Genomic DNA, 258,665 nt, shown 5'->3' on the forward strand with positions numbered 1-258,665 from the left:
TTTGAAATTCAAAGGACTTTCCAGGCATTGGTCAAGGTTTCAAGACGGACTTTTTATCGTAGGATTTGAATATATTTCAAGCATGAGCTTGAACAGAGCTTCAGGGTTCATACAACCTTTAGGAAACAAATTTCCCTGAGATTTCCAGGTTTTTTCCCTTAGTTTAACAGGTTTTTCCCGTATATAGAGTATCATATGGAGGGGGGGGGGAATTGGACTATAAGATAATCAAAGGACATCCCCGTATCACTAGTAGAACCAGATTTACGAGCCTCCAAAGTATAGTGTAATGCTATTCCTATGGAGGGGTTTGATTGTTCACATTTTGCTTAATTACTCGTCCCCTGTTTGTCGTAGCCCTAAGTTTTTAGTATGGTTGGATGGGGGACAAATTGGACTATAACATACTCAAAGGACATCCCCGTATCTCTAGTAGAACAAGAGTTATGAGCCTTTAAACGGTCAGTGTTAAAATCATAAGTAACATAATAACAATAAGTGAGACGATACCCGAATTTTCCCTGAGGTTTTTGTCAACCATTTATTTCCCTGATTTTTCCAGGTTTGTATGAACCCTGCGCCTTCCCAATAATTTCTCGCAGTGTCTGTCCCCTCCTGGCCCGTCCTAAAGTACGCTACGCGCAGTGCCTGGCATAAATCATTTCGAAACGGGGGTTTTTAATAAGCAGAATTACTTTTATTTTCCATACGATATCCGATGAATAGTATTTATTTAATTTGTTTTTAATATTTCATATATTTTCTTTCGTTTTTCAAATACCAGTGCCTTTTGTTTGTTTTATGGTAAATGATAAGCGTACATTTAAAAAGCACCAAGTTTTGCGATCGTTAAATTCATTATATTTTTTAATATCCAAAATGGCGGATGGCGGATCATTTTTTTTTTACTTTTGCTGCAAAACTGTAATTTTTACTTTTGGTCGCGCGTCTCGTTAGTGTACCGCAAAAGTATTGGTCTGACCACGTTCTGGCTGGCTGGCCGCCTTATATTTCCTTTTTAACTATTTCTATTGTATTTGAAGACATTTTGTTTAATTTCCACCCACGTGATAAATTGGTTTTTTTCCTTTTTCATTAAATTGAAGAGATAAGCTACAGCAAAAACCTTTTATCGTCTGAAGCTTCGTATATATTTTTTGTTTTGTTGTTTTTTTAGGTAATGATTATGAATTTAACAAATTTGTTGATGTTGTATTTTAGAATATACATTTAAAAAGCGGTTGTGTTTTGTTTGTTTTTTTGAATTGTTTTTTAGACACAGATTTAATATACAAACAAATAATTATTTTTTCCCCCAAGGTTTTTGGTCAATTACGTAACTAATTATTTATTTAAAGTTCGGTTTTTTTTCTCATAATAGTAACTTTATAACCAAAAAAAAAAAAAAAAAATATGAATTTTGAAAACATGCAGATGTTTTGTACATAAAACTGAAGCTATTTAATTATATTTAACTACTAGCGTTAATTATTAGGTTTAATTACGGGAGTTAATTAATGTTAATTGGTTTTTTTAATACTTAATCTTACTGTTTTTCAAGCAAACTTCAACAAGGTCATAACCTTTCGTGCAAACCCATCCTTGGAGGCAAAAATTATAGGCATTTTTTACCATATTCATAGCATATACACATTGTTTTTTTTTTTTTTGAATGGAATAAATGTAAATAACAACCCTGTACACAATTCCTTATCGAAGCGAATGGGGGAGGGGTCTAAATTTACAGTATTTTCACCTTGTACACGTTCTTTGAAAAATATACCCTTTTAACTAAAATTAAAATAGTCGTTCTTAAAACTTAAATAAGTTCCCCTAATACGAGAATAATTGGGAAATTAATTTAAAACTAAAAAGTTGATTCTTAAGACGGGAGAAATTGATAACTTATTACCGATTGCTCCGAGTTGTTAATTTAGGACAGCCATAATTAGTTAGATACTTTAATTTGTTAATTACGTATTAGTTTTATAAAAAAGTTAAATCTAATTACCACAAAAGCTGTTGAAAAACACCAAAAGGTTTGATAGCGGAAATGGCACGAACCGTGTCCCATTTTGGCCATTTAAATTTCAGTTATAATTAGATTGTTAATTAGTTTATTAATTGCTTTTTTCTTTCGCGAACGTCGCGCGAAATATAACGGCAGTGAAAAGTTTCTATCTTGGGTCGAACTAGGGCCTTGGTTTGTTTTACTATTCACGTTTTTCAAGTCGTTAATTAAGATAAATTACGTTAATTAAGATTAATCGCGTTAATAAACGGACAAATCCTTAGCATCAGAAGTCTATAATAAACTTTTGCAAACGAGACGCGAGTGATCTCTTCTCTTAAGTTAAGATTAGGCGGCTTATTTAATTAAGCCTTGGTCTAATACAAAAAATTACTATAAACAACTGGGGCGCGATTTTACGTAACAAAACGAGACAAAATGAACACGTAACACTAAGCGTAATTTGTATAATCTTAGCAGTCATTTTGAACGAAATAATTTGTTAAAATTGCGTTTTTTTTTTACCTTTTCCACTAATTGGGGGACGCAAAAGTAATAGTTCCAACTTTGGCTAACTACTTTCGGCTTTCCAAAGAAAAATCTGGCCTATTTTTTAAACTCGGGAGATCTAAAAATGGATATTAAAACAAAAGAGAGAGAGAGAGAGAGAGATCGGATCCGTATGGGGAAAGGGCAAAATTTTATTTTTCTTTAAAAAAAATACTTAACGCGTTTAAGCCTAACTGAATTCAATGTCCGTATTGGTTGTTTAATCTATAACTGACTAAATATATAATAGTTAAGAATACGTGTTTCAACGCTATTTAACTAACAAATTAAAAACAAATACTTCTTCTTAATATAACAAGACAATTTTTAAATGAAATATAACTACACTGCTTCATTAATTATTATAATAGAATGAATAAAACTTTGTTATTTAACGTATTGCAATTTTTTTTTTCTTTACCATTCTCCGCTTTTATCATCACGTATCCTTAACTCGCGGTAAAAAACGTGTTAATAAGCGAAAGAAAATATAAGTTTAACAATGAAATTTACACTTTAAATAGGAAAGGTTTTTAATCCTATTTATTTATTTTTTAATTAACGTCTTAAAGAGCTGTCAGGGTTTCTTCTTAATTACGTAAAAAGGCCAATTAAGTATAATTAATTCATTTTAATTTAAACGGGGAAAGGGGGGGGGGCGTAAAAATGGTTATTTAACAACCTTAGCGTTTCGTTTTACTCTCTCTGGTTCTCAAATATACCCAAAACAATTTAATTTCAATTAAAAATAATTTTTCACGAAAAAAATAAAGTTGATCGTTTGTTTTAAATTATTATTATTATTAAAAATAGTCCTGACAGCGACAGCAGTCTAGCGTATTGCGGAAAAAGCTGCAAAAAATATTAAAATTACCTTGTTTAGAACCCAGCTACGCCATTTTGCCTCCTTGTAAATAAGCCTGTCAACAGTGATTTTAATCACTAAATTATTATAATTACCATTAAAAGTGGTTGCTCAACGCTCGAAGATGCATGACGTCATTGTATGAAGAAAAGAAAAGAAAAAAATAAAATAAAATATATAAAAAGGAACACTGAAATAATTTTGTCTTTCGTGTTTTTGTCTTAGTGTTTTTTGCTAGAAATTATTTAAACTCGGGTAAATTCAAATGCCTAATGAAACTATTGCGTGTGTAGATGCGCAGTTCATGTTATTTTTTTTTTGTGTCGAAATTTTTATGTCGTATAAGTGTAGTGGGGTGGGGATATAGGGACAGGGGATAGGACTTGAGGGGGGGGGCGTGGTTTAAAGTTCGTGATTTGTTAAGCCTCGGCGGCTCCTTTTTCACGATCTTCTTTCTCCTTCTTTTTCTTCTTTTTAAGGAAAGATGGCGTCCTCAAACCTTTCTTCTTTTTCTTGTCTTTCTTGGGTGAATCTTCCGATAAGTCTTTAACGGGTGATCCCTGCGTTAGATTTAAACAAAGGCTTAAGGAATTTTCGAAATTTACACGCCAACGCCCGTTGTAGAAATCATCCTCAAAATTAAGTATTTGGGTCACGGAAATTTGTTTTAATGGGATAGCGGCGTTTAACAAAAGCACTACATAAGCCGGGGCCATCTTGTTTATATGAATTTACGATGTTTACGGAAAAAACTTGACTGGGAGCAATTAATTTACCTCTTTACTACTCCTCGATGCTTGGGACACATCGCCGCTTTCCGCTGAACGCAGTTTCTCCTCTCCATTAACGGCTGTCACACCTATTTTAAAAATCATTAACAATATCTTTAAAACAAAAGTAAAAAACACTTTTACACTAATAATTATTATATAAACATTACAACAATTTCAGACATGACAATGAATTAACGTAAAATAATTAAACATTTCTATTTAAGTCCATGAAACGCTACGTAAAATGTTTGAAACATAACCCTATAATATTCTAGGTAAGTGTGACACTCTCGAAGGTGCCAATTGTATCGGCCATGTTAAAATATATGACGTATTTTAAAAATTGATGTATCGTGTTTTAAGGCAATAAAAAGTCGTAATTTATCAATAAAATAAATTAATTTGAAGTGTCAAAGTGGGATTTTCTAAACTACAACTAATTACTTTAAAATCAAACGCAATCCTTAATTATATTTCAACCAAAGAATAAAAAAACCACAAACCTAAATTTCAAACTAAACACGTAAAAAAACTTACGTTTCGGTTTACGTTCAGATAATGCTCTACGCTGCGCAAACATTTGTCTCTCGTCTTCAGCAGCTGCGCATCACATCATGCGCGCGCACGAGCGGAATATTTTGGAATATTAACCATGCAAACAAGATTCAAGATTGTTTTTGGGAGGATTTGAATCAAATCAGGCAATGTTTACAATTCAATTAACGAACGAATGAAATTTGATTGTAGATGAAAAGAGAAAAATAGACAGCATGCTTAATTAGTATCGTAGCCGAAACACTTACCAACTTTTTGACTTTCGGATTGTTCTGCGCGGTTAAGCATTTGGGAAAGTTTTAATTAACAATTAAATATTTGCGTAGTTATTGAGAAACTTGAAAGACGCAAAAATTTCTACCGAAATTCTTACGGTTTCTTTACAAGATCTCAAAACGTATCGGTATCTCGATTAAATTATTTTTTGCCACTCGATTAAAAAATTGCAATTCGCCTTCACCAAATTCATTCATATTTCCCAAATTTGTAAAACCTTATTTGTTCATACCTTCGGCCGCTAGCCGCGCTGATACCGATCTTTTAACACCGCTGTTTGAAACATCGGCTATGTTTCACGGGGTCAAGTTGTATAAGTGGTGAAAGGAGGTCAAGGTTGAGAAAGAAAATGGAAAAAAACACTATTTAAAATTCATGCAATTCATGCTAAAAAGCGAAATAAATACGTAATATTAACAATGAACGTGATTGTGTTGTAGGTTGGTATTTAAATATTAAATTTTTTTGAAAGCCTTAGTAACTATATAACGCTACTTACAGCCTCTACTTAACTTAGGCTGACGTGAATAAACTAAATTTTAACACGTAACGCGATTGTGTCGGTTGGTATTTAAAAAGACGCCCAACCAGCCAGCCATGAAGGGTCAGCGTTTTACTTTTGCAACTTTTATAAATAGCGCAAAAGTAAAAACTAAATACTGTTAAAATGTCACTCCCGGCTTCGACTACGAAAAATGATTGACATATAAAACTAATATAATTGCAAAATAGGTCACGACTACTTAACTTAATTACGCTTAAATTAATTCAACAAAACACAATTTTAGTATACAAATCGACTTCCGTTTTAAAGGGACTCTCAACTTTGTCAATTATGATTTTTAACCTAAAGATATACTCAAATCAAAAGTGTATAGATATAAAAACAAAAAGTGCACTTCATTGACAATTCCCTAGCTGCCTTTAGCTGTAGGACGACACATAAACTGAGAACCAAACTAAACCAATCAGGAAGAGCTTCTTAACGTCATAGCAGAAGGGAGACATTAGAGCCTGCTTTGGTAACGAGAGTCCGACCAACCTCGAGAAAACCGCGAAACCTTTGCGCAAGTACACAGCTTTTAACCAATTTACTGCAAATATAGTTCTTTAAGTTCTCCGAGTCCGCGATATCAGGCGGCCTATTTGTCTGCTAGATTTTCATTCTCCAAAGGCTTAGGGCTGTCGATGTTTCGTTCTTGTGTAATTATAACCTCAAGTATGTATTTTATTGAAACTAATTTGTATTTTTTAATATTAATTCAGAATAATTAGTTTTCATCAATTTAATACCTTCAAATTATCTGATTTTGGTATGTTCTCAATTCCCGTGCATCTAAATTAATTGCACAGCTTGATTTCGTTTATCAACATGAAATTCGGCCATTTTTATCTCCTTCAATGTAAAGTTGTAAACAAAACTACTTTTTATTCGTCAACAGAGACCTTCTTATGTGACGTCACAGCTAAGACAGAAGTTAGATAGCCAATCAGCGAAGGGTAGTTGATTTGAGGTTGGTAAGACTGTTGTTACGAGTGTAAAGCATTATGGAGATATAAAGTGTGTCCCTTCTCTCTTATTCCCTTCTGGTCATAGGTTTATAGAAAGTACAGTTCATGATGCTGGCGATCCAAACGTTCATTTTTGGTACTAGAGCTAGGCATCATCCACTATTCCGGGATAAAGGGGGGGGGGCTTCTCATATTACACGGCGCAAGGAAGTGCACTTTTTGTTTTTATATCTATATACTTTTGGTCAAATAAACTATTTTAAAAAATCCAGCGCGATTTTTTTTTTAAAACCAAAAATGACATTAAAGTTTTAAGTGTCCCGTTAAACGAAAAAAAAAAAAAAAACAAGTCGATAGCGATTTGAAGAACAGAAACGCACTGATACTGTTATAATTTACTAATAATGTTAATAAATAATTAATTGTTAGATAATATAGCTTAGAGATTAAGCGCCCGGAGCCATCCATTTTAGTAGCATTATTAATATCAGAAAGACTCAGCAGAAGTAAATTCAGTATCAGTGTTTTTTACGATTTTTAAATAAAAAACAGAAATAAATAAATAGCAGTATTTAGGAGTGTTCTAACCCTCTTTGATGATGACGGGCTCGGGGGAAGAGGCTTGTTCTAAACGCTTGGTGGTGACGTGCGAAACCCGGACTGGGGGAGTGATTTATATCAACCCCGCGCATAATGGAAGAAGATTGTTTATTAAGAGTGAATGGCAACCCATAGAACAAGAGTGAATGCGCATGTCCAGAACAGAAATAAAGAAAAGTGGTGGGTGTCGAATGGCAAAAGAAAGTAAAATTAAATTAATTAATTAAAACCAATTAACCTTATTCCCTATTAGACAAGTTTCCTAAGTTACATTTCACCTATTTTTAATTTGGTCTATTTTTAAGGAATAATATTTTGGCCTATTTTAAAATTTTGTCAGCCATTTAAAGTGGAAAAAACGTTTTAGCCTAAACCTTTTCTAAGCCTAATTAATTTTATCCAATAGGGAACAAGGCAACTCAGAAAAATATTTACACACTAAATAAAACACCGGAACATAAATTTAAAGATAGAACATTTAAAGGAGCACTAAATTAAATAAATAAATAAAGTTTAAAAATTATTTTTCAATTTGGTGCCCCTTTAAATTGAATAAAGTTAAGCGTGAAAATTAGTGCACCCAAATTCCAATATTAATGGCGGCGGTTATTGGGGGGGGGGGGCGAAATATGTCTAACGAAGACGCGAGGGAGTTCAATAAGATAATAAAATCTTACCTTCGTCATCAGATAAAGGTGAAACGGGCGATTGGGGAGGCGATTTTACTCTCTGTCCGTCCGTTTGAGACACTGGTTCCATTAACAAGTGTTTAACTTCGTCGGGAATATCCTCCTCGTCAACTATAGGCCACAAAATGAACAGAAGCAACGCTTAAAGATGGATTTTTGGAACTGGAATAAACTGGAGTTTTGCGCGTGTCCACAAACAAACCACCCACAAACACACAAACATAGCATCATCCCATAAGCTATGTTTTAGTAATCTTTTAACAAAACACGTAGGATTTGATTGGATAGTTACGTAACCAGTTTCCCATTGTCCCACAAACGCGTTACGCGTACTCACCATAAGCAACGTTATCATACGAACAAACATATCGAAAACAAGGGCAAAAATAATTTGGAATTACTCCGTGTGGTTGCCAATGTGCTAAGGTTGTATAGTACAACACCCAACAAGGATCTAAGGCGATACAGTGGCTCGCGTACACTATAATAAAGTTACGAATAGTGCCACGTAAACTTGAGAAATGGCTGCCGGGAATGCAGTGAGCACGACACTATAAGGTGCCATTTCTAGTTTAGCATACATTTCCTCTCTTTCCATAGAAATTCAACACAATCATAAATAAACCCTCGAAGCCTAACCCCAACTAATGGCCCCTCCTCCCCCCTCCCAGCCGGGGAAGGCTTTCTATACTCGCGGCGTATGTATACGAAAACTGGTTCCGAAGTCCTAAAACAGGGACAATATATATTCATAAGGGACAAGAAAACAACGCGAACAATTCTTCATTCCCAGGACGAGTTTAAAAATTATTCTACACTTCTACAAACTCTTAGAAGACACGTTTCACAACTACTCCTTTCAAAACGCGAGCTTTATACCGAACTTCAAAATCAAAGCCCCATTACAAATGGAATCGCGTGCATTACACACTAACTAAATAACTTGTTATCAGCCCATAAGTACGTTTGCTTATTACATAACCACACGGAGAATAGAGTGCGTGTTTAAATAGGCGAAAAAGTGAAAGAAAATGGAGGGGACTTACCAGGTTCTCCTCTTTGTTTCTTCTCTATTATCCTTTTGTATTCTTCAATTTCATTATCGGAAATATTATCGAATGGATTCTTGGCGTAGGCGCTTTTGTAAACCATGGCGTTGTGCTGATATTCGCGCTGAATGATGCCCTTAGAAGCGGTGCCCACTAATATCTTTTGTTCGCCAACTTTGGCATCCTGAGCACAAAACGCAACCCGAAACAAACGGAATTAAACCAGGGATACTAGATCATGTTCCAAGAGGGATTCGAAAGGGAGATGCGAAATTGCGGAAGTGTTACGCGGCGCAGTAGGACCGTCTACCGGATTTCTAGTGGTTTAGAAGTACCATTCAAGGTCAAAAGAAGGATGATGGGGGGGGGGGAAAGAAATAGGAGCGCGATGACTGCGGAACGGCTTAGGTACGGTGGAACCCAAAAAAAGGGAGGAAAACTATGAGGGAATAGGTCCTTGAAAGGGTGTAAAGAAGCGGAGGCGCGTTTAGACCCCGTTAAATGATAACCCTCTGCCGTGAAAAGACTCGAGCTTCTCCTATCCCTCTTAAAACATCTAATATCCCTGTTATTACCCAATTGCTAAGCAATTACAAAATAAGGGAATTTTTAATTTCTTTTCGGGGGACCAAGTTGTAAAGAATACGGAGGTGATTTACCTGCATGTTATGGACATCTTCCCACGTGGCTCCTTCCAGGATATTTGACTGCGGACCAGCCGTAACTTTAGCGTTCATTCGGTTCGCTTTAAGCTGTGTAAAGTTTCACCAGCCAAAAACAAAAGTTAACAAAGGAACACAGCTCCCCCACTATTAACAATGTACCGCGTATTAAGCTTCGGAACTCATTGACGTCACCAAGGCCGACTTTTACATCATTAGACACCGCGAGGAAATATATATTTTAGCATAGAAGCTACACTTGGAATCTCGCTCCTTAGACATTAATATCAAAGAGGGAGGAGAATTCAGGGTTCATACAACTCTTGGAAAACAAATTTCCCTGAGATTTCCAGGTTTTCCCCCGTATCTGGAGTATCCGATGGAGCAAATGTTAACGGAGGGAGGGGGGGATAAATTGAACTATGAAGTACTCAAAGGACATCCCTGTACCTCTAGTAGAACCAGAGTTACAGGCCTCCAAAGTTGGGTCTAATGCTATTCCTATGGAGGGGGTTGTTTGTTTACGTTTTGCTTAACTACTCGACCCCTGTTTGTCATAGCTCTAAGCTTTTAGTATGGTTCGATGGGGGACAAACTGGACTATATAACATGCTCAAAGGACATCCCCGCATCTCTAGTAGAACCAGAGTTAAGAGCCTCCAAAGTTTATTTTCAAAAATCAAAAGTAACCTAATAACAATAAGTGAGACAAAAAATAGGTTGACGAGGATATTGAGGTAGCCTTAAGTTTAAAGTATCCTTTTATGGGGAGCAAAGAGGACTATAACATATCCAAAGGAGATCCCCGTAGCTCTAGTAGAACCAGAGTTAGGAGCCTGCAAAATTTAGTGTAACGCTATTCCTATGGAGGGTGGTATGTTTATGAACATTTTGCTTAATTACTCGACCCCTGCTTGACGCAAATTTCCCTGATTTCCCTAAATTTCACTAAAAATTCTAAATTTTCCCTGAGGTTTTTGTCAACTATTTATTTCCCTGATTTTTCCAGGTTTGTATGAACCCTGGAGATTATATCGCGTTTCTTCGACGTCACGTGAGGTAGCGCGACATCGGGGAAAGACGACGAAAAACTGACTAGGATAAGCCTTACGCAGTAATGCTTAATTATTTATTTATTTAATTAGCGCCAATTACAGCTGAAACACCTAAAACGAACGACATTCGTACACTAGCAACGTATATCTTATATGTATATGTATATATATTACGTTTTAAACAAATTTAAACGCGCACGTAACACACTTGAAAAATATCTCTTAGCTCGGTACATAAAACCAGACGCGTCAAACGAGAATTCAAAAGCGGTGGTGCTAAATTCAATTTGATATAGAGCTATTTCAGAGGGGGTAATGGCTACGTCACCAATGCTATTTGCCCATAGAGAAACCCTCACAAAATGGCCGCCCTCTACACTCAAAGGCAGGCCCAATTTTCGTAGCAGACGAAATTTTTCCCCCACTGAAATAGCTCTATTAAAGCGATTGCCGGACTGACTATCTGATTATATATTAGGCCTACACTTTCTGATATTTCGCGATCATGTGACGTACTGAGCCTTTGAATCAAATTTGAATATTTTAGCCGCCGACTTTGAATTCAATTAACGAAGAAGATACAACAAATTTATAAAAGAAAAAGTGTTTCGTGCACTGACCTCTTTTTGCTTGCGTTTGAATTCGCTAGGATCGCCAGTTTTGGGGACAAACTGGTGGGCGTGGTCTATTTTGACCGTCGTGCTATGAGTAGGTGATCCCTCTTGAACCCACTGCGTGTTTGACCAATCAAAATGAATTCCCGATCAATTTGGAAGCGAGCCATTAAAAGGAGAGAGAGAAATTAAAAAATAATATATTAGAGGAAGTCTTGATATTAACAAATATCTTCTACGCGAGTTATAGCTACGAAGATACGTTATAAACACGTTCTAGCTTTGAACACATGTTCTAAACACGTTCTAGCTTTGAAAACATGTTCTAAACACGTTCTAGCTTTGAAAACATGTTCTAAACACGTTCTAGCTTTGAAAACATGTTCTAAACACGTTCTAGCTTTGAAAACATGTTCTAAACACGTTCTAGCTTTGAAAACATGTTCTAAACACGTTCTAGCTTTGAAAACATGTTCTAAACACGTTCTAGCTTTGAAAACATGTTCTAAACACGTTCTAGCTTTGAAAAAAACATGTTCTAAACACGTTCTAGCTTTGAAAAAAACATGTTCTAAACACGTTCTAGCTTTGAAAAAAACATGTTCTAAACACGTTCTAGCTTTGAAAAAAACATGTTCTAAACACATTCTAGCTTTGAAAAAAACATGTTCTAAACACGTTCTAGCTTTGAAAAAAACATGTTCTAAACACGTTCTAGCTTTGAAAAAAACATGTTCTAAACACGTTCTAGCTTTGAAAAAAACATGTTCTAAACACGTTCTAGCTTCGTTAATAACGTTTTGAACCAATCAAAAAGTCGTATTAAATTAAACAAACAAAAATACAAGTTATGTTAAATTTTGAAGTAAAAAGAAAACCAAATTAATCTCGGCAAAAAAATCAATTAATGTCAATTAAAATTAGCGTAATTAATATCTTACTGAATCATTGTCTCCGCTACCTCCCGATTCAATCCACTACGAACCGAAAAACAAAAACAAAACAAAAAAAAATTATATGAAAAACGCATGCGACAAAATAATAAAAATTATGAAAAAAGCGTGCGGCAAAAATAACAAAATAAAAATTAATTAAAAACGGATTGAGACGGAGTTAATTAATGATTATTGATTGAAAATGAGCGCGCAAGCGCAATTGCGTGTAAAAAAGGTCAGCGCACGCGAGAAACACGTACAATATTAAAATTTGTACACAATTATAACTGCACAGAATGAAACATTAAACATCACTTAAAAGCTTAATTAATTCTTTATCTTACAATATTAATTATTATAATTTTCTTCGAGCTCTTTCACCAAATCGTAAGAACACTAAATATCATATTCTCTAGCGTTTGACACCCAAAAAACACTTAAAGAACACTGGTGATTTACACGAGAATACCGTGATAAAAGTTGAGCAGCGAAAAACCTTTACCGAAACTTTTTAGCTTAAGCTAAAACCGCAGCAAAAGTATATAGATATTAAAACAAAAAGTACACTTCGTTGAAACTTCCTCGCGCCCCGTGTAATTCCATAAAGTTTATCCCCCAGAATAGTGTCTACCCCCTAGCCGGCCATGGCAAAGGGAACAAGCCCCCGTGAATAGGCTTATAAAGTAGCTGATGCTAGCTCTAATACCAAAAATTAACCTATGACCGCGTCAAGAAGCTCCAATTTGATTGGTTAGTTTCTGTAGGCGGTAAATTGAGAGGGGATTGTAGTTTCTTGTTAATGAAGCGTGTACTTTTTGCTTTTATATCTATATACTTTTGTTATACGGGTTAATTGCTTGTAAGCTTAGTTTACAAACCGTTTCCTTTAAAACTATATCGTCATATCGGCGTAACTTCCGGCGCGTATTAATACAAAAAACCTATAGTGCGCAGATGTCATGCGCAGATGCCAGATTGAAAAAGAAAAAAAAAGAGCTAACGCTAAGGGCATTCTTGACCCTACATTCTAAGTAGATATATTTAAGAGGTTCCCGAGTATATACCGCGGTATATTTACCGCATATATACCGCGTTTTAATAATAATATAAGAATGAAACGAACAAGGCGCAAGTTTTAAACATGACGTAATTCCTCAAAATTCAAAAAGTTACATCTAATGGCTGAAGGCGATCTTTACAAGTTTCTAAGTAGATATCCTAGAGTAAATATTTGTCAGTCAGAATTAACGAAAAGCTAAGATGGTGGTACTAGTTTAATTCAATTTCTCCCATTCTTAAAAAAACCTAAGGCTAATGGCATCATTTACGCGATTCTAAGTATTTACTTAACAAGAAGCTAAGATAGTATATTTTTAGGTTAATCGAAGATAAGAAGAGTTTAGAAGGCGTGTATCGTATATTTTGAGAAGAGGTTAGTATCATTATTGTTATTGTTGAAGAAGTAGAAAGTAGAAGAATGGATGGTGGATAGTGGTTGTTGGTTCAAGCGGCTACCTTGGTTATTTTCTTGGGATCCGAAGTTCCAGTTTCGTAGACTTCCACTTTTTGGTAGACGTTAGGAGAGTTGACCCATCGAAGTTTCTCGTGCGTACGCTTCCCCTCTAATAGTTTCTTAAGAGGACTGTCAAACAAAAGTTCAATTCAAAACATTACTTAAAGACGCCGATATCCAGCATATTTGGCCTATATCAACGGACATTTTGGCCTATTTTAAAATTTCAACGGACATTTTGGCCTATTTTAAAATTTCAACGGACATTTTGGCCTATTTTAAAATTTCAACGGACATTTTGGCCTATTTTTAAATTTCAACGGACATTTTGGCCTATTTTAAAATTTCAACGGACATTTTGGCCTATTTTAAAATTTCAACGGACATTTTGGCCTATTTTAAAATTTCAACGGACATTTTGGCCTATTTTAAAATTTCAACGGACATTTTGGCCTATTTTAAAATTTCAACGGACATTTTGGCCTATTTTAAAATTTCAACGGACATTTTGGCCTATTTTAAAATTTCAACGGACATTTTGGCCTATTTTAAAATTTCAACGGACATTTTGGCCTATTTTAAAATTTCAACGGACATTTTGGCCTATTTTAAAATTTCAACGGACATTTTGGCCTATTTTAAAATTTCAACGGACATTTTGGCCTATTTTAAAATTTCAACGGACATTTTGGCCTATTTTAAAATTTCAACGGACATTTTGGCCTATTTTAAAATTTCAACGGACATTTTGGCCTATTTTAAAATTTCAACGGACATTTTGGCCTATTTTAAAATTTCAACGGACATTTTGGCCTATTTTAAAATTTCAACGGACATTTTGGCCTATTTTAAAATTTCAACGGACATTTTGGCCTATTTTAAAATTTCAACGGACATTTTGGCCTATTTTAAAATTTCAACGGACATTTTGGCCTATTTTAAAATTTCAACGGACATTTTGGCCTATTTTAAAATTTCAACGGACATTTTGGCCTATTTTAAAATTTCAACGGACATTTTGGCCTATTTTAAAATTTCAACGGACATTTTGGCCTATTTTAAAATTTCAACGGACATTTTGGCCTATTTTAAAATTTCAACGGACATTTTGGCCTATTTTTAAATTTCAACGGACATTTTGGCCTATTTTAAAATTTCAACGGACATTTTGGCCTATTTTTAAATTTCAACGGACATTTTGGCCTATTTTAAAATTTCAACGGACATTTTGGCCTATTTTTAAATTTCAACGGACATTTTGGCCTATTTTTAAATTTCAACGGACATTTTGGCCTATTTTAAAATTTCAACGGACATTTTGGCCTATTTTAAAATTTCAACGGACATTTTGGCCTATTTTTAAATTTCAACGGACATTTTGGCCTATTTTAAAATTTCAACGGACATTTTGGCCTATTTTTAAATTTCAACGGACATTTTGGCCTATTTTAAAATTTCAACGGACATTTTGGCCTATTTTTAAATTTCAACGGACATTTTGGCCTATTTTAAAATTTCAACGGACATTTTGGCCTATTTTAAAATTTCAACGGACATTTTGGCCTATTTTTAAATTTCAACGGACATTTTGGCCTATTTTAAAATTTCAACGGACATTTTGGCCTATTTTAAAATTTCAACGGACATTTTGGCCTATTTTAAAATTTCAACGGACATTTTGGCCTATTTTAAAATTTCAACAAACTACTTGGCTATTTATAAGTTTCAACGGCCATTTTGGCCTATTTTCAAATTTCAACAAACAATTTGGCCTATGACATGGTCAAAGAATTGACGTGGTTAGATAGCGGGAGTCCCCTCAAGCTTTAGTTTAATTTGATGGACGGCTGTATCGAAGAGCCGATTAATTGCAAAGCGTTTGAAATGGAAATATTTTCTCTATACTCCGGTTTGTTGGGTTGCCAAGCCCGGGGGGGGGAAGGGCTCTTCAAAGTATTGGGAAATAATTGAGGTGGTTAGGAGCCCCCTCAAGTTTTGCTTTAATTTGATGGACGGCTGTATCGAAGGGGTGATTTATTGCAAAGCGTTTGAAATGGAAATATTTTTTCTATACTCCGGTTTGTTGCGTTGCCACGCCGGGGGAGAGAGGGGGAGGGGGGAATGCGGGGAACGGTAGCTAGAATGAGAGAGATTCAGTTTTCAGGCTGAAAGGGCACTACCTTTAAAGGCTGAGTCGCGGTTATTTAGTTATAGTTGTCGTTGAAAACTCCTCCTGACCCTTCAATGTGGATGAATAGATATATAAAGACATGCTGTCTTTCACGATTATGATCTGTGAGTGTGTATGTTTGTGTGTGGAGACTGGATAGGCCTTTTAAGCCAGGCGTGGCAAGAACTTAATGTACCCGAACCTTTTGGGCCATTACCTTAGCGAGTTAGAGAACACGAATACGGAACTAACACGCCCTCCCCACCCCCAACCACACCTAGCCAATAGGGACGTTGTATTTTTACGTGACCTGCTGTCCCTCCAAAAGAGCGGAGGGGGGGGGGTGAGACTTACCTAAGCCATTTATCTTCCTCGAAATATTGTCCGGAGGAGGTGGCGGACGGTGGAACTTCCACGTCATTCCGTTGTCTAGGACCTTCCGACCTTACTAAGGGTTGACGGTAAATATAGCCCGTTCTGAAACCCTGAACGCCAAATAAATACACACACCAACTACATTAACTCTAAATATCATTTTAAAAACTCTAATTACCGATTAGTGGAATTATGACCAACTTAATTAAAAATTTTAATTAAAAACCCGCCTAGTCAAAATTAACGCCATTAAAAGTAATATTTAAAATTGATCATAGTAGCAGCGCCTAATTACTATTAACTCTCAAATGAACAGCGTTAAAAATTCACCCAATCAAAATTAACGCAATTAAAAATTCACCCAATCAAAATTAACGCAATTAAAAATTCACCCAATCAAAATTAACGCAATTAAAAATTCACCCAATCTTAAAAATTCGCGTAATTAAAAATTCCCGTAATTAAAAATTCACCCAATCAAAATTAACGCAATTAAAAATTCACCCAATCAAAATTAACGCAATTAAAAATTCACCCAATCAAAATTAACGCAATTAAAAATTCACCCAATCAAAATTAACGCAATTAAAAATTCACCCAATCAAAATTAACGCAATTAAAAATTCACCCAATCAAAATTAACGCAATTAAAAATTCGCGTAATTAAAAATTCACCCAATCAAAATTAACGCAATTAAAAATTCGCGTAATTAAAAATTCACCCAATCAAAATTAACGCAATTAAAAATTCACCCAATCAAAATTAACGCAATTAAAAATTCACCCAATCTTAAAAATTCGCGTAATTAAAAATTCGCGTAATTAAAAATTCACCCAATCTTAAAAATTCGCGTAATTAAAAATTCGCGTAATTAAAAATTCGCGTAATTAAAAATTCCCGTAATTAAAAATTCACGTAATTAAAAACCCACGTAATTAAAAGCAATATTTAAAATTAATTAAAATAGCAGCGCGCAATTACAATTAACTCTTAAATGAATTTAAAATGTTAAATATGAGTATTTCAAAAAGGGTACTCACGGCGTTGTCTAGCATTCTCATCTGGGACTCGAACCCCAAGTCGAGGGCTCTCCATTTGCGCGGCTTCTCCTTGGGTTCGGCCTTTTCTTTATCCTCGTCACCGGGAAGGCCTTCGACTTTTTCCAGGGAGATGCCAGTGGGGCCGGCTTTGGCCAAATCGCGAACTCGTTGGCGCGCCTCCTCAGACATCAAGTGCAAATTATCCAAACCTATACTCGAAAGCTTGATCTGGGTTAACCAGGACGGGGGACGGAGGGACGGGCAAACCCTTAATCAACTCGAAATCGCTATCATTTATTAGTTTATCTAGACAGGGTTCATACCACTTTTGGAAAACAAATTTCACAGAGATTTCCAGGTTTTTCCCCACACTCTTCCCTGACATTTTCCAGAGTTACGAACCTCCAAAGTTTAATCTAATGTTAATCCTATGGAGGGGGGTATGTTCACGAACATTTTGCTTAATTACACGGCGCCTGTTTGTCGTAGCCCCAAGCTTTTAGTATTGTTGGATGGGGGACAAATTGGACTATAACATAGTCAAAGGACATCCCCCTATCTCGAGTAGAACCAGAGTTATGAGCCTCCAAAGTATGGTGTAATGTTAATCCTTTGGAGGGGGGGGGGGTATGTTCACGAACATTTTGCTTAATTACTCGGCGCCTGTTTGTCGTAGCCCCAAGTTTTTAGTATTGTTGGATGGAGGACAAATTGGACTATAACATACTCAAAGGACATCCCCGTATCTCTAATATAACCAGAGTAAGCATGGGCGAATACCAGTTTTTGACTGTCGAGACGAATATCGAATAGTGAAAAAATTTTCTTATCGAATACCGAGACGAATAGTTGTTTGGGAACCGAATATCGAATAATTAAAATCAATTTAAATTATATTTAGAATTAGTGGGAAAAAAGAAGAAAAAAAAAAACGCTCCACACACAAACTTTCACACGCTATAGAGTAGTAGCACTTCAGGCCTATTTTCCCATAGAAACTTATACATTAAAAAGTGTAACTGTCATTATTTTTTAAAACATTTTTTAAGGTTAATATTTTTGTTTTCTCGAATAGTTAATCGAATATCTAACGAATAGTTAGTCGAATATTTAACGAATAGTAGGCCCGAATAGTAAAATTCACTATTTGATATTCGTTTGAATACCCGAAATGGGGCTTATCGAATATCGAGACGGTTATTCGTCTCGATATTCGATCGAGTTATTCGTGTTACGAGAGTATTCGCCCATGCTTAATATTTTTGTTTTCACGAATAGTTAATCGAATATCTAACGAATAGTTAGTCGAATATTTAACGAATAGTTAGTCGAATATTTAACGAATAGTTAGTCGAATATTTAACGAATAGTTAGTCGAATATTTAACGAATAGTTAGTCGAATATTTAACGAATAGTAGGCACGAATAGTAAAATTCACTATTTGATATTCGTTCGAATACCCGAAATGGGGCTTATCGAATATCGAGACGGTTATTCGTCTCGATATTCGATCGAGTTATTCGTATTACTCGAGTATTCGCCCATGCTTAAACCAGAGTTATGAGCCTCCAAAGTATGGTGCAATGTTAATATTTTGGAGGGGGGGGGGGTATGTTCACGAACATTTTGCTTAATTACTCGGCAACTGCTTGACGCAAATTTCCCTGAATTTTACTAAGAATTCGAAATTTCCCTGAATTTTCCCTGAGGTTTTTGTCAACTATTTATTTCCCTGATTTTTCCCGGTTTGTATGAACCCTGCTAGAGGAAGGTAAAATACCTGCGTATCGCAAGCCGAGACCAGCCTCTGCACTAAATAAAACGTTTCTTCCACAGATTCCCCGCAAATCAGGATACCGTGATTGCTAAGGACAAGCACCTAAAACACACGGGAGATTGATTCGCATCAATGGTTAACGACATCGCCCCGGACTGTAACCCGACCAACTACCATCTGACGCGCGACAAGCATTTTTTTTTGACTTATTGGAATGACCGTTTTGGCCTACTTTTACATTCCTTAACTTTTCAGTGACCTTCCCGACCCAATTCCTAAAACCCGCTGATAGAGAGAGATGGGCCGATACCAGTTTAAACCGATACCGATATCAGGGCTCCCAGCGCTTAGTGCGCAAAAAATAATAGGCATTATAGGTCTAAAAGGCCAAAATTATAGGATATTTATAGGTCCATAAATCATCAATTTATAGGTTCAAACTTATGTTATGTAAATTTTATGCGTTTAAAATTACGAATTATTGGAGTTTTACAGGAAGGATATTATATATTCGAGAGTAGACTACAACTTTTAAACATATATATAACCTGGAAGGTAGGCTTTCCCCCAACAAATCAACTTGCCCCTGGAAGGTAGGCTTTCCCTCAACAAATCAACTTGCCCCTGGAATGTAGGCTTTCCCTCAACAAATCAACTTGCCCCTGGAAGGTAGGCTTTCCCTCAACAAATCAACTTGCCCCTGAAAGGTAGGCTTTATCTCAACAAATCAACTTGCCCCTGAAAGGTAGGCTTTATCTCAACAAATCAACTTGCCCCTGAAAGGTAGGCTTTCCCTCAACAAATCAACTTGCCCCTGAAAGGTAGGCTTTATCTCAACAAATCGACTTGCCCCTGAAAGGTAGGCTTTCCCTCAACAAATCAACTTGCCCCTGGAAATTAGGCTTTCCCTCAACAAAAAGACTCGAGCTTCTCATCCCTCTTAAAACATGTAATATCCCGGGCCGCATTTGCTCCTTATTAACAAGCTCGTGACAACATCAGCTACCCGTTACGCGATAATGGCTCACTGGCACACGCAAAACAAGAGTAACTTCTTCTTACCTTATTAATGGGTCCCAGACTCCTGACAAGCTGCTCTCGTTCGGAGGCGTCGATTAAAATGCCGCCGTATTCGTGATAACTGATCTCTCCTAAAAGCACGGCTTCCTGGCTGATGGGTAGCAGACCGCATTTCATGGCCGAAATGGCCACGCTGGGAGGCGACTGAATGTGGATGATGCATTTAATATCGGGTCTGGCCGCGTGAATCGTCGAATGCAAAATGAAACCCGCTCGGTTGAACGAGAAGTTCGTGGTACCAGGGTCCACGATGTTCCCTTGCATATCGACTTTCAGCAAGGATGAAGCCGTGATTTCGTGGTATTGCAAACCAAAAGGGTTTAACAGAAAATGTTCCTGGTCTTGACTAACGCGCACCTAACACAATATAAACAATTACGAAATCTTAATAACTACGTCTTCAACTTCAAAGACATTACGCGTTTCAAAATATGAATGGAAACTTTGGAGCTATCTATCAGGGATCAATTTAATTTTAGAAGCAGGAATGGAGAACAGAGTTATGTGGCTGGGCGCGCCTCAAAGTCCCGGACCCCCTTCCACGGGACGGGACGGGGGGGAGTATGAAAGAAGAGGCGGAAGGGTCATAGCGACAGAGATAAAACGAATTACGTATTTTTCACCGCCCCCCCCTCAGCAACGTCATCAAGTGAGCAGCCAATAAGATAATTTAAACTTTTAATTACGTGTTGGAGGGAGGGGCTCTAGCCTCTATACTGGGTGGTCTATGAGTAGGAATAACTGATGTAAATACTAACCGTTCCGTTCTCCATTCCTACTTCTAAAATTAAATCTATTCCTGATCTATTATATCAATTTTAAAGCTACCTCTATTATAGCAATTTTCCAAAAACGAGCCCATACACAAACACACAGGCAGACTTAAGTTTTGTTAACAGATAAAAAAAGAGGTAGGCATAAATGGTAAAATGGTGAAAAAAGGGGTGTAAATCTGGCTAACCGTAATATGGTTGTAGATATCTTGAGACCATCCGTACATGTCAACGAGTCTGTAGACAGCTGCCAATTTGCACCTTAGAAGTTTTTCTCCTTTGGCGTAGCGGAGTCCGTCGACGCCTCGGATGTCGTTAATGGGGATGACGCATCGTCCCGAGCGGAAGAGTGAAGAATTGCGGGCAGTGTGTGGCAATAGAAGCTCGGTAACTTGTTGCAAGGCCGATAGACTCGCCGGAGTGTATCCCTCGTTCATCTGAATTTCTATGATACGTTCTAGCTCTTCTCGAAAGAGCTGACTGACAAAACAAAATCGCCACCCCCCACAATTTAGGCCAAAATTTCAAAATTCCCCAACGATATTCATTATGGGACCAATTTTAAAATTCCCAGACATTTCAAAATTCCCCAACGATATTCATTATGGGACCAATTTTAAAATTCCCAGACATTTCAAAATTCCCCAACGATATTCATTATGGGACCAATTTTAAAATTCCCAGACATTTCAAAATTCCCCAACGATATTCATTATGGGACCAATTTTAAAATTCCCAGACATTTCAAAATTCCCCAACGATATTCATTATGGGACCAATTTTAAAATTCCCAGACATTTCAAAATTCCCCAACGATATTCATTATGGGACCAATTTTAAAATTCCCAGACATTTCAATGGAATATTGTGCTTATTTCAAAATTAACCGATTTTGCAATGAACTCTTTTTGGCCTATTTCCAAATTAACCGATTTTGCAATGAACTCTTTTTGGCCTATTTCCAAATTAACCGATTTTGCAATGAACTCTTTTTGGCCTATTTCCAAATTAACCGATTTTGCAATGAACTCTTTTTGGCCTATTTCCAAATTAACCGATTTTGCAATGAACTCTTTTTGGCCTATTTCCAAATTAACCGATTTTGCAATGAACTCTTTTTGGCCTATTTCCAAATTAACCGATTTTGCAATGAACTCTTTTTGGCCTATTTCCAAATTAACCGATTTTGCAATGAACTCTTTTTGGCCTATTTCCAAATTAACCGATTTTGCAATGAACTCTTTTTGGCCTATTTCCAAATTAACCGATTTTGCAATGAACTCTTTTTTCCCTATATTTAATCAAACTAACCAACATTTCAAGAAATATCTGGCCTATTTCCAAATTGACCAACTTTTCAAAGAAATGTTGTTTTCTCCAACTTTTATCCTCAAACCACAGTTCTCTAAAAAACATTTCCCCCGGTAGGCGTGTGGTTACCTTACCTGTTCATGATCATTTCAACTCTTTTTCTCCTGTCCATTTCTTTCATGTCTTGTTCGATGTCCGGTGGCCGCCACATTTGTTTCTGGTATTCCGGGTCATCCGGATCAATGCTATCGACTATTCGTTCGCCATTGTGACCCCCAGGACTCGGCCCATTCGTTTTGGGCGCTACGTCCGCCATTACAGATACCAGGCTACCGCGAGCGACCTCTACTTCTCAAACCTAAGACCATTTAAAAACACAACTCAAACTTCAAATAACAACGATAATAAATAAATAAATGAACAAGTTGGGACACAGAAATAAACCTCTCCAAGTCCAGACGCGATTAAGAGCTTATCTTAAATAAATAATTAAATATAATTGATATTAATTATTTTAATTGCCATTAATTTACCTTAATTCTAGTTAAATCGTTTTAAGAAACTTTATTTCTAAAATCATTTTAAACATAGCTATTGTTGAAGTTTGAATTCAAGCCTATGCCTCTCAAAAATATTTGGAAATTTAGAGTATGTAAGTTGGGCGATTGATTCACAGTAAATGATAAGAAAAAGCCGCAATTGCGTGAACCTTTGGTGACGTCATCGCACACTCGGAGAGGTAATAAAGACGTGTAAATCGTGTTTACTTCAAGCTAGGTATAAGTCTCTAGAAGTACGAAGTATAGGTAGCGTCATACTTATGGAAGGAACGTATCTAATAAACTTATGGTTTTATCAAATTGGGAAATTAGCAAGTGCGACTGTGTAGATTTTCATAAACTAACAAACCACTAACTCAAATAAATATATATAAGATATTTAATATTTGACTGGCATATGTTAATAAATTTTTATCGCCTACCACCAAAAGCTTATAGATATAAAAACCAAAAGTACACTTCATTAGAGCCGCCTTTGGCCTGAGAAGTAAACTACATTCCGCTCAACCCCTACTGGAAGAAACCCATTAAGTGAAGAGCTTGTAGACGTCGTAGGTTAATTTTTGGCTTTAGAGCTAGCATGTGCTACTTTATGAGCCTATTCACGGCTTGTTCCCTGTGCCACGGTCGGAGGGAAGGTATTCATACGCAGAGGGGGAGTCGTCGGTCGACACTATTCTGGGGGATGAAGGAGGCTTAGCTTCTCAAATTATAAGGCGCCAGAAAGTTTATTAACGATGTGCACTTTTCGTTTTTATATCTATATACTTTTGCTACATCGCGGGATGGGCATCTTATCAATTAGAGTCTCGTTGGTTGTTATCTCTCGTCTCTCGGAAGCGGTGGTCACGTGGGTGTTTGCGCGTGGGAGGATGAGGGCGTGTTTATCCATCGTAATAGGGATGAAGGAATTTTTATAATCATCGTCTCGGTCCTGGTGCTGGTTAACTGGTTATACATTCGGCTCGGCTCGTTTTCGAAAAAGGATGGCGGCGAAACACGTTGAGCCAGCGAGGCACCCCCCCCCCTCCGTGACATATCCTTATTTGGCTAACCTTTGCTATTTTAAAAAGTAGCAGCAGCCTACAATGGATGGAGGAGACATTTAAATTTATGAATAAGCATTTATGAAGGACGTCCTAGCTCACAAGCTTTTCTAAACAGTCCAATTTCGAAAATATATGAATTTTAGGTATTTTTAAATGAAAATATAGGATTTTATAGGCACTATAGGACCTCTTGTTGGGGGGGGGGGGTTTCCACCCCCTAAGGCGAAGTTACGATCATTGGGGTGATTTAAAAGTGTTATAAACAAGATGGGCTGAAATTCAGCTTGAGGTGCAGGCAACCGGCAGATCTAGTTATGGTGGTTATTAGAGATGGGCCGATACCAGTTTTAACCGATACCGATATCATTCGATATTTGGGAAACCGATACGTACCGATACCGATATTTTACCCGATCCTTCGAATAAACCGATATTAACCCGATACCGATATATTAACCGATATCAATAAGAAAATAGATGCTATAATATAGGTTGTAGAGATGGGCCGATACTGATCCCATATCGGTATCGGTATCGGTACCGATATTTGACTTTAAACGATATATCGGTATTGGTTGACAATGAACCGATATTTTTCCTTAAAAAATATCGGGTAGAAATATCGGTTCATTTTTAACCGATACCGATATATCGGTTAAAGTCAAATATCGGTACCGATACCGATATGGGATCGGTATCGGCCCATCTCTAGTGGTTATCTTTAATTTTAAAAGCTCGAATCTTTTACAAGCTCGTTTTACTTAAACGCTGAAATAACCACTTTTTTACGTAGAAAATTCTATCCTATATTAAAACCCGATCACGTTTGGCTGTTTAATTCGTGACAACATGGTTAATTTTAAATTGGTTTAGATAACTTTTATCGTGAATATATTTCCAACACGTTTTTTCCTTTCATTTGAACAAGTTTTATCGCCGCGGTGTTGATTTCGTTCTGCCAACTTTTTAATTTATCTCCGCGGTTATTTTAATCTTGTTAGAATTCCGACAACAATTTTGTTAAATTTAACGAATGACTTTAAATGTACAGTACTTTGGGGACCCATAACTCTGGTTCTATAAGAGATACGGCCAAGTCCTTTGAGTATGTTAAAGTACTATTTATCCCCTAATTTACGATGATACTAAACACTCGGCTTAGGAGGACAACCCTTCAAAGTTGGTGTGAAATTAAGTACGCGTTAATATAACGAAGCATATTGCCCCTTTCCAAAGACACGAAACATACTCGGGGTTACGAACAATCGTGGCCCGACGAATAGGGAGCGAAATTTTTCATTTTGGATTAAGACGACGTGACGTCACTGACGAACTTTGGCATTAATAGTAACAAGTACATTCGGTTCACCGTCCCTTTACAGAAGGAACGAAGCCTTATAAACTTTATCTCGCGAGTTCTCGATAGTGATTCGACGTAATTTCGGCCTACACTGAAAACGTTTCGGAACACTACCAAAGTCACTTTGGGAAGTGGTGGTGAAGGGGGTGAAGGGGAGGGGGGTGCCGCGAGTGATTAGCACTCGGAGCTCGAGTAATTAAGCAACACGTCTTGAGGATCAAGATCTAAAAACTGTAAATCAATTTTAATATCGCGATTGTGGGGATTGTAAAGAAAGGGCACGCCTTTGCCGCTTTGGGACAGTCAGGGTTCATACCACTTTTGGATAACAAATTTCCCTGAGATTTACAGGTTTTTCCCCACATACTTCCCTGAATTTTCCAGAGTTACGAGCCTCCAAAGTTTACTGTAATGCTATTCCTGAGAAGGGGGTTGTTTGTTTACGTTTTGCTTAATTACTCGGCCCCTGTTTGTCGTAGCCCTAATTTTATAGTATGGTTGGATGGGGGACAAATTGGACTATATCATACTCAAAGGACATCCCCATATCTCTAGTAGAACCAGAGTTATGAGCCTCCAAAGTTTGTTGTTAAAAATCATAAGTAACATAATAACAATAAGTGAGACGATACCATAAGTTAACGAACATTTTGCTTAATTACTCGGCCCCTGTTTCTCGTAGCCCCAAGCTTTTAGTGTGGTTGGATTGGGGACAAATTGGACTATAACATACTCAAAGGACATCCCCCTAACTCTAGTAGAAACAGAGTTACGAGCCTCCAAAGTATAGTGTAATGTTAATCCTATGGAGGGTATGTTCATGAACATTTTGCTTAATTACTCGGCAACTGTTCGACGCAAATTTCCCTGAATTTAAAATTTCCATGAGTTTTTTGTCAACTATTTATTTCCCTGATTTTTCCAGGTTTGTATGAACCCTGGGACAGTGATGGCAACTTGATACGTGTTACGACGAGATAAGCCCGACTTGGATTTGAAGTGGATTGATAAGTCGGTCTTATCTATAGCGAGTCAATATCAATTTATAATCCACGCCTGTTATTATAAAGCCGATCCTCTAAGAGACTCTAAGATGATAGCGGAGCTTCCTTAGTAAAAAGTCCGACCGAAATAAACGAAAGCAAGCCCCCCCCCCCCAGCCGAATTTCGAAAATATTTATAATAATTAGGGTTGGTACTGGTAATTGTGAAGTATAGTACGGATTACGGCGTAAAGTTCGGGTTTACTGGTTCGGTGGGTTGAAATAGATTTAAATATTTAAAAATATAGGACTTTTTGCAAAAATATAGGTATTTATACAGGGTTCGTACAAAATTTTTGGAATGAAATTCCCTGCCTTTTCCAGGTTTTCCCTGACTAAATTCCACAAATTTCCCTGACCATTTGCAATAACGTACATGGCGAACATATATGAAAACCAATCTAAATTCACTCGAATCATTTTTGCACAAGTTAATGTTATAAAAATTAGCCAATTAATTTGTTTAAATTTAACTTTAAGTGAATCATAAATAATCCCTGACATTTCCCTGACCTTTTATAGGCCCATTTTAAATTACCCTGACTTTTCCCTGACCTTTTAGGTTCATTTTAAATTACCCTGACTTTTCCCTGACCTTTTAGGTTCATTTTAAATTACCCTGACTTTTCCCTGACCTTTTAGGTTCATTTTAAATTACCCTGACTTTTCCCTGACCTTTTAGGTTCATTTTAAATTACCCTGACTTTTCCCTGACCTTTTAGGTTCATTTTAAATTACCCTGACTTTTCCCTGACCTTTTAGGTTCATTTTAAATTACCCTGACTTTTCCCTGACCTTTTAGGTTCATTTTAAATTACCCAGACTTTTAGGCCCAATTTCAATTTCCCTGACTTTTCCCTGACCTTTTAGGCCCATTTTCAATTTCCCCGACTTTTCCAGGTTTTCCAGGTCGTGTACGAACCCTGTTATAGGTATTATAGGACCCGTTATTGTCAACCTCAAGTATTTAGTATCGCTGGAAATGGGGAACGTTATTGGAAACCTTAAGGACCTACCCCTCTTAATAACATCCGTATTTAGAACATGAAATGAACTGGTTCCGGGTTTATAGGGCCCGGGCTGTTCTTTCCCTCCCCCCACTACACTATAGCCCGTTTTAGGCGGGGGCAGCACCACCAGACACAATGAAGAACCCGCAACAGGTTTAACGAGAAGAAAGTAACTCGGCGTCAAAAATAAATTCAGGTTTTTTCCTAGAAAATAATTTGACTATATAGCCTTTGGAACAACCTGTTACGTTGAAATAGTACCCACTACCGCTCCCCCCCCCAAACTATAATCCTCCAGACAGACACCAGAATTAATAGAAAAAAATAAAGGGACACTTAAAATAGACGAGGCCTAATGTCAAAGGTATATAGATATAAACACAAAAAGTACACTTCACTAGCAATTCCCTAGCCTTTCCTAGCTGCCTTTGCGTGACTGTAGACGACGTGTGTAAAGTGAAATAAGCAAACTACCCTCCGCTCAACCGCCTAGTGGAACTAACCAATCGGGGAAAAGCTTCTCGACGTCATAGGTCAGGGTTCATACACTTTTGGAAAACAAATTTCCCTGAGATTTCCAGGTTTTTCCCGTATATGGAGTATCCTATGGAGCTAATGTTAACGAAGGAGGGGAGAGGGCAAATTGAACTATAACATACTCAAAGGACATCCCCGTATCTCTAGTAGAACAAGAGTTATGAGCCTCCAACATTGGGTGCAATGTTAATCCTATGTAGGGGATGTTTATGAACATTTTCCTCAATTATTCGGCCCCTGATTGACGCAAATTTCCCTGATTTCCCCTGAGGTTTATGTCAACTATTTATTTCCCTTATTTTTCCAGGTTTGTATGAACCCTGATGGAAGGGTTCTCACATTACACGGGGCGCCAGCGAGTTTCAACGAAGTGTACTTTTTCATTTTTATATCTATATACTTTTGCTGAACTCGCCCTTTCAGTTCAGTTTTCTTCGCTGAATGAGGCCACGTCGTCGCGAATAATTTCGGACATTTAAGTCCCCCTTTTAAGAATATGGTATAAAATTACAAAAGCCAATAACCTATCCCAGATGAATTTTTAAATTCACTCGAAAAATAAAATTGAGGCGAAACACCAATTTGGTATTCGGGGAATACCGAGGAAAATATTTGCCCAAGTAAAACCACGCTCGTGTTCAGCGTTCAAAGGGTAGAAGAGGTCAAAACTTCCCGGTTTAAATTTACGTAAATTATTTTGGGGTTCCACGGAAACGTTAAATACGCTTATAATTAGGAAACTTCCGTCCGTATAAACAAACACACTATTTAAATTAGCAACTTTAATTGTCTCAGTCTACGACCCACCATGCCAAAAAGTAAATGCTAACGCGAAAAAAAAAACACGGAGGGCACAAATTTTGAAACGAGGAAGTTAAAATAACCGATAAAACGTAGCATATTATCCAAAACAAAGGAAGATTAAGGGTAGAGTGACGAAAAGTAGAGTCTACCATTCTCAAAAATGATGCTTAAATTATGGCCCGCTTTTCATTTAATTGTAATTAATAAAAAGAAAAAAAAAATAACCTAACAAAGAAGAGAGCGTATATAATTTTTGGCGTCTATTTTTACACTCTGACCAGGGTTCATACAACTTTTCGGAAAACAAATTTCACTGAGATTTCCCTCCCATATACTTCCCTGAATTTTCCAGGTTTTCCCCCTATATGGAGTATCCTATGGAGCAAATGTTAACGAAGGAGGAGGGGGGGGGGAATATGATTATTGCATAATCCCCGTAACCAGAGTTACGAGCCTCCAAAATTTAGTGTAATGCTTTTCCTTTGGAGAGGGGTTTGTTAGTGAACATTTTACTTAATTACTCGGCTCCTATTTGACGCAAATTTCCCTGATTTTACTAAAAACTCTAAACTTCCCTGAGGTTTTTGTCGACTATTTATTTCCCTGATTTTTCCAGGTTTGTATGAACCCTGGCTGACCTACTAGGGGGAAATAGAGAAGGTTGGACGCGTGGCGTTTTATTAAATTGGTCTCTCGCTCGCTTCCGCCTACTAATTAACGCTACGATTCATTTTTACGAATTAGTTTAATAATTAAAACCCAAATAGGGGGCAAATAATTGAAGGTAGCGAGATTAAGTAGCATCGTAGTTCCTAAGACGACTTTAATTTGTCAAAACAACGAACGAATCAACGCGAGGAGGCGACATTATTATAGGGACTCGAGTGAGTCGTAGGGGTAAAAATATTCCCATTATTGTCAGTATACCTGAACGGAAGGCAGGTACGTTGGTTTCCCGGTCACACGCGCCTAGTTCAACGAACTAAGCCCGTGACGAGACTCGGTTCTCAGACGGACCCCGGGAGGGGGGGACAACAACCTTGAGCTAGCAAAAGCCGAGTACAACCAATACAAACTTATTGACTAACGCTAAAAGAAAGAACATAAAACGGAGGAGCCGGCTAGGCGGCCTTTCCCTTTCAACTATCCCCGTGTCGTGTAATACTTCTACAATTAGAAATTTTACTTTACTATCCCTTTAAAATGTATTTTTCGGTATCTTATAAACCAAATTTGACGTAGGCGCTAACCTTAATTAGGGGTCAAGGATATTAAAATTAAATCTGCCTTCGCAAAAAGAATAATAATAAAAAGCCCAAAACCGTACTCTAGTTAGAAAAAAACATAGAACAGTTTAAAAAATAGGTTCTTCTATCTTCTGCCAACTGACCTTGACTTCAATAAATAATGGGCGAACAAGCGCACTTGACAAAACTACAATAATATTCAGAGGTGAAGTTGGATTCAATTAATTGGATATGGAAATAAGAGGCGCTAAACACTCTCTGATGACCCACTTTTAAATTCTTCAACATTTCAATGATATTTTTGGCCTATTTTTAAATTTAGTGACTTTTCAATGACCTTTGACCCATTGTTTTAATTCCCCGACTTTCCCAGTGACGGCGATAAAAGATACGTTTTCGTTTAAGTTCAAAGGTTTCATTCAATCATTTTTGAATGACAGTTGGAAGGCTCTAGATTCGTCAATTCTAATCCTAAGTAGAAAAATGCACCAATAACATTTTGATGGCGGCTACAGTGTCAGTTACAGTATTAATTAATAGCCTAAAACCAAACCTAAGCCTAACAAAATCATAACGTAACCTACTCTAAAAAGTAACTTATGAATAAGCCTACCTGGATAAACATTTGAATAATGACTAAAAAAGGCCACATAACGTAAATCTATTTTTCTCAATAGCCTCTCCAAAAAAATAAAAATGAAGATACAATAAGACATAAGACAGAAACATATCTATTGAGCGCCCCAAGCAAGCAAGCTCTATATCAAACGTTAAATCAAAACGTGAATTGAATAAAGGGAATTAATATCTTCTTAAAATGGGCCTCTAACTTTTAGGGAGCAGCCCAGACCACAGAATCAAAACCAGCGGGGGATTGGGGGGAAAGGGGGGCGCCCCTCATCAGTATCAAATTTTCAATGCTAGTTAGTTTGGAGATATTCTTTACAATATGCTTTTTGGTTAACAGAAAGTGGTTTGTTTATGAGATCATAAGATTCAAGTTCAACATTCTAAAATATTTCCTGATAAAATCACTTTGCGTTGTAATTTTCTGATTTCAGGTTTAAAATAGTTTAATTTTAGACGTCCCTGACTTTGGAACTGCCGTCTGACCTTAGGTCAAATTTTAAAAGATGGCAATAATACCAAAACACACCCTGAATCATAAGCATGCATGCACCAAGTTACCAACAAAATAGTACTATCTAAATTTCAATAACCCTTCAGTAAATAATTAAAATTTCAAACTTGACAAATTAATATCATTAACTTAATTTGTTAAACCAATCAATTCAGCTAAGAGTCCTTAACTATGTATATTTCGTGATGTGTTTAATTTTTGACCACACCTATTCAGACAACCAAGGCTTAGCGAACTATCTATGTCATAAAACCCTAACGCTTAGCTAACCCGGCTACGAAACGAAACGAAATTTTTTTTAATTTTTTACAGCGATTTTATGGAAATTATACGTAAAACAACGCGGAAATTGATGATAATGCGTGGCTAGATATATTAAGGTTCTTTAGATAACTATTACTCGTAATTAAGAGCTCAAAATTACGGTTCAAAGCCTGTATCTAGGCTGGAGGATCTGGATTACTCGAACGATTAATCTAATCGCTAAGCCTTGGTCCAAAAAACACCCGAGTCTTTTACATAAGCAAAATAAACAAATTCTCAAAATGATTCAATTCACGGCGTATATTTTACTTAATAATTGATAAATGTTTGTTTATTTACCTTAAAATGACTCGAAGATATCCGTTTATCGGCAAAAGCGAAACAGTTACAATTTTCACCGCTCTGACACGCTAAACTTTCCCTTCGACTCGACGGCTTCCCGCTAGCGTTAGGCCTAACGTTTCGCCTCACCCAAATTTTAGTTTCCGTGAACTACGTTTGAGGGCGCTACGCATTAATTACGTTTGGTTTTAATATCGGGGTTGATTGTACTTATTTAAATACCAAAAAATGCGTAAATTAATGTTAAAAATGCCATTTAAATTCGTTTTTAAATGTTAGTTTTATAATTAGGCGTATTTAAAAGGTTTCGGAAAAATATTAAAGCACGCTTACTGTATCACGTGATTAAATAGGGTTGTTTCGCCGCGGCAGTCACAAGACCTTTTGGGACTCTTAAAGTGTGACAGTTCAGGGCGGGGATTGTAATGAGACGAAAAATTAGTTGAGAAAGATTCAATAACAGCTTCTTACTTTTATTATCAATTGAAAATATTTCAATCACAAACCGGCCTACAAATTATTCCTACAGAAAATTAAAAACTATATTTTCATAATCTCGAGGCCTCAGCACCAAGGCACACGCGTCCATATGTCTTTTTAAGAGTCCGGGACTTCCATTTAACCCATGATCTGCATGCAGCGTGGACACTGCTAGGCCTCGGTTAAGCCTGCGCTAACTGGTTAAACTGGTGCAGTGCGACTGTGCGGTTTGCTTTGCAGTAATGCAAGGGTAAAATTGGCGCTGTAATTAAAATTCAGTTAAAATTTAACTCTGATTAGGGTTAGTTAATTACGACAATGCCGACTTACTTTCAAAGACCGGAAAATGCTCTTAAAAGAGCGAATGGTTAGTGAATTGAATACAACTATTACTTAATCCTAACAGACTAAGGCTTAGCAATTTTATACCGTGTATTTTATAGTAATGGCAGAACTTATGTTTGACTGTTAAGTTCAGGGGGGTAGTTAACATGGAGTGCCACTAGTATATATTTATACGCGTAATTTGACCAAGGCTTAGAATTTTTTAAATCTGTTAATTAAATAACGTCATAATTTAAGTATTATAAAATTAATATGGGGTTTTTTGATTACGTATTGTAGAGTTTATCGATGTTGGTAAGAAGCAACGTGCTTTGGATGCCCTTTACGATGTTATCAAAAGTCGTAGGCATCGAACATGGCAAAAAATCCACGAACCGATCATGGTTAAGTATTTGGAACTTTGCGTTGAACTCAAAAAGAGCCACATCGCGAAGGAAGGTTTGTACCAATACAAGAACATCAGTCAACAAGTGAACATCAAGTCCTTGGAGGATGTGGTTCGTGGATATTTACAACTAGCTGAAGATAAGACTGAAGCCGCTCGTGGAGAATCTCAACAGGCTGTGGTTGATATTGATGATTTGGATAATGTGCAAACGCCTGAGAAGTAAGTCTTACTTGTTATTTTCCTTATAAAACCTCTGTGGGTTCCTTATTTTCTCCTAAAACCTCTGTGGGTTCCTTATTTTCTCATAAAACCTCTGTGGGTTCCTTATTTTCTCATAAAACCTCTGTGGGTTCCTTATTTTCTCATAAAACCTCTGTGGGTTCCTTATTTTCTCATAAAACCTCTGTGGGTTCCTTATTTTCTCATAAAACCTCTGTGGGTTCCTTATTTTCTCATAAAACCTCTGTGGGTTCCTTATTTTCTCATAAAACCTCTGTGGGTTCCTTATTTTCTCATAAAACCTCTGTGGGTTCCTTATTTTCTCATAAAACCTCTGTGGGTTCCTTATTTTCTCACAAAACCTCTGTGGGTTCCTTAATTTCTCACAAAACCTCTGTGGGTTCCGTGATTTCTCACAAAACCTCTGTGGGTTCCGTGATTTCTCACAAAACCTTTATGGGTTCCGTGATTTCTCACAAAACCTCTGTGGGTTCCGTGATTTCTCACAAAACCTTTGTGGGTTCCGCAATTTCTCACAAAACCTTTATGGGTTCCGTAATTTCTCACAAAACCTCTGTGGGTTCCGTAATTTCTCACAAAACCTCTGTGGGTTCCGTAATTTCTCACAAAACCTCTGTGGGTTCCGTAATTTCTCACAAAACCTCTGTGGGTTCCGTAATTTCTCACAAAACCTCTGTGGGTTCCGTAATTTCGCACAAAACCTCTGTGGGTTCCGTAATTTCGCACAAAACCTCTGTGGGTTCCGTAATTTCTCACAAAACCTCTGTGGGTTCCGTAATTTCTCACAAAACCTCTGTGGGTTCCGTAATTTCTCACAAAACCTCTGGGTTCCGTAATTTCGCACAAAACCTCTGTGGGTTCCGTAATTTCGCACAAAACCTCTGTGGGTTCCGTAATTTCTCACAAAACCTCTGTGGGTTCCGTAATTTCGCACAAAACCTCTGTGGGTTCCGTAATTTCGCACAAAACCTCTGTGGGTTCCGTAATTTCGCACAAAACCTCTGTGGGTTCCGTAATTTCGCACAAAACCTCTGTGGGTTTCGAAATATCTCATAAAACCTTTATGGGTTCCGAAATATCTCATAAAACCTTTATGGGTTCCGAAATATCTCATAAAACCTTTATGGGTTCCGAATTTTCTCATGAAACCTACGCGGGTTCCGAATTTTCTTACTAAACCTACGCGAGTTCCGAAGTTTCCCATTAAACCTACGCGGGTTCCGAATTTTCTTACTAAACCTACGCGAGTTCCGAAATTTCTTACTAAACGTCCGCGGGTTCCGAAGTTTCCCATAAAACCCTTTAGTTCCTAAAAATGAGCGAATGTTGACAAAGAAATCCCGCCTTTTTCAGTCTGCTTCTGAGCGCGGTTAGTTGCGAAGATTCCCAAGATCGAACGGACCGCGTTGTTCTGACACCATGGGTCAAATTCTTGTGGGAATCTTACCGTCAGTGTTTGGAACTTCTGAGAAACAATTCACGAGTGGAACGTCTTTATCATGACATTGCTCAGCAGGCTTTCAAGTTTTGCTTGAAATATAACCGCAAAACTGAATTCAGAAAGCTGTGCGATAACGTAAGATTTATTTTCTTTTCCTTACTAGTCAGGGAAGGGACCTTAAACAATCCGGGACCTAAAAATAGGTTTAGAAATATTTAAAAACCGACCATAAACATCTTAAAGACGGGGAATTTAAAAATAGGCGAAAAATATCATTAGCAAACTTTGTAATAATAATAAGAATTACCAATTTTCTATACTTGACGCTCTTAGCTTCGCGCCCACTTGGACCACATTCACAAACACCAAAACCAACAAACATCCGTGAATTTAAACAACCCCGAAAGCCAAGCCATGCATTTGGAGACTCGTTTGGTCCAACTGGAGAGCGCCATTCAAATGGAGCTATGGCAGGAAGCCTATAAAGCTATCGAGGGCATTCACGGTCTCATGAGCTTGTCCAAGAAAGCCCCCAAGGCCCAATTAATGGCCAACTACTACCAAAAATTAGCTTTGGTATTTTGGAAAGCGGGAAATCTCTTATTTCACGCCTCCGCTCTATTCCGTTTATTTCACTTGTCTCGCGAAATGCGCAAGAATATCACGCCCGATGAAATCCAAAAAATGGCTTCGCGAGTCGTTTTGGCTACCCTGGCAGTTCCGATGCCCCCCAATAGACCCGAGATCGACAGACTGGTGGAAACTGATGAAAATGTCATTGATAAGAATCATAGGTTGTTGTCGACTTTGTTGGGCTTGCCAAGCGTCCCTTCCAGAAACGCACTCGTCAAAGATTTGGTAAGTTACGTTACGATACCTTGTTTTGCAGGGGGGGGGGGGGTCCTGATTTGATTTTTGGATGGGTAAACGTAGTCGGGTAATTGAAAATTGGACTCGACACCCGCCACCGTGGGTATCGAGGACTTACTATTCTCTATTACCGGCCGGGGGAATCTGACTTGCAAAATTTCCAAAATTAATTGGCTCCCTCGGGTCCAATTCGTTCGGTTCTCTTAGTGTTTCTTGGACTCGATACCCCGAGGACTTACTATTCTCTATTACCGTCCGGGGGATCTGACTTGCAAAATCCCCAAAATTAGTTAGCTCGCTCGGGTCCAATTTGTTCGGGTCTCTTTGTTTTTCTTGGACTCTATACCCGCGGCCGAATATTCGCGCGGTAGTTAGTACCTGTTCGAATAACTCGCGTACTTAAGAGTATCTGATAGAATACTCGAGGATAATAAGTGGCGTCTTTCTTACCTTTCCTCGTGAATAGGCCCGTTTTGGCGTCATCCAAAACGCCCCGTCTCAAATCCAGGATCTTTATCGCTGGTTAGAAGTGGAATTTCATCCTTTGAAACTGTCCTCTCGCGTCAGCCAATCTTTCGAGTATTTACAAAAATGGGAAGAGGCTTCCGATATGAAACAATACATTCCCGCCTTGCAAAGCGTTACCATAATGCGCTTACTGAAAGAAGTTAGCCAAGTTTACCAAACGATCGAATTCAAACGCCTCTTGGAATTGGCTTCCTTCGCCAGTCCCTTTTACTTGGAAAATATCGTCGTCGAGGCCGCGCGTAGAAATAATCTCCAAGTACGTCTAGATCATCGCAAACAGTGCTTGCATTTCGGATCGGAACTTAGCGTTTCGCAACGCGAGGAGACCGTCGAAGGTCCGCACTTGCAGGGAATGCCCAGCGAACAAATTCGTAATCAGCTGGTTCAACTGCGCAGCGTCTTACACAAAGCCGTCGATTTGATTAATCCCGATAAATTGGAGAAGCAAGCTTTGCGCGAGCAGATTATCGCGGCCTATCGTTTAACGGAGCAAAAGGAACATCGTCGCTTGCTGGAACGACAGGACATCATCGAAGCGCGCAAGCAAATGTTGGAGACGTTGAGCAGCCAGAAGGAAGAGGAGGAGAGGAAGTTGTTGGAGGAAAAGCAGCAGAAATTGAAAGAAGCCGAGGAAGAACGCATGGCCAAGGAAGCCGAAGAACGAGCCAAACAAAGGATTTTACGCGAAAAGGACGAACTCAAGAAGAAGGTGGTCATGGAGAAGATCGAAGCCCTGAAGAAAACCGAGTTGGGAGCCCGATTGTTCGAGGGCTTGGAAGACGAAGAGCTGGAACGATTAGATCCCGAAGAAATCTTTAATCGGCAAATGGAACAGATGGACAGAGAACGCAAAGAACTGCAGACCAAGTTGCGCAAGCAAGAACGCAAAGTGGATCATTTGGAACGCGCCAAGAGAATCGAAGAGGTTCCCTTGTTGAAGGAGGCTTACGAAGCGTACAGAGAAGATGCCAAGAAGTTTTGGGAAGAAGAGGAAAAAGAAAGAGTAAGTCGGTCTTCTCGGATCGCGCGCTGATTTTAGATTAGAGCGTCCAACGCGCTCGCCTCGATTTTAACGTCGCGACGCTCGTTCTTCTTCTAGATTAAGCAAGTAATTGCCGAACGAGAATATTCCTTGCAACATCGCGATAGAATTCTACGCATGAAAGAAGATAAGGATAGTTTCTTGGACACGCTTCGACAAGCTCGACTCTCCGTGTACAAGGTACGTCCCATTTGTAAAATTAATCATCTTCGCGGTTTACTTTTTGAAGCTAATCTTCGTTCCGTATTCGCTTATGGACAAACCAGAAAAAACTCTCGGAGTTTGAGAAGAAACTGGACGAAGAACGCGCCAAACGTTTGGCCGAACGTAAGATTCAACGTAAAAAGGAAAGACGCGAAAAATGGTTGGAAGAAAAAATGGCGGAAGAACAACGGAAACGGGACGAAGAACGAAGGAAAGAAGAGGAGATTAAGAAACAAGCGGAAGAGGAACGATTGGCCAAGTTGTTCGCCAGTGAACAGAAACAAAAGGCTCGGCTTCAGGAGATCGAAGAACGCCAAAGAGCCAAGGAATTGGAACAGGAGAAACTCAGAGAGGAAAGTCGCCGGAGTCAAGTGGTCGAGAAGGCGGCCGAAGCCGATGATTGGAGGAAACCAAAGTAAGTTTGTATAGATGGGGCCGCCGGGCCAAAAGCGGAAAGAGCGCCTCGTAATATTATTCGAATCTTTAAAAGGGAGGATAATCGAGATCCGCGAGAAGGCACCGTGACCCTGACTAAGAAACCCCAAGGTTGGCGCGAACGAGAACAAAACAAGAAGGAAAGTTGGGGACCTAAAGGCGCGCGCGATACTTCCCCGCGGAACGAACCACCGTTGGTACGTAAACCAGTCGCCGCCGATGAAGGAAGCTGGAGAGTCAAACCGGCTCAGAGCGCCACCGATGAACCACCGGCTAAGGATAGCTTTTCACGAGGAGGCGAACGTTCCGAAGGTAAGATTTAGTCGGATTCTTCATTTAGGCGCGACTTAACTCTGATGAACCGGCGTTCAGCATTCTGAAAAGCGCCGCGCGGTGTCCCCTAAAGGGTTTCAACTTCAGATTTAAATATTGCTAACTTTAACAAAGTTATTGGCGCGACTTTGATAAGAGTAGGCGCTTAATTAACCGCGAGCTCTATCGTTACTCAGGTCGCTACCAACCTCCAGTTCGGCGCGCCCCACCCGGCGAAGATGGTCGGCTGGGGAAACCCGCGGGTGATCGCGAGGATTTTCGCCGACCCGATCGCGACGACTACCGTCGATCAGATCGCGACGATAATCGTCGTTCTGATCGTGAAGATTTCCGTCGCCCAACTGCTGAACGAGAAGATTTCCGTCGTTCCGATCGTCCCCCCGCTGAACGATCTGATCGCGAGGACTTCCGTCGTCCCACTGCTGAACGTTCTGATCGGGAGGATTTCCGTCGTCCTGATCGAGAGGATTTCCGTCGGACGGATCGGGAGGATTTCCGTCGTTCTGATCGCGATGACGACAGAGACGGTGCTGACCGTAGAGGAATGGGCGGCCGAGATTCTGGTCGAGGTGGATCGAGTTACGCCGAGCGAAGCGATCGAAACTTCGGAGATCGCCCGAAGAGAAACTTTGGAGATAGCGAACGCGGTGAGCGTGGAGGTGGTGGTGGATTTGGATCGAGGGATTATCGAGGTGGTGGAGGAGGTGGCGGTGGTTACAATAAGGATAGGTTAGAAGATAAGGTGCGTTCCATGAAGCCACCCTTAAAGGAAAGGAGCGAGGAATCCGGCTCTTGGAGAAGAGAACCTGCTAAGAAAGGTAAGAATTTTAATTCTTTACGCCATCCCGTTAACTGCCCCCTTTCTTTGTTTTAAACTCTTTACAATGTCCCGATTCCGTTTTTAAACAAACCCGTCCACGAGGACGTTGTCCCGTTTTTAAACAAACCCGTCCACGAGGACGTTGTCCAATTTTTAAACAAACCCGTCCTCTAGGACATTGTCCCGTTTCCGTTTTTAAACAAACTCGTCCTCTAGGACATTGTCCCGTTTCCGTTTTTAAACAAACCCGTCCTCTAGGAGGACATTGTCCCGTTTTTAAACAAGCAAACACTTTAATCTGAATTTCAGATCGTGGTCCTGAAAAATCGGAGACTCCTAAACGCGAAAAACCGAATCGTAACATTGAGAAAAGCAGCAATGACGGAGCTGACGACGGTTGGCAGACTGTTAGCAAACGTTAAGCAAATTATTACTAATACGAAACGAATAAACCAATACTAACATAATTATGTAGAATTGTTAGTTAAAAAAAACAAATGAATTGTAACCCCAATCAATATCTGGAAATATTAAAGATGAAAATTGCTGATTTGCAGCGTTTAATCGTATATGTACAATCCATTATCAATGTGGAATGTGAAGGGGTTTTTTGCTTTGGAGTGGCGCTGCTTTAATCAAGGTCTTGTCGACGACGAGGTTTTTTCGAACGCGGTTCGCTGCTTTCCGATGTTGAAGATCGCTTGCGTTTGCCCAATTCTTCATCATCCTTAATTATTACGTCATATATAAATCAATTACATCTTTAAATTTAATTGTTTAATTAAAGAATGGGGACTGACTTTGAAATCAGGCGGCGCCGCCGCCGCTTCTAATTTTCCACCTTCCGTTTTTTTATCGCGAGCGTCACGACCTCGTAATTTTTTGGATTCGGACGTTTGGTCCGCCTGCAATTAGCGCCACGGATGGAAGTTATAACTCGTCCTAAGCCTAAATATAATCTAATTTCTTTACCCTCAAAGCGTCCAAGACTTCTTTCTGCATTTCGAGGGCCATTTTATAAACGTCGTGATCGGAACTATTGTACATGATGGCGTTTTGAAACATTAGAAGAACGTCGCGTTCAAATTCCATCATAGTTCTCGTTACGCCCGTTTCAATGTTCTTCTTGATGGCCGCCATGTTCATCGGACTAACCAACAATGAAATGGTGGCTTTTAGTAATTAATTACTATAATTAGACGACGTTCATTACCGATAGACGATACTGTGATATCCGGGCGCCACGTCGTTCGTCACTGGATGTAAGAACACATTGGCGTATCTAAGGGAAAACGATTAATTACCGACGAAATAAAAACTAGATAGGATGTGATCTTACTTGTGATTAGCGATAGTTCTCCACTTGAACATGATTGATTTCTTCCAAAGTTTATATTCTCGGGCATTCTCTTGGTCATCGCAACTTTGGGTTAATTTTTTTCAAGATTAAAAGTGGTGGTGGTGTTGGAAAGGAGGGGGCGGAATACTTTTGGGCAATCGTCATACCTTTGAGGCGTCGAAGCGGGACTATTAGGAATGGAATCGGATATAGAAGACGGAGCTTTGGGTTTCGTTCCATCGACGTTACTGTTCTCGTCATCGTCCAGTTGTCCGAGGGTGACGTCCGCCAATTCGTTCTTAGATTCGTCGTCACGCGGTATTGACGTTTCCCGACTGCTACTGGCGGTCACCGGCGTTAAGGCGATGACTTCGCTACTGTCATCCGATTGGTCAGTTTTCCCATCGGGAGTGGCGTCAGGCTCCACCACCGCCACACTTTCGATTAACTCGACGCCAAACTTCAACGGCGCTTTTTCTAAAGATAGCTTTTCTGTAGGACGGACAAATTAAAATAGGCCAAAATATTCATTTCATGGGCGGAATTAAAAATAGGACGGAAATTGTTATTACAGAGATGGAATTAACAAATAGGCCAAATTACGGCATAGGGGTCAAAATAATAGAGGCGACGCTAGGAATGGTATAGATTAAGAAGGGGAAAGGTAAAGAACCTTGAAACTTGCTTGGCTATGGAATTGAATTGATTTTAATACCATCTATTTCTTCCTCGGTAGCTTCGATAACTTCCTTGTCATCACTGATGACTATTTCTTCCGTCACCACTTCCTCCAAATTGTAAGACGCGGCCCCTTCATCTAGCGCCTCGGAAGCAACGGCTCCGACCGACTCTGCTTTAACGTTAACATCCTGTTTGAAAATAATATTATTTACACTCTCTCCCCTATGGTTAACACGGACTTATTCGCGAGCAACTTCTTTGAAGGCTCGTAACTCTGGTTCTATTAGAGATACGTGGATGTCCTTTGAGTATGTCTTAGTCCTATTTGCCCCCTTTCCAAGGATACCAAAAACTTGGGGCTAGGACAAAAAGGGGCCGAGTAATTAAGGAAAATGTTTACAGACGTTCGCTCCATAGTATAAACACGGACTTTTTCGCGAGCAACTTCTTTGAAGGCTCATAACTCTGGTTCTATTAGAGATACGAGGATGTCCTTCGAGTATGTCTTAGTCCTATTTTCTCCCTTTCCAAGGATACTAAAAACTTGGGGTTACGACAATCGGGAGCCGAGTAATTAAGCAAAATGTTTATAGACGTTCGCTCCATAGGATTAACACGGCGGGCACGCAACTTTGAAGGGTCATAACTCTGGTTCTTACCTCGTGTTCAATTGGAAGGGCGGCGGCGGCGGCGGTTTCAGTTTCCGTTTTAATCTCGATTTCAGGTTGTTCCTGTTTGATGGGTTCCTCTTTGACGACGACGTGTTCTACCAATATGGCGGCGGCTTCAGAGACGTTCTCGATGTCTTCTTCCCTGATGATTTCGTCGGGGAGTTCAACTTTTTCTTCAATGACGTCCTCCTCTTGTTTAATTCGAGGGTTAAGCAAATCATTAACCGTCGTTGGTGATTTGACGCCGCTTTCGACTTCTTCGTGTTCAACGTGAACTTCGATCGTGCCCCCGTCTATAAAATAGCAAACAAATTTCGAGACGTTGTCGCGATTTCAATTCCCAACGCGTCGACTCTTACCTTCAACCTCTAGGATATCTGTCGATTGCAAGTTGGCGATGTCCGACAGCAGATCCTGATGAGCGGCGTCGGGACTATCGTCAGGCGTCACCACTTGGATTTCTTCTTTCATGATTTCGTTGACGATGGCCTCCATGTCAACGTCCAATCCAGTTCCTTCCGGATCCAGTTCATCCCGAAAAGCCTGTTCAACTTCGCAAACGCCTTCGACTAAACCTAAATTTATACGAAATGACGCCTCAATATAGGACGGGTTTAAAAACATAGGATTTTAAAGTGAATTTTAGTACTTTAGGATTTATATATATCCGCTTTTATAGAAATTACGTAGGACTTTTTAGGAATTATATCTCCAATTTTATTATATAGGATTTTAATCATTTTATAGGAATAATTTTTGGGCTTTAATAGGAATTATACGGGGGGGGGGATTTTATAGGAATTATATAGGATTTTATAGAAATTATATAGGATTTTATAGAAATTATATAGGATTTTATAGAAATTATATAGGATTTTATAGAAATTATATAGGATTTTATAGAAATTATATAGGATTTTATAGAAATTATATAGGATTTTATAGAAATTATATAGGATTTTATAGAAATTATATAGGATTTTATAGAAATTATATAGGATTTTATAGAAATTATATAGGATTTTATAGAAATTATATAGGATTTTATAGAAATTATATAGGATTTTATAGAAATTATATAGGATTTTATAGAAATTATATAGGATTTTATAGAAATTATATAGGATTTTATAGAAATTATATAGGATTTTATAGAAATTATATAGGATTTTATAGAAATTATATAGGATTTTATAGAAATTATATAGGATTTTATAGAAATTATATAGGATTTTATAGAAATCATATAGGATTTTATAGAAATTATATAGGAAAGAGAATTTATGTAAAAAACGCACTGGCAACTTGGGCTTCAATCTGACTGAGATCATTTTCATTTTTGGCGCTAGCGGTAACTTCTTGGAGCGCCAATATGGCATTATCCCAATTGGTGGCCGAGTCAATTTTGACGTTACCGATGAAAGTGGGCGTGGTGACGTTATTCCGCGCCACGGACGATAGGTTGGTACGGCCTCTGGAGGCGGCGACGTTCAAGCGCGCTACGTTAGAAAGGCTAGTTTCAGAAGCGGCGGTTACGTTCGAAATTTGACAAGAAGGTTGTTGAACTACGGGTAACGGAGGGAGTTTTCCCGGCATGCTAGGTGGCATTTCCAAAAGCCTACTTAGCGTTGGCGCTAATTAAGATATTAGAATAAATTAACTCGTAAACATTAGCCCTCGTCTTCTATACAAAAAACGAAACAACTTAAAAAAATTCATCCGTTTTTTTTTAAAACTTTTACCGGATGAGGTTGCTGATTGGGCAGTTTGCAATGACGAACCGTGTGGTTGAGTTTGAGATCGGCTAACGGCGATACTCCCCACGATATTAGAAGTAGCCGAGGTGGTCTGGTCACCGCTCGGTATCGAGAAACCGCTAGAAGTGACGACGGTGTTCTGAGATGTAGCTACGGCCAATTGACGCGCGGCCGCCGTCGCCAGGGCGTTGTTGGGATTGAAAAATTGTAAAGGCACACCACCTTGCGACGAACGAGATATTGAGGGAGATGTACTCTGCAATCATAGGCCATTTCCATTGATCATTTTCAAATTCTACGAGTTTTTCCTCGAATGTTTCGTGCCTATTTTCAAATTCCCCGAAAGAAATACCTCGAGATGCTGTTTAGTGGGAGTGGAACCCTGTAAAGCCGATCCGAGAATAGGCGCGGCCGCTTTAGGAGGCGAAGTTTGCAACGTCGTCACGGTAGTCGGTGTCGTCGCTGGTGACGGACTTTTCAATAGGGACGTCAAGAGAGGCGAAGTTGACGACGAAGTTACGGTTAATGGGGGAGGTCTCGGTGACGTTTTAACCGCCGTCACCTGAGACGCCGCCGTATCAGGGACGAGAGTAGTTCCGTGGTGGGATACGGTGGTAGAACCACCACCCGTTTCGTCAACCTAAAATTCAAGGTTTTGCCGTTTTGACGTTGGCGCGAAAGCGGGAGCAGGGGCAGGGGCAAGGTCAAAGGCCGGTGGCGGCGACTTACCTCGATGGAAAGTGGTTCGCTCAAGGGTGACTCGGTATTGCTATCGGGTTCGTTCATTTCCGACTGATAGCTACTTCTCCTCAATTCCTCGGCTCTCGTCAGATTGTACGAATTGGAGGAGGAGGAGCGTTTGTTTTTGACGGGCAAAGGGTACAATCCTTTACTAGTGGCGACTTTCAAGGCGGCCGCTTTTTGTTCGCGTTCTAGAAGCCATTTTTGGTGCTCGTTATCGGCTATTTCTTTGGCTCGGATTTCGCTACGACCCCCCCGAGGAGTATCCAAGATTATTATCGCGTCTACCCCAAAAGCCAATTAAGTAAACCGACGTTAACTTACTCTTGAACTCCCCTTAACAGATCTTCCAATTTCTCATCTAATTGACCGGATCTGACCATTTCTAGTTCCCGTTTTAACTTTCTATACGATTTAAAATAAACGAATTACCAATTAACTCGACAATTACTTAATATCTTTCGAACTATAAGAGCTGGAGGCAAATTGAAAGCACCGACATAACGCAGACACTTTGTAGAATACTCCCGTTAAATATCATTAAAAAGTAATCGTAATTAGATTAATTGAAAGTTTGCCTCCCCCCCCCCGCCGCGTGTTTCTAGCTTATCCGCCGGGGTTTTAGACCAAAATAGGCTTAGTTACGACATTAGTCTATAGTTACTTATGTCGTTGTTGCTCCTCATAAACCACTTTCTTCAATTCCTCTATTCTGTCCATGGTGAGTTTTCTAACTATAAGATCACCCGGAGTATCGGTTCCGTCGCTCCGTTCGCCTCGTTTTCGTCTGAAATATTTCGCGATTTCAATTATTACCCGAATCTTAAAGGATTAAAAACGAACTTGTCTCTTACAGTTTACTTAATTGTCCAATAAAAGTAACATTGTAAAGAACAGTAGTTTAAAAAATTAGTAGGCTATTTTTAAAGCCGCGGCTCTAGCTATTAGACACGTGGCATTCTTCCAAAGTTAAAAATAATTGAAACTAATGTTTTTGTCCCAATGAAACATTGTATAACATAGTAACATCACTGACATTTTCGAATTCCATCACATTATTTGAATAACCGACGACTAAAACTGTAGCTAAAGCTTAAGCCTGCTAACTTTATAAGTCCCTGGACATTCTGAGCTACGTTTTGAAGTCCCGCGACATTCTGTTTATAAGTCCGTGGACATTCTGTTTATAAGTCCGCGGACATTCTGTTTATAAGTCCGTGGACATTCTGAGCTACGTTTTGAAGTCCCGCGACATTCTGTTTATAAGTCCGTGGACATTCTGTTTATAAGTCCGCGGACATTCTGTTTATAAGTCCGTGGACATTCTGAGCTACGTTTTGAAGTCCCGTGACATTCTGTTTATAAGTCCGTCGACATTCTGTTTATAAGTCCGTCGACATTCTGTTTATAAGTCCGTGGACATTCTGTTTATAAGTCCGTGGACATTCTGTTTATAAGTCCGTGGACATTCTGTTTATAAGTCCGTGGACATTCTGTTTTTAAGTCCGTGGACATTCTGTTTATAAGTCCGTGGACATTCTGAGCTAACCCTTACCGAAAAAAAACCTCTAAAAAACGTCTTCAGCCCAACCCAAGACGTGTTTTAGAGGTGGTTTTTTCGGTAAGGGAAGTTTTGAAGTCCCGCGACATTCTGAGCTAAGTTTTTAAAGCTGACACGACATTCTGAGCTAGCTAACATTATTACTTACTTGGGAGCATCAACTTTCTCAAGAAGTTCGGCATATTGCAAAGCGCAGTTCTGCAATCGATAAAAATTAAAATGAAAAGCGAAGAACATCAACGCGAGATCGTTAAAAAGAAGTAATGTAGTTGCGCGGCGAGTACCTTTTGCGAAAACCAATCTGGTGGGCGGCTGGCTTCACCAAATGTTTTAATCGCGCGACTGACTGAAACCCTACAGTTTAATTACGATTATATACCATTACTAATTATAGGCAGGAACCTCAGGGTTCATACAACTTTTGAAAAACAAATTTCCCTGAGATTTCCAGGTTTTTCCCTATGAGCCTCCATAGTGTAATGCTATTCCTATGGAGGGGGGTATGTTTGTTTACGTTTTGCTTAATTACTCGGCCCCTGTTTGTCGTAGCTCAATGTTTTTAGTATGGTTGGATGGGGGACAAACTGGACCATAACATATTCAAAGGACATCCCCGTATCTCTAGTAGAAACAGAGTTACGAGCCTCCAAAGTTTATTGTTAAAAAATCAAAAGTAACCTAATAACAATAAGTGAGACAAAAAATAGGTTGACGATGATATTGAGGTAGCCTCAAGTTTAAAGTATCCTTGTATGGGGAGCAAAGAGGACTAAAAGATATCCAAAGGAGATCCCAGTATCTCTTGTAGAACAAGAGTTATGAGCCTCCAAAGTTGGGTGTTATGCTATTCCTATTGAGTGTTTTTGAACATTTTGCTCAATTACTCGGCTCCTGTTTGTCGTAGCCCTACGTTGTTAGTATTGTTGGATGGGGGACAAATTGAACTATAACATACTCAAAGGACATCCCCCTATCTCTAGTAGAAACAGAGTTACGAGCCTACTAAACGAGCGAGAGGGTGGGTTAGCTAAACGAGCTAGAGGGGTGGGTTAGCTAAACGAGCTAGAGGGTGGGTTAGCTAAACGAATGAGAGGGTGGGTTAGCTAAACGAATGAGAGGGTGGGTTAGCTAGTAGAACCAGAGTTATGAGCCTCCAAAGTTGGGTGTGACGCTATTCCTATGGAGGGTACGTTTATGAACCCCTGTTTGACGCAAATTTCCCTGATTTCCCCGAATTTTACTAAAAATTCGAAATTTCCCTGAGTTTTCCGTGAGGTTTTTGTCAACTATTTATTTCCCTGAGGTTTTCCAGGCTTGTATGAACCCTGTATCTAAATGACGAACCAGTTTTGGTCTCCACTACGCAGAACTGACGATGCCAAACAAAGTCTCTCTCTGGTCGTCCAGACATCGGTAGCTTGTTTTTGCCTAAATCCTAAAATGCCAATTAACGGGAGAAAATCAATTTTAATTAAAACAAATTAAAGTTAATGGCTGCAGGCTGATTAAAATGTGAAATACTTTGTCGTGTTTCACAAATGTGAAATACTTTGCGAAATAAACTCGAACGAAACTAGCGTAAATATCCAAGTTATATTTTTACTTTTGTTTTCAAATCACAGGCTGCAAAAAGCTGTACAAATATTTGTTTTTCTTCCGTTTTTAGAAGTATACAATTTAATTTGGTCATCCTTAAAATTATTATCAAACCTGTATTTAATTTTATCCAAACTTTATTTGGATCATCTTTTTAACCCTTAACCTTTTAATTTGTGAAAGAAAAACTTTTATATATATTTCATAATTATATATATATACTTGTTAATATAAATCCTGAACACCTCCCATAAACTATTTCATCAATTATACAGGATTTTGTTTTTTTTTGGTATGAATAATCCATGAATTGTTCCGTAAATAATTCACGAATTGTCCCGTGAATAATTCATGAATTATCCCGTAAATAATCCACGAATTGTCCCGTGAATAATTCATGAATTGTCCCGTAATTAATTCACGGAATTGTCCCGTAATTAATTCACGGAATTGTCCCGTAATTAATTCACGGAATTGTCCCGTAATTAATTCACGGAATTGTCCCGTAATTAATTCACGGAATTGACCCGTAATTAATTCACGGAATTGTCCCGTAATTAATTCACGGAATTGTCCCGTAATTAATTCACGGAATTGTCCCGTAATTAATTCACGGAATTGTCCCGTAAATAATTCACGGAATTGTCCCGTAAATAATTCACGGAATTGTCCCGTAAATAATTCACGGAATTGTCCCGTAAATAATTCACGGAATTGTCCCGTAAATAATTCACGGAATTGTCCCGTAAATAATTCACGGAATTGTCCCGTAAATAATTCACGGAATTGTCCCGTAAATAATTCACGGAATTGTCCCGTAAATAATTCACGGAATTGTCCCGTAAATAATTCACGGAATTGTCCCGTAAATAATACATGAATTGTTTGGCAATCCATGAATTTTTCCCTAAACAATTCATTAATTACCAAGGAATTGTTCGCGTGAATTATACAGCCAGTTAACAAAATTAATTTAAATATACAATGTTTAAATATCACCGCACCAGATAATAATTAAAATATTTTAAATCCTGAAAATGGTAATTTTAATATTTAATATTAATTAATTGTAATTATTTAAACACTAACCGGAAAAAAAAACCTATTTATTAACGGGAAAAGTTATAACCAGATATTTAAAAATTTTAAAAAATCCGGGAAATGTTAATAATTAATATTTTATTTTAATTAATGTGACTTAAAAATTTATTTAACTGTAATATTTTAAAAAAAATGAAAAAAAAAAAAAAAATCTGGTAACATTCTTTATTTTAGAGGTACAAAAATTATATTTAAGAACAAAAATTTCTGAAAATTAAAAAAACAACAAAATATTAATTTTTACCGGGACGAATTGTTTATTTTTGCGAAATATATTTATAATAATAATAATTAATAATATACAGGGTGTTCCTTGAAAGCCGACCCACTCAAATACCCCCCCCCCCTCCCCCAGTAGTAAAAGCGCAAAAATTCATGACCTTTACCCTCCAAACTTGGCCGGGGGTTTCATTAAATGAATTTTTGGGAGTGTGTCATTCTCTTATTTATAATATATATATCCTTTATATATTTATAGGCGAAACGTAATAATGTTAAATATGACAGATGAAATTGATACATTTAAACGCTTATTCTTAATTCAGGACAACTTCAACCTAGAGTTTTTTTAGCAGAATTAATTAACAAAGTTGTTCTAATTAAAATCTAGTCCGTTAACCGATACAACTTAGCTGATAATCATTCCTTAACAATTAACTCTTCCATTCATAATATTTCAACTAATAAACGTAAAGTCAAAGGCTTTAAACATTACGTAACGAGAAGGCGAAGGTCAAATTGTAAATAAGATGGTTTAAAATTACATCAACTAACGTTTAATATCTCCTTAGAAAAATGTCATATTTAATTATTATTAGGTTTCGATTTAATTATTATTAATTAATTAATTAATTAATCAATAATGCGGGGGAAGTTGTTTAATTATCCGTGTGTTATAATTAAACTCGAAGAATATCTACGATTGTATAATGTTTGGTGCAAACTAAAATTATTTTAAAATTTTTCAAGGCATTTTATCGGAAATGTTTTCTTTAAATCACAAGTTTGTTTTTCTTTTCTTTTCCCACCAGCGTTTGCAACGAGTTATTATTTTTAAAATCCTAATAATAATAAAATTATTTTAAATAATTTCAATCATTTAAAACTAATTTTAAATAATTTTTACACAATTCCGTTAATTGCCGATTTTTTTTTTTTGAAGAAAGTCGTGTGCGTTCATTAACATATTTTATACTATAACGAAACTATTTATTTATAAAAGAACTTAAAGAAAAAAAAACACTAAACTTTGTTAAACTTTTAACAAAGCAAAAAAAAAGAAAAAAAAATACCCCTGACAAAATTTATACCTACAGCTAATTTTAAAAAAGGCGAATTTATACAATTATTTTTGATTAATTAAACCTCGTAACTTTTGAGATTAATTTAAATATATCAGCGTAAAATTAAAGGTTTTTTTGCAAAAGCTGTTTGCAATAATTAAGCTTACAAAAAGATTATTATTACCGTAAGTTAAAATTAATGTTGGTTTAATTATTTAGAGGTATGCCGAAATTAATTTTGGTGAAATTAACGAGTTTTCAGTTAATTCCATCTTAACGCGGCGGCGGAACAACATTAATATTATTATCGTTGTAATTCAACCGGTATTTTCAATATCTGTTATTTATTATTCATCTTTTCAAAAATATATAAATTCATATTAAAAAGTTAGAAAACCGGTTCAGTTCAGTTTTCTCTACAATTTCCCTACATGACGCGCGCGCGTTCCTTCGCGACGAAATTTCTTCATACAAAAAGAAAGCCTATACGTTCAGTTCATCTTTCTCATCCACGCCACGCTATTTTCGCGACAACTTTCATCTTTTTTAAAAAATGACTAACCCAATAGAACCAACCCCTTATTATCCATAATGGCCGACCTTAAACCAACCGCGTTCAACAACGAAATTTCTTTCGCATTAAAAAATTTACAACGAGAGTTCAGTTCAATTCTAGTTACGATCCGTGGATGAATAACGAATCCATAATGGGCCGACCTTGGAATAACACGGGCGTGTTCCGCGACGACATTTTTAATTAATATTTAAAAGCTTTTTACAAAAACCGAAGAAAAGAACTTGATTCGAATCAGTTCTCCTTATCCTTCTCATCCATGGATGAATAATCCATAATGGCGGAGCCCGGAGTGGCGGCCGCGTTCCCTTGGGACATGGACATGGCTTCGGGCGTGTATTCGTTCGAGTCCATTTTCAAAATATAGGGAATTATACTTTCAATTTGAACATTGCCAATTAGGGCCGAGAAGAACAACTCTTCGGTAGTCGAAGGTCGCAAAGAACGCAAGGCCGGAAGTCGCAGTAAAAGTTTGGGGAAACGATCGTTTGTTTCGGGAAAAGTTTGGCTTATATAGGAGCGCAATTCCTGATAGGCCTTCTCTTGGAACTTCTCCACTTGTCGCGCGCTGGGCAACCCGGGGTGATCGGGACTGAACAGAACTACCGCTTTCAAATAGGCGTATTCGTGATCGTCGATTTGGATTCGTTGCGTCGACTTAACGAACTCTTGAAGCTTACAAATATGTTCCGTCACTTGTTTCAGATGTTGCGCGGAGAAACGGTCTTGTTGAACGCTGGCTTGTAAGTGACCGACGATGGCGCTCAGAATCGTCCCCAAGGACATGACCTGCGAGCATTGCGCCAACCCTAACGTAAACAACTCGCTCCAACATCCGCGAACCAACGTAGTTTGAACTTCGGGTAGTAATAACTGAAAGGCGGGGATACTACGCGCCCAATGGACCGAAAGAAACAGTAATCGTGATGCGCTTTCGCAGATGTAATGTTCGTTAAGAAAGGAGGCGCCCGGGTTCGGCGTCGTTAGATTGAAGGCCACGTGGCATTCTTGCAAAATGGGTCCCTCTAACTCGAATAGCGACTCGTTTTCGGTTAAATGTTCGTTCATATGTTCGTTACATTCGCCCGTAGCTATCCCATCAACGAATTGCGTAGTATGCAAGGCGGCCTTGGCCATATTATCAAAGGCCTTCGAAATGATACTCTTCTCCTTCGTTATTATTGAACCCGAGCCCGAGCCGTCGTTGCTTTCATTGCCATTATTGGCGCATAACTCGCCGATAGACTCGGTCGTGCTCCCGGGACCGCCTCGGTTCGAGTCCTGTTGCCAATATTTCATCGTCGCTAACGTCGTGACTACGTTGGCGAGCGTACTCAAATCCGCGCCGGTTACATTGACGGGCATTTCAAGATCGTTCCCGTAAACCGAAGCTCCTCCGGTATGCGAGGGAGACGGTAAGGCTAAACGGTAATCATTGCCGGTTCGCGTCACGAATCTCCCGAAATTCGGGCTTGATAGAAAGCCAGTCGCGTTCGTTAAGGCCGAATTTGGACTGGGGCTTCGTTTACCGCTACCGTCTTTAATATCTATAGGTTTACGTTCAGACTGAACCGAATCAGCCCTCATACCCATTGTCAGGCACTTATTGAGTCTGCAAAATTGGCAGCGATTTCTGCAGTGTTTAGTTATTTCGCAGTCACGCGATCCGCGACAGACGTACCCCAAATGTTTACGGATGCTGCGTTTAAAGAAGCCTTTACACCCTTCGCAACTAATGGCGCCGTAATGTCTCCCCGACGCTTTGTCGCCGCAGACGACGCAGAGTTCGAATAACGGTTTGTTATCGTTCGTGTTTCCCCCATTTCGAAATGGGGAATCGTCGTCCCGCATCGGGCTGCTTTCGAACGCAGCGAATTTTATTACGTTCTCGGCCAGATCGAGTTCGGAAAGTTCGCGGCTGACGATAATAGTCTTCAGGTTGCTAATTTTGACGGTTACTCGAGTACAACTTTATGATATGACGCATCTAAGCCGACTTATTGCGCATTTACGCTGAGTTATCGACGTATTTGCCTTTAAACTTTCCCTTTGATAAGTTTGCCTCTAACTAATATCGCGTTCGGATGACTAATTTTCAACCTTACGATCGTTACAATTTATAGTGTGAATCATTTACGTCTAAAATATCAACGTATTTACGTTAAAATGTCCAGTTTTTGTCTTCAAAACACTATAAAACGTTAACGCTACTATAGTACCAATATAAAACATTACTGCTAAAACAACATTATCTATGTTAAAAACTTCAAAGGCGCAAATTAACGTATATAAAATTAAATAAATCAAAGGATACGAATTGAACTTCAATAAAAACTCGTTTGCTGTTTTAAAAACTGACGGCCTAAAGCGATGACTGTGACGTCATAAGGTACAGGCTATACCAAAGTTCAAATTATCCCGATTTTCAAAGCGAAACTGCACGAATTTCAATTTTTTTAATTGATTTAAATCAATTATCGGCGAATTTAAAGTAACTCGTCACACTAGCGTTCGCAAACGCGGTGAAAACGCAATTTTTATAGTGGTTTTCGATAAAAACAACGCGGAAATTTCACAAAACGTTAATTTTCGCTAAGCCTAGCTCGGCACAAGGTCGGGTCAAACAACTGCAAAGATGGCGTCGAACTAACCACGTCCAGGGTTCAACAACTGCTTCACGACTTAAAACGCCTTTATGACCATGCCCAGGTTAAATATCCCGATTAAACTTACCGCGATTTACGGCAACAATATGTTTATCATAATGAAATTAAAATATATTTAGTTACTTAACGCGTATGTAGGAAATAAAATAATTCGGAGCCTAACCTCGTCGTAGTTAACACTACTACACGGCCGTACCATCATACGTAAGGGGAACGCGCAAAGTTGACCCGAAAATCACGTAACCAATGACCGAGACATGGTGCCATCTAGTATCGGCCCGAGTAACTTTACACGCAGTTTTTTACGAGACAAAAAATTATATGTATAGCCTATTTTAAACGTAATATCTTTGCTATATTCGTACTATATTGAGCTTAAACCTTAATTTAAACAGCCTGCAGCGATATTATATTAATTAAACCATTCTTTTCGGTTTAAAAATGAATTAAAATAGTATAAAAGAACGTGTACTTACTCGGAGATGCGGCCATTTCAACTACGGACGTAAAAAGCATTCATTGAAGGCTTCTGACTCCATCTACCACTCTTTACCGAATGGAGGATTTTACAATGGAGAAATGACACAAGCTAAACATAACTGGAGTAGAAATGGAAATTATAATCTTATCTATAAATCGCACCATATTTCACTTACAAGGGTTTTTATTGGCTACTAGTGATTTTTTTCTTTCTCGTTTATATCGTCTGATTCAAGATCTACAAGCTAAGGCTTAAATATTAACGTCTCGTTTAGATTCGAGGATGGAAATAATTTTAGGTGTTGCTGTTGGTTTGAAAACCTTTGAAGGTAAATATTATAGTACAACGCACGTTTTTAGCTGGGATAATTTTGTACCCCAAGATGGAAGTATAGAAAATAAATTATTTACACCGTGTTGAAGAAGACTAATTAATTCTTTGATTAAATACTTCGTACTATTTAATTATAGAAAAATTTGCGTGTAGTAAAGTTTCTAAAGCAGATATTAAACACATTTGCTGCGGTGTTTTTGTTACTGCCTTAGCACATTGTAAGCCTAACTGCAATTTACGTAGCGATTAATTAGGATTTTAATATTAATTAATTTCAAAGGTAATCTTGAAAACACAGTTACAATAAAAACACTAGAAAATGAATTTTGTGTAAACTTGCCAAATAACGAAAAAGTTAAGGATATTTTTATATCGCCATATTTATGCCAAATTTATATTCAAACCAAAAATGGCCTTTGCTATATTTGGAGTCAACCTTCTAAGCCTTTGCAATGCCTTAAAAATGCAGCCGACGGAACCGAGTTTCACATTGAAAAAATGGCTGTCGGTTACAAAAATGTTGTAATAATTACAAAAGGTAGGCATTTTTTTCTATTATAATACGTTACCCGGAACGTGGCGCCACCTAGGCCTTCTATGGTAAACTAATTTCACATTTACGAATAAACCAGGGTTCATAAAAACCTGGAAAAATCGGGTAAATAAATAGTAGGGGAAAACTCGGGGAAATTTAGAATTTTTGTGAAATTCAAGGAATCACGGAAATTTGTAAGGTTTGAGTAAATTTGCAAACAGGAGCCCAGTAATTAAGTAAAATATTCATAAAAATTCCCTCCATAGGATTAACATGGGCTTATTTGTATTATGTTCCTTTTTCTTATTAGGTCTTACTTATTGGTATTACGTTACTTATGGGAGTGTCTCACTTATTGATATTACGTAACTTATGGGAGTGTCTCACTTATTGATATTGCGTTACTTATGTTAGTGTCTCACTTATTGATATTGCGTTACTTATGGGAATGTCTCGCTTATTGATATTACGTTACTTATGTTAGTGTCTCACTTATTGATATTACGTAACTTATGGGAGTGTCTCACTTATTGATATTACGTAACTTATGTTAGTGTCTCACTTATTGATATTACGTAACTTATGGGAGTGTCTCACTTATTGATATTGCGTTACTTATGGGAGTGTCTCACTTATTGATATTACGTAACTTATGGGAGTGTCTCACTTATTGATATCACGTTACTAACTTATGGGAGTGTCTCACTTATTGATATTACGTTACTAACTTATGGGCGTGTCTCACTTATTATTACTACTAATAAAGCACTACCTCATATAGGAGGTAGTGAATAAAGCCTATAAAACTGAAGTTTTTAAAAGAAAATATCCTATAGATAACAAACTACGGACGATAAATACGTCAGAAAAATTGATAAATGAAAGAACTAATTTCAATTTGACGACCAAAATAGTTAGTTTAAAATGTGGTAACGAACACTGCGTCTTATTAAACGTTAATGGGCAAGTTTTAACTTTTGGAAATGGAAGGTCGGAATTTTTGAAATAGTTTATTTGGAATTTATTTTTAATCGTATTAATTAATTTAGCTCTTAATTTTTAAGTAAAGGGCAGTTAGGTCACAACAGGACAACTGGGGAGGAAGAACCCAAAGTTGTTGAGGCATTAGATGGTCTTAATATTCTACGAGTGTCCGCTGGGGGTTGGCATTCGGCCGCTTTGAGTGGTAAACATTTTGGCCTATTTTAAAATTCCCCCAAACTTTTAAATAAAATTAATTTTAGGCCTATTTTAAATTACAAATTGCTTTCAATCAGATTCCGGTGACCTCTACGTATGGGGTTGGAATAAATTTGGCCAATTGGGCCTTGGTCGGGATATTCCCACGGCATTTTTGCCACAAATAGTTTTACCAATGGGAACGGAACTGGACGACAAAATTTGCCCGGTCGTGAAATCCTTCGATTGCGGTTTATGTCACACGATAGCCTTAACAGGTATATAAATCATTTCCTCAAAACCACAGATTCCCCTCCCACGTGACGTGTCTGTTCCAATTTTTTTTTAAATGGGAGGAGCTTGTTTCGGACATGGCCAACTTGATAATTTTAAAAATCTCAATGATATTAGCTAAGACACACATTTTACACTTTCCAATTTAAAGATGACGGTAAATTATGGAGCTGGGGTTGGAATAAATACGGCCAACTTGGCCTGCAGGATCGGGACCATGAAGAATCCCTCCACATTCCAACAGTAGTCAATTTACCCAAAACCTTGGGTTCGCCCGTGTCAGTTGGCGCTCAACAATGGACGACATTTATATCTTTTGACAGATAATAAAATGAAATGTATTACAAAAATGACTACGTATTATTATTTTGACCTTATCATCTATTTTCAAAGACACGTAGATACTACATTTACCTTAAAAGTGCTGCTAAAGTTCTAGTTTCATTTATTTAGACCCATAAGTCTATTATTTCAACCGGTAACTTTGAATACTCGCGTTAAAGGGTTTCCAAAATCTATCCCTACGTTTACAACTGATACATTCTATAAGTTCCACCATAAGTTTATAAGATAGGTTCCTTCCATAAGTATAACACTACCTATACTTCCTAATGCTAGCTATAAACTTACAGCTCGAGCTAGTTCTAGAATTGATTGGCTACACTTCCATCTAGTCCTATTTAGTCTGCATTACTAAGCCTTTGACAGCAGCGCCCAAGTCACCAGGCGTCTTCGCTTTACCTCGAATCTATTAAGTTTCATTAAACGTACTTTTTTGTTTCTATGTATATACACTTTTGATGGTATGACCTTAACAAAGGTGCAAAGAATGCACTGCGCGCTTATTCAAAGATAGGCAAACTCAAAGGTAAGATAAGATAAAACTTAATCAGTAATATTAATATTCCAATTAAAACCGGCGTTACGTTTTATGACATTACCCGCTTCGAGTCTCAACGTCTCCAAGTAATTCTTGAATAATTAGGTTTGCTTTAATTAACGTGGCAGATGTGTTTCATTTAATTTAATGTTGGAAATATGTTTAATATCTGGACCTTCAATCCAGTGATTGTATAGTGTTATAAATTTCGTTTCAAAGGCGCGCGCGCGGAGTAATTAGGCGGGCCTGGAGCAAAATGGCGGCGCAACGCGAAATAGCCTTACCTTGTTTATTGACGTTCGCGGCGTGTATCGCGTTTTTAGCCAGTTCTTTGGGGACCGAATTTTGGATCAAATCGCGACCCGTTGATACCGCCAATATCGGCAAAAACCTAACGCGACATTCAGACACCGTTGACAAATTTCGTGGCCAAATTAATTTCGGATTGTTTCAAGGAACCGAAGTTTTAAATTTTGGATTGGAGACCAATCAAGTTAAAACGCTGCGTGGTACGTAATTACCCCACAACAAAAATGCTCATTTATAGGACCATAAGATATGTTCCATAAGTTTGTCACTGGTAACTTAGAAACTGAAGCTTGTCACGAAGTGAAGGAGGTAGGTCATAGATTCGGGGTAAAGCGACGCCTGGTGATCAGGCGCTGCTGTCAAATTTGGGCTTAGCAATGCAGACTAAATAGCACTAGATGTACTGCAAAATTAACCACAGAGTGTAGGACTTCAATTCTCGAACTAGCTCGAGCTGTAAGTCTCTCAGTAGCATTACGAAGTATTGGAAGTGTCATACTTATGGAAGGAACATATCACTTATAAACTTATGGTAGGACCGAAGTAAAATGGAATGAGTCATGTCGAGTCGAAAGGGACACCCCCTAAAGAGGTTAAGATATTATTTAAGTGTTTTACGGTGACCCCCTTAAAGAAAATTAGCATCTTACTTAAGGGGTCATCCCTAAAACACTAAAATCTTTCTAAATTATGCTAGAGTGTCCCGCGGGGGGGGGACGCAATGTCATAAACAAGTTACGCTGCGCTATACTTTGGTCCTATAAGGCGGGGGCGCACTTTCTGGAACACCCCCGTATTTAAAGGGTAATTACCTGTGAATTTTTTTTGGCTCAGTTATTTGCATTTCGAAAGAAGGCGTTTGTATGTACAGCGATAAAGAAACTGAGGAAGGCCGCCTTGAGGATTTAAAGAACAATTTGCTTATTAAACTCAGTTCAAACGGCGAAGGTGAGTTTCAAGATATAATGCTATATGGCCGCATGACGGAATAAAAGAAATACAATAGTCAGGGTCACGGGAGAGAGAGAGGGGGGAAGGGGAGAGAGAGAGAGGGAAGAGGGAGAGAGAGGGGGAAGAGGGTAAGAGAGGGGAGAGAGGGGAAAGAGGGAGAGGGAAAGAGAGGGAGGGGAGAGAGAGAGAGAGAGAGGGTTAGGGAAACATAGAAGTGAGAAGGGGAATATCCCTTAACACAGTGAAAACATTTCTAGAGTAATTCCCGCGCCACTTCTATTATTAATTTAAGACGGAATTTTTTATTTCTATAGATTTTGAAGAAGTTAAAAATCCGTATTTGGTCTCTTACGGTTTATGGGCTTCTTGTATCGCGTTCATTGGTCTCTCAATAGCAGCCGCTACTATCGGCGCCATATTTTGCGTCGTTAACTCCGTCATGACACCCGTTGAGTTTCTAACCGGAATTCGCGGCCTTTATATTTGGACCGGATTAGGGAGTAAGTACAAATAGGGCATAGTACCATATACCCATTAAAAGGAACAATAAAATGGTACAAACTGCCGTTAACTAATGCCAAAAGTATATAGATATAAAACAAGAAGTACAAATCGTTGAAATGAAGCTTGCTCGTCCCGTGTAATATGAGAAGCCCCCCCTCCTTTACCCCAGCCAGAATAGTGTCGACCCCCCCCTCCTTTACCCCAGCCAGAATAGTGTCGACCCCCCCCCTCCTTTACCCCAGCCAGAATAGTGTCGACCCCCCCCCCTCCTTTACCCCAGCCAGAATAGTGTCGACCCCCCTCCTTTACCCCAGCCAGAATAGTGTCGACCCCCCCTCCTTTACCCCAGCCAGAATAGTGTCGACCCCCCCTCCTTTACCCCAGCCAGAATAGTGTCGACCCCCCCCTCCTTTACCCCAGCCAGAATAGTGTCGACCCCCCCCCCTCCTTTACCCCAGCCAGAATAGTGTCGACCCCCCCCCTCCTTTACCCCAGCCAGAATAGTGTCGACCCCCCTCCTTTACCCCAGCCAGAATAGTGTCGACCCCCCCCTCCTTTACCCCAGCCAGAATAGTGTCGACCCCCCCCCTCCTTTACCCCAGCCAGAATAGTGTCGACCCCCCCTTCCCGACCGTGGCACGGGGAACAAGCCGTGAATAGGCTTAATAAAGTATAGCGGATGCTAGCTCTAGTACCAAAAATTAATGTTCGGATCGTTAGCATCATATACTACTTTCTATAAACCTTTGACCGCGTCAAGAGGCTCTTCCCTGATTGGTTAGTTCGTGTAGGCGATTAATTTAGAGGAGGGTAGTTCGCTTATTTCAGTTTACGAGTCGTCTAGAGCCAAAGGCCGGGAATCGTTGATGAAGCGTACTTTTTGTTTTTATTTCTATATACTTTTGGTCATGAGCGTGATTTTTTAGCCCATTTGAGGCGGCGGTTGACGTAGATGGTTGGTCTAGGGCGCGGGCGCGGTTTTAAAGCGATTTGAATTTGTCGTTATTCAGGTTTATTTTCACTTTGCGCTATGATCGTTTACGCCGTGGTATTCCACAAATGCTTAAAAAAGAACGTCTTAAACAAAGTCCATTTCGAGAAAGGTTGGTCGTCGGACGGAAGATCGTCTTTGGGATACAGTTTCTGGTTCCTTTTAGCCACCTTCATCATTTTCACCTTAAACACCGTACTTTTAACGCTAATGATTTTCAAACCTTGGGTCCGTCAAAAACCCAAATCAAGCGAACAAAGCAACCCAAACGGAGTTATCATGTTGTACTAACCTTTTTTTTTGATGTTATGTTTTGACGTTTTTTCAAAACACGTTTATCATATTTTGGGGAAGACGTTTTAATATTTTTCGGCACACACTTATTTTTAAACACTTTTCGAATCATATTGTCACGAAAATAATAATAATAATAATTGAATAAATAAACTTTAGAAGAAGATTAGAAAAATTTATTGTCTCGTTTTCTTAAATCCAATTAAAAATAAACCTTGGTATTTTAATAATTAACTTTTTTTTTCTCTCTCTCTCTCGTTAAGGTTTTTATGGCACCAGCTTTGTCGTTATACGCGTTTAAAAAACGTTTTATATTTAATATAAAACTGTTTAAACTAAAATATTAAAGCGCCGAGCCCATTTTTTCCCTTAATTAATAAAATTAATTACACTTAAAATATACGATTTTAAACCCCGACGAATAAAACTGGGAAATTATTCGCGCAAATTGTTTCGCCTCTTTCTCCAATTTTTCTACAAATGTTTTTTTTTTTTAACTAATTAACAACTCGATGATTAATTTTACGAATTCAATAAAAATAAAAATTTACACGTTTTAAAGCATTCTTGAACTAAATAAAAAAATTTCAATTCATCCCATAGAGTTTTCAAATAATTAATTGGACTATTAATTTACACGCATTTTTTTTCTAAAAGTTCTCCGAACTGAACTGAACCGCACCCAAAAAATTTATTTCTTCAATTTCATGATCTCATATTTAAAAATATTAAAGGAATTAAAATTTACTTTTTAAAATATCTCTGAACTGAACTGAACTAAAATGTGTATTTCTTCAAATTCGCGTTCTCATATAATAAGAAAATTTAATTAGTTAATTAAGGACTCCTTAATTAAATAATTAAGGACTCCTTAATTAAATAATTAAGGACTTCTTAATTAACTAATTAATGAAACTATAATTTTTAAGATTTCTTTGAACTGAACTGAACTAAAACGTGTATTTCTTCAATTTCGCGTTCTCGTATAATAAAAGAATTGTATATAATTAATGAAAATATAATTTTTAAGATTGAACTGAAGTAAAAACACAAATATCTCTAATACTCCCACGCTCGCATTCAAAAAAGTAATTAATGACTGGCTAATTAATTAAAAATCCGAAACCGAACGCATTGACTTAATATTTAAACTTGCCTATTTGTTTTTGGAATCTCAAAACTTGAGTCCGGGTCGGACGGAATGCCGTTGTTTATCTCCGTTCCAGGACTTTGATTTGGCTCGAAAATGACTCAACTGCTTTTTGAAATCTTTGTGATTCATGGGCAAGTATTCTTGGGGTTCGCAAAGCTCTTTATGATCGGTGAAGAATTTCTTGTATCCCCCTTCCAAAAGGTACAGTTCGGGATAGAACAAATTCGGGTAATTGTCCTTATTGGCGTCTCGATCTTTTTGACGCAAGAAACGGTACCTGTTCGAAACGAAATTTGGAAACTCAACTCTGGTTCTATAGACTCGTGTCGTTAGGGAGAGAGGGGGGGCGTAGACTGCGTATCCCTCCGTCTTGGCGCCCTCTCTTGTAAGAGGGGGGGGGGTCATATTGTACGCGCCTGAAGGGCTCCCACCAAAATCTCAAAAATAAATAGGGGAAAAAGGGACTTTTCACGATAACAAGATGGTCTAGCCCATAATTAAGCCACATCGTTTACGTACTCTCGCTATCCCTACTACAATAAATATACTCCTAGTGAAATATCCCCTAATATACCGGTCAGAGGGAATAATTTTTCAATGGCTGCTTGGCAAAGAGAATCAAATATCGCCAACGCCCGTTACTAAATTACTAATACTACTACTACTACAACCACTACTACTCAGGTAAAACTATTAGTCCCATCGATACCTTGCCCGCTCGTACTTTCTTTTAAAATTCTTCTCGATTTGAGGAAAAATACACGTAAATTCTAATAATAAACACCATTCTATATATAACGTCGGTATTTACTTGCTTTTGCTTCTTAAAAATCCCCCTCGATTTCTTTGAATTTTGAAATCGGGGAGTGGGATGATTGATGGCGTGAAACCCATATTGTCCACGGGTGACCGGAATTTTAAAGGGAGTATTAAGCCTTCCATTTAAATTAAGGCAATACTAAAATCCTCTCTCTCTAGCTTTAAATATATCGAGGAAACGGAAACCACAATTCACAAAGCTTAACCTTACCTGTACAATTAAATGCAATGCTTAAACATGCTATTATAATCCCCATCCTTTTAAAATACACGAGCGAAAAATATCACCTCACCACAATTCTCTCACGTTCACTCTCCCTCCCTTCAATGACGAACGAAAAATTTTATACTGCCAAAGGCATAAAATAACCATTTCTTCGGTTAGCTCTGACATAACCATTTCTTTGGGTAACTCTGACCACATTCCAAATCGCGAAAAACTACTACCACGACGACGACCACCACCACCACCACTAGCACCACCACAGGCTCGCGGGACAAACTAATAGCCTCATCGTATATATACGATGTGGCTAAAAATAGGGACCTAAATTCTAAAAGTCGGAACCAAAAATGGACCACTAGTAAAACAAAATGATATCTACTCTGTGAAAATATCACAAACAGACAGTTAGGAACCTATTACTCTTTTCTATTTTTTCGATGAAATAGGATATTATTTCTGACTTTCTTTTGTTTATATTCTTATTCTAAGGGAGCGGTAGGTAAGACTTGATACTGGCTCTAATGTATAAGGATAGTTTTTTTTTTTTTGATTAGAAGTAGGTAACTATTTTCGTATCATGTTTACTGTTTTTTAAAAAATCCACTGAACAAGAATTTGGGCCTTTACAGGGTTCGTACAAAATTTTTGGAATGAAATTCCTTGACTTTTCCAGGTTTTCCCTGACTAACTTGAACAAATTTCTCTGACCATTTGCAATAACGTACATGGCGAACATATATGAAAACCAGTCTAAATTCAGTCGAATAATTTTTGCACGAGTTGTTATTGTTATAAAAATTAGCCAATTAATTCGCTTAAATTTAACATTAAGTAAATCATAAATAACCGGAGCGAGCGAAGCGAGCTCCGCAAACTTGGGGCTCTGCTTAAATCATAAGTTTATAAGATATGTTCCATAAGTATGTCACTACCCATACTTCGTAATGTTAGAGGCTTAATGAGAGCTAGTTCAAGAACGACAAGCGAGAATTGACTACACTCGGTTTTGCAGTCCATCCTCCTCTTTAGTCTGTACTAAGCCTTTGACAAGGCCTCACTACGCGTCGCTTTACAAGAATCTATGACGTTTCACCTACGTCACTTCATGACAAGCTCTCATTAACGACTGACACACTTATGGAACATATCTTATAAACTTATGGTTAAATCTCAGACAAGACATTTTCAGGTCACCCTTATACTTTTTCTGAGGTTTATAAAAATAGGGTGATTTAAGGACCGAATACCAATTTTAGGGTAGATTAAGGACCTTGTAGGAAAATAGGGACTTTAGGGACTTTTAGGGACCTGGTGGGAGCCCTGCGCCTGGTATGGGGGGGGGGGAATGACATTGAGCGAAGTGATAGAAGCGTATGACGTTCTAGACCCCCGCAGACCCGAGCTGCTCAATGCTCATCCCTCTTAAAACATCTAGGGCAATACCTGACAATTTTGGTCCGAGTAAGAGACCTTTATGATGTAACTAAGAGGGGAAAGAGACGGGGGTAAAACTGCGCCTTCCATCTCTCTTCTTAGCGCCTGCGCTGTAGTCTTTTTGCATCGTGAGAGTACTCAGAGAGGGACGGCAACGCGTTTAACCTTCTTTGTACGTCGGACGCGATACTAAGGGTTGCCTACCCCCTTTTTTCCCCGTCAAAAAGATCACATTGTTGACTTTGTGAACAACACACATTCAATATATAAATAAATAAATAACAAGGCGATCCAAGGGCTCGTAATAGTAGCCACATCGTACGAGTGAATAGCCCCTCTATACCCTACCCTAATGAGTGGATAACCCCTCTATACCTTACCCTAATGAGTGAATGTTTTACAATGCCTAAATGATTTACCGTGCATAAAACCAGAGTGAATAGCCCCTCGATGCCCTACCCTAAACGGTGATAGAATTATTACACGTATTAATTTACTTATGCCGTAATTGTAATATTCCGGCGAATGGAAGAACAGATAGTTTTAGTGATTATCCCCTCGATGAGTTTACAACATAGACTTATGCCGACGCACACTTATCGCTTCTTATAAATTTCTAACATGAACTTATGGTCAGAAGAGTTTGAAAGAGAAAGAATTGGGTAAAACACCCAATAATTGTAATATCCCGGCGCCTTAAGACCATTCTAAAAAGAACGTCAGTAAATACTTGCTTTTGCTTTCAAAATTTCCCTCGATTTCTTTGAATGTTGAAAGAGGGGAGCGTGAAACTCTTATTGTCGACGGGTAAGAGGAATTTTTAAGGGAGGGTATATAGCTTAACCTAACTATCATAATTTCCTTCCTTTTACAATACACGAACGAAAAATATCACCTCACCACAATTCTCTCCCATTCACTCTCCCTTCAATGACGATCGAAAAATTTTATACTGTCTAATAAAGGCTAGTTTTCACTGGGCAAAAACGCGGCGGAAAAGGCCTTCCGCGGAGTTTGCGGAAAAATATTTTACGTAAAATATTTCGGAAAGCTAGCGATTTTACGTGGAAATGCACGGAATTGAAGTTCTATCTTTCCGCCGTTATTTAAAAAAACGCAAAATAGTAGCCAATCACTGACGGTCTTGTGGTGGCGCTTTAACGTAGTCTCGCGCTATCTATTTTCGCGCACTTTGCCCTTTGCTTTGACGGAAGTCTTCTTTCTGCTAGATGCGCATGCGCTAAATAAATCCGCAAAAAACAAAACGCCGGAAAACGTCTTTAGTGAAAACCTGTCGCGGAAACGTTGCTAACTTTCCGCCAAATTGAAAATATTTTGCGCCGCTTTGCGCCGCGTTTTTGTCCAGTGAAAACTAGCCTTAAGGCAGTTCTCTTTCACGACGCCCCCACCACCACCACCACCAACAGGGCAGGTCAAACTAAGACCCACATCGTAGATGTTCATCATACGATGTGGCTAAAAATGTCAATTGCGCGAAATGTTCAGCCGCGTTCTCTCCATAGGATTAACACGCAACTTTAGCGGGTCGTAACTCTAGTTGTATAAGAGACGCGGGCCAATAGTCCACCCCCCCGCCCCTTCCAACTACTTAACTAAATACTTGGGGTTAGAGCAATCTTGGGTCCGAGTAATTACGCGAAATGTTCATAAACATTCTATTCGTAGGACTGACACACGAATGCGATAAATATATATGTACCTAAAACTACTTACATGTTTGGTCCCCTTTCGGAAGAAAATTCGCAATGAAAAATCAAGACATTTCGTCCGGCGGCGACGGGGGCGCCACTCGGCGTCGAATTTTGTTGTTGTTTGTTTACGGCGTCGAGCAAGAACTGATTGTACAAGGACTCCTTGGTGAAGAAATTCTTGGCTCCTTGAATATGACCGCCTTCAAACTCGTACGGAAATCGACAGTCCACTACCGTAAACGATTGCACGCCACTAATTTTACCCGAGACTAAATCGCGCAGCTGCCACCAATTAAAATTAAAATAAATTCATTTAATTAGTAGGCTGATAAACTAATGGCCGAATTTCGAAAATATCTATAGGAATTAAACTCGATGGGTTGCTTAATATTCGCGCAAATTTAAAACGTATAGGATTTTTGACGACTTCTGACAAGAATATAGGATTCTATAGGACAGTTTTAAAAATATAAGATTTTATAGGAATTTTAGGAGCTGCGGGCGTATTGAAAAGCGCTTACCGTTTCGGAGGAAATTGTTTTCAAATCAGGGTGACGTCCTTTCATGACAGGCAAGGTATTGCGCTATAAAAGAGATTCGTTTGTTTTTCGGGTTAAATAAAAACTATTTTTCAGCGCTATTTCATTTTTAAAAAGATTCACCCGGAGCAAGAAGCGATAACTAGATATCGCTTCTCGCCCCGATTTTATATAGGATAACAGAATGATGGAAGGAGCCGAATTCGATGGGGTTTCTTGGTAAAAATTTAGCCCCTTCCAAGATTGCTTTAAAAAATAACGAAATAAAATGGAGCTAAAACTTACAACCGAATAATCTCCCGTTAGATTAAACTCTTCTTCCGCTGAAAAACAATAATAAAAACACGTCAAATTGGATCATAATATCCAAGCTACGCACGCCTATCAAACGTTTCAAACTCATTTCGTTAAGCGTAATCTTTCGAACTCTTTTCGTTAAGCCTAATCTTTCAAACTCTTTTCGTTAAGCCTAATCTTTCAAACTCTTTTCGTTAAGCCTAATCTTTCAAACTCTTTTCGTTAAGCCTAATCTTTCAAACTCTTTTCGTTAAGCCTAATCTTTCAAACTCTTTTCGTTAAGCCTAATCTTTCAAACTCATTTCGTTAAGCCTAATCTTTCAAACTCATTTCGTTAAGCCTAATCTTTCAAACTCTTTTCGTTAAGCCTAATCTTTCGAACTCTTTTCGTTAAGCCTAATCTTTCAAACTCATTTCGTTAAGCCTAATGTTTCAAACTAAGAATGCGACGCGACAATCAGCGAGAGCCGTTACAAAATGACAAAAGGTGAGGGAGGGAGCGTGAGTGTACTTACATCTCTTCAAAGCCGAGTCAATGACGACGTCGGACATGGACAAGGACCTGACGACGGGCGAATGTCGCGTGGAAACGGCATGATTTTCGTTGGCATCTCGCCAAGTATCGTCTTCGTTTCTCGATTTAACCAAAGCCAAGACGCTTTTTCGACGTTTCGACTCCAACAGGAAGCCACCTTCTCCGGGTGGTTCGGGCCTTTTGAAAGGGGGGACCGCCACGACATCGCGATCAAAGATGCGCTTACGATTCAGGGGCAAGAGCGAAGGCGGCGAATCGCCATTGGGCAAGCGATTCTCTTCCAATTCGCTATGTTCTTTTAAAGCGTTACGGCGGACCTAACGGGACAATTGTTAAAAGAACCTTAGATACTTAGCCGCCCGCAAACTTTGGTACAACTTCCAAGACACTAATACGAGTCTTAGCTAAAGTTCACCATGCATTCAACGATATCGAAATTTAGCTGACAGACAATGTTTAAGAAGTTGTAGGTAGTTTACACGCGTGGAGGATTCATACCATGACCTTCAGGTGACCTCCACGCGTATAAACTATCTATTAGCAATTACGCGTCGAGAAATTAAATACGAATAAGCTAAGAGAGAACAGTCTAGTATATATTAGAAAAATGAGAAATAATTTCTTACGTTTTGACAGTCAATGGATTCCACCATAGAAAAGGAACGGCCGACTCTTCCCGTTTGAGCTTTGATAGAGTTGGTGGACGTATCTGGTAAGGGCAAAGGTACAGCCAAGGGGTTCGTGATGAAGCAACATTCTTTGTCCAAAGGACACATAATCGGTTCCGTCAGAAGATCGCGAAATTGATGAGATGACGCGTTTTTGTCCAACATATCGTACTGGAAAACATCAATTACAAATTGATCTTAAAATATTATAAATTACATAAACCTTCAAGTCTATCATTAAAAATCCCCTAAACTTTAAAATTAGGGTTCGAATAACAAAAAACCACCTTAATAAAACCATTACTAAGATCTTCAACTTAAGGAAACATGTAAAAGGAAACATTTTAAGATTTTTCTACTAAGCAGTGACTTTTGAATGACAATTTCTACAACGCAAGCAACTGCTAAAGTTAAAAACCCAATAAAGCCCAGAAAAAACCCCAAAAACCCAGGTGGGGGTTTGGGTTCTTTGTTGAACCCTGTATCATGCAAATTGAAAATGAAACAAACTCACGTTGTCAAAAAACTCTAGGGTAAATCCATCATGATGGAACAAACTGTCGGGATCATCGGCGGCGGACAAAGAAGTCAGGCTACTGGCGACGCTGGACCTTCCGCTGTCCTTTCGCGACTGATCCCCTCCTCTATATCCACTGGATTTCCTGGGCGCTATCCCGCGTGGTTTTTGAAAGACATCCGAATCCGTCTCTGACAGCGTCGATGAAACGGAAGCTCGACGTTCTTGCTGTTGCTCGGTCGTTACAGAGTTGAGGGAGGCTCGACGACGCTCGTTATCCGACGGCACGTATCCACTATCCAAGGATTCGCATTCGCTGAGCAGCAGGGAACGATTGGAGTGACGTTCCACCATGGACAAGGACCTGCTGGCGCAAAACCTGGCGCCGCTACTAACGGGCGAAGCGCTACCACCGGAATTGGTCCGGCTTCGGGAAACGTGAGTGGAGGACCTTCGACTAACCGGACTGCAAGCGGCGCCCAAGACGGAGGTGGCCACCACTTCATCGCCAGCTTCTTGGGGACATTGGTCTTGGGTCTCCGAGGGGACGGACGCCGATGGAGTTACGTTTTCCTTCTCGACTAGGGGAGTTACTCGTCTAGGCTAGAAAAAAACGGACGAGGAAACCCTCTTTAATAAGCCTAAAATCTACGCGAGTCAAAGTTGGATTTGACCGACTGAAAGACCAAATGGCTTCGTCCTGGTATTTACAACGCCGAACACCACTTAAATTTGAAAGGATGTCCCTTTAAACGAGTAGCGTTGTTCCGAGAGCTACTTATTAATACTATAGTTAGCTATTCCCACTCCAGGCTTTATAACCACCACTACTACGCTAGCTAAGTCAACCGACCTAGTTAGGGATTGAAGGTTCTTCTAGAATATGATAGGGAGTCGCGTTGTTCCGAGAGCTACTTATTAATACAATAGTTAGCTATTCCCACTCCACGCTTTATCATCCTTCATTTCGCGGTTTAACCACCACTACTACGCTAGCTAAGTCAACCAGGGAATCAAGGAAATGGGAGCGCGCGCGATAGAGAGCAAAAAAGATGGCCCAAGGACTGGGCTCGTAAAAGTAACCCACATCGCATATCGTACTTAACAGGCGTACAGAAAACGTGGGTGAATAGCCCCTCGATGCGCTACCTTTAACCGCGCTAATCTTACTCGCAATACTAACCTCTGTTGTAATTGTAATTAGAGCGACACAAACTGAGCCCCACGATGCGATGCACCGACTTTAACTGCGCGGAAAACCCTAGTGTTTAGCCCCTCGATGCGCTAATCTTACTCTCAATACTAATCCCTGTTGTAATTGTAATTAGAACGACACAAACTGAAAACGTGGGTGAGTAGCCCCACGATGCGATGCACCGACTTTAACTGCGCGGAAAATCCGAGTGATTAGCCCCTCGATGCGATAATCTTACTCTCAATACTAATCCCTGTTGTAATTGTAATTAGAACGACACAAACTGAAAACGTGGGTGAGTAGCCCCACGATGCGATGCACCGACTTTAACTGCGCGGAAAACCCGAGTGATTAGCCCCTCGATGCGCTAATCTTACTCTCAATACTAACCCCTGTTGTAATTGTAATTAGAGCGACACAAACTGAAAACGTGGGTGAGTAGCCCCACGATGCGATGCACCGACTTTAACTGCGCGGAAAACCCGAGTGATTAGCCCCTCGATGCGCTAATCTTACTCGCAATACTAACCCCTGTTGTAATTGTAATTAGAGCGACACAAACTGAAAACGTGGGTGAGTAGCCCCACGTTGCGTCGACTTTAAACTGTAACATATCTCTAACCCTTAAAAGACATACGGAAAACCCTAGTGATTAGCCCCTCGATGCGCTATCTTTAACCGCGCTGAAATGATTACCCGTAGAGAAAATTGAGTAAATAGCCCCTCGATGCCCTAAACTAAAAATGATTTCCCGTAATCCTTACTTCAATAAATTTATTTAAATTTTAATATTGTAATATCCCTGGGACACAAACCAATATTTATTTTAGTTTTAAAATTCGTCTCGAGTTCAGGAGTTATACACGTAGGCCTAGATGTACGTCATACGATGTGGGTAAAAAACGAGCGAGGAAAGAAGTTTGAGATTCAAAGATAGGCAAGTACTTACTGGTAAGGACCTCAACCTTCTGAGTCCGGCTCTATGCATATTCAATCCAGTTTCAGCGGAGGGGCCGAGAGTCGAGCTGCTCAAAATAGTGGCGGGTTCTTCTCCGCAATCCAAACTCGGTGGTATCGTCACTCTATTGGCCTGGTTTTTCTTTGGCGAATTTTCGCGTCCATCCCGACTCAGATCCTTCAAAATTCTGAAATAAATAAAAAAATTGAACATCGAAACTTAAAATTCAGAAATAAATAAATAAATATTGACCATCGAAACTTAAGTTTCTATAAAATCTAAACGAGATTTAAACAAGATTAAGCTATTTTTCGCTTTCCGGGTGTTTTAAGTCGAATTTCCAAAATATTTATAGGAATTAAAGGTATTTTTTTCACGAAATTATAGGATTTTATAGGACAGTTTAAAAAATAAAGGATTTTATAGGACAGTTTAAAAAATAAAGGATTTTATAGGAGTCATAGGAGCCCCGTTTTAAGGGAACTGGAAACGGGGGGGGGGGGAAAGAAGGTTCAACAACTTTCTAAAGTTGATTGAATTTACTTAACGAGTTTTACTAAAAGAAAGATAAATTTTAAATATTTCTGATTCAATTTTGATCTGGAAATTTCGGTCCTACCCACAAAACCCGATGACAGGTGCGCCTCGGGGACTGGTGATGACGTGGACGTGTCGCTGCACCGTGATTGGCGATGAACTATTACCACTATCTGGGGGTGTCGGTGTATCGTCGGGAGACTTTGGCGAATAGTTCAATTTAATTTTAGTAATTTCGTTACAAATGGCCCTTACTCCCAACGGGGTACTCTTAAGTCCGCAACGCAGGGTCCGCGAACCGACATCGGGCGAATTCATCGGATCATAGATATCGCCGTCGGAAACTCGAGGTAACCATTCCATGGGGGAATTCGCATTCGCGGATTCGCCAGGAGAGGTCCGCGAACCAACACAGGGGGACGAATTCATGGGCTCGTCGGAACCGGCCGATAAACATTCCATCGGGGAATTCAAGGGTCCGCGACGCGGGGTCCCCGAACCGACACGGGGCGAATTCATTGGCTCATCGGAAACTACCGGTAAATTTTCCACCGGGGCAAATTGACCAACATCTTGGGCATCGGGCGAAGGCGGTGGCGATAATCGAACCACATTAGGTACGGGGTCAAATTTGACGCATTTTTTGACCTTGGAATCTTTCAGTCTCATTAGACCCAATAAAGCGAGTTTGAATTGCGTTTCGGAAGTATTTTGAATAAAATTTCCTTTTGGCAAAACGTTACTGGGCGCGCTGCTAGAACCGCTTTTCCTCAGAGGGGTATTTAGCGTATTGTAGCTCCGTTTAGTCAAGAAGTTACTTAGCGCTTTGCCAGGACCAGGTACCGCGTCCGACACTCCGAAGGCCAGGCGGCGGAGACGTTTCTTTCTGGACTCCGGGGACTCGGCTTCGCTTAACCACGCGTAAGGAACCCTCGAAGCATCATTGGCGAAGATACTTGAGACATTTACTTGTCCGACTCGGTTTAAGTCGAGATTAGGGCCGCTAGCCTCCCCCGCGTAACGTACAAAACCTAAGGCGTCCAATTGCGGACTAGATCTATTTCGAACGCTGCGATTAAATTCAATCGAGTTCTCCATTAGCCAACGACGATGGCGGGCGCTAATTACTTTGCGAACAGTATCTTTCTTAGAACCATCCATTTTACTTCCCGAGGACTATAGGGAAACTACGACCAGAAAAGCGAAGCACCGACCGCTAACGTGGACCTACTCTGAATATACCGAAGAACACGCCCGGACAGAAAGGCATTCAAAGTTAAAATGGTCCCGTTTCGATCCCCGGGCAAGAGCTTTATACCAAAAGGGGGAAAGGGGGTGGGGGAATGGGGTTTGTCACGTTGTTTTCGTTCGAGAGCCATGGCGGCTTGATTTTTATTTACTGCCGAGGGAATGGACAAACAAATTGGTTGTGTATATCTTAAGACTATTGGCAGTCCCCGCTTTTGACCGCGTTAGAGTCGACGAGTAAAATAACTACGAACTGCCACTACAGCGAGTCAACGGAAAAGAAACAATAGAGTAACAGCAAGAAGTGATATGTAGTTGACTAGGGAGAAGATACAAGACGCCTAAGTATTCGCGCGCCATAGTCCCTGCAGTCCCGCTTTCAAAATACAAGTAATTTTCCCGTCATTCGCCTAGCGCTGACGTCAGTTTTCAAGAACCAATAAGATATCTCGCTGGTCTGGTTGTAATTTAGAGGCGGCGGGGATTAACTCCGGACAGGCTACGTTTGGACTGGAAATAGGCGGGCGAATTTATATCTTCTCCCTAGTAAACTAGATATCACTTCTTGGTAATAGCTGACCCCTTCGGATAGTCACAAGTTCCGAGAGCTTTTTATTTATTTTAATTCCGGGTCACGCCGGGCTCAATAATAACAATAATATCATCTTGGACAAACGGGATTTCAAATACAAAACTAAATTTTTCAGTTATCGTTATCGCGGCGATCAAACAACAGTCGAAACCGTTTCGTTTGCTTTGATAATTTGTTAGCAATGTTTGATCAACATTAAACGAAAAACAAAAATGTGATTTTATATTAAAATATGGGCCTAGGAATTTTAAATGCTCCTATATAATAATATTTAGGCTTAAACTATGTAGAAAAACCCATATAAAAATTAAGTGACCCCTATAAAAGAGCTAATTTTGATAAATTTGATGCTAAAACATTGAAAAACTTCCCAAATTAAGTCAAAAAATATAGGACAGGGTTCGTACAAAATATTTGGAATGAATTTCCGTGACTTTTCCCAGACCATTTGCAATAACTTACATGGGGGCGTAAATATAAATTTCGAAACTAATTCTATAGAATTGACGAAATTATACGAGTGTCATACTAGTAAGCGAAAAAGTGGCTAATTATTTTTAAAATAGTAAACCGAAAGGTAACATTTTTAATCTTACTACGTTGCTAACACTTTGTTTCAAAGAAAATAACTTGACCGATATCCCTAATTCGGACTTTTGTTTGTAATTAAAGAAGTTATAAAAGTGTGTCTAGTGCAATGAAACCCAATCTTAATTCAAGTTTAAGTAACTTAATCACAAATATCCGGAGCGAGAGAAGCGAATTTTTGGGGCTCTGCAGTCAAATCTTAGACATTTTCTGGTCACCCTGATACTGTAATCCAGACTTTCCCTGAAATATATTTCTCCCTGACTTTTGCAGGTTCAAAAATATAGGATTTTATAGGAATTATACTGGAAAGTCAATGAAGAAATAACCATATCCAGGAAATAATAATAATAGGGTTCAGAGTGTCGACGGCGATGTATCAAAGGTCATCCCAATATTTAGGTAACAGCACCAAATATTTCGAGTGATAAAAGCTTATCTTTTAGTCATGGCCCGATACAAGGGATCTTGCTTAAAACAAACTTGTTGCGGCGAGGGGTAATAAGCTAATAGCCCAAAAATAAAGATATTTAGAACATACAATAATTCCAGGCCCTGCAAAAATCGAAGTCTTCCCGCCAAAATACCTAGACAGGGTTCATACCACTTTTGGGAAACAAATTTCCCTGAGATTTCCAGGTTTTTTCCCCAACATACTTCCCTGAATTTTCCAGAGTTACGAGCCTCCAAAGTTTAGTGTAATGCTATTCCAAGGGAGGGGGGGTTGTTTGTTTTCGTTTTGCTTAATTTCTCGGCCCCTGTTTGTCGTAGCCCTACGTTTTTAGTATGGTTGGATGGGGGACAAATTGGACTATAAGATATTCAAAGGGCATCCCCGTATCTCTAGTAGAAACAGAGTTACGAGCCTCCAAAGTTGGGTGTAATGCTATTCCTATGGCATGTTTTTGAACATTTAGCTTGGGTGTAATGCTATTCCTATGAAGGGGGTTGTTTGTTTATGTTTTGCTAAATTACTCCGCCCTTGTTTGTCGTAGCCCTGAGTTTGACGCAAATTTCCCTGAATTGTCCATGAGGTTTTTGTCAACTATTTACTTCCCTGATTTTTCCCGGTTTTCCAGGTTTGTATGAACCCTGCTAGATAATATCCGACTTAGAATCAGTGAAATCCGCACCCCGATTACGTAATCATAAGCGGGAAGGGGGGGAAGTCGGCCCGATCGAGGGGTGACGTCTGGCACGCGCCAGCTGTTTGTACACCCCCTTCCCCTCCCTCCCCAGACACCAATCCCGTGTTATGAGTGAATGTAGGTATTGTGTAACACATTTTAGTTCTTTTTTTCATAAACTGGTATCGATATCGATGGAGATGGTGAGCTAGAAGAGAGTTCCACTTCCGGAACGGAACGGAACTAGGGTGCCCCCCAAAGTACTTTAAGAACGGATGGTAGTGCATGGTACTCTAGGCATTTTTGCGAGAGGGTCTACGCTACCATTGGCTTTCTTAGGAAGGTACAATTTGCTTTGGTCTTAGATAAGTCTTAACATTTCGAGATACGGACCAAATACCATACCGGGTTTTGACTCGAAAATATTGTACCTTCAATTTTGCCACTCTTAAAGGGAGGGTGAAGTGGAAAATAAAGTGATTTGTTTATCGATTCTACCGCTAATTATAAGAGCAGTCCGCACAGTGAAAAAGCATTTTTAAGGATTGCTCTAGAGTTCACTCTCTGTGTTAAGAAGAGAGGATGAGGATGAGGAGAAACTTTCATTGCACTCTTTCAATAAAGACTTATCCCCACAAATTTTACCCACTAAAATCAAATTCTCTGACTTTCCTGAAATTTTTAAAATTCCAAGACCAGGGTTGCCACGGAATTTTCAGAACCAAATTCCCAGACTTTTCCAGGTTTTCCCTGACCTTTATCTCAGATTTTCCCTGACCTTTATCTCAGATTTTCCCTGACCTTTTTAGGCCGAAAGCGTTAATGTTTACAGCGCGTTTTAAGTGTTTATAATTAAATAAACTCAATCTACATTAAGTTTTCCAATGTATTTGTTGCACCAAAATGATTAAGAAACATTTTAACTATAAATAACAGTCTAAGAGATTTTTTAAAGGCATTTTCTTTGCAAAAAACAATTCTAGACATTTTTAAGGATTACTCTTAGAGTTTTCTGTGTTAAGTGAGGATGAGGAGAAACTTTCATCCCCAGAAATTTTACCCACTAAAATCAAACTCCCTGACTTTGCCGAAACTTTAAAAATTCCATGACTTTTCCGGCCAATTTTTAAAATTCCCTGACTTTTTGGCCCATTTTTAAATACCCTGACTTTTCCGGCCCATTTTTAAATACCCTGACTTTTCCGGCCCATTTTTAAAATTCCCTGACTTTTCCAGGCAGGTTTTCCCTGACCCGTGGCATTCCCGGGGGTCAGGGAACAGGATAGGGGAACGCTTGGAAATATATTAATTTCAATAAATATTCCAAATATGGTTTTATCTTGTTATTTAAACAAAATTCGGGAGTACATATGGGGGTCAAGGGGCAGAAAAGGTCAATAATTGATGAAATTTATCAGCGATTATCTAGAGAGATATTTTCGCATTCCTTATACAGAGAAAATAAAGGTGATGAAAGCTCATCAATTGTTTGACTTGTGAAAATAAGAGATTTTTTTCAACATCTTTTTGAGATAAATTTAATTAGATTAATCAGAGTAAATATTAAAAGATTTCACAGTCAGGGAGACACGCGATATACCCTATCTTGTATTTAAACCCCCCAAGTTTCCGAAATATTGTACTTTTCCTCCAAGTTCTTTTGTTTATATTTAAGTATGAAGAAATTGCGCTTCATTTTAAAGATCAATTGGCCCGGCAGCCGAATTTCGAAGATATTTATAGGAATTATAGGTATTTTTAATGAAAATATAGGATTTTATAGGATGGTTTTACAGAATTATACGATTATATAGGACACTAAAATAGTAATTTTTATTTTTTTTTAAAGAACCAGTACCGCAGCAAACAGGGGCCGAGTAATTAAGTAAAACGTAAACAAACATACCCCCCCCCCTCCTCCCTTTATAAAAATAGCATTACACCAAACTTTGGAGGCCTATAACTCTGGTTCTATTGGAGCTACGGGGATCTCCTTTGGATATCTTTTAGTCCTCTTTGCTCCCCATACAAGGATACTTTAAACTTGAAGCTACCTCAATATCTCCGTCAGCTTATGTTTTGTCTCACTTTTTGTTATTAGGTTACTTTTGATTTTTAACAATAAACTTTGGAGGCTCGTAACTCTGCTTCTACTAGAGATACGGGGATGTCCTTTGAATATGTTATAGTCCAATTTGTCCCCCATCCAACCATACTAAAAACTTAGGGCTACGACAAACAGGGGCCGAGTAATTAAGCAAAATGTTCGTCAACTTATGTTAGTGTCTCACTTATTGTTATTAGGTTACTTTTGATTTTTTAGCAATAAACTTTGGAGGCTCTTAACTCTGCTTCTACTAGAGATACGGGGATGTCCTTTTAGTATGTTATAGTCCAATTTGTCCCCCATCCAACCATACTAAAAACTTGGGGCTACGACAAACAGGGGCCGAGAAATTATGCAAAACGTAAACAAACAACCCCCCTCCATAGGAATAGCATTACACTAAACTTTGTATACTCGTAACTCATAAGGGGGGGGGATGAGAAATAATTAGTGGAAGGGGGGGGAAGTCCGCTCATTTTTAATTTCGTCGAGAGGCCCCGTTCCGCCCTACCCTGCCGGTCAAGCGTGGTCAGGCCAGCACGCGCCGCTCACCAACAATTCAATTTCACCTCCCTCCCTCCCTCCTTCGGATCCGCTCAGTGACAAGGAAAGGGGCAACGGAAATTCAGCGCGAATAGTATAGAGATCACTGTTTTAATTCCATTCATTCACTTCACCGACCAAGGTCTAAAAGATACGCGTGCTGCCCATAATAATTATAACGGGATATCCTTCCCATGCATCAGACACACAGAGAGAGAGAGAGGTTGTTAAACTGTTAAACAGAGACTACGCCACTTTTAGCCACATCCTATGATGTATACCTTGCAAGAAACTAACAGTTTCATCTGCCCTGTTGTGGTAGTAGTAGCCTAAGTTTATAAGTTACGTTCCTTCCATAAGTATGTCACTTGATATACAAGTTCGTAATGCTACTGAGAGACTTACACAGGGTTCATACAACTTTTGGAAAACAAATTTCCCTGAGGTTTTTTCCCCATATACTTCCCTGAATTTTCCAGGTTTTTTCCCCATATACTTCCCTGAATTTTCCAGGTTTTTTCCCCATATACTTCCCTGAATTTTCCAGGTTTTTTCCCCATATACTTCCCTGAATTTTCCAGGTTTTTTCCCCATATACTTCCCTGAATTTCCCTGAGGTTTTTTCCCCATATACTTCCCTGAATTTCCCTGAGGTTTTTTCCCCATATACTTCCCTGAATTTCCCTGAGGTTTTTTCCCCATATACTTCCCTGAATTTTCCAGGTTTTTTCCCCATATACTTCCCTGAATTTTCCAGGTTTTTTCCCCATATACTTCCCTGAATTTTCCAGGTTTTTTCCCCATATACTTCCCCGAATTTTCCAGGTTTTTCCCCGTATATGGAGTATCCCAAAGGAGGGGGGGACAAATAGGACTATAACATACTCAAAGGACATCCACCTATCTCTAATAATAAAATCCAAAGTTTAGTGTAATGTTAATCCTATGGGGGGGGGGTATGTTCACGAACATTTTGCTTAATTACTCGGCCCCTGTTTGACACAGCAAATTTCCCTGATTTCCCTGAATTTTACTCAAATAAAAATTCGAAATTTCCCTGAATTTTCCCTGAGGTTTTTGTCAACTATTTATTTCCCTGATTTTTCCAGGTTTGTATGAACCCTGTTACAGTTCGAGCTAGTCCTACACTCGGTGGTGTTTAATTTTTCGGGACTTTCGTTTAATCCTATTTAGTCTGCATTACTAAGCCTTTAACAGCAGCGCCCCACTCACCAGGTGTACATCGCTATACCTCGAATCTATGACCTACCTCACTCACTCGCTTCGTGACAAGCTCCAGTTTCTAAGTTACCAGTGACAAACTTATGGAATGAACATATCTTACGAAGTTATGGTTGTAGGTACCGTTTTATGGCAGTATAAAATTGAAGGGAGAGAATTGTGATAAAGTGATCTTTTCACGTTAGTTTGTATTTTAAATGGAAGGGATTAAAATTAGCATTTAATCGCGTTTCACGTTCGCTGGTTGTTTTTTTTTTTTTTTTTCAAAAAAGAGAGAGTGAAAGAGGTTTATGGTATTGAATTAATTTAAAGTGTTAGAGTCACCAAAAATCGCTATTTTTAAAACTAAAAGGTTTTATTCCCATCTGAAAGATCAAATCTTTCTGATTCAGAATATTTATTTATATAATGCGTTATAATTTTTCAAATATTATTAAAACCCCGGCTTTCGGAACCTACTCGCAGAATTTTTTCAAACTATTTTGACAGTTGAATACTCCATATACCCCTGGTGACGTCACGATTCGAGCGCGCGTGAGCCGCGGAGTTGAACCGCGACTCCGCGAGGCAGGGTTATATCCAGAATTTGACGAGCGCGCGATGTTTAAAAATTAGGCTTAGCTCTCATAATGAAATCTGTCTCGCGCTGGTCAACCTCTTATGACGTCACCAGGGGTATATTTATAATTTATTCCGTCTTACTGAGGTATGTGAAATATCAATTTTCTTTTTCGTATTACAAAATGAATAAATTTCTATAAGACTTTTTCCTTTGGATCTACTGTTATTATAACCCAATTGATGTTTTAAAACGAAAATTAGCCACTTTTCAAAAAACGTGGCACTAACACTTTAAAAGGTACGCGTCATACTCCCTTTAAAATTCCCGCCACCCCTCGACAATAAGGATTTTGGGGAATTCAATCCCGCTCCCCTATTTCAACATTCCAATTAACAAACCGAGGGGAAATTTTAAAAGCCGATTTTATTGGCAAAAAGGGAAAATTAAAGGCGACTAATTATGGAATATTTTCTCGGATAATTCAACTAAAGTCGTCAAAAATTTGAAAAAAATAAGAAGGAAATAATTGTTCTTACCTGTTTTCAAATGTTGGTGAATCAATGTAAAGCGGAGAATCACCGAGACATTCTGCAAATTAAAAATTACAATGCAATTGATTAAAATTGGCACTAAATTCAGGCAGGAACAGGGTTCATACAACTTTTGGAAAACAAATTTCCAAGTTCCCCCCCCCCCATACGTTTAGCTTAATAACTCGGCCCCTGTTCGTCGTAGCCTTAAGTTTTTAGTATGGTTGGATGGGGGACAAATTGGACTATAACATACTCAAAGGACATCCCCCTATCTCCAATAGAAACAGAGTTACGAGCCTTTAAAGTTCAGTGTTAAAAATCATAAGTAACATAATAACAATAAGTGAGACGCTAACATAAGTTGACGAACATTTTGCTTAATTACTCGGCCCCTGTTTGACGCAAATTTCCCTTATTTCCCTGAATTTTACTAAAAATTCGAAATTTCCCTGAGGTTTTTGTCAAAAATTTATTTCCCTTTGGTTTTCCAGGTTTGTATGAACCCTGATGAACTATATTTATGTCAACGACCCCCCCCCCTCTTTAAAGGGAAGCTAAAGCGAGTGAGAGGACCTTAAAGGGAAAGGAATGGAACTTACCTTTTGAAAGTAGAAATGGTTTAATGGGAGAATCGCTTGACCAAGAAATTCGGCGTTTTGGAGTGAATGATGAGCTGAAGGCAAACAAAAACAATAATACTTTTTTAATTTAAAAACAATTGGTCAACTCTTCATTTGGACAATTACGTTTTACAAATTTATCAACTATTTTTACATTTCCTAACATTATCTCTAAAACTTTATTTTTTGGCCTATTTTTAAATCCCTCCCCCGACTTTTCACCCCCATTTTTAAATCCAATTTAACTAATTTTTAGCCTAATTTAAATTGTAACACTTTTCTGTAATAATTTTGGTCTATTTTTAAAATCCCATAACATGATAGCAACCTTTTTGGCCTATTTTTAAAACCCCCCAACATGATAGCAACCTTTTTAGCCTATTTTTAAAATCCCCCAACATGATAGTAACCTTTTCAGCCTATTTTTAAAATCCCCCAACATGATAGTAACCTTTTTGGCCTATTTTTAAAATCCCCCAACATGATAGCAACCTTTTTGGCCTATTTTTAAAACCCCCCAACATGATAGCAACCTTTTTAGCCTATTTTTAAAATCCCCCAACATGATAGTAACCTTTTCAGCCTATTTTTAAAATCCCCCAACATGATAGTAACCTTTTTGGCCTATTTTTAAAATCCCCCAACATGATAGCAACCTTTTTGGCCTATTTTTAAAACCCCCCAACATGATAGCAACCTTTTTAGCCTATTTTTAAAATCCCCCAACATGATAGTAACCTTTTCAGCCTATTTTTAAAATCCCCCAACATGATAGTAACCTTTTTGGCCTATTTTTAAAATCCCCCAACATGATAGCAACCTTTTTGGCCTATTTTTAAAACCCCCCAACATGATAGCAACCTTTTTAGCCTATTTTTAAAATCCCCCAACATGATAGTAACCTTTTCAGCCTATTTTTAAAATCCCCCAACATGATAGTAACCTTTTTGGCCTATTTTTAAAATCCCCCAACATGATAGCAACCTTTTTGGCCTATTTTTAAAACCCCCCAACATGATAGCAACCTTTTTAGCCTATTTTTAAAATCCCCCAACATGATAGTAACCTTTTCAGCCTATTTTTAAAATCCCCCAACATGATAGTAACCTTTTTGGCCTATTTTTAAAATCCCCCAACATGATAGCAACCTTTTTGGCCTATTTTTAAAATCCCCCAACATGATAGTAACCTTTTTGGCCTATTTTTAAAATCCCCAACATGATAGTAACCTTTTTGGCCTATTTTTAAAATCCCCAACATGATAGTAACCTTTTTGGCCTATTTTTAAAATCCCCAACATGATAGCAACCTTTTTAGCCTATTTTTAAAATCCCCCAACATGATAGTAACCTTTTCAGCCTATTTTTAAAATCCCCCAACATGATAGTAACCTTTTCAGCCTATTTTTAAAATCCCCCAACATGATAGTAACCTTTTTGGCCTATTTTTAAAATCCCCCAACATGATAGCAACCTTTTTGGCCTATTTTTAAAACCCCCCAACATGATAGCAACCTTTTTAGCCTATTTTTAAAATCCCCCAACATGATAGTAACCTTTTCAGCCTATTTTTAAAATCCCCCAACATGATAGTAACCTTTTTGGCCTATTTTTAAAATCCCCCAACATGATAGCAACCTTTTTGGCCTATTTTTAAAACCCCCCAACATGATAGCAACCTTTTTAGCCTATTTTTAAAATCCCCCAACATGATAGTAACCTTTTCAGCCTATTTTTAAAATCCCCCAACATGATAGTAACCTTTTTGGCCTATTTTTAAAATCCCCCAACATGATAGCAACCTTTTTGGCCTATTTTTAAAACCCCCCAACATGATAGCAACCTTTTTAGCCTATTTTTAAAATCCCCCAACATGATAGTAACCTTTTCAGCCTATTTTTAAAATCCCCCAACATGATAGTAACCTTTTTGGCCTATTTTTAAAATCCCCCAACATGATAGCAACCTTTTTGGCCTATTTTTAAAACCCCCCAACATGATAGCAACCTTTTTAGCCTATTTTTAAAATCCCCCAACATGATAGTAACCTTTTCAGCCTATTTTTAAAATCCCCCAACATGATAGTAACCTTTTTGGCCTATTTTTAAAATCCCCCAACATGATAGCAACCTTTTTGGCCTATTTTTAAAATCCCCCAACATGATAGTAACCTTTTTGGCCTATTTTTAAAATCCCCAACATGATAGTAACCTTTTTGGCCTATTTTTAAAATCCCCAACATGATAGCAACCTTTTTAGCCTATTTTTAAAATCCCCCAACATGATAGTAACCTTTTCAGCCTATTTTTAAAATCCCCCAACATGATAGTAACCTTTTTGGCCTATTTTTAAAACCCCCCAACATGATAGCAACCTTTTTAGCCTATTTTTAAAATCCCCCAACATGATAGTAACCTTTTCGGCCTATTTTTAAAATCCCCCAACATGATAGTAACCTTTTTGGCCTATTTTTAAAACCCCCCAACATGATAGCAACCTTTTTAGCCTATTTTTAAAATCCCCCAACATGATAGCAACCTTTTTGGCCTATTTTTAAAATCCCCAACATGATAGTAACCTTTTTGGCCTATTTTTAAATGCCCCGACTTTTAACTGCCATATTTGACCTATTCGTTAGCAAGTAGAAAAATTAACTAACCTTTTAGTTGTAAGTCCGTGCAAATTGAGCGTTAAATCCGTCATGGGTGATAGAATCCCCATTTGGGCCGCGGATAAACTATTCATTTTGAGCTGCTGAAGAAATTTTGGACGATTTGAGCTCAAATTTTGGAGGTTTTCCGAGTTTGAAGGGAGTTCCAAATCATCCTCAATGTTGGAATTCGAAGCTGAACAATCGTTAGAAGCCATCGTGAAATTTTAGAAGAAACTGATACATCCAAACTTGGCTTAGACAGTCATCTAGAAAAATTTGACGAAACTTGCTAAATAAAGAAACCAAAATACATTTCGTTTAAAATTGAGTTTTAGATAAGCTGAAAAAATTATAGGCCTGAAACATTAATGAAGCCAGAAATGTTCAATAAAACTTTTATCAAACTATTAAATACTGTTAAAGTATCACTCCATTTAAATTAGTTTAAGATAATTGCAAATCAAGTTTGTAACAGCCAATCATTCAAATACACATTGATAAGTTAAGCTTATGCAAAATTAGGCGGGTAAATTCGGTAATATTGACATGTGCTCGGCAAATTTTATGATAAAACTCACCCACTGCCGTTATGTTATCACAGATGCAAACACAACTGAGTTTTGATAAGACAATCAATCATACCCTAATTTTAATGTAAAACAACACCGACTGGCTTCATTTTTAACGCGTTAATCGGCAATATATCACCTACAAATCTTATCCCCCAATTAATATCCCTAAAAATACAATTAACGCGGGAAATAGGCTTTATTTTCACCAGGGATAGATAGACTTTTTTAAGACGGAATTCCCAACGGTTAATATTTACTTCAGTCCGACTCATAGACGAGTACATAGCCCCTTCCTTCAACACGTAACCAAAAAATTAAATTTTCTTATTGGCTCACTAAAACTACGTATTGGTGACGTTGCTGACAAGGAGGGCCAATAATACGTAATTCCTGTTTACATCTGTCGCTATGACTACGACCCCTCTTGCGTTGTACCAGAGCCCACTCGATCCGCGCTCCCGGACGCTGCGCTGCTCGCGCTATATAGCGCGAGCAGCTTACGTCGTGATGCGCGTGATCGAGTGGGCTATGGTTGTACAGAAAAGCATCTTTACAGGGGTTCAAAATGAAGCTGTCTAAAAGCAAGGGTACGGAAATTATTCGGGAATTATTTTTAATAGCAATTAAGAGGTAGGGAATTTATTGCCGGTGTTTTGGATTTGGAGTACATCTGTAAGGGTGAAAAGTGTTCGCTAATTCTTTCTAAAGCCAATCATGTCTACTATCCTCATAATTTTGTAAGCGAATTTGATGAAGTTAACCAAGGCTTAGTGAATGGCCAGGAGTTTTGTGAGCTTAGTGTTTGGTTAAAACCTGTTCGTGTTGTAATATCTATGAAGGCTTTTAAAGCATCACTACAACTTCATCAAAGAGAAATAAATCGTATTTCAAAATGTGTTTTGGTTTCAAGCCCTATGTCTTGTGTTACTTCCATTTTTAAACAATGTTCTTTCAAAAATTACAATCGGAGCCCAATCCATTCCAACTTGGCAGACGACGTTTATTTGACCCGGATATACATACAACGCCATAATGAAAATAAGACCCGCCTCTTCTTTCATACCCCCCGTCACGGGTAAGGGGGTCGTGGACTAGGACGCGCACCCGAATAACCCTGTTACCCATTCCGTCTTAAAAAAGTCTATCTATCCCTGTTTTCACATAAGTCACCCCAATTAAAAGGCGGGAATAGCCTTCAGAGTAACGGCACCTACTTGCCTTTGACTGTATTAAGCTCTATGGGTAGTTAACACGGAGTGCCACTACTCTACCGAACGTTGTAGGGATTCTATCTAAACAAGGGGCGCCGTAGACTTAAGCCTAACGGTATACGGTAAATATTGGTATCCACTTACCATTTTAAGCCTTTTTTAATTGAAGCAAACGTTGAGAAATAAATTAATCTACTAAACTGTACTATTAAATTGAAATTGAACTAATTTTCATTGCTTTTTCACTAAGGAATCCTTGGCCATTCGTGAGATACCGCGCCAATTTGAATACTTTTTACCGCCCACAAGGAACACACCTCCGGTCTAGCGCGTTCACTCAACTGGCTTGGCACTTGGCAGCGGGAGGCAGGCTGGCTTCGCGCGAGAAAGCCCACCGTAACGGAACCAAAGCTATTTGACGCGTCCGCTAGAGGCGCTATTCGCAGTGGGGGAAATATATACGAAGCAGGGGTTTTTGAGATGGAATGAGAATTAACTTGGATGGTGCTGTTAGCCTCCCAGTTATGGTGCTGTTATCCTCCCAGTTTTGGCGCTATATACTCAAACCAGGGTTCCTTTACGACGGAATAAGAAGTACCACTCAATTTAGGCGGTAATTACAAATGGGAAAAACTCACGCGCCAGAAGCTTTTACGATGGAATAATAGAATTGACGCGATTAAATTAGGAGAAATAGGGCCTAATTATACTAATTTTGTGATTAAACAGTTGCTTAAGATGGATTTTAAATAGCTGCTAATAATAAAATTAAATTTGTACTCTTGTTTCTTCAAAAATTAGTCTTTAATAAAATTTAATTTACAAAACACATAAGACAAAACTCTCCAAATGGTTAACATTAATATACATAAACTTTAATCGCGACGGAAATTGTTTGAAGAATTAATTATCATTGCCGTATTTAAGTTTAATTCTCTCCCGAATGAGAAGTCCTTTGATTAATTTCTTCCAATTATCGTAGACTCGTTTCTCCCGTTTCTAATTAATAATTAAGTTTAATAATAATTTGTATAAATTTGTGCGCGATTAAATTCTTACTTCTTGTTCGCGTTTTCTAATATTTTCCTGTTCTTCGTCCCAAGCTGCTAAAAGAGTTTCTTTGAATTCGGAACACACCACAAATCCGTCAAATCTGCTTAAAGCAAAACGACTGACTGAGTTACTGACAGACAAACAGACCAGACAGACTGAACTTACACGGGATGAGCGCCTCCCCCATGACTGTCAAAACCTACCAAAGCTGGCGCGCAATCCAAACCTAGTTTCCTAGCAATACGATTCAAACCTGGAACTACAATAAAAAACCTTTCTCACGTTAAGCCTTTGTTTTTGAATTTTATACGTTAAGCCTTTGTTTTTGAATTTTATTCGGTAAGCCTTTGTTTTTGAATTTTATTCGTTAAGCCTTTGTTTTTGAATTTTATTCGTTAAGCCTTTGTTTTTGAATTTTATACGTTAAGCCTTTGTTTTTGAATTTTATTCGTTAAGCCTTTGTTTTTGAATTTTATTCGTTAAGCCTTTGTTTTTGAATTTTATACGTTAAGCCTTTGTTTTTGAATTTTATACGTTAAGCCTTTGTTTTTGAATTTTATACGTTAAGCCTTTGTTTTTGAATTTTATTGGGTAAGCCTTTGTTAAGCCTAATTTGAACTTACGTTGTAAATGAACTGTTCCAGCGGGTAGCATAGATGGTTGGAAGAGCTCAATGTTTCCGTATTCATTCCGCGGAACTTTACCATCTTTCGCGGGTGGAGGAATGTAATCTTCGGTCTGCCAAGGCCCGAAAATCTCAAGTGGAAGGTCCGTTTTGAATTCCCCCGACATCTACGAATGATCAAAGTCATTTTAATGACCAAAACACGTCATCTAAAACCTATAGGAGTAGCGTGGGCTTTTTTCCACGACACCTTCTGACTCTATAAGAGATCTATGGGGAAATCCTTTACGTTACAACCATGGATAAAGAATGCGCGTGAGGAAATTTGTTTTCACTCTACAGGATAGGCAACTCCCTATCTCGAGCGACAGAATATTCTGTATACACTCTGTTACAACGTCGGTTGTCAGCACGCGCAAAGCTATTTCTCTATGTAACGTAACTTTGTACGTGCTGTCAAGAGACAAAAAACTTCAGGACCTTCAGGATTTAAAATATCCGCGAGTTTTGTAGCTCGAGTGCACGGACCACTAGGCCTTAGTTTCAAATACGTGTGAAATTACCTACAGCCTACTACACGTATTTGAAACTAGGCCTAGAGGTCCGTGCACTCGAGCTAAAAAACTCGCGGATATTTTAAACCCTGAAGATCCTGAAGTTTTTTGTCTCTTGACAGCACGTACAAAGCTACGTTACATAGAGAATGAGCTTTGCGCGTGCTGACAACCGACGTTGTAACAGAGTATATACAGAATGTCGTTAGAGATAGGGAGTTGCCGATCCTATAGCGTGAAAACAAATTTCAACCTCACGCGCATCCTTCATCCATGTTACAACCCTATTTCTCCCATTCTCCAATGATACTAGATACTTGGGGTTACGACAATCGGGGTTACGAACCTTATCCCACTTTGGTCTGGCTTTGACAATTTTGTAGGGAACTTCGCCCCGTTTTACGACCTTGGCCTGTTTCATCCACGTTTCTCTGGAATGCAAAGTGTGAACGCACTCTCGAGCGTAAATCGGTTCGGATCGAACGAAACCGAGCGTTGGCGCGTCTGGAGGGTAAATGCCTTCGAATTTCAGCAAATGTCTTTTCAACGCGTATAGAGGATGGTTTTTAAATCTACAGACAAATAAATAAACGAAAAATAGACCAATAACGGATCAATTATATGGCTACCCAAACGAATATGAATCTCCTAGACTTTAAGAACAATTTTATAATTCATTGACTTTTGTCCCGTTTTTAAATCCCTTCCCATGACTTTTACGTGACATTTTAAACCCATCTAAAAGTTTCCGTAACGTTTAACCAAGGATGATATGGGAAGGATGCGTAATCTGAGGTAAATCGGTGGGCCCGCTAACTGTGGAACGAAAATGGGGGAGGAATACTCGGAAAAATGGCGGACGGACTTATTGATTCGTCTGACGTAGACCGTCCGCCATTTTTCCGAGTATTCCTCCCCGATTTCTAGCGTCCTACCGGACCTGAGTCGTTCCTCAGATAGTGGGTCCACCGATTTTACATCCATTTAAAAAACTCCCCGACTTTTCCAGGAGTTCCATGATTTTTCCCGCGGGTAACTAAGACCCCTTTAAACTACACCAATCGTGCACGACTTACTCGCCAACTGTTTTGGGCATGGGTTTATCCATCAAGGCAGCTTGCATCTGTTTCTCTTCATCAATATATCTCTGATCATTGGGAGGCTCGTAAATGCCAATAGTTTCCTCCCACCAATCAGGATCCACCCTTTCTTTCTGAGCCACGGTCAGCCAATTAGTCGCGTATTTCTTGGTGACGTCGCGAATATAAAATTTGTTATCAATGGCCATCATGTAAGACGAAGCTTTTAATAAGTTGGCCTCGATTTCGCCAGGTTTATCCACTCTTTTATTTACAACATCAACGCAAATCCATTTTCTCTCCGATGGTATAAATACTTCAACCTAAATTTTTGGAGTAATGACAGTCCTTAAATTTGGCCGTATTATTCGCAACGGGGACATAGCGCCGGGTGCCACTACTCTATAAATTAAGGTTAGAGTAATGGCGGATCCCAGCTTTGACCGTATTAAGCTCTATGGGGGTTCGCTACCGGTCTTTAGAAAATGGCGATTACTTGCCCAATAATCGACGGAATCCACTTTGAGCGCTTCAACTTCATCCGAGGATTCGGATGAAAGAATTTTAACCTTTTTCTCTCGGACCGACCTCAAACTCGGGTCACTTTCTTTCGATTTTTTCCTTGGTAAAGACTTTTTCTTCGACTTCGATTTGAGCTCGAAATCATTATCGGAATCGACTTCGATCAAACTTAAGTCGTCTTCACTCGAAAAACTGGATTCATTTCGTTTGCTGGCCGATTTTTTACGACCTGATTTCTTATTCGCCGATTCCGCTTCACTTCCCGACTCATTATCATTGTAATTGACTTTTTTAAGGGACTTTCGACGTGGCGTTGTTTTGGTTGTAGTGTTTTCATCGGGTTTTGCCTTTGAAGCGCTTGGTTTTGGATCGGACGTCTTTGGATTGGATTTGTTCGTTTTTGGATTGGATTTGTTCGTTTTTGGATTGGATTTGTTCGTTTTTGAGTTGGATTCGTTCGTTTTTGGTTCAGTTTTCGCGTCTTTTTCACCCTTTGTTTTTATCAAATCAGTTGCCTTGAAGGAAATGGGGTAGGCAGCTAAACATAATCTAACATCCATGTTCAACATTCGCGCTACGCTGACGAACATCGCGACAAAATCTCGCGCTGATTTCGCCTGACGTTCTTCGAAACACGATACCAAACACGCTTCTAAATCCTGATTAACAATTTTATCCTCAAAAACCTGAGGCGTAAAGGTGAATTCGCTGGTGAAAAAGCGTAGCAACTTATCGACAAAAATGACTGAACATTTGGAAGATTTCTCCATAAATCTTTCGGCGCAAAATGAGAGCGCTAACGCGTTTAGCGTCGGCGAATTGATCACGTGATTTAAGTGAAACAGGTGCGAGATATAGGCCAATAAGTGGACTTTGTGCATACTGATTTGTACATCTTTTTTGAAGCGGTTCAGTTGGCGCCTGGCGTATAACGCGAAATCAAACGCTTTTCGTTTACGTTTGTGACGTTTTAGCGTTTCATTTTCAAGCGTTATTTCGACGCCATTTTGGGGGATGACGGGGTTGTACTCTTCGAGCGATTGTTCGGGAGGGATTTCGGGAACTTCGTCCCAATCAACATCGCTATCGCTATCGCTGCTGGAATCAGCGGTATTTTGAAGAGGGGTTTTTGAACTCGAGGAGGTGTTTGTTGTTTTTAGCGGTTTTGAGGATGAGGTTGATGGAGGGCAATTGAGTGAGGTACTTTCGATAAGATCGGGTGATTTGGCTGCTGTCTGTTTTATGGTTTTAGAGGTAGAGTTTATTGAAGTATCGCTAGCGTTGGGTGATTTAGCGGTTAGTTTAGTTTTTTGGCTTGAGCTAGAGCTAAGTTTCTTTGATTTAGCGTTAAGTTTGGTTGAAGTAACGCTGGAATTGGTTGAAGTAGGGCTGTTTTTCTTTGAGCTGGTGCTAGGTTTGCTTGATTTAGCATTGGGTTTAGTTAATGTTTCGGTAACGCTAGTCTTAGTCGCTGTCTCGATAACGCTAGCTTTAGTAATTTTAATACTTTTCGTTTTTGATAGGTCATTTTCGAACACGGCTTCGTTTTTATCATCGCAAATTGACGTAGACGCGTTTGATTTAGACTTATTTTTATTAGGTAATTTTGTTTGTGGCCCCGATTTCTTAGTGACAAAATCTGTACTCACGGTTTCTTCAACTTTCTTTCGAACTTTGCTTTTCTTACTCGCCGATTTTGGCTTCGATTCTTCAAAATCGTTATCGGAGTCACTTGCTACGTTAATAGTGGACTTGCTAGCGGCTCGCTTCCTCGTTAACACCATTTTTATTCAATTTATTTACTTTTTCAATTAGATTTAACCGTTACCTTGACGCGACCGTTAAGGGTACGCGGCCGCGCACGTGTTTTGTGTTACGTAACTGAAATTAAAGCGGAACTAGAAGCAGACAACGTCTCAAACAGATTTTATTTGGATAGACTGGAAATAAGGACTTTTAAAATAGTCATTGGCGCATGCGCGAGCTTAGATTCTCGAATCGTAGGCGGGTAATTCAAATTTCCGAGAGCACGTGGTTCTTAGGGGTGGACGAAATTGATTTTCGAATATCTTCGGTTCTATCGCTTCAAATATGATCCAATTTTCACGAATGGAGTGTTTCAACGTATTCTACTATACCATAAAGTTTAAAAAGTATAGAGTGTATACTTCTATAAAAACAATTAAATTTAATGTCAAAATGATGGATTCGGCGCTAAAACTCGCAATAACTTCGGATCTATTAATCCAAATGTCTTGAAATTTTACTGGGAGGTTTATGTCGATGTACTCTATTGTAAAATAAAGGTTTGAATGTTGCCGAATTCTCTCACCCGAGAGCGCTGTTAGCTTGACTTAAGGAATGTCATCTCGCGGTAAAATAGAGAGAAAATAAGAAGTAGCGTTTCTTAAAAGTCGCCCCTTACGAAAGTACCGCTCACGGGCCTTGATTAACGTAGGCAGCGGTTTTAAAAGTTTTAGAGTGAAGAGTTTCTTATATTTTAAACAGTAAATCGGGCTAGAATATGGAACTTTTGAATATCTAATACGAAATGAAACTAAATAAAAAAAAACACTTTCTTTAATTGAAATAAAAGATTTCATCCATAAATCTCCATCGGCTCAAAACAGCTAAGTGGCGTCTAACTTAAGTCATAAGTTTAGGCTCCATAAGTGTGACACTTCCTGTACGTCAAGACATTGCGCTGGAGATGGGGGCTTTTTGCCAAACTTTGAAACATTAACTTGGGACAATATTCAAGTACCACCACCACGACACACTCGACTACTGTCGTTTAATTTCTAGCCTCCGTTATTGGTAGAGGAGTTTTTTGTGACGCAAGTCTCTCGATCCTTTGTTCAACGAAATGTCTCTCGAATCTTCTTGGAGATGAAAGTTGGCACCCAACCGGGGGTGGGGGAGGGGAGGGGAAGAGGAAGAATTTAAATTGAGTTTGTCGCGAAGAGACGAGAGCGTGATGGGCCGGGGGGGGGGGGGCGCAACTAATCATCAACTTCCAGCATACGCGTCTCTCCGATATTCACTTTTTACGGTTTAAACCCAAAACTATCTCAAAGGCGAAACTAATACGCTTACATGGTTAGTTGGATGTAGTGGCACTTGCGTAAGATCATTTCTATTCAATAATACCGGTTCGGGTTCGAGGAATCTCACGTACTCCCGATGATACAATAACTAGAGATTTACTGAACAGAGATTTTAGATTCGATTAGGCTGGGTTGGATTAGCTTACGGTTTTGATTATGCTAAAAGTTTATTAGCTTAGGTTAGGTGCAGATTAGATTGGATTACATTACAATATGTTACACTAGGTTACATTGGGTTTGATTATGTTACACTAGGTTACATTGGGTTTGATTATGTTACACTAGGTTACATTGGGTTTGATTATGTTACACTAGGTTACATTGGGTTTGATTATGTTACACTAGGTTACATTGGGTTTGATTATGTTACACTAGGTTACATTGGGTTTGATTATGTTACACTAGGTTACATTGGGTTTGATTATGTTACACTAGGTTACATTGGGTTTGATTATGTTACACTAGGTTACATTGGGTTTGATTATGTTACACTAGGTTACATTGGGTTTGATTATGTTACACTAGGTTACATTGGGTTTGATTATGTTACACTAGGTTACATTGGGTTTGATTATGTTACACTAGGTTACATTGGGTTTGATTATGTTACACTAGGTTACATTGGGTTTGATTATGTTACACTAGGTTACATTGGGTTTGATTATGTTACACTAGGTTACATTGGGTTTGATTATGTTACACTAGGTTACATTGGGTTTGATTATGTTACACTAGGTTACATTGGGTTTGATTATGTTACACTAGGTTACATTGGGTTTGATTATGTTACACTAGGTTACATTGGGTTTGATTATGTTACACTAGGTTACATTGGGTTTGATTATGTTACACTAGGTTACATTGGGTTTGATTATGTTACACTAGGTTACATTGGGTTTGATTATGTTACACTAGGTTACATTGGGTTTGATTATGTTACACTAGGTTACATTGGGTTTGATTATGTTACACTAGGTTTGATTACGTTACACCATAAGTTTATAAGTGATATGTTTTATAAGTATGACACCACCTATACTATACTTCGTAATGCTAGAGATTTACAGTTCGAGCTAGTCCTACACTCGGTGGTTAATTTTGCAGGACTTCCATCTAGGTTCGATTTAGTCTGCATTACTAAACCATTGACAGCAGGTCCTGACCAGGCGTCGCTTTACCTCGAATCTATGACCTACCTCACTCACTTCGTGACAAGCTCCAGTTTCTAAGTTACCAGTGACAAACTTATGGAGGTAACATATCTTACTAACTTACGGCGGTTAGACTAGATTACACTGGGTTTGATTATGTTACATTAGGGGTTTTGTTACGTTACGTTGTTAGAAGCGTACTGTACCCCAAAAGGAAAACTTTATACGTTTGCGACTCTTCTTGATGACTTGAGCCGCTTGTTCGGTATTGGTCTCCCCATCATCATTTGACCTCTTAACCGCGGAGTAATATTATAGTTCTTTGATGTCGGCTGCCTGTAAATAGGACGAAAGAGCTAGTATTCGCCAATCACGAGACCGTAGTTTCCAAGCGCATTCCTCGAACTCTCCCGACGTTCAAGATGACTTTACACTATACCCGAAAGCTACGGCGGAGTAATACAGCCTTCGAGAGAAGCGTAGAAGACGCGTCTAGATGCGGTGGGGTTAAGTCCACCCCCGTATCGTTGGCCGCGATACTAAATGCCTGAAAATATAAGGGTACGTAACGTTGACTCGTTCAATTGGACTCAATTGAATAATTGCTTTTTCGGCTCCGTGCCATTTCCTCAATTAACAATGAAGAACCCAAAGATCTACGTCTCTTTTTTCTATTTTTTATTCTAGATGATTTTTATCTCAGTCGTCATCGTATCTTTTCTCATATTTTGGTTCTTCTCAAGCCCGAGTAACGAAATACTTCCATGAGTGAGACGATACTGCATGCGTGGCTTCTTAAAAACTCGTCTATTATAGACTAATGGCACCCCATGTTATTTCCCCATAGAACTTAATACAATCGAAGGCAGAGGGCTGCCATTACCCTATTGGCCTACAAATAATCCGTGACTCGCTGTTTGCTAATTGTTCAAAATAAAGCTGAACTTTTCTGAAATACAAAAGTTAAGATGTTAGCGTTGGGGTAAAATAAATTTTATACGCTTATGTCATAGGGGTTTCTATTATAACTGACTGTACTGCACTGCAGGCATTCTTGGAAGCGTTTGAAAATCGTTCAGTTATTGAAGGAAAAACAAGCTACAGGCTCCGCCCGCAACAATGGCATTTTTAAACCTATGTTTTAGATCATTGGTTTATGGTATATACAGAGTTAAATAGAGGAAAAAGTCAGGGATTTGGGAATTAGAGGAAAAATTCAGGGATTTGGGAAATAGAGGAAAAATTCAGGGATTTGGGAAATAGAGGAAAAATTCAGGGATTTGGGAAATAGAGGAAAAATTCAGGGATTTGGGAAATAGAGGAAAAATTCAGGGATTCGGAAAATAGAGGAAAAATTCAGGGTTTTGGAAAATAGAGGAAAGTCAGGGATTCGGAAAATAGAGGAAAATGTCAGAGAGTAGGAAAATAGAGGAAAAATCCAGGGATTCAAAGTTTTTTCCCTGATAAGTCAGGGTTTTCATTTGGTGTATCAAACCACGCTTGGCTCAATGCTAAATAGGGCCGCACCCGTGATGAGTGGTCTCTGAGGGGTCTGATTATAGTAAAGCTTAGAGCATGCCTTCTAAACTCGGTTAATTCATTTAAAATCTTGAAATATTTATTTTTCACGATACTTTAAATTATTGTTTGAGCAACACTCGAGTACTTAAATATATCATTTTGATTAGTTTAACTTAATCAGTAGGATTTAGATATATAGTGTATGGAAGGATGAAATGAAGAAACGGTATCAACTTGGTTATTCCTCCAAGTAAGGTCCATCGTTACAATTACGTTAACGCGCCATTTCATTTCAACATGCAAGACGCGCGAATAACGGATTTGTCAAGGGGCTAAATCTTTTCTGGTATACTTAACATACTTAAAGGAACGTCCCCGCTAATAAAGCATGCACAATCGTCTTCAACTTCGTACGCATCTCGAGAAATTTGGTTTTTGGGTTAAGATTAGCGTCGTAAGTTGGCTTACTTATGGAAAGTAAAGAATATACTTTTGAGATAGCGTGTAATACTTGGGGCGCGATAAATGTTGGGAAGTTTTAATCATTTCATCATTTGACGACGTCACGTCATTCGAGCGTCACAGACAGGCACTCGGCTTGGGACGTCGGCCCAAAAACGGCTAATAAGCGCGTGCTGGATGGAGTGGAGTGGGGGTCCGGACGGGAATCGGTCAATTTGATACTAATAACCGGGTTATCTTTTCTAAATGACTAGCGATCGAGGTGGTACACACTCCCTCCATTCAGGCGCATTCCCAACTTTCCCCAGCGACCACCAATCAGACTAGACGAAATTAACAACGCCTTTGAGGACAATTTGAAACTGGTGTTTTACAACTGGCGAAATTAAACCATGCCCCATTCCGGTTTAAAACCGGTTTAATTCGTGTCGCGATGTGGAAATGAAATTTGTTAAATTCATTCGTCTATTTAAAAAGTCTGGAAATTTGAAAATAGTATGGCACCCCTCGGGTTGGGGATGTATATCGGGAGAAGTGACTTTGAATTAGAGGGACGGTAATGCATTATCGGTGGTCTCTGCAGGCCATCCCACGTATTTAAAAGACGCGTGGCCAGCGGCGTTTACACGGACCATTATGTTCCGGGGGACGAGCACCAGGCAGCGGCGGCCGGCGGTGGACCAAGCGAGCGAGCTTTACGCTTCATTGGTTTAACGCCACGTGTTGGACCCTTTTAAAAATGGACCCCCAAAAAGCCCCATTATTACGCTCTCCATTATTATTAGTTTTTTCAAGAGATATTGATAGATAATCGAATTTTATTATTATTAAAGGGACATTGCCTCATCAACTTCCGCGCAACTTCAATATAATATTAAAATGACCTTACATTTGAAAAATAATTAGCTCATACTTCGTGGAAACAGAGAGATTATAGAGGAGTAGAAACGGAATGGAAACAGAGAGAATATAGAAACATATAGGAGTAGAAACCGAATGAAAACAGAGAGAATATAGAAAGATAGAGGAGTAGAAACGGAATGGAAACAGAGAGAATATAGAAAGATAGAGGAGTAGAAACCGAATGAAAACAGAATATACAAATAGAAGTAGAAAAACTTGAAATCGAATGAAAACAGAGAGAATACACAAATAGATGTAGAAACCGAATGGAAACAGAGAGAATATAGGAAAATAGAGGAGTAGAAACCGAATGGAAACAGAGAGAATATAGAGGAGTAGAAACCGAATGGAAACAGAGAGAATATAGAGGATTAGAAACCGAATGGAAACAGAGAGAATATAGAGGAGTAGAAACCGAATGGAAACAGAGAGAATATAGAGGAGTAGAAACCGAATGGAAACAGAGAGAATATAGAGGAGTAGAAACCGAATGGAAACAGAGAGAATATAGAAAGATAGAGAAGTAGAAACCTAATCTTGAGAAAGGTGATTCTTAGTTTTGGGTTAGTCTTTTAAAGCTAATAAGAAAGATTTGAAAGGGAGCCACGAGTGAGTCGGAAAAATTGTTTACTCGAAAGAAATCAGTTGTGACTCGAGCGAAGTCATCACGAATACTATTCACTTCTTTTTCGCACGCACGACTCGGAGTGATTTCAGTTTGCCGCAACTATAACCTAATCTTTGATATCGTTTGTCGCGATGTTGTCCGTACGGAAACAGTTCACGACTGTTGGTGTTTGCCCGCGAAATATATATAATCGATCTGTAGCTAATACTTGCCTTTCCACAAACATCAACTGTACCCGAATACTAGCCGATAATGAAATAGCCAAGAACTTAAAACGCGCCAATTCGCCCTGCAGAACTTGTCTCAACATACCGCGAATATGACTAGAACTTGACGCGCAACTTTTCAAAAGAGAGTGACTCGGTACTTACCACCACATTGTACAAAAACAAAAACAATAATTAGGATCAATCATATTAAATATTAATCCCGTGATAATATCCCTTTAAACTCAAAGCGGGAAGCAAAAAAAGCATACGACACGAGTCTCCCTTTAGTCTATGACGAGAGGAGCTCATTCTAACATCAATCGTACCAACCATCGACGCTAAGCCTTGGTCGAGTTAAAAACCACCTTAGGCCTTGGCTAGTTCCTAAGTTCTAACGGCTATGGCACCAAGGGCTGGCGCTCCATCCAAATCCAATCAAAGCGAGTTCTTCTTTCATCTCTGGCAGGCGATTGGTGGGGTCCTGTCTTCAAGGCACGCCTTCTGGCGGAGGGAACTCGTTGGCGAGTAGGCGGGAGTTTCCAATTTGGCCTTTATTTGCCGTGATTGTTTCCGAATAATGCAGTTTAACTATCGCGCGGAAACGTTAATCTCGAAAGTTTAACGGTCGCGCGCCAAAATAGCGCCTTGGTTCCGCGGCAGCCCTAATACCAAAGACCGAACGAGATCGAGATTCGCCGAGCGTGTGTCCGTGTCCTGGAGTTGCCCGCGCGCGAGTTAACTTAATAAGGTAAGTGGCGTTGATAGAATGAAATTAACGAATGTGTTCTACTTGGCGACGACCGACGACTAGGGACTATACGTTCTTCCGCGCCGTCCTAATCAACAGTCGCACGAGGAAGGCGCGGCGGTGGTGGCTGGGCGATTTAAATTTTATTCAATTGACGAGCTTAAATGGTTTAATCTAATAGCCTATTTAGGAGGCCGTCTCCAAAAGGCGTATACCCCTTATTATTATGCCTTATTACCGAGTTCTTCGAACGGAATTAACTCTATTAACGAATCAATTAACTCGCAACGGAATTTAGGTACCGACGGCAGCCCTATTAAAGAACACGCAATTATAATGACGCCATTGTTTTTCTTAGTTATGCCCATTTTGAATTTTATAAGAGATGAGGCGCGTAGGCAAGTGTGTTATTATTATATTGAAAAAACCCTCACTGACTTTTCAAAATTATTCCGGCTGACCAAATTTTGATAAAATCCCTGGGACCATTATAAAGGGTGTTTATCACAGAGCCCACTTCATGATAACACCTGAGCCTATATTTAGCATTTCTCCAATTGCAATCATGGTTTTATACACCAAACGAAATCCCTGACTTTTTAGGACTCCCCGCCCCATTTTCCAAATCCCTGACTTATCCAGGTTCCGTCCGAACCCTGTTAAAAGGTGTCGAATAAATAAGTCAGGGTTAATCCTAAGGAGAAGACGTTTATGAAAAAACTTTGCTTTATTACTCGGGCCGTGAATAATGTAACACAGAGTGTTTAGTTTTTAATAGAGTAGTGGTAGTACCCCGTGTTAAGTTGAAATAGTTCCTAATGAAGTCAAAGTTAGGGCGGGCCATTACTCTATCCTTGGAAAGGGGAGTCAAAGAACACACTCTTTCTTATATAAAGAGTAGCGAGTGAAGAGATGTTAAGATTACGTACCACGCGCCATTATCGTTTTAGAAATCAGACGTAACCATTCAAGGGCTCCAATGAACTCCTTACCTCAGAGTGGAGGTGGCGGTGGTAACAAGTCCCCGAATTCGGAATTCCGCGGCAACCTTCATAGCATCCACTTCATGTTGGGTCTTCAGCAGCAACAGCAACAACAACAACAGTCCACGTACGCCAACATGATGACCAGTAACAACAACGCGACTGGATTGGGGTCCTGTCAACTTCCGGTTGCCTCCGGAACGATTGGTCTCCCGTCCTTGTCGAGTCTTCAAGGTATGGGAAGTACACCAACCTCGACCAGTAACAACGCGACGGTCAGATACTTGAAAGACGGTGGGGGCGGTGGTAATTCCTCCCCCATGGGCAGCGGTGGCGGAGGACATCAACTACAACACGATCTGGATTCAAGTGGACGCAAGGAGAGCGCCGGTCAATTACTTTCTTTTCTATCATTATTTATTGAGCGCGAGTTTTTGAATGCGTAATTGAATATAAATTTGCAGAAAACGCGAAGAATAAGAATTGTCCCGAAAAGAATAGTAACCAGTCCAGCAGCGACAAAACGGTCAAGAAAAAGAAAACCAGGTAAATATTTTGATGGGTTATAAGACTCCACGGTAGACCCAGACTTAAGCATTTTATAGGGTTATGCTGCTGAAATATAGTCTTAGATATTGCCTACTTCATTATCGTTTAAGAACGACGTTCACGGCGTACCAACTAGAGGAACTGGAACGCGCTTTTCAGAGAGCGCCCTATCCCGATGTCTTCGCCCGAGAAGAATTGGCGCTTAGACTTAATTTATCCGAATCCAGAGTTCAGGTATGATCATTTAGGAAAATTGATTCAAGGCCAATAACGGATTGCGGGCAGTCGAATATTTCCGGGTTATAGGGTGTACGTAATTACTACATAATCGGGACCCTAGTTTCAAAAGTCGGGGGCCCCGGGGGGGGGGAAGCGCCTTGTGGATCATCCAAACAAAAAGCGTCCACCGGATAATCCGTTAAGGCTCTATAAGGTCCGCCGATCTGTTCTAGGTTTGGTTTCAAAACAGAAGAGCCAAATGGAGAAAACGTGAACCGCCGCGTAAAACCAATTACTTGCAAGGAAGTACGTTAAGCTCAAAGGCCAGCCCGTCGGTCCAATAACTTGATTCTAAAATTTAAATATTTCAACTATAGACTCGCCTGGAGTTAATTTGGGGAAAGCCTTCCAAACTCCGTGTACTTCGTCCGCCGGGACGTTAAACTGCACGTTGAACAGTAGCTCGGTTGGCTGTACCTCCTCGGATACTGGCTGGCCATTCGCCAATCCTTACGACTTTGCCTTTCAAAGTCCCTTAGCCGGAAATCCGTACGCCTCCTTTTCACCGACGCCCCATTCGACTTTAACTTCCGTTTCGCCCAACGGAAGTTCCTCGGCCGCGGCTTACTACAACCTAACTTCGCAACCGGTTTCGGTACAACAATGCAACGATAATTTACTTCCGTCTATTCGATGCGCTTCTTTAATGTCCGGTTCCTCTTCGCCTCTCTCTTCCGGCGGGGACACGACCCCCGTTTCGAAATCCGGAACCGGAAACGAAGCCAGTCCCGCCTCTTCGCATCATCATTCGTATTCGCCTTCGCCATCCGGAACCGAGATTAAAAAGCTAGGCTCGCCCAGTTCGTACGGCTTGGAGTTGGAACCGGCCACCGGAAGTGGGAACGGAAGTGGCGCCGCGGAAACTCATCGGTTGATGTCACTTCCGCCACTCATAGTCAAGAATAAAGACGGGGTTATTAATCATCAGTTGCCGTCCTTGGATTTTTTCACCTAGGTGACGAAAGCTCATCAAAGTAGCCTGGCACATTCTTAAACAATCCCGGAACTATTTCTTGAAAATTTAATTAATTTCATATTGAACTTAAAACATTGTTTGATTACTTACAATTTCATTTAATCGTAGTTAAACTTGTTTTTATTTTTTAATTTAATTTGGATTTCGTTTTTAGTATTAATTAACTAATTAAGGGAGCTAAATTTTCAGTTAAACGATATACGTATTAAGTTGTTTGGCTCCGCAAATGTATTTTCATAAAAGTTTTCAAGCTTTTTGATATTGGCTGAAACCGACGTGCCTTATAAATACCAATTTCAAAACGCCTTCGAAACGGTGTCAATTTCAACCGTTTAGAAACTAAAATTAATTTTAGCTTCCCACTGATTGAAAATGTAAAACATATTTTTCCACCATTAAACACGCACCGCGCATTATTATTATAGTAACGGAGCGAGCACCACTCATTTCAAAACAGTCTTAATTTTAAGCGATTATTCATTTGAAAAAGAAGAGTCTTTCGAAGCGTCTTCTCAAAGACCTTAATGACAATTTGAAGCGTTTCGAAATATATTCTAGGCCGAGTATGACGAAACTGAAGGCGAACGCCATCAAAGACAGTTTAAAAGCGACTCGGAAGTCGGACATCGTAATGTAATCGGCTTTGGCCCTTTCCACCGATTCCAATTTTCTCAGTTTGAAAGATCTGCTTAGTTCTTCGTTCCATTTTGACAGAACGCCACTTTGTTTTAACGAAGATATCCTAAAAATGGATTTCAGAAGCGCGATATCAGGAAACTACAGTACGCGAGTGACACGTGGAATGCGAACCGCTAATGGTAAGTGCAGACTATATACCTTCGTGCAAGGGCACCGCGGCGCTAATACAAAGTGATATGACAACAAGGGGAAAGCGTTGATGGAAAAATGAGCCCTAACAAATATACATGGCGGACTTACACTCTGTCGAAAACGGCCCGACAAGAAAAATTCTTTCGGAAACCCAGAGCAGTTGTGAAATAGAAAAGCGATTCTTCTACCATGTGATATTTCATATCCGGGATACCGAACTTTTCCGCGAAGAGCGGGAAGGATTTTCCGCCGGATATGATGACGTTACCTTCCCGGAACAGGTCTGGTAGGTCAGTGTAACGGAATGCTCGAGACACGGACACTTTACGGTACAAATCGCCATATTCCGTTGACGAAGGCTACAAATAAAATGAAAATAGACTTACCTTTCGAAGATATTCAATTTAAATAACGCCTAACTAATATTCGCGATTCGACGAGTATCGAATATTCGTTATTTGGCGAGTGATGAATATTCGTCACTTGGCGAGTGACGAATATTGATATATAGGTTCGTAAAACAATTAACCACATATTGAGGGCCCGAATTGTAGTTCTGTGGAATTTTTTCAAAGCAGTTAATACGATACAAAAAAAGTTATAACCAATCAAACAAGTTGGTCTAGCCCATAATTAAGCCACATCGTTTACGTACTCTCGATATCCCTACTACAATAAATATACTTCTAGTGAAATATCCCCTAATATACCGGTCAGAGGGAATAATTTTTCAATGGCTGCTTGGCAAAGAGAATCAAATATCGCCAACGCCCGTTACTAAATTACTAATACTACTACTACTACAACCACTACTACTCAGGTAAAACTATTAGTCCCATCGATACCTTGCCCGCTCGTACTTTCTTTTAAAATTCTTCTCGATTTGAGGAAAAATACACGTAAATTCTAATAATAAACACCATTCTATATATAACGTCGGTATTTACTTGCTTTTGCTTCTTAAAAATCCCCCTCGATTTCTTTGAATTTTGAAATCGGGGAGTGGGATGATTGATGGCGTGAAACCCATATTGTCCACGGGTGACCGGAATTTTAAAGGGAGTATTAAGCCTTCCATTTAAATTAAGGCAATACTAAAATCCTCTCTCTCTAGCTTTAAATATATCGAGGAAACGGAAACCACAATTCACAAAGCTTAACCTTACCTGTACAATTAAATGCAATGCTTAAACTTACTATTATAATCCCCCATCCTTTTAAAAAACACGAGCGAAAAATATCACCTCACCACAATTCTCTCACGTTCACTCTCCCTCCCTTCAATGACGAACGAAAAATTTTATACTGCCAAAGGCATAAAATAACCATTTCTTCCGTTAGCTCTGACATAACCATTTCTTTCGGTAACTCTGACCACATTCCAAATCGCGAAAAACTACTACCACGACGACCACCACCACAGGCTCACGGGACAAACTAATAGCCTCATCGTATACACTGTTAAAAAAAATGGTACGAATTCGCTCTTTTTAAGGTGTTTTTCATTGCATCACCAGTGACACCTCTATTGGTGCTGAAAAACACCTTGGAACCTAGGTGTTTTTAAAAACCTGTGGACAAGGAATTTTTCTACACCATACAAAAGCTTTTCGACCCCTTGTGCAAGAGGTGTTTTGTTACACCTTTTAAGTACGTTTTGATACCTTCAGTATAAGGTGATTTTTCTCACCTTGTAAGTACGTTTTAATACCTTTAGTATAAGGTGATTTTTCTCACCTTGTAAGTACTTTTTGGTACCTATAGTTCGAGGTTTTTTATCTCACCTTTTAAGTGCGTTTTAATACCTTCAGTATAAGGTGTTTTATCTAACTTAATAAGTACGTTTTGGTACCTGTAGTACCAGGTGTTTTATCTTACCTTTTAAGTGCGTTTTAATACCTTTAGTGTGAGGTGATTTTTCTCACCTTGTAAGTACGTTTTGGTACCTATAGTAGGAGGTGTTTTATCTCACCTTGTAAGTACGTTTTGGTACCTATAGTAGGAGGTGTTTTATCTCACCTTTTAAGTGCGTTTTAATACCTTTATTATGAGGTGATTTTTCTCACCTTGTAAGTACGTTTTGGTACCTATAGTAGGAGGTGTTTTATCTAACTTTGAAAGTACGTTTTGGTACCTATAGTACGAGGTGTTTTATCTCACCTTTTAAGTGCGTTTTAATACCTTCAGTATAAGGTGTTTTATCTAACTTTATAAGTACGTTTTGGTACCTATAGTAGGAGGTGTTTTATTTCACCTTTTAAGTGCGTTTTAATACCTTTAGTATAAGGTGATTTTTCTCGCCTTGTAAGTACGGTTTGATACCTATAGTGCTAGGTGTTTTATCTCACCTTGTAGATATTTTTTGGCGCTTATAGGTGTTTCATCTCACCTTTTAAGTACGTTTTGATACCTATCATACTAGGTGTTTATTTCGCTTTATAAGTATGTTTTTGTGCCTATAGTACTAGGTGATTTTTCTCACCTTGTAAGTACGTTATGGTACCCATAGTACGAGGTGTTTTATTTAACTTTATAAGTACGTTTTGGTACCTATAGTACGAGAGGTTTTATTTCACTTTGTGTGTATGATTAAGAACCTTAGGTTTATAGTTTTTAGGGCCATAAACTCGATTATTAGCCTCTTTAGGAATGTGTTTTGTGCCAACGTTAAAGTGTACATTGAGTGTCATGGGAATAGGTGTTTGGTTGCAATATCTTGGTAATAATACACTTCCCAGTGTTTATAATCCTTTATTTAAAACATCATTTCTGCTTCATATAAGGGTTTATTGACCCAAAAACAAAAAGGTACAAAAACTTCACACTACGCCGATAGTTTGTTAAAAACATTTTTAACTGGAACTGAAATTTTGTTCACAGGCGGAACCTCAAACATTAGTTTTTGCATGAATTCAAGGGTTTTTTGAACAGTTTTTGGATAAGCAATTTGAAAAACATAATATGTTACGAACATAAGCACAAAGCCTTGTAAAATATTAGGGGATGAAACAGTCACGCCTTCTACATGAACCTCAGAGGTTGCTGTGAAGACGTTTTCTTTTTGCAATTTCAATACTGGATTTGGGGTTGTGGGCGTCTGTGAAAACAAAAAATAAGAAATGAAAAATGGAAAATAATTTTCTATATTAAGAACATATGAAACATTAACCTTACATGAAACATAAACATTTCCTCGGGATTTTCTTTCAGCAAAATTGGTAATACCAAACAACTTGCCTGCATCTCCATTTCTAAATTTAATAGAGTATTAGACTATTAGTAGAATACTAAATTGCTGCCATAAAAATTGCAAAACTATATCTCATCTTTAATATTAAAATTCAATTTCATTTATATGACTTCTATACATAGTTTTCAGACGTGAGGGGTTCATACCATTTAGCCAAGGAGGCCAGACTAATTGGTGCATACTACTGTGTCCAACAAGTAGCTTGAAGTCCTTGTGTAAATGGGATGAATTTACCACGTCCGAAAACTATATTTTGTTATAAAATTACCATATCAACTAAGTGAGCCGAAATGTAAAAATGTATACCCACCAATGTATTTTTCTGTTGTTACCAAATCTTTCTGTTCTTCTAGCATGCTTATCACGGTTTTGAAAAACGGAGTTTTCTTTGCCCTTGATATTATTTTAGGCGCAAAAGTCTTAAGGAATTGCGTCCCTTTTTCCATAGGATTTGGCTGGTTTCTGACTACTCTATGAAATTCCTTGAGCAACTACATACGGTAAAAAAATTTAATTAAAACTCATATTTTCAATAAATTTAAAAGTATGTGATGTGTCGCTTTGCATTAGCCAAACTTTTTAGATTTCCAGTAATCGTTGTCGAAATCTCTTAGCTTCGACTTTTAATACTGTCGCGGTGCAAAATTTACCTCAACTTGCTTTTGCAGGTTTGGAAACTTTAGTAGAATTTCAGTAACTGGTAGCTTTACAATTAATTTTTGGCGATAGGCGAAGGTGCGTTCCATTTTCTCTTCAATAAGATCAAGATTTGGCCTGGTCTTTGTGTTTTCAAATGCAAGCGCTTTGATGTGTTGCTCAATGCTAGTATCGTCTTCTCCAGTGTCATCCAAGTTCTAACTTGTATAACATACTTTAGCAAGGCAGCCATTAAATCATGTTGTATGATATCTACTTACCGATAAATCTACTCTCATCACCTTGGTTATTTTGTTGATCACTTCCGAACTATTTTGTCGTTTGTTATTGCCATGTTTGGCTTGCTGCTCCGCTACCATTTTAATGTGGCGAAGTGGCTTTCTCTCTCTCTTATATTTGTTCTTCAAACTCTCCAACCACGTATCCTGGAATGTTCGCCAATTTAAAATTTTACTTGTCTACATTGTTGATTTTGATATTTTAAAAGAAGATACATACGTAACCAGAACTATTTTTGGTTCGATCTTTCAAAAAACGATATTCTCTAACTAGCGATGACACTACTTTGACATAGTCTTCATGCGTTGGATATCTGTATATATATATCGATATTTCGTTAAGCGAAAACGCAAAACTCTAAAAAGAACTGCATTATGCCCTTACGTTTTGTATTTGCTAAGATCTTCAAACAAGAGGTTCACTAGTTGACTTTTATATTTTCCTTCGAAGAGCAAGGAGTTTTTTGCCTCAATCATTTGCTTAATTCTAATAGGTAACGTCGGAACTTTATACGTCAACGGTAGGGGTATGCAACGAGCTTCATCTATTGATACATTGAGAACATCACCAAGATCGTTTTCAGTGTCTGTCGCAAGTGATTCATTTGGTTGGTCATCATAGTCGGACGAGCTTGTCATGGGTGGGAATGCAGGTTAATTAAACTATTTCTCCAATGTACCCGTATAAAAACATATATATATATAATGATATTTTAAGTGGCTACAAAACCCCAAAAGTTCTCCCCCCGGTCTTGACTCTGCCCTCCCCTGACCGTGTAATTTCAAGTGAAAACTAAGACAGGCTTAAACACTAGTATTTTGTAAATTGACAAGCTAATTTTATACCTGTTCAAATTGGCCGGTTTTGACGGACATGATGCAATTTTTTCTTCGAATCCCAATACATTAAGTTTTCCTCCATCTTCTGGTATATCATCCATTTCATGGAGATCCAGCCAATCTTTCCATTTTTCAGAATGCACTTGAATTATTCGTACATCTTTCTTGAACACTTCTTTTATGGTGTTTAGAAGGTGTTCGTAAGTGTAGGGTTCATTTAGACTAACTTCTTTTCGGAAATCATGGAATATTGTGTAGTAACACCGCATGATTATTATCTAAAATACTATAACCAATTTTAATAATAAGATCTCTTTCACGTATTGATAGTCTTTAGTTGCCGCAAGTACTATCCAATTCTTATTTTTACGATTATATTTGTCACTAGCACAACATATATAATTAACAGAAGGTATACAGTATTTAACTGATAATCGCACAAAAATAATAATAACATCTTATGATTTACATAATTTATATCTTGTACTAATGAACATTCTTTGGTTTACAACGTAAGAATTCATAAATGTGAAGTCTATTTCTTGTCCTGGCATTATAATTTCCCAAATTTTATCATCTCTAACTTCGTACGCATGAAGATGATAATGAAACCTTTCTGGACTAAAAATCTTTCCACATACGACCCACGTGTAGTTTATTTTCAAGAGATATAAAACTTTCAAAAAAATTGGTATGTTTTCGCCATGAACTAGTTTTAGTGTTAGATATGTATTGGGTTTAAAATTAACTGAATTTACTCTAAGTTCTGAAGCTTTTATTACAATATCAGTTTTGGGATTAAATGAGAGAAAGGTAGAATTTTGAATTTTAAATTTCAAGCCCTGTGGAAGATTTTTAAAAGAAATAGGTTTACAATTAATTTCCTCGTTTTCCAAATTCAGTCCCTTCTCGATGTTAAAGTCGTAGCATTGAGCGTATTGGTGCCGTTCTGCCAGAGTTTTTGAAATATTAATGAAATTTCTACTGGCACTAGCAATGTTTTTGAAGTACTGGTGTTTTGCCTCAAACCTGATACAGGAAAACCTTTTTAATGGCCCATATTTTAAGATTAGACTCGCGTAATGCAAAAGGTAGTGAACTTTAGGCGTAAATTTATTGGGTGCTAGCTTTTTAAGCATCTGATAGAACAAAGTAGTTTTTTCTTCTAGGTAAGGTAGCCAAGATCTCTCTATCAATGGTGCGACGATAATGTCAACTATTTCTCTCAAAGTGAGATACAGATCCCATGCATCATTTTCATGTGGAACATATTCTCCTATAACAAAGGCTAACATGTATAGGAGGCAGCACTTTTGAGAAGCCGAACCGGCAAAATGTTTGTCTTCCGTGATCATTCCTCGAGAAATTTCACCTGGTTTATTAGCAATATCTAAGCAACCGTACGGAAAATTGATAAGGGCCTCATTAATTTTTTCGACTGTTAATAATTTCAACTCAACAAAGTTCCTTAATACTACTTGTATTACAAGGGGTACCACGCCTTCATAAAGATCGTGCATAATGTCTGGCGGGAAACTCTCAGTGACACGAAAATTTGGAATGCTCAAAAAGGGAGATGGACCTTTAACCCCGTAAATACTTTCATTACCTGGGTTTTTCATAACCGCATCAATATGGTATTTGTGTACAGTTTCATTTCTCAACTGAAAATCAGACTCCTGAAATTTAACGTCTATATCTTTTCGTGAAGCCATACAGTAACGGCAAATTCTGCCTTTGGTAAAAGATTGCTTAAGGCCACTGAGAGCATGAGATGACAAGTTATCACCCGAAACTGTTGAGAGTTTACCCCTGACAGTTAAGTCGCGTTTAGTAATGTAAATTCCTTCTGTTTGAAGTACCGTTAAATCCATAATAAGTGGTTGTAGTACTTTGGAATAACCATATTTTTTTATAAAAGGCCAACGAGCGACAACTGATAGGTAAATATAATTTAGTTTACTTCTAAATTTGGGAGGTAAATTCCCAATTACAAAGTAAAACACAGAAATTTTGTGTTTACCTTTCTTAGAGCCTAGTGGGTTGTTTAGTTCTACCTCATCGCTGTAAAAGTGTAACCTCAAAAATATTTCATCTGTTTTACACTCAATGCTACTTTTAAAATACTCGCCGTCTTTGTAATCAAATAATATATTGGACTTTTGTTGTTCCGAGGTAATTCTATATTGTGTTATTTCTTCAAATACATCATCAAAAGATAATAATCTTTTTAATACCTCGAGTATGCTAACATACTGAAAACTATCTTTAAAGCATTTTCCATTTCTTTGGCTAATTCCCAAATTAAACTCTATTGGAGGTATTAGATTAAGTTTCCTTTTACAGAAATTATTAAGCCTGTATTCACTTCTTATATTTTCAGTAATTGTTGATCGAAAATTATCATTTATATCTGTTGTTTCCATTTTATTCCTGTACAAATCATCGGTGCTTTCTAGAACAGCGGCTAGATCATTTCCTATGCTAGACGCGATTGTACGAGGCAACATATGTTTCTCTCTTATCTTTAGCATCATTAGAGCAACGCTAGTTTGAACGCTGCTTAATTTCTCTTCTAAATTACTGGAAGGCTCCTCATCTTCTGAACTCAAAATACCATTGTCAATGTTTGTGTAATTTGTGTTTGGTGTGTTTTGCAAAATATTCGATTGCTCTGCTCTTTTGGCATTGAGATGATCATTATGTTTGCGTCGTAGGTGACTCCTGTATGTATTATAGTTTTTGAAACAGCTTGAGCAATTGTCGATGAAACATCTAATTTTTAAATTAGGCTGGTGGATATGGAGGTTCCTTATATGAGCTAATAATTTTGAGCAAGTTTGCCTCTTCACCGAACATACCGAGCACTGGTACATCGCTTCTAGGATATTTAGCTAATCGTATTATCAAAGCTAAGTTTAATTATGTGTAGTCAAATTGCCAATACCACATGAAAAATAATTTGAATGAGAGAACAAATGTAACTAGCTCCGACTACAGCTACAGCCTCGTTACTTTTGAAGAAAGCATCGCAAAATCGTTACCAATAAATGCGCGATAAAGAAAAACACAAAATCAATATAATAAATCACAAGATCTTTCCAAAATCGGAATTTATGAGTCCAGCATGTTTTGGTAGGGTGTCGGATCCCTCGGAGACAAATCTGGCACAAGCCCAAATCCTCGTAGATACTACTGGGTAGTACTGGCTATACTGTTATGCATAAGGGAACATTTCAGTGCGCGAAGGGTTCATAATCTGTAATAGAGTAATGGCAGCTCAGAACTCAACGTCATACCCTTCTTAGCCGATTGCCATCCCCCTAATGATTGGGTACACTATTCCATCTTATAAACGCGCAACCAGGAGGAGGGACACACAATCTACCTCCGTTTCAAATGCCATTAGTCTATGGTAAGATAATTATCATGCAATATTTCTTGAAAAGTCGTGTATTCTACGTACATTTTTAGAACGTCTACAAGTGTAAACACGAAGCTGCTAAATTTTAATTGAGTTAACGACTAAAAGTGTACAGTACGACGCAGAGGCAATTTTTTTATCATGAAATAGATTTGAAATTGCCTGCCGGTATTAGCATTAAGGAGTGCCCTGTGAAAGCTTCAACATTCAGAACTAGTAGAGTATTTTACTTTTCTGTTACTTAACTAGCACGAAATAAGCGTTATGTGCATATTTATATAGCTATTGCGCTTCTTGGTCACTACAACACTAGCATGAAAACAACTTGAAGTGGCATGCTTATAGCTAGTGTTATTTATACACAAGAACACTAGCACGAGAGCAACTGTATGTAGCATACTTATATCTATTGTTTTATTTATACACAACACTAGCACGAAAGCAACTAAGAGGCACACTTATTGGTTTTGTGTTACTTATATGTTACAACACTAGCATAAACCCACCCGATAGCCTTCACGATGGGTTAACCCTGATCACATTCCAATGCACCAAAACATCTCTTCGATTAGCTCTGACACAACCATTACGTCCGATAACTCTAACCACATTCCAATGCACCTAGTTATTTCTTGACCACATTCCAAATATTTAATTGTGCCTAAAAACTGATTTCTAGATACCATAGAAAAGGGGTCGGGGGACGGCAGTGCCATTCTAAACATAGGCCCCCTTTCTTTATACCTTAGGACTCTTACGAATAGGGACCTAACAGTTCAGACTTTGCTACGTCATACCCTTCTATCTCTTACTGGCGTGCGATCCCCCCACTGGTTGGCAAACAGTATTCCACGAACAAATACTCCAACCAGAAAGGGGACTGAATGATGTCATGCTACCTTTCCCCCTTAGCCAACTGTTAGCTTTAGCCAACTGTTAGCTCTCTATAGGAAACACTTGAAGACCGTGCAGAAATGAAAATTCAGGAAAGGAGAGAGAATAAAAGCATCCCTTATCACCAAGAGCCCATCACAAGGTGGGGAGGGGGGCGGTTAAGTACTTCTGCTTTTACTCTTGCGCGTTTTTACAGGGCGTCGGCCAGTGGCGTCGCTAGGCCTATTTGGGGGGGGGGGGTATTGCAATCTTAGCCCCCCTCAAAATATTTTGTAAACCCCACCAAAAATTGATTTTAGCCCCCAAAATTGAAAGAAAAAAATCGCATAACATTTGTATATATTGCATAATTGGCAAGTTTGCGTCGAAGGCAAGAGCACTCAAGACGAGTGAAATTCCTTCACTCATAATTGCCTCATACGCACTAAACTCGGTTCCTAAGAATAGCATATAGAGTAATTTCTTTCCCATATACGGCAACGTCATAACCCTCTATCTCTTACCTTAGTTATATCCCCCTCCCCTTCCCTTCCATGGGGCAAATAGTATCCTCTAGTACAAAGTTGCCCCTAACGTAGGGGATACACGGTTCACTCCCCCTCTCAACCGAAATTACTCTATATTGCCACGGGTCAGGGAAAACCTGGAAAAGTCAGGGAATTTTCGTGGCAACCCTGTTATACAAAATTTAGCTATTAATTTCTTATAATAACTTTCAAATAGTTTGCCCAGATTAGCCCCCCAAATGTTAAACCCTAGCGACGCTACTGGCGTCGGCCAATGTATTGTGGAAGGTACGGTACATGCATGATTTCTCTATTAGCCGAGGGGCAAATCACTCTCAGGTTCCCTGTACACCGATAAAGGATTACGCGTAGTAATTCTAGCATTGTTAAGGGCAGGAATATGAGAAATCAATTTAGTACAGCCGTGCACACCGATTACACAGAGTGATTGGCCCCTCGCTATAGGGAGAGGGCGTTTGTCAGGGAGGGAAAGAACATCCGACGTCATTTTATACCTCTACTTAGGGGAGCGTTTTTAGGCGCGATACTGAAATTCCCCCGTTAGGGGGATGGAATCGAGGTAAGAGATATAAGCCTATGACGTGGCAAGAATGGGTTTGCCCTCTCCCTATTAACCTTGAGGAGAGGCAGAAGTTTCCAATGTCGGTAAAAGAACAAAATAAGCAAATCAATTATTAGTATTAACAGATATTAAGTTAAACTAATTCCCTCTTTAAATGTAGTAAAGTTCAATTTTGTGATTTAAGGAAATTTGTTTAAGTAAGAGTTTGAAAATAAATTTTATATGAAAAAAACTAATTATTTCAATGAACATTAGAATAATAAATTTTCAATGTTACAATAGGGTTTAACTTTACAACAAGCCTATTTAAACCGGGAATATGGAAAAATCATTAAGATATGGAACATATAATTTCTAATAATCAACCTATTTAGCCTCTAAAGAGCGTAAAATTTAATTTATATAAATCAACCTACTTAATCTCTAATTCACGATTATGAATTTAAAATTTTCATATATCTTACCTGAAGTAAGATGTCCTTTCTTCTAATATCAGAAATTAAGTTTTTAATCAGTCACGCGTTATATCAAAAGCAAAGTTAATTAGAAAATTTATCTTATCGTCCACGGAGGCCAACGAAAAACTACGCGAAACAGCGAAAGTAAGCTACGTGACCGTCCTTTAAGAAAGAGAAGCCATAAATGGTTAATGGACTGTCTGGTAGTGCTATAGAGTAATTTCGGTTCGGGTCTGTCGTCTGCTTATGAGGAAAAACCAAGGAGCATAATAGGTGCCTAAACCCTAGTTTATTATGGTGTCTTTGTAAATTGTAGATAATTCGTAGTGGTCGGCCATTTTAGGGGCAAAGTGAGGATATTTTAGGTGAAGATGGAACGTTCCGACTACTTTCATACTTTGGAACTTAATTTAAAAATGAGATATGAAGAAAAGATTGCTTTAATAAGTAATTTAGACCCGTATGTAATAAAATCAGAAGAGTTTGTTGGTGTAAAACCTGAGGTTTCGTTTGAAACTTTAGAAATTTTGCCAAGTATTAGATACGGTGATATTTACAACTATCTTATTGATGGTTTGTCCCCATTTACCAAGGAAAAGCTTAAAAATTATAAAAACTTGGGTTCATATAATAACTTTCTTAGTGGATTTGTAAGGAATGTAATGGCAAAACGGTTCTCGAATTCTGATTATGTTTTGGTCAAGGCAACAGTAAGTATCTGCAAAGAATGTTCTTGAAAACATGTTACCTAATGTTTACGATTTTTTTAAAGGTTTTGCATTCACAACGACTTAATGAGACTCCTTTAAAACCTTGGATAATTAGTCATGAAAATGGTGCAATTCAATGCGGTCATTGCACTTGTATGGCTGGCCTCGATGAATCGTGTTCCCATATTGCTTCGTTACTATTTTACATCGACTGTGGTGTTGATCTTCGAGAAAAGAAAACAGTAACCGGGAAAAAAGCGTATTGGACTGTGCCTACCATGAAAAAGGTTACTTATGCTCCAGTATGTGACCTGAATATGGATTCCCCTTTAACAACAAAGAAAAAACTGGAACAGGCGTTTTCTGTACCAGACCAAACGAACAAAAGGAAAATTAGTGTACTAGCTCAGAAAACGACACCGAAAGCTACAGAAGAGAGCCATTACAAACTGGCTGACAAGTTGTTTAGTCATGGAGTTAAGAGTTCCTATTTCCGAATTGATCGAAAGTATCAGAAGGAATATATCCCAAAATGTGTAAATGTTGACTATCCTAAGCTATTGACTGAATTTTATGATGAAAGTACCGTAACACTGCCACTTAATGAGCTAATTGAGCATTGTAAAAAAATTGACATTGGATTTAATTTGCCACAAGCTCAGAAAGTTGAAAAAGATACCAAAGAACAAAGTCTTAGCAAAATGTGGCATTACTTCCGTGCAGGTAGGATAACTGCCTCCAATTTTTATAGGGCTTGCCACAGCAACCCTCAAAACCCTTCAGTTAGCTTGGTAAATACAATTTGTTATCCAAACGCCAAAAAATTTCAAACAGAGGCTACCAAGTGGGGTGTTCAGCACGAGAAAACCATGATTAAAGTGTATGTCAACATCATGAAGAAGAAGCATGTTAATTTCAAATGTGAACAGTCAGGATTTTGTCTGAATACACTTTACCCACACTTGGGTGCATCGCCAGATGCATTAGCAAGTTGTGACTGTTGCGGGAATGGTGTAGTAGAGGTGAAGTGCCCATTTTCCTTGAAAGAAAAATCTTTTAAGGAAGGAATAGGCAATGCACAATATTGTTTGCTTTATGAAGACCCTAAATATTCCCTCAAAAAAACGCATCCTTATTATTACCAAGTCCAAAGTCAGCTGTTCGTCACAAACAGGCAGTACGCAGATTTTTGCATATGGACAACGGTTGATTCCCATATTGAAAGAATTTATCCAGATAACGATTTTTGGGATGAAGAGAGCAAAAAGGCTAAAATTTTTTTCGATATGGCTGTTTTCCCACAATTAGTTGGAAAATACTTTACTAATAACCCTTTGTTGAAAGAAAACGAGAAAAGGAAAAGGAGGACAAATTCAAAGAATGTTTCAAAAACCATAGAAAAAACAAACAATGTAGCGAAACCATCAAATACAGACTTGTCTCAGGGTATATTATCACCAAGTAAAACATGCCCATCTACAACTAACAATCAACCCATGTCTAATAATAACCAATCAAAAACCTCATTCAAATGTACGAAACAAATAACGACCTCTGTAAATCAAACTCGAGCTACTTATGTAAATCGAAATCCAGCTACCTCTGTCAATCAAAATCCATCTACCTCTGTAAATCGAAATCCAGCTACCTCTGTCAATCAAAATCCAGCTACCTCTGTCAATCAAAATCCAGCTACCTCTGTAAAACAAAATCCATCTACCTCTATAAATCAAAATCCATCTACGTTTATAGATCAAACTCCAGTTACCTCATCTACTACCACTCTGGCTGTATCAGCAATTAATGAGCCAGAAGAACTTTTTTGTTTATGTAAACAACCCGAGTCGGGAAAAATGATTTACTGCGAAGCTCCAAATTGTCCAATCAAATGGTTTCATGTAAAATGTTTAAATTTGAGAAGTATTCCCAAAGGAAAATGGCAGTGTAAATCCTGCTCTACTTCTCAAGAAAAAAAGGTTTCCAAGAAAAGGAGACTAAAGCTGTGATTCATTATTGTGATATTTTTAACATATGAAGAACATATTAGTTCTTTGTGATATTAAATGGTTGATGAGTCCTAGCAATTAAAGTTTAAAACTTGTTTTCATTTTAATTATTATACCTTTATTCAATGGGTACAACAGAGGGTGTTAAATTGGTTAAAGCACAGCAAACAGTACAAATTTTGTCGATAGTTGATACATTTTCATTTGGAGCATGTCGTAAAAATTCTGTAGGAATTTTTGTATGTAATATTTTATATTTTTGCCTTAGTTGACCAATGACTCTTTCAACGTGAATTCTCACATTAGCTAATTTTCTTGTAGCTTCCACATCAAGGGGGTCTAGTTGCTTTTTCCCATTCACAAATGTGGGGTATTTAATTGTAGCACAATAAAAGCCAACAGAATCATCGATATCAAAACCTCTATCTGCGAGTACAAGGTCTCCTGGAACTAGTTTCTCTAAAATCCCAGAATGTTCTGTTAAATATTTGTCGCTAACTCTACCCCCCCAACCTTTAGAAATAAAACTAATAGAACCCTGTGGTGTCACCCCAATCAGAAATTTTACAGTATTATGGTGCTTATAGCTGGACCACGTTTCTGCGCGAGTTTTAACGCTTGAAGGCTTGTTGGAAAACACTTCAAAGCAATCTATGATCACGGCACATTTTGTCCCAAACTTTTCTCGGAAACATAAAGGCATAGTTGCCTGCAGCTCGTCCCTTTCTGGCCACTTAACAAAGCGATACAAGCGATTGTACAATGCATTAAGGCAATTATAAAAAATGCGTCCAATAACTGCTTCAGAAACGTTAAATCTGTAACTTAGGTCTTTGTTCGTTGCAGCTAATCTAAGTTTCATAACAGTCAGGATAAACTGCTGAAAAGGATTCAGCTTTGAGTTTTTAAACATATACGGTTTTATCTCCTCCGCTATATCTTTAAGATATTCAAAACTAGTTAGCCCAGTGAAAAACAAAACTTTGTCAACATCTTTAAAATAAGTAGGCATAAATTTAAACTTCTCTATATCTTCTTCTTTCTTTTTCAATATTAATTTCAGTTCACTAATTTGCTCGATTTGGCTTTTAATCTTATCATTTGATTCCTCAAGTTGAGATTTCAAAGTTTCCATTAATGCTTTGCACTCTTTTAACTCATTCTCAGCAGCTTCTAACTCAAACGTATATGAAACTCGAAATATGGTTTGTGAAAAAGTGTTTTCATAACATTTATCCTCTTGTATTTTGGGTTCAATTATCATAGGTTCAGTTTGAATATTTGACATTACCGAATTAGTCTGAGTTTCTACCGACTTATTAACAGCGGTTTCAGTTTGTCCATTTGATATTAAGAAATCAGTCTGAGTTCCTATTGACAAATAACTAACAGCAGTTTGAGTTTGTACAGTTGTTATTACCAAATCAGTCTGAGTGTCTACCGACAAATAACTAACAGCTGATTCAGTTTGTACATGGGATATTGACAAATCAGTTTCAGTTTGTACATGGGATATTGACAATTCAGTTTCAGTTTGTACATGGGATATTGACAAATCAGTTTCAGTTTCTACTAAAAAACTAGTAATAGTTTCTTCAGATTCAGTATTGCATTCAATTGCATTGTTATAAATTTCATCAACACTCGTAGAGTATTTTTCCAATGAAGTGGCATCCCTTATGGTAGGTTCTGATGAACTAGGATCATCTAAGAAAAAATAGGCCTACATTAAATTAGGATTATAACATCCATTCTACATGAAGCTGGTTAAGTTGCACTATGAAACAGCTTACAATCACTCACAAGTCAGGTTCTAACTCACCGCTATTCATTGATGATTTTGGTTTTGTTGAAGGTGTTGAGGTTGCTTGGGGGTTTTGAAACCCTTTACGTGCACGTTTTGTACTTTTAGGAGTTAAGAACTCCTGCTGTTGCCTTGACCGTCTAAGTCTCCTTTGATAACGTTTAACAGTTGGAATATCATCGGGAGTTTCTTCCAGGCTTTGGCTTGGTACCCAATCTGGGTTGGTTGTGTCGTATAGGTTTGCTGGTGCACCTAGAAACCAAATTTTAATTATATTATAATAATCGTAATAGTTACAATCCCTAAAATATCAACATACCTGAGTGAAAATGCCTTGAACAAACTCTGCTGTTTCCATCACTAACCAATTCGTCGCTAAGCCTTAGCCTTATAATCCATTGCTGCCGCCTAAATAGCGAAAGTTCCTCACATTTTTCCCCCTGATTTTTGATTACGATTGGAATCCGATAAAAACTAATGTCTCTAAACTCTCCCACGCTATTTTTATGGGTTTTCTTTGAAATTTTATTACCGATACACCCATTTACACAGCAACGTCTATGCCTCCGTTTCATTTTTGCGAAATTTGCCCCCAAAACAAAAGATAAAATTTCCTAGATGGCGCCACCGTAATAGTTAAAACCCTCCCACTTTTCCCCCCTATGACGTTACCGGACCCTCCGTAGAAATGGCTCTATACAGTCGGAACTGATTTTTAGCGCCAAAATTTGTCGAACACGTGAACGATGGATGATTTTTGCGCCAAAATGCGCGCTTTCCTCAGATTACTGGGAATTCTGACTCATACCATTATGCCCCGAACTTCCAAAAAAAAAAAAGGCTTTAGAAAGTTAGGCCGCCACAGGATATAATCGTGCACTTCTTGATAAAAGCATGAAAATTGGTGAAAAGGTAGTACTATATATGTAGAAGCGATTTAAGATTGGAGGCAACGTGCATTCGCTGTGCAAAATTAATTATAGGTAATTAAACATGCCTCGAAAGTGTAGTGATACCTGTATGAGAAACCCCTATACTGGCCCTTTTACCCGCTATACGGAGGGGAGTCGACTATAATTCACGACTCTTTACGATCGCGGGGGACCGACACTAAAGCCAATTTTTAGGTAAAACTACCTTACTGTGGCTTCCAAATTGAATAAAGAACAGAAATGTTCATAAATTAAAAGCAAATTATAATTATACATCACCAAATTTTATTTAATCATAAAAATAGTTAGTACTTCATATATACTGAATATAATTTGTTTAATTTAAATGAGAATTAAATCGTATACACGAGTACAAATCGATGGAATGTTATCCTTATCTCTGTTTTTTTGAGAGAACATCATTTTTCTGGCAATGTTTACGTCAGATTCCAAACTACAGCGATCATACATAAAAATAATGAAACGTTCCACAATGCTTAAATTTTGGAACCGTAGGTCTTAAAGACACCAAACCTAAACTAAGCCTTACCTAACACTATAAGTTTATAAGATATGTTCCATAAGTATGTCACTACCTATACTTCGTAATGCTAGTGGCTTAATGAGAGCTAGTTCAAGAACGACGTGAGAATTGACTACACTCGGTTTTGCAGTCCATCCTCCTATTTAGTCTATACTAAGCCTTTGACAGCGCCTCACCAGGCGTCGCTTTACGAGAATCTATGACGTTTCGCCTACGTCACTTCATGACAAACTCTCATTAACGAGTGACACACTTATGGAACATATCTTATAAACTTATGCTAACACTAACCAAGCCTTACCTAATCTGACCTATAAAACAAGCAATATTTTGAAAAAGGCAAGTGTTTATTGTATAAAACTTTGCTAGTAGTTTTCACGATTATTTAGAGAGGACGATCGCCTATCAAACTTAGTTTTGTAATTAATCAGCCAGTTAAGCCTGTAATTTAGTTTCGCTGTAACCTCCATTTTCTAATAATATTTCGTAATTTGTGTCTGTGTGCTTGTGTTCCTGGAAAAATCAACAGTCCGAGCCTAATTTCGGAGACAAAAAAATCGACTGAATAATGGTAAAAAAAATTGGCAAATTATTATGTTCTTGAACATCAAAATATAATAAAAATAACTTGTTGAATTATAATATTAAAATTCTAATTAAATAAACCTGGATTTATAACCAAAAAACTAGCCAAAAAACACTCCTTTGAACGCCCAGAAAGCAATCATTTGATTAGAAAAAAGCTCCCGTGTGAACGCTCATAACGCTCTCGTTAAAAAGCCAAAAACACTCTCATTTGAACGCCCATAATTCTCTTGTTTTAATGCCAAAAACACTCTTGTTAGAACTCCAAAACAATCTCATTTGAACGTCAAAATGATCTTATTTAAACGCCGAAATTAGTTTGAATTCTAATACATTCCTATTTGAACGCTAAAACGACCATGTCTGAACGTTTCATTAGCGCAAGGCAGTTATTCAAAATTGAATGAGATAAAGATTAATTTTTGAATGGTAATATATAAGCTGTTCAATAATTAGTGCTAGCGTTAAGTTATGATCGATATGACGGTATATTGATCAGAAATGAATGCCCGTGCTTAGTTTTGAACGCGTAAAATACTCCTGTTCAAAACGGAATGTTTCAGGTTAAATCTGAATTCGTCAATAGAGGCTTGTTCAAAATTGAACGGTCGTTATCATTTTTGCATGCCGTAAGCACGCTCATTTTTATCAGTGCAGCAATTTGGCTTAACGCCGATGTTAGTCAACATGTAAAGTCAGAAATTCATGATATAACCGTCTAATTCTGGTAAAATGAATATGATTTACTTCTCATTATTCAAGAAACACCTCATAATTCAACATATTATATTCTGAATATTATATGAAGTACTACCCATTTTTATGATTGAATAAAATTTGGTGATGTATAATTCTAATTTGCTTTTAATTTATGAACATTTCTGTTCATTATTGAATTTGGAAGCCGCAGAAAGGTAGTTTTACCTAAAAATTGGCTTTAGTGTCGGTCCCCCGCGATCGCAAAGAGTCGTGAATTATAGTCGACTCCCCTCCGTGTAGCGGGTAAAAGGGCCAGTATAGGGGTTTCTCATACAGGTATCACTACACTTTCGAGGCATGTTTAATTACTTATAATTAATTTTGCACAGTGAATGCACGTTGCCTCCAATCTTAAATCGCTTCTACATACTATCTTTTCACCAATTTGCATGCTTTTATCAAAAAGTGCACGATTTAAAAAAAAAATATGCTTGTTGGCTGCTGTACTCTACTATATCTGTCCGGCTTAGTTGCTCGGTAAAGCTTGGGATAGCCTGCGAGCAGCCTTGTCTTTCCTTTCATCTATTCTTTGCCTGGCCAACAATGAATGGAACCAAAAGGGCGCGGAATTACACTGGAATTACTTTAGGTACCTGGGTTCTTCACGTGTTCGCAGTTCTAGCTTCATAGTTTAGATAGACTTTGTAGCTGGCGCCTCTTCCCCCACCTTTCCTCGGGAAATCAAATTCTATCTATGTTCCCCCGTTTCAACTATGGGTGGCCGAGATTGTTTGACTCTTTCTCAAGAAACGCGGTTTATTGTTTGCCAACCTTGGCGTCGCCATTTCGTCAAAGGGTTCTATTTTTTGGCAAGAGGGTAGGAATGACCTCTTGGTGAAATATGTACCGGGAAACTTTATCGTTTGGCGCGAAGTGTTGACCAATCAGGGCCCTACATGTTGCGACGTCATGTCCCGCGCCATCGAGTTAAAGACGTTTCTACTTTCAAGACTTTGTGAAAAATTTAAACAAAAAATCGAAATCGGAGTGACGGGGTGAGAAGCCCCGAACACACGGTATTCCTGTCTTTGTGCCCCCCCCCCGCACGAGTAAAAAGATTAGAAATTTGACCGTGATAGAGAGCGGACCAAAATAAGTTTCGAGTGTGGGGCCATACCTTTTCTATAATCTTAAGGTAACATCTTATAGACTTACGCTAACATCTTATAGACTTACGCTAACATCTTATAGACTTACGCTAACATCTTATAGACTTACGCTAACATCTTATAGACTTACGCTAACATCTTATAGACTTACGCTAACATCTTATAGACTTACGCTAACATCTTATAGACTTACGCTAACATCTTATAGACTTACGCTAACATCTTATAGACTTACGGTAACATCTTATAGACTTACGCTAACATCTTATAGACTTACGGTAACATCTTATAGATAGTTTTCACACATGGAGGATTCATACCATTTTGTCCGCCAGATAGACAGGAACCCGGGCTATCTGGAGGACAAAAGCAGACTGGTTTTTGTCCGCCAGATAGCCCGGCCTCCTGGTGTAAATGGTATGAATCCTCCATGTGTGAAAACTATCTATAGACTTCCGCGCCCGAGTAAAGAAATAACTACTACCATAGAGAAAGGAAAGTGTTACTGGAGTAGAAGAAAACCTTATACCTGTTAGGGCTATTGCGCAAGACTGTAGCACCTTTTATAGGCAAAATAACATTTAAATTTACACATTCAAAAACATTTAAATTTACACATTCAAAAACATTTAAATTTACACATTCAAACACATTTAAATTTACACATTCAAACACATTTAAATTTACAAACATTCAAATATATTTCAATTTACAAACATTCAAATATTTAAATTAAAACTTAAAAGGTAATAGACCAATTCGAATATTACATGCAGAGAAAAAAACTTCCAGGGGCAAGCCGCCATTCTGAATAATTTCCCTCACGCCAGGAGACATCACTAGAGGCATGACCGGGCTTGCTAGCCTCTAACACGCAGTGAGCTTGGGCTGCCCTCTAGTGGTGTTTCGTGGCGTGAGAGAAATTATTCAGAATGGCGGCTTGCCCCTGGAAGTTTGTTTCTCTGCATGTAATATTCGAATTGGTCTATAGGCTGTAACACCCGCATTTGGCTCCCCTCCCCAAGCGATATAAAAGTATTTGAAACGGTATTTTTCCACTAAGAAAAATACCTCTTGCTCATCTCAAGAGAGATGCCCCAAAAAACCCACGGGTCCCGCGCTTCGCGCGCTGACCACGTGATGGAAAGTTTTCTTACCTATGGTTCTCCCAAAAACCCCTTTTGTCCGCGAGAGATGTTAAGCCGGGGTTGAGGGAGAGGAAAGGTAGAAAGGACATTTCTAACCAAGATAAGGTTGAGAGAGGATCAAATGTTTTTTTAGATTGCTCATGTAAATAAATTTTATGTTTCTTTATACTCAACGTGCGGTTGTTCTCAATTTTTGTAGCCCCCCTCGCGCTGCTCAAAACGCGATTGCCCGCTACAAGGCCTACTTGAATTATTTCTTAAGTCCACGGCGTTTAACAAACGTGTAACAAACGTATTAATTGTACACAATCTGAATATCATATAATAATAATAATAATAATTTGCTTTTTATTTGGAACATCTATTAAGACTACTGTCTTGTTTACAATAGAGTCCGACATTTTAATTAAATTAAATAAAAGATTAACGTGGTGTTTACGTTGTCGTTAACATTTGATTGATAAAAGGTGTAACCTCTTTTTTAAAGGTTTTTAGTGATTCAATAGTTTTAATTTGCCCTGGTAGAGAATTCCAGAGCTTAACACCCAGGTGTTTAATACTCTTAGATCTGTACTTCGTTAAGCATGTTTCTGTTTGAAAATTTTTATCACAGCTAAGAGTTTGGACTTTGCGATTTGAGTTTAGAATTGAGAACCAGCAGCAAGCAGAAACACACAACCGCGTTTCCTAATATTATATGAGCACACTTAATCGGAATACGTGGGTAATATATATATGTGATAAATGAAAACGAATCAGATCATACTAGAAACAGCAGATATTTTTGGAGGCGCTAATAGAGTGATGTCAGTATAGAGGGACACGACGATTTATTAGTGACATTGCATTATGGCTTTAAATAAAAACTTGAAAAGTTTAACCGAGCACATAAACGCCAGGAAAATTATTTAAAAAACTCCTTTAAATGGTGGGGATCTTGGGAATGGCATATAAACACCACAAAAAAGTATTTAAAAAACTCCTTTAAATGGTGGGGTTATAGCGAGTGGCTAATAAACACCCGGAAAAGTTTGAATAAACTCCTGTTAATGTTGGTGTTTTACGAAGAGTTAATAAACACCAGGAAAAGTATTTAAAAAACTCCTTTAAATGGTGGGGTTATTGGGATTGGCTAATAAACACCCGGAAAAGTTTGAATAAACTCCTGTTATTGTTGGTGTTTTACGAAGAGCTAATAAACACCAGGAAAAGTTTGAATAAACTCCTGTTAATGTTGGTGTTTTACGAAGAGCTAATAAACACCAGGAAAAGTACTTAAAAAACTCCTTTAAATGGTGGGGTTATTGGGAATGGCTAATAAACACTCGGAAAAGTTTGAATAAACTCCTGTTAATGTTGGTGTTTTACGAAGAGCTAATAAACACCAGGAAAAGTTTGAATAAACTCCTCTTAATGTTGGTGTTTTACGAAGAGCTAATAAAAACCAGGAAAAGTACTTAAAAAACTCCTTTAATTGGTGGGGTTAGTGGGAATGGCTAATAAACACCCGGAAAAGTTTGAATAAACTCCTGTTAATGTAGGTGTTTTACGAAGAGCTAATAAGCACCAGTAAAAGTATTTAAAAACTCCTTTAAATGGTGGGGTTATTGGGATTGGCTAATAAACACCCGGAAAAGTTTGAATAAACTCCTGTTATTGTTGGTGTTTTACGAAGAGCTAATAAACACTCGGAAAAGTTTGAATAAACTCCTGTTAATGTTGGTGTTTTACGAAGAGCTAATAAACACCAGAAAAAGTACTTAAAAACTCCTTTAAATGGTGGGGTTATTGGGAATGGCTAATAAACACTCGGAAAAGTTTGAATAAACTCCTGTTAATGTAGGTGTTTTACGAAGAGCTAATAAACACCAGAAAAAGTACTTAAAAAACTCCTTTAAATGGTGGGGTTTTTGGGAATGGCTAATAAACACTCGGAAAAGTTTGAATAAACTCCTGTTAATGTTGGTGTTTTACGAAGAGCTAATAAACACCAGGAAAAGTTTGAATAAACTCCTCTTAATGTTGGTGTTTTACGAAGAGCTAATAAAAACCAGGAAAAGTACTTAAAAAACTCCTTTAAATGGTGGGGTTAGTGGGAATGGCTAATAAACACCCGGAAAAGTTTGAATAAACTCCTGTTAATGTAGGTGTTTTACGAAGAGCTAATAAGCACCAGTAAAAGTATTTAAAAACTCCTTTAAATGGTGGGGTTATTGGGATTGGCTAATAAACACCCGGAAAAGTTTGAATAAACTCCTGTTATTGTTGGTGTTTTACGAAGAGCTAATAAACACCAGAAAAAGTACTTAAAAAACTCCTTTAAATGGTGGGGTTTTTGGGATTGGCTAATAAACACCCGGAAAAGTTTGAATAAACTCCTGTTATTGTTGGTGTTTTACGAAGAGCTAATAAACACCAGGAGACGTACTTAAAAACACCTTTAAATGGCGGATATCTTGGGAATGGCTAATAAACACCCGGAAAAGTTTGAATAAACTCCTTTAATGTTTCCAAGTGCTAAAAAACACCATACTGCTCCTGTAACACCTTAAAATTAAAAAAGCACCTCAAAAGGAACCAAATAGTACGTTATGGTATTATTTGGCACCACTAAAATACCTCTTTTTCTAACAGTGTATATACGATGTGGCTAAAAACCATCCTTATACATTAAAGTCGGTAGGAGGTCTTATCTAAGAGAGCTATCGCTCTCCTAGAATTTCAGTCTGTACTTCGGTCCTGTAATTAGCCCCGCCCTCTTATTGAAAAACACTCTGTATAGAGAGTGTAATAATAAATAGGATAATGAAGAATGGAATGGAAATAGGTCTTCTCGTCCCGTTTCTTGGTTTGGGGCTCGGCCACAGTCAGTGAGTCCAAATGAACTTTGACTTACCAGAGACGCGATGAAATCTCCAAAGAACGACCCAGTAGGCGCGATGATTTTCAATTGTCCATTTTTAAAAGGTTCCGCGATTTGCCTCAAAGAATTGATATGATCGTGGCTCAGGACGCTCGTAGATGCCTTCAAGTATCCACCGTAGAAAGGAATTAGGAAAAGAGAAGCCAAAAGCCACGAGGAGATCGCGATAGACGCGGGAAACCTACGAACTGGTATTCGACCACCTGTTGACGCGAACAAAAATAGACGGGAAGCGATAGTGAAAACACCATGTCTGATGGTTGTAACCCCGTGAATTTAGCAGCCCTGGTAATTGGGGAAACGGGATACTCGCCAGTATCTCTCTTATACAACACCAGAGTCAATAAAACAAGCAGCTTTCCGTACAATACCTTGATGTAACGTAACGCCAATAATATAGAGCGAAGCTGAACGTCTCTGTTTATTTCTTTTTTTCGGTGAAAGGACGCGAATGAAGATGATAATCAAAGCGGCCAAACCGAGAAAGATGATCCAAACCTGCGATAGAAATAGGCCAGACTTGTCCACAACATTGCATCACGGAAGGCTAAGCCAAATTTGAACTTACCTGGACTTGAAACGGACTCAAAAAGAAAACGGAGCCGATTTTCTCGGCGTTCTGTTCACCCACGAAGAAATGAGTGTTCTCCGAGAAGTAAGAGTCGCTGAAATCAATGGCCGACCTACGTTGGTAGGTGTCCGCTAAAAATGCCAATGCAACGTCCATTTCCTGCATGTTTAAAAGCCGAATATTTTTTCCAAAGGTAATAAATATAATTCGATTATAATATTCGCTACTACTCGTCAAGTAACGAATATTCGTTGGAAACTCGAATTAAGTCATCGTTGCATCTGTTGCAGCCAGTATTTAATTACCCGTTTCTGTAACGATCCAACCGCTCCCGTCCAAGAACCATTTTGAACTGAACCATAATTGAAGTTTGGCGTTTCGTGTAAAACATACCTAAAACAATAATTCTACTTCAAATGAAATGATTTCGCGACTTTATACACAGTGACTTTTGACTAGATTTCCTGGTTTGTATAGCGTTTTAGTAGAGGTTAGGTTTAATTACAGTTAGGTATCGGTTTGGTCAGTAAATTATGTGCGGCTCATATTAGTTTGGTTTTAAATATATTAAGTTTTGGATCCTTTAGGGGCGTAAGATGAGCGGTTCCAAGAGAATTAATCAAAACGTACGTAAAATTAACGGAATTGGACAAGGCGTCTAAGAGTTTGGCTTCAAATCCAGATAGTGTCCATTCAAAGTCCGTTCCGGGTGATTTTTTGGCTTGTAGTAATATTGTCTTGGGAGAAATTGCAAAAAATACGCTTATAATAGGGCAATCACTGAAACTTGGAAATTAATTAAACAATTTGGGAAAAAATCAAAGAGTTAGTGCGAGAGCCTTCAGATCGATGATCAAACACCGCCCTAAATTCGGCCTCAATTTTAAACCGCGACTAAAAACCCTGACAAACGATACAACCTTTTGATTCAGAAAAAGTTCAGTCAGCAAAAATTGGTCAGTGATACATTAATAATTCGGTGATTCAACTTCCGTTAATCTCACGACGCAACTAGTTAACTCAAGTTGAGTAATCAAAATGAACCAAAAAGTATGATCGTCTGAAAAGGCCTTAAATCTTATAGTAAGATTTGTTAAGGACTCGTTTAAGGCGGGGGTAGACGTAAATTTCTTAAGGCGGGGGTAGACGTAATTTTCTTACTTGAATAAACGTGATACTAAAATGTTTATAGGCGCTTTTCAAACATAACTCGTCCATTTTGGTTCGAGTCTACTTTTAAAATAAGAGATTATAGGTACAAAGCGATCTTTCTTTCCTTCAAAAAGGAATTTTAGCAGATGGTCAGAGCGTGCGACACTATTTTAACTACGTCAAAAAACACTATGAATATTTTAGTACATCGTGGGAACATTGCCGTAACGATACGGGCGATAAAGCTAAGTCAAGAGATACTCGCGGCTAAAAAGGGGTTTTTTTAATAACTTTTTCTCAAGTTCTCGCAAATACGATGAACTATCAAGATCTTTATTTACAGACCATTTTGGAGTCTCTTAACTTGATATTTTAAATGTAATTTGATTCTAAAAAAAGTTTCAACTTTTAACCATGGATAAAGAATGCGCGTCGGGAAATTTGATTTCACGCTACGGGATAGGTAACTCCCTATCTATGAAGGCAGCTTATACTCTGTTACAACATCGGTTGGCAGCACGTGCAAACCTAGCTCTCTACGAAACCTCGGTTTGCGCGTACTGACAAGAGACGAAATCAGTAATGATTTTCAGGATTTAAAATCCCGAGAAGAGCATGTTGCCATCTATGTTTTTAACGGCAATTTTGCTTCTCAATCTGTTTTATATTAACATTCTTTATTGCCTTATGATTTAAAATAATTAATTTAAATTTATATTTTATCGTATACACTTCAATTGAATTATTCTAAAAAAAAAAACCCATAATTCTTTCCACTTGGTTAAAAGGCGCCACCATTGGCTTGTAGGGACTTAAGGATTCAATAATTATTTATTTTTTCATAGCTTGAAAGATTCTTGGTAATATCATAAGTTAATGAGACACGTTCCATCGTAAATGGGTTTCTTTGTCAAAATCATAATAATATATTACTGAGAAAAGGTCTTACAATCGTGGCTTTGAAATTAAAACTTTTTGAAGCCCTGCCTTTACACGTAAAATTCAATTTCTCTTGTCAATTCCATTCCAAAAAACGTCAAAATCGGACCAGAATTAAGGAAGATACGAATTTTATGTAAATGTCATACACCGGTGTATTGCGGGTAAAGGTTTTACAGGGGCTCGTAGGAAATACATGGTCGAGTTTGCCCCTGGAAGTTGGCATTTCTGATTTTTTGATAAAATAAACGATTTACTATCAAAGACTGCATTCTGAAGTTTAAATATAAAAGACTCTTGATGTGGAGGATAAATTAGAAATTACACCGCTTGACCGGGGGGGAGGGTTTCTTCTCAATGATACCGACAAGTTTGTAACTTTGGCAGAATGGTAAAAATATAAATGAAAACCAAATTTTTGAACGTCTTAGTTTCCTTCCACGCTTAACTTTTAAGTACCGCTTTATTTCGAACATTTCTGCCGTATTTGGCTTTATTCAATAATCAGATCCTTCCGCGAAACTTCTTAATACGTCTAATGAACCCTATTCCAATTTTATGAATCAGATATTATAAAATGTGGCGACACCGTTCGGTAAACGCCGAGTTATTTCCTCCTGGCCGGAAGCGACCAGAAACTGAAGAGCTCTCTTCAGATGGCTAGAACTTTGAAAGGCCACGTGCGCGGCGCGGGAGTTCTTCTAAGGATACGGAAGGATTTCCTCTCATTCGCTCCTGAACCACACGCCGAGTTAGTTCTCTCCAGCATTCCGGGCTACGTCGTTCATCTCAGCTCGCCTTCGATGAACGGGAGGAACTCGGATGCCAAACGCAAGGGCAACGTCAAATGTTTACCTTTTCGTCCCCCGGTCCTCACTCAACCCTATCCAAGTAGGGCTCGAGACGTCGGCTTACTTTTAATTACAAAATGACCACGTGACCCGTTTTCGCGACGTGACCCGCCAAGTCAAACTCCGACTCGGAACGTTTTGACTTCAAGGCGCTGTTTATACCGAATAGAGCCGAAGACTTTTAGGATTTTCAATTACAAAGTGACCACGTAACCCGTTGTCCAATTACGTTGACACAACTCCGAAGTGACGAGAAAGAGTGGATGGTAAAAACCCGGAATAGCGCTGAAACTAAGGGAATTTTACTCAATGTCCACTCGACCTATTCACTGTCCGTTTGTGTTTAAATTATACGGCGGGATTAAACTCAATCTTAAATTGATTATAAATTAGTCGGCGCCTTTCAAATATCGCAAAACATAAGAGTCTTAAACATTTTCGTATTCGGTATAATTACGAGTGCTAATTAAGAACATTTTGCCGCTATTTTCCACGCTGGCAAATTTAAGCGTGGGTTGATCGGTCCAATGGATACAAAAATATTCTTGATTGGATGTGTCGTATTAACCTTAAATGCGGGTAAGATACTTTTACAACTGTAAATTATTTTTAACTTAGTAAGGCTAAGGTATAGCCGGCGTTGTTGTCCCAATGGGTGTTCTTCAAAGGGACTGGACACCAGCAAGAGTTTCCCGTCTATGTACGCTTTAAATAATCAAGAATAGGGGACAGGCTTATTTACAGGTTTAACGGATAGGAGTTCGCCCCAGCTCCTTTTCAACCAAACAAACCACTCTTCCAATGAACCTTGATAACGTTACTGATTGTTCAATCGCGGTTGTAGTTTGATTATTCAAAGAACAAAGGAACAATTTTGTCAAATATATTTAAGAGAGGAGGTTAAACTAACTAAGGTTAACATGCACCCTGTTAATTTTCTCAAATTTCAGTAATATGTTCGGGTACACCTCAAGAAGGTCCAAACTTCATCGACGAACCCGCGTCTCGCGTGGACTTTACAAACAATTCCGGCGCTTCGGTCCTATGTTCTTCCAGGGGTAACCCTCCGCCAGTAATCACGTGGCAAAATTCGGACGGTAGTGTCGTGTCCAGCGTGTCGGGACTACGCGAGCTCAAAGCGGACGGGACCTTGCTCTTCCCGCCGTTTAGGCCAACGAGATACCGTCAGGATATCCATTCCGCCGCTTACAGATGCTTGGCCACTAACTCAGTCGGTACCATTCGAAGCCGGGATATACGCGTCAGAGCCGGCAAGTTTTAATTTTAACGCAAATTTTGGGAGGCTTAAATGGGCGATTTCGGGTCCTCCCTAACACGAGTTACGATTACGGATGCCCTTTCATTTAATTCCATTGTTTTTTCTTACCCATAATGCATTGCCAATACCAGTTCTTTCGCAAGCGTACGACGTTAGAGTCTACGACCAATTCGTGCCACGTGGTAACACAGCCATTATGAGATGTCACGTGCCCGCTGTCGTCAGAGATTACGTCACTGTCGTATTATGGGTCCGTGACGATGGAATTACCATAGGACCACCCGGAGTTTCCAGTAAGTTTCATTAAAAACATTTTTTAACCATTGTTTACGGAACAGGATTTTTTTGGAGTGCCAACTTCCAGGGGTAAAACTGATAATGTATTTCCTATGAGCCCCTGTAAAACGTTAACCCGCAATACACCAATGTACGACATATTTATAAAATTTCTATCTTACTTAAATCTGGTCCGATTTAGGCGTTGTTGGCATCAAATTGAAGCCCAAATTACGTTCTACGTGTATGGTGAAAGCACCCGAAATTTCAGTATTTTTCTAGGTCAAATTCAGACAACTATATTTTCAACAAGTTCTACCGTATTTGTTCCATAATTAAATCATTCGATGATAATATAATTGTTACAGGGTCCGTGTTGAAGGAGACAATGAACTAAAGCTAAAAATAATTTTTAGGCCAATAATAGACATTTTCAAGTAATATATATATTATGTCAATTTATGTCTATGAACTCTGTTCTGGATTTTCCAACTCAAAATTGAAAAGTTGATCAGGAAACATAGCGACATGAATTCAAAATTAACATTGATATTGCAATTTATATTATAAGCCTAATATACTAAATAATACGTAGATTTACTTAAATCCTAGCACGTACGTTTTCGCGTAAACGCGTTATGAACCCTAAAACATATTCATTACCCTCCAAAACTGTACAAAAAAAACCTGTAGAAAAGCGTGAAACGAGGGTAGGGCGACGTTAATTACTCTTCCAACGAGCTGGCGTTAAAAAAGGGTAGAGATAACGGAGATATCTAGTTCACGGAAAGAAAAAAACGCGTACTCTCTAGATACCTTCGTTAAATTGAAAAAGATAGTGTACGGTAGAAAGGCTGGTTTTATCAGCGAAAAAAGGAAAGTTTGTTTCGCTAGAGGGAGGAAGTCCTTAGTTTCGCTTAGCTTGAAATGTCAAAGCAAGTTGCTCTTCGCTATACTCGGCCCGAGCTGGTTCGCTCGCCTTTACACGTATCTCTTTACTCCTGGTACTGAATAGTGATTATAAAAACATTTACTCGTCTTATCCGTATCAACAAAGTTTCGGGATAAAACTCGCGCTGATAACGTTATTTCATTTTTGGGCATACATTCTATTTCTTTCCATTCTAGGTGACAAATACGCCGCGTTGCACACCGGTGAATTATTGATTCGAAACACGGAACCCAATGACGCGTTTCGGGCTTACAAATGTCAGACGCGTCATCGACTGACGAACCAACTGATTACCAGTTCCTCAGCTGGACAACTAATAGTTACGGGTAAGAGACAAGAAGGGTGGTAGGACCGCAGTACAGCGAGGCGAATTTTATAGGGACATCCCCTAAACAAGTTACGATTTTCTACTCTATCAATGGAAGGCGAAAGCTTTTTCAGAGCGCTTCTAGAGCGGTAAATGACTTCCGGGTTTTGTTTCAGAACCACACGGTTCACTGTCACCCAAAATCATCGAGAGCCGTTCCCCTCGAAGAGCTAAAGTAGGAGACGCGGTTTATTTGCCTTGCGTGGGACAGGGTGTCCCGAAACCCACGTCGTTTTGGTACAAAAAACAAGGAAATACCCTCAGATCATTAAGCGAAACTCATCGGGGAAATCACGAACTTTTAACGTTTCGTAAAGTCTCGCTTCAAGACGGTGGAAGTTATATTTGCGTTGTTAATAACACAGTTGGACGGGATGAATATTCGACAGAGTTGCTCGTTACGGGTAAGGTTGATCGTGGCAATTATCTTACTTTATTCCCACTAAATACCGAGAGGTTCTAATTACGAACGTACTATTGGTCATTTGCCATAAACACTAGCTCCTGTATCGGCTCATATCCAACCAGGAACTCTATCAGCGGACGTCGGTCGACGCGCTTCCTTGACCTGTAAGGTGACCGGTCACCCTTTACCAACAGTCACGTGGTACAAGGATGGAAGGTCATTGGCTTTCGACAGTCGGGTCACTTCGGTCAGCGGAGACGCTCTTCAAATCTTGACGGTGCGGAGGGAAGACAAAGGGATGTATCAATGTTTGGCCACGAACGAATTCGAGTCTTATCAAGCTACAACCGAGATAAATATAGGAGGTAAGAATTATTTAACAATATTAAGGTTAAAGTAGGTTTTTTTAAAACTGGCCAGTAATCATTGAATTGCAGAGGACGCCCCCGTCTTCACGAGCACCTTCGAGGAAATGTCGAGAAATCCGGGCCAAGCCTTCTCCCTGAAGTGTTCGGCATCGGGCAAACCATTACCGGAAATCACCTGGTCTCTAGATGGTCAGAGCGTACAGGAAGCCTATCATATCCGTATCGGGGATTACGTCAGTAGCGAATACACGGTGAACAGCTACGTCAATATTAGCAGCGCCTCCGTTCAAGATGGTGGCCTGTATCTTTGCAGCGCTACCAACGACGTCGGAAAAGTGTCGCATTCATCCAGGGTCAATATATTGGGAGCGCCTTATATCAGACCGATGAAGAACGTTTCGGCTCTAGCTGGGAAGGAAGTGCTCCTTCACTGTCCGGTCGCTGGTTACCCCATCGAGAAGATAGCCTGGGAACGAGGCGAGTCTAGAACTTCCTAGAAAATATCCTTTTCGGCCTTTACTTATACAGTACTGTAGAATTAAGAATATTCTAAAATAGACCTTTTTACTATTACCGTTGAAAGAAAGTCGTCGTTTGCCACAAAGCCACCGTCAACGCGTCTTCGAGAACGGAACGTTACTTCTGAAGCAAGTACTACGCTCGACTGACAGCGGAAGCTACACGTGTTTCGCCGAGGATAAGCGAGGGAGGACAGCCAGGCGAGATGTCCATCTTAGCGTTTTAAGTGAGTTCTAAAGCCGCCTCTTACATTGTTCGCCAATTTAATCAGAGTAAAGTTAGGGTTCAACTAAAATCAGTCTCAGAACCAAAAAACCATAGAACTAATGCAGAACAATACAACGTAGAACAACCCCCCCCCCCTTAAACACCATCAACCCCTTTACACTAAAGAAAGCTATTATTTCTCAAATTGTTGTCGCTCCGGTGACCCTGACTCTAATCGGTTCGTCACGCGCAGTTCCTCCGGCGGTGGAACCATTCACTTTCCCGAAGGACTTGACAGAAGGGAAACGCGCCGGCGTGGCTTGCGTCGTGTCAGCGGGAGATTTACCCATCAGTATACGATGGCTTAAGGACGGAGCTAGCTTAGCGGATGAACTGAAGGCCTCTATAAGCAACGCCAATGACTTTACCTCGTTCCTGTCCTTTTCAACGGTGCAACGGAAGCATAATGGACGATACACTTGCGTCGCTAGCAATCCCGTCGCGTCAGCCAACTATACGGCTATCATGACGGTTCACGGTAACTTTCAACAAGTTCTCGAGTGTGAACCAACGATAATTGCACAGTCTTTTCTTTATTTTCAGTGCCTCCGAAATGGAGGGTTGAACCCAACGATAAATCGGCGGTTTTGGGGGAGTCGGTGACCTTTGACTGTCAAGCGGATGGTTTCCCCGCTCCCGTGATTAGGTGGAAACGCTCCATGGGTAATTCCTTTTCGTAACATATAATTCCCCATCATATAATGGTTCCCATCCCAGTCTTCGCGTTCAACATACTCAATATTTGAAATCCACTCGTTAAAAATGGAATTTGATTTAAACCTTACTTAGGTCAGGGTAATTTCCAAGTGATTATCAGCAGCGCCAACATTCAAATCAGAGAAAATGGTTCTCTGACAATACGCGAAGTCAGCAAAGAAGACTCGGGCTCGTACATGTGCCAAGCTACTAACGGTGTTGGGCCCGGTTTAAGTACCGTAGTACATCTTAAAGTCCACGGTAGGAACATCACTAAAATGACGTAATATTGTAATTGTCCAATGAGAGCTTTACCCCGTGGGATGTCGTTTTAGTCGCCGCTCATTTCGGCAAGCGATTCGAAGCTCAGAGTACGCGAAAGGGCCAGGCGCTGACATTGTCTTGCGAAGCCAAAGGTGAAAAACCAATTACGATCGTCTGGACTAAGGACAGACATAGCTTCGATCCTCATACGGAATCGAGGCGAGTTACTTTCGCAATTGCACTTTGTAAATGCAACGAGGGCGTAAAACCTTTGGTCCCGAGTGCAGGACCCTCCCTTTAGGCGGAACACCCCGTTGTATTTTAAAGCATTCCCGTGTTTTTTCCGTTTGTTCAGGTATATTCTAGAAGAAGAAGATTTGGAAGACGCGATTAAATCGGTCATTCGAGTCCCATCAGCGGATCGACGCGATTCGGCACTCTTCAGCTGCCTGGCTGAAAACACTTACGGCAAAGATGAAATTACCTACCAAGTTATTGTTCAAGGTATACCCACGCTTAATTTCTGTTCAGAGTTTTAGGCCGTTCCGTTTTCTCCCGAACACAACAGAATTTAAGCCTTGAACTTTTAATCCTAATAGGGGAAATTCTAATTTTCAGAAGCGCCCGACAAACCGAGGAATCCGTCGATATTGGCGAAAGGTAGTCGAAGTTTCTCAGTTTCTTGGTCTCATCCGTACAGCGGCAACAGTCCTTTATCGGCCTACATCCTCGAGTATGCCAGAAACACGGGTAAGCAGCTACCTTTTTACAATACGGACTCGCGTCAGACGGCAATGATATTAATTACATTAACGGAACGCTTGAAATGAGCCGAAAATAAACTCCTTATAAGGGAGGGAGGGGTTATCATTTACGTTCCGCTGGTTAGCCGGGCCATTTGCCCATCCAAGGTGCTAATAACGGATTGGGAGTCTAATCTTTATTGGTTATTTGTACTACTTATAGTTGTAGTAATTTCGGTTTGGGCGTAGCGTTGTCAGTAAGTCAAAATGATCTTTAATTAGTGCAAAAGTAAATATAGGCGTATCTTTTCTCGTCCACCCATTTCCAAACATCCTATTTATATCCTCTTGGCGTCCGTCTATCTTTTCTGGTCAATTATATACTATATAAATTTGAACTGGACGCGCTCGGACCCTGGCTGGTGGACGCAGAGCCGTGGGAGCGATCAAAGAAGGTTAACGTCGAAGGATCCCTAAACGAATTCACCGTTCAAAATCTAATACCGCGGACAACGTACCGAGTACGTTTGTTCGCGGAGAATGCCCTTGGAATGAGCGAAGCTAGCGAAGTGATGACCGTTACCACGGACGAAGAAGGTAAGTCAGTTTTATCTTAGAACCATTAATCCCTTCATCGTTTTACAAACGCTGTAGTAGGCCTAGATGAACTTTCAAACCCTCTGGTCAAAAGGGTAAACGGGACCTGTTCTTCAAATACACGAATTTTTTCTCTTCATTTGATTTATTTTTTGTTGTTTTTCGCGTCAAAACCAAATAATATTCGGTAGAGCCTCGCGACTAGAGTCGTTTTAAGGGTGAAGGGATAACTAGAAAAATCGAGTATTATGCCGGAGGTTGAAACCGTCCTATAATTCCGGAAACGAAGTTAGGACCAAATGACGGAAATGGGATCGAGAAAATTAAATTCTGGAAACACGTTTTAAAAGCTTTAGCAATTTCATTTCCCGTTTGCGTGTTTTGAGGAAATGAAAGTGGATTCCCATCCATTTATATCAAGATAAACTAACGTGGTACTACGAGGAAACGTAAACACGATTACATTTATTTTAGATGACGTTGCATTCGGTCATTATACACGTAGAGACCAAACCGGGAATAATTAAGAGGGTCCACCGTCTCGATAAATCATCTTAACGTGTTTAATATATCCAATTTTTTTTTTGTTTGTTTTCGGCGTTTTTACTCGCAGCTCCAAATGGACCTCCGCGAGATATTCGAGTGACGGCTACCAGTTCTAAATCCTTGAGAGTTTCTTGGAAGGTAAATAACCGTTTCGAAGGCAGCCTGTTGAAAATCAAAGTTCCGGTTTAATCGAAATTTCTCCTTCGAATCTCTGTTTTTTATAGGCACCGTCCCAGAAGGACAGCTGGAACGGAACGGTACTGGGATATTACGTTGGAGTAAAACAATTCTCGGCAACCGAGCCTTTCAGCTACAAAACGGTCCAAGTAAGGGACTCGGGCGCCGCTGGCCAATGCGAAATAAGCAACTTGGAACGCCACGCTAAATACGTCGTGGTCGTTCAAGCCTTCAACGCCAAAGGAGCGGGACCGACATCCGCGGAAGTCCTCGAGGAAACCTTGGAGTTTGGTAAGCGTTTCTTCACAATTAGTCGCACCAAGCGAGCGCGAGCATTTTGAACGATTGGAAAAAATGATAAATTTGAAACAAATATATAAAAGTTTTAGCTTAGCCCTATTCTAATCCGTATAAGTATGGGACCCTCGATAAGTAAAATAATACGGGGTTGAACTGTCTCGCCTACAGATCCTCCAATCGCTCCACGCCTTTTCGTCGTGACAGCGACCTCAACTTCAATTCACGTCCAATGGGAAAACCTCGAAGAAGACGGGGAACCAGTTGGAGGTACATTACAATTCACTATTTCATTGTCCTATCCGAAACGATTAAAGCTAGTTGGGTCTTATCATCATTCGAGAATGGCGTATTTAATTACTAAGGTCTTCCCTCTATCTATCCCTCCTCTCCCAGGGTATATTTTATTTCACAAAACGGAAGATTCCGAATGGGACGAAGTGACCATTCCGGCAGAGAGGTCATCTTTCTACGCTCAAAATTTGCAATGTGGTAAAAAGTACCAACTGTATATCGTGGCTTTCAATTCGGCCGGTCGGGGTCAACCGAGTGAAGTCGTCACCGCCAAAACCGACGGCAATGGTAAGCGACATTTATTGTCATGGTGAACTTGAACGAAACAACATTCACGCTAAGTTCGTTTAAATTCATCGAATTCAATTTTTGTTTCGATTCCTTTTTTTACGACAGTTCCTTTAGCCCCTGACAAGTCCGACCTGTTAACCAGTAACTCGAGCGCGGTGACCCTTCATCTGACCTCGTGGGAGAGTTCAACGTGCCCTATCACGTTCTTCGTGGTGCGGTACAAACCACGTGACCAGAGAGAATGGATACTGTTATCCAATAACGTCTTACCCGCTCAAAAGCTAGTAGTGATAGGCGATTTAAACCACGCCACTTGGTACGCTCTGCTGATGACCGCTCATAACGACGCCGGATTTACCGAAGCTGAGTACCTATTCGCCACTTTGACTCTCGCGGGAGGTAAGTCCAACATTTTGCACTATTCGTGTCATCGTGTGGTTCTCTTTTTCCTCCAAAAAACGATGAGGTTAATCATAAAGCTATTTAAGGTTAGGGGAGGGGTCTAAAATAGGACAGGGTTCTTAACGGGTTTAGCGGGGTCAAGATATATTTCTTTGAAATAGGGACCGTCCCTCCATTGGCCGTATCTCCGGATCCAGGTAGAGAATTAGCCCAACAATTAAAAATGATAATTTCCATCATCGTGTGTACGACGGTTGTCCTGGTTCTAATAGCCACCGTTTCCCGCGTCATATGGATCAAAAGACTCAACCAGAACTACGCCAATGACAACAATTATCAGCCAGGTGAATTTACAATTAAAAAGACGGTATATATGGAAGGGGAGTTGCGGGACCGGTCACTCTGAAGCCCTCTCCAACCCCCTTTGGATTCGGCTATAATCCATTATACTTTTTGGCCACCCGACGCCCCTAGGGGATGAGCTCAGAGACCACGAGGTCAGTAAGAACATGGACACAGTTCCAATGACCGTATGGGAGAAAGCACCGCGAACAACGGACGATGGTCGCGTACTAAACCAGAGCGGGGAACAACTATACTACCCATCGCCTAATTACGCCACGAGCCGGCTTTCGGTCTACTCCTCCGAGTACCAAGCCGCTCCTGGAAATCCGAGTTGGAAAGGCCAGCACGCGCCGCCGGGTCATCACGAGCGAATAGACCACGCGTATGACGTCCCGTTTTTAAGACGTCATCATCACGTGCCTTCAGAAACAAGTGAGGTGGCTAGCGGGTTATCTTTCAGTTGTTGTAGATTTTGCACGTGAAAGGGGAATGGGTCCTCGGCACTTAGGGCTCATTTTGACAATAATATCGCTACTATTTTTGCCCCATTTCCTAACTTAGGCTAGCGTATCCGAGAGAATGCGTGGGTTAGACAAGAAGTATTTCACGAGTACGGATGGCCCCTGCCTTCCAGGTAAATACGCAGCGCATTTCCTACAAAATTTAAAATTGAAATTCCAGCTTTAAAATATTTCGAAAATATGTTTGAATGAATATTTACGGTTCAGGGGAAATTGTTTAGAATATCTTCAAAGTTGTATTAAGAAATATTTTTCGAGAAACTAAAAGAAATTTCGACAATTTGGGAAATTCTTCGCTTAGAAATATTGTCTAGGAATCTAGTACAAGAGATCATTTATAAATTTTGGAGTTTCCAAGTCATTTTGGAAAAGCTAACGTCAGAGGGGTAGCGCGAATTAGCAATTTACGTATTTTTAACTAAAAAGGTGGCTTAGAAAAACGAAAAGGTGAAACGCGAGTTTTTAAAATATCGAAACTGCGCGGTGAATTATGGGTTGTTACTCGTTACAATAACAAGAACATCGTAACTTAAACGCGTTTGGTTTTATTCGATGGTAATTATTTTAGAGGCGGTTGTAGAGTTGCCACCCGAACACGGCGACGTTCCCAGAAACTCCGCGGCCGTACTACCAACAACTACGGACATAGGAGCATTCGTCGTTCAAACCGAACAAGATTTTCTTTACAAAGCTCAAAGTCGAGCTCATCAGAGAAGGGCCCGACATAGAAGCGAACCTCGAGTACGACCCCTAACTCGTAAACCGCAAAGACCGAGGTAAGCTCCGAGCCTGGCTAAATATATAGGACCGACGTACAAGTGGTTCTACGGGCAAATCAGTTTTGAGTCCAAAATTGAACTTCTAAGCAGGGCTGGAAATAAGAAAAACTTCCTATAGGATACGTGTCCAGTGATACAACCTTTGACTTGAAAATTTATAGGACATTGTCCACTGAAGCGTGTAAAAATAGCGTGGCATCTTCATAGTTCAGCTATCAAAACTAAGGAAAATATATTGGTCAAAATGTCCAGTGACCCCCATAGTTTTTCCTTATAAAATTTTGGGACATTTCAATATTTTATTGGACAATGTCCAGTGTCCTGTGTTTATTTCCGGCCCTGCTTCTATGATCGATTTAGCCTGCCTGCCCCCCTTCCCCCAAGAGACGGCTCAGTTTGATGAGGTTAATTTTAAGAGGGTGGGTCATCCGTAAATCGCTTCGAATAAATCGTAACTCGACGAATTAATTTCAGATATTCGGACGGGGAGAGCGACGAAAACGCCTACTCGTACAGCGACGTCGAAGAAAACTCGAGTGTTTTTCGCGATCGCGAGGAAACCGAATTGTCCGAAACCGAGAGTGACCGTCACTTAAGAGCCCTTTATTACCAACGCCGAAATTTACAATGATCTTAGACTTTGATAAAAACAACTTTAACGAAATTATCGTTAATTAAATGCCCAAGGATGTAATTAACTTTTTGAGATAGATATTTTATAACTTTTGGAAATAAATGTGTTCGTACACTTATAGTCAATTAGAACGGTGGTGGCCAAATTAAAAGATAAATGATATTTAAATACAGTGCTAAATAAAAACTGAAAGGCCAACAAAATTCGTCGTATTTCAGCCTTTTTTACGGAAAAATTCGACTAAATTAACTTGGTCTATTCCACACTGTATATAATTAAAGTTACGTTTTTTATAATAGTTATAATAGTTTAAGAACAAATTAATTAAGAGCTTTGAACAAAGAAAAAAACCCCCCAATATTAATGAAGTGTTCGAAGATGTTGTGAAAACTTGAAACGAAAAATATATGTTGATTTTTATACCAAAAATTACGCTTGAATTTATTTCAATCTAAACTTTGCACTATACTTTAAAAAACGCAAACTTCAGAATTACGTCGCGAGTTGGACTACAAAATCTTCAGGCAGCGTGGATGTTTCTAATAATAGCGTAGGTAGAGCTCTAATTGATCAAGTTTTAGAATGAGACTCCCTAATTTGGGACTAACGCTTAGTTCTTCGCTCCAACGAGCCATCCAAATTAAATTAGCATTAACAAGCTCGGGGGGAAATTAGCTTACTAACACCTTTTGTTACAAATTGTAGCCTTTGATTCTAAAGAGATGTCTTAGATTATGATAACGGTATAAGATTCGGTTCTTCTTAAATAATTGATTTAATTACTAAGTAATTAAATACGCTATCAATTGATTTTAATTAATTATATCAGTCAGGGTTGGGACGAAATGTTTATGATGAAAAACCCTCACTGACTTTTCAAAATTATCCCGGCTGAGCAAATTTCCCAAATATCCCTAACCATTATAAAGGGTGTTTACCCGAGCCCACTTCATGATGACACCTGGGCCCATCAGGTTTCCTTAGGTTCAAATTGAGTGAAAAGGGTCCAGGGAACAAGAGGGTCTACAACATTCACTTATTAGAAACACTCAGGGTTGTGTAACAGGCCTACAGCCTACGTCTTATTTGGTGGTACAAAAATTGATCCGTTATCAAAAGCGTTTCTTAGATTTTTTTTCTTGTCCCGCTTGTAAACGCGTGGGAATTCAACATAAACCCGTTCAGTTTAAAACCAATGCATTCAAAAGCCGTATTACATTAGTTTCCCGTCTCCTCGTTTATCTTACTACTCGCGCTTTTAACGTTCATTACATCTATTTCTATAAACGTAACGCGTGGCGTCTCGTATTACGCGATAGGGCCTAGTGTCAACTTCAAAGTTCAGTAAGTACCAGGGTAGTATCGTTGTATTTAAATGAAGGTTAGCGTAGGCCTTGTCCGCCTTGCTTTTTCAAGGTGATACGATAAGGATGGGTGCTCGAATCTGGTGACGACAACGAGTTAGCGATCGTTAGAAATTCGTGTTCCACCAAAAAATGCTGATGAATAAAAATGAATAAAACAAGACCAGCCGCATCGGGTGCTGCCCAAGGGTGCATGCCACCCTAAGAACAGCATAAACACGCCCAGTTTCATCCCAAGGAGCGCTTTACAGTCTTAATGAAGCTCAAACTCCTAATTACGGGTCTATACCTATTTAGAAACTATGGATTAAGTAAACTGGTCATTACTGGTCTCCCATAGACTGTATTTATGGTACCAATAGGGCTCCTTGGCTTGGGAGGGACGTTCTTACACCTCGAATCGAGTATTATATGTTAAAATGTAAGAACAGTAAAAATCAGCCGCGCAGTTTTGAAATTGGAGCTTTTTCTACGAGCGGATCGTCTAGAATTTCTCGAGAAGGGTTTTCTTTGAATATTTTTGCTGGGCGTAAGATTAAATTTTAAACTATCCTCGGTTCACCCTCTTAGGCTGCACACCCGGTACAGATATCTCTTTAACCATAGCTCGCTTATAACACCTCTATTCCGTATAGCATACAAGGGATACGCTTATATTTTTTCGTATAGTTTTAAACAATGGGCTTAACGTATTGGGTTTATTGAGCCATGGGGAATTTTATCTCTTACGGTTGGCTTTATAGCCATTTTCTAGCGGGCAAAGGCTTAACGCTAGAGTAGGAGCATTTCGCGCTAACTACCCACAGAGTTTAACACACTCGAAGGCAGGGTGGTGTCGTTACGACTGACGTACAAAAGGGGTATAACTCGCTGACGTCAGCTCTATAAATATATCGATTATCTATCCCACGATTAACGGCTTAACTAAAAAAGAACCGAACCCGCGACTTTTTAAAAGTAACAAAAAGAAACCAAAAAAATTCGTCAACTATCCTAAATAAGATAAAAAGGCCTCCGACTTTTCCAGGGTTCATACAACTTTATGGAAAACAACAAATTTCCCTGAGATCTCCATGAAGTTTTTCCCCATATACTTCCCTGAATTTTCCATGTTTTTCCCGTATATGGAGTATCCTATGGAGCAAATGTTAACGAAGGAGGGGGGGGGGCAAATATGACTAAAACATACTAAAAGGACATCCCCGTATCTCTAGTAGAATCAGAGTTACGAGCCTTCAAAGTATAGTGTAATGTTAGTCCTATGAAGGGTGATATGTTAGTGAACAGTTTGCTTAATTACTTGGCCCCTGTTTGACGCCGATTTTACAAAAAACTCTAAATTTCCCTGAGTTTCCCCTGAGGTTTTTGATTTTTCGCTGTTTTCCAGGCTTGTATGAACCCTGTTTTCTTTTAGAACAACCCCGTATAGTCGAAACCATCCCTTATTTATAAATTCCGGTAGTTTTGGGAGCTCAGGATAAGCGTTGATTTGAAAACTCGACTTGGAGAAAATATTAACTATTTTTGGTTCCACGTAATCGAATCCAGTCGAATTTTGGCTTTAAAAATGGTTTCAGCCGATGTTTCGAATTAGTGTACACGATCCTCCAACCGAACCCCCCCCCACCCGGCCGCCTTTTCCAATACAGAAAGTACACGATGGAATTTTGTAGAATTTTGACAATGACAACGAGAGCCAAAAAACCCCAAAAAAGAAAGAAACTTCTCAATCAAGCGTTCATCATTAGAAGTAAAAGTATTTAACTATCATCGAAGTATCGCGGTGTAACTCCAATTTAATCTTAGCCAATTTTGTTATCAGGCCGCCATTTTAAAAACATGGAGGCCGATTCCACGTTCAATCAATTATTTCAAAAGTTTAATTGCCATAAATCTCATCTATAGCGTATCTACCAATAAAATAAATATTAACATAAGTTTATAATAAGATACGTTCCATCCATAAGTATGACACTACCCATACTTCGTAATGCTAGAGAATTACAGCTCCAACAAGCGAGAATTGCAGACTACATTCGGTTAGTTTTGCAGGACTTCCATCTAGTCCTATTTAGCCTGCATTACTAATTAGGCCTTTGACAGCCGCGCCTCACCAGGCCTCCTACGCTTTACCTCGAATATATGACCTACCTCACTCACTTCATGACAAGCTCCAGTTTCTAAGTTACCAGTGACAAACTTATGTATGGAACATATCTTATGATATTAATGATATTAGCGGAATGGTTTGAAATGAACTTTTCCTAAGGAAGTTGTATGGTTATCATTTCCGCGTACCATTTCATTTGATCCGAGACGCTAATAACGCGTTGGGAGTTCAATCTTAGTACTACCTCCTAATAGGCCATGAACGTTTCTTCTTCGAGTGTTTGGCTTCTGTTCATAGCTTGGGTTTTTGTTGGAGGCTTGTACAAGGCCCAAGTTTTAAAAGTTCCATCGACACATTCCACCTCGTTTTATTAGCCATGTAATTCTCCGGGAAACACTCACGAAATTTCCTTCGTTTTAACACATTTCGCCAGGGAACCCCCCCCCCGGCTTCATCCCCCTCCCCCTCAAAAAGACAAGGAATTTTTCGCCTCGGAGATATTTGCCTATCTCTAAACCTGGCTTGCCATCGATTCATTCCTAATTTTGTTTTTCATTTTTATTTTTCCCGGTCTGCCAAAGTTACAAACTTCTCGGTATCATTGGGAAGAAACCCCCCCCACCGCTCAAGCGGTGTAATTTCTAATTTAACCTCCACATCAACAGTCTTTCATATTTAAACTTCAGAATGCAGTCTTTGATAGTAAATCATTTATTTTATCAAAAAATAAGAAATGCCAACTTCCAGGGGCAAACTCGATGATGTATTTGCTACGAGCCCCTGTAAAACCTTTACCCGCCATACACCGGTGTATGACATTTAAATAAAATTCGTATCTTCCATAATTCTGGTCCGATTTTGGCGTTTTTTGGAATAAAATTGAGGAGCAAAATTGCCTTTTACGCGTAAAGGCAGGCTTTTAGAAAGTTTTAATTTCAAAGTCCCGATTGCAAGACATTTTTCAGAAATATATTACTATGATTTTGACTAAGAAACCCATTTACGATGATCCGTAATTCTTACAAAAAATTAAGTTCGAATCTTTTTCGGCTTTGAAAATGGTACCGGAGAAGAAGTACTATATCGATAACTGATGAGTAACTTCTTTAATGGGTCGAAATTAATTTCAAAGTCCTTGGGAATAATAAAAAAAAACGAAAAGGCGTTTTCTGTGGCGGTGAGTGTTGACAATAGTTGAAGCAGCTCCGCGCTGCTTCTTTAGTAAAAAGCGCGTAAATCAGACCAGGATATGGATTATTGGATAAAATACTCGAGAATAGCCTTGGATAAAATAAACAAGCGGTTTTCCAACGTCGCTCCAAGCTAAATAGGGCCAGATCGGGATTCTATACGGCGTCGAGGGAGCCCAGTCAGAAATTTAAATTCCTTATAGGAAAAATAGGATTTTATAGGAGAAAAAATCATGTGTTTTTATAGGAAAATATAGGACTAAAATGCTCGTATATTTAATACAATTTTGGGGCTTAAACTATGTAGAAATATCTCAAAATTGGATTTTACTCGGAAAATTCAAAGGAACTTAATTAAAATATAATATAATACATAAAAAATCCTAATTTCGGTGTCTATTCAAATATCATCTCGATAATAACAGCTAAATTTTGATAAATTTGACGCTAAACTATACAAAAACTTGGATTATGTCAAAAATATAGGAATTTATAGTCTGACCTTTCGTGAAATTATAGGTGATAATATAGGACTGGTTCAAAAAATATAGGAATTTATAGGAATTATAGGACCGCTGGGCTCTTTGCTAACCTCTCTTTGTTACGATTACCTTACACGAATTAGAGTGTTCAGATAGTGTAAATACAATCATAGACGGGCAACTCTACCACCGATAGCTTAGCTATAACGTTACAATGTATTGAAAAATGAAAGAATTCATAACTTATTACGTCCACGCTTGATGGGTGCGACCTGTCTCTGAGCATCTTCGATTTCTTTTTGGCATGGGACAGGCTGCCCGCGATGGAGAGAGAGAGTGAGTGAGAGAGAGAGAAGGGGGAGGGGAGGGGGTACCTTAGTACAGGGGGGTAGGCGAGGATCGCTTTAACGCGATGTTCCATATTTAGGTTAATGCTCGCGAAACGCGTAAAGAATGGCCTCTGGCTTCTAGGAGCTGCGTTTCGTACGCGCTTTTTTTGGATAAAGAATGGCTCTTTCTCGCTCGTTCGCTCGCTCTTCGGACAAAGCGATCAGGAGGGGGGGTGCGACAACCACCAAAAACAAAAAGCTTCTAAGAATCTCAGATGCTAAGACAAAGAAAGAACGGCTCGCCCTAATAGATCTTGTCCCGCCGCGAAAACAAATCGAACAACCTTTCGCTAACCGAGTGCATGCTGCAGGGGCTTGTACCCTCTTATACTTATCGCCGCTTAGCTAGTTCTTAATTTCAAATCAAGTCACGTTAATTGCCCCATAAAGATATGATCTAGCATTACGGACTAATGTTCGATGTTCTTAAAAGGAATGGAATTAGGAAACTCAACTCTCATTCCGTCATACATATATCAAAAGTGTATCGATGTAAAAATGAAAAGTACACTTCATTAACAATTCCCTAGCTGCCTTTGGATGTAGACGACGCGTAAACTACCCCTCCTCTAAATTAACCGCCTACAGGAACTAACCAATCAGTTTGGAGCTTATTGACGGAAATATGTTCATAGAAAGTTGTACACGATGTTAACGATCCAAAAGTTAACTTTTGGTACTAGAGACATTAAAATCCTCTATACTTTGTTAAGCCTATTCACGGCTTGTTCTCTGTATTACGGTTGAGAAGGTTTACAGAGGGGGTCGACAATATTATGGAGGATTAAGGAGGCTGGGCTTCTCATATTACAACACGGGGCGCCAGCAAGTTTCAATTAACGTAATGTACTTTTCCGTTTTTATCTATATACTTTTGCTTATACGTATCGCGTTACTTCCGTTAGCCTGTAGATAATGGCTCATTACTAGTGACCCGAAGCAGCTCGAAAAACACAAAAGCCTTAAGATTATTTTCTTTCGGGCTGCCAACAAAAACTTGAACTTCCAACGACCAAGCTAAAAAAAATCCTTATTTAAAAGGTGTTTTTTTAGAAGCTAAGACAAAATTGAATCGAAACCTTTTTTTTTATGGTTTAGTCTTACAGTTTTTAACGAAGCGCGCTTGAGGCGTCGCTAATTATAATTGGCCTAAATAGCCACCCCCCCCCCGTTATCAGTGACGGTAGGCCAAATATAGACCTGAGATATTCGCGCCACAAATAATTCTATTTATTTAGGTTAAAAAGTTGAGAATCATAGTTTTTTAAGCTTTTCTTTACCCATGTATGAACGCTATATCTCTAAAGGGCATGGATTTTTCTCTATAACACGTTTGCTTTGTAAAAAATAAATAACTGACTGTTCAGTTACGAGTCCCGACTTGGACCTCAGGTTCACTAACTAAGCTGTCCACAGTATATATTGTCAACAAAGCAACTCAAAACGCAATCAAATGCAAATGATCTTAATACGTCGTGGCATAGAGGCATATCCGTTTTCCGTAGCTCCCTCCCTTATTGTCTACACAATAGAGAAGACACTTTTCAAAAGACACTATTCAATAAATCTAGGTCAACGGAAAGCTTTCAAAAATTTCAGAACCTTTATAGACGCGCGAATAACGTGCGTCGTAATGTACCATTCCGAGGGTGTACTGCGCGGCTCCACTCACGCGAGTTCACCTTTGAACCCGAGTCTAGCCTAATCATAGCCTAACCTCAACTGTTACGGGATAAATACAAGGTCGGGTTACCGTCTTACCACCCGGGTAGCACGCTAAATATCGTTTACCCTAAGCCTTGGCTCATTTCCCCCAAAATTAGGCCTAAAATTGGATTAAAAACTCACAACAGGATATCCCACGACGTTCAATTCCACTTTCCATACTTAATTAGGCTTAAACGAGATAATCAAACTTAATTTCCAGAAGCACGGTGAAACCAAACGCGGACAGAGAAATGGGTGTTTTTTGCCGCTTAATCAAGTTCACCCGGTGGGGGGAGGGGCGGGGCGTATATTACTTTAAAATACGTCATCTTATATATATGGATTGTTTTTTTAAGAAATAAACCTTTTTCTACAGCTTTAAATTAAATAAAACGGAAATTAATAAACGAACAATTTTCTCAAATAGAGTCCCGTGCAAGGAGGACATATGTTGGATGGAGGGAGAGTCAAGTGGACGCGCTATTTATTCCATCAACTAAAGAGCTCACCTATCTTTTGAAAGTAAATGAAAAGAACGGGCGTCAATTGTCCGATAGGTGCGGGAACGTCTTTCAATGGAGTGACAGTTGATTCTTATTTCCATTAGTCTTAGTATAGAGAGAGAAAGTCAGCTGGAAATCTTTTTCTTTCGTACCCCTTCTTTTCAAGGTTCAGCTTCTTTTATCTGGAAATCTTTTATTCGGACGTATAGCGAGAAAGCTTAGAGACTTATAAACGGAGTGGAGTCCGTAGACCAGAGAGAGACTCGGGACCTCTAAGAAGAAGCGAAAACTAGCTCTATCGCCCCCCCTTCTTTTAAACTGTCTCTCATCCTATTTCTCGCCAGAAAACTCCTCAAAGAGAGACAGACAGACAGACAGACCCGAAGTATATAATACGGATTTAAAAAAAGAGGCTCGCTCGCTTGCGTGATTCGCTAGCTTCCCAAATTTGATTAAATCAAATTGTACCCGTGGTTTGACCAATCAGTAACCCAAGCAGGGATAGATGTAATTTTAGAAGTAGGAATGGAGTCTAACGGTTAGTATTTACGTCAGTCAGACTCATAGCCCCTCCCTCCAACACGTAACGAACAGTTTAAATTATCTTACTGGCTGCTCACTTAAACTAAGTTTTGATGACGTTGCTGAAAAATAGTGACGTAATTCCCTTTAACCTCTATCGCTATGACAAGCCTCTTGTTGAAAGAATACCTCTCCGTCCCGTGGAAGGGGGTCCGGGACTTTGACGCGCGCCCAGCCACATTATAATCTGTTCTCCATCCCTGCTTCTAAAGTTAAATCTATCCCTGCATGGTAACACTATAGGAGAATTAATTAAGATTGATTTAAGAAGGTCGGTTATTTAGTTTCGTTGAGTTTTTCTTTATAGGTGGTCGGGAAGATTGTAAATGTTCAGAATCCTGTCCTATTCTAATCCTTGGTGTTCACATCACTTTAGAAATAATTATAGACTTCCGAAGAAATGGAGAGAGAGAGAACGTCCGTATAATCTCAGGGCTACTTGTCAGAGGAATTCGAGGAAACTACAGCGTCTCTCCTCGGGATAGGCAGCCGTCAACGCATCGAGGCTTTGTCCTTAAGGGGGGGGGGGTCCTTCTAACGCTTGTCTTATACAGTTTCATTCGTCAAATAGACGCTTGACGTAAGACAAGGAGCTATAGTCGGGCGAACGGCGCAAGGAAAAAGATGACCATAAAGATACGGCAGTCCCCTAAAGTAAAGTTCCGGGAAGCCATTTGGATATCTTTCAAGGCGCGGGCGGGACATAGTTGCATGTAGATCATGCAGTGTTTCTCAAAACACCGCGCCTTCACAATTCAGATCATCCAAATTAAAAACTTAGCCTTGAAAGAAGTACAAGGACGTTAAAGATCTCAGTTTACACATTTTGGGTAAAGACTTAAGTCGTAGCCGGGTGGTGTTGTTAAGGTTCGAGCTCGGTACCTGGAATCAACTCCAAAATAAAAAAGGGCCTCCTCTCAGTCAGTCAAAGAATAAAAGCGACGTACGTACGGAAGACGTCTAACCGAAAATGAAGCTGTCAAAAAAGTGTCAGGAACTTTCGATTTTTGATGGAACGCCTTACAGGGTCTTTTACCAGCCTTTTCTTATAGGCCTATTTTTTCATGTCTATTACAGACACGAATAAACCCAAACTTAACCACTTAACTTCTTCTTAACTAACTGTCTAACTCAACATTCAAAATAAAGTTAGTAGTAAATCAATGACAAGTATACGGCCGAACCAAAACTATTATCGAATCTTATTTATAGCTAAGACGCTACTTCGTATCGATTTATTGGGGGGGGGGAACACGGGCCTTGGCGTCTTTGGGATAGCGATGGACGGGAGAAATTTCGGGAGATTAAGTTAATCCTACGAAATAAGAAGGCAAACGCTGCAGCCTTTATAAGATTGAAGGGTAAGTCTCGTGGATAATTCGGGCCTATTTAAGTTTAAGGTAAAATTTGAGGAACGCCAATGATCAAACGCAAATTGTTTCGCCCTTTTCGAAGCCGAACACTAAATTGTTTAATTTGGTGGGACGCTCATTTAATTGATCATTTATGGAGTTAACTAAGAAAGACTTAACTATTAAAATTCGCTGACTTTTCCCTGACCTTTTCGACCCATTTTTAAATTCCCTGACCTTTTCCTGACCTTTTCGACCCATTTTTAAATTCCCTGACCTTTTCCTGACCTTTTCGACCCATTTTTAAATTCCCTGACTTTTCCAGGTTTTTCCTGACCCGTGGAAACCATGTCCTTGCAGAAAAACAAAGTCGATTGCACCTTCATTTCAACCGTACCGTTAATATGGTTCCACGTTGATTCCTAAATATAGTAAATCAACTTCATTTCGAATCGATTTAGCCCGAGTACAGGTGCACCATTTGGATGCCGAAATAGCATCCGCGGTTCAACAGAAACTTATCTAGCTAAATAAACTTATCCAATTTCTCGAACATGCCGGCCCGAATTATCCTCGAGGCAATGAATGAAAAAGGTTGCTGGCCTGGTTCGAGTGATAGGGGCAAGGGGTCCGTTATAGGGGCAAGGGGTGCATGCAGGCTATCGAAAAGACGATGCGGCGAGTTATTAGAAAGAGAGTTATAGGCTATATCTTTACTTAAACTATTTGTTGACCCTGCAGGCCCAAAAGAATCTTTCGGGTAATGGACTAGCTCCGTTCAGCGGATTTTGGGTTGCTCAATACAAACACGGAAAGCAGCGAGGGTTCCAAGGAAAATGTACAGATACAGATACGATATGGAATGGCAGGCCTACGCTTTGAATACATACATCGCCTAAGTTTGCCATGCTTTTAGTAAAATGAGTCAATGCGCATTCAATAAGAAAACATACTTCGTTTCCCGGTGTGGTTATCTTTTTTTGGAAAGATGTCTTTTTTTAAATAATAATAAAATGTTAAGATACGATACTGCAGATGGTGGGTTAATTTAGGATGATATTCGAATTTCACGCGGAACTTCCCTAGTTTGGAACTTAACTCGGCTTTAATACCGTACGCGAATTCCTCCGAAGAAGCTCGACTCGAGTTACGGACGTTCTCGGAATTCGGGACCAAAGTTAGAGCTTTACAAAGGTCAGTTTACCTTATTGGCGAATAACTTCGTAACTTGGTCGAAATCCAGGACTCTTTAAATAGCGTAACTTTCACGGATTGTGCTATGCTATTCCGTCGAGATTTCAAACGTTGTTTTCGCATTATATAAGAGATACTGCGTGGCAAGTCCATTAAGAATGTGTTATTTATTTATTTTTTTTTTCAAAGATACTAGGGGTTACAATAATGGGGGTGCTATAGTAATTAAGCTTTTTACACGACACTTTTTTAACTCTGGTTCTATAAGAGATACGGGCAAGTCCGTTGAGTATGTTATAAAGGCCTATTTCTCCCCTCCCTTGCCAACGATACCAAATATTCGGGTTACGACAATCGCAGGGAGCGAGTAATTTAGCAAAATGTTCCAAATGCCATCTCAATCCAATAGCCTATCCTCGAATATCACCCTATCCTACCTTTAGCGGGAATATGTTGCGTCTAAGAAAGCTTACGACCGAATTCTTATAAAGTCGAAGCAAAGATTTCCATAGAAAAAGACTAAGAAATTGAATCCGAGCGTGTTTGGTCAAGAATAAGATGCGGAAAGGAAGAAACTCGTTATATTTCAATCACACTCTTACGTCATTCCCCTATAAAGTTTAATACAGCCTAAGGTATTAGCCGCCATTACTCTATACTTCCGGAACAAAGTAGCGACACCCCGCGTTATTTCCTAGTAGAACTTAAGAGGCGCGAAGGCGGATACCCGCCAATACAGCGGATCTAAAGGACGCCAAGCCATCATCAGTCTTTTATCAGAAAATCAAATACAATTTAGCGGAAGGCATTTTGGCAAAGCAAAATCCACGCACTATACGGACTTCGCTATAGGCTAAAGTAGTAGTTTGTACGTAATAGCCAAAGGCGCTTCTAGAAATAGACGGGTTAAGACTGATAATCAACGACGATAAGGTGTCCAACTCAAATTGCAAATACCTATTTATTAGGCGGCCAAACACTATACTCGCGGTGACTTTCATTTAATTACCCTTTATTAGCATCTTGCGCAAAAGGCGGAACAGAAACGTGACCTGCCGTACGCCTTCTTAACCTTGGGCAATCACCAAGTTGATTATACGTTAAGGAGCTGTTGGGGTGAAGGGGGGGGGGGGTTAAACTGTTGGTTAGCATATTGCTTACCCGCCCACCGCGACGGTGGCGCCATTGTCCAAAGAGCTGGGTGTTTTCCTCTGAACTAAGGGCGGACTTCACCCCAACAGCACCGGTTGGCCCCTTTAATATCATTAATATTTCGTACACAGTTTGATAACTATATCCCATAGAATGCTAAATATAGTTTGCTTAAATTTATATTTGATAATTCAGACCAGAGCTCGACGTAAAAGTCGATTTGTCGCGGCTTTTTAAATCGAATCTCGTTTCGGTTCCGCGGCCTTGCTCCTGAAATACGAAACGATGGGACGCGATGAAAGAAAGGTTTCCACGGAAGCGAGTTTAGAAGTAAAAACAAATAACTTCCCTAGCTTTTACTTCCTCGTTTCCTCCAGTAACTTCCGATTGAATTAGTTAACAAAGTTATCATCCGTTTCCGGATGAAAAGCCAACGCGAGCTACAACCATGGATTAACTAACGCTAGGGATAGTTCGTTCCCCCAAAAAGATGGAGCATGCATGTTCCAAACGCCCCCTAGCAGCAGCTACTATCCCTAACAGGAAGTTATAAGAAAATTGGACCAAATATCACGTGGTCTATGACGTCAAAATTGAAATACTGCCTAAATTGGGCAAAACGATTTATTTTGCCGAGAGATGGCGCCATATCTACATCCGTTTTGGTCCAATAAATTGGGGGAATGAAGAGGGGAATCAAGGAATAATTCGGAACATGTAGTTGGCGATAGAATTACATGGGAAACCCAGTTAGTGAACAATCCCTAGCTACAACGAAACAAACACGTACGACTAAGCCAATTACATCGCAACCGCGCGACAAAGGTACCCGGCTTTGCCCGGGTGGGTCTTTTAAGGCGGTGAAAGATTTCCCGTGAAAAATCTTAGGGTTAAATCCACGCGATACGTTATTTTTAACTAACCATCTTTCGCAACTTTCAATTGCAATAAAACGACGAGCTTAAGTACTTAACCATAAAGCTAATTAACGTTAGTGGAGGTCTAGAACACGATTGGTTGATCAGAGCAAAGGTTGGTCGTTGTTTAGAGGCTCTGACGCGTGTCAAAGAGAGAGCCATCCTCGATGCGGCCAGTTTACCCGGCCTTGACCAAACAAAGCGGGCTTTGATGGCCGGTGGCAACCGAATTAGAAACTGGACTTGTTTACCTAAGGATGGAAATTGGCTCCCCCCGCTCTATAACGACACGGACCAAAAATCTAGGCTCTGTTCTCTACAAGTTGACAACGTTTCACGTCCCCCCATAAACAGCGTCACACTCTTACTTAAGCTTGTTACGTCACTTATGTCATCATGAAAGCAAATCGGGGGGGGGGGTCCATTTTGAAGGGAATAAACCGTTCTTTTTAGGAAGGGGCGCGAGTGAAAATAAATGAACTCAACGGGTGAAAGGATCCACGTGTATATCATCACTACCATAAGTTCGTAAGATTTGCTACCACCATAAGTTTGCCACTGGTAACTTAGAAACTGGAGCTTATCACGAAGTGAATGAAATAGGTCATAGATTCGAGGTCAATCGAAGGAGGCCTGGTGAATTGGGCGCTGCTGTCAAATTTGGGCTTAGTAACGCGGACTAAATAGGACTAGGTGGATGGAAGTCCTGCAAAACTAACCGAATGTAGTCTGCAATTCTCGCTTCCGTCGTTCTCCTCGAACTAGCTCGAGGTGTAAGAATCCCTAGCATTAAGAACTTGTATAGGTAGTGTCGTTCTTATGGAACATATCACTTATAAACTTATGGTATAGCATTGGGCAAATATCCGAAATCCGGGCAAACTTTTAATCAGCGGAGAACGCGGCCGGGCTAAAGCGGAAAATGAGCGTGAGGGGGGGGGGGCGTGGGTGAAAGGTTAAAACGGAGGGAGATATTGCCAGCGGATTCTTTTTATTACAAAAATGGAGCAGCCTTACAGAATTAATTACAAAATTTTGGGTTAGGGCATAAATCAAGTTTCAGATCAGAGTGTAACTGTGTAAACAAGCGATTTTAAGGGCCAAGGGAGGTCACGCAACTGCCTTCTCTATCCAAACGCCCCGACACAATAACCCCCCCCCCCTCATAGGAGTTCAATTTGACCGAATGATACAACTCTGATAATCGCATTACCTACTTAGGAAGCTGCTCTGTTTCATTTGCAGTGTTATTATAAAGCGAAATACGTATAGAGCTATTTCAGTGGGGGAAAAATTTCGTCTGCTACGAAAATTGGGCCTGCCTTTGAGTGTAGAGGGCGGCCATTTTGTGAGGGTTTCTCTATGGGCAAATAGCATTGGTGACGTAGCCATTACCCCCTCTGAAATAGCTCTATAGTCGCTCTTAAAAATTACTCACTTACTTCCCTGAATTTTCCAGAGTTAGGAGCCTCCAAAGTTTAGTGTAATGCTATTCCTATGGAGGGCGTTGTTTCTTTACGTTTTGCTTAAATACTCGGCCCCTGTTTGTCGTAGCCATAACTATTTAGTACGGTTAGATGGCGGACAAATTGGACTATAACATACTCAAAGGACATCCGCGTATCTCTAGTAGAAACAGAGTTACGAGCGTCCAAAGTTTATTGCTTGAAATCATAAGTGACCTAATAACTAAACGAGTGCGACAGGGTGGGTTAGCTAAACGAGTGCGACAGGGTGGGTTAGCTAAACGAGTGTGACAGGGTGGGTTAGCTAAACGAGTGCGACAGGGTGGGTAAGCTAAACGAGTGAGACAGGGTGGGTTAGCAAATTTCCCTGATTTCCCTGAATTTTACTAGAAATTCGTAATTTCCCTGAATTTTCCCTGAGGTTTTTGTCAACTATTTATTTCCCTGATTTTTCCAGGTTTGTATGAACCCTGAATAAGTGAGACGCTAACATAAGTTGACGAAGATATTGACGTAGCCTCAAGTTTAAAGTATCCTTGTATGGGGAGCAAAGATGACTATAACATATTCAAAGGAGATCCCCCTATCTCTAATAGAACAAGAGTTATGGGCCTTCGAAGTTCAGTGTTAAAAATCATAAGTAACATAATAACAATAAGTGAGACGATACCATAAGCTGACGAACATTTTCCTTAATTACTCGGCCCCTGTTTGTCGTAGCACTAAGTTTTTAGTATGATTTCCCAGAATTTTACAAAAAAAAAATCGAAATTTCCTTGAACTTTCCAGGAGGTTTTTGTCAACTATTTATTTCCCTGGTTTTTCCAGGTTTGTATGAACCCTGTAGATTACGCGTCAAAGGTACACCGATTACGCGCAGGGTGGTTGTCCCCTCGATAAATCACTAAACTTAATTTGTATCGTAAAACGGTTAGAACTTGGTGAAATATATCTTGCATATTTTGGCAACAAGCAAAAATATCAAACGTTAATATTACCTTCGAAGAAATTGAGGTATTTTACTTCTGGGCGATGGGGCGACGCGCGTTTCTTCGGACTTCTTAGTTTTGGGAGAAAAGCGCAAATTGCGAATTACAAGTTGAAATTGGGGGGGGGGAAGGGGGGCTAGTGGTGGCAACGAACCATAATAGGCTTTCAATCAAGACGCTTTTACCCGGGGTCACGATCTCTAGCTACGATCGCTTCACGGTTCGTTAAATCAATTCGGCAAGCGACCGGCCAGGAGTCGTTACTAAGACGGTGCTGCAATTTTTACTTCCCTAGCTCGAAGCCAGACTCGCTCGTGGTCATTTTATTAAGTATGGGGAATGGGAATCAGCCCTAGTATTGAGAGCTTTCAGTTGGAGGAGGAGCCGAGTCTCGTGACGTAATAATTTACGCTGCCATATTGGTGGTGGGTTTAAACTGCGGGAATGAAGCTGAGACCACCCAATATGGCTACCAGAACAGCTGTGGTAAGACTTGGGAGGGTGTGACCACGTACTACTATCCCATACAGGGTGTTTCAAAAAGAGTAATTATAGGACTTTAAGTACGGTGGAACGTGGTTTAAAGGGAAATTTCTATAGTCCAGAGCCTTCAATGACATTTTGCCAATTAAGGGACACCCCCTAAACAATTAAGTTGGGAACATTTCAGTAATACACTGAGAGACAATGATTTCCAATTTAATTCAGGGGTCATCCGTTTCATGTTTTTAAAAAACGTATAAACAACCGAAACACGCAAAAATTAAATCATGCTTAAATAATAACATAACTTACTAATCAGATGGTACTCAGTCAACTAGAAATCCCTCTCAACGTTGTAACTTGCCATTATAACAAAATAAAAGGAAGACGCTGCCACAAAATACTCAAAACTAGGTGGTCAAACTATTACGTAATTAAAATTAACCCAAAATAGGGTTAAATTAATGAAATAAATGACATTTTTTCTTAATTTTCCTTGACAAAACTGTCGAGCGTCTCTCGCCGAACTCGACACATTTTTAACCCTAACTTCGGTCTTTAAATTACGGTCGCCTAGCAACCGGGAAGAGGATTGGCCAATCACGGCTCGCGCTAGTTGCATAGCATAATAACAATAAAGTCAAGACCAGGGCCGGAAATAAGAAAAATTTCTTATGGGACAAGTGGTACAATTTCGGTATGAGTGAATAAGGTCAAAAATCATTTTAGAGCAAAATCAAGCACACCATTCGATAGAGCGTAAAATTTAGATCTAAAATGGCCGCCGCTTTTTTCAAATTTCCAAAAAAAAAAGTCTTATCCCCCATAAGAATTGCCACCTTTTCCAAAATATTGATGTTTAACGTTAGGGCTCATTTTCACTTAAGAGGCCGAATACGTTAGGTTAGGTTAGGTTAGTTTAGCTTAGGTTAGGTTAGCTTAGGTTAGGTTAGGTTAGGTTAGGTTAGGTTAGGTTAGGTTAGGTTAGGTTGGAAAAGGTGGCAAATTGTTGGCCCTCTGATTTTTACCTCTCCGTGTGACGTAGTCCAGGAGAGGTTCTGTAACGGCCGTGTCTGTCTGTGTGTGTGTGTGTGTGTGTGTGGGTGTGTCTGTCTGTGTGTCTGTCTGTCCGTTGTTACACCCACGTGACCGCGTTCGCAGTTTGCGTATCGGAGCAAACGTGTTCCCAATTTCCGGACCGCATTGACAGTTCACAGAAATTTGGAAAATTGTATTTCTCTGCGTTGGCTACTCTATACTTGAGTTCTCAACACCACCATGTTTGGTCTTCGTCCATCCCACATGAACAGAAGTCTGGTATTTTTCTGCCTTCCAACACCACCCACCATCTTCTATTCTTTGTCAATCCCACATTGACACCAGTCTGCACTTACACTGGCTTCTAACACCACCATCCACAAAGTCTATTCCACATAGACACCAATCTATATCATTGGCTTCTACTCCATTATCATCGTTTGGTTTTAGGATATACGCGGCGATCAGCTAGGGTTACGAGAAACGTCTAGCCTCCCTAAGGTGGGATCTCCACCAAAGGTTTTCGCAATTGCGCTTTTTCCTTACTATTATAATGGAAACGAATCGTATATATACCCCAAATTTGAAAAAAGCGGGCAAGAGGGGTACCCGTCACTTTAAACGTCAATATTAGCAAAGTTTGAGAAGATAATAGGTATAACTTTATTTTAAACGATTTAACTATTATTAATGTTAATTATTGAAGATTAAAATAATTAAAAATAATTATATTTATTTAAATATTAAAGATAAACCTCTCGTGCAAAGAGAGAGATTATCATTGCCTCCTATATCTACCAAGGCCCGTGCATGCGATATATTTCCTTCATTGCCTCCTATATCTATCAAGGCCCGTGCATTGTGATATATTTCATTCATTGCATAAACATAAGCGAGATTGTTTTGGGAAAAAAATACTGCTTCCACTAATGGGTTTATACTCCTTGTTACTGTTGTATAGAGTAATCATGAGAAAAGCTTTAAAAATTACGAGAGGATAGACCTTTTTTATCCTCATTCAAAAATATTTTTTGGTGCCAAGATTGCTTTAAAAAATCCAAACGGTTAGGCATTGGTAAAAAAGACAAATGATATTTTTCAAATCTAATGAGATAACGCCCACCTAGTTGAAAATTGCCGTTTTTTTACCGCGGGAGCCATTCTTAATGAGAATTTCGATGCTAGTAGGTTGTCAATTAAACTACCGGTATATTATTGTTGTTGGAAATTGGATATTAAGTCAAATTAAGTGGTTGTAAAGAGCCAGCAGGTTTTTGCCACTTATTTTTGTGAGTATTTGATTTTTGTATGTAAAATGGAGGAAGATAATGTTGAGAGTAAGGATGAAATGCGGAAGCGCAAAGCGCGGGAAAGGATGAGGGCAAAAAGGTCGACGTTTTCATTCGATACTTAAGGTTACATAATCTTCTCGACACGGAGAGGTAATATTTTGGTTTTCCCGACTTGTTTTACACTGTTTTTGACCTTGTTCACCTATACTGCAAAATTTTCTTTTTTGGTTTTTTTTTTTTGGAAATTTGAAAAAAGCGGGGGTTATTTTGGATCTAAATTTTACGCTCTATCGAATGGTGTGCTTGATTTTGCTCTAAAATGATTTTTGACCTTATTCACTCATACCGAAATCCTACCGGACAAGTGTCCAGTGACCCCCTGTTTGAATGAGAAATTTATAGGACATTGTCCACTGAGTTTGCAAAAATAGTGTCGCTTCTCCATAGCCAAGCTATCAAAAATTCGGAAAATTTATTGGTCAAACTGTCCAGTGACCCCCTTAGTTTTTAAAAAAATTATTGGACATTTTAAAATTTTATTGGACATGTCCAGTGTCCTGTGCTTATTTCCGGCCCTGGTCAAGACCAGAATAATACAAAAATATCTTTTTAAAAGTAGAAAAACATAATTTTAAATGTTTTTGTTCTTTAAAAATGGGGAATTTTGATTTTTAATGGTCAAAAAATAGTTATCGAGTCTAAATATATGATTTTAGTAACGATATCGTCCAAGTTTTCCCAACTGGCTTCAACCCTGGCAGCGTTTTTTCACGGCCAACTTAGATCATCTCCTACAGACGACGGAGGAGATGATCTATGTTGGCCGTGGTTTTTTAAACCAACATATCAAAAATAAAAGTTTTTATAGGATAAATTTACGAGTTATAGGTTTTTATAAAACCATCTGGGAATTATAGGTACTTTGCGAGCCCTGTCGTACTTTGGGAGAAACTAGCTCACCTTCTCTGGTATCGATTGATTTCAATGCTTTTGAATTAAAATGGATTAAATAGCGCGCAAAGTACTAACGAATTCCTAATTAACGCGGCCTTAGACTCTACAATCAATTCAATTCATGATAAACGAAAGAGAAAAAATTACCCGCCAGCAAGATGGCGCGCTCTGATTCATCAAACTTAATCAATAATTATGGTATGCAATGTTCTCATTTGTCTCATCCCTGTGTATCTAACCCCTGTATATATTAATATATACCAGAAGGGGATAATATCCTCTTAATGCTTTAGTTATGTAACGTCATTCTTCCCAGGCTCACCCTTTTAGTTTGCTTTCCCGCTCATCAAACTACAAATGGGCATCGCACCGTAAGGTGAATTCTATAGATGTTTGGCACTAAATACCCAGCAATCATCCCACAAACCTCGTCTTGACGTGGGACAAAAATGCACAAGCGCGTCTTACCAAATATTTAAACGCTAATAGAGTAATGATGAGGGAACTATTTATCGTGTATGTGATTCGGATTAGTAACCTTGCTCTAAATGATCCGATGTTGGGAAGAGTGACGTTACACTTACCCAGCTTTGTGGTACACTTCTCTCGAAGAGAAGTATTATATACTTCTGTATATACTTATTCTCTCATTCTCAACAATATGTATTGATTCTTGGTATGGATGACCATGTAGTAAGAAACCGTAGGCCTATATCTAAGTTGTTAATAAATACAAGTTATATTTGATTATAATTGAGTCAACCTATCATTATTAAGGTTCGGGTATTAAACATACGGGATACTGTAGGTCTGACATTCATATATGGACTGAACACTGTCGGAATATTTTGGAGTTAATAAAAAAAATGGAGGATATTTTCCAACCCAGTTTTTACACACACAAACAGCCACACACAAAATCATCCCATAAGCTTACGTTTTCTTTATTATATAACAAAGCCCCGCTGTTATTTCACCTGTCCATAGCCCCCTCGATCCGCGCTCACGAACTATAGTATACCCCGAGCAGCTCGCGTCATATTGCGCGTGATAGAGTGGGCTATGGCCTGTCCTATCTCAACAGACAGACATACATAAATACCACCATCCCATAAGCCGCATTTTGTAATTACGTAACAAAGGCTTAGATAAAAAAGGACGCGTTTAAAACCCTAGTTGCCCAAACCATTTTTTCTCTCGGAGAAATTAAATAAAATCCAATTAACTAAAGAACATTTAATTGAAACATACATTAATGGCGTTTTGCGCGAAAATATTTCAACCGTAATGATAAAGCTTTGATTAAATAACAGCATCAGTTAACTTAAGGTGTTATTCTTTAACAAACTCGGGATTTGTTGAAACGGAGTTTATTTGGCGGGGATTTTTATTGTAATAAATTTAAATAACAAGGGTTATTTGCCCAAAAACAAATGGAGGATTTTTCTCGTCGGGTTCATTTAGAGATCGTTTTGCCTAAATATAACAAATCTAGCGTCAATTTCAAATCAGCCGCGCGCGCAAAGCCATACATTTAAACGAATTATATAAGTAATAATATTTGTGTTTATTTCGGCTTTCCTTTCATCTTGGCGAATAATTCGAGGCATCTTGCATAAGATAACCTATAGTCTGTCAAACGAAAGAAGAGCCCTGAGAAATTTGTCCAAATTGGTGTCGCCACCATCGACCCCATAGCACTTTATCAACTTGTTTTGTTTTGTCAATAGTTGTCTGTAATATAGTCTGCTATAAACAGATAGGCTTAATCGCAATAGAACCAATACATTTTGCAATATATATTTAATATGTTTATGTTTCATGGTTTTTTACGATCATCGAGTATTAAAGAATATAAAACAAAATTAACGACAAGACACCAGTTTTATCTTTGTTAAATTAGCATTGCAATATATTTTAATGACATAAGTTAAAGTACTTGTCATATAGCAGACTATATTACAGACGACTATTGACAAAACATAACAAGTTGATAAAGTACTATGGGGTCGATGGTGGCGACACCAATTTGGACAAATTTCTCAGGGCTCTTCTTTCGTTTGACAGACTATAATAGGTGATTTACTAATCAACCTTAAGCCTTAGTTTGTGTAAAAAAAAACTAGCCATATCCAAGAAAGGCGGGGAAAGAACCCCGAGTCAGTTCAGTTCTAACGAAATACCCACCCTGACCCTTAAAACAAGTTGCCCCGGGTGTTTGAGCCCAGAAAGGTTTTTTTTTTTAGTATTAATCAACTAACTATTGAGCTAAGCCAGTTTTAGGCCTAACGGATTACCCTAACTAATAAATAAATTCTACAAAATTAAACTGAAGTATTCTAGTTAACCGTTACCTTTTAGGCCATTGTTCCTCCTTATCCGTTAATGGGACATAAACAACTCCCATTAAGGAAGTTCTTTTGACAGTTCCATCGGGAAGTTTGTCAATTTGATCCAGAGTTTGATTGTGACTTTTTACTCCCACTGGAATTATTAACCTTCCGCCTGGTTTTAGTTGATCAATTAGCTTAATTAGAAAAATAGATCGAGAATAACTTTTAAAAATATATCAGAGACTGAGAGCTTCCCTTTTTTTTTTTTTTTTTTGGCACAGGTTGGGACTGTGCAGATCCTATTTTTTCTTTTGTTTTTTTTTTTGGCACGGGTTTGGGACTTGGGATCTCCGACTTTTTTTTTGTTTTTTTTTTGGCACGGGTGGGTTTGGGACTTGGGATCTCCGACTTTTTTTTTTTTTTTTTTTGGCACGGGTGGGTTTGGGACTTGGGATCTCCGACTTTTTTTTTTTTTTTTTTTTGGCACGGGTGGGTTTGGGACTTGGGATCTCCGACTTTTTTTTTTTTTTTTTTTTGGCACGGGTGGGTTTGGGACTTGGGATCTCCGACTTTTTTTTGTTTTTGGCACAGGTTGGGACTTGGGAGATCCGTTTTTTTTCTTTTTTTTGGGGGGGGGCGAAGGTTACATTTTCAGCATGAGAATTCTAACAAAACAATGCGTCATACCGCTTGTGGTAACTCAGGCGCGGCTGCTCCAACATGAATAGCGTCATAAGGCGCGTCTTCCGGATAACCTAATCTCCCATCACCCACTATTGATGACAAATTGAAACACTCACAATTGTTAGTTAGTTTTTTTTTTTGACAATTTAGTCAAAATCATACCAATCATTTTAAGCTGTTTCGATTTGAGTAGATTACTATGATTCTTTTGTATATTAGAAATAGATGAACTGACTAATTCTGGGATATGATCAATTCCTACAGCCATTCCTCGTTCACCAACCTATTTCAAAAGTTCCAAAAACAGGGCTATTCAAGGTCTGGTGGCTACTTTCCCTGACCTTTCAGTTTCTTTCCCCCGATTTTCTTGCCCTATTGGTTTTATTCCCAGATTTTTCAAGTATAAATTTTTGGCCTATTTTAACACCCCCCCCCCCATCACCATTATTTTTGACCTATTTTCATATTTCAACTCTGATCATTATTCAAGAAATATCTTTAAAATTACCATAATGGCCATACAGGTTGTTAAATACCCGCTCCCAGATCCAACATCTAAAGCTTTAGCACCTTCGTACAAATGCTCACTTAGCAATTCCAGAGCATGTGCGTGCTGATTAAAAAGTAAGTAAAGGTAATTAAGGTAATGAGAATGGTATAACGTAGCTCTTAAACGCGCGTACCATATGAGGAGCGCTTATGGTGACTGCGTAACCAATAGGTTGGGGTGAATCCATATAGGCATTACTTTCGGAAAAATCGCCTCTATCAACAGCACTCATGGCTTGTTCTACCCTGGAGCATTTAATTATCCCATTTTCTAATAATTTTATTTAATTATTAAGTTCAAATAGCGAAAAGATCCCCAATATTAACTAAAATCTCCTACTTTTCAAGTTTTGAACCAGCTCCAAATTATTCCTTCCGTGTGAACGCCAAGCCATTGATGAAACTGTACTTACTATTGTTGCGGTTAAAAATACCGAGAGAATTGTTTTAGTATTGAAAGGAGGATCAATTGAAATTGTTATCATAGGAATCCAACTTCAAAATTAAAACGACATCCAGTCTCCAGAATGTCTAAAAAATTAAAAATCCACAATTTAAAAAACTATCACAAGTTAAGCCTTGGCTAATTGGCTTTAGCCCATTTCTAGTAGCAACTTACTAACAGTTCTCGCACTAATAATTATAATAAAATTATGTTAAAAACTAACAAAACATTATACTCACATTTTATTTGCTTTAAAAATCTATTTGTTAATTTGTAATTCTATAAACTAAAAGTTAATTGTCAAAATTTTACACTTCGCAGTTGGCAAACTAGAGCCGGTGTATCTTTTTTTTTTTTTTTTTATTTTTTAAAACTATGGTGCTTATTACGTCCGTGGCCAGGAAATAGGTATTTTAGGGTTTGCTCATGGGTCGTGACAAAGGGAAAGAGGGATTTGGAGCAAATCAAAACTCGGGAGAGTGGGCAAGACACCGACGAGATTTATTTATTTATTTATTTATTTATTTATCAAACACTGTTCGTGAAGCCAGCAGAGTGGCTTATGTACGAACATCGGATACAAAGTGAGATGTAAGAACAAGTTAATTAATGAATATAGGGCTAAGAAACAGTGTAGTATAATGAATGAGATTAAGTAGACTAACAGTATAAAAATAATAGGAACATAAGGGAATGGAATAAACGTTAGTATGAGGGAATAATCAGAACAAAAAAAAATTAAAAAAGTAAAAATTGAACTAGTCGAGGAAAGAGCGAAAATGGTCCGAGAGTTTGCGCCGGAAAGTGGCTTTATTGGTTAGGGTAACAATGTCCTCTGGCAAAGAATTCCAATCGTTTATGACTGTGCACGTGAAATGGGATTGGCGGAAGGAAGTACGGGCTCTAGGCTTAACTAACTTTTGGGAGTGGCCCCGGGTACGCGAATCGGAATGGCGGGTGAAAAAGACAGAGAAATCCAAATCAAGTTTAAGGTGGAAGAAATCGTGAACTAAACAGAGATTATTAATACGGTGTCGCGTGGAGACAGGGTCAATGGCGAGAAGGGACAGGCGGGTAGGGGCTGGCTTTTTACAAACGTTACTAGTGAGTTTGGTGAAGGCGTTTTGAGCTTTCTGTAAGACCTGTAGGTCAGTGGAGGTTTGAGGCATCCAAATAGGGGAACAATAGTCAATTATGGGGAGCGCGAGGGAGTTATATAGGGTTGCGACCAATTTGGGAGACCGAAAGTGTAAATTGCGGCGAATTAGACCAGTCAGGCTACGGAGTCGCTTTGCAACCTTGTTAGAGTGTGCAGTAGATTTGAGGAGGGGATCAATTAGGACCCCGAGGTCTCGTTCACAATTAGTGGTGGGGATGCAGTGTCCGTTGATGGTGTAATTGAAGAGCGGGTTACGCCGGCCGAGATGCAAAACGGCACACTTCGCGACATTAAAAGTGAGGCCATGGGCTAAACCCCATGCAACGACAGCGTCAAGGTCGTGTTGAAGGGCAAGACAATCAACCGAGTCGCGGATGGGATGGTAAAGTTTGGCGTCATCAGCGAATAAGATGATGGTTGAGGCAGTAACCGCAGATGGCATGGAATTAATCAAGACATTAAAAAGGAGAGGACCGAGGATAGAGCCCTGGGGAACCCCCTTATCGATTCGTGCCCAGGCGGACGCATGACCCTGGAGTATAACGCGTTGGGTTCGGGCAGTGAGGTAGTTCGCGAGCCACGCGTGCGCGAAACTAGTAATACCGGCAGTACGAAGCGCTGAGAGGAGGGCTGCGTGGGGAATCGAGTCAAACGCCTTACTAAAGTCCAAATATAAGATATCAACGGAGGAACCATCGTCTAGCCATTGGGTCCAGTCATTAGTGGCACACAGTAAGTTTGTAAGGCAAGAACGGCGGGGGAGGAAACCATGCTGGGCGGGGGTGAAGAAGGAGGTACGATCGAGGAAGGATTTTAACTGTTCATGGACCAATTGTTCACATATTTTGGAAGCTTGGTTAAGGGAACTAGTGGGGCGATAATTAGATGGGTCTGTTCTGGAGCCCTTTTTGTGTATGGGGGTCAAATTTGCTTCTTTCCACGCCGTAGGAACACGACTCGTGGAAAAAGAATTCGTAATAAGGAGATAAATGGGAAGGGACAACGTGGACACGAGTTGCCGCAAAAGGTTTGGATGGATACCGTCGGAACCCGGGGATTTGTAAATATTCAATTTGGAGAGGAGTCGCGTAATGTCGCAAGGGTCACACACGAAAGAGTTGAGGGTATGAGGAGGGGCAATAGGTATTGGGGGGACCGGTAAGCTAGGGCAGGCTAAGGACTGAACCGTAGAGGCAAAATAGTCGTTAAGAACGGTAGCAGCTTCGGGAACTGTAGTTGTGCGAGAACCATCAGGATAAGTTAGTTGGAGGAGCTTGAAGCGACATTTGCGGAAGCTATTTATTTGGGAGTAGAAGGACTTAGGGTTGTTATGAATAAGCCGTTTTTATTTTCTGAAACTTTATTCGCCCAAGGGCTCTGAGTCTTGGCTAGAGGTGGCAAAGGATGACACTTAACCTTTAACCGTCCGTTAACAGAGTAGCACCACACCCAGTATGGAGTTAAGTGAAATGAGCCCCTGCACCACGGCCAAAAAAAAAATTGAATAAAAAAAAAAAGGAAATGGGCAGAGCCACAGATTTGTCATGTGTGAGAGCATTAATCATGATTTATGAATAGTTATATCGTACGAATACCATATTTTACAGCCCGTGGCAATAGGTAAGATCAAAATGATTTTATATAAACATTCCGAGTCAGATTTATGGTATATTTTGACTGCAAACCTATTCTTAACGTCGTCAGGTCGGGGATAGGTTTGAGGTCTTGGTTATGGTTAGTACTAGATAGGCGCAATGTTAATGGTGCGATTTAACCACCAGAAAATCATGGCGGAGGAAGAGGGGCACTATTGGGATCGGAAACAAGACTTTACATTCCATTTTGACGATTCTGACGAAGATTGCGTAGAGATAACGCCCGTTAATATCGAAAGAATAGAGTCGGAAAAACAACAAATATCCACAAAGTCCGTGGCCAGCTCTTACCAGCTGGTTAACAAACCCACCGTCGTTATTGACAGCGATTATTGTTCCAAAATAAAGAACTTTAAAGACATTGTTTCCATTCCCGATCACGAAAAGCGCGATATTAATATTACCCTTAGCCCTAGGGAAACGATTGAAAACTTGGTATTGGGAAAACCCTACGTTTTCGAACGATACAAAGGCTTATCTCAAAAGAAAGAGTTACTGACCGAGGCCATTAGATGGTGCGACGGTAACGCCATCATGGCCGTATTAATATTCCTACAAAAAACACTCAGTGGCTCCCTCTTCCATAAGCTATTGTTAGATAAACCCGTCGCCTTAAATCATTATTTAAAGTACTTAAAAATCCATCGCGAACGCGATAAATTAAACGACATCTTAGAAATGTTAGGCCTCACTGAGGACGCCGTTATGTTCTATTATAAAGGTATCGCGGTTAATAGCCACGCGGAAACCAAGCTAAATAAGCTTCGCAAATTTCGGGACGCTCATTTGAAGCACAATACGCGCTTAGAATTCCTTGGCGGTTACGTTCAGGAGCAAATAACTCTCTTGGAATGTCAACTGCCGATAGAGGACGCCGATAGCCTAACGGAAAAAGATGGGCGCAATCTAATTTTCCAATCGGTCCCGCGTAGTTCGATCCCCGATAAATCCGTCATCGATACGCTTTACTATTGCTGCCTGTATCACTTTTATTTGGACGAGAATCAATTCGCGAGTCCCTTATTTATACGTAGAGTTCATCAACTAACGGAGAAGCAATTCGTCTGGACGGCGTTAAGGGCCTTTACGCGCTTGCAATTATGGAAAGATATCGATAAATTATTTCAATCAAAATCGTGGCTGGGCAAAAACACGGTCAAGTCCGTTATCGGCTTCGATAAGGTCGTCACGATACTTCACAAAGCGAACGCGCCCTTGGAAATGATTAGCCGCTACATGATCTTAATCGAATCGGCCGAAAAACGGTTAGGGTTAGCGAGAAAATTCGGTTACCAGCATATCGCGATCGATACCCTCGTATCGATGCGCGATCGATTCGCCTTAGACGCTTATCGTAAAGAACTCACGCCGAATTCAAGAGAGTATCTTTACGCCTTGGAAGCTTTGAAGTCGTCCAGTATAAAATGGAAGAAATAATTTAATTTGTTCTCCTCTCTATTGATTGATTGATTGTTAATTGTAATTAAATCTAATGAGTGATACGCGCGATTGAGAAATGATTGCTTATTAAAATGATGTAATGAAACGTATTTCCGTTTTTTTTTCTTCATACTTTTCAATAATTCAGATTAATATTGATCGGGGACAAATGGCTGTCGTCGTCAAACAGGAGCCATCCGATGACTTGGATTTGGAGGAGAAGTGAGTATAGTATGACGCGCCAATATCGCCCCCCAACTCTTATTAAACTGGAAACCCGCGCCTTGACAGTTCTTGCGGCGTTCTATAAGTATTACTGGTCACGAAAGCGACGCGTTGACAGTTTTCGCGTCTTTCTATATTATAACTAGTCAACAAAAAGGCGCGTTGACAGTTCTCGCGTCGTTCTACAAGTCTTAAGAGCGCGTTGACAGTTCTCGCGTCGTTCTACAAGTCTTAAGAGCGCGTTGACAGTTCTCGCGTCGTTCTATAAGTCTTTAACAGCGCGTTGACTGTTCTTTCGTCGTTCTACAAGTCTTAAGAGCGCGTTGACTGTTCTTTCGTCGTTCTACAAGTCTTAAGAGCGCGTTGACAGTTCTCGCATCGTTCTATAAGTTTTAACTTCGCGTTGACAGTTCTGGCGTCGTTATATAAGCAAGCATTACCGGTCACGAAAACGAGGCGTCGTTCTCCTGACTGGTACAACGCTTATAATATAAATGTCGTATTTAAGCAATTGAAATTATTTTTCAGGATAATATTAGTGTGTTCGGAAAATGCGAATGGCGCGTCGGACGCCATATTTCAAAAAGCCTTCCCTCAAACGAGCGCCAGTCAACGAGTTACCGCCATAAACAGATTGCTATCGCGGGGAAAATTAGAAGTATTGAAGCAAGGCAAAACCTTTCTGTACAGAGTCAAAGATCCCGAAGCCGCCAAGTAAAAGTCTACAGAAATATAAACGCAAAAAGTACACTTCATTAACAACGACATGTAAACTGAGATGCAAACTACCCTCCGCTCAACCGCCTACGGGTACTGACAAATCATAGTGTAATGCTATTCCTATGGAGGGGGTTGTTTGTTTACGTTTTGCATAATTCCTCGGCCCCTGTTCGTCGTAGCCCTACGTTTTTAGTATGGCTGGATGGGGGACAAATTGGACTATAACACACTCAAAGGACATCCCCGTATCTCTAGTAGAAACAGAGTTATAGGCCTCCTAAGTTTATTGCTAAAAATCAAAAGTAACCTAATAACAATAAGTGAGACGCTAACATAAGTTGACGACGATATTGAGGTAGCCTCAAGTTTAAACTATCCTTGTATGGGGAGCAAAGAGGACTAAAAGATATCCAAAGGAGATCCCCGTAGCTCCAATAGAACAAGAGTTACGAGCCTCCAAAGTTAAGAGTAAAGTTAATCCTATGGAGGGGGGGTATGCTTATGAACATTTTGCTTAATTACTCGGCCCCTGTTTGACGCAAATTTCCCTGAATTTTATTAAAAATTCTAGATTCCCCTGAGTTTTCCCTAAGGTTTTTGTCAACTATCTATTTCCCAGGTTTGTATGAACCCTGGGCTTGTTCCCTGTGCCACGGGTCGGGGTCGACACTATTCTGGGGGGTAAAGGAGGCTGGGCTTCTCATATTACAACACGGGGCGCGTGAAACTTCCAACGAAGTGTACTTTTCGGTTCTTATATCTATATACTTTTGGTAAGGGGCGCTCGCTTGTATTGATTGTAGGAGCGTTAAGGGTGCGGACAACGAAGAACGATTGGTGTACAAGATCATTGAGGAGGCGGGAAATAAAGGGATATGGATCCGGGACATTCGCTTTAAGAGTAACCTGCTCTTAACTCAAGTAAACAAGATACTTAAAAACCTGGAGAGCAAGAAATACATCAAAGCCGTCAAGTCGGTTTCCGCTTCCAAGAAAAAGGTCTACATGGTCTTTAATTTGGAACCCGATTGTTCCGTGACGGGAGGGGCGTGGTACAGCGACCAAGGCTTTGATTCCGAATTCGTCGAAGTTCTTAATCATCAATGTTACCGCTTTTTAAACCAAAAAGTATTTACCCCCCCCCCGCTCTTTGCCCGCGTCAGTACGCGCCTGCGCGCTACATGTATTCATTTTTTCTAGCTCGATATGGCCAAGGACGCCACCAATGACCCGACTGCCTGTCGAAATACGTCTTATTCCTCGTCGGAACACATTTTAAAATTCATAAATGATCTAGGAATTAGTAAGGCAAGTCCAAATTCCACCGCACACACACGTGACTTTTGGCCTATTCTTACATTTTCCCACACTATTTGGCCCCTAACTTTTCAAGGGTATTTTTAAAATGCCCGAATTTTAAGTGACATTTCTGGCCTATTCTTAAAGTTCCCCTACTTTACCATGCAATATTTCGTCTATTTTTTAATTTCCCGACTTTCCCCCCCCCCGAACTATTTGGCCTAATTTTCAATTCCCGACTTTCCCCCCCCCCGAACTATTTGGCCTAATTTTCAATTCCCCGACTTTCCCCCCCGAACTATTTGGTCTACTTTTCAATTCCCCGACTTTTCCAAGCAACAATTGGCCAATTTTGCAATTCCCCGACTTTCCCCCGAACTATTTGGCCTAATTTTTAATTCCCCGACTTTCCCCCGAACTATTTGGCCTAATTTTTAATTCCTCGTCTTCCCCCCCCCCCGAACTATTTGGCCTAATTTTTAATTTCCCGGCTTTCCCCCGAACTATTTGGCCTAATTTTTAATTCCTCGTCTTCCCCCCCGAACTATTTGGCCTAATTTTTAATTCCTCGTCTTCCCCCCCCCCCGAACTATTTGGCCTAATTTTTAATTCCTCGTCTTCCCCCCCCCCGAACTATTTGGCCTAATTTTTAATTCCCCGACTTTCCCCTGAACTATTTGGCCTAATTTTCAATTCCCCGACTCGCCCTTGAACTATTTGGCCTAATTTTTAATTTCCCGACTTTCCCCCGAACTATTTGGCCTAATTTTTAATTTCCCGACTTTCCCCCGAACTATTTGGCCTAATTTTTAATTCCTCGTCTTCCCCCCCCCGAACTATTTGGCCTAATTTTTAATTCCTCGTCTTTCCCCCGAACTATTTGGCCTAATTTTTAATTCCCCGACTCTCCGCTGAACTATTGGCCTATTTTTTAATTCCCCGAATTTTCAAAGAAACAATTGGCCTACTTTACAATTCCTCGTCTTTCCCCCCAAACTGTTTGGCCTAATTTGAATTCCCCGACTTCCCCCGAACTATTTGGCCTAATTTTTAATTCCCCGTCTTTTCAAAGAAACCATTGGCCTACTTTTCAATTCCGCGACTTTGGGTCGCTGTTATAATGGCGTCACACTCGTTACGTATCTTATTTTAGGTTCAATTATCGGTGGAAGACATCGAAGTTATCCTGAACACGTTAATTTACGACGGTAAAGTGGAAAAAAGCATCGTTCCCTCGGCGGACGGAACGCAAAAGAACTTGTACAGAGTAATGGAGGCTTTAATCGAAAGTTGCGCTCTCATGAGAATGCCCTGCGGCGTCTGTCCTGTAAGAACACTTCACCCCCAAAAGGCTTAATTAGTACTTATAATTACAAAATGCCAATTAATAATGATTAATTTGTTTTTAGATTTCGAATGATTGTGGCCAAGGGGTCGAAATATCGCCTTCAACTTGCCAGTACATGAAAGATTGGTACGATTACTGACTGATTGGTGCAAAAAATTGAAATTTTCTCGTTAAGTACTCGATCGAGTTGAAATGTTAATTAAAATATTAATTTGGAATTCTTAATAAAACATTTAAAACTAAGGAATTATTAATTATTTTTGTTACCGCGTCCGCTAACGTTGATTGGTATCACAGACAGATTAAAAAGAAAGTACCAATTTCGTTACTTGTTTTTGTTCTTACAAGGCGGCAATATGCGTATTGCCGTCAAATAATTCGACGTAGCTGGAATTGTATTCCTGAATTCTGCCCCGCAAGATATTTGCACCCAAAAACGGCGAAAGTTGGTTCAAGCATTGACTTGCGGCGCTCGAAGTCAAGGCGTTGTCGCAGCTCTAAAAATACGCCCCCAATTTCAGTCCATTACGCTCGTTTAGTCAATAGCATTCAATTTTGGTAGATTTTTCAATATATTACTGGGCCTAAATTTTGTCTATTTTTAATCGCGTTAATATGCCTAATTTTAGCCTACTATTCAACGCATTAATAGGCCTAACTTTCGCCTACTATTCAACGTATTAATAGGCCTAACTTTAGCTTACTATTCAACGCGTTAATAGGCCTAACTTTCGCCTACTATTCAACGCGTTAATAGGCCTAACTTTCGCCTACTATTCAACGTATTAATAGGCCTAAATTTTGTCTATTTTTAAACGCATTAATAGGCCTAAATTTTGCCTATTTTTAAACGCATTAATAGGCCTAAATTTTGTCTACTATTCAACGTATTACTAGGCCTAAATTTTGTCTACTATTCAACGTATTACTAGGCCTAAATTTTGTCTATTTTTAAACGCATTAATAGGCCTAAATTTTGTCTATTTTTAAACGCATTAATAGGCCTAATTTTAGCCTACTATTCAACGTATTAATAGGCCTAACTTTAGTCTACTATTCAACGTATTAATAGGCCTAAATTTAGTCTACTATTCAACGTATTAATAGGCCTAACTTTCGCCTACTATTCAACGCATTAACAGGCCTAAATTTAGTCTATTTTTTAAAACGAACCGAGGCGTACCAAACTGTAGAATAATACATCAAAAAAGAGTTCCAAATGTTGTTTAAATTCCCTTTTGCCAATTCCTTTAGCGATGTTAGGAAGCTAAAGTGCGAGTGAAAAAGTTAAAAGTATTATTTCAACGCAATTAACGAACTTAATATTAATTAATATAATTTTACCCTTTTGCAAAGTGTCTCTAATAAGCATAAATGATGCGCGTAATGCTTTTTTTGGCAAGCTTTAGCGATTAAGGGCAGATAAGCTTCCATTTTCTTGGCCACTCGCGGCAATTGCGCTAATTCCGCCACTAAATGCAAACATCTTAAAGACAAAAGTAATTGCTGCCTAACTGGCTTCCCCTAAGTCATATCCGTTGTTATTATTATTATAAATTACCCGTCTGCGAATTCCCACGGTTCGGGGTCTTTCTTGAACTTGTGATCGGAGCACCCTCCACCTCGGCCCAGTTTAGGCGCCAGTGATCCGCACGAATACATCTTGTTTAATAAAATACGTATTGAAATCACCCGATATTTACGATACATTTTTAATTAAACTCGAACTATTTGACCTATTTTTAGAATACCCGAATGTTTGGCCTATTTTTGGATGAATAGGTTTTTAACGACAATTCATTGGCCTATTTTTGGATGAATAGGTTTTTAACGACAATTTATTGGCCTATTTTTGGATGAATAGGTTTTTAACGACAATTTATTGGCCTATTTTTTGATGAATAGGTTTTTAACGATAATTTTTTAACCTATTTTTAACTTCCCAGACTTTCAAAGGAGAATTTTCGGTCTATTTTTAAATTCCCACATTTTTAAATGAGACTTTTTGGCCTATTTTTAAACTACCAGACTTTCAAAGGAGGAATTTTGGCCTACTTTTAAATTCCCACACTTTCAAATGGATTTTTTTGGCCTATTTTTAAATTCCCAGACTTTAAAATGAGTAATTATTGGTCTATTTTTAAATTCCCCGAATATTTGACCTATTTTTAAATTCCCAGACCTTAAAATGAGTATTGATTGGTCTATTTTTAAATTCCCCGAATATTTGGCCTATTTTAAATGATCTTACTTGTTTATTGGTGTGAAGGCCCTCGTCATTATCCCTTAATTTCTTGGCCAAACTGAATGTGGCGGGTCCTTTATCGAGTTTCCCGTACTTTTCCGATTCGCTCGGTTGTAGGTCAACCCCTTCCAGACCCGATTTAATAACGCCGTTTAAAATATCCATCGCTTCGTCACCTTTGAAGGGGGGTCAAGATATAACAGATATCAGACTGGTGCCTGGGTGGGGGGGGCTCAATTCCTAGGCTGAAGGAAGAAGGGTTTACCATATGCCGTAACAACATTGGCCAAGGATCCAGCGGCGCCTTGTCGAACCGAAGGAATACAATCTTTCAAGTTCTCAATGAAAAGTGGGTAAAGTTTCTTCATGATTTCTCTGGAAATGTTTCCAAGTCAAAATTGATCCCGTTTTATTATATTCAGGGTTGCCACAATTTCTCCACTTTGGAACCAAATATTTTGGTCTATTTTTAAATTTCCTCACTTTCCAATGTCGCGTTAATTTTGACCTACTTTTAAATTCCCTAACTTCTCAATGATATTTTTGGATTATTTTCAAATTCCCCACTCGCGCCTGCCCTGACCCTCAGGGTTCATACCACTTTTGGAAATCAAATTTTCCCGAGGTTTCCAGGTTTTTCCCCACATACTTCCCTGAATTTTCCAGAGTTACGAGCCTCCAAAGTTTAGTGTAATGCTATTCCTATGGAGGGGGGTATGTTTGTTTACGTTTTGCTTAATTACTCGGCCCCTGTTTGTCGTAGCGCTAAGTTTTTAGTATGGTTGGATTGGGGACAAATTGGACTATAACGTACTCAAAGGACATCCCCCTATCTCTAGTAGAAATAGAGTTACGAGCCTGCAAAGTTTATTTTCAAAAATCAAAAGTAACCTAATAACAATAAGTGAGACCCTAACATAAGTTGACGAGGATATTGAGGTAGTCTCAAGCTTAAAGTATCCTTGTATGGGGAGCATAGAGGACTATAACATATCCAAAGGAGATCCCCGTATCTCTAGTAGAACAAGAGTTATGGGCCTTTAAAGTTCAGTGTTAAAATCATAAGTAACATAATAACAATAAGTGAGACGATACCATAAGTTGACGAACATTTTCCTTAATTACTCGGATCCTGTTGTTCGTAGCCCTAAGTTTTTAGTATGGTTGGATGGGGGACAAATATGACTATTACATAATCAAAGGACATCCCCTTATCTCTAGTAGAACCAGAGTTACGAGCCTCCAAAGTTAATGTAATGCTATTCCTACGGAGGGGGGGTTGTTTGTGAACGCTTTGCTTAATTACTCCGCCCCTGTTTATCGTAGCCCTGAGTTTGACGCAAATTACCCTGATTTCCCTGAATTTTACTCAAATAAAAATTCGAAATTTCCCTGAATTTTCCCTGAGGTTTTTGTCAACTATTTATTTCCCTGATTTTTACAGGTTTGTATGAACCCTGCCTGTTTAGTCTTTGTCGGCCTATTTTCAAATTCCCCGACTCGCATCGGCCCTCGCTTTTTTAGTCTTTATTGGCCTATTTTTCCGAGCGTGGCATCCCTGATAGTGATAATGATAGGAAACCAACCTGGACTCATCCGGATAACACAAGACAAAATTCCCGGACGCGAGACAAGCGGCTACAAATTGAAAAAAGAAGAACCCCCAAGTATCGTTTAAATTCCTTCGTCAACTTGCTCGATAAGCTTAAAAATGGATTACCATCTCTAACTGGCCAACTATCGTCCTGGAAACAAACGAGTAGCGTTTCCAATAAGGCCGGAACGTACGGTTGAACCACTTCCGGTTCGATTTTGGAAGCCAGTTCGGTGATGCAAGCGCAGGCCGCTTCGCGTACCGCGTGGTTATTGGCGTTCGTTTGCGAGATATAATAATTAACGACGTGTTTGATATGTTTCTGAACCAGTTCCCTTCCTTCGGTTTTGGCGATGCGCCTCCACGTTTCTTGGGAGTAGATCCGAACTCCGTCGGCCACGTAATAGCGGTTCAAACACATTTGGGGTAATATTTCTGGGTAGAAAACTTGGCGTTCTTCTTCGTTTTGAAACGATAGTAAGAATTTCCGGGTCGCTTCCGAGGCCGCTAATCGGACCTGACTCCAATTATCCGTTAAACCTACGGCTAATTTCTTAGCTACATCGTGGCCGTAACGCTCCGCCGTAAATGGGTTGCAAGGCTCGTTTTGACGCTCACTTTTGTGAACTGAAGAAAATTACGAGTAAAGCTAATTAGAAAATTATTTCTTTTTTCGTCTAGAACTAATTTATTTTATCCTAAAAATAATTTATTTTATCCTAAAAATAATTTATTTTATCCTAAAAATAATTTATTTTATCCTAAAAATAATTTATTTTATCCTAAAAATAATTTATTTTATCCTAAAAATAATTTATTTTATCCTAAAAATAATTTATTTTATCCTAAAAATAATTTATTTTATCCTAAAAATAATTTATTTTATCCTAAAAATAATTTATTTTATCCTAAAAATAATTTATTCCGTCCTAAAAATAATTTATTCCGTCCTAAAAATAATTTATTTTATCCTAAAAATAATTTATTTTATCCTAAAAATAATTTATTTTATCCTAAAAATAATTTATTCCGTTCTAAAAATAATTTATTCCGTCCTAAAAATAATTTATTCCGTCCTAAAAATAATTTATTCCGTCCTAAAAATAATTTATTCCGTCCTAAAAATAATTTATTCCGTCCTAAAAATAATTTATTCCGTCCTAAAAATAATTTATTCCGTCCTAAAAATAATTTATTCCGTCCTAAAAATTATTTATTCCGTCCTAAAAATTATTAATTTTGGCTTAAAAAATAATTTTATTTTGCGAAAAATTAATTTAATTGAGGGTCCCCCAGATAACGCAACAAGGGCGAAAATAATTTGGCATTACTCCGTGTGGTTTCCAATGTGCTAAGGTTGTACAGTACAACACCCAACAACGATCGAAGGCGATACGGTGGCTCGCGTACAATAATATAAAGTTACGAAGAGTGGCACCACGTAAACTTGAGAAATGGCTGCCGGGGATGCAGTGACCACGACACTATAAGGTGCCATTTCTAGTTTAGCATACATTTTCTCTCTTTCCATAGAAAATCAACACAATCAGAAATAAACCCTCTAAGCCTAACCCCAACTAATGGCCCCTCCTCCCCCCCTCCCAGCCGGGGAAGGCTTTCTATACTCGCGGCAAACTGGTTCCGAAGTCGTCGTAAAACGAGTGGCTCAGGGACAATATATACACTCATACGGGACAAGAAAACAACGCGAACAATTCCTCATTCCCAGGACGAGTTTAAAATGATTCTACCCTTCTACAAACTCTTAGAAAATACGTTTCACAACTACTCCTTTCAGAACGCGAGCTTTATACCGAACTTCAAACCGTGCGTTATACTAAATAGCTAAAAAACCGGTTATCAGCCCATAACTCCGCTGGTTATTATTGCATAACCACCACACGGGGTAAAAACCGCGTTCTAAATATATAATTCTGGCTAGGGATTAAAAAGCACGTGTAGTCCCCTGTACAATCCATGGAATCACGTGCAATACACTAACTAGCTAACTAACTAACTAACTAACTAACTAAAACCAGTCCATAACTCTGTTGGTTATTATTACATAAGCACCACACGGAGTAAAAACCGCGTTCTGAATATATAATTCTGGCTAGGGATTAAAAGAGCACGTACTACACGATTCTTCTCCCTGAGCGGCGGAAGTGCCGCAACTGACCAAGGAGCCGATTACGTAGCAACTCGTTTCTCGAACGAACCGATTGGTGTGCGTCATAGCTTGGAAAAGCAGTTCCAGCAACGTTGAATTTATATAAGGACGGAAATTAATTCCACACCCATCAACCATCGCTTGAAAACACCTTCAAATTGGGAGATTATTCGAGTAACAAACGTTCAAAATGATGACGTCGTCAGTGGTCAATAATAGACCCGATAAAAATATTCGCCTGCTACTAGTTGTTTTTACCGCAATACCAGGGATATTAGACGTTTTAAGAGGGATTGGAAGGGAGAGGGAAATTGTGGGAGCCTTATAGGGGCGGTAGGAACGTCTACCGCCGGAATTCTAGTGGTTTGGTGGTACCATTCAAGGCCGAAACCAGGATGTTACGGGGAGGGGGGGATGCGAAATCTGAGAAAAATAGGGGCGCCAATCGTGGAACGGCTTGGGTCAGGTGAGATGCGACAAAAAGGGGGAGGAATACGACTTCAATTTGTCCTTGAAACGGGGGGGGGGGAACAAATAAGAGGAGGCGCGTTTGCGTTTTAGACTGCCGTTAGAATGATAACCGTCTGCCGCTGGCGCGTCAGAATGTGCAGGCTCGAGCCGCTCATCCCTCTTAAAACATTCAATATGCCCGTGTAGTCCTTCATGAATGGTCAGAATTTGTGGGAAACTTAATAACGTTATGCCTAGTTGGCGTCAAAAACAACGCGTTGCCAGATATTTTTCAACCTTTTCAGATCAGACAGGGAAATAAGGGTTGACGTATTTGTCTGGTTGTGAGGCGCTATCAAGGATGATGGGGGAGGATGGATAATCTGAGAGAAATAGGCGTGCTAAGTTGGGTGGGACGCCACAAAAAGGGGGAGGGGAGGAATAGTCGGACTCAATTGTAATTGGTTCGTCTGTAGCCCTTCTCAACCAATTACAATTGAGTCTGACTATTCCTCCCCTCCCCCTTTTTGTGGCGTCCCACCCAACTTAGCGCGTTTGTTTCTCTCAGATTACCCATCCTTTGCCCCATCATCCTTGGAGCTGTAGGCCGGCGTGTCCGAGGTTTAGCCTCTATTTTGAAACTGATAACTTAAATAACAATATAAAAGACGCTAAGCCTAAGCTGCATTGTTGATAACTACAAGGACTCAACTACAAGCATACAAGAACTAAAAATAATGCACCATTTTTTTTCCTCCAAGTTCAAGGATTTTAAGTAGAGCCGAGAATAAGATGAACCGAACTGACCTCAATTCCATAATCCAGAACTACTGAGGGACAAACAACTTACAGGCGAATTTTATTTTTATCGGTCTATTGTTCAATACTTCATGCTTGTTTCTAAACACTTCCATCCAGCAGTGTCGTGAAAAATTTGTTTCTTGTCTATACTGCCTCTCTATATGCATGGAAATAAATAGAGAAGCGACACTCAGTGTTCATTTGAAATAGATCTAGGCATAGTCTTGGGGGGGGGGGGCGACTGTCTTTACCCTTATTATTGTTCCTCCAAAGTGTTCTCGAAATTTTTCCGGTTCCTCCGTCAAAACTTCCTTACGCGCTTCTCGTTCCAAATTTTCTTCTATCTGCGAAAGAACGTAACCGCTGCAACGTTCGTAAATAACGGACCCGTATACTTCGCAAAGCACACCCAAAAGTTCACCTGTAACGTAAATATCGACTTAATTGTGGTTTAAAATTAAACAAATTGCAATATTTTTTACCAGCCGCGAGTCTAACACGGACTTCTTCGTCGGTTAAATTCTTTAGACACAAAGCGACCAGTTCCTCGTCAAAGGCGTCACTTGAAATGCCTCTTTTGGTGTGGTATTGTTCTTTCCTCAGGTCAAAAGGGCAATACAAAGCTTTCATACCCAGAAAACATCCGTGTTTCGTTTCCCACGGTGACCCTTCTTGATCTATGGCCTCTTTAAGTTTTTCTCTAAACAAGGCGATTTTTGTCTCTTCGGCGGTGACAACGAATTTTTGGATTTCCGTAATTCCTTTGTCGCGTTCTAACTTTTTAGGATCGCGCAACTGTTCCATTAATTTTTCAATATTTACGTCGATCGAATCATTGTCGGCTACCCATTCCATTATTTCCGCCATTTTTAATAGTTATCAATTAAATTAATGACAGAAATTTAGTTTATAAGTGAAAATAAGACGAACTGTCAAAACTGACACCTGTCAAGTTGTCACTAAACTCGCGGCTCTAGCAGACAGCTTTTGAAAAGTCCGGGAATCAGGGACCACTAAACTGGGATAAGACACTTCTTAGAGCTGGATAGGAGCTAATGTAAAGCTCGAGATACTTTTTGACTATTGAAAATGTGGTACGAAATTAACCACACCTAATACTTAATACACGGCGCCACAAAAACTTGGTTTAAACTCTATAATTGCACCGACAGTCTGATAATTTATATCCCATTACGAGCTGTATCTGGGTCGGAGTCAGAATTTCGTATACTACTAAAACAGACATACATACGCGCATAGAGATACATAGTATTCTAATGTCTATGCATACGCAAAATATCTAGCACCACGTACCGAGTTAATTATTCTCCGAAAGTCCGGAACGTAGCCTTTGTTTTTTAACTAGTTCCTCAAGGTACTTTACAGTTCGTCTTCATCGAGGCACGTAGTTACTCTGATATACAAACGGACAGACACACAACACAACGCAATCAGTCTATAATATACATCGCGAACGCGAGACGTGTACGTAAAAACGCTTTGATAGGTAGGGTTAGCGAAGACAAGTACCTTGTCGAAAAGTTAGTGAGCTGAAGCCTGAAAGGAAAAAATTAAAAATGGACGAAAACGATGCGGAATGGGAGATGGAATTACCAACTGAAGCCGAAATGAAAATTATTAGAGCTAAAAGAGAGCGAAATGATAAAATTTCACTAACTGTAAGTTACCCCATAAGGTTTGCACTCTGACCCTGAGTGGTGGGTGAGCCTAGCCACCCTGACCCCGATGGACGCTTCTAACTCTATTCCTCCCGCATTTAGATGGGTGAATACCTACTTAAAGGTTACAAAATGCTCAATTCTAACTGCAATACTTGCGACACAATCTTGATGGAAGACAAACGAGGGAATCTCTATTGCATAGCGTGCTCGGAGATTGACTGTACCGAAAGCGCCAAGGATGACCCAACGTTGAGCGAAATGGCGGCAAGACGTAAAGCCCAGGAATCTCAATTCGCCAATAACAACGCGGCGGCGGCAACATCTTCTAAAAGGGATTTAGAAACGGAGGAAAACGGGGGGATGTCGGGACGTTTTGGCTTTCCAACAACCGGTACGACCCAGAGCACCCCGAGCATGGCTAAGAATGTCCGACAAGGAGCGTTGTTAACATCGTCGTCGTCCACGAGTAGACCTTGTCTGCCGTCACTCGGTGGGGCCACAGCCGCCTTAAGAGAAGACCGGCGGCTTCAGGCACCCCAACAACAAACCCCCTCTGAACAACAAGATAAACCGACGGAAGACGCTAATATGTACGACGTGGCGTTAGAATCACCAGATACGAGTGCTGAACAGACACCACCCGCATTCTCAATGACGCAACAGGAGCTGATATTGCGAGATAAAATTGATTGGGCTTGCAGGTTAATTAAAAACTCGAAGAATACTCAGAGATGTATCGAACTTAGTAATCTTATAAAATCCTGCGCCGAATCCCTAGCCGCCATTCAAGCTCTCTCGAAAATTAACGCCGTAACGAGACCCAAGGAGTGCTAATTCATTTTCTATGTTTTTTAATATTAACGGTTACCCTGTCTGTTTACCAAATTTGGAATTTCACGCAATGTTTTCATGAAAATAAAATAAATCGTAACCCGAAACTCAGTTCATTTACTTTATCCGTCGACAATACAACCAGAAAACAACAAATCTCAAACGTAGAACCATTACTTTCCATGGCCCTACCTTTTTGGAACACCCTGTATAATATTAATGTTAAACGAAAAAGAAATGGCCTATAACCTGGTTTTATTTAAAAAACTGGAAAATTACATTTTGTTTCGAATAGAAATAGTCAATTATATATGTTTAGTTTTCTCCAACTTGGCAATTTGTGTCCAATGAAAATATACAGTTGCCGATACCGCTATAGCATAACAGAAAGACGGCTACTAAAAAGACGATACTGCATATTGTGCACGGTTTTCGTTCTAAGAAAAATCCAGTCAAATATAGAACCATAAACATGACGTGATTCTGAAGCAACGCCGCGTTTATTGGCTTTGGTATCAGCAGAACCGGGATTAACCATTGTAAACAATACATGATCTCGGACTCTCGGAGGACCTAAAGAGGCTCGGATTTTTTTCACGATTCAAAATTAGTTTCGCGGCAAGTTCATCTTAATTCGCTTTGTTATAACGAGTCTCCTTCTTTTCGACGTTAACCTCGCTCGTATTTATGGTAAAACGCAGCCTTGACACCTTTAAATACCAATTAAACGAAACGAAAAGTATTACTCCCTAAGCCTTGGTCGTAAGTTGATTAATCTTAAATTGCAATCATTGTTATAACGCGAGTAATTATAACTTTAATAATTTAAGACGATGGCGTATAATTTACGATTAATAAACTCACTCGTTTCAATTCCAAATTATTATCTTTGAAATTGTTCAGTTGATTTTCGTAGCTAGCTACGCGGTACAAGTAACAGCCTTTACTTTGGACTCTAGTCTACGACCTAAAAGTAGAGTGAGCAGACGACCTATATCGGGTCAAAGTCGAAGTCGGCCTAATCATAAGTTTATAAGGTATGTTCCATAAGTGTGTCACTCGTTAATGAGAGCTTGTCATGAAGTGACGTAGGTGAAACGTCATAGATTCTCGTAAAGCGACACCTGGTGAGGCGCTGTCAAAGGCATAGTATAGACTAAATAGGAGGATGGACTGTAAAACCGAGTGTAGTCAATTCTCATGTCGTTCTTGAACTAGCTCTCATTAAGCCTATAGCATTACGAAATATAGTTAGTGACATACTTATGGAACATATCTTATAAACTTATGGCCTAATATATATTTCAATTTGAGAAAGTGACACACTAGGGAAGTGGTTTGATTGAGTTCCTCAAGGCTGGGTCCGAGAACCCCCAGTCAAACAAATAGAGTAATTTCCGTAGTGAGGGGGAGTGGATTGGTTGAGTTCCTCAAGGTTGGGTCCGAGAACCCCCAGTCAAACAAATAGAGTAATTTCCGTAGTGAGGGGGAGTGAACTACGTATCCCCAAGGTTGGGGGCGACTTTGTAAGAGAGAATACCATTTGCCCCCCCCCCCGGATAGAGGGTTATGACTTTGCGAGATACGCAAAAGAAGTTACTCTATAGGAGCGAAAAACGTCTAAAAAAACAAAGAGATGAAACTAATAGCCCCGTGTATTTATACAAGATGGGGATGGGGCTAAAAAGAAAGGACCTTGGCTTCCGCGTTCCAGAAATAAGTCGGTGTCTTTTACCTTTATGTCTCTGTTACGCAACTTCCATCGAGTAAACACCCCCCCCCCCTGAAAGGCGTTGACCTAAATTCCAAAACCCCACGCGACTCCCGGAAGGAACGCGGATAGTATCTGCACCACGAAGGCGCCTTCTTTCGAGTCTGTCAGCCTGTATACCCCACCCCGGAACCGGAAGCGCCAACGCGCCATTCATACCAAAAGCTCAAAAAGAACGGCGCTTGCCGCATTCCTCCGTGAAAAGGGGGAACCCCCCCCCCCCGGAATAACGTTCCCCTAAAATTTCAACCCCCTTGTTTACGATGGAGTAGTATAGTGGACGGTAGAACTCCCCGTGGAGAATATTTTTATCCCGTGTCGGTTGACCCTAAAACTCTATCTGAAATAAAAGATTTAGGCTTACGGTTTAGAGACAAGAGTAAGGGGCATTAAAAAAATAATCCCGTATTTCTAATAAAACGAATATAACTATATGTCCAATAAATTGTTGTTAGGCCTATAAGTTATATCAGAAGGGGATAATAGAAGAAGGATGACACTCTGTATCCTTTTAATACTTTAGTTATGTAACGTCATTCTTCCCAGGCTTATATCCCCTTTTTGTTTGCTTTTCCGCTCATCAAATTTCAGATGGGCATCGCATCGTAAGGTGAATTCTACAGTTGTTTGGCACTAAATCCCCAGCAATCATCCCACAAACCTTGATTGTCTTGACGTGGGACAAAAACGCGCAAGCGCATGCGTCTTGCCAAATATTTAAGCGCTAATAGAGTAATGATGAGGGGGAACTATTTACATGGCGTATGTGATTCGGTTTAGTAACCTTGCTCCAAATGTTGAGGGATGTTGGGAAGAATGACGTTACACTTACCCCGTTTTGTGGTGGTACACTTCTCTCGAAGAGAAGTATTATATACTTCTGGTTATATGCACAATGTTCGTTCTTTAATACATAATTATTTACATGACGAGTAAGGGTTCAATTTGAAGCAAATTCAAACAGTTTTTAAAAACTTGATAAACGCCTCTCAGTAAATAAACGCGGACATGTAGAAGGTCGGGATTTCGCAGCGAAAAAGGCTAAATTAAACGTATTGAACAAGATTAATTGTTCATTAAGTATTTGAAAATAGGCCATTTCTCGTTAGGTACATACATACCGTAAATAGTTTTACCCTACTGTAATATTGACTGAAATCTTTACTAAGGCGTTGTAAAAGCGCGCATACCTACCATTAGAATAATTAGTAGGATTTCGTTTTAAGTACTTATACGAATCGAAGGCGAATGATATTACCCTGTGCAGCGGAAGTTTTTGTCCTTGGAAGTCAACGCATTCTTCGACGATAATGGGGAATTGCAAAACGTAACGAAACAACAAGTACCATTCTTCCTGCAGCCACGGTGGCCGCGAAATAATTCACTGGTTAATATTGTTTTACAAATTGGCGATTCGAATTGAGTTTTTCTCGCCGACAAACCTGTTTCTTCAATAGAGAAAAATCCAAGTTTTCTGGTTGGCAAGGTTTAACGGTTCCTTTGGCCAGTTCTTGGTCGTATCGTTGAAATAAGGCATTCAACCGCGAACAATTGTATTGAATGAAAGAGGCGGCGCGGGGATCGCAACCTAATTGGACGCGAGACAAGGGCGACACCGACAGACATTCGAATCTTAAGGCGCTTTTCGCCAGAATGGCCATGCGCCCGGACCATTCCGGATCCTCTGAAACATGTCGTCACAATATGATATAAAGGGCTCTTTCAAAAAGGGCCCTTTCAAGCGAGTCCTTTTGGAACACCCCCGGTCAGGGTTCGTACAACTTTTGGAAAACCAATTTCCCAAGAGGTTTTCCAAATGTTGTACGAACCCTGTGTTATAAGAAAATCGCGTAATACCTAATATTTGTAGCCCGTATTTTTGAGTCATTACTTTACGGACTGAATCAAGCTTCAACCTTAATTAATATTTGTTAATTTGAAATGATTAATTACCGTCTCGTTAGAAATTAATTAAAAACAAAAAGGGGTAATTTTCGTATTACGTTTCTAAATGTTCGAGTTCGGGATTTTGACCTTGGTACGAAATTGGTCCGTAGACAAAAATGACGTGTTTGACGTCGACTGTCCCTAAAATAGAGCATATCGAAGCCATCCCCCGCGTTTTATAGCAGTTTGAACTGCTGGTAACGTGAAAAACTAGTTTGGGTTCCTAGAAAATGAACCCTAAGTTAGTAAAAGTAGGCCTATAATGACTAAAAATAATTAAAAATACTTTAGCCTTTTGACAACGAGTTAAATGAGATAATTTGACGGCTAATTTAAATTCCTCTGAATATTCATCGTTTTTCTTGACTGAAATGAACAGTTTTGAATTTTAAAAGTTTCTCTAACTAAGTATAGATCAGAGGGCGGGCGGGGTTTAACGCGACTCCTCCCCTTCAGACCAAAATGGGCGTGCCATTTGTACGGGGGGGGGGGGGGGGGAAGGCGCCTGAGGGCGGGGTTTAACGCGACTCCTCCCCTTCAGACCAAAATGGGCGTGCCATTTGTACGGGGGGGGGGAAGGCGCCTGAGGGCGGGGTTTAACGCGACTCCTCCCCTTCAGACCAAAATGGGCGTGCCATTTGTACGGGGGGGGAAGGCGCCTGAGGGCGGGGTTTAACGCGACTCCTCCCCTTCAGACCAAAATGGGCGTGCCATTTGTACGGGGGGGGAAGGCGCCTGAGGGCGGGGTTTAACGCGACTCCTCCCCTTCAGACCAAAATGGGCGTGCCATTTGTACGGGGGGGAAGGCGCCTGAGGGCGGGGTTTAACGCGACTCCTCCCCTTCAGACCAAAATGGGCGTGCCATTTGTACGGGGGGGGAAGGCGCCTGAGGGCGGGGTTTAACGCGACTCCTCCCCTTCAGACCAAAATGGGCGTGCCATTTGTACGGGGGGGGAAGGCGCCTGAGGGCGGGGTTTAACGCGACTCCTCCCCTTCAGACCAAAATGGGCGTGCCATTTGTACGGGGGGAAGGCGCCTGAGGGCGGGGTTTAACGCGACTCCTCCCCTTTAGACCAAAGTGAGCGCGCCATTTATACGGGGGTGGGTGGGAATGCGCTTGTTTGGCTAATCAAAGACGGTATAAGGGAGATTGGCGGCGCCCCAACTTTGGGACACTATACAGGGTGGAAACTTTGGCTAGAGACCGACCTATTTATTTATGTAAATTTGACTTACCTAAAGTAGTCTTCATTGCGGGCAAATTAATATTGCTAAATAATTTAGTATTCTCCAAACTCATTCGTGTTTTGTCTTCGAACGTTTCCATTCTCGAAACGTTGTTATTATAAGTTTCCGATAACAACGAATCAAAATTCATTTGACAAAATTTGCAAAACGGGGCCTCTTCCGAGCCTGCAGTTTCGTCATCAGTGACGTCGTATCCATTCGCTTCGAGCAAACTGCGTAAATGTTGACTCAAAATGGCGTTTCTTATATCATGGGCATCTCGACCAAGTACCCAAGCCACGTCCGTTGGCCTTTGCCTTTTGCTTCCGTATTTTTCACGTAGATTATTAGCAGCGTCCAAGGCAATTTTGAAAGCGATACTTTGATTTAAACTCAATTGCATTTTGCAATAGGTCGTCGAGTCAATTACGCCTTCGGAGCATTTTATAATCGGTAAATTAAATTGATGGGTTTCTAATAAATTTCTTACGGCGTCTAAAGTTCCCTGAAAAACGGACCACCGGACAAATTTTAACAACAGATTTTCCATATAAAAATTGTTCGTACAAAATTATATCTGAAACTAAGGCCGAGAGGCGCGGATATTTTAAATCCTGAAATCCTTTGGTCTCTTGTCAGCACAAGCGAGGCTAGGTTACATAGAAACCTAGCTTTGCGCGTCCTGACAACCGACGTTGTAACAGAGTATATACAGAATAAGCTGTCGTTCGAGATAGGGAGTTGCCAATCCTATAGCGTGAAAACAAATTCCTCACATGGCCTTGCAGAATTTGCAGTTCCCAATAACCCATCGTAAGAGGGTCCATTATAACCTCCTACTTCCGTGAATTTCATATTTGATTATTTCACATACACTGTTTTTAGCCATATCGTAGTATACGATAGGCTCTTAGTTTGACCCAAGCCGTAGTAGTAGTGGCCGGGGTTGTCGCTTCGTTATCGTCAGATTTTAGCTTAAAAGGAACTTTATATTTCCACAACCCACCCATAGGGGTTACTGGGCTCGGTTAGAGATTTAATTTTAATTAAAATTTTTTCACGTCAGACCCGGGAATCGAACCCGGGTCGATAGCGCAGGAGACAGCCATTCTAACCATTGAGCTATAGAGACTTGAAAGAAACTCCGAGTTTTTTATTATTTATTTTTATCTCTAAAATGTCGGGGTGATGTGGGGTGGGGTACCTCTTAATCTGTGGGGTCGGATACTTTTGAATTTTTATCTGTGGGGTCGGATACTTATGAATTTGTATGTTTGGGGTTTTTATATTTATTTTCTTTTTATGTATATGCTAATTAAATAGATATCGATTTTCCCCGTTTCCTACCACACTCCTCATGTGTTTCGTTCTCGTTCGGTAGCTATCGTCATCCATGTTATGTTTGACTGGAACGTTTTGGCGGTTAATTCAAATGTGGGTTTAGATAGAGCTAACATAGTGTTAAATGAGCGTTATGCGTTTGATCATTTTAGCATTGCTAAAGGTAATTCGAGGGGATAATCACTAAAATGCGTAATCACTATAACTAAACTTTCTCTTTCAAACGTTTCTGGGCATAAGTCCTTGTTAGAAATTTATAAGATGCGATAAGTGTGCATCGGAATTAGTCTATGTTGTAAACTCATCGAGGGGATTATCACTAAAAACAATCTGTTCTTCGATTCGCCGGAATATTAGAATTACAGCATAAGTAAATTTATACGGTTATAATTTAATCACTGTTTAGAGTAGGGAATCGAGGGGCTATTCACTCTGATTTTATGCACGGTAAATCATTTAAGCATTGAAAAAGATAGCGCTATTCACTCATTAGGGTAACGTATAGAGGGGTTATCCACTCATTAGGGTAGGGTATAGAGGGGCTATTCACTCGTACGATATGGCTACTATTACGAGCCCTTGGGCCGTCTTGTTTCTACAAGCTCAACCTTGAGTTGACCTCAGAAATTGCACCCAAACCGGTTAAGGACGGGCGTGTATGTTTTTGTCTAGGCTCAGGGTTGAGTTAGAGCGGGAAGTGCAAGCCGCACTAACCACCTTCGCTCAAGACAAAGACAATTGCTAATGAAAATTCTGGACAATTAAGAACTCGACACCCACATAAAGAGGGCCTCATTCCCCAAACATATCTCATTTTATAATCAAAATAATTGACATTTTAACTAAAACTCTGCCTAAATATATTCAATAAATCTCTATACAGTAAACAGTTTATAAATCTTTAGTAATTTTAGCAGATTACGTGGCATATATAGGTACATTTTCGTACATGGGAAGAGAGGGTCTGGGGGCAGGCATTGAGCGCCATCTACCTGACGTTAATTTCAAAAACAACCCCGCATAAACTTAAAAAAAATCTTAGGCCTTGGCTTTCCAATGGCCGCTTACCTCACTAGCGTTCTTTATATGTAGAGAAAAATCCCCACGTTGTAAACTCCCATTTTCAATTTTAATCGAAAAGTCTAGGTTCTTTTTAATGAGAATGTTTTTAATTTCATGGCAAGTTGTTCCTAAAGGGTTTGTATCTAAAGAAAAAGAAAGAAACAAGAACAAACGAAAGTTTTTGAAAACCAAATTTATTTTAAATACAAAGATAAAAGTATCCAGTTTAAATGAAAAGTTACGTGCTGGCAATATTTTCTTCTTGGGTTTTTTGGGGTTGAAATTTTTGTCTGAGGGAATCATTATGTCCTTCTTTATTTCGCGCAATTTCAATGGCGTAAAATTGGATTCTAGGAACTGAGAAATAAATGTACTTCGTCAAATATAAAGATTAGAATTGAAGGATTAATGATTTATTACCAAATATTGAATTTGAATCACTGTATTCTTCACCGCAATCTAATCTTACTATAGTTCCGAAATTAAAATCTTCAACGTAAACAAACTTTTCGCAAAATGGCCTCCATTTCTATAGAGTACGATTAAACAAACTCAAAAACCATTTAGTATTAATTGAATTACGATAAAGTACAACCTCTTTAGCTTCCAAGCTTTTTAAAGTTTCCGTATTTAAAATTTTAACGTCTAAATCAGGGAAATCAGCTCGGAATTCTTTGTAAATGACATCGTCGTACGGTGTCAGTTTTAAAAGTCGAGGATCGACTGACGTTATCAAATTAAAATATATTTCCATGTGTTGCGTGGCTTTCATAACCCAAGCCATTTCAATTTCTTCCTTCAATTAATAAATTTCCAAATAAGACCTAAGCCTTGGTCGAGGGAAATAAATTATATCGAACTTAATTAACTTACGTCATTTCCAAATTCATCCGCTGGTCTTGATAAAATATTCGAAATAGAAGACATTTTCCTATTTTTTCAATAATAACTATTGACTAATTGTTATAATTAAATAAAACGGCAATTAACTCTCTCATAGCAGACAGCAGTCGCAGAGTGACCCACTACGGCATTTACTAAATTACCGCCAACTTGGAATCTGCCGAAATGCCGAAAATTGCCGAAAGTAAAAAAATCTACTATAGTACTTTTTCCACTATGCGTCGTCTGCTAGAAAACACTCTTTGGATAGATTGACTTCACTTGACTTTCGACTTAGGCGGTAAAATAGAGTGTTAATTCGTCAAATCAAAAGACTAGGCGGTAAAATCCAAAAAGCCATGATTAAAACTAAATAACGACTTGAATATAGCGTTTTCCCTTGTGGTCGCCCGAGAGTGCTCCGAATGTAGTTGCTCCCAATGAAAGATAAAAGTTTTTTCAGAGCGGTTTTGTGACGTCATCAGGCGCTCCATTTTGGTCGCTCCGTCTCTAGAGTCGGAGCGGTTGGGATCATATCCGGGAGCAAACCGGGAGGGAGCGACTGGGTCAATGTAAGACGCGCCTCCGTCTCGGAGAAGCTCGTTTTTTTCCATTGAAAGACGATTTTTTTTTTCGGAGCGCTCCGGGAGCGCTCGGATCACCTCTAAGAAAAACGCTATTAGAGTGGCGCCTTGAGCCGTTAAGCGTCACTATATTTTTGTATAGTGCGAATTTTTCCCGGAGTGGCGTCTCGAGCGCCACTGCATCTTATTTTTTATGTACGCGATAAAAAGGCGCGGACTGGCGGCCTCGCCGAGCTAAGTTAGTTGACTGAACTTGACTGGCGAGTCTCGCGACAATAGAATTGTGTTTGTTCACCATGGATTATAATTTGGTAAATATGTTTTAAATCAGTCATGAACCATAAGTCCTTTAAACGGGAACCTGGGAACGTCTTAGTCTATTTTCTAGTTTAAATTCTTTGTGAGTCGTGAAATTAGGCCCCCTTTCATACGTTTAAATTTTAAAGGGATAGAACCAATCTTTTCCGACTAGTATTAGATGGCGGCAGTTTTAGGTAGAAAAATGCGCCTAAAATTATGTGTGATACAAAAAATCTCCACTAAAAACGGTTAAAATTAAGTAAAGTACGTTAGATATTTTGAAATTCAAACCAACCGCGAAATACCGGCTATCTTGTTTTCCCCATTGTGACGTCGTAATGGGGACCTTGTTTCCTATTTTTCATTGGTTGTTTGGAAATAGGAGAATGTAGGGAACCCACCTTCACTGGGAAGCGACGCATATTTGAGAAGACCTTTCTAAACATAATTTTGATTTTTCGTGTTTATTATCCTTTGTTCTCTTAACTCTTGGTTACGTTGTAGAGTAAGGATGATAGCGATTTGTCAAAATTGTTACAGGTAATGTCCAAAACCCCACATCTTTACGCTATTTTGGCAAAGGCTTAGGTTCCATGTATATATAGTTTACAGGAATGGAGTATTCCTACCATTAACACAAGGAGACCAAGCGACTTAGAGTGTAAAATCGTCTGTCATTTTACACTCCAAGTTGCCTGGTCTCCTTGTGCAAATGGTATGAATCCTCCTTGCGTGTAAACTATGTATAATAATGGTATGGCCATATTTTAGCCTAATGGCCCTAATCTAAGCTTTAACATATTTTTTTTTTGTAATTAAACATAGTAAAGCTATTACTTTGAACACCAAAATTACAGTGAAACTATTTACCTTCCTTTATAACTCTCAATGCATCCATATCGAAATAAATTATATTAATTTGGCTAATATTTCCGTGTGCGAGGAGGGTAGCGGGGGGGGGGGGGTAATGTAGGTGTTTCGCTCGTGTTTTTTGCCAAACTACTGTAGAGGGGGCAGTGATCGGAGCGGTGCCGAGAAAACTAATACTTTTAAAAATTAATTAAAGATAGTTATGTTATTAAAACCATTAAACTATATATATATATATTTGAGACCGTAATTTTAGAACCCATTAATCTATATATATATATATTTGAGACCGTAATTTTAGGTTCTATCTGATTTAAAAAAATGAAAGCTTTTCATTAATAGTCAAAAGATTGATTCAAGGTTATAAATAACTTATAATAAAAATTATAATTAATGCCAACATCGTTTTTAGGCGGAAGAAATTAGGTCTATAACAAAACAACATGAGAACTATGAGATAGCTTCATCATACAGCGATACTCAACGATATGAAATTTTTCTAAGGAGCTGTGATCTTCTGCGTAGAGCTCTGGACAGCTGGAAAGCTATTTCTTTCAATGATGAGGCACAGGTAACCACAACTCAATTGCTCATTGCACCCAGCCTTAATTATTGTTCAATTGACAGCACAACTTGATGAGTCACCTGTTAAGGCTGTCGCGCAATTGTCTTTCATTTGACGAATCATTGGATTATCTGTGCTTTGTTCAGTTTCCCAGAAGTTGGAGACCTGTGTTTCTCGATTTCAATACTTTACAGCTATTCTATGACTTGTATCATCTACTACCAGCGTCTCTGTCACCATTGGTCAGTTTAATCATTAAATTAGTACGTGACTGTTTTTGATCCACATATTTTGCATTTAGGCTCTTTCCTGTCTCGTCCAAATTGCCTCAGTTCAACGGTCAATGTTTTATAATGGAGAACGGGCCAAATTCCTAGGACAGCTTGTAAATGGAGTCAAAAATATACTAGTTAATGAACAGGTATGAATAGTTAATTTATACAGGTTTTTTGTTATTAACGTTCTGTTTTTCAATTTTTAGGGTCTTTCAGAACCAAATAATTACCACGAATTTTGTAGATTACTGGCTCGATTGAAGTCTAATTGCCAATTAGGGGAACTTGTAAAAGTCGAGACGTATCCTGAAACAATTGCGCTCATTGCCAAATTTACAGTTACTAGTCTACAGGTAAAAATCTAGAATAATGATGAGTCGGCATTATTCTTAATCCTTGGTTGCTGATCATGAGTCGGCATTATTCTTAATCCTTGGTCGCTGATCATGAGTCGGCATTATTATTAAGCCTTGGTCGCTGATCATGAGTCGGCATTATTCTTAAGCCTTGGTCGCTGATCATGAGTCGGCATTATTCTTAAGCCTTGGTCGCTGATCATGAGTCGGCATTATTCTTAAGCCTTGGTCGCTGATCATGAGTCGGCATTATTCTTAAGGCTTGATTATGTTTTTTTGTTTTTTTTAAGATGTGGCAGTTTGCACCGACTAGTATTAATTACCTTATGAGCTTTTGGAATGGTATGGTTGTAGCTGCTGTCAAGGCTTCAGAGCCTCATCTCCTAGAAACTTACTTCCCAGAAGTAACCAGAGCCTACATAACTTCCAGATTAGAGTCTGTTACCGCCGTAATTAGGTTTGTTTAAATGCTACAGGCTGTTACGGACTTAAGCTTACCATAAAATTTTAGGTTAGGGCTCAAAGACCCTTTAGATGACGTTGGAATGGTCCAGCAACAATTGGAAAAATTTTGGACAATCGGTCGATACGAATACGAGAAGACGTGCACGCTATTGGTTCAACTTTTTGACCAATCATTTTCAAGTTACCAAGAGAATCTGCCAGCCAGAGGCGGTCAATTAGATATCAGTATCCAAGAAGGCAGATTATCGTGGCTAGTGTATATTATCGGAGTCGCTGTTCTTGGACGCGTGTCTTTCGGTGCTGATGAACACGACGCCATGGATGGAGAATTAGTTTGCAGAGTATTGCAACTGATGACCTTAACGGATTCTCGTTTGGCTCAGGGTGGTTGCGAGAAATTGGAATTAGCCATGTTGAGTTTCTTTGAACACTTTCGCCTAATCTATGTTGTGGACCATGTTCAGAAAACATCCAAAGTTTATCGAAGGCTGTCTGAAGTTTTGGGTTTGACGGACGAATCTATGGTTCTATCCCTTTTTATTAGAAAAATGTAGGGTCTCCTTCTCCCCTTATTAACTCTTTAAAGTAACTCGGTTACCTTTCTTTTTCTAATGGTTTTTAGAATTACAAATTTAAAGTATTGGAGCGGTAGTGAACAAATTATAACAAAAACGCTGCAATTACTTTATGATCTGTCTGTAGAATATAGAAGGGAACTCGTTAAACTGGAGGAAGTTCAATTCATGCTAAATAATCACACTGTGAGTGCATACACTTCACTATCCTATACACTCACTTCTTGGGTATCACTTTACAATGTTGTGGAAATTTCCGTTGCATACTTTTATGTAGAGTGAACATTTTCCATTTCTGGGCAACAATATGGAAATATCTGATACGCGATGTCGTTCGACATTCTACACTTCTCTCGGTCGACTTTTGATGGTGGATTTGGGAGAAGATGAAAAGAAATTTGACCAATTCATGGTCCCCTTGACCAGCGCCTTTGACGCGATTGGCGCCATGTTAAGCGCTGTTAACACTGATACCTCGGCACTCTTCAATACGGATGAAACTAAGAAGGCCTTAATAGGGTATGTGAAAGTTTTGCTTCTTTCAAACTGGGATTGTTTAAGAAGAAAGCCCCCCTCCCTTCTTTTTTTCTTATTTCCAGGTTGGTTCGTGATTTGCGGGGTTTGGCGATCGCTTTCAACACAAAAACAAGTTACACGATGTTGTTCGAATGGATTTATCCAGTATACACGCCTATTTTGCATCGAGCTATCGAACTCTGGTTTCACGACCCTACTGTCACAACACCAGTTCTCAAATTAATGGCGGAATTTGTGCAAAATAGATCGCAGAGGTTGCAATTTGACGTCTCAAGCCCCAATGGAATATTACTCTTTAGAGAAACCAGTAAAATGATCGTTAACTATGGTTAGTCATCAATTAGTTTGCTCTGTTTTTAATTTTACTAATTTACGCGCAAATGTTTTTGCTTGCTTTTCATTCAGGAACGCGAGTGTTAACACTTGGTGAAATTCCCAAAGATCAAGTTTATCCAATGAAATATCCTTTTTGAAATTTGTTGTGTTCAGAGTTTTCTCTCGTGAACGCGATATAGAACGTATGAATTAGTATTATTTCATCTTAACTCGATTGTGATTACATTAAAAGGAGTGTCGATTTCATTTTCAATGTTAAAGTCGACGTTGTGCGGGGGTTACGTTAATTTCGGAGTCTTTAGGTTATATGGTGACAGTGCCTTGGACGATTCTCTCAACACCTTCGTCAAATTACTCCTATCCATTCCACAATCACACCTACTAGTAAGTACCGAGTCCCTCCACAATCAAAACACATCAAAGTGATAATGATCTAAGAGAAAAACTTTATTACTACTTATTTCAGGATTATCCTAAACTAAGTCGAACTTATTACGCGCTTTTGGAGTGCCTGGCTCAAGACCATATTAATTTCCTGAGCAATTTGGAACCTCATATTTTCCTCTACATATTGTCCTCCATATCGGAAGGGTTAACGGCATTAGGTAACCTTATAATTTCAAAGGATGGTTGTTTAGCACGCTTTAGTAGTCGTCGTTTAGCACGCTTTAGTAGTCGTCGTTTAGCACGCTTTAGTAGTCGTCGTTTAGCACGCTTTAGTAGTCGTCGTTTAGCACGCTTTAGTAGTCGTCGTTTAGCACGCTTTAGTAGTCGTCGTTTAGCACGCTTTAGTAGTCGTCGTTTAGCACGCTTTAGTAGTCGTCGTTTAGCACGCTTTAGTAGTCGTCGTTTAGCACGCTTTGTTTTTCAGATACTAGGGTTTGCACGGGTTGCTGCGTCACTTTAGACCACATTGTAACTTATTTATTCAAGAGGTTGTCTAAAACGGGCAAAATTGAGACTAGATCTGTTGGACAGGGACAGGTAGCAGCGCCTAATGGTGAAGCTTGTCTTAGGATTTTAGAATTACATCCGGAAATTCTACAACAGGTAATTCGTAATTAATTGTTTTTAAATTTGCAATTAGTAGCTTTCAATATTTTCGTTTCATTTTCTTTTTCGCTATTCAGATGTTGTCGAAAATTCTTAATATTATTATGTTAGAAGATTGGAGTAATGAATGTTCCATGTCCAGGCCGCTCTTGGGATTAATTTTACTCAATGAAGAGGTACTTGTTGTTGTAATATTATTCTTTCGGAGGTAGATAATCGATTTTTTTTTAATTGTTTTTCCAGTATTTTAATCAATTACGTCAGTCGATTATTCAAAATCAGCCATTGGATAAACAAAATGCAATGGTGCAATGGTTTGACAGTCTCATGGAAGGAATTGAAAGGAATCTGTTGACCGAAAATAGAGACAGGTAATGTACAATTGACCTCTTCACTTTTAGAGGTCATAACTTTGGTTATATTTGAGAGATTCAGGGAAATTCTTTTAGTATGTCATAAACATATTTCTTTCCTTTAAAATGATACGTAATACTTGGGGTTACAACAATCGGGACTTGAGTAATTACTAGGGCTGTGCGGGTACTCGAAAATGACGGGTACTCGACTTCGAGTCCGAGTACTCGTACTCGGACTCGAAACTGGTTTTCCTAGGACTCGAACGGGTACCCGGGTCCTGGTCCAAGGCCTAAAATTACCCGTTTAGGGCTTTTCGAGTCCATTTTTCTTTACCAACTTAATAGTCAACTTTATCAGCTACTGATAAAAATGTTTTCATATTTAAAAAAGTTAAAATTACTATTAATGTTTAGTTTTGAAACAGTTAGAAAAAAAAACAGAATGTTTTAAGAGTAAATTTGACGAATTTTGGGCTCGGATTAAGAATTTTGGACTCGAAACCATGTTTTAAGGACTCGATGGACTCGACGAGTCCTGCAAAATTGGACTCGAGGACTCGACGAGTCCACTTTTCCAGGACTCTGACTCGGGCTCGAAACCTAAAAATGAGGACTCGCACACCTCTAGTAATTACTAATTACGCAAATTAGCGAATTGTAGTGTTCTCTCTATTCCCATCTCAAAGAATACTATGCCTACATACGTAAGGGGTTGCCGCTTTAATTTGAAATTATCATTATTTGCGCAGATTTACGAAAAACTTTCTTTTTCGTCCTGATATCAAGGACTCTCAAGGCTCCCATGATTGTATGATAAGCTAACCCGTTTAAAAATGTGTTTAAAATGTTGATAATATAAGAAAAATCCTGGTCGTTATATTTTACACCTGTTTCTTCGTTGCTGAGTTATCTTTTAACTAATAAAATTTAAAAAAAATTTGCAATAACCTTCTACAATTTTATTTTAACAAGTTATCAATTAGGACTGACATAAAGGGAGGGTGAAGAAGAAAATCAAGTGATTTTTTTATCGATTCTTCTACTAATTACAAGACCAGTCTGCATAGTGAAACATTCAGGAAATACTTCTGAATGATTTTAAAATTCAAATTAGGTTCAGATTTTAAGGATAGTTTTAAAGAAGGACCTCCGGCCAATCCCGTAACGCCTTGCCTTTTTGTTAACAAAATTCTCGTGGCACGTTCCATGTCTCGCGCCACGATTGTCCCGTTGCGCGCCAAATTTTATCAAATCTCGTGATAAATTTCATTCAACACGGAACGTGCCACGAGAATTTTGTTAAATGGAAGGCAGGGCGTTACGCGATTGGTCGGAAGTCCTTTAAAATTATCCTTAAAATCTGAACCTAATTTGAATTTTAAAATCATTCGGAATTGGTATTTCCTGAATGTTTCACTATGCAGACTGGTCTTATAATTAGTAGAAGAATCGATAAAGAATCGATAAAAAATCACTTGATTTTTTACTTCACCCTCCCTTTAAGGTGTGCTTAAGAATGTCGACGAGTTTAATCCTACTTGAGACGTTTTTCGGGCTCTCGGTAAACGAAAATTCTAGCGCGAGCTCATCTAGAGATATAAATGGAACACAAAAGTTCTCTGTGAGCATCCCTGAGCAGAAAATGGAGTACTCTATAAGCCTATCGCAACTATGTTAAACCTTATAGAGTAGTGTCAGTAGAAAGGGGAGTAGACGGTGTATCACTTCCTCTAGGCGCGCTTTTGTAAGAGGAGATACTGTACGCGCCTGGTAGGGGGGATGACACTGAGCTAAGAGATAGAAGGGTATAACGTTTGCATGCGTAGAACTGACATTAACTCTAAAGGGACTTGGCAATTCGGGCTTAACTCCGCCCCCATTGCCATTATGGTATGTTTTTTTAACAGAATGAAAGCTACATAAGCCCCTCCTCCTGGTATGATTTTTAGCACTAGTGGAAGGTAGCCTGACGTTGCATGACCTAGTACTGCTGAAAGGCATGATAGCTGTCAGTGCGTTTAGGTCTGAGTTTTAGGATGACATCAATCATTGACCATTATTAGTGCAGTCAAAGGGGGATGGCAGTGCTGCACTCTTCTGTGAGTTTTAAATTTTTGTCACAGACTTTAGGTTGAAGTTTGGCTTTGAGTTGATGGCGCAGGCTTTTTTATTGAGAGAAAACGTTTTAATTACTTTGATTTGTAATATTTAAATGGTTTTGCCTTTGATGAGGATGGAGTATAGTGTATTATATTCAAATGAAGTCGTTTTTTAGTTTTAATCATGGCTTTTTGGATTTTACCGCTTAGTCTTTTGATTTGCCGAATTAATACTCTATTTTACCGCCTAAGTCGAAAGTTAAGTCAATCTATCCAAACTTCCAAAGGGTGTTTTCTCGCAGACGACGCATAGTGGAAAAAGTACTATTGTAGAATTTTTACTTTCGGCAATTTTCGTCAGATTCGCTACACATGGAAATTGATCCTGAGCTTAGCAGACGACACGACAGCCGAGTTCCGTACTTAGGGCTGGAAATAAGGATTTTTCCTAAACTGTCCGGCTTCTCGAGACAAGAGCGGCATTTTTAAACGTTCTAACTCGATGACACCGAGGAATTCAAGATGACACTACCCATAACCCAACCATTAATAGGCTCAAAGCGGGGGATGCTAGCTAGCTCTAGTACCACGAATTATTACATTTGGATGGCCAGCGTAATGAACTTACTACTTTCTACTAACCCTTTATGGAACAGCCAGGTCGGCTCCCAGCTGAATTTCGAAAACACGGTGGTGTATCAGAAGTATATAATACTTCTATTATCCCCTTTTGGTATTATAGGTAATTTTTCACGTAAATATAGGATTCTAGGATTTTTTTCCACGAATTATAGGAACATCCCGGTTTGGTTGAGTTACTGTCAAAATTTTATTAGCTTAATTAACAGGGTTCATACACTTTTGGAAAACAAATTTCCCTGAGATTTCCAGGTTTTTCCTGTATATGGAGTATCCAATGGAGCAAATGTTAACGAAGGAAGATAAGGGACAAATTGGACTATAACATACTCAAAGGGTATCTCTAGTAGAACCAGAGTTATGAGCCTCCAAAGTATAGTGTAATACAACTCCTATGGAGGGGTTGTTTGTTTACATATTGCTAAATTACTTGGCAACTGTTTGACGCAAATTTCCCTGAATTTTACTTAAAAATTCGAAATTTCCCTGAATTTTCCATGAGGTTTTTGTCACCTATTTATTTCCCTGATTTTTCCCGGTTTTCCAGGTTTGTATGAACGCTGCTAAAGCTAATTAAAGTCAGGAGTGCAGCGTGGGTCATTTGGTTAGTTTAAGAGCGCGTATTTTTTTAAATAGCGCAGTCACTATCTAAAACAAAATGTACTCTTAAAAGGTAACAACTGTCGCCACGGGGAGGCATGACCACTCCGACTTCGAGAGTCACCTGTGGGGGGGGGGGGGAATAGAAAGATTAGTGGCCCGCGATACCTGTAGGAGGAGGGGTATTTGCAAAAAACATCATTATACAATTGGTAAAAATATAAAAATTGCTTTTAAAAACAGTTATCTGGGCAAAATTAATTGGCCCACTAAACCACACTTTTTCCTAGGTACTGGTTCCATATTATTTTATAGCCAAGACAATTTCCATAGTAATAAATAATAGTCGGGGCAAAATAATTAACCCAACCTGTTCAGAAAAAAAGAAGGAAATATTAATATATTGCCATATATAATTAATCAGTTCCTACAACAATAAAGACAAGGGTTTTTTTTTTTGATTTTTATTTTATTTTCAATTTTCAGTATCGAAGCAAAATAAATACGCCAACCTTCTTGGTCCTTTTTTATATACCTTCAACACCCGATTTTATACCTTCAACACCTGATTTTATACCTTCAACACCTGATTTTATACCTTCAACACCTGATTTTATACCTTCAACACCTAATTTTTTACCTTCAACACCTAATTTTTTACCTTCAACACCTGTTCTTATACCTTCAACACCTGATTTTATACCTTCAACACCTGATTTTATACCTTCAACACCTGATTTTACACCTTCAACACCCGTTTTTATACCTTCAACACCTGTAGAAGAATAGAGACAGTAACTTTACATTAAAATTTTTCAAAAAAAAAAATAATTTTTTTTAATATTTACATTTTTACACATTATTGATAATAGCATGAGTAATCGCGCGTCCGCTGAAACAAAGCTCAAATTAATCAAGGGTTCAAATCAGATGGTATATAGTAAGGTGGAATTCATAAACGTACGTCGGACACAACGCGATTTAGTACAGGCAAAGGCAGGGCGTCGTGCGCTCACATCGCCCTGCCTTCGCCTGTACTAGATTGCGTTGCGTCCGACGTTTATGAATTCCACCTTTAAAACATGCGAAAACAGTAAGCTTATATTAAAAGTAAGTTGTCAATTAGTAGGTTTGATGTCGATGTTCGTTGTCTTGAGCGTCGAAAATTGTTGTATACGCGATAGTCTTACGCGCCGAAAATGTTCGTATTGTCTAGAGATGGGCCGATACCAGTTTTAACCGATACCGATATCATTGTTATGTCGTGGGGATAAGACGTGTGTTTTTTTGCTCTTCGATTTTGTGTTTAGCCTAGGCTTAGCTTCAGTGATAGAACAACTCAACTTTGAGTTTCCATTGAGAAACTTATAACTTAGACTTGCAACATTCTTGCTTAATTGATGAAATGGGTAAGAATTGTCTGCCAGATTGTGAATTTAGAGGAGCTGGAGAGAAACATGGTAAAATGATATTCTGTGGATTTTGCAAAATATGGTTCCACCTAACTTGCCAAGGCCTAAAGACTGCTATCTCCGGGTCTTTTTGGATTTGTGATACTTGTGTGACGGATTTAATAACATTAAGGGAGACCATTGAAGATATAGATAACTTTAAAGAGGAATCCAAGACCTCTATCCAAAACCTTAACATATCCATCAAATCCATTAACCAAGAAATAATGGAGATAAAACAGCAATTACAGGAGATAACTAGCTCGACGAAGGAAATTCTGGACTCAAACCTCTCCAGCCAGCTTGACGTACTTCAAAATAAAATTACAGTTATTCAAGAATCTACCGCTAATACTTTTGGACTTTTGGACGGAAAAATAAATCGTGCCCTGGTAAAGCCAGGTCTATCAGTAAACCCGTCTTCTAATCCGGGACCTGACTTTCATAACAAAGATTCTCATACCAAGGATACTCAAGCCATATGGCATGCCCCTCCTTTAATTATGCCAGTGCCTTTTCAGGAGAAGTCGTATACTAACATCCTGAAACGCAATGCAGTTAAGGGACAAAACCATATAACTTATCCCGAACCTAAAGCACAACAACTTCAGCTCACAGTGAACAAGCTCAAACCTGGAAAATTGAAACGCCCTGATGGTATTGGTAAAATGCCGGAAGACCGTGTTACCTCTTGTAAAATTAAGGCTGCAACCAAACAGACGTTTGACTATTTTATCGGAAATTGTTCGAGTAAGGCTAGTGAAGCTGTGATAAGAGATCACTTAATTGACTCTGGCATTACTGACGTCAGTATTCGGCAAACATATAAAACCAAATCTGGCAATACTGGTGTTAGAAATTTCATTATGAGAACAAATAGTGAGGCTAAGAAATTATTAAATCCGCTACTATGGCCTTCCGGGGTCTCTTGCAGAAAACTATCCGGTAGTCAGCCTCGTGAGGACTCTCCAAAGACCTGGGGTACAAACGATGATGCTAACTTACTAGTCTGGTCAAACTCACCTAAGTATACATATCAACTTACAAACTGTAATTCTGAGGTCTGCGTACAAGATATATTGTTGCATCTAAACGACTTAAATATTGACTCACCAAAAGTAACCATAAGCAAAAACTCGGAATACTGGACAACTAATTTTATTATTGAGTGCAGTAGTAAATTTGACAGTGTCATTAGAGATGTACAAAATTGGCCGAACCCTCTACGGATCAAAAGATTATGGGCGATCCCTAGCCCAGAAATAAGTGATGTCGATAGTGACCTTGACAATACAGTATGACTAGACTCAGAAGGCTCTATCAACCAAGTTGATGATGTCAATAGTAACCGTGACAATACAGTATGACTGGACTCAGAAGGCTCTAACAACCAAGTCAAAAATAATTTAGGCAAAGCCACCCATGGTCTTAGAATAGGTCATCTAAATATAAGAAGTATTAAGTACAAAATTCATGAAATTGAATACTTATTGAGGGAGAACAATATTGACATCTTAGGTGTCACAGAGACCTGGCTAAATGATACAATCCCTGATGTGGTTTGTTATATTGCCGGATATTCTTTCTGGAGACAAGACCGTGTAAAAAAGGGAGGTGGTGGAGTAGGGATTTTCTGCAAATTACATTTAGCAGTTAACCTAGTGGAAATTATACCTGAAAACCAGCCGGAGAACTCGGCTTTGGAATCCATTTGGATTGAGATGCTTTTCCGAAATTCGGGAAGGTTCTTTATAGGAATTGTTTATATTCCGCCAGTGGTTAATATGACTGATACCCTAGAGGACTTACAAAATTGCCTCTCCTGTTTAAATAGTAGGCCTAATACAGAGTTAATTCTGTTAGGTGATACAAACTGCGATATTTTACCCAGAGTTAAAACAGCAAAGACCAAATTACTCATGCAAGCTTTAAAAAATTATAAACAAGTAGTTGCTAAGCCTACCAGAATAACTATCGACACTACAACCTTAATAGACCACATCTATACGAACTGTCCAAACCGAATTATTGGCAGCTTTGTGCAAACTTGTAGCGCCTCGGATCACGACCTTACCTGGATTATATGGAAGAAGTCCTGTCCAAAGATATCCAAAGTAATAAAACCTGTTCGGAACTTCAAGAATACCAATATGGACCTTCTAGTAACTAATATTCAACGGGACCTAGGGAACATCAATTTTGAACTCAATGATCCCGAAAAAGGGCTTGAACTATTTTTACAAACAATTAACTTGCATTTAAACATCCATGCCCCTATTAGGAAAAAATATGTCCCTGAGAAAAGCAACCCCTGGCTAACGCCTTATATCAAGCATCAAATGCACTTACGAGATGTATGTAAAACAAAATCTAGGAACCCTAGTGTAGTAGAAATATTTGGTCCACTGTACAGGAAGCAAAGGAACTTCGTGAACTCCTTGATATATAAGAGCAAAACTAGCTACTTTAAAAATTCTCTAACTCAGGACTCCACTAGGTCTACTTTCTGGAGGGTAATTAAGCCGCATATAAGTCATAAGTCGGATAAATTAATTAATTGTCTTAAGATAGGAACTGATACTATTGATTCTCCTAGAGATATAGTAAATGTACTAAATAAATATTATATAAATGTGGCTAGTGACCTACTAGAAAAAAATGACCTAGTGCCGGCTACCCTCCCTGTCTTACCTAAATCAGTTCAATTAAATGCAGAGGATAAATGTAAACTGCTCTCAACTTTCCCGCTTGTTACTGAAAATGAAATATTTAATATGCTGAAAAAATTGAAAATAAATAAGGCTAGTGGAATAGAGGATTTTGGTCCGGTAATATATAAGGGCCTAGCAGCGATAATTGCTAGACCATTAACCACTATTATAAACATGATCTTGTCTACGGGCGAGTTCCCTCCACAATGGAAAACTGCGAAAATTATCCCAGCTTTTAAATCCGGAGATAAAAGAATTCCCAAAAACTATAGACCGATCTCTATTCTGCCGACCTTATCTCTTATATGCGAAAAACTAGTGTATAAATCGGTATACAACCACCTGGAAAATAATAACTCTTTATATCAATACCAAAGTGGATTCAGATCAGGCCACTCTACTATAACCTGTATCTTTGACCTCTATGAAACCATTTTAAAAAATCTTAATAATGGACTATATGTCATGCTAGTTTTTATTGACATGTCAAAGGCATTTGACACTGTTCAACATGACTTACTACTGTCTGACCTTGAACAGCGGGGTATAAGTGATATTGCCTTGAACTGGTTTACTACGTACCTTGCTGCACGAGGGCAGATAGTATATCATAATGGGCATTACTCTGATAAGCTGGTCATTAAACATGGTGTACCTCAGGGTAGCGTTATGGGCCCGCTACTTTTTAACATATACACGACAGATATTCATGACTCTTTAAAAGGATCAGTTTCCAAAGAATATGCGGACGACACAGCTCTTGTGGCAGCTAATAATAATTTACAGCATCTAATTAGAGATGTTGAAAATGATTTAACCAGTCTAAAAAATAAAGTTACGAGTAAAGGCCTTATCATAAATATTGATAAAACAAATTTCATGTTAATCTCCCCGAACAAGAAATTGAGAAATGAGTCTAAGGATTGCGTTGACCTGTGTCATGGTACAGTTAAGAGAGTTAGCCAGTTTAAATATTTGGGCCTATGGTTAGATGACCAGTTGTCTTGGATGGCCCATGTTGATTATTTAGTAAAGAAAGTTGATATGAGACTATGGACTTTAAGACCATTACAGAACTATTTGGACTCTGAAACCATAAGATTGCTCTATATGGCCTGCATTCAGCCCCTTATTGCGTATGGGATTATATTTTACTACAATACCGGTAAAGTAAATAAAGATAAGCTAAGCGCTATTCATACGAAGTGCTCTAAACTCATATCTAAATCTAAAAAATTCTCCTCTGCCACCCTGGCTAGGACTGTAGCTAACATAAAAAATCCAGAATTATATTACTTACACGCGTTAATGGTATTTATGTTTAAAGTAAAAAACGGCCTATTACCAGAATATGTCCTAAACTGGTTCCCTTCTAGAAAATTTGATATAAGTACCCGAGGGGATAGTCTAAATTTTTATACCGAATGTTGTATCACGAGTAACAGAAATAAGAGTACTAAATTACAAGGGGTTAAAATATGGAATGCATTAACCAACCCGATCAAATCTATACAGACTATAAAATTGTTTAAGTCTGCTGTTCATGAATACTTCGCCGAATCGAAAGAGTATACGGTCTGAATCAGTTGCCTTTATGTATTTTTATAGAATAATGCTTATTATATTTTTTAAATAGTTTTTATTCATGTTAAATTAATTAATTAATCGGACGCCATTGTAAATAAGGGTTTTCCCTTAATGGTATATCCAATAAAAAAGCTTCTATTATTCGATACTTGGGAAACCGATACGTACCGATACCGATATTTTGCCCGATCCTTCGAATAAACCGATACCGATATATTAACCGATATCAATAAGAAAATAGATGCAATAATATAGGTTTTAGAGATGGGCCGATACCGATCCCATATCGGTATTGGTACCGATATTTGACTTTAACCAATTTATCGGTATCAGTTAACAATGAACCGATATTTTTCTTTAAAAAATATCGGGTAGAAATATCGGTTCATTTTTAACCGATACCGATATATCGGTTAAAGTCAAATATCGGCCCATCTCTAACTATGGTCTATAGTTTTTCGCGTCGCGGATGGTCTTTAGCGCCGAAATGTTCGTATCGTCGAGTCTTTTCCGCCGCCGAAAACGTCGCTTTTTCCGCACAATCTTCGAGTCACGCGCACAATTTTAATTGTAGGTCAGAAGAATTTATCAGAATATTTTAACCCTTAAACTAATTAATTGCGATAAAAAATTGTAAAAGTAGAGGGAAGTAGCGCACACAGAAAGCACAATGGGAAAAATTGGCCATGCAATGGTTAAGAAGCTTTGAGAGAGATTAAAGTACTGTATGGGGGGGACATGCTTAGTAAAAATCGTCCTTGATAATTGAGAACAAAATACGCCTTACCTTTTTAGACGACCATGGTCCCGTTTGGTCGTATCCAGATACCCCGATCCATGATGAAGAAAACAACTAGTATCGCTCGCCATCCATTAGGTGGGACCAATCACCTTTTGAAATAATAATTAATAATAATTAATAATTAATAAATTACTTTAAAAAAATATATTCAGTTTAAATTAAATAAAACTTGACTAATTAACAAAAGGCTATTTTATCCCATGAAAAACTTGACGCTTAACTGAGTATTAGTTGGTGCTAAGCCAAATGAATTGGTGCTAACCAATAAGCGCCGCTCAAGCGAGAGTTTTTGTACATGGGGTGGTTGTAAACAGCCTCATAAACCTCTAGACTAGATGGTTAAGCGCAGTTAGAGTCTTATAAAATTTCCGAACATAAATTACTTTGAATTTTACAAGCCTTTTCGTAATACGGTTGACTTCCGGGGTTTTCATCGGCAATTTTAATCTCAAATCAAAATTAATTAGGGGAAATCTTTGATTATTTTTCACGCGTTCAAAATAATAAAGTTGAATTAAGGAAGATTTCAAAAATGTTACCCATCCAAAAAAATAAAAAAACCCCCAAAATTCTTTCAACCATAGTTCTAGAGCCAGATTAAGTTTAAGAATAAAATAATTAATAAGGATTACTTACTAATTAATTTGATGCTTCTCCTTTCTTGAAACTACTAGTGATACTAGTTGGCGCGCCAAGTTTTTTGTCTCGACACTTGCGAGGACACTCAGCGGACAAGAGAAAAACACGTCCAGTAGCCAACGAGTTATAAAGAGTTCTGAACTTCTGGCCCTGGGGGTCTCCTCTCCGGCACTAACTGGGACCAAGGGAAGGAGGTGGGGTTGAAGTAAAATTAGGGATACAAAATGTTTGGGAGCAAGAAGGATGAATACGGAGATGCAACCCATGTTGGCGGTCAGGAACAAGAATTCCTCGGCTCGATGTCTGGCGCCATGGACCGCCCCGTCCGTCTCTGCCACTGTTATCATACTCTCAGATCAAAACAGCAAAGGTCTCACTCCAAGCTAAACCACGGTAAATTGTCACGGTAGAGAGAGAGAGTTTATGATTGGAGGAGAAGCTATGATTTGTGACACAATTAACACGACCATAGAGTGCTGCCAGAAGCGTCGGTGTGACGTCACCCATGCTGTTTTCCCATAAAGAAAAAACGGTAACTGTCATGGCCGCCCATTGCTAAAGGCAGACTCGTGACGTTTAACCTTGGATCTGACGTCACAACTGACAGCACTCTATTGGCGCGAGGAATGTTGAATTCCACCAATATGGCTGCTGTCCGAACTATTCAGACTAGGAGGATTGATACCATTTACACACACCATAAACCACGGTAAATTGTCACGGTAGAGAGAGAGAGAGTTTATGATTGGAGGAGAAGCTACGATCTCTGACACAATTTTCACGACCATATTGGTGGGTTGTCTGCACGAGGAATGTTGAATGCCACCAAGATGGCTGCTGTCCGAACTATTCAGACTAGGAGGATTGATACCGTTTACACCAGGAGGTCAGGCTACATGGCGAACAAAGTGCAGCGCACCAAGTAGCCTCGCCTCCTGTACTTGTAAATGGTATCAGAAGGGGATAATAGAAGAAGGATGCCACTCTGTATCCTCTTAATGCTTTAGTTATGTAACGTCATTCTTCCCAGGCTCACCCTTTTTGCTTGCTTTCCCGCTCATCAAACTACAAATGGGCATCGCACCGTAAGGTGAATTCTATAATTGTTTGGTACTAAATTCCAAGTAATCAACCCACAAACCTCGTCTTGGGGTGGGAAAAAATCCACAAGCACGTCTTGCCAAAACGTTAAGCGCTTATAGAGTAATGATGAGGGGGAACTATTTATCGCGTATGTGATTCGGTTTAGTAACCTTGCTCCGAATGATCCGATGTTGGCAAGAATGACGTTACACTTACCCCGCTTTGTGGTATACTTCTCTCGAAGAGAAGTATTATATACTTCTGATGGTATCAATAGACTAGTGGCGGTAGAGAGGGGCGTAGACTGTGTATCCCTCCATCTGGGCGCGTTCTTGTAAGAGGAGATACTGCGCGATCCCAGTAGGGGGATAACACTGAGCTAAAAGATAGAAGGGTATGACGTTTGCATACGCAGAACTGCCATTACTCTATTCTCCTAATCTGTCACGCACGCGAGATGGTGCCACTCTCTCCGCTATCAAAGCATGGACAGAGCTCGAGACGCGTATGGCTCGCGCTCGCGCGTATAGGTTTCCCGCGCTTTTTTCCTCAACGTCATAGTGATGTCATAAACCAACCGAACAAGCTGACAAGACAAAATAATTTATATATCGAAACTGAGTTTTCGTGATTTTCCAATGGATTTTAAAAATAGAAAATTTGGTTCAATTATATTAAAAACTTATTTTGAAAGTAGAGACTTGAAAGTGTAATATAATACCACTTTCGTGCTAAAATATGATATGAAATTGTAAATTCCCATACCCTTTAAGCTTGACGTGGCGGCGTCATTCTTTAAACTATAATTATATTCCGAGTATGTATAAATGCGCTAGGCTTAGAATAGCCTTTAAACGAATTGGAAGAATCCCATCAGATGGTGATTCCAGAACCAGTTCATGATGAGGAAACTGGAAAAAGAACGACTAAAATAGTTTGGTGTTTGAAGGATCACGAAACAGATGCCGTACCTAAACATATAGGTTAAAGGTTATTACACTGACCTTTGACGATAATTGACTGACTCTACACCAAAACTTCTGTGCCAATTAAAAAGAATATGATAAGTAACTAAGAGCAATCTTCCAACATGAAGTAATATTTAGGGAGATCTAACTGCAACCTAGTGCAATTTAAAGGAAAGCTTGATTCTCACTCCAATAACAATAATGTAATATGCTTTGCAATGACTATTGAAATGAAAAATAGTTTTTTATTTTCAGATTTTTTATATTTATTTTTTATTTGTTTATGGCATAATTATCTTGCGCTATGAATCACGTGAACGAGGTTATTCTTGACTTGTTCAATATAATCTCTCTTGGTTAAACGATATAAAAAGGCAAAGATTTTCGAACGAACACGCAAATCAGATTTCAAGTCTCTTATCTATAGTCAGCACTGGTGATATTGAGTAATGGCTCGCACTAAAACTGGACCGAAGGATATGCGCAATGATACAATTAGGAAGAGGAAAGTCGTTAAACCGGAAATTCCAAGATCGGTGGACCATGGTAAATATCTTGAATAATCTGGGCGTACCGTCGTATTTCCATAGAAAAAAATGTATTTGAAATGCAGATCTTTGTTGTTATTCTTCCAATTGCACGCCTTATTAGTTAATCGGTAAGTTTGCTAACCTTTTGGGAAATATGGGATAAATTCAGGCTTGGACAAGTTAACAAAGATGATTCAAGCGCAATGTTGATAATTTTACTGTGAACAGTGATTTAAATCATTTAAAATTTTGTTTCGTAGAGCACACAGCACATACACAATCATGTCGGATCTGGACGCCGAACGTTACCGGCAACTTAAAAGGGAAGCCAGAAGGTTGGTGAAGGAGTTCCAATATGAAGGTGCACTGGTGAAATTTTAATTTAATTTTTAACTGTTTTTAAAACAACTTTTAATTTAATTTTTAACTGTTTTTAAAACAACTTTTAATTTAATTTTTAACTGTTTTTAAAACAACTTTTAATTTAATTTTTAACTGTTTTTAAAACAACTTTTAATTTAATTTTTAACTGTTTTTAAAACAACTTTTAATTTAATTTTTAACTGTTTTTAAAACAACTTTTAATTTAATTTTTAACTGTTTTTAAAACAACTTTTAATTTAATTTTTAACTGTTTTTAAAACAACTTTTAATTTAATTTTTAACTGTTTTTAAAAAAACTTTTAATTTAATTTTTAACTGTTTTTAAAAAAACTTTTAATTTAATTTTTAACTGTTTTTAAAAAAACTTTTAATTTAATTTTTAACTGTTTTTAAAAAAACTTTTAATTTAATTTTTAACTGTTTTTAAAAAAACTTTTAATTTAATTTTTAACTGTTTTTAAAAAAACTTTTAATTTAATTTTTAACTGTTTTTAAAAAAACTTTTAATTTAATTTTTAACTGTTTTTAAAAAAACTTTTAATTTAATTTTTAACTGTTTTTAAAAAACTTTTAATTTAATTTTTAACTGTTTTTAAAACAACTTTTAATTTAATTTTTAACTGTTTTTAAAACAACTTTTAATTTAATTTTTAACTGTTTTTAAAAAAACTTTTAATTTAATTTTTAACTGTTTTTAAAAAAACTTTTAATTTAATTTTTAACTGTTTTTAAAAAAACTTTTAATTTAATTTTTAACTGTTTTTAAAAAAACTTTTAATTTAATTTTTAACTGTTTTTAAAAAAACTTTTAATTTAATTTTTAACTGTTTTTAAAAAAACTTTTAATTTAATTTTTAACTGTTTTTAAAAAAACTTTTAATTTAATTTTTAACTGTTTTTAAAAAAACTTTTAATTTAATTTTTAACTGTTTTTAAAAAAACTTTTAATTTAATTTTTAACTGTTTTTAAAAAAACTTTTAATTTAATTTTTAACTGTTTTTAAAAAAACTTTTAATTTAATTTTTAACTGTTTTTAAAAAAACTTTTAATTTAATTTTTAACTGTTTTTAAAAAAACTTTTAATTTAATTTTTAACTGTTTTTAAAAAAACTTTTAATTTAATTTTTAACTGTTTTTAAAAAAACTTTTAATTTAATTTTTAACTGTTTTTAAAAAAACTTTTAATTTAATTTTTAACTGTTTTTAAAAAAACTTTTAATTTAATTTTTAACTGTTTTTAAAAAAACTTTTAATTTAATTTTTAACTGTTTTTAAAAAAACTTTTAATTTAATTTTTAACTGTTTTTAAAAAAACTTTTAATTTAATTTTTAACTGTTTTTAAAAAAACTTTTAATTTAATTTTTAACTGTTTTTAAAAAAACTTTTAATTTAATTTTTAACTGTTTTTAAAAAAACTTTTAATTTAATTTTTAACTGTTTTTAAAAAAACTTTTAATTTAATTTTTAACTGTTTTTAAAAAAACTTTTAATTTAATTTTTAACTGTTTTTAAAAAAACTTTTAATTTAATTTTTGTTTTTAAAAAAACTTTTAATTTAATTTTTAACTGTTTTTAAAAAAACTTTTAATTTAATTTTTAACTGTTTTTAAAAAAACTTTTAATTTAATTTTTGTTTTTAAAAAAACTTTTAATTTAATTTTTGTTTTTAAAAAAACTTTTAATTTAATTTTTGTTTTTAAAAAAACTTTTAATTTAATTTTTGTTTTTAAAAAAACTTTTAATTTAATTTTTAACTGTTTTTAAAAAAACTTTTAATTTAATTTTTAACTGTTTTTAAAAAAACTTTTAATTTAATTTTTAACTGTTTTTAAAAAAACTTTTAATTTAATTTTTAACTGTTTTTAAAAAAACTTTTAATTTCATTTTTAACTGTTTTTAAAAAAACTTTTAATTTCATTTTTAACTGTTTTTAAAAAAACTTTTAATTTCATTTTTAACTGTTTTTAAAAAAACTTTTAATTTCATTTTTAACTGTTTTTAAAAAAACTTTTAATTTCATTTTTAACTGTTTTTAAAAAAACTTTTAATTTCATTTTTAACTGTTTTTAAAAAAACTTTTAATTTCATTTTTAACTGTTTTTAAAAAAACTTTTAATTTCATTTTTAACTGTTTTTAAAAAAACTTTTAATTTCATTTTTAACTGTTTTTAAAAAAACTTTTAATTTCATTTTTAACTGTTTTTAAAAAAACTTTTAATTTCATTTTTAACTGTTTTTAAAAAAACTTTTAATTTCATTTTTAACTGTTTTTAAAAAAACTTTTAATTTCATTTTTAACTGTTTTTAAAAAAACTTTTAAATTTCATTTTTAACTGTTTTTAAAAAAACTTTTAAATTTCATTTTTAACTGTTTTTAAAAAAACTTTTTAATTTCATTTTTAACTGTTTTTAAAAAAACTTTTAATTTCATTTTTAACTGTTTTTAAAAAAACTTTTAATTTCATTTTTAACTGTTTTTAAAAAAACTTTTAATTTCATTTTTAACTGTTTTTAAAAAAACTTTTAATTTCATTTTTAACTGTTTTTAAAAAAACTTTTAATTTCATTTTTAACTGTTTTTAAAAAAACTTTTAATTTCATTTTTAACTGTTTTTAAAAAAACTTTTAATTTCATTTTTAACTGTTTTTAAAAAAACTTTTAATTTCATTTTTAACTGTTTTTAAAAAAACTTTTAATTTCATTTTTAACTGTTTTTAAAAAAACTTTTAATTTCATTTTTAACTGTTTTTAAAAAAACTTTTAATTTCATTTTTAACTGTTTTTAAAAAAACTTTTAATTTCATTTTTAACTGTTTTTAAAAAAACTTTTAATTTCATTTTTAACTGTTTTTAAAAAAACTTTTAATTTCATTTTTAACTGTTTTTAAAAAAACTTTTAATTTCATTTTTAACTGTTTTTAAAAAAACTTTTAATTTCATTTTTAACTGTTTTTAAAAAAACTTTTAATTTCATTTTTAACTGTTTTTAAAAAAACTTTTAATTTCATTTTTAACTGTTTTTAAAAAAACTTTTAATTTCATTTTTAACTGTTTTTAAAAAAACTTTTAATTTCATTTTTAACTGTTTTTAAAAAAACTTTTAATTTCATTTTTAACTGTTTTTAAAAAAACTTTTAATTTCATTTTTAACTGTTTTTAAAAAAACTTTTAATTTCATTTTTAACTGTTTTTAAAAAAACTTTTAATTTCATTTTTAACTGTTTTTAAAAAAACTTTTAATTTCATTTTTAACTGTTTTTAAAAAAACTTTTAATTTCATTTTTAACTGTTTTTAAAAAAACTTTTAATTTCATTTTTAACTGTTTTTAAAAAAACTTTTAATTTCATTTTTAACTGTTTTTAAAAAAACTTTTAATTTCATTTTTAACTGTTTTTAAAAAAACTTTTAATTTCATTTTTAACTGTTTTTAAAAAAACTTTTAATTTCATTTTTAACTGTTTTTAAAAAAACTTTTAATTTCATTTTTAACTGTTTTTAAAAAAACTTTTAATTTCATTTTTAACTGTTTTTAAAAAAACTTTTAATTTCATTTTTAACTGTTTTTAAAAAAACTTTTAATTTCATTTTTAACTGTTTTTAAAAAAACTTTTAATTTCATTTTTAACTGTTTTTAAAAAAACTTTTAATTTCATTTTTAACTGTTTTTAAAAAAACTTTTAATTTCATTTTTAACTGTTTTTAAAAAAACTTTTAATTTCATTTTTAACTGTTTTTAAAAAAACTTTTAATTTCATTTTTAACTGTTTTTAAAAAAACTTTTAATTTCATTTTTAACTGTTTTTAAAAAAACTTTTAATTTCATTTTTAACTGTTTTTAAAAAAACTTTTAATTTCATTTTTAACTGTTTTTAAAAAAACTTTTAATTTCATTTTTAACTGTTTTTAAAAAAACTTTTAATTTCATTTTTAACTGTTTTTAAAAAAACTTTTAATTTCATTTTTAACTGTTTTTAAAAAAACTTTTAATTTCATTTTTAACTGTTTTTAAAAAAACTTTTAATTTCATTTTTAACTGAAAAAATCCCGAGGATTCGGCTTTATCATGTACAAAAAAGCCCTTTATAAAACTTTTAATTTCATTTTTAACTGAAAAAATCCCGAGGATTCGGCTTTATCATGTACAAAAAAGCCCTTTATAAAACTTTTAATTTCATTTTTAACTGAAAAAATCCCGAGGATTCGGCTTTATCATGTACAAAAAAGCCCTTTATAAAACTTTTAATTTCATTTTTAACTGAAAAAATCCCGAGGATTCGGCTTTATCATGTACAAAAAAGCCCTTTATAAAACTTTTAATTTCATTTTTAACTGAAAAAATTCCGAGGATTCGGCTTTATCATGTACAAAAAAGCCCTTTATAAAACTTTTAATTTCATTTTTAACTGAAAAAATCCCGAGGATTCGGCTTTATCATGTACAAAAAAGCCCTTTATAAAACTTTTAATTTCATTTTTAACTGAAAAAATCCCGAGGATTCGGCTTTATCATGTACAAAAAAGCCCTTTATAAAACTTTTAATTTCATTTTTAACATTGTTTTTAAAAAACTTTTAATTTAATTTTTAACTGTATCAAATTAGTCGATCCTTTTACGATAAACTGTATCCCTATCAGAAAGAGGGCATATTTTTAACTGTTTTTATAAAACTTTTAATTTAATTTTTAACTGTTTTTATAAAACTTTTAATTTAATTTTTAACTGTTTTTATAAAACTTTTAATTTAATTTTTAACTGTCTTTAAAAACGCTCCTCGTTTAATGTGTCCCCCCCCCCCGATGAGGAAAACTTCGACGCAACCATGAACTCTTTACGTTTTGCTCAAAAAGTAAATAATTGCAAAATTTAGTAATAAAAAATTTCTATAAAAAATATATATATTTAAACTTTTAAAAAATTTATTATACAATTGTCAAAAAATTTTTTAACGGATTTTAAAAAAGTCTTAAATTGTCACAAATTAAATGTTTTAACGGATTTTCAATAAATATTCACTCAATTTTGAATTTTCAGTCTATATTTGGTCTATACTTGACGAGTGGCTTAAAGCGCGCCGCGTTCTAGGGTAGAAATGACGTAAAATAAAACTATTGTAGAAAAACTGTAAGGGTGGGCGAATACTTGTCTAAAACGAATAATTCGATTGAATAACGAGACGAATAACCGTCTCGGTATTCGTTTGAACCATAAGAAAATAGCTATATATTATCAGAAGGGAATAACAGAGAAGGGACACACTTTATATCTCCATAATGCTTTACACTCGTAACAACAGTCTTACTAACCTCAAATCAACTACCCTTCGCTGATTGGCTATCTAACTTCTGTCTTAGCTGTGACGTCACATAAGAAGGTCTCGGTTGACGAATAAAAAGTAGTTTTGTTTACAACTTTACATTGAAGGAGATAAAAATGGCCGAATTTCATGTTGATAAACGAAATCAAGCTGTGCAATTAATTTAGATGCACGGGAATTGAGAACATACCAAAATCAGATAATTTGAAGGTAATAAATAGATGAAAACTAATTATTCTGAATTAATATTAAAAAATACAAATTAGTTTCAATAAAATACATACTTGAGGTTATAATTACACAAGAACGAAACATCGACAGCCCTAAGCCTTTGGAGAATGAAAATCTAGCAGACAAATAGGCCGCCTGATACCGCGGACTCGGAGAACTTAAAAAACTATATTTGCAGTAAATTGGTTAAAAGCTGTGTACTTGCGCAAAGTTTTCGCGGTTTTCTTGAGGTTGGTCGGACTCTTGTTACCAAAGCAGGCTCTAATGTCTCCCTTCTCTCTTATTCCCTTCTGGTTACACGTCTATTTTGCCCGAAATCGAGAGGAATTTTGAACCAAAAAGCAAATAAATACTTGGCCCACCCCCACCAACATTCTGGTTTCTTTTGAATTCTGCTGGTTACTTTTCATCGAGGGGCTAATCACTAAAAATGAAATCTGTAAGCCTATTAAGGGCTACGGTAATAATTTTAGCGCTATTAATGGCTGCGGATCGACGGGCTATTCCCTCTATTCGTTACATTCGATAGAATTATGGTTTGTGACGTGAGTGCCCAGGTAATACGTCACGGGCTTAGCTCGGGCAGTGTGTGGCGGCCATATTTGGTATCGCTTTGGTTCTATGGTGGGTGACGTCACACTAAGGCTTCAGAGCTGGAGTATAGAGTGGATCGTACTGAGGGGGGGGGGGAGGGAGCTACGTGAACGTGACGTCGTCACCTTTGGTAGTTTAAATTGTATGGCCTGAGCTGAGGACTTGGCCAATATGGATGCCAAAACCGAGATAAGAGATAGGAGGGTGTGACGTCAATAATTTTGAAAAACTAAATGCAATCCGAATATTTCAAAGAACACTATATTATCTTGAGCTTCGATTATTCGTTGTAACCTAAAATAATTAGTATTTGTTAGTTGAAAAGGGATAATGAATTGGCTGAAGGTTTTCCCCGTACCTCTTATAACGACAGTATTACCGTAAGTTTATAAGTGATATGTTCCATAAGTATGACACTACCTGTACCAACTTCGTAATGCTAGAGACTTACAGCTAGAGATAACTAGTTCGGAAACGACGGAAGCGAGTCAATTGAAGTCCTCCACTCGGTGGTGGTTAATTTTGCGGGACTTCCATCTAGGTTCTAATCAGTCTGCATTACTAAGCCCCCTTTGACCGCAGCGCCTCACCAGTCCCTCGCTTTACCTCGAATCTGAAACCTACCTCTTTCACTTCGTGACAAGCTACAATTTGTAACCAGTGACAAACTTATGACACGTATCTTATCAACTTATGATATTAGTTTGGATGTGGTTGGTAAATGAATTCGATGGAAAATCTTAAAATTCCAAAATATTTCTAAAGGGTTTATAATGACAGCTCTCTGCCTTTGATTGTACTAGTCTTCATATGGTAATATAACATTGGCGCCACTACTTCTTATCCGCAGATCTACTTCGTTGTCGCCTAGAAGCCCCCCCCCCCCATACCTATTAATTTAGCTGTCAATCAGTCCATTGTAAGTTTTCGGCCAAATTCTCCGAAAATCTATTTTAAGGAGTGTCACGTGGTCCTACTACCTGGTGGCGACGAGAGAGCAAATAGAGTCTTTCAGTCCGGGTTTTTCTATAGTTGTTGAGCGCCTTTGTCTTTGCTAAAATTCCCATGAAGAACAGGTGTTGGTGCAGTGGTAATTTTTGGCCCAAACCAAGACGGTCAAGGGTTATAGGAGTTAGGCCTAAAATGGGCAAATATTTTTGTGTTTAAGATTTATGACCTTTTTTCTTTGGTAACGTTAGGCTGTTATTTTTGGCTAGTTTAAGTTTATTTCCGAGGGGCTAATCACTGTCAGAGTCCGTGTTCACCGAATACGAATTACGCGTAATCATTTAAGCATTGTCAAGGGCGGGGGCTGTTAAAGATTACCCGTAATGACTTTAGTACAGTCGAAGGTACAGCCGCGTACACCGATTGCATTGAGTGACCAGCCCCACGTCTTTCTTTATTCTGTCGAAATATTTTCTCTTGGTTTAGTGAGATATGTCCGCAATGGTCATGCAGCTAGAAAGGATGTGAGTCATCAGAACTAACAAAACAGAATCTTTTTGGGCAAAGGGATTAAGTGGGTCCCACGAGAGAAGCGAGCTATAAAACTTTGATGGCTTCGATACGTTAAGAGTTGAAAGAAATAGGTGGGTTTCCAAATTCTGCAGTGAAGTATTGAGATAGGCGTAAAAGGGGCTAAGAAGACAAATCTAATGCTAAACCCTCTCGCGAGTTTGCGCGCAAGGAATGGTTCTATGGAAATTTTACATTGCTATTGTCCAGCCACCTGGAGGGAAATTTTGGCGAACTATTTTTCTTCTTCGCACCTGCGAGTTCAGCTGCTACGTAGTGAATATGGAAACCCATAGGTATTGTACGGGCCAAGGCCTAACACGCACGTGCGAAATTTGAAAGAGAGTTAAAAATCGAGGCTTGATTTAGCAAAATTGAAAAGAGAGGACGCACGTGCGAAATTTGAAAGAGAGTTAAAAATCGAGGCTTGATTTAGCAAAATTGAAAAGAGAGGAAATAAGGGTCACAAGAACCCAAAGCCCTGACCATAAAACATGCACTTGCTAAAAGGAAAAAAGAACTGAATCTTGATGGAAAATAGATAAGACGATGAGATCTAGGCCTAGGAAAAGAACTGTCGCCTTGATATTTCTTATTTTATTGCAATCTACTTAGCAGTAAAGAAAGCCGCCGCGTGGAGAGGGTAACCATGGAAAAGCGTGGGAATGGATTGTTTTCCATATTCGGATCGGGAATGGAGACGGAAAATAACCAATATGGAATGAAAGTGGTTAAACTGATAACGTATTAGCATAAGTATATGAGATATGTTCCTTCCATAAGTATGACACTGCCTATACTTATTAATGCTTACTGCGAGAAATGAAGCAGTCCATCTACGTCCTATTTAGTCTGTAATAAGCCCCCTTTGACAGCGCCTGACCAGAAGTCCCTCGCTTTACCTCGAATCTATGACCTACCTCATTCACTTCGTGACAAGCTCCAGTTTAAGTTATCAGTGACAAACTAATGGATGGCCAACATATCTTATGAACTTATGATATTAGTTGGGATATGGTTGGTAAATGAATAGAACCTATTTTCAATGGACGATCCTAAAATTCCAAAATATTTCTAAAAGGTTTATAATGACAGCTCTCTGCCTTTGATTGTACTAGTCTCCATATGGTAATATAACATTGGCGCCACTACTACTTATCTGCAGATCTATGTACTCGTTGTCGCCTAGCACTGCCCTAGCTAGCTAAGAAGCCCCCCATACCTATTAATTTAGCTGTCAATCAGTCCATTGTAAGTGCTCGGCCAAATTCTCGGAAAATCTATTTTAAGGAGTGTCACGTGGTCCTACTACCTGGTGGCGACGAGAGAGCAAATAGAGTCTTTCAGTCCAGGTTTTTCTATAGTTGTTGAGCGCCTTTGTCTTTGCTAAAATTCCCCATGAAGAACAGGTATTGGTGCAGTGGTAATTTTTGGTCCAAACCAAGACGCTCAAGGGTTATATTCTTAGAATCGCAACGCGGTCTTACCTTCCCTCCAATTTTCTGACATTTTAAGGGACCACAAACTGGGACTAGTTTTCTGTCCACTAAAATCTCCCCTCCCCTCCAACGCTGATATCAACCAGAGCAGTTTGGTCCAATTCTTCAATGACCTTGACCTTGCATAAAGAAGAGAGAGAAAAAAAGAGCAAACAACGCTCTGAAATATATATATAAAATAAGGAATGCAAAAAGCTACTAGGAATGATTTTGCGCCCCCCTTATCTCGTGTTTCGCCAAGGCCGCAGGAATGATGGATAGTTTAATTAAAATAATGTCACCTGACGCGGTATGTTGCGGTAAAGCCGAAGCCGCCAAAAGCGTCGGGTAAAACTCTATCCCAGTTAGAAGACATAGCTCCAAGTAAGTTATATTTTTCAAACCCCAAAATTAAGCCTAATGACGCTTATTTAGAGCTGTTGCGACGCAACCTGCGCGGAGAACGGAGTACGCAACGCCGAGTGAAGACGTTTACGCATCTTCACCGTGTAAAAGAAACTTCAAATAAAGATTAAAGATATATTGAAATTGATTAAAATAAATAAATAATTAATTCTTATTAAATACCAAGCCTATTTTCAAATCCTGTTTATAAAATATTTTCCGTAAGTTCGAAGGTCAACTTAATTAGGGATCCACACACGAGCTCTAAACCTACGTCACAAATTTCAGTTATACGAAGAGAAGTAAATTATACAAAAACACGAGTTTCGCTTCGCAGTCCTTAAAAACTGAATAATTGGCGACACTTTTTCAAACCCACATAGGGGGGGGGGCAGAAACTAGAAATTATTATACGTAATGTTAAGCTCCGTAGAGATTAACATTACGATTTTGGATTGAGTATAAATAGGGATTTTCTTAATGAAGCCGACGCGCGTTCATTCTTTTGAAAATGAATTAGGAAAATTGAGTAAGCAGTCAGATAGAAACAACTAGAATATGTCCTACATAATAATACAAGGGGCGACGCGACAATGGAAAGTAGGCGAGGCGTGTCAAACACGACGTTTCTTTGCACTACTTAACCTACGAAGGAAGAAACGAAATATTCATCCTAAATACCTCGATTAAATTGAAGAATAAAATTATTTCGAACGAATCGTTTTGGCCAGCACGACGCCATGTCCAATGTTAACGTATTTAGCTGGAAATTAATAAATACTCGGCCATGATTTGTCGCTGCTCTTGGTGTCGTCCGTTTCCGGAAGCCTGTATTAAACACATTCTTTTCTTCACAAATTTAATTTACTGGGTAAGTTAGTTACGGCGTCTTTTACTTTCCCGAGCATTAATTTCTCGAGTTGTACGTAGATCACTGGCATGTTAATGGCGGCCATTAGTCTTTACGTGCACTTGGACAAAACGCGTCCTTTGGCGGAAATGTTGGATTTGATCGTGGACCCTTCTCTCTTAGCCATGACCGCTGGTTTTCTCATTTCGGCCTTCGCGACCTGCGGTTGCGTCGGCGCTGCCAAAGAGAACACCTGCCTTCTTCGAACGGTATGAGTACTCGATCGTGGCTTTATTTGAACGAATTTCAATATTCAAATTTTCAAACGAACAATTGAAGTACGTCTACGCCTCAGTCTTGATCTTAGTGCTACTAGTATGCCTGGGAGTCGGTCTATTGATCCTACTTCACACTCAAAATGATTTCGCCAACTATACTTTGAAACCCGTTCTAGAACGGGCCGTAAGAAGGTACAGCGCTAGCGACTCTGATTTGGAAAAACTGACCAATTTCGTCCAGAGCAAAGTAATCGACTGACCGACAATTCTAGCTTTTGTTAAGTCTTAACTTGGCTAAACTTCTAAACTTTAGCTGGCACATTCAAAATACAGTTTTTCTAATAAATATCATTTATTCAAGGTTAATTATAGGATAATTTGTTAAAAATAAGGTGCTTAAATTAATTAAAATATATATTTTCCGTGTTTTTCTATATTTTACCCTTCACATTATAGGTTAGGTTAGGTTAGGTTGGGTTGGGTTCGTTTGGGTTAGGTTAGGTTGGGTTAGGTTATATTTTTAGATATTTTATGGTATTTGGTGGCTAGGAAGAAGGGGTAACTGGTCGGGTGGTTTTTATGCTCATGAAAATATTGATTTTAAGTTAGTTTCCACCGCCTATAATTAACCTCCAAGAAATGATATCATTATTGGAAAAACTGCCGTATTTGAATGTGCGCGAGCTAAACCCTAAAGTTTTTCCCTTCTTAACTTTTACGAAATATTGGTCGTTTTTTGTTAGATCGGGTGTTGCGGGGTGAAAGGTTACCTGGATTGGCACCGAAACCCGTACTATCAATGTTCCGATTCCAACGTAAACCCGGGAAGGTGTTCGGTACCTTATTCTTGTTGCAGACCAGTTCAAGTAAGTCAACTGCAGCGTCCCAAATTTTCCTTTCGTCCGAGTTTTAATACAAAATAACGTACTCAATTGGATTGGGTTCAGGGTCGTTTATTTCCGCCTCACACTTGCGGCTACGACATTATGGACCGAGAAGTGAAAAACATGGTAAACTCCGTTTCATTTCACTCTTTTTAAATTTTAAAAGGCGCCTATTTATAAGACGTCATAACGACTTTTTAAACGCGTTGTCGATAGACACTGACGGACGTCGAGAGGACAATCTTCACGGATGGTTGCTTGCAAAAAATAGAGGAGATTTTAAGGACCAACGCTCTGCTATTAGCTTCCCTAACTTTGAGCGTCTTATCTCCATTGGTACGTTGGTTAACTCCGACTTATTTTAACCGTAACAATATTATTATTATTAGCATAAGTTTATAAGATACGTTCCGTACGTAAGTTTGTCACTGGTAGCTTAGAAACTGGAGCTTGTCATTTAGTGACGTAGATCATAGATTCGGGGTAAAGCGATGTACGCCTGGTGAGGCGCTGCTATCATTGGCTTAGTACAGACTAAATAGAACTAGATGGAAGTCCCGCAAAATTAACTACCGAGTTTAGTCACTATAGCGCTACGAAGTATACGAACCGTCATACTTATGGAAGGAACGTATCTTATAAACTTAGGGCTACGCGGTTAAATGTCGAGCCTCGAAAGGCGCGCGTCATAGCGATGGAGTGACGCTCGTCAAATCAATAACACTTTGATCCTTTTTCAGCTTTGCGGTATCGCGTTAGCGGCCAGGCTATCGGTTTTTGTCAGCGGAGAAAGGAACAAAAATTACCTTCTTCGAAAAGAATACAGAAACAAAGTTTACAACAAACGTAAAAGATCACAATTAGCCACGAAATATTATTACAGATCGCGTTACGGGGGCGTGGCCTCGGCCCATCTACCCCATTATTACGTCCAACCTACAATGTACGATCATAGAAGATCGAGATATTAAAACGCCTCCCCTTTGTAAATAATTTCAAAGTTTCGTTTCAAAGTTCGTACTCGTGGTTGTTCAGTTTTCTTCGAAGTTTGAAATATCCCAGAAAGAAAGCGTGATCGAAAGATTTGTAAATGGCCGGAATCGACATCCCGAGCCAAATTCCCAAATAACCACCAATAAATCCGAATATTTCCATGGCCTGTATATATATTGGTGAAAATACATTGTTAGACGACACCCATTACGCCAAGCCAGGGCCGGATTAAGCAATTTTGCACCCAGGGGCCGAGATAATGTTTAGGTCGGAAAGACAAAAGGGAACAGCAAATGTTGCTAACTCAATGCGCCCCCAACAAGCCTTGCACCCGTGGACCAGTACCCCCTCGCCCCCCTTTAATCCGGCCCTGACTATAACATACTCAAGTACAACCAAAGTTACGACCCTACAAAGTTGGGTGTAATGCTATTCCTATGGAGGGGGGTATGTTTGTTTACGTTTTGCTTAATTACTCGGCCCCTGTTTGTCGTAGCCCTAAGTTTTTAGTATGGTTGGATGGGGGACAAATTGGACTATTACATACTCAAAGGACATCCCCGTATCTCAAGTAGAACCAGAGTAATAGGCCTCCAAAGTTTAATGCTAAAAATCAAAAGTAACCTAATAACAATAAGTGAGACGCTAACATAAGTTGACGAAGATATTGAGGTAGCCTCAAGCTTAAAGTATCCTTGTATGGGGAGCAAAAAGAGAACTATAACATATCCAAAGGAGATCCCCGTAGCTCCAATAGAACAAGAGTTATGAGCCTCCAAAGTTTAGAGCAAAAATCATAACACCCCCTAAACAAGTTACGATTTATTTAAGGTGTTTTTATGGATGACCCCTAATTTGAATGAGCAGCGTCTTACGGGCGGGGGGGGGGGGTCATCCGTAAAGGGTTCCTCCAATGTTCGTAACTTATTTAGGAAATACTATAGTATAGTACCTGTAGCTTTGGCGCGTGATTGAAAACCAGTTGACGGTAAGTTTCAAGGTACAGGTGAACGACGACCGAATTATCGCTATTTAATATTTGTATTTGGAATGGAAACTCGATTAATTTTATAAAGAAGTTGGTTAATTGTAATTGGCAAAAAAAAAACAATCCTTACCAATCTTGGTTCACGCACGGAAACTTTGTAAATACATATTGACCGACGCGTTATTAAAACTAATTGAAACCCATGATTGATTAATATTAATTACGTACCATTTCGGAAACGTCCTCGAGTTTAAATCGACTCGATCTGATGTCGTAAACGTCTAAACTAATTACGAAATGAATTTAATTGCCACTTAATTTCAATTACTTATCTTACTCGCAACGATTAGGGCAAATATCTTCGCAACTGTCCAAGGTCTTGGCGAAGGCGTCCGTGTAACAGTGACCTACGGGTTTTCCTCGGTTGTACGTTAACCACGTTATAATATTAATTGAAAAGAGGCCCGTTCTTACCGAAGTCTCCGACGCACTTCTCGACTCCTTCGGTAACAACGTGCATTCTAGCCGGGACGCAATTGCACCGTTTTAATATACGCTCGCTTCTGCAGGCGATCAGACAGTTCTAATTGGACCGGGAAATTAGCTAAAAAATAATCAAGCGCCGTTGATTGTAAATGATCGACTCACGTATCGACCCAAATAGGAGATGCCTTTCTTCTTTTCCCAAGCCTTCGTGTAGTTTCGACAAGCCGTCTTGTACGGACGTTCCAAAAGCAATATTCGACTCTGCCCAATTAAAGACGGGGATAAGCGCCCTTAAACGCCATAGGGAGCTAACAGTTCTGACCCTGAAACGTCACACCCTGTTCTATCTCTTACTGCAGTTTCATCCACCCTAACAATGGGTTGGAAGCAGTATTCTACGCCCAGAGGGGTACTGCGTGACGTCAGAGTATCTCTTCCCCCTAGCACGCAGTTGTTAGCTCCCTGATTAATGGAGAGGATTACCATGGAGGCGGTGACTTCGTACAGATTGCCCGGATTTAGACGCAGTTTGGCTTCCGTTTCAAAGGGAATAGCGAAAGGACTGTGTATGAACACGGTCCCTTGCCTACTTCGAAGTTTATCGAGGGTTTCGTTCGGATTCATGATAACGTGAAAGTAAAAGTCTATTTTGGTGATTACGAAATAAATCAAGGTGGTTCTGGGGAAGATTTTTCTTACGTAATTGTTTGACGTTATTCGCCGTTCTTAAAGGCGATTTATGCCACTGTTCGTTGGCCGTGAAGCAAGAGTACAGACCACGGTGCGACCAAGTACTGTTTCTACAATTAAAACCAAACTTATTTCAATAGGTAGTTCTACAATTTACGCCTTTAGACTACCGACAAATGTATATTTTGCTCGGCAAAACCGCCGTAACCAGTTACGTTAAAAAATTTGAATAGGCTCTCGGGAACCTGTCTAATATTTTCAAACTCAGCCGTCGAGGCATTTCGCACAACGTCAAGTAGATCCTGGAAGCATTTCAACAACTTAAATACTGTCCGCCATCCCTCATTTTTTAGGACTCTAACTAGTCGTAATTCCAAAAGTCTATAGAATAAAAACAAAAAGTACACTTCATTAACATTCCTAAACTACCCTCCGCTCACCCGCCTACACGAACTAACCAATCAGGGAAGAGCTTCTTAACGTCATAGGTTTATAGAAAGTAGTACATGACGCTGGCGATCCAAACGTTAATTTTTGATATTAGAACTGGCATCCACTACTTTATGAGCCTATTCACGGCTTGTAATCATACGCAGGCAGAGGGGGGGGGTCGACACTATTCCGGGGAGTAAAGGAGGCTGGGCTTTTCACGTTACACGGGGCGCGAGCGAGTTTCAACGAAGTGTACTTTTTGCTTCTGTAACTATATACTTTTGGTTATACTCACTAAAGTTTGATTTTTGCGGCACATTTCTTTGTATTTCTTCAATTGACAAGCTTTGCTTTTCCTGACACTACGAATAAGAAAGCCTTTTAACCTTTCTTATCTCATATTGAACGCGCCATGGTTGGTAGGCCTAGCTACCTACAGGGTTCATACAACTTTTGGAAAACAAATTTCCCTGAGATTTCTACTCCAGGTTTTTCCCCCATATACTTCCCTGAGTTTGTCGTAGCCCTAAGTTTTCAGTATGGTTGGATGGGGGACAAATTGGACTATAACATACTCAAAGGACATCCCCGTATCTCTAGTAGAACCAGAGTTGCGAGCCTCCAAAGTTGGGTGTAATGCTATTCCTATGGAGGGGGGTATGTTCACGAACATTTTGCTTAATATCTCGGCCCCTGTTAGTCGTAGCCCTACGTTTTTAGTATAGAGTAATGGCACCTCCCTGCCTTTGGCTACGTTACGCTCTATGAAATTAACATGGAGTGCCACTACTCTATGGTTGGATGGGGGGCAAATTGGACTATAACATCCCCGTTCTCTAGTAGAATTAGAGTTACGAGCCTCCAAAGTTGGGTGTAATGTTAATCCTATGGAGGGGGGTATGTTAGTGAACATTTTGCTTAATTACTCGGCCCCTGTTTGACGCAAATTTCCCTGATTTTTCCCTGAGACTTTTGTCAACTATTTATTTCCCTGTTTTCCAGGTTTGTATGAACCCTGTACCTAGCTACTTACGGATGATTATAGCAAACCGAAACGGCCGGAAGCGTCACCTCCGTTGGAAAGTGAACTTCGACGTTAATTAACATGGGATATTGTTTATATTGAACGTAAAAATCGCTTATAAAATAGACGAAAAATACGGAACAGACGGTGAAAATTGACAAATAAATCAATCGACGAATCTGCAATGAATTAACCATACTCAAATATCAGTCAGTCGACAAAAAGGTCGCGTTGTACTTTGTTCAAATCAATTAGCTTCAATAGGAAGTAATAGAGGCCATCGCTACAATCCTCGGAATTGGACACTCTCGGCGCGGTTTTCACCCTAGAACGGCGCGGTTTAGGGAGATTGTCTTCTCCTCGAGGTTGGATTCGAGTACCGGTCGGCAAAAATCTTTGCCGACGAAATCTGCGTTGATAACGAGGGTCCGAATAGTGACCGTAATCCCAATTAGAGTACAACATTACTTTCAACCTACGAACTTGGGTCCGATTTGGAAACGAGGCGTTTTCGCTCGGCGACGTTGCTCAAGAACGGTAAGATTTTTAGGAGCCGAGGCGATCGAGTTAGTTCTGGATTTTGAAAACAATCCCACGGGAACCCAAACATATGGGAAAAATCTTTCTAAGACGCTTTTCCCACTAATGCCTTTCGTGTCAAGCTTTCGTTCGTTTCCTCCGGCTACGCCAAAGCAGGGTTCATACAACTTTTGGAATTAAAACAAATTTCCCTGAGATTTCCACTCCAGGTTTTCCCCCATATACTTCCCTGAATTTACCAAGTTTTCCCGTATATGGAGTATCCTGTGGAGCAAATGTTAACGAAGGAAGATAAGGGGCAAATAGGACTATAACATAATCAAAGGGCATCCCCGTATCTCTAATAGAACCAGAGTTATGAGCCTCCAAATATAGTGTAATGTTAATCCTATGGAGGGGGGTATGTTCACGAACATTTTTCTTAATTACTCAGCCCCTGTTTGTCGTAGCCCTAAGTTTTTAGTATGGTTAGATGGGGGACAAATTGGACTCTAACATACTCAAAGGACATCCCCGTATCTCTAATAGAACCAGAGTTATGAGCCTCCAAAGTTGGGTGTAATGTTAATCCTATGGAGGGGAGGTATGTTTACGAACATTTTGCTTAATTACTCGGCCCCTGTTTGACGCAAATTTCCCTGATTTCCCTGAATTTTACTCAAATAAAAATTCGAAATTTCCCTGAATTTTCCCTGAGGTTTTTGTCAACTACTTATTTCAATGATTTTTCCAGGTTTGTATGAACCCTGCAAAGTTTCTTCGCTATAGTTACAAACGCCTTCGCGCAAATAAAAAACAAAATTGAACTGAAAACAACATCTGTCATAAATAAATCAATAAACGTAACTTTCTCAATAGTTTGACAAGTTGCAATTGCGAATGATAATAAAACAACAAGTCGAAATTTCATAATATATTTTTTTATACAATTTCTTATTTCTTTTTCATTCATTAACTTAATTACATCGCGTTGATTGTTTGATAAGAAGGTATTTCCCCATAATTCCCTTCCCATTCATCAACGAGAAAATAGACTCAATCGATGACAATGACGCTATAATTTAACAACCTAATTATAATTAATTAAGAAAGAAATTATTCCGTAACCACCAGCAACGACAGAATGGTTACTAGGATCTCAGTTTTAGAAATTTGTTTTATAGTACGTCACAGCAGCAGCAGGGTTTTCAAATTTTTCTTCATCAATTTTTAAAAGTTCCGGTACACTATAAAGTTTCGTTTTTAAAAAATAGGCGCGGCCACATCGGGTGGTGGTGGTTCTTTTAAATTAACACATCCTAAGGTAATTAAATTTCAAACGGCCGTCGAAGATTTGTTATCTTTCGTCGTGGTATTCGCCGATGCCCGAGGAGAACTCGTCACTACGTCCCCTCTCCTGGCATCTGATTCAATAAACCACAACCATATTCTTTTAGACCCGCGACACCAAAACAACCCCCCCCCGTTGTAAAACATAATGAAAACGGACCCAGGAATATTAGATGTTTCAAGCGGGATGAGCGGCTCGAGCCTGTACATTCTAACGCGCCAGCGGCAGGCGGTTATCATTCTAAAGGCAGTCTAAAACGCAAACGCGCCTACTTTTATTTGTTTCTCCCCCCCTTTCAAGGACAAATTGAAGTCGTATTCCTCCCCCATTTTGTCGCGTCTCACCGTACCTAAGCCGTTCCACGATTGGCGCACCTATTTCTCTCAGATTTCGCATTCCCCCTCCCCGTATCATCCTTGATTTGGCCTTGAATGGTACTACTAAACCACGCCGATAACGCGGCTTGCTCAATTTCCCTCTCCTTTCCAATCCCTCTTAAAACATCCAATATCCCTGGTAAAACGGTAAAACATACATATGAAAACGGACCCGTGGTAAAAATGACGGAACGTTATATTTGCGGGGATAAAAAGATAAGTAAGAGGGTCCCTGCACCGACACAAATACATATCGTCATAATAATACCTTCCCTAATTGAGCGGTCGTTCGAAGCTACGGGAATGGGATACGGGCGCCCGGGGTTATCCATCCATTGACCAGGATGGTTGGAGCGGCGTCCAAGAGCCCAAGTTGCGTGCAAACCACCACTAAGCGGAGCTAACACGGATGGCTAAGTTAGATCATGCGCGAGAAAAAGCCCAACGAAAAGCAGCCATACTTTAACAAGCGACGGGAAAACAATTACCTACCGTCGCTCGCTCAAGGACTAGACGAGTTAAATTCGAGGGGTCCGACATTTACCGGACGAAAACCCCTACGCACTCTTATCGCGAAATCTTTGTCGAAACGGACAAATCTCTGAGGCCTATTTTGGGAATAATGTCGGACCCCTCGGAGGGGGTAATTATACAAATGTAAGCCAATAATCTCGCTAAGGGGAACGAACCGCAGCGTCAATAGTGACGCCTAAATAACTAGTACCATAATAGCTTCGGCGCGTTGGATGACGAAAAACTCATCGGGTTTTAGATTGTAAGCCAAAAAATGGCGGCCAAAGCAATTGGTAACCGTAAAAAAAGGGCCCCAAAGAAAAGTAAAAGTCGAGGTACTCACCCGGTGGCGTATCGTTGTACAAATGAGGATACGGTTGTTCATTCCTCCTCGAAGCACCACCACCACTACCACCTCCGCCGCCGTACATTGGAACCAAGGGAGAGTTCCTGTTATCGTAATGACCCCCGGGAGGTGGTCCCCTTTGAGGAGGAGGAGGTCCCAGATGAGGCGGCGGCGGCGGCGGCACGGGTCCCGGTGGAAAATGAGCTTCTCTCAAGTGCGGAGGCATATCGTGAAAATTGGGTAAATGAGGATGTGGAGGAGGGGAAGTGGAATCTCTGGAAGGCCGGCGACGATGAGGCGGCGAAAACATATCGCGTCGTCGCTCGGGTGGTGGTGAAGAATGCCGACTGTCCCGGCTCAGGTTCGAGAAGGACCTAGGACTCATTCGACCCCTGCTGGAGACGGGTGAGCCCGTTCTCCTTTCATCGTAGTCCATCCCAGGATGACCAAACCTCCAAGGATCGGGAGGGAACGGAGGAGGCATCATCATGGGAGGCGGTGGTGGGGGCATACCGAAGGGGGCGCCAGGGGGCGGCATGCCGAAGGGCGGCATGGGGAAAGGAGGAGGGGGCGGAGGGACGGGTCGGTCCGCCGGTAATAGCAACGGACGGAATTGCATGCCACCACCAACACCCGGTTTAGAATGGTCCAATTCCATCGAGGCGTCTGTTAAGTCCGATTCCGCGTCCTGCTCTAATGGTGGCGAGGTTACGTCTCCGTTTCTAGCTATTACTTCTGAATTGTATAATGGTTGGTTTTTGAGGGGTAAACGATATTTAAAATTACTTATAAAGACGCGCATTAATACCAAAAGTGTATAGATGTAAAAACAAAAAGTACACTTCGTTAACAATGCCCTGACGACATGTGCGAACTGAGAAGCAAACCACCCTCCTCTAAATTAACCGCCTACAGCAACTAACCAATCAGTTTGGAGCTTCTTGACGCGGTCATAGGTTTATAGAAAGTAGTACGTGATGATGGCGATCCTAACGTTCATTTTTGGTACTAGAGACACTAGCATCCTTAAGCCTATTCACGTCTCGTTCCATGTGCCCTTCACGGTCGCGAGGGTAAATCATACGCATGCAGTGGGGGGGGGGGTCGACACTATTTTAGAGGATAAAGGAGTTAGGGCTTCTCATATTACAACACGGGGCGCCAGCAAGTTTAAACTAAGTGCACTTTTCGTTTTTATATCTATATACTTTTGGGCGTAGGCTATGAGAGAGAGAGAGAGAGAGAGAGACGTACTTTTAGGAAGAGGTCTGACAATCATTTCATTGGATTCATTGGAATCTCTCTCGGCCAGCGTAAGTCTTTGCCTCAATAGAGTCGCTTCTCTTTTGGCTTCTTCTAGTTTGCGTTCGGCGCCTCTGGCAGCCAGCTTCATTCATTCATTTCATTTTAATTCAATTAGTTCCTTTTTGTCTCGTTTCCCCCCATTTACAGGGTTCGGACAAGAAAGTTTTATAGCGAAAATCCCTGACGTTTCTAATTTATCCCTGACCAAATTTTGATAAAAAAATCCCTGTCCCCCGCGGGCCCATATTTAGCGTATTGCGCGAAGCAATCATGGTTTGATCTACCAAACAAAGTCCCTGACCTATCCCCGACTTTTTAGGAAGAAACTTCCCCCCCCCCCGACTTATTCAGGTTTTCCAGGTTTCGTACGAACCCTGATTTAGATGTCGCGTTCAAACGAAACTTACCCAATTTTCGTGAGCTTTCTTTTCATGCGTCGAAACCAAATTCTTATAACTTCTTTCCGTTTCTTCCAATTCTTGTTTCAAAGATTGGACCTGCTTTCTAAAATGTTGCCAATCAAATTGACAACAACGAAAAAATAATAACGCGAGCGCCCGAATTAATAATGGGCAATTGGCTCCCAACCTAGTTAAGTTCTTCTAATCCTAGCTCAAAACCCCAATGTTAAAAATAATAGAAGGCCGCGAGTGCGAACGCACCGAAATAAACCGGGATTAAAGGGCTCCTTCGGACCCTTAGACACATGGCCCCGCGGATTTCCATCCCCTCTTCATAGACGATCTTCCTCAACACTTTGCCCCACCGATTTCCGACCCCTAAGTAGTTCCCTCCTTGTTAATATCCCCCTTCTTTCACTCCCTCCCTCTGGTTAGGTAGGGGGGCTCGGAAATCCGCGGGGCCATGTGTCTAAGGGTCCGAAGGAGCCCTTTAAGAAACGAATGAGAAGGGCGACTTACTTGAAGGTTTCATTTTCCTCCATTAATAAGACGAGACGTCTCCCCGAACTATCAGCGTCGTATTCCTTCTGCTGCCTCATTACTTCTTGGGCACCCAACTCCCTAATTTTAAACGTAATTAAACACAACCAATCATGACGGGGGGGGCGGAGGTGGACCCGCTAACTGTGGAGCGACTAGGGTCCGGTTGGACTCCAAAAAATGGGAGAGGAATACTCGGAAAATGGTGGCTGGTTTTCCCAAGCCCGCCATTTTTCCGAGTATTCCTCCCCCATTTTTTGGAGTCCCACCGGACCCTAGTCGTTCCACAGTTCCTCTCCCCCCACCCCTCGTCATCATCCTTGAAACAACTACGTCAAAATATAAATAAAATGAAGCAGCAAATTTACTTTTGAAGCAAAGCTTCTTTTTCTTTGAAGTAATTCGTTAAAACTTCGAGTTTGTTTAGCGCCTCGGTTCTCTCTCGCAACGCCGCTTTATAACTATCCTTGGCCTCGGCCATTTGTTTTTCGACTTCTTGCATCTTTGCTACGATAAACAGATGACGCAACGTTTGTTTGTTTCGCGTCTACTACAGTAAGTTCTTAAGATATGTTGGCCATAAGTTTGTCACTGATTACAAACTGGGGCTTGTCACGACGTGACGTAGGTCATAGATTCGAGGTAAAGCGACGCCGGGTGACTTGAGCGCTGTCAAAGTCCAAGTAACGCGGACTAAATGGACCGCGAAACTAACCACCGAGTAGTATAGGAAGTGTCATACTTATGGAAGGAACATATCTTATAAACTTAAGCAGGGTTCATACAACTTTTGGAAAAAAAAATTTCCCTGAGATTTCCAGGTTTTTCCCCCCTATATGGAGTATCCTATGGAGCAAATGTTAACGAAAGAAGGGGGGGGGAACAAGTTGGACTATAACATACTGAAAGGACATCCCCGTATCTCTACTAGAACCAGAGTTGCGAGCCTGCAAAGTAGTCTAATGCCATTCCTATGGAGGGGGGTTGTTTGTTTTCCTTAATTACTCGGCCCCTGCGTGTCGTAGCCCTAAGTTTTTAGTATGGTTAGATGGGGGACAAGTTGGGCTATAACATACTCAGAGGACATCCCTGTACCTCTAGTAGAACCAGAGTTACGAGCCTGCAAAGTATAGTCTAATGCTATTTCTTTGGAGGGGTTTGTTTGTTTACGTTTTGCTTAATTACTCCGCCCCTGTTTGTCGTAGCCCTACGTTTTTAGTATGTTTGGATGGGGGACAAATTGGACTATAACACTCTCAAAGGACATCCCCGTATCTCAAGTAGAAACAGAGTTATAGGCCTCCAAAGTTTATTGTTGAAAATCAAAAGTAACCTTCTAACAATAAGTGAGACAAAAATAGGTTGACGGAGATATTGAGGTAGCCTCAAGTTTAAAGTATCCTTGTATGGGGAGCAAAGATGACTATAACATATCCAAAGGAGATCCCCGTAGCTCCAATAGAACAAGAGTTATGAGCCTCCAAAGTTAAGAGCAAAAATCATAAGTAACATAATAACAATAAGTGAGACGATCCCATAAGTTGACGAACATTTTGCTTAATTTCTCGGCCCCTGTTTGACGTAGCCCTAAGTTTTTAGTGTGATTGGATGGGGGGGAAATTGGACTATAACATACTCAAAGGACATCCCCGTATCTCTAGTAGAAACAGAGTTACGAGCCTCCAAAGTTGGGTGTAATGCTATTCCTTTGGAGGGGGGGGGGTTATTTGCTTACGTTTTGCTTAATTACTCGGCCCCTGTTTGTCGTAGCCCTAAGTGTTTAGTATGGTTGGATGGGGGACAAGTTGGGCTATAACATACCCAAAGGACATCCCGGTATGTCAAGTAGAAACAGAGTTTCGAGCCTACTAAACGAGCTAGAGGGTGGGTTAGCTAAACGAGTGAGAGGGTGGGAACCAGAGTTACGAGCCTCCAAAGCTTAGTGTAGTGCTATTCCTATGGAGGGTATTTCACGAACATTTTGCTTAATTACTCGGCCCCTGTTTGACGCAAATTTCCCTGAATTTGAGTAAAAATTCGAAATTTCCCTGAGGTTTTTGTCAAATATTTATTTCCCTGATTTCCCAGGTTTGTATGAACCCTGTTATGATGCAGCTGCGCAATGTTTCGTAAGCCGAGGTCTTTACTTACTGTCAAGTAGCCAGCCTCTCTCCTTTTCGCAATCAAGTTGAGTTTTGAGCAGATCTCGCTCATTTTGAACGTTTTTCAGATCCAAAGATAACTGAAAGAAACGTTTGATTCGGTGCAACCAACTTAAGATGAACCCCGTGACCTCGTGACCCGTAAAAACTATTTAAAAATGTTGAAACTAACCTGCGAAACGTCGACTAAACTCTTGACTAATTCTTCATCTATTAAAACAAATAATTATAAGTAATGAAGCGTTGCAGGGCCGCAGTAGCAATATTTCCAAAACATTTATAGCAATTATAGGGATTTTTTTTCCATGAAAAATATAGGATTTGTTTCCAGGGAATTATGGGATTTTATAGGAAACTAAAATATTAATTAATTTCCTTCTTTTTATAAAGAACAGTCCAGTACCGCGAAAAACATTACAGATTACGTATTATGGAAGGCGGAGCATGCGCGCTGACCGTTCAGTTCTCAGAACCAAAACATACCGAGACATTTTGAACTATACTTAAGCTACAATCTCAGGGAAACCATTCCCAGTTTAACCAATGGGTTCCTTCAAATTCACGCGCGTTTCAAAATTATAGGATTTTTGACGACTTTTTCCTAAAATTACAGGATTTTTTGACAAATTTTTCCTAAAATATAGGATTTTTGACGACTTTTGACTAAAATATAGGATTTTTGACGACTTTTGACTAAAATATAGGATTTTTGACGACTTTTGACTAAAATATAGGATTTTTGACGACTTTTGACTAAAATATAGGATTTTTGACGACTTTTGACTAAAATATAGGATTTTTGACGACTTTTGACTAAAATATAGGATTTTTGACGACTTTTGACTAAAATATAGGATTTTTGACGACTTTTGACTAAAATATAGGATTTTTGACGACTTTTGACTAAAATATAGGATTTTTGACGACTTTTGACTAAAATATAGGATTTTTGACGACTTTTGAATAAAATATAGGATTTTTGACGACTTTTGACTAAAATATAGGATTTTTGACGACTTTTGAATAAAATATAGGATTTTTGACGACTTTTGAATAAAATATAGGATTTTTGACGACTTTTGACTAAAATATAGGATTTTTGACGACTTTTGACTAAAATATAGGATTTTTGACGACTTTTGACTAAAAATATAGACTTTTTTGACGACTTTTGACTAAAAATATAGGATTTTTTGACGAATCTAGGACTTTATAGGACAGTTTTAAAAATATAACGGTATTATAGGATCTTTGGGGGCTCGATGAGAATTTTAAATTCCCATTTTAAAAGGGGGAGGGGGGGCGATTGGTTTTTTGGGAAAAAGTGTGTGGAAACTTACATTGTTCGGACGACAATCCATTTTTATCTTGGTCCAAATCTTCGACTTTCTTGATGGCTTCGTTCAAGAGGTCAATTTCTTTTTGCTTCAGATCGAGCGCCTTTTGAAAGTCTTCTTGATTTTGCGCGTACGTTTCCGTTTGCTTGCTCAACTCCAGGACTCGTTCGTTCCACTCGATGGCTTCTCGCAACAATTGCTCCTTTTCCTGCTCCAATCGAATACACCTGGACTGCGAATCCATTTGGGAATCTTCCGAAGCTTCCAATTTGGATTTCGTTTCTTTCAAAGTCTCTTCCAAGCGCTCGATTACATTCAATTGTTCCTGGGACTGTCGCTCCGCTTCAACGAGACGCTCTTGTAAAACACCATTCTATATTCGCGCAAATTGCAAAAAGGAAATCAACGCCAAGGCCAGGCTTTGAAAATCACCGACTTCTCCAAGCTTATCCCTGACGATTTTAATTACGCGTTTTACGGTTTACCCACAGAGCCCACTTCACGATGGCACCGGGCCCATATTTAGCATTGCTCGACACAATCATGGTTTGATATACCAAACGAAATCCCGGACTTTTTAGCAAGAAACTTAAAATCCCTGACTCCCCCCCCCCCATTTTCCAAATCCCCGACTTATCCAGGTTCCGTACAAACCCTGTACGAAAAAACACGCCCTAAAGGAAACGCCCCTCCACGAAAAATCACGCCACAATTATCATAGGTTTAAGACAGGGATAATAAATGTTTCAAGAGGGATGAGCAGCTCGAGTCTGTGCATTCCGACGCGCCTGAGGCAGAGGGTTATCATTAGGGATGAACTGGTACCGATACCATATCGGTATCGGCACCGATACTCGGGGTTTCCCGATAGTATCGGATCGGTTGGTTCGATACCGATACTAAACCGATACTTGTTTAAAATGCGTTATATGGTGCTACATGACATTTTTAGGTCTTTTAGTAACGTAACGATGGTGATAATATCTCATTTCTATGAATTTCAATCGTGACGAGTTCTCATTTATATAAAAAGTACCTGAATTCAGTTTATCTAACAACTAATAAGCGAAAATCTTTCTTAGTAAGCGCCTACTACTCTAAGGATGAACCGATACCATATCGGTATCGGTTGAAGTATCGGGTTTTGGATCATAGTGAGTAAATATCGGTACCGATCGGTATCGGTTCATGTTTGTACCGGTATCGATCGGTATCGGGTTAAGCCTGGTATCGGCCATCTCTAGTTATCATTTAACGTCTTCTTTATTCCCCTTTCAAGGACAAATTGAAGTCCTATTCGGTCAGAGTATTCCTCCCCCATTTTGTAGCATTGTGGACCTAAGCCGTTCCACAGTTAGCGCGCTCCTATTTCTCTCGGGTTTCGCTTCCCTCCCCCATTATTCTTGATTCGGCCTTTAATGGTACTACTGAACCTCTAGAAATCCGGTAGGCGGTCCTACTACGCCGATAAGGCTTCCGCAATTTCCCTCTCCCTCTTCCAATCCCTCTTAAAACATCTAATATCCCTGCATGGTCGTGATAAGATCTTACCTGTTGGGCGCTCTCTTGAGCGGTATCGCGCAAGGCGCCAATGGTTTCCCTTTGTCCATCAAGCTGAGCCTGGAGATTTTGCACGGCAGCGGTAAAAGCCGAATTTTGATTCTGCGAATTTAAAAATTCAGATAACATTTGGTTCAGTTGTAACCCGGCTTCCGACGAGCTTTCTAACTGTTCCTCTAACGAGGAGACTGACTCTTCGAGACTATGGCAAAGGGCCTGAATGCGGGCGGCAACGGCGTTGAGAACCGGACACAAAATTGACATGCGAATTTTCGGAGGAGAATGTGTGCGAGTGTCAGTGAGTGAGTGCCCAGGGTGGCCGCAATATTTCGGGAGTGACCAGTGGACAAATAAAAATAAAAGGGGGAAAAGGGACCGGGGAAATCCAAAACAAAACCAAGGTTTTTCAATAATAAAAAAAAAAAAAGATTAAAGGCTAGTTTTCACTGGGCTAAAAACGCGGCGGAAAAGTCCTTCCGCGACGGAGTTTGCGTAAAAATATTTTACGCAAAATATTTCGGAAAGCTAGCGCGGAAATTTAAGTTCTATCTTTCCGCCGTTATTTAAAAAAAAAAAAAAAAAAAAGCGAGATAGTAACCTAGCCAATCACTGACGGTCCTACGGTGGCACTTTAACGTAGTCTCGCGCACTTTGTCCTTTGGTTTGACGGAAGTCTTCTTAGCGCTAGATGATGCACACGCGCTAAATAAATCCGCCGGAAAAAACGTCGCGAAAACGTCGCTAACTTTCCGCCCCAAATTGAAAATATTTTGCGCCGCGTTTTTGCCCAGTGAAAACTAGCCTTAAGTCGATAAAAAAATATTGGGATGCACTGAGACATGCGCCGCCGATTATGTTCGGTAGTTGGAAGAATTTGAGTGGTAGCGCCGCTTTGGGTGAATTAATTGGCCAATTAGGTGTTAGATACGCGAGTTAAGTGTACCAAGTTACCGACAGCCTCCAATCAAATTCCATACAGATTAAAAATATAAAGAAGGCGTGTTTAGTTGAACATTCCGGTAAATTATTGCGCAGAGCATTTTTTGGGCATGAAACTACATTTCTAAACTAACAATGGCAATCCTTAGATTACAGTTAAATTATTACCAAGTTAATTTATTAAATTAAAATAAAACTTAATTGGCGCTACGCTACGTAGCGAGAGTCGTAACTAATTTATAAACCGCAAAGGATCCCGGGAAAGCCCGTTTATCTGCTAAGACAACTAAAGCTGAAATTAAAATAAGGTAAAAAAAACCGTCTCATCACCTGGCTTTGGCTCAGTTCTATTTTCAAAGCTTCCAATTCTTCTTCATTTCTCCGCAAAGTTTCATTCGATTCCGCGATCTGATTAAATCGTATTGAAAATAATTATGGTCAGGGTTCGTACAACTTTTGGAAAACCGACTTCCCCGAGTTTCCACCCCCCCCCCATATATTTCCCCGACTTTTCCATGTTTTTCACATATTTTTCCCCGAGGGTTAGTGTTCCATGCTTTTCCCATATATTTCCCCGAGTGTTCCATATATTTCCCCGAGCGTTCCATATATTTCCCCGAGCGTTCCATATATTTCCCCGAGCGTTCCATATATTTCCCCGAGCGTTCCATATATTTCCCCGAGCGTTCCATATATTTCCCCGAGCGTTCCATATATTTCCCCGAGCGTTCCATATATTTCCCCGAGCGTTCCATATATTTCCCCGAGCGTTCCATATATTTCCCCGAGCGTTCCATATATTTCCCCGAGCGTTCCATATATTTCCCCGAGCGTTCCATATATTTCCCCGAGCGTTCCATATATTTCCCCGAGCGTTCCATATATTTCCCCGAGTGTTCCATATATTTCCCCGAGTGTTCCATATATTTCCCCGAGTGTTCCATATATTTCCCCGAATTTTCCATGGTTTTTCCTATATATTTCCCCGAGTTTTCCAGGGTTGTCCCTATATATTTCCCCGAGTTTTCCAGGGTTGTCCCTATATATTTCCCCGAGTTTTCCAGGGTTGTCCCTATATATTTCCCCGAGTTTTCCAGGGTTGTCCCTATATATTTCCCCGAGTTTTCCAGGGTTGTCCATATATATTTCCCCGAGTTTTCCAGGGTTGTCCCTATATTTCCCCGAGTTTTCCCTGTTTTCCACGTTTGTACGGACCCTGATAATTAAATTAAAAAATATGAGAAACTCCGTAGTACCTCGATTTTAGTTCGTTCCAGTTCGTCTTTCAAAAGAGTATTTTCGGTTCCGATTTTGAAGAGTCTTTCCTCCGTTTTACAAAGCATTCCTACACAAGCAAGCGAGCGAGCGAGATTAAACGCGACAATTCTTTTAAAAAACACTGTGTAAGAGTCTTTGTCTCGTCAATTCGCAATTACCGAGAAGATGTCCTTCTTTGTTACTTCTTTTGATAATTAGAACGAAACTAATTAATAAAACCAGAAGAAATCCGGTACTGAAAGTCAAAAAAGTGGCGCCCGGCGACAACCCTTTCGTTTTCAAATCCATTAAGGCCGAATGTAAGGGATCTGGAACCTAATTCTATTCAATTAGTAAAACTAACTTAAACGTTTATTGTGAAAATTAAGTATCTTACGGAGTTCAGCGCCGATTGAACGTAACTTCTCAAAACAACTGGTAAGTCTTCATTTTGATTCGAATTCTCAAGATCTTCGACATCAGAACCCTGATTCTCATTCGAATTATCAGTATTTTCGACATTGGATGATATCGTAAGGGTACTTTCGACATCAGGAGGGTCATTTTTTAGAGCTTGGGCGTGAGGTTCAACTGACAATTCTTCAAAAATTTCTTCTTTCAAAGATTCCTCGGCCACAATTCGACCGAGGTCATCTAAAGGGTTAACCTCGTGACCTTCTTTCGGAGATTGCTTTCGAGTTAAACTAAGATACTCTTCGTAATTGGTATATTCAGGGACGGGTGGCGCAATTTCGTTGGTGAATTTAGGGGGCGTACTCGAATCGGAATCTAAATGTTCATGGGGGTCCGTTCGGGATTCATCTTTAACTTCGGAGTTGTCAAGGTTTTCCGACGAAGGTGTCGAAGGTACGGATATTATTGTTGGCGGTTGATTACTAATTACGGTTGAGGTTGTTAATTGGGCGCTTGTTTCTTCAACCAAATCCAAATTAGAGTCCCTTTCTATTTTGCCAGAAATTCCTTGATTTGTTTCGGGAGAATCAATTAATTGAACATTTTGCGACGAAGCTATCGACGGTTCAGATATTATTTTTGGTTGTTCATTAATTTCAACCGTTTGAGTGATGGGTTGTTGAGTACTGGTTGTCGGGATTGATTCAGTGGTTGTTTTTTCAACCGAATTAGAGTCGCCGTTGACAACTTCATCGTCTGATTTGCCATCTTTCTTTTGGTTACTTTTCAGCGGATCAAACTGAACATCGTCACCTTTAACTTGGTCAAGGTCCAATTGCGCCGAGTAAATTTTATTTTCTTTAGGTATTGGATAAGGATATTCCTTTTTAGCAATTACATCTTCGACGACCCGTTGTTGGTCAACTTGACCCAACTGAGATTGGGTGGAGCCAGCGGCGGGTCGAGAGGCGTTCTCCTCGATGGCGGACTTTGATGTCGGATTAACGTCCTGTTCAGATTCAGGCGTATTTGTTTCGAAAGCTTTCGAGTTCGCCCCTGATGATTCTACAGTTTTATCACTGCCCGTTGTTGGTAACTGTTCATCTTTTGTATTAGCGCTGATTTTATCTTCTTTAGTATCTTGACTTTGCATCGGATTGTCCCTACTTACGGAGTGTCCATCATTAACCAATGGATCCGGGATTTCGTGACCCGCGGAGCTTTTATCTTGGGTTTTACCAGTTTCAGGGTTATTCGAGTGAACAGAATCGGGGTTGTTGGGTTGAACAGGTTCGGGGTTATTGGGATGAACCGGTTCGGGGTTCTTGGGTTGAACTGGATCGGGGTTCTTGGGTTGAACCGGCTCGGGGTTATTGGGTTGAACCGGCTCGGGGTTATTGGGTTGAACCGGCTCGGGGTTATTGGGTTGAACTGGCTCGGGGTTATTGGGTTGAACCGGCTCGGGGTTATTGGGTTGCACTGGATCGGGGTTATTGGGTTGAACTGGATCGGGGTTATTGGGTTGAACTGGATCGGGGTTATTGGGTTGAACTGGATCGGGGTTATTGGGTTGAACTGGATCGGGGTTAGTGGGTTGAAGTGGTTCGGGGTTAGTGGGTTGAAGTGGTTCGGGGTTAGTGGGTTGAAGTGGTTCGGGGTTAGTGGGTTGCGCAACTTCAACAGTTTTGGGGTTTTTGTTCTGCCCTGAAGATGAAGGTGCAATCTGAACTGTCTCAGGGGTTTTATCTTGACCCGATTGAGATGCAATATCTGGGGTTTTATCTTGAACTGATTGAGGTGGAACATCAGGGGTTTTATCTTGACCCGATTGAGATGCAATATCTGGGGTTTTATCTTGACCCGATTGAGATGCAATATCTGGGGTTTTATCTTGAACTGATTGAGGTGGACCATCAGGGGTTTTATCTTGACCCGATTGAGGTGGAACATCAGGGGTTTTATCTTGACCCCATTGACGTGGAACATCAGGGGTTTTATCTTGACCCGATTGAGGTGGAACATCAGGGGTATTATCTTGAACTGATTGAGGTGGAAAATCAGGGGTTTTATCTTGACCCGATTGAGGTGGAATATCTTGAGATGGAACTTGACCGGTTTCGGGCTTGGTATCTTTAAGTGGTGGTCCTGGAGACGGAGTCCCACCACTTCCCAAACTTCCATCTTTAACTGGCAGCTGAGAACTTTCATCTTGTTTGAGTTTATCTTGTTCCAGCGAAGTTGAACCATCGTTCGCCTTAAGTTTGACATCAATATCCTTCGCTACTACTGAAGGTACGGTAGTTACAACAGAATCTTGACTCTGGGTACTTGCCAACTCATCGGAATCAATTTCGTCTCCCGATTCGAATCCCTCATCTTCATCATCATCTTCGTCATCGCCATCTTGACCTTCTTCTAGAGCGTCTTGAATATCCATTAAGGTTTTGGAATTTAATTTTCTGGCTTGCCACGATTCCTTTGACGCATCATCAGTATCATCAGTATCATCCGTATCATCCACATTTGGTACAGCCATTTTAGAAGACTGCTGCACCACCGTTAAATTAGGTATCTCCTCTTTGATTGAGGGTTCCGGTACGTATGACGCTGCCATAACCGAATCAGTGGTGGTACTAAGATCCAAGCTCGACTCTAAACTAGTAACCAATTGGGGTGGCGATGGTCTAACGCCCAATTCCATTTGATTTTTGGGTAATTCCTCGGATACTTCATGTCCGTTTGCTTCGGAATCGGCCGGGTTCTCCTTACTTCCTAAAAATCCTACGATGGTATCGGCCACCTTATCGAAAAAGCCAAGACCCCCGCTGCTACTTTCCCCAGCCTCATCTTCCCTCGAAGAATTATCTTTAACACTTTCTTCGACATTTGCGGCCTCGTCTATGGAAGTCGCTGGCAAGCTGGCTTCAACCGACGCTTCGGCGAAACTAGTTTTCCCTAGCTCGTTAACACTTTCAACCGAAATACTCGACGACTGAGTTACGGAAATTGTAGAGTAACTCGTTTGGGAAAAAGGTGGCCTAGTTTGCGATACGACGGAGCTAGGAGCCGCCGTTGTGGTCGGCGATACATCGATATCACCCGCGGGTACCTTGGTACCATCGATAACCAAGTACCGGGTGCCATCAACGACGGTGTAAGTATCACTTTCCGAATTAGACGGCGAGATAATATATTGAGTCTCCGCTTGAGTTGTATCGGTTAACGATGATTTAGTGGCGTTTATAACGTCATTTAACGTTTGACTAGATGGTAATTGTTGGTTTTCTAAGAAGGTAAGGCACGCGTTAAAAGGGAACCCGAAAAATCCTACCCTTATTCCCGATATGCGCGCGCAGCCCAAGCTTATCGCTCCATTTTAACGGAGGTTTTGCTTAATTACTGTTTGTCGTAGCCCTAAGTTTTTAGTATGGTTAGATGGGGGACAAATTGGACTATAACATATCCAAAGGACATCCCCGTATCTCTAGTAGAAACAGAGTTATAGGCCTCCAAAGTTTATTGCTAAAAATCAAAAGTAACCTAATAACAATTAGTGAGACACTAAAATAAGTTGACGACGATATTGAGGTAGCCTCAAGTTTAAAGTATCCTTGTATGGGGAGCAAAGAGGACTATAACATATCCAAAGGAGATCCCAGTATCTCTTGTAGAACAAGAGTTATGAGCCTCTAAAATTTAAAAGTGTAGTGTAATGTTAATCCTATGGAGGGGGGTATGTTCACGAACATTTTGCTTAATTACTCGGCTCCTGTTTGGCGCAAATTTCCCTGAATTTTACCAAAAATTCGAAATTTCCCTGAATTTTCCCTAAGGTTTTCGTCAACTATTTATTTCCCTCATTTTTCCAGGTTTGTACGAACCCTGACAACCCCTTTGGAGCGGGGCGGCTCACCACTGTAAAGTGGGGGCGCTGTTTTGGTAATCATAGGCAGCAGAGGGGGGGTCGAGACTATTCTGGTGGATAAAGGAGTTAGGTCTTCTCATATTACAAGACGGGGCGCCAGCAAGTTTCAATTAACGAAGCGATGTGTACTTGTTGTTTTTATATCTATATACTTTTGCTAGGCCCCTGGGACACGGTCGTCAAAGGATTTTTCAGGGATGTCAATTTAATCTGGTGGCGAATACAAGTCCATTTTAAAGAGGTTAAGAGGCCGAATCGAATACGGTAGCCAATAGGCGAGTAGGAAATTTTAAATTTGGCCTGAAAAGGGATTGGTCAGTTCGATTTTCGGGATGTCCCTTGAAAATGTAGAAGCAGGGAGGAGAGAGAGAGAATGAGAGAGAGAGAGAGGGAGAGAGGGGGAGAGAGAGAGAGAGAGAGGGAGAGAGAGAGAGGGAGAGGTGTTGGTGGAATGACATTAAAGTGCACTAGAAATCTATAAATAGATCTAGTCACCGAAAAATCCGTCAGATCTACACTGCAGTTTCCAAAGAAGAGATTGGCATGGAGGGAGTACGACGGTGTTGCGGATCCCCCGAAAATATGTCCGTGAATAACTCCGTAATTGTCAAAAATGGTGGGGAAGGTGGAGATTACTGAAGTTTTGATCAGGTCAAAAGTTTTGAGCTGAAAACGCGAAGGGCGGTCTACTACAATGGCAGACTCTAAGGTGTGCCAGCGTAGAGTACGGTGATTAATAAGGTCACCAATGGTTCGTATACCAGCAGTTTTAAGACGGGAGTGAAGTGAACCAAAAAGCGGCTCACCATCCTTCTCCTGGACAAAGCGGTTATCGAAAATATTGATGGAAAATACTGTCACGCGGTCGCATAAGTCTAGCGACAATTGAATTGGGGAGGAAAACCACGCTTTCAGACACGAACCATGGAATGGAATCGAAGAAAACGAGAGGTGTGGGTTTTCGAAATATGTCTTAAGATCGCGGAGATCAGGGAAATGGCTCCGAAGAACCGCGAAGGCGGTGTTACAGTAAGGTGCCAAGACAGGGTCCCCACGAAGGAGGTCAGCCGCTTGGACAAGACGAAAAGCGCGAACCTTTGTCGCAACGTCGACTAAGCCCATTCCACCGCACCTTTTGTCGAGAGTGAGTGTCTTCAAAGGTACCCAATGAATTCCATCCCAAAGGAAATGAATGAGACGTTGTTGCACCGTAGTGAGAAAATCAGGAGGCGGGTCAAGTACTTTGAGTCTATGCCATAACACCGAGGACGCGAGTTGATTTATGATCAAGACACGACCATAAATGGAGCACAAGTGTCTCAGTCTATACCAACGTCCAAGTGTGCGTTGAAGACGTGTAAGGAGATCGGGCCAGTTGTTTTGTTCATAATCTGGGTCATTGCCGAGGAAAACTCCGAGGAACTTTCCGCCGTCATAACGCCAAGGAATGTTTAAGGGTGTGTCTACACGGGTTTTCCACGAACCACACCAAAGGCCAAAAGACTTGGTGAAGTTTACAGAAGCCCCAGAGACCCGACAGTAGAGTTCTAAGGCCTGACGCAGAAGCTGGAAATCGTCCATAGACCGTATGAAAACATTGAGGTCGTCAGCATATGACGTGTATGAGAGAGGGAGAGAGAGAGAGGGAGGTGAGTGTTGCTCTACTGAGAAAGCAAGTCCATTGAGAGAGAGAGAGAGAGGGAGTGTCGCGCTAATGTCAAAGAAACAGTAATATAAAGAGTGGAAAAAAGGGAGGAGGGGAATTTTTAACTCTTTAGCTTGATTCTAGGTAACGCGCACGCGCAATTGGCCAACCAACGAGTCTATTCACATTATTACAACCCCCCCCCCGCAACCGAATTTCGAAGATATTTATATAGAAATTATAGGTATTTTTTGATGGAAATATAGGATTTTATAGGACGGTTTTCCACAATTATAGGATTATATAAGACACTAAAGTATTAATTTTTTTTTTTTTTTTGAAAAACCAGTACCGCAAACAGGGGCGGAGTAATTAAGTAAAACGTAAACAAACAACCCCCTCCATAGGAATAGCGTCACACCCAACTTTGGAGGCCTATTACTCCTGTTTCTACTAGACATAGGGGGATGTCCTTTGAGTATGTTATAGTCCAATTTGTCCCCCATCTAACCATACTAAACACTTAGGGCTACGACAAACAGAGGCCGAGTAATTAAGCAAAACGTCTGTTCTACTAGAGACACGGGGATGCCCCCCCCCCATATACCGAGCTATTTTTTAGCCACATCGTATGATGAACATCTACGATGAGGGTCTTAGTTTGACCTGGCCTGTTGGTGGTGATGGTGGCGTCGTGAAAGAGAAACGCATTAGGCAGTATAAAATTTTTCGATCGTCATTGAAGGGAGAGTGAATGGGAGAGAATTGTGGTGAGGTGATATTTTTCGTTCGTGTATTTTAAAAGGAAGGAAATTATGATAGTTAGGTTAAGCCATATACCTTCCCTTAAAAATTCCTCTTACCCGTCGACAATAAGAGTTTCACGCTCCCCTATTTTAACATTCAAAGAAATCGAGGGAAATTTTGAAAGCAAAAGCAAGTATTTACTGACGTTCTTTTTAGAATGGTCTTAAGGCGCCGGGATATTACAATTATTGGGTGTTTTACCCAATTCTTTCTCTTTCAAACTCTTCTGACCATAAGTTCATGTTAGAAATTTATAAGAAGCGATAAGTGTGCATCGGCATAAGTCTATGTTGTAAACTCATCGAGGGGATAATCACTAAAACTATCTGTTCTTCCATTCGCCGGAATATTACAATTACGGCATAAGTAAATTTATACGGGTAATAATTCTATCACCGTTTAGTGTAGGGCATCGAGGGGCTATTCACTCTAATTTTATGCACGGTAAATCATTTAAGCATTGTAAAAGATAGCACTATTCACTCATTAGGGTAAGGTATAGAGGGGTTATCCACTCATTAGGGTAGGGTATAGAGGGGCTATTCACTCGTACGATGTGGCTACTATTACGAGCCCTTGGGTCGCCTTGTTTAATAAGTTAGCTACAATATTAGGGAAACCATCCCCATTTCATGATATTTTTTAGACCCAAGTCCTGGTTTAACCAATGGGTTGCTTAAAATTCGCGCAAATTATAGGATTCAATAGGATTTTTGGAGATCTTAGCGAAAATTATGGGATTTTATAGGACAGTTTTAAAAATATGTGATTTTATAGGAACTCCTTGTGTGAAAACCATCTATTGTAAAGTCGGGAAAGGTAGTGTTCCTATCACGTGACTAAAACATCTAGTTTTCACCGCTATCTATCGCGGGGGGGGGGGGCGTACTTGCATAGGAGTGAAATGAAGGGCTTCACCAACTTGTTTTTTTAAATAGGGCGTTTTTAAATGCAATTGAAAAATTGAGGGTTGTTATAAAACCCATATTTGTCAATCAAAAATATTGGGCGATAAGCCTTGGCACAGGCATCGGGAATAAGGGTGGATTAAGAAGGCAATCTTTGAAGGATATTTAACCACGAGATGGCGCTCTACGCCTGGCTAAATCGCCATCTAGTGGTAAGGTAAATATACTAAGCAGATCACCCTTCAATATCAAAATACCACCAATATTGTCTGGAAGTTTATCATGACTTATTTGTTCCTTCGTTTGCTTTTTTGAAACGTGAGGATCCTAAAACAAAGTGCGAGCCTCCCTTCAAAAAACGTATTCTAAAGCTTCTTTCCCACCTCCCTTTAACCAGACTTACCGGCAAATCGACTTCTTTTAAATCTTTTGTTTTAACTATTATTTTAGTTTCCTTTATAAATTTAGAATACGCGTAACCAGACGAGCCATTTAACTTAAATATAGTAATAATAATCAGTTAGTTAATTAATTGATAACTAACACTTTTAGTTGCAGTTTATTATACCTCTATCTTTAATAATCCATCTTTTCCCCTTATTTTATCTTTAGATTTACTAAAAATCTTAACTTTTTCATGCGGTTTTAGTTTTAAGAACGATTCGTCGGCATTAGGGTAGAATTGAGTCGTTTCTCCTTCAGAAACTGCGGCTGAAATGGTTGCGATAATCGCGGGTAAGATGCGAAATTGCCCAACTTAGTACTTATTCTCGGTCATTATCATAATTCATTCAAAAAAATCATATGGAAACTTAAGCCTTGGTTAGTTTAAACTTACCATCACATCGCTCGTTAGCGCACAAGGCGATATAAGATAAAGCCGTTTTATGTTGAATTGAAACTAAGAGAACTATAAATATAATATACGCTAAAATCAACTTAAACATTTTGCTAAATTTAACATTTATTTATAACATTCAATCGCGACGGTGTAAATAATACTCATCATTCATCACGATTCGCGATGAATTTTTTCAAGTAGACGACACTGTCGACACACTAACCCCGCGCGCCAGTGGGCCACGTCATCCCAGCCCTATTATTGGTTAAAAATTCAACGTACACGGCGCACTGGTTCACGCAAAAAACACGACTGATACCGTTGCCTACGATAATCAATGCCTGTGCGCGGTGGCTTCGAAGGGGGGGGACTTTTAAGAAACGAGACTTTTTCTCCCTATTTTAGCGCGAGATTTCACTGATAGCTGGACCGAAACGCGCGCGAAAATTTGTATTTAAAATTCTAAGCGCGAGAAAATGAACATTTCAAATTATTTAGGTCCAGCTATTAGCGCCTCAGGTGAGAGAATTTGGCAACTTAAATTGCCAAAATAAAAATAAAAAATCGGCGCCGCGCACAGGCCTTGATTAACGTAGGCAACGCTGTCACTGATACCTTTTCCATTGACGTTTTAAATATGCCTCCTTTAATATTGCTCCGTGCTAACAGATTCTTAGGCATGCGTTTCTGACGTCACAAACGTTACATAATTTACTTTTTGGCGGCAAAAGACATTTAACACAGTTAAACGTGCGCGCTCGAGAAGAAAGGATTGTGATCAAAACCCGGAGTCGGCAACTTTATAATTCGGATTTACTTTACAAATAAAGTCACGGAATTGAAAACTAGGGGCCTAGTTCTTTTCCGATGTCGAATTTTACGTCTGAAATAATGGACTGCATCGAACCAGTTACAATTACAACAACAAAAGGTGACAACGCCGAATGTCCACTTGGGCTTCCCCATGACTCGACGCGACAAAAGGTAATGAAAATTAATTTAACTACTGAATTATTTTAACCATTAGATTGTTTTATTTATAAATTCTATTCTTGATTTTTAGATGCAAAGTGATTGTGAAAGTAGTTTCGAAGGGTCCAGATTGGTCAAGGAGGAGGAAGGTGTTGAAAAATCGCGAGAAATGATCAGAGAAGAGCAAAAAGCTAAAAGAGCCGCGAAGAAAATCGAATCGGATCGAAAGGTAAAAACTCTCTAATCCTATCTTAAGCTAAACTAATCAAGCATAACCTAACCCAATTAAACCTAAATAAAAAATACCTATTTTGTTGTTTGTTAATTTTTGAGGGCGCTGAACGCGAATATGTCATTTATTTTCTTTAAAGGGAGGGTGAAGTGGAAAATCAAGTGATTTTTTATCGATTCTTCTAATTATAAGACCAGTCTGCATAGTGAAACATTCGGGAAATATCTTCGAATGATTTTAAAATTCAAATTAGGTTCCGATTTTAAGAATAATTTGAAGTATCCCCCTCCGACCAATCGCGTAACGCCCTGCCTTTTTATTAATAAAAAGGAGTTTGGGCTTCTCATATTACAAGGCGCCAGCTAGTTTCAATTTGAATTAACGAAGTGTACTTTTTGTTTCTACCCCTATAAACTTTTGGTGTAACCCGCCATAACGACTCTTTCAGGCGCTCTTAGAGAGAGAACAGGAGCAGTTACAAAAAGAGAAATGGTACACTCACTTGCAATCGCTTTTGAGTCGCAGCCAACTATACGAACGGGTTTTAACGAAAAAAATTGAGCAGCAGAAAAAGGCCAAAGAAGAAATGCGAGCGAAACGTCTCCAGATGATGGAAGAGCCTGAAGACCCAAGTACATCTCTGGACAATACTCCGCCAAGAAAACGCAGAAAAACAGCTCGAAGATTAGAGTTGTCACCGCAAGAGATCGAGAATATGGCTCCCATGACGCCACCGCCTCCCAAAGCCACGTCACAATCGGAGTTAGGGAAACAACCCGCTAGCTTCATTGGCCAAATGAGGGAATATCAAATCGAAGGATACGAATGGTTGGCCACCTTGTACGAAAATGGGATGAACGGCATCTTAGCGGACGAAATGGGCTTGGGAAAAACGATTCAAGCCATCGCCCTAATTGCCAGTTTAATAGAACGAAAGATTAAGGGACCCTTTTTGGTCGTCGGTCCTTTATCGACGCTCGGCAATTGGATCAGCGAATTCCAAAGATTCACTCCGACCATTAGAACCGTTTTGTTTCGAGGCAGTAAAGACGACAGGAAACTAAAGACGAAGGAGATTGCCAGGACGCACGTCGTCGTCACCAATTACGATTTGATTATGAATGACAAGGAGTTGTTGAGCCAGTTTCGGTGGACTTATATCATCGTGGACGAGGGACATCGTTTGAAAAATCCCGATTGCCTGTTTATAAAGTAATCGTTTGTTAAAAGGATACTTTTGAGATGCGGGGGAGGTGCTTTTGACGCGTCATTGTGGCCAGCCGTAACGAAACCATCGCCCGCTTCTCAAAGTATCGTCTTTACGGACGGGGGAGAGAAACGTGTTCTTCTAATTTCTAATCGAGTTTAAGTTCCGTTGTTTATCATTTTTTTAGAGCGCTCAAAACGTACAAATCCGAGAACAGACTATTGTTGACCGGAACTCCGCTTCAGAACAATCTCGTCGAGTTGTGGTCTCTCCTCAATTTCCTAATGCCTGATCTCTTTGATGACCTCAATGTGTAAGTCGTCTACCAACCAATCTCTCGTCGTAACCTTTGAGCCATTCCAATCAAGGTCTCGAACTAACGTCGGGCCTAACCCGACTAACTATATTTTAGGTTCCAGTCTTGGTTTGACGTGTCCGCCATGGAGGAAGAAGGTGGCAACGCCGAGATAATAGCTCAAGAACGCGAAAAGCGCGTCATCGCGACGTTGCATCAGATTCTAACGCCGTTTTTGCTGCGTCGAACCAAAGCCGACGTCAACTTAAATTTGCCACCCAAGAAAGAAGTCATCGTCTACGCCCAAATGACCCCTTTAGAGGCCAAGTACTACAAAGCCAGTTTGGACAAGAGCATCAAGAAGCTCTTGGGAGTCGATAAGGAGTTTCGAGTTGATCTCGAGGAATTTGATGGCGCCACCACCGGACTTAAAAGGAAAAGGTCCTGCCGACGACAGATCAACTATAAGACCTTCTGCGAACTTGACGATTCCGACGAAGAAGAACAGTTGGAAAGGGCCTATATCGAAACCATGGAAACCATTAAAAGGTAGACCAGCTTGAACTCCTTTTCAACTCCGGGACCCGGAAAAATAGGCCAAAAACGCGTGGTGGGGGGGGGGAGGAGTTACTAACATTAACCGTTAAAGGGTATACCTTGAACTCGGTTCAACTCCGGGACCCGGAAATAGGCCAAAATAGGTCAGAAACGTGCGGGAAAAGCTATAGGAGAGTTATTAAAAAGATGGCCCCGAGGGTTGGGCTCCTAGTAGTAGAACCCTCATTCTATGAGAGCGGTAGCTCTCTTAGATAAGAGAGAATACATATTCATGGGTAGCATGTGGCTAAAAAGGGACGGGGAATTTAAAAATACGCCTATTTCGAATTTAAAAGTAGACCAAAAATGATTTCGCGAGCAGAAACGAGGAGGAGAATCGAGTGCAAAAGGTCACGAGTCAAATAAGGTTGAAGTTGGGCAGCATCATGATGCATTTAAAAAAGATAGTCACCCATCCGTATCTCCTGGAATATCCCTTAACGGAAGACGGCGAATACTTGGTCGATGAAAACCTGGTCAATCACAGTGGCAAACTGCGGGTCCTGGATTGCTTACTCAAAGAGATGAAGACGCGCGGCCACAGAGTAAATACTAATAGCCCAAAAAAGGCCAACCTAATTTTGTCGCCATAAACAAACTTAATTATTCAACATTAGGTTTTGATCTTCTCTCAAATGACCATGCTACTGGATATTTTGCACGATTATTGCGTCATGCGCGACTACAAATTTTGCCGTTTGGACGGAAGAATGTCCTTAACGGAACGCGACCAAAACATCGCCGACTTCAACAATGACGCGGAGAATTTTATTTTCCTGATTAGTACGCGTGCCGGTGGATTGGGCATCAATTTGGCCAGCGCCGATACCGTCGTCATATTCGATTCCGATTGGGTAAGCGGCCAGCGCGCGCCTTCCATCTGGACCATCTATTCTCCTCCCTCCTGGACGCGCTTTAATTCACTAATATCTTTCCTTAACAGAATCCCCAATGCGATTTGCAAGCCCAAGACCGTTGCCACCGTTTTGGCCAAACGAAACCCGTCATAGTTTATCGCATCGTGACGCGTGACTCCATTGACGAGAAGGTCGTGAGTCGCGCCAACGCCAAACGAAAGTTAGAAAAGATGATCATGATGAAAGGTAAATTAAGCGGGGACATTAAAAGGTTCCCAGGGAAAACCTTCGTCTCATTCTTTGGCTGGTTTTTATTTGTCGTTTTTGCAGGACGTTTCTGCGGTAATGAAAGAAGCGTCAAGGCGAAAGGCGGCAAAGATCTGATTTTGGAGCATTTGGAAGAGCTACTTAAAAGTATGGATCAGCGAGAGTGCGTTTTACCCCAAGAAGGACGCGTTTTCACCGAGGAACAATTGGCGATCTTAATGGACAGATCTCTTATCCAAGTTCCGGAAGCGTCCAATACCGAACGCTGCTACTTTAAAGTTATAAATACCGAGAATGTAGCTGCGGATGAAGATACAATTGAGTAGTTCCAAACCAAGTTCATTTTTAGGGGTTTGATGACGCATTTATCATTCCATTTTCGTTTTAACTCTTCTTATTGTACAATCTCTTCTATTTATGTTGACTTGATTTTTAAACCAAAGAAATTTTATTTTTAAACTGTTGCGGCAAATAATACTCATTTAATCTTTCAAGGTGATAAATAAAACGTTGTTGCAATACGTCGTCTATTATTATTATTATAGGAAATTACTCCACTCATAGCGATTTCCACTGACTGCTCCAAAGAGTGCTCTCAGTGTCAGGATGACGTAACTGCCCTCAGCGAGTTTTGGAGAGAATAGTTTCGTCAGTGGAACACGATCGAGAGGTCAGAGCGCGCTCTGAATAATCAAAATTGGCGCCGGAGACGAAATTGCAATAAAGTGTGTATATCTTGACGCAAATGGGCCGAAACCAATTAATAGAATTAACATTTCAATTAATTTTCAAAAAATCTATTTTGAATAATGATCGACAACGTCTCTGATATAATTATTGGTTTTAGGAAGAGGCGTAATATCTTTAAAGTAATGATAAAACCTCGTATTCTTCATCTTCAGAACTTTCAGAAGATGATTCCAGAAATAAATAAGCATAAGCGAGAGCCTGTCTTCTATGAGATACCGCGTGGTCCGCCATTTTAATTTTATTACGTCATACTCGAGCACCGTCGCTCCATCGAATTTTTCAGAGCACGAAAGAGCAATTATCGGGCAGTTTTTGGGGTCAGTGGAAAACGCGATTCTGGGCGAGCGTTGCACTCGTGTTCCCAGTGGCGGACGAAAACGCGCCGAGAGTGCTCTAGTGAAGTCAGTGGAAATCGCTATCAAACTGCCTTGTCTGTCATTTGGCCTATTTGCCTGACTTGTTTCCCCCCGCCGACACTTTTTGGCCTATTTTCCTGACTTACCCCCCCCCTCCTTTTTGCCTATTTTCACCAACTTGTCCCATGACACATTTTTACCCGACTTACTGGTGCCTGACATGTTTTGACCTCTATTTTCCCCAACTTGCCCTCCCCCCCCCCCGACACTTTTTGACCTATTTTCCCCAACTTGCCCTCCCCCGACACTTTTTGACCTCTATTTTCCCCAACTTGCCCCCCTCCCCACACGTTTTGGTCTATTTCCCGACTTGTCCCCCCCCAACACATTTTGGCCTATTTACCGGACTTCCCCCTCCACCGACGCGTTTTGGCCTATTTACCCCCTCCCCCTGACACTTTTTGACCTATTTCCAAACTATTACGGCCATAAGTAGATACCTGAATTGAATTCCCAGTAAAATTGACCCTTGACCTTTGAACTCTTGAATGAACAATCAACTTAATTTAATTTAATTAAGGTAGCAAATATAATATTTGAAAAATATTTGGTTTTTTATTATTTAACATTCCAAAAAATATAATTAATAATCAATGGTTAAAATGGAAAATTTTAGCAAAAGAATAAATTTTTTCAAGCTCTAAGCAACCCTAAGTTTGAGTTTTGGCAAAGAGCCATCATGTCTTTGCAAAATTTTCAATTCAATTCAATTCCATGGTGGGTGGTTAGTTAGTTAACCGGATAAGTGCTCCCTTAAAAACTCCTCTACGGTGTCAGTGTCCCATTTTTGAATGCTAAGTTCCTCTTGGACATTGTCATCCGCGTCCATCATTTTAATAATAGGATCAGCCCCTCGCACGTACTTTACGCTAAGGCCGGGAAATTGTTCCGCTCGCTCGCTCTTAATAAAAGCTAAGACGGCAAATAATAAATATCAACCGCAAAAAAAGGGGGTCAGCATTTAAGGTATCATTACCTTGAACTTGCGGATAATGACCTATTTTTCATCCGCATACTTCCAAGCGAGCTTGAGCGTATTTCTAAATTAAATCGCCCCTTTAATTACTCTTAAGTCTATCACCGATAAGGTGTACTTAGTACTACTACCGACACGAGTACTGACTTTTAAGGGTTCTTTGGAACTCTCCTGACAACATTGTTGGCAATTATCTCGCAACTCGTTAAGTTCAAATTGCGCCAATTTATCGCACCAATTACACAACAGATCATTCTTTCTTAAACCAACGGCTAAACACTCTTCCGACGAGAGCTCGCAATTTATTACCGAAATCTAAATAAAATACAATGATTGACGCGTCAACTTTGAGCCAAGGCTTAAGGACGAACGCGACGAATTACGCAAAATAACAAATATTGCACTTACGAAAACTGAATAAAAGGCCCAAATGATAGAAGATGGTTCAATCTTCATGGTAATTAATTATGAATATTATTATAATAAAGTTAATTCCATAATAAGAACTGGGAAAATACAATTAAATAACTCGGGCCCACAAATTAAATTAAGAGACACGTTTCCTAAACCATAGCACACTCGATCATGCAGCCTCGAGTTGAGCGAGTTGGCTATGGAAGCAGCGTGAATTACGAAAACTGAATAAAAGGCCCAATGATAGAAGATGGTTCGATCTTCATGATAATTAATTATGATTATTATTATAATAAAGTTAATTCCATAATAAGAACTGGGAAAATACAAATAAATAACTCGGGCCCACAAATTAAATTAAGAGAAAAGTTTCCTAAACCATAGCACACTCGATCGCGCAGCCTCGAGTTGAGCGAGTTGGCTATGGAAGCAGCATGAATGTTGGAATGTTGCACTTACGAAAACTGAATAAAAGGCCCAAATGACAGAAGATGGTTCGATCCTCTAAAGGCCCGTTCAGACGACACTCTTTTTCTCGCTACGCTCGCTGTGCTGAGCTCATCAGATTTTCTGGCTTCACCAGCCTCTAGAAAATGCACTGTTCACACGGCCAAAATTTTCTCATTCTTGATCTCGGCAAAGCGAGAAAAAAAGTTCGAATCTCTTGAAATTTTACTAAGAGATATCGAAGGGTTATAAATTATCGTGCAAAGATTTAAAACGAATAGTTTTTTTCTAAAAAATTCTCTAGGTTAATAAATAGGTTTTGATTATGCATAAATAAAACTTTAATGCATTTTTGAAAAACAACTAATCGTTTTAAAACTTTGCACGATAATTTAAAACCCTTCAATATACTTATCAGTAAAATTTCAAGGGATTCGAGCCAGTGAAACCAAAGAAAACACATTTCCACATAGAAGCAGACTACACAACAAAGAATGACGTCATTTCGGAAGCACTCTATTGGCTGTGCCGAGCAAAGAGAGAAAAAAAGTTGAATTTTTTGAACTTTTTTTTCTCGCTTTGCCGAGATCAAGAATGAGAAAATTTCGGCCGCGTGAACAGTGCATTTTCTAGAGGCTGGTGAAGCTAGAAAATCTGATGAGCTCAGCACAGCGAGCGTAGCGAGAAAAAGAGTGTCGTCTGAACGGGCCTTTAGACCTCTTCCACAATGGCTTTGTACCATAGATTATCTTTGTATTTTGCCAAACAAAGGGAATCTCTTTGCAAAGACCTTAACATCGAGTAATTCGAATTTAGGCGGGCCGACTAATACCAAAAGCGTATAGATATAAATGCAAAAAGTGCCCTTCATCAACAATTCCCCACCTATGGCTGTTGATGACGCGTGTAAAGTGAGAACCAAACTACCCTCCCCTCTCAATTTACCGCCTACAGGAACTAACCAATCAGTTTGAAGCTTCTTGACGCGGTCATAGGTCAGGGTTCATACAACTTTTGGAAAACAAATTTCCCTGAGGTTTTTCCCCATATACTTCCCTGAGTTTGTCGTAGCCCTAAGTTTTCAGTATGGTTGGATGGGGGACAAATTGGACTGTAACATACTCAAAGGACATCCCCGTATCTCTACTAGAAACAGAGTTATGAGCCTCCAAAGTATAGTGTAATGTTAATCCTATGGAGGGAATGTTCACAAACATTTTGCTTAGTTACTCGGCCCCTGATTGTCGTAGCCCCAAGTGTTTACTATGGTTGGATGGGGGACAAATAGGACTATAACATACTCAAAGGACATCCCCGTATCTCAAATAGAACCAGAGTTATGAGCCTACAAAGTATAGTGTAATGTTAATCCTATGGAGGGGGTTGTTTGTTTACGTTTAGCTTAATTACTCGGCCCCTGATTGTCGTAGCCCCAAGTGTTTAGTATGGTTAGATGGGGGACAAATTGGACTATAACACACTCAAAGGACATCCCCGTACCTCAAATAGAACCAGAGTTATGAGCCTCCAAATTCAGTGTAATGTTATTCCTATTTAGGGAATGTTCACGAACATTTTGCTTAATTACTCGGCCCCTGTTTGACGCAAATTTCCCTGAATTTTACTAAAAATTCCAAATTTCCCTGAGGTTTTCCCACAACTATTTATTTCCCTGATTTTTCCAGGTTTGTATGTACCCTGTGCATGCTAGGGGGAGGAGATAGTCTGACGTCACGCAGTACCCCCCCTCCCTCCCCCTATGGTTGGCATCATTTTTGGGCGTAGAATACTGTTAGGGGGGGGGGTGAAACTCCAGTAGTAGATAGAACAGTGTGTGACGTTTCAGGGTCAGAACTGTGGACTGCAATACGTCACAGACATCACGTGATACCAAGATACATAGTGGGACTGGATGCTTAGTCCTTGTTATTTTTTTTATCGAGATTGCAGCGCCAATTCCATGAATTGGTGGTAGTTTACGAAATAAAACGAATTAAGCTTCTTCGAACCACCACGCCTCTCCTTGGTCACGTGCCTCTTCTGACGTATTTCAAATAATTTTTACCCACCCGCCCATATCTTCTTTACAGTCCCTTTAATATAGTGGCGGACAGCGTGGGAAATAAGGCGGTGGCACAGGGCAAATGACCAGTTTAAAAATTAAATTGGAGGGGGGTCAGTGGTCCACTTGATCACTAATAAAGTTCAAGGGTAGCCAGAGTCCAGACAATAATATCTTAACTATTTTAATTATCCAATTCTTTAGTTTAGCAGACGACACGACCTGGTCAATGGTCATGGACCAGTTTATTTAAACCCAACCAGGGGGGTCAGTGGTTCACTTGACCACTAATAAAATTCAAGGGTAGCCAGAGTCCAGACAATATCTTAACTATTTTTATTATCCAATTCTTTAGTTTAGCAGACGACACGACCTGGTCAATGGTCATGGACCAGTTTATTTATTCCAGACCAGGGGGGTCGCTGGCCCAATGTCCAGTTTAAAAAAATCCTTATTTCCCACCATGTACACCAGTATTGTTAATTTTAACAAGTTGGGAAACCAAAATAAACCTCTCCGAGCCGAGACGAATTTACTTTCCAAACACAGATCCGCCAGCCAATGAGACAAACCGGAAATACATAGTTCTAATCGGCGAGATATTGCCATGATCATTTGTAAAGTCTAAAGCGTTTAGTAATTTCCTGCGTATCCTCAATAATTCTAATGAGGACCTAATATCTATCACTTAAATGTGTATTTAACTTTCGGCTCACTCTGAACCGTTAAGACCTCCTATAAGAGGACATGAAACAATGTCAATTCTGGTTAAAATCTAGGTTATCTTATCTCATCGCGCGTCGTTTCAACACGTATGGAGAGATGAAATATTAACATCCTTATTATTTAATGAAGCTAAAAGTTACGTTTACACTATACAGGGTGTTTCTGGAGAGTCTGGCACAAATTAACAGGCATGTTCCTTGGGTCAAAAGGAGTCCGAAAGGTCCTATGACGTTTTGGGGTGAAGCGCTCCGTTGCGACGTTATGGGCTCTCAAAAGTTGGCCGAAAAACAAGGAGATCTTGCAGAATAATAGCACTAGTATTGTGGTTTTGACCCAATTGTTTTCGATTATTGAGCATAAGGCGATGATCGAAATAAGTTCAAACCTAGTGGAAGACCATGAACGTGTTAAACGGCCAAAATCGTTAATCCCTTTGTTATTATTAATGATTGTAATTAAAGGTAAGGAAAGTAGCTCAGATATCGGTTACTTGTTTGTTCAGATGTACTGGTAACTGACCAGTCTTTTATTCTTTATTTCAATTAGACACATTACTTTTACAATAATTCGAATGAACCCCTTAAATTTTACAATAAATCGAATCGATTCCATTAATTTTACAATAATTTGAATCGAACCCATTACATTTACAATAGTTCGAATCGAACCCCATTACTTTTACAATAACTCGAATCGAACCCCATTACTTTTACAATAATTCGAATGAAACCCAATTACATTGTTCTACAAAAATTGTTCAAAATGGGCACCATCAACGTTTAAGCAAACTTGCGCGCGTCGTTTGAAAGATTTCACGAACACGTTCGAAGATTCCTGGCGTGTTACGGATCACATCCATCAATTATCCTTTGTCGTAAGTCTTCGACATCGCGAACTTCACTTCGGTATACCAAGTCCTTGAGATGGCCCCAAAGAAAAAAATCGCATGGGTTGAGATCGGGAGATCTTGCTGGCCACGCAACAGTTCCTCCTCGACCTATCCACCTCGCGACATCAAGATATGCTCTAACTTGAGAACTAAAATGGGGCGGTGCGCCATCATGCATGAACCACATTATTTGTCGCAGTCGTAACGGTACGTCTTCTAAAAGCTCCGGTAAATTGTCACGCAGAAAGGTCAAGTACGTCTCCCCATTTAGCCTCGGTTGCAAAAAGTAAGGCCCAATTAAATGATCTCCTACAATTCCGCACCAGACGTTCAAACTAAACTGAACTTGATGTTTCATGACAGTGGTCGCGTGCGGGTTTTGTTGCTTCTACTCGTGATAGTTATGTAAATTAAGTATCCCGTCACGCGAGAAATTGGCCTCGTCGGAAACTAGCAAGGTACGCGGAAAGTCTAAGTCATTTACCCGTGCCACAAACCACTGGCAGAAATCGACCCGTCTCGGATAATCAGCTTCGTTTAAAGCTCGTACCTTTTGCAAATGGTATGGGTGGAACTGATGTCCTCCAAGGATTTTCCAGACGAGTACATGGTTAACGGACAATTGCTGCCCGACGTTCCTGGTACTGGTTGTTGGATCATCTTCGAAAATTGTCAAAACGGTGTCCTCTACATCCTCGGGAACAATCGCCGCACGAGGTTCAGGTCCCGACGGCTGAAGTTTCCCGGTTTCTCTCAAGCGTCTGTCGACTGCCGTAAATGTTTGTCGATTGGGAACTTGTCGTTGAGGAAAGTGCTCCTGGTAAAAGCGCCGAGCTTCCACCGCATTTCTCCGAGACAGTCCATACATAAGATGGATATCTGAGTACTTTGCATTCGTGAAGCAGACCATGATTAGTTCCAGATAAGCTTTCAAATGTGCACGCATGCCATGAAGCACGTTAAGGTACACACATTTAAGCTGTCTGTAAAAAACCTACAACTTCTGACGTTGAAAACTACCCTGATGTTTAGACCAACACAGCATAATTTGTTTTTAACGGAGGTGGATAGGTCGAGGTGGAACTGTTGCGTGGCCAGCAAGATCTCCCGGTCTCAACCCATGCGATTTTTTTCTTTGGGGCCATCTCAAGGACTTGGTATACCGAAGTGAAGTTCGCGATGTCGAAGACTTACGACAAAGGATAATTGATGGATGTGATCCGTAACACGCCAGGAATCTTCGAACGTGTTCGTGAAATCTTTCAAACGACGCGCGCAAGTTTGCTTAAACGTTGATGGTGCCCATTTTGAACAATTTTTGTAGAACAATGTAATTGGGTTTCATTCGAATTATTGTAAAAGTAATGGGGTTCGATTCGAGTTATTGTAAAAGTAATGGGGTTCGATTCGAGTTATTGTAAAAGTAATGGGGTTCGATTCGAATTATTGTAAATGTAATGGGTTCGATTCGAATTATTGTAAAATTAATGGAATCGTTTCGATTTATTATAAAATTAATGGAATCGTTTCGATTTATTATAAAATTAATGGAATCGTTTCGATTTATTATAAAATTAATGGAATCGTTTCGATTTATTATAAAATTAATGGAATCGTTTCGATTTATTGTAAAATTTAAGGGGTTCATTCGAATTATTGTAAAACTTAAGGGGTTCATTCGAATTAATGTAAACATAATGTGCCTAATTGAAATAAAGAATAAAAGACTGGTCAGTTACCAGTAAATCTGAACAAACAAGTAACCGATATCTGAGCTACTTTCCTTACCTTTAATTACAATCATTAATAATAACAAAGGGATTAACGCTTTTGGCCGTTTAACACGTTCACGGTCTTCCACTAGGTTTGAACTTATTTCGATCATTGCCTTATGCTCAATAATCGAAAACAATTGGGTCAAAACCACAATACTAGTGCTATAATTCTGCACGATCTCCTTGTTTTTCGGCCTACTTTTGAGAGCCCATAACGTCGCAACGGAGCGCTTTACCCCAAAACGTCATAGGACCTTTCGGACTCCTTTTGACCCAAGGAACATGCCTGTTAATTTGTGCCAGACTTTCCAGAAACACCCTGTATATAAATGTAGTAAAGATGAATTAAAAAGTAAACACCGAATTTTAAATGTTAATATCAAAAGGTGTTCTTGGAATATTGAGATGAAACAGAGCTTTATACCTACACAACTACTAAATGAATCGTAATGCCGAAAAATATTTAAGTATTTCCATTTAATATTCTGCAAAAAGAAAATGTTATCGTTTTGTAAGAGATCTTTTCATCCTACTTGCTTTATATTAACTTTGATATGCGTGTAGTGTTTCGATTCAGATGCAATCTTCATCACTCGTTCTATATTAACTCTCACTTGTTTCAGTACGTAGAAATAAGTTTATCTTAAATAATTAATTAAATATAAATGATATTAATTATTTTAATCGCCAGTAAATAACTTTAAAAATAGTTAAATCGTTTAAAATAAAGTTGTTCCTATTATCTTTCGAAACTTTGCTAATATTGACGTTTAAAGTGAAGGGTACCCCTCTTGCCCACTTTTTTCAAATTTTGGGGTATATATACGATTCGTTCCCATTATAATAATAGATAAAAACGCATTCGCGTGAACCGATGGTGGAAGCCCTGCCATTGGGAGGCTAGACGTTTCTCGTAACCCTAGCCGACCGCCGCGTATATCTTGAAACCAATAATAGATAAAAACGCATTCGCGTGAACCGATGGTGGAAGCCCTGCCATTGGGAGGCTAGACGTTTCTCGTAACCCTAGCCGACCGCCGCGTATATCTTGAAACCAATAATAGATAAAAACGCATTCGCGTGAACCGATGGTGGAAGCCCTGCCATTGGGAGGCTAGACGTTTCTCGTAACCCTAGCCGACCGCCGCGTATATATCTTGAAACCAAACGATGACGAAGGAAAAGAAGCCAGAATGGACTGACTGGCGTCCATGTGGAATGGACAAAGACCTGAAGATGGTGGTGCATAGAAGCTGGTGTCAATGTGGAATTGACGAAGAACAGAAGATGGTGGTGCATAGAAGCTGGTGTCAATGTGGAATTGACGAAGAACAGAAGATGGTGGTGCATAGAAGCTGGTGTCAAGGTGAAATTGACGAAGAACAGAAGATGGTTGTGCTTGTAAGCTAGCAAGTACAGACTAGTGTCCATGTGGGATGGACAAAGACTAGCAGATTGTGGTCCTTGGAAGCCAGTTAGTAAAGACTGGTGTTGGTAGATGAATGGCCAAATTTCCGTGAACCGCGAACGCGTTCCGGAGATCGGGTATTTGTTTGCTCCGATTTGTAAACTGCGAACGCGGTCACGTGGGGTCTGACAGACAGACAGACACACAGATAGACAGACAGACACGGCCGGTGTAATACCTCTCCGTGACATACGTCACTCGGAGAGGTAAAAATGGTAACTTTAGTAACCAAAGGCAGCTAGGGAATTGTAAATGAAGCAATGTGTACTTTTTGCCTTTATATCTATAGACTTTTGATTTTATTCCTTAAAGGGAGGGTGAAGTAGAAAATCAAGTGATTTTTTATCGATTCTTCTACTAATTATTATAGACCAGCCTGCATAGTAAAACATTCAGGAAATACTTCCGAATGATTTTAAAATTCAAATTAGGTTCAGATTTTAATGATAATTTTAAACAAGGACTGTCGACCAATGGCGTAAGGCCCTGCCATTTTATTAACAAAATTCT

General features: G+C 39.1%; 27 protein-coding genes and 3 long non-coding RNA genes across 62 annotated transcripts; 12 read left to right on the forward strand and 18 right to left on the reverse strand.

Annotated features, from left to right (window-relative positions):
* Positions 1-675: 675 nt before the first annotated feature.
* Positions 676-31,892, reverse strand: hts (adducin 1-like protein hts). 12 transcript variants are annotated; one of them, XM_089865458.1, is made up of 19 exons: positions 31,542-31,890; positions 22,321-22,546; positions 21,064-21,355; positions 20,085-20,459; positions 19,026-19,124; positions 17,245-17,472; positions 16,183-16,313; positions 13,661-13,787; positions 12,152-12,187; positions 11,217-11,327; positions 9,539-9,631; positions 8,877-9,063; positions 7,819-7,941; positions 7,130-7,201; positions 5,262-5,318; positions 4,736-4,798; positions 4,202-4,284; positions 3,521-3,985; positions 676-3,412 (listed from the first exon to the last, which is right to left on the reverse strand). In XM_089865458.1, exons 2-18 carry the CDS (start codon positions 22,500-22,502, stop codon positions 3,845-3,847), a joined length of 2,400 nt encoding a protein of 799 aa, XP_089721584.1. In that variant the 5' UTR covers positions 22,503-22,546; positions 31,542-31,890; the 3' UTR covers positions 676-3,412; positions 3,521-3,844. The 12 variants fall into 12 exon arrangements, with proteins under 12 accessions (XP_089721584.1, XP_089721587.1, XP_089721585.1 ...); XM_089865461.1 differs by lacking the exon at positions 4,736-4,798 and adding an exon at positions 5,002-5,025; XM_089865459.1 differs by lacking the exon at positions 12,152-12,187 and having other exon boundaries at positions 31,542-31,892.
* Positions 31,893-32,192: 300 nt separating this feature from the next.
* On the forward strand, positions 32,193-39,233 carry eIF3a (eukaryotic translation initiation factor 3 subunit a). The gene is made up of 10 exons (XM_089865454.1): positions 32,193-32,390; positions 32,648-32,975; positions 34,350-34,572; positions 34,771-35,295; positions 35,774-36,838; positions 36,935-37,057; positions 37,144-37,496; positions 37,572-37,828; positions 38,026-38,667; positions 38,979-39,233. Exons 1-10 carry the CDS (start codon positions 32,342-32,344, stop codon positions 39,089-39,091), a joined length of 3,678 nt encoding a protein of 1,225 aa, XP_089721580.1. The 5' UTR covers positions 32,193-32,341; the 3' UTR covers positions 39,092-39,233.
* Positions 39,200-53,435, reverse strand: Brd8 (Bromodomain containing 8). 2 transcript variants are annotated; one of them, XM_089865456.1, is made up of 20 exons: positions 53,296-53,435; positions 53,116-53,238; positions 46,764-46,854; positions 45,704-45,773; positions 45,568-45,617; positions 44,523-44,645; positions 44,183-44,263; positions 43,847-44,102; positions 43,470-43,757; positions 43,103-43,373; positions 42,659-42,994; positions 41,720-41,935; positions 41,349-41,653; positions 40,724-40,877; positions 40,176-40,485; positions 40,009-40,092; positions 39,883-39,951; positions 39,642-39,819; positions 39,470-39,574; positions 39,200-39,396 (listed from the first exon to the last, which is right to left on the reverse strand). In XM_089865456.1, the coding sequence occupies exons 2-20, from the start codon at positions 53,153-53,155 to the stop codon at positions 39,301-39,303; spliced, it is 3,123 nt and encodes a 1,040-aa protein (XP_089721582.1). In that variant the 5' UTR covers positions 53,156-53,238; positions 53,296-53,435; the 3' UTR covers positions 39,200-39,300. The 2 variants fall into 2 exon arrangements, with proteins under 2 accessions (XP_089721582.1, XP_089721581.1); XM_089865455.1 differs by having other exon boundaries at positions 40,176-40,500; positions 53,296-53,314.
* Positions 46,994-52,844, reverse strand: LOC149705240 (orphan steroid hormone receptor 2-like). Its single transcript, XM_089865478.1, has one exon. It carries the CDS (start codon positions 51,822-51,824, stop codon positions 50,208-50,210), a length of 1,617 nt encoding a protein of 538 aa, XP_089721604.1. The 5' UTR covers positions 51,825-52,844; the 3' UTR covers positions 46,994-50,207.
* Positions 53,324-55,814, forward strand: LOC149705241 (putative E3 ubiquitin-protein ligase HERC4). Its single transcript, XM_089865479.1, has 7 exons — positions 53,324-53,448; positions 53,591-53,671; positions 53,734-53,991; positions 54,825-54,978; positions 55,053-55,174; positions 55,266-55,445; positions 55,613-55,814. Exons 1-7 carry the CDS (start codon positions 53,403-53,405, stop codon positions 55,786-55,788), a joined length of 1,017 nt encoding a protein of 338 aa, XP_089721605.1. The 5' UTR covers positions 53,324-53,402; the 3' UTR covers positions 55,789-55,814.
* Positions 55,815-55,829: 15 nt separating this feature from the next.
* LOC149705242 (clarin-3-like) lies at positions 55,830-60,438 on the forward strand. The gene is made up of 4 exons (XM_089865480.1): positions 55,830-56,850; positions 57,485-57,598; positions 57,916-58,101; positions 59,116-60,438. The coding sequence occupies exons 1-4, from the start codon at positions 56,598-56,600 to the stop codon at positions 59,385-59,387; spliced, it is 825 nt and encodes a 274-aa protein (XP_089721606.1). The 5' UTR covers positions 55,830-56,597; the 3' UTR covers positions 59,388-60,438.
* On the reverse strand, positions 59,545-83,966 carry stg (string). 5 transcript variants are annotated; one of them, XM_089865475.1, is made up of 13 exons: positions 83,722-83,966; positions 81,974-82,060; positions 81,801-81,943; positions 79,122-79,195; positions 78,526-78,577; positions 69,435-69,630; positions 67,288-67,893; positions 66,732-66,944; positions 66,086-66,422; positions 65,559-65,596; positions 65,256-65,318; positions 64,757-65,016; positions 59,545-60,820 (listed from the first exon to the last, which is right to left on the reverse strand). In XM_089865475.1, the coding sequence occupies exons 2-13, from the start codon at positions 82,007-82,009 to the stop codon at positions 60,565-60,567; spliced, it is 2,274 nt and encodes a 757-aa protein (XP_089721601.1). In that variant the 5' UTR covers positions 82,010-82,060; positions 83,722-83,966; the 3' UTR covers positions 59,545-60,564. The 5 variants fall into 5 exon arrangements, with proteins under 5 accessions (XP_089721601.1, XP_089721600.1, XP_089721599.1 ...); XM_089865474.1 differs by having other exon boundaries at positions 81,974-82,083; XM_089865473.1 differs by having other exon boundaries at positions 81,801-82,060; positions 83,722-83,965.
* Positions 83,967-84,359: 393 nt separating this feature from the next.
* On the reverse strand, positions 84,360-90,841 carry LOC149705244 (DNA repair protein complementing XP-C cells homolog). The gene is made up of 7 exons (XM_089865457.1): positions 87,389-90,841; positions 86,886-87,211; positions 86,156-86,381; positions 85,254-85,422; positions 84,796-84,889; positions 84,637-84,730; positions 84,360-84,576 (listed from the first exon to the last, which is right to left on the reverse strand). Exons 1-7 carry the CDS (start codon positions 89,192-89,194, stop codon positions 84,481-84,483), a joined length of 2,811 nt encoding a protein of 936 aa, XP_089721583.1. The 5' UTR covers positions 89,195-90,841; the 3' UTR covers positions 84,360-84,480.
* A 3,763-nt stretch (positions 90,842-94,604) lies between these two features.
* On the forward strand, positions 94,605-98,905 carry LOC149705245 (uncharacterized). Its single transcript, XM_089865497.1, has 6 exons — positions 94,605-96,139; positions 97,090-97,512; positions 97,587-97,668; positions 97,782-97,905; positions 98,124-98,196; positions 98,268-98,905. Exons 2-6 carry the CDS (start codon positions 97,119-97,121, stop codon positions 98,903-98,905), a joined length of 1,311 nt encoding a protein of 436 aa, XP_089721623.1. The 5' UTR covers positions 94,605-96,139; positions 97,090-97,118.
* A 50-nt stretch (positions 98,906-98,955) lies between these two features.
* LOC149705246 (uncharacterized) lies at positions 98,956-154,574 on the reverse strand. Of its 2 annotated transcripts, none has more exons than XM_089865499.1 (8): positions 153,893-154,574; positions 124,369-124,475; positions 124,044-124,131; positions 123,736-123,897; positions 123,539-123,665; positions 123,141-123,370; positions 99,866-100,116; positions 98,956-99,668 (listed from the first exon to the last, which is right to left on the reverse strand). In XM_089865499.1, the coding sequence occupies exons 4-8, from the start codon at positions 123,892-123,894 to the stop codon at positions 99,404-99,406; spliced, it is 1,032 nt and encodes a 343-aa protein (XP_089721625.1). In that variant the 5' UTR covers positions 123,895-123,897; positions 124,044-124,131; positions 124,369-124,475; positions 153,893-154,574; the 3' UTR covers positions 98,956-99,403. The 2 variants fall into 2 exon arrangements, with proteins under 2 accessions (XP_089721625.1, XP_089721626.1); XM_089865500.1 differs by lacking the exon at positions 153,893-154,574 and adding an exon at positions 145,452-146,663.
* On the reverse strand, positions 102,494-110,852 carry LOC149705247 (sterile alpha motif domain-containing protein 3-like). 3 transcript variants are annotated; one of them, XM_089865487.1, is made up of 9 exons: positions 110,654-110,843; positions 104,789-105,068; positions 104,328-104,573; positions 104,163-104,256; positions 103,925-104,089; positions 103,658-103,861; positions 103,318-103,498; positions 102,932-103,008; positions 102,494-102,854 (listed from the first exon to the last, which is right to left on the reverse strand). In XM_089865487.1, the coding sequence occupies exons 2-9, from the start codon at positions 105,049-105,051 to the stop codon at positions 102,582-102,584; spliced, it is 1,503 nt and encodes a 500-aa protein (XP_089721613.1). In that variant the 5' UTR covers positions 105,052-105,068; positions 110,654-110,843; the 3' UTR covers positions 102,494-102,581. The 3 variants fall into 3 exon arrangements, with proteins under 3 accessions (XP_089721613.1, XP_089721612.1, XP_089721611.1); XM_089865486.1 differs by lacking the exon at positions 110,654-110,843 and having other exon boundaries at positions 104,789-105,239; XM_089865485.1 differs by lacking the exons at positions 102,494-102,854; positions 102,932-103,008; positions 103,318-103,498; ... (2 more) ...; positions 104,163-104,256; positions 104,328-104,573 and having other exon boundaries at positions 105,048-108,041; positions 110,654-110,852.
* Positions 110,885-113,470, forward strand: LOC149705248 (uncharacterized). Of its 4 annotated transcripts, none has more exons than XM_089865490.1 (3): positions 110,885-111,357; positions 111,420-112,890; positions 113,110-113,470. In XM_089865490.1, exons 1-3 carry the CDS (start codon positions 111,019-111,021, stop codon positions 113,361-113,363), a joined length of 2,064 nt encoding a protein of 687 aa, XP_089721616.1. In that variant the 5' UTR covers positions 110,885-111,018; the 3' UTR covers positions 113,364-113,470. The 4 variants fall into 4 exon arrangements, with proteins under 4 accessions (XP_089721616.1, XP_089721615.1, XP_089721614.1 ...); XM_089865489.1 differs by having other exon boundaries at positions 111,420-112,080; positions 112,192-113,470; XM_089865491.1 differs by having other exon boundaries at positions 110,901-111,107; positions 111,170-111,357; positions 111,420-113,470.
* LOC149705249 (uncharacterized) lies at positions 113,442-115,742 on the reverse strand. The gene is made up of 3 exons (XM_089865634.1): positions 115,487-115,742; positions 115,186-115,419; positions 113,442-115,070 (listed from the first exon to the last, which is right to left on the reverse strand). The coding sequence occupies exons 1-3, from the start codon at positions 115,740-115,742 to the stop codon at positions 113,482-113,484; spliced, it is 2,079 nt and encodes a 692-aa protein (XP_089721760.1). The 3' UTR covers positions 113,442-113,481.
* LOC149705250 (cell adhesion molecule Dscam1-like) lies at positions 126,486-137,697 on the forward strand. The gene is made up of 25 exons (XM_089865658.1): positions 126,486-126,720; positions 127,631-127,951; positions 128,091-128,252; positions 129,364-129,513; positions 129,671-129,958; positions 130,056-130,325; positions 130,398-130,809; positions 130,916-131,073; positions 131,308-131,592; positions 131,658-131,777; positions 131,904-132,071; positions 132,146-132,293; positions 132,430-132,578; positions 132,693-132,824; positions 133,250-133,414; positions 134,028-134,098; positions 134,185-134,428; positions 134,606-134,704; positions 134,831-135,016; positions 135,125-135,453; positions 135,531-135,765; positions 135,896-136,203; positions 136,328-136,400; positions 136,856-137,063; positions 137,541-137,697. The coding sequence occupies exons 1-25, from the start codon at positions 126,486-126,488 to the stop codon at positions 137,695-137,697; spliced, it is 5,073 nt and encodes a 1,690-aa protein (XP_089721784.1).
* Positions 154,575-158,085: 3,511 nt separating the features above from the next.
* Pcmt (Protein-L-isoaspartate (D-aspartate) O-methyltransferase) lies at positions 158,086-161,274 on the reverse strand. Of its 3 annotated transcripts, none has more exons than XM_089865504.1 (8): positions 161,115-161,274; positions 160,771-160,961; positions 160,565-160,701; positions 160,390-160,494; positions 160,044-160,164; positions 159,885-159,970; positions 159,219-159,391; positions 158,086-158,340 (listed from the first exon to the last, which is right to left on the reverse strand). In XM_089865504.1, the coding sequence occupies exons 2-8, from the start codon at positions 160,913-160,915 to the stop codon at positions 158,325-158,327; spliced, it is 783 nt and encodes a 260-aa protein (XP_089721630.1). In that variant the 5' UTR covers positions 160,916-160,961; positions 161,115-161,274; the 3' UTR covers positions 158,086-158,324. The 3 variants fall into 3 exon arrangements, with proteins under 3 accessions (XP_089721630.1, XP_089721629.1, XP_089721631.1); XM_089865503.1 differs by having other exon boundaries at positions 158,086-158,489; XM_089865505.1 differs by lacking the exon at positions 158,086-158,340 and having other exon boundaries at positions 158,919-159,391.
* Positions 161,275-163,516: 2,242 nt separating this feature from the next.
* Vps16B (Vacuolar protein sorting 16B) lies at positions 163,517-165,239 on the forward strand. The gene is made up of 2 exons (XM_089865498.1): positions 163,517-163,654; positions 163,816-165,239. Exon 2 carries the CDS (start codon positions 163,822-163,824, stop codon positions 165,124-165,126), a length of 1,305 nt encoding a protein of 434 aa, XP_089721624.1. The 5' UTR covers positions 163,517-163,654; positions 163,816-163,821; the 3' UTR covers positions 165,127-165,239.
* On the forward strand, positions 163,529-168,964 carry Polr3F (RNA polymerase III subunit F). Its single transcript, XM_089865501.1, has 7 exons — positions 163,529-163,654; positions 165,278-165,351; positions 165,883-166,068; positions 166,878-167,202; positions 167,275-167,382; positions 168,527-168,700; positions 168,783-168,964. Exons 2-7 carry the CDS (start codon positions 165,299-165,301, stop codon positions 168,858-168,860), a joined length of 924 nt encoding a protein of 307 aa, XP_089721627.1. The 5' UTR covers positions 163,529-163,654; positions 165,278-165,298; the 3' UTR covers positions 168,861-168,964.
* LOC149705254 (uncharacterized) lies at positions 168,758-177,163 on the reverse strand. The gene is made up of 12 exons (XM_089865494.1): positions 176,464-177,163; positions 176,233-176,402; positions 176,068-176,138; positions 174,697-174,881; positions 172,687-173,187; positions 172,553-172,604; positions 171,232-171,341; positions 170,973-171,142; positions 170,283-170,383; positions 170,066-170,207; positions 169,905-169,988; positions 168,758-169,218 (listed from the first exon to the last, which is right to left on the reverse strand). Exons 1-12 carry the CDS (start codon positions 176,846-176,848, stop codon positions 169,063-169,065), a joined length of 2,127 nt encoding a protein of 708 aa, XP_089721620.1. The 5' UTR covers positions 176,849-177,163; the 3' UTR covers positions 168,758-169,062.
* Positions 177,164-177,411: 248 nt separating this feature from the next.
* Positions 177,412-178,601, forward strand: LOC149705255 (uncharacterized). The gene is made up of 2 exons (XM_089865502.1): positions 177,412-177,660; positions 177,763-178,601. The coding sequence occupies exons 1-2, from the start codon at positions 177,559-177,561 to the stop codon at positions 178,495-178,497; spliced, it is 837 nt and encodes a 278-aa protein (XP_089721628.1). The 5' UTR covers positions 177,412-177,558; the 3' UTR covers positions 178,498-178,601.
* Positions 178,602-178,732: 131 nt separating this feature from the next.
* bc10 (BLCAP apoptosis inducing factor bc10) lies at positions 178,733-179,046 on the reverse strand. Its single transcript, XM_089865506.1, has one exon. The coding sequence runs from the start codon at positions 179,044-179,046 to the stop codon at positions 178,810-178,812; it is 237 nt and encodes a 78-aa protein (XP_089721632.1). The 3' UTR covers positions 178,733-178,809.
* A 21-nt stretch (positions 179,047-179,067) lies between these two features.
* LOC149705257 (uncharacterized) lies at positions 179,068-186,970 on the reverse strand. Of its 2 annotated transcripts, XM_089865495.1 has the most exons (13): positions 186,716-186,970; positions 186,438-186,638; positions 186,263-186,371; positions 186,089-186,199; positions 185,849-185,985; positions 183,449-183,944; positions 182,499-182,578; positions 182,269-182,435; positions 182,123-182,181; positions 181,708-181,949; positions 181,524-181,619; positions 181,387-181,455; positions 181,150-181,306 (listed from the first exon to the last, which is right to left on the reverse strand). In XM_089865495.1, the coding sequence occupies exons 1-13, from the start codon at positions 186,767-186,769 to the stop codon at positions 181,187-181,189; spliced, it is 1,941 nt and encodes a 646-aa protein (XP_089721621.1). In that variant the 5' UTR covers positions 186,770-186,970; the 3' UTR covers positions 181,150-181,186. The 2 variants fall into 2 exon arrangements, with proteins under 2 accessions (XP_089721622.1, XP_089721621.1); XM_089865496.1 differs by lacking the exons at positions 181,150-181,306; positions 181,387-181,455 and adding an exon at positions 179,068-179,204.
* A 289-nt stretch (positions 186,971-187,259) lies between these two features.
* On the forward strand, positions 187,260-206,502 carry LOC149705258 (exportin-7-like). 3 transcript variants are annotated; one of them, XM_089865492.1, is made up of 17 exons: positions 187,260-187,619; positions 188,891-189,049; positions 189,106-189,285; positions 189,345-189,464; positions 189,525-189,671; positions 189,965-190,131; positions 190,186-190,689; positions 190,762-190,900; positions 190,992-191,233; positions 191,314-191,579; positions 191,657-191,711; positions 191,812-191,971; positions 192,054-192,192; positions 192,459-192,637; positions 192,718-192,816; positions 192,884-193,011; positions 193,746-193,943. In XM_089865492.1, the coding sequence occupies exons 1-17, from the start codon at positions 187,605-187,607 to the stop codon at positions 193,816-193,818; spliced, it is 2,772 nt and encodes a 923-aa protein (XP_089721618.1). In that variant the 5' UTR covers positions 187,260-187,604; the 3' UTR covers positions 193,819-193,943. The 3 variants fall into 3 exon arrangements, 2 of the variants coding, with proteins under 2 accessions (XP_089721618.1, XP_089721619.1); XR_016381565.1 differs by lacking the exons at positions 192,054-192,192; positions 192,459-192,637; positions 192,718-192,816; positions 192,884-193,011; positions 193,746-193,943 and adding exons at positions 205,831-206,121; positions 206,366-206,502; XM_089865493.1 differs by lacking the exons at positions 192,054-192,192; positions 192,459-192,637; positions 192,718-192,816; positions 192,884-193,011; positions 193,746-193,943 and adding an exon at positions 205,831-206,249.
* Positions 191,576-192,463, reverse strand: LOC149705259 (uncharacterized). The gene is made up of 2 exons (XR_016381566.1): positions 192,084-192,463; positions 191,576-192,020 (listed from the first exon to the last, which is right to left on the reverse strand). It is a non-coding gene; the product is annotated as an uncharacterized LOC149705259 (long non-coding RNA).
* A 6,896-nt stretch (positions 206,503-213,398) lies between the features above and the next one.
* Positions 213,399-215,762, reverse strand: LOC149705260 (uncharacterized). The gene is made up of 3 exons (XR_016381567.1): positions 215,638-215,762; positions 213,613-213,770; positions 213,399-213,499 (listed from the first exon to the last, which is right to left on the reverse strand). It is a non-coding gene; the product is annotated as an uncharacterized LOC149705260 (long non-coding RNA).
* A 1,001-nt stretch (positions 215,763-216,763) lies between these two features.
* Positions 216,764-219,038, forward strand: LOC149705261 (tetraspanin-33-like). Its single transcript, XM_089865515.1, has 7 exons — positions 216,764-216,904; positions 216,964-217,152; positions 217,223-217,408; positions 217,905-218,027; positions 218,109-218,171; positions 218,262-218,381; positions 218,786-219,038. Exons 1-7 carry the CDS (start codon positions 216,821-216,823, stop codon positions 219,014-219,016), a joined length of 996 nt encoding a protein of 331 aa, XP_089721641.1. The 5' UTR covers positions 216,764-216,820; the 3' UTR covers positions 219,017-219,038.
* Positions 218,048-223,989, reverse strand: LOC149705262 (acid-sensing ion channel 2-like). Of its 2 annotated transcripts, XM_089865513.1 has the most exons (14): positions 223,138-223,989; positions 222,896-223,067; positions 222,668-222,837; positions 221,930-221,996; positions 221,377-221,504; positions 221,212-221,312; positions 220,996-221,156; positions 220,675-220,773; positions 220,501-220,609; positions 220,364-220,433; positions 220,255-220,312; positions 220,157-220,179; positions 219,991-220,066; positions 218,048-219,203 (listed from the first exon to the last, which is right to left on the reverse strand). In XM_089865513.1, exons 1-14 carry the CDS (start codon positions 223,266-223,268, stop codon positions 219,054-219,056), a joined length of 1,515 nt encoding a protein of 504 aa, XP_089721639.1. In that variant the 5' UTR covers positions 223,269-223,989; the 3' UTR covers positions 218,048-219,053. The 2 variants fall into 2 exon arrangements, with proteins under 2 accessions (XP_089721639.1, XP_089721640.1); XM_089865514.1 differs by having other exon boundaries at positions 222,668-223,067; positions 223,127-223,252.
* Positions 223,990-224,102: 113 nt separating this feature from the next.
* On the reverse strand, positions 224,103-244,030 carry LOC149705263 (uncharacterized). 5 transcript variants are annotated; one of them, XM_089865507.1, is made up of 18 exons: positions 243,803-244,030; positions 243,533-243,675; positions 243,368-243,460; positions 243,204-243,291; positions 235,663-238,964; positions 235,445-235,601; positions 235,265-235,353; positions 234,339-234,416; positions 233,061-233,285; positions 231,513-231,882; positions 230,345-230,382; positions 230,162-230,252; positions 228,379-228,517; positions 227,990-228,091; positions 227,477-227,573; positions 227,019-227,151; positions 225,762-226,499; positions 224,103-224,601 (listed from the first exon to the last, which is right to left on the reverse strand). In XM_089865507.1, the coding sequence occupies exons 1-18, from the start codon at positions 243,909-243,911 to the stop codon at positions 224,513-224,515; spliced, it is 6,081 nt and encodes a 2,026-aa protein (XP_089721633.1). In that variant the 5' UTR covers positions 243,912-244,030; the 3' UTR covers positions 224,103-224,512. The 5 variants fall into 5 exon arrangements, with proteins under 5 accessions (XP_089721633.1, XP_089721635.1, XP_089721634.1 ...); XM_089865509.1 differs by having other exon boundaries at positions 243,225-243,291; positions 243,803-244,029; XM_089865508.1 differs by having other exon boundaries at positions 243,222-243,291; positions 243,803-244,029.
* Positions 244,031-244,465: 435 nt separating this feature from the next.
* LOC149705264 (lymphoid-specific helicase-like) lies at positions 244,466-248,753 on the forward strand. The gene is made up of 9 exons (XM_089865512.1): positions 244,466-244,789; positions 244,869-245,006; positions 245,458-246,221; positions 246,404-246,529; positions 246,629-247,060; positions 247,431-247,653; positions 247,726-247,962; positions 248,052-248,211; positions 248,296-248,753. The coding sequence occupies exons 1-9, from the start codon at positions 244,673-244,675 to the stop codon at positions 248,556-248,558; spliced, it is 2,460 nt and encodes an 819-aa protein (XP_089721638.1). The 5' UTR covers positions 244,466-244,672; the 3' UTR covers positions 248,559-248,753.
* A 1,175-nt stretch (positions 248,754-249,928) lies between these two features.
* On the reverse strand, positions 249,929-250,969 carry LOC149705265 (selenoprotein F). The gene is given in 4 exon segments (XM_089865619.1): positions 249,929-250,310; positions 250,375-250,438; positions 250,522-250,689; positions 250,783-250,969. Coding segments are annotated over 4 exon segments (459 nt in total). The 5' UTR covers positions 250,831-250,969; the 3' UTR covers positions 249,929-250,131.
* Positions 250,970-253,467: 2,498 nt separating this feature from the next.
* LOC149705266 (uncharacterized) lies at positions 253,468-253,766 on the reverse strand. The gene is made up of 2 exons (XR_016381608.1): positions 253,671-253,766; positions 253,468-253,519 (listed from the first exon to the last, which is right to left on the reverse strand). It is a non-coding gene; the product is annotated as an uncharacterized LOC149705266 (long non-coding RNA).
* Between the last annotated feature and the right edge of the window lie 4,899 nt (positions 253,767-258,665).

The sequence above is a fragment of the Phalangium opilio genome, unplaced genomic scaffold (assembly GCF_054372755.1).
Source record: "Phalangium opilio isolate 3A_F unplaced genomic scaffold, DU_Popi_V2 ptg000014l_1, whole genome shotgun sequence".
Taxonomy (NCBI): Eukaryota; Metazoa; Arthropoda; class Arachnida; order Opiliones; family Phalangiidae; genus Phalangium; species Phalangium opilio.

Bases quoted from the DNA above. Each gene is read 5' to 3' on its own strand.
- hts (XM_089865458.1), bottom strand. From the start codon at position 22,502: ATGGCGGACGTAGCGCCCAAAACGAATGGGCCGAGTCCTGGGGGTCAC. The intron at 16,314-17,244 runs GTGAGTACCCTT...TTTGGCGTTCAG, and splicing joins TGAGAATGCTAGACAACGCC to GGTTTCAGAACGGGCTATAT. The intron at 9,632-11,216 runs GTCAGTGCACGA...AACTTTACACAG, and splicing joins TCAAACGCAAGCAAAAAGAG to CTTAAAGCGAACCGAATGAA.
- eIF3a (XM_089865454.1), top strand. From the start codon at position 32,342: ATGCCGACTTACTTTCAAAGACCGGAAAATGCTCTTAAAAGAGCGAAT. The intron at 32,391-32,647 runs GTTAGTGAATTG...TACGTATTGTAG, and splicing joins TGCTCTTAAAAGAGCGAATG to AGTTTATCGATGTTGGTAAG. The intron at 37,058-37,143 runs GTACGTCCCATT...TGGACAAACCAG, and splicing joins CTCGACTCTCCGTGTACAAG to AAAAAACTCTCGGAGTTTGA.
- LOC149705240 (XM_089865478.1), bottom strand. From the start codon at position 51,824: ATGCGGGACGACGATTCCCCATTTCGAAATGGGGGAAACACGAACGAT.
- Brd8 (XM_089865455.1), bottom strand. From the start codon at position 53,155: ATGCTTTTTACGTCCGTAGTTGAAATGGCCGCATCTCCGA. The intron at 45,618-45,703 runs GTACTCGCCGCG...TATCGATTGCAG, and splicing joins CAGATTGGTTTTCGCAAAAG to AACTGCGCTTTGCAATATGC. The intron at 41,936-42,658 runs GTGCGTTTTTTA...GTATAAATTTAG, and splicing joins GATTGAAGCCCAAGTTGCCA to GTTTAGTCGAAGGCGTTTGC.
- LOC149705241 (XM_089865479.1), top strand. From the start codon at position 53,403: ATGGAAATAATTTTAGGTGTTGCTGTTGGTTTGAAAACCTTTGAAG. The intron at 54,979-55,052 runs GTCGGAATTTTT...TTAATTTTTAAG, and splicing joins TTAACTTTTGGAAATGGAAG to TAAAGGGCAGTTAGGTCACA. The intron at 55,175-55,265 runs GTAAACATTTTG...GCTTTCAATCAG, and splicing joins GCATTCGGCCGCTTTGAGTG to ATTCCGGTGACCTCTACGTA.
- LOC149705242 (XM_089865480.1), top strand. From the start codon at position 56,598: ATGGCGGCGCAACGCGAAATAGCCTTACCTTGTTTATTGACGTTCGCG. The intron at 57,599-57,915 runs GTGAGTTTCAAG...TTATTTCTATAG, and splicing joins ACTCAGTTCAAACGGCGAAG to ATTTTGAAGAAGTTAAAAAT. The intron at 58,102-59,115 runs GTAAGTACAAAT...GTCGTTATTCAG, and splicing joins TATTTGGACCGGATTAGGGA to GTTTATTTTCACTTTGCGCT.
- stg (XM_089865473.1), bottom strand. From the start codon at position 82,009: ATGGCTTCTAACGATTGTTCAGCTTCGAATTCCAACATTGAGGATGAT. The intron at 67,894-69,434 runs GTAAGTACTTGC...GTTTTTTTCTAG, and splicing joins GAAGGTTGAGGTCCTTACCA to CCTAGACGAGTAACTCCCCT. The intron at 65,319-65,558 runs GTAAGTTTTAGC...TCTCTTTTATAG, and splicing joins TAACGGGAGATTATTCGGTT to CGCAATACCTTGCCTGTCAT.
- LOC149705244 (XM_089865457.1), bottom strand. From the start codon at position 89,194: ATGGTGTTAACGAGGAAGCGAGCCGCTAGCAAGTCCACTATTAACGTA. The intron at 87,212-87,388 runs GCAAGTAATCGC...CCAAAAATTTAG, and splicing joins TGGATTCCGTCGATTATTGG to GTTGAAGTATTTATACCATC. The intron at 84,731-84,795 runs GTAAGTTCAGTC...TGCTTTAAGCAG, and splicing joins GGGGGAGGCGCTCATCCCGT to ATTTGACGGATTTGTGGTGT.
- LOC149705245 (XM_089865497.1), top strand. From the start codon at position 97,119: ATGAACTCCTTACCTCAGAGTGGAGGTGGCGGTGGTAACAAGTCCCCG. The intron at 97,906-98,123 runs GTATGATCATTT...GATCTGTTCTAG, and splicing joins TATCCGAATCCAGAGTTCAG to GTTTGGTTTCAAAACAGAAG. The intron at 98,197-98,267 runs GTACGTTAAGCT...TTTCAACTATAG, and splicing joins AACCAATTACTTGCAAGGAA to ACTCGCCTGGAGTTAATTTG.
- LOC149705247 (XM_089865485.1), bottom strand. From the start codon at position 107,658: ATGTACCAGTGCTCGGTATGTTCGGTGAAGAGGCAAACTTGCTCAAAA.
- LOC149705248 (XM_089865488.1), top strand. From the start codon at position 111,019: ATGGAACGTTCCGACTACTTTCATACTTTGGAACTTAATTTAAAAATG. The intron at 111,358-111,419 runs GTAAGTATCTGC...ATTTTTTTAAAG, and splicing joins ATGTTTTGGTCAAGGCAACA to GTTTTGCATTCACAACGACT.
- LOC149705249 (XM_089865634.1), bottom strand. From the start codon at position 115,742: ATGAAACGGAGGCATAGACGTTGCTGTGTAAATGGGTGTATCGGTAAT. The intron at 115,420-115,486 runs GTATGTTGATAT...TTTGGTTTCTAG, and splicing joins TTCAAGGCATTTTCACTCAG to GTGCACCAGCAAACCTATAC. The intron at 115,071-115,185 runs GTGAGTTAGAAC...ATTTTTTCTTAG, and splicing joins AAAATCATCAATGAATAGCG to ATGATCCTAGTTCATCAGAA.
- LOC149705246 (XM_089865499.1), bottom strand. From the start codon at position 123,894: ATGGACGTTGCATTGGCATTTTTAGCGGACACCTACCAACGTAGGTCG. The intron at 100,117-123,140 runs GTAAGTCAAAGT...TTTTATTTGTAG, and splicing joins GAGATTTCATCGCGTCTCTG to CCTTCGTCAACGGAATATGG. The intron at 99,669-99,865 runs GTAAGTCCGCCA...ATCCATTTTTAG, and splicing joins CGGGCCGTTTTCGACAGAGT to GATATCTTCGTTAAAACAAA.
- LOC149705250 (XM_089865658.1), top strand. From the start codon at position 126,486: ATGGCTAGAACTTTGAAAGGCCACGTGCGCGGCGCGGGAGTTCTTCTA. The intron at 128,253-129,363 runs GTAAGTTTCATT...TTTCCATTCTAG, and splicing joins AGGACCACCCGGAGTTTCCA to GTGACAAATACGCCGCGTTG. The intron at 130,326-130,397 runs GTAAGAATTATT...ATTGAATTGCAG, and splicing joins AACCGAGATAAATATAGGAG to AGGACGCCCCCGTCTTCACG.
- Pcmt (XM_089865503.1), bottom strand. From the start codon at position 160,915: ATGATAACAATTTCAATTGATCCTCCTTTCAATACTAAAACAATTCTC. The intron at 159,971-160,043 runs GTATGATTTTGA...TGTCATCAATAG, and splicing joins GAAACAGCTTAAAATGATTG to TGGGTGATGGGAGATTAGGT. The intron at 159,392-159,884 runs GTATGACGCATT...TTTCTAATTAAG, and splicing joins CGCCTGAGTTACCACAAGCG to CTAATTGATCAACTAAAACC.
- Vps16B (XM_089865498.1), top strand. From the start codon at position 163,822: ATGGCGGAGGAAGAGGGGCACTATTGGGATCGGAAACAAGACTTTACA.
- Polr3F (XM_089865501.1), top strand. From the start codon at position 165,299: ATGGCTGTCGTCGTCAAACAGGAGCCATCCGATGACTTGGATTTGGAG. The intron at 166,069-166,877 runs GTAAAAGTCTAC...TATTGATTGTAG, and splicing joins AAAGATCCCGAAGCCGCCAA to GAGCGTTAAGGGTGCGGACA. The intron at 167,383-168,526 runs GCAAGTCCAAAT...ATCTTATTTTAG, and splicing joins ATGATCTAGGAATTAGTAAG to GTTCAATTATCGGTGGAAGA.
- LOC149705254 (XM_089865494.1), bottom strand. From the start codon at position 176,848: ATGGCGGAAATAATGGAATGGGTAGCCGACAATGATTCGATCGACGTA. The intron at 173,188-174,696 runs GTACGTGCTCTT...AATTTTCTTCAG, and splicing joins TCAGGGAGAAGAATCGTGTA to TTCACAAAAGTGAGCGTCAA. The intron at 170,208-170,282 runs GTAATTTATAAT...TTTGTCTTTAAG, and splicing joins CCGTGGGAATTCGCAGACGG to ATGTTTGCATTTAGTGGCGG.
- LOC149705255 (XM_089865502.1), top strand. From the start codon at position 177,559: ATGGACGAAAACGATGCGGAATGGGAGATGGAATTACCAACTGAAGCC. The intron at 177,661-177,762 runs GTAAGTTACCCC...TCCCGCATTTAG, and splicing joins ATGATAAAATTTCACTAACT to ATGGGTGAATACCTACTTAA.
- bc10 (XM_089865506.1), bottom strand. From the start codon at position 179,046: ATGTATTGTTTACAATGGTTAATCCCGGTTCTGCTGATACCAAAGCCA.
- LOC149705257 (XM_089865495.1), bottom strand. From the start codon at position 186,769: ATGTCTTCTATTTCGAATATTTTATCAAGACCAGCGGATGAATTTGGA. The intron at 181,950-182,122 runs GTATTACGCGAT...GACATGTTTCAG, and splicing joins ATACGGGCTACAAATATTAG to AGGATCCGGAATGGTCCGGG. The intron at 181,307-181,386 runs GTATGTATGTAC...CGTTTAATTTAG, and splicing joins GTAGGGTAAAACTATTTACG to CCTTTTTCGCTGCGAAATCC.
- LOC149705258 (XM_089865492.1), top strand. The intron at 189,465-189,524 runs GTATGAATAGTT...TTCAATTTTTAG, and splicing joins ATATACTAGTTAATGAACAG to GGTCTTTCAGAACCAAATAA. The intron at 193,012-193,745 runs GTAATGTACAAT...TTATTTGCGCAG, and splicing joins TTGACCGAAAATAGAGACAG to ATTTACGAAAAACTTTCTTT.
- LOC149705261 (XM_089865515.1), top strand. From the start codon at position 216,821: ATGATTTGTCGCTGCTCTTGGTGTCGTCCGTTTCCGGAAGCCTGTATT. The intron at 217,153-217,222 runs GTATGAGTACTC...GAACAATTGAAG, and splicing joins ACACCTGCCTTCTTCGAACG to TACGTCTACGCCTCAGTCTT. The intron at 217,409-217,904 runs GTAATCGACTGA...GTTTTTTGTTAG, and splicing joins CCAATTTCGTCCAGAGCAAA to ATCGGGTGTTGCGGGGTGAA.
- LOC149705262 (XM_089865513.1), bottom strand. From the start codon at position 223,268: ATGTTTGGGTTCCCGTGGGATTGTTTTCAAAATCCAGAACTAACTCGA. The intron at 221,157-221,211 runs GTAAGAAAAATC...TCACCAAAATAG, and splicing joins GAATAACGTCAAACAATTAC to ACTTTTACTTTCACGTTATC. The intron at 220,067-220,156 runs GTAAGGATTGTT...AATATTAAATAG, and splicing joins CCGTGCGTGAACCAAGATTG to CGATAATTCGGTCGTCGTTC.
- LOC149705263 (XM_089865507.1), bottom strand. From the start codon at position 243,911: ATGTTTAAGTTGATTTTAGCGTATATTATATTTATAGTTCTCTTAGTT. The intron at 243,461-243,532 runs GTATAATAAACT...ACTATATTTAAG, and splicing joins ATGGATTATTAAAGATAGAG to TTAAATGGCTCGTCTGGTTA. The intron at 228,092-228,378 runs GTAAATTTGCTG...GTTTAAAATTAG, and splicing joins AAAGAAGCTTTGCTTCAAAA to GGAGTTGGGTGCCCAAGAAG.
- LOC149705264 (XM_089865512.1), top strand. From the start codon at position 244,673: ATGTCGAATTTTACGTCTGAAATAATGGACTGCATCGAACCAGTTACA. The intron at 246,530-246,628 runs GTAAGTCGTCTA...ACTATATTTTAG, and splicing joins CTCTTTGATGACCTCAATGT to GTTCCAGTCTTGGTTTGACG. The intron at 248,212-248,295 runs GTAAATTAAGCG...TCGTTTTTGCAG, and splicing joins AAAGATGATCATGATGAAAG to GACGTTTCTGCGGTAATGAA.